The sequence below is a fragment of the Salvelinus namaycush genome, chromosome 35 (assembly GCF_016432855.1).
Source record: "Salvelinus namaycush isolate Seneca chromosome 35, SaNama_1.0, whole genome shotgun sequence".
Classification (NCBI taxonomy): Eukaryota; Metazoa; Chordata; class Actinopteri; order Salmoniformes; family Salmonidae; genus Salvelinus; species Salvelinus namaycush.
The window spans coordinates 32,464,995-32,753,352 of record NC_052341.1 but is presented as its reverse complement, the minus strand read 5'-3'; the positions used below and the strand labels follow the sequence as shown (position 1 = coordinate 32,753,352).

Genomic DNA, 288,358 nt, shown 5'->3' with positions numbered 1-288,358 from the left:
CTCCTAAAAATAGAAATCGCCTCAAGGTAGAGATTGTTGGCCTCTTTTTTATCTTTCCAACTTGCTTTTTTTGTACATTTCCAAGGGTTTGTGTGGACTTTGTGTGGACCAACCTTGTCTCTTTCATTGAAATTGCATTTGAAGATTTCTGTTACGTTCTTGCGTGCTTCATGTGTAAATAGTGGTCGGATGGCGGCTTCTGGGATCTTTTAACAGAAAATGTGAAAAACGGTGTAAGTATAAGTTGCACATTTTCTCACTTAAATAGCTAAAATTCCTCTCTCATTTCACCCATTTTCTCACTGTTCATCATTACAGGACTCCCACACGCTTTCAATTGCTTGTTCATTTTCCCGACCTGAGAGCAGTAACCTTATATTCCCCCGGCCCTGCCTATAGTAAGCTCTTCCCATAGAAAAGTTATATCATATATTCTGTACAGTATCAGTCAGTGTCCTCACTCACTATCTGCACCTTCGTCTGCACTGTTTCCTTGGTGACACTAAATGGTTTCCTGTGTCGTTGTCAGCTAGTGTATGGTGTAAACCTTAAAATTACTTCACAATGGAATGTGATTTGTGCTTTGATAACATGTTGTCATACTGGCAAAAAAAGCAGTGTGACACACCAGGCCAAACTGGCTTGTAAACTCTAACAAAGTGAGTTTATCAAGAGCAGCATCCAATATGAATTCCCAGTTCATAATAAAGGAAGGCCCCATCCAAAGAAAGCAAAACACATGACACGTTATCTACTTAAATCTACTTATTCCCAAGTTGTGCCTTTGAAATATACATGTGCTGTGTTGTCGGATTCCCTTTGCGTGTACCGCAGCTTTTGAGGAGGTGACAGTGACAGCAAGTGCAGGGGATTAGATCAATTAGCAAAGGCAACAAATCTTCTAGTAGTAGTGGAAAGATTGTGCCCATGTACTCCCCCTCCTACCTACTGACGCTCACACAAAGTGACCAGAAAGAATGCAGCAGTGCTGAATATCTCATGTGTTCCTTGGAGTACCCTATAAATAGCAGCGTTCCAGAATATAGTTACATTAAATATGAGCTTTGGAAGTCCATATGGGTCTGTGAACTGAGAACTGAGTGAACTGAGAAACCCAAGGACAGCCACAGTTCAGAGGACAGATCCCTAAAAAGTGTGTTATTGGAAAGAACTTGGAATGAGAGGGATGCTGTCAAACACAGTTTGGTGTAATATGTATCACATGCTTAATTCAGGAGAAGAGGATGGTGGTTTCCGGGGTGTGGAGGAAATAGATACAGAATGGTAGCATATTGCGAAAGTATAGTCCAAAGGGAAAGAGGCAAATGCAGTTCTATGTTTGCTATCTTTGCACTGAGCCAAGAGTCAAAGGTCAAGAGTCAAATGTCTGCTGGATTTGATCAAAACTATAATCCCTATTGCTGATACAACAAGAAAACAGATCTTCCCAAAGATCTTCTTAAAAAATGTGGGGGGCAACATCATAAAAGGCTTCTTATACTTATTTATAATCCTTATACATGTTGTCTATACTTTTGACATTGTTTTCAATTATACCCAAATGAACAAAGCCAGACATAATCGTGTCTGGTAGCCTGGTCTATCATAGCCGACTTTGCACGACTTATGTGACGCACGACTCAAAAGCACTTAGATTTGTTTCTTACATTAGACGTTGGCTAATGACACATTTAAGTCATTGATGGCTGAAGAGGTATTAGTCATTGCCAAGTATGGAAACACAAGCTACCTGATACAGTCTATAAAGATTTATCATACATAACATGAATATTTTATCTACTGTTTTACATGATTAACATCTTTGGTGCAGTTCGCCTCCACATGAAATACTTAATTGGTAATGAGATTTTAGACTATTATATGACGTTATAGCTGAACACCTGTGAAATGGTTTCGAAGAGCGCAAAGTATTTAGGAACCGAGAGAGAGAGGGAAATCATGAGAGGGGTGAGAAGTCATGAATATAACACTTATCAGCACTATAAAACGAATAGCCATCCATTCAACATGATTAAGCATCTCAGTGGTGCATTTTCAGTTAGTCGTCATACTGATGAATATCGAGCAATTCTTCCTTTGCATTAATACAGTTATCAGTGGACTCTTTCAAGGTGATGCTCCCGCAAGAGAGTAATGGTTAATGTGATTGGATGTTAATTATTTGACTAGGCTACCTGCATTTGACGTTGTGGTGTTATTTCGCTGAACACTAGATGGTTTAATTTTATTTTTGGCAGTGAAACGAGGTAACTCAGCCCCGTTGGAAAATATACTGTTTGAAAATGTGAAGAATAAATTTTTTGGACAAAAATAGTACATTATTAACCTGGAATAGTACATGATGGTCTTTCTCATGCATTTCAAAGATGACGGGACAACAACAAAAAAATCATGTTTTTATCTTTGACCAGATCTAATGTGTTATAATTTCCGACATTATTTTCACATTTCCACAAACTTCAAAGTGTTTCCTTGCAAATGGTATCAAGAATATGCATATCCTTGCTTCAGGTCCTGAGCTACAGGCAGTTAGATTTGGGTATGTCATTCTAGGCGAAAATGGGGGGAAAAAGGGTCTGATCCTTATGAGGTTATTAATTAAAAGTGATATCTTTATTGCAGTTTGTCACGTTCCTGACCTGTTTTCTGTTGTTTGGTATGTGTTTATTGGTCAGAGCGTGAGTTTTGGGTGGGCAGTCTATGTTTTCTGTTTCTATGTTGGTTTTGGGTTGCCTGGTATGGCTCTCAATTAGAGGCAGGTGTTTGACGTTTCCTCTGATTGAGAGTCATATTAAGGTAGGTTGTTCTCACTGTTTGTTTGTGGGTGATTGTTTCCTGTGTCAGTGTTTGTTGCACCATACGGGACTGTATCGTGAGTTCGTTTTGTTTGTATTCAGTACTTGTTCGTTCGTTCTTCGTTGTATATAAGTTCGTAGTCCAGGTCTGTCTACTTCGTTTGTTGTTTTGTAAAAGTATCAAGTGTTCTTCGTGTGTTTAGTTTCGTCTTGTTATTAAAGTTCATTATGTATTCACAACCCGCTGCACGTTGGTCGAATCACTACTCCTCCTCTTCGTATGAAGAGGAGGAGGAACACCGTTACACAGTTATTGATGCACAGCTCTTGCACAGTTATTGATGAGTAGATCAGGGATCCAGCTCTCCTGGACTACAAGCATTTCGCTACACCCGCAATAACATCTGCTAAATATGTGTATGCTACCAATAAAATTTGATTTGAATTCGATAATGATAATGAATGGTAATTCGTTTTGTGGTTAATAATGCATGAATGGTGTGCTTTTGACTCTGATCATAGTGCTGGATTGTTTAGTCTGATGAAGGCCTTTTTTGCCCAATGTCCTCTGAATGTTATTATATCTAACCAGTGTTGAACTGCAGTAGATGCAAATGTAATGCAAATCTTTAAATACATGTTTTTTTATCCCCCCCATGTTTCAAATGCTACCAATGACGTACACAAAGTGAGAAAGTTTCAGTTATGGACTAGCATCACAAAGCCAGATTTCATTTAGCCCTCTGTTAGTTACAAAAGTTCAATAAGTAAGGCTGGTCTTAATGGATCGTCACTTTTCATTCATCTAGTAAACTCATAATTCACATCGCTCCCTATCTCACCCATCAGCATAGCAGGGTAGTGTCATAATGCCACCTCATCAGTTTAGTGTCATGTCTCTCTTCCTCCTTTCATATTAGCAAGCGTGCAGAATGTCATTCACCTATTCCAGTGGTTTCCAAACGTTTTACAGTCCCGTACCCCTTCAAACATTCAACCTCCAGCTCTTATAGGACCAGGCACAAATAATAATACAATAATAACCAATGATTTTGCTCTTTATTTAACCATCTTACATATAAAACTTCATTTGTTCATCGAAAATGGTGAATAACTCACCACAGGTTAATGAAAAGGGTGTGCTTGAAAGGATGCACATAACTCTGCAATGTTGGGTTGTATTGGAGAGAGTCTCAGTCTTAAATCATTTCCCACACACAGTATGTGCCTGTATTTAGTTACCATGCTAGTGAGGTCCGAGAATCCACTCTCACATAGGTACGTGGTTGCAAAGGGCATCAGTGTCTTAACAGCGCAATTTGCCAAGGCAGGATACTCTGAGCGCAGCCCAATCCAGAAATCTGTCAGTGGCTTCTGATTAAATTACCTTTTTGTTGCAATTTCGATGAGGCTCTCTTGTTCAGATATTGGTAAGTGGACCAGAGTAACGAAGCCAGTTGTTTGTGTCATCCGTTTCAAGAAAGTACCTGCGTATTTGCGCACCCAACTCATTCAGGTGCTTCACTATATCACATTTGACATTGTCCGTAAGTTTGAGATCGTTTGCACACAAAAATTCATTCATAATGATGGAAAGACCTGTGTGTTGTCTTTGTTAATGCAGACAGAGAAGAGAGAGTATAATCCTATAATCCTAGATTCAGACCATTCAGGCGAGAAAAAACATCACCCAGATAGGCCAGTCGTGTGAGAAACTCATCATCATGCAAGCGGTCAGACGAGGGAAAATTATGGTCAGTAAAGAAAACTTTAAGCTTATCTCTCAATTCAAAATAACTTGTCAATACTTTGCCCCTGATAACCAGCGCACTTCTGTATGTTGTAAAGGCGTTACATGGTCGCTGCCCATATCATTGTGCAGAAAATTCAGGGTCAGGGTCCTTGCTTTAACAAAGTTAACCATTTTCACTGTAGTGTCCAAAACGCCTTTCAAGCTGTCAGACATTCCCTTGGCAACAAGAGCCTCTCGGTGGATGCTGCAGTGAACCCAAGTGGCGTAGGGAGCAACTGCTTGCACGCGCGTTACTACTCCACTACGTCTCCATGTCATGGCTTTTGTGCCATACGTACAGATACCAACATGAGCAGCAGCTACGTTTGGCTACGTACATACGGACCGTTAGTGGAATTCTCGTGAGAGAGTAACGGTTAATGTGATTGGATGTTAATTATTTGACTAGGCTACCTGTATTTGACATTGTGTTGTTATTTCGCTGAACACTATACGGTTACATTTTATTTTTGGCAGTGAAACGAGGCTACACAGGCGAGAAAAAAACTTCACACAATGTATAGCCCCGTTGAAAAATATAAATGGACTGTTTGAAAATGTGAAGATTTATTATATTTTTTTACAAAAATGTGAATCGCATTTTTATTTGGCGTACCCCCGACGGCATTGCGTGTACCCCAGTTTGGGAATACCTGACCTATTCAATTCAACCTACTGTATGAGCATGGCACACTAAAGCAATTCAACCTACTGTATGAGCATGGCACACTAAGGCAATTCAACCACGATTGCTGATGAACCTATTGGCTCACTCATGCAATAATCACTATCCTTTCTTTCAACCAATGGGCATGCTGAAACCTTCTTCCAACAACCTCCCACCTTCCCACCACCACCAGCATAATAACCTTTAGGCCCGTCGATGGAACTAATTTCCCCCGGCAGGGGAGTTTTGATGCCAGCTGTCCAGCATAGGGCAACCTGTCATCAGCATCTGGCTCTGAGGAGCATCTCTCGGAGACGAGGCCTACCCCAATCTATTCCATACAATTATTTTAGACTGTTACTCAAGTGGTATTTTACTGGGTGACTTTCACTTTTACTAGAGTCATTTTCTATTAAGGTATCGTCACTTTTACTCAAGTATAACAATTGGGTACTTTTTCCACCACTGTGGAGGAGCCGGGCTAAGTTTAATTTACAGTTGTGTGGACCGCACAGCCTGCACGTCAACAGCTATGTGACCTATCTCTGCATGCGTTCATACAGCAGACTCACCTCCTCTCCATGTGCCCTTCACGGTTCAACTCCCCCACAGCTCATTGACTTAATAATTCATCAAGGGATAGCATGTAAATGATGAGCGATATAAGTCACCCTGGATGAATCCGTGTAGTCTGAGGGATAATGTAAAGGAGCGGAGGAGCAGGATTCTCCGAGGCGCCATGCTAACTGGAACTATTCAGTGTGTTATCCCTCTGTCGGCACGGCTGATTGCCTGGCAGGTTCATGAATCATGCCACGGTCTGCTACTTCTCTCCGTCTCCCCATTACCGTGTCATGGCAATTTGTTCGAAAGTTTATAACTGCCTTGCTGGAAAATGTAACGCTGACAGTAATCTGTGAAGACGGGGGACGAGAGAGTTGTACACACTTGTGTTGCTGTTGTTCTCCTGTGGTGTTCAGCCTGACTCTGACCAGGTACTCTGTTCTCTGCTTCCCCCCCCCTCTTTACTAAGGACGGTAAGGCTACCAGAGGTATGACATTTTGCTGTGTATGATTTTGCAACTGACTATATTCCCCCAGGCCATGCTAGATCAATAGCTCCCGGAGAGTGACAGAGAGAGAATTGGAAGTATAAAGTATTGGTTGGCCCAGGCCTTCAAAAACCGTAGTATGCTATCCACTGCACCGCAGACGCCGTTCATTTAGCACTGTATTGTCTGACTCTGCAAGTGTAGTGATGATGACGTCATAATATGTTGCTGCTCTACACAAAAGGTAAAGATCCGTAGGTTACCTCTGTTATTTTTCATTAGGACACGGACGGAAGGAAAGCCACGAGCGCGCGCACACACTGTCACGCCTGCTCCAGCTCTCCCTCTCTGGCGCTCGAGGGCGCCAGGCTGCCCCTCATTACGCACACCTGTCACCATCATTACTCGCAACAGCGCAATATTGGAATCACCTGGACTCCATTACTTTGTTGATTGCCCTTCTATATCTGTCTGTTCCTCAGTTGGTTCCCTGTGTCAGCATTATTGTTGTTATGTTGTTTTGTTCCCCCTGTCCAGACGCTGTTCATGTTTTGGTTTGATGTCCGTTTTCCAGGAAATGTTCACTCCCTGTACTTGCTTCTCGTCTCCAGCGTCGATTCTTACACACACACACACACACACACACACACACACACACACACACACACACACACACACACACACACACACACACACACACACACACACACACACACACACACACCGTATATTTTCTCATGGGTCATGTACAGCTGGCTACTTCAGAATTTTCTCTAACTCATCCTAATCACCTGTTTTACTGTATTAAATCAGACATGGTAATAATGGAGTAATAAGTTAAAACATTCAGCAAACAGAGTCGAGCTGTTTAATGATGAAATATCACCGCAATATTGAAAAAGGGGTTGATAATATCTGAGCCATCAATCACATTGGTGGGCAATATTCCACCTCCCATATGAAATCCTAAAGTGAGCTAATTTCATTTTGCTTTAGACCACAGTAACTGTGCAAGATTATTAAAGACACTACATCCACATTCAATATTCAAATAAAGTCATCTATGATTAGGCTATACAGAACTGAAGCAGTGCCAGGATACAAATTCAACCCCAGAGGCAGGATTTATTAAAGGGTAAATACATTTCTTGAAAGACAGCGTCTGATTCCATCGCCATTACTTCAGCGCCTTTCGAAAGCACTCTGCTCATCCCCTATTGGCTTGGCGCTATCTCGCTGACATTGATCAGGGCGAGACATTGGTTGCCATGAGTATCAGCTCAACCGAGAGACTGCGGGACAATTAGCCGCGACAAAGAGACAAGTGGCCTGTCCATTTGCCTCGCATATATCATCAGAAAGGTCCCAGGCACAGGCTGCATTCGCAGGTCCATTAGCGGATCATCCTCAGTCATATTTCTCCAGGCCGTGGCTGGCGATCGATAGCTAAAGATGGGGCTAGATGAGGTTGTTGACAGGCCGCTGGTGCCTGGATATGGGGCCCCCGAGGGCCAGCCTCTCTCCCTGGGTGTTCTGGAAGAGCCTGCCTCGGCACTTTGCCTAAGGGGAGAGTTTGAGCCGCGTGGCCCCTCTCATGAATCATTTCCCTGGGCTGGCTAATATCGATCGATAGGCTTCTCGATGTGGTTGACAGGCATTTCATCTGCACCCTTGTTAAGTGGTCTTCTCATATGTCTGCACGGTCATTTGCATGGGTATGATGATATTTGAGGTGGGCTTGATCTGTTTGTAATGAAGGCTCTGTATACTGGTGAATCAGATGAGAGGATTCAGAAGTTGGAGAATTGGAGAGTTGTCACATGCACCGGTCCATTATTCCTGCTTTTCTAAAGCCTGTCAGTTTACTGGAGGTAACGTTTCCGACGTGATGTGGAGTGTACTACTCATTCAGGAACACAAGAGCAACAGTTAGTCCATCAAGTGTGCGTGACTGTAGCCTACAAAATAAAACCCTGGTGATGATCAGCTATGCACAACATCAAAGTTCAATTGCACATTTCCGTGCTGAAGTAGATCCTCTTCAAATGTGGAATGGACCATCCCGTTTCTTAGAAATGTCATCCTTGGAATAGCTGCGCTTTTTCCAATCCAACGCAATTCTATTCAAATGTAAAGGTTGAATGGCTTCAGCTAAAAAAATGTGTCCTTGTTATAAACCCAAGAGGAGGTAAAAGAAGAGACTGCTTGCTCAGGTTTTCTAAGGTCAGCCAGTACAACGCGGTGTATAACGAACTTGTAGCCATGTCATCGGTGACATTCAGGAACTTCGTACTGATCATATGATGGGATGCAGCACTGTCTGTGTGCTCTTTATACACCTGTGTGTATAAGATCAAGGAGGGTGAGGTCTCTCACACACACATGCACTCATGAGAGAGAGTGACAGAGAGAGAGAGAGGGAGAGAGAGAGAGAGTGACATAGAGAGAGAGAGGTAGAGAGAAAGAGTGACAGAGAGAGAGAGGGAGAGAGAGTGTGAGAGAGAGAGCTAGAGAGAGAGATAGTGACAGAGAGAGCGAGGGAGAGAGAGTGTGTGTGAGAGAGAGAGAGAGAGTGACAGAGAGAGAGAGGGAGAGAGAGAGAGAGTGACAGAGAGAGAGAGAGTGACAGGGAGAGTGAGAGAGAGTGACAGAGAGAGAGGGAGAGAGAGAGAGAGTGACGGAGAGTGACAGAGAGTGACACAGAGAGAGAGAGATTTTCTCATTTTTATTTATATTGTAAATATCCAAAATAAGCTTTGGCAATATGTACCTTGTTACGTCATGCCAATAAAGTGAATTGAATTGAATTGAGAGAGATAGTGACAGAGAGAGAGAGAGGGAGAGAGAGTACAGTGCCTGGCCCATATTACAGTGCCTGGCCCATATGTCTCCCGCTTTTTCTAGTTTTATTGCTTGCCTAGTCCTCTCAACTCTCCTGTTCAGATGGCAGACTGATGTCATCTGTGCCATGGAAAATTTTTGAAATACACTTTCATGAAATATACGTATATCTAGGCTATGTGCGTCCATGTATAGAGGTTGAGTGTATACAAATACTGTGACAGAAGGAACCATTTTTGTCATCTTTACGCTAGGTTACAACAGTACATTCTATTGTAGCCTATATGGTCTGACTTGAAAGTATATTTCTTGTGGGCTACAGTAATATGCTATTCACAGTCTGTATGTTAATGCTGACCGTAAGTCAGTCATTCTACAATTTAATACAACCTAATTCAGTTCGGATAATGAAGTCAGAAAAAACTGATGGCCACAGTCTCTCAACACATGCGTATTTAGCATTACCTTAATCATATTAGTTTCATTATCTCTTACTGGAAATGTGTTTTGCAGCTGTGATATATTGACTCTAGATGCCCAAATGAAGATATACTGTAGCAGCCACCTAGGCTATTGGTTGTTGATCAGATATTTACACATGGGAATAAAACGGAAAAACATTCAAGGGAGTTTTACAGGATGTATTATACTGGTCCAAAAGGGAGAGAGAGCAGAGCTTTTATGAATGTTTTAGGCCAGAAAAGGGCACAGCTTTAATCATCTACACCCAAGGGTGATTCAAGCAAGGCCAGAACCAAAATTCCAAGTTGATGTTTGAGGAAAAAGTTGGGTTGAGTACTCACACTGGTCTCTTCATCACGTGGATGGAGTATTTTGATGGGGTTTGCATTTTTTAACATGCCTTCAAAAGTCAGGCCTCTAAATTAATTCCGAGGTTTCAGTAAGCTACTGTATAAAATATTAGCCCCCGAAGATAGCAGCACTAGTTTCAGAGGAAATTTCCTTTCAGGCAGTTGGAGGGGAGGATGATTTATGAATTACTTAGACTGACACATGCTCGCATGCGTGCACACATGCACACTCTTCACACTCCCTCCGCAGCCAACGCACACACAGATATTCTCCTGCAGACACCGTCAAGATGATTTTATTTATCATTCCCTTTCTGCCGCTGTCCTGAGTTGTTCCTGTCTCTCTGTGGCCTTCTCCTCCAGCAGTTGCTTTGATATGAGCTTTATAGAATCTGTGTGAACGGCATATAGCTTCCCCACTAATCTAACTGCTTCTGCTAGAGCCTCCTTCATCTCTCTCTCTCTCTCTCTCTCTCTCTCCTCGTCCTCTCAGGCTTTAACCCTCCCACATGTAAATCTGTCTTCTTTCTTTCTCCTTTAGCCTCTTTTTCTTGATGCTGTTTCTTCTCTGTTCCGTTGGATGTGAGATGTGTCCCTGTGTGAGTCTGATTACATTTCCTCTGGGTGTCCTGACTGGACTGGGTTGTAAGTCCGATCGTCACCTGGCTTTACCTCAGCTAAAGTCGCTGGTGTCTTGTGTATGTATTGATTTGACTGGGAATGTCAAATCAGAGCCTTACTTTGACATAAACGCCAATGTTCGGCCCTTGGCGCACACTTCTCAGTCTCTCAGTCATACTGAATGTCTATGGAGTGTTCTCAGATCAATAGTCAATTGGCGTCACACAGAGCATCCCCACTGGACACAGCCGTCGGTTCAGCGTATAGTTTTGATTTACCTTTGGTTGAGTTGTCAACTAACGTGAATTCAACGTGAAGTCAAAACATGTCTCCCTGGCATTGAATTTTCGGGTTCAAAGTTAAGTGGGGAAAAAAACACGAAATTTCCTTAGGTTGATGACTTTTTGCAAATCCGATCAGTTTTCCACATTGATTCAACGCCATCGCATTCCACGTTTACATTATGAGGTATTGTGTGTAGGCCAGTGACACGGAATCAGAATTTAATACATTTTAAATTCACACTGCAACACAAAATGTGGGAAAAGTCGAGGGGTGTGAATACTTTCTGAAGGCAATTCCGGGGGCCAAGCACGCCATAGCCACATTTAAGCCATTTTCATCATGGGGGACAATAAAGCTGGAGTAGTGTTCTATGTGGAATTCATTTATATGGCTTTATCTCGTCTTTTGGTCCCTTGTCTATAATAAAGCCAATTTCTCATGCTGGTGCTGAGTTGGCAGGTCCTCAGTCACTTAGCCAGTCGATTACAGCTGTCAAATCACAATGAGCTATCCACTATTTTTTCTCCCCAATTTCGTGGTATCCAATTGTTAGTAGTTACTGTCTTGTCTCATCGCTACAACTCCTGTACGGGCTCGGGAGAGACGAAGGTCGAGAGCCGTGCGTCCTCCGAAACACAACCCAACCAAGCCGCACTGCTTCTTAACACAGCGCGCATCCAACCCGGATGCCAGCCGCTCCAATGCGTCGGAGGAAACAAGCGACCTGGTCTGCTCGCACTGCGCCCGGCCCGCCACAGGAGTCGCTAGTGCGCGATGAGACAAGGATATCCCTACCGGCCAAACCCTCCCTAACCCAGACGACGCTGGGCCAATTGTGCGTCGCCCCATGGACCTCCCGGTCGCGGCCGGCTGCGACAGAGCCTGGGCTCGAACCCAGAGTCAGCTAGCACTGCAATACAGCTAGCACTGCAATGCAGTGCCATAGACCACTGCGCCACCCGGGAGGCCCCTATAAAACACTTTAACACACACAAGCACGTGCACACACACGTGCGCTCACACCAGGTTGTGCATGTGTGCGCACGCACTGCATACGCAAACATACACACACACACTCGCACACGCACACTGACCTCGATATTCTGGGGCTCAGTTTCTAATACTTGCCAATAAAATCTGGGGGCTTACTTCGGAGCTGGGATCATATGAGCTATGAATTGTTCACCGTGTCTTTCCGGCTGCTTCCATGTACAATGTACACTCCTCTACACAATAATACCCCAATAAAGAGAGGTGGAAAATACCAGAGGGATTTGCAGAGTCAGGCGGATGTACTCCGAAATAAAGAACCAATATTGGAGGAGAGGAAGTTGGATTTAATGAATTGTCAAATTGCTCCTTTGTAGGGTGGACCAGAGAGGCTTGGAAGTGAAATGTCATTGAATGTTGGGTTGGGCTGGCATTTCCCACCATCCTGCATTAGTCATTACTCCTCCTTCATGGCTTTTATGTTCTCTTCCTGTAACGCTCTGCACAGTGTGTGACGCTGCCTGTTACTGATATTATGGTACGTGCACATTGCACACGGCAGTCACATACATGCAGTATACTACTGTTCCTTTATCATGAGCCTCTTTACTTTACAGTAACACACACAGAGAGACAGACAGGCAGACAGACAGACAGACAACCAGGCAGGCAGACACACCTACATACTAACGACATATTATGCTATTCTATCTGCTAAAACAAAGACACACCGCCTCCAACACACACACACAGAGAAAGAGAGAGAGAGAGACCTTTGGTTTGAGTTAGAGAGTGCAGAACAGGGCTCTCAGGCTTGGGTCAGGGAACACGCCAAGCCATGGACGCTGGGAGAATGTGCCACGCGGGGCACTCTGCAGCGGCAAGAGTCCTGCGTTTGTGCTGGGAAAGGCACAACACAGCACCGTATATATTGCACTGCTCTGGCAACAATGAGGGAGAGAGGGTGGGGGAAATAGAACGAGATTGATAGGTAAAGACACGAGTGAAGAAAATTGAGTGAGCAACTTGTGTCCAGAGGGAAGAGAAAAAAAGCAGGAGAGAAAAAGAGAGCGTGAGCGAAGAGCTGGGCCTGACAATGTAACGTGGTGCGCAGGCATGTCTATGAACTCTCGGATTTGCTATGTGATCTGGATCTCAGGTGCTCCATCGCTCAGGCTAGAATAGACGCAGGGGGAATTCATGGGAAGGATTCCATGTCTGCTGGCTCTGTGTCTTCATCTCTAGCAACAGCCTGAGTAGTATAAGTATGCTCAAGACAACTGTTAATAACTACGGAAATGTCACGCCCTGGCCTTAGTTATCTTTGTTTTCTGTATTATTTTAGTTAGGTCAGGGTGTGACATGGGGGATGTTTGTGTGTATTTGTCTCGTCTTGGGTGGTTGTATTGTATAGGGGGTTTTGTAGAGTGTATGGGGTTGTGTTCAGTGTAGGTGTTTAGGAAAGTCTATGGTTGCCTGGTTTGGTTCTCAAATAGGGGCAGCTGTTTATTGTTGTCTCTGATTGGGAGCCATATTTAAGGCAGCCATAGGCAGTAGGCTATTGTGGGTAATTGTCTATGTTGAACGTTAGTAGCTTGTGTGTGCACTTTCGTTTATAGCTTCACGGTCGTTTATAGTTTTGTAAGAGTGTTTCGTTTCGTGTTACGTCCTCGTCAAATAAAAAGGAAGATGTATTTCTCTCACGCTGCGCCTTGGTCCACTCATTCACGTAAAGACGATCGTGACAGAATTACCCACCATACCAGGACAAAGCAGCGTGTCAAGCAGCAGCAGGAGCAACATACACAGGATTCATGGACTTGGGAGGAGATACTAGATGGTAAGGGACCTTGGGCACAACCGGGAGAATATCGCCTCCCTCGTGAAGAGCTGGAGGCAGCTAAAGCCGAGAGGAGGCGATATGAGGAGGCAGCACGGAAGCAAGGCTGGAAGCCCGCGAGTCAAACCCAAACATTTCTTGCGGGGGGGCTACAACGGAGTGTGGCGAAGTCAGGTAGGAGACCTGCGCCAACTCCCTGTGCTTACCGTGGAGTGCGAGAGTACGGGCAGACACCGTGTTATGCGGTAGAGCGCACGGTGTCTCCTGTACGGGTGCATAGCCCGGTGCGGTACATACCAGCTCCTCGTATCGGCCGGGCTAGATTGAGCATTGAGCCAGGTGCCATGAGGCCGGCTCAACGCGTCTGGTCTCCAGTGCGTCTCCTCGGGCCGGCATACATGGCACCAGCCTTACGCATGGTGTCCCCGGTTCGCCAACACAGCCCAGTGCGGGTTATTCCACCTCCCCGCACTGGTCGGGCTACGGGGAGCATTCAACCAGGTAAGGTTGGGCAGGCTCAGTGCTCACGGGAGCCAGTACGCCTGCACGGTCCGGTATATCCGGCGCCACCTCCCCGCCCCAGCCCAGTACCACCAGTGCCTACACCACGCACCAGGCTTCCAGTACGTCTCCAGAGCCCTGTTCCTTCTCCACGCACTCGCCCTATGGTGCGTGTCTCCAGCCCGGTACCACCAGTTCCCGCACCAAGCCTCCTGTGCGTCTCCAGAGTCCTGTGCGTCCTGTTGCTGCTCCCTGCACTAGCCTTGAGGTGCGTGTCCTTAGCTCGGTCCCACCAGTTCCGGCACCACGCACCAGGCCTACTGTGCGCCTCAGCCGGCCAGAGTCTGCCGTCTGCCCAGTGCCGCCTGCACTGTCCGTCTGCTCAGAGCCGCCTGCGCTATCCGTCTGCTCAGAGCCGCCTGCGCTATCCGTCTGCCCAGAGCCGTCAGAGCTGCCCGTCTGTCCCGAGCCGTCAGAGCTGCCCGTCTGTCCCGAGCCGTCAGAGCTGCCCGTCTGTCCCGAGCCGTCAGAGCTGTCCGTCTGTCCCGAGCCGTCAGAGCTGCCCGTCTGTCCCGAGCCGTCAGAGCCGCCCGCCAGACAGGAGCAGCCAGAGCCGCCCGCCAGACAGGAGCAGCCAGAGCCGCCCGCCAGACAGGAGCAGCCAGAGCCGCCCGCCAGACAGGAGCAGCCAGAGCCGCCCGCCAGACAGGAGCAGCCAGAGCCGCCCGCCAGCCATGACCAGCCAGAGCCGCCCGCCAGCCATGACCAGCCAGAGCCGTCCGCCAGCCATGACCAGCCAGAGCCGCCCGCCAGCCAGGATCTGCCAGAGCCGCCCGCCAGCCAGGATCTGCCAGAGCCGCCCGCAAGCCAGGATCTGCCAGAGCCGCCAGTCAGCCAGGATCTGCCAGAGCCGCCAGTCAGCCAGGATCTGCCAGAGGCGCCACCAAAGCGGGTATTGACTATGGTGGAGTGGGGGCCACGTCCCGCACCCGAGCCGCCGCCGTAGGAAGGCCCACCCGGACCCTCCCCTTCTGTGTCAGGTTTAGCGGCCGGAGTCCGCACCTTTGGGGGGGGTACTGTCACGCCCTGGCCTTAGTTATCTTTGTTTTCTGTATTATTTTAGTTAGGTCAGGGTGTGACATGGGGGATGTTTGTGTGTATTTGTCTCGTCTTGGGTGGTTGTATTGTATAGGGGGTTTTGTAGAGTGTATGGGGTTGTGTTCAGTGTAGGTGTTTAGGAAAGTCTATGGTTGCCTGGTTTGGTTCTCAATCAGAGACAGCTGTTTATTGTTGTCTCTGATTGGGAGCCATATTTAAGGCAGCCATAGGCAGTAGGCTATTGTGGGTAATTGTCTATGTTGAACGTTAGTAGCTTGTGTGTGCACTTTCGTTTATAGCTTCACGGTCGTTTATAGTTTTGTAAGAGTGTTTCGTTTCGTGTTACGTCTTCGTCAAATAAAAAGGAAGATGTATTTCTCTCACGCTGCGCCTTGGTCCACTCATTCACGTAAAGACGATCGTGACAGGAAATAACATCCACACAGTGAATTACAGATGTCGCATCTTAATTTGATGATTAAACACACAATCCACAATCCATGCATAACAAATATACACTAACGTTCAAAAGTTTGGGGTCACTTAGAAATGTCCTTGTTTTTGAAAGAAAAGCACATTTTTTGTCCATTAAAATAACATCAAATTGATCAGAAATACAGTGCAGACATGTTGGAAATGACTATTGTAGCTGGAAACGGCAGATTTTTTAAATGGAATATCTACATAGGCGTACAGAGGCCCATAATCAGCAACCATCACTCCTGTGTTCCAATGGCACATTGTGTTAGCTAATCCAAGTTTATCATTCTACGGATAATACCTTCGACCTCATGGCTTGGTTTTTGCTCTGACATGCACTGTCAACTGTGGGACCTTATATAGACAGGTGTGTGCCTTTCCAAATCATGTACAATCAATTGAATTTACCACAGGTGGACTACAATCAAGTTGTAGAAACATCCCAAGGATAATCAATGGAAACAGGATGTACCTGAGCTCAATTTCGAGTCTCATAGCAAAGGGTCTGAATACCTATGTAAATAAGGTATTTCTGTTTTCATTTTTATAAATTTGCAACAATTTCTACAAACCTGTTTTCACTTTGTCATTATGGGGTATTGTGTGTAGATTGATGAGGGATTTTTTTTTATTTAATACATTTTAGAATATGGCTGTAACGTAACAGAATGTGGAAAAGGGAAGGGGTCTGAATGCTTTCCGAATGCACTGTACTTATTTCATTTATTTCATAAACAAAGTTATGCAACACCCAATGCCCCCATGTAAAAAAGTAATTTCCCCCTTACACTCAATAACTGCTTTTGCCAGCTGCAATGACTCCAACCAAACACCTCCTGTAGTTGATGATCAGTTTTCGCCAGGCATAATGGGATCCAGGTCTTCCAAAAAGTTATACTTTTGACTCATCCGTCCATAGAATATTATCCCAAGTGTCTTGATGATCATCCAGGTGCTTCCAGGTGCTTTTTGGCAAACTTGAGTCAATTTTTTGGACAAGATGGGTCCCAATCACAGGAGGTTGGCGGCACCTTCTTTGGGGAGGACGGGCTTGTGGTCATGGCTGGAGCGGAACTAGTGGAATGCTGTCAAATACATCAAACACATGGTTTCCGTGTGTTTGATGCCATTCCATTCATGCCGCTCCGACCATTATTATGAGCCGTCCTCCCCTCAGCAACCTCCTGTGGTCCCATTATGTCTGGCGAAAACCAAACACTGCATTCCACAGTAAGAACCTCATACCAGCGGTCAAGCATGGTGGTGGTAGTGTGATGGTTTGGGGATGCTTTGCTGCCTCAGGACCTGGATTACTTTCCTTAATAGAAGAAACTATGAATTCTGCTTTGTATCAAATAATTCTACAGGAGAATGTCAGGTCATCCGTCTGTGAGCTGAAGCTGAACTGCAGCTGGGTCATGCAGCAAGAAAATGATCCAAAACACTCAATCAAGTCTACATGAAAATGGTTGAAAAGCAACAAATTTGAAATTTTGGAATGGCCTAGTCAAAGTGCAGACCTAATCCCAATTGAGATGTTGTGGCAGGACTTGAAACTAGCAGTTCATGCTTGAAAACCACAAATGTCGCTGAGTTAAAGCAGTTCTGCATATATTAGTGGGTCAAAATTCCTCCACAGCGATGTGAGAGACTGATCAACAACTACAGGAAGTGTTTGGTTGCAGTCATTGCAGCTGAAAGTGGCACAACCAGTTATTGAGTGTGAGGAGGCAATTACTTTTTCACACAGAGGAATTGGGAGTTGCATAACTTTATTAATGAAATAAATAAAATACTGTAAGTATATACACTAACGTTTAAAAGTTTGGGGTCACTTAGAAATGTCCTTGGTTTTGAAAGAAAAGCACATTTTTTGTCCATTAAAATAACATCAAATTGATCAGAAATAAAGTGTAGACATTGTTAATGTTGTAAATGACTATTGTAGCTGGAAACGGCTGATTTTTAATGGAATAGCTACATGGGCGTACAGAGGCCCATTATCAGAAACCTTCACTCCTGTGTTCCAATGGAACGTTGTGTTAGATAATCAAAGTTTATCATTTTAAAAGGCTGTTAGCACAGCTGAAAACTGTTGTTCTGATTAAAGAAGCAATAAAACTGGCCTTCTTTAGACTAGTTGAGTATCTGAAGCATCAGCATTTGTGGGTTCGATTACAGGCTCAAAATGGCCAGAAACAAATAACTTTCTTCTGAAACTCGTCAGTCTTTTCTTGTTCTGAGAAATGAAGGCTATTCCATGCAAGAAATTGACAAGAAACTGAAGATCTCGTAGAACGCTGTGTACTACTCCCTTCACAGAACAGCCTGGTGCACAACTGAGCAAGAGGACAAGTACATTAGTGTCTAGTTTGAGAAACAGACGACTCACAATTCCTCAACTGGCAGCTTCATTAAATAGTACCCGCAAAACACCAGTCTCAACATCAACAGTGAAGAGGAGACTCCGGGATGCTGGCCTTCTAGGCAGAGTTGCAAAGAAAAAGCCATATCTCAGACTGGCCAATAAAAATAAAAGATTAAGATGGGCAAAAGAACACAGACACTGGACAGCATCCCGGAGTTGCCTCTTCACTGTTTAAGTTTTTTTGCTTCTTTAATCAGAACAACAGTTTTCAGCTGTGCTAACATAATTGCAAAAGGATTTTCTAATGATCAATAGGCCTTTTAAAATGATAAACTTGGATTAGCTAACACATCGTGCCATTGGAACACAGGAGTGATGGTTGCTGATAATGGGCCTCTGTACGCCTATGTAGATTTTCCATTAAAAATCAGCCGTTTCCAGCTACAATAGTCATTTACAAGATTAACAATGTCTACACTTTATTTCTTATCAATTTTATGTTATTTTAATGGACAATTTATTTTTTTCAAAAACAAGGTCATTTCTAAGTTATCCCAAACTTTGGAACATTAGTGTATATCTTTTTTTTATTTATCTAATATTAGGTTTTGGTTGAAGATCTGATGACATTCAGTATCAAAAATATGCAAAAATAGAGAAAATCAGAAAGCGGGCAAATACTTTCTCACTACACTGCATATATCCACCTCACTGTCAGAGAAATAAGTAGTACTGCTAGGTTTTACGCATTGAAATGTAACAAATAATTGTATATATATATATATTTTTTTTTTAACCCCTTTTCTCCCCAATTTTCGTGGTATCCAATCGCTAGTAATTACTATCTTGTCTCATCGCTACAACTCCTGTACGGGCTCGGGAGAGACGAAGGTCGAAAGCCACGCGTCCTCCGAAGCACAACCCAACCAAGCCGCACTGCTTCTTAACACAGCGCGCCTCCAACCCGGAAGCCAGCCGCACCAATGTGTCGGAGGAAACACCGTGCACCTGGCCCCCTTGGTTAGCGCGCACTGCGCCCGGCCCGCCACAGGAGTCGCTGGAGCGCGATGAGACAAGGATATCCCTACCGGCCAAACCCTCCCTAACCCGGACGATGCTAGCCCAATTGTGCGTCGCCCCACGGACCTCCCGGTCGCGGCCGGCTGCGACAGAGCCTGGGCGCGAACCCAGAGACTCTGGTGGCGCAGCTAGCACTGCGATGCAGTGCCCTAGACCACTGCGCCACCCGGGAGGCCCTTAAATAATTGTATTTTATATTAACAACTACTCAAATGATACATTTGTGATATCAATATTTATTTTTTTAATCAATACAGTAATATGAATGTTGTATATAAAACATTTACATTTGACATTTTTTTTTTTTTTTTAATTAAATTTTATCCCCTTTTCTCCCCAATTTTCGTGGTATCCAATCGCTAGTAATTACTATCTTGTCTCATCGCTACAACTCCCGTACGGGCTCGGGAGAGACGAAGGTCAAAAGCCATGCGTCCTCCGAAGCACAACCCAACCAAGCCGCACTGCTTCTTTAACACAGCGCCTCCAACCCGGAAGCCAGCCGCACCAATGTGTCGGAGGAAACACCGTGCACCTGGCCCCCTTGGTTAGCGCGCACTGCGCCCGGCCCGCCACAGGAGTCGCTGGAGCGCGATGAGACAAGGATATCCCTACCGGCCAAACCCACCCTAACCCGGACGACGCTAGCCCAATTGTGCGTCGCCCCACGGACCTCCCGGTCGGCTGTGACAGAGCCTGGGCGCGAACCCAGAGACTCTGGTGGCGCAGTTAGCACTGCGATGCAGTGCCCTAGACCACTGCGCCACCCGGGAGGCCCTTACATTTGACATTTTAGTCATTTAGCAGATGCTCTTATCCAGAGCGACATAGAGTAAATGCATACATCTTCAGATAGCTTGGTGAGACAACCACATATCACAGTCAAATATATAGGATATGAACATTCCATTCCAGCTAAACAATGTATATACAGGGTTTTGCAACAACAAAAAACATCTATGAATAAAAAATGTGAGAACAGTAATATTTTACACACACATGAAGGTACCCACAAGCAATAACTTCTGATGAAAAAACACTCATGTGAATTTCTTGGGGATATGGCGTTTTGGAAATGAACTTTTCAAATGTTAATTGTTTAATTGTTCGTTTTTTATATACAGATGTGCCTTGTTGCAACTCAGACAATAAATTCACTTAGTTCCTACTGTACATTACATTTGGGAAAAAAAATATTTAGCAGGTGTCACGCCCTGACCATAGAGAGCCATTGTTTCTCTATGGTGTAGTAGGTCAGGGCGTGACTAGGGGGTATTCTTGTTTATAATTTCTATGTTGTGTTCTAGTTTATTTTTTCTATGTTGGTGTTTTGTATGATTCCCAATTAGAGGCAGCTGGTAATCGTTGTCTCTAATTGGGGATCATATTTAAGTAGCTATTTTTCCCACCTGTGTTTGTGGGATATTATTTTGTGTTTGTACATGTGCACCATGTAGTCACGTTCTGGTGTTCGTTTATTTTATTTATTTGTTTTATTTGTTTTTTGGCGTAAGTTTTACTTTGGAATAAATATGTGGAACTCAATATCCGCTGCGCCTTGGTCCCGTTCTTACGACAACCGTGACAGCAGGGTTATGGCTAATTGATTAGGGCCCATTGACAGATTTGTTTCCTCTCTTCTTTTTTCAATTTAATGCATAGAAAAGTTCATGTGTAACAATGTTCAGGTAATCTTAGCAAAAGTAGCTTATTAAGGTCAATGTTTTTATTTTAAAAGTAACTCAATTACTTTTACACTGAGTACTTTTACAATTAGCTACTTTCTACTTTTACTTGAGTCGTTTCTTTACACCAGTAATTTAACTGGTGTCATTAAAGTAACAGTACTTCTCCTTGAGTAGGATATTTCAGTAATCTTTCCACCCCTGAACAAAAGTTAAACCTCCTGATAGAGAATTGGTAAAAACAGACATGCTATGGTTACCAAAAAAGAGAGAAGGTCATTATTTGTATTGCTTTGGGCCACAAATGTTGTCAGTGTTAAGTTTAAATTAATTGCATTTGTTGTTGCTCTATTGAAATGTATTCTGTATTAGCGGTATGTGTTGACCGCGTGTAATAATCCTAGCTGTATACAATTGGAGTCAGCAGCATTCAGACAGCAATCATACCTCAGGCATGGAGGTAGAGTGGTCGTTCCACGAAAAGAGTGCCTTTTGCGTCTCTTTAATATTTTAAGTAGAAATTGTGCACCAATGTTCAAATTTAAATGCATGTTATATTAAATGAAGTGCCCTTTAATATAGACCACATGGAGAATTCAATAAATCAGATTTTTTATATGAAAAAAGACTCGCTAAAGTGCCAAAATGTCCCTCTGTCACTTCCAGGATGATTTTAACATTTTACTGCAGTGGGCAAAATTTAGGCTCACACAGAGTGATTCTTGGTCGTCTTAAACAAATCTACTTTGAAACAAAAGTATACACCTCACACACACGGTTATGGACTTTTAAAAAAGACACCTGTTCCATGTCAGATATAGAGTTGAAATGGATAAAATGTTGAGTTTGCATCCCAATATTACACTTTATGTCAGAGAAGACTGAAATATAGCAAATCTGTTTGACATAGAAACACTGTATTTTCGTAGTAAAAAACAACATCTTTATTAATGAAAAATATTAATAACATTCCAACCACAGAGGGCACTTTTGGTACTTAACTGCAGGAAAGGGCTACCCCACTTAAACCCAACATTTCTCCAACTTTTCATCGCTGTATAGCCATAGTTCTTATTTTGTTTGACGAGGTCATTTCTGAAGAGAATTATTTATTTCATGTGATTAGTGATTAGTGAAAAACCTGTCCTTCCTTTTACCGTCAACCCTGTTACGTGAACTGAACTCTCAATTGAATATGGTGAAACTAATAAACTTTTTTTTTTCGTTAGTTATACTAAAGATATCAGTTTTTTTGCATGGGCTGCGTCTCAATCCACCAAATCCGCTTTCCGCATCTGTGGTGGTGACCAAGCTACAGTGGTGTTTGTCAGACCCTGAGACAGGGGAGACTCTCACAAACACGATGGTGTTCTCCGTTATGCTCTACGGCCCCCAAAAGTGTCACGGGACTCGTCTGGTGTTGGTAACACTGATGTGTCAACTTCTGTCTGTAGTGTCCGAATCGTTTGAGCTACAAACTAATGTCACGGGACTCCTCTGAATGTTACCCATACAAACGATTGGATCTGTGTCTAAAAATGTGTCTAAAAAAACTACAAATATTTCCTGATCTTTCTTATATCTCCTAGATATAGGACAGACACTTCAAAACCTTATTCTTTATGATAAATATTTTTACTGTCTTTTTTGCCATATATGAATATGTTATTCATTGCATTTCTATGGGCTATAGTAGTAAAGACCAAATTCAATATGTTTATATATTTTTTTATACCTAAAGGGGTCCTAAACTTCAAAATCAATTAACTAAATGATCAAGGGTATGACCATCTTAAAACAATTCCATATTTTAGCTTAGTAAACACAGTAAACACCCACAATTGTGTATTAGACATATAGTGATGATTTAAAAATATAAAATAAAATTACAAAGATTGCATTGGTTTTTAAGTAATATATAGAAGCAGTCAAAGTGATCGAAACTAAGAAACGTTGAAACAAAACTAAGAAAACTTTCTTCGTATATTCCCATTGACCTTTCACTTATTTTTTTTAATTGAGAGAAGAGCTGTGCTCATGAATATAATCATTGCTAAATGTATTATGCATTTATTGCAACTGCAATTATACAGTCGTGGCCAAAAGTTTTGAGAATGACACAAATATTAATTTTCACAAAGTCTGCTGCCTCAGTGTCTTTAGATATTATTGTCAGATGTTACTATGGAATACTGAAGTATAATTACAAGCACTTCATAAGTGTCAAAGGCTTTTATTGACAATTACATGAAGTTGATGCAGAGAGTCAATATTTGCAGTGTTGACCCTTCTTTTTCAAGACCTCTGCCATGGCATGGCATGCTGTCAATTACCTTCTGGGCTACATCCTGACTGATGGCAGCCCATTCTTGCATAATCAATGCTTGGAGTTTGTCAGAATTTGTGGGTTTTTGTTTGTCCACTCGCCTCTTGAGGATTGAACACAAGTTCTCAATGGGATTAAGGTCTGGGGAGTTTCCTGGCCATGGACCCAAAATATCAATGTTTTGTTCCCCGAGCCACTTAGTTATCACTTTTTCCTTATGGTAAGGTGCTCCATCATGCTGGAAAAGGCATTGTTCATCACCAAACTGTTCCTGGATGGTTGGGAGAAGTTGCTCTCGGAGGATGTGTTGGTACCATTCTTTATTCATGGCTGTGTTCTTAGGAAAAATAGTGAATGAGCCCACTCCCTTGGCTGAGAAGCAACCCCACACATGAATGGTCTCAGGATGCTTTACTGTTGGCATGACACAGGACTGATGGTAGCGCTCACCTTGTCTTCCCCGGACAAGCTTTTTTCCGGATTCCCCAAACAATCGGAAAGGGGATTCATCAGAGAAAATGACTTTACCTCAGTCCTCAGCAGTCCAATCCCTGATGTTTTTCCAGGAGAGAAGTGGCTTCTTTGCTGCCCTTCTTGACACCAGGCCATCCTCCAAAAGTCTTCGCCTCACTGTGCGTGCAGATGCACTCACATCTGCCTGCTGCCATTCCTGAGCAAGCTCTGTACTGGTTGTGCCCCGATCCCGCAGCTGAATCAACTTTAGGAGACGTTCCTGGCGCTTGCTGGACTTTCTTGGGAGCCCTGAAGCCTTCTTCACAACAATTGAACCGCTCTCCTTGAAGTTCTTGATGATCCGATAAATGGTTGATTTAGGTGCAATCTTACTGGCAGCAATATCCTTGCCTGTGAAGCCCTTTTTGTGCAAAGCAATGATGACAGCACACGTTTCCTTGCAGGTAACCATGGTTGACAGAGGAAGAACAATGATTCCAAGCACCACCCTCCACCACCCTCCAGTCGGTTATTTGAACTCAATCAGCATGACAGAGTGATCTCCAGCCTTGTCCTCATCAACACTCACACCTGTGTTAACGAGAGAATCACTGACATGATGTCAGCTGGTCCTTTTGTGGCAGGGCTGAAACGAAGTGGAAATGTTTTTTGTGGATTCAGTTCATCTGCATGGCAAAGAGGGACTTTGCAATTAATTGCAATTCATCTGATCACTCTTCATAAAATTCTGAAGTATATGCAAATTGCCATCATACAAACTGAGGCAGCAGACTTGGTGAAAATAAATATTTGTGTCATTCTCAAAACTTTTGGCCACGACTGTACATAAAACCCAAAGAAACCTTTTTATTTGTGATAGCTGCTGGACATTTTCATTCATTAAAGTTCGATTACTCAGCAACACAGCTCTTGCAGACACATCTATACCTTCAAATTTGGAGTTGAGCCAGTAGGTTTGTCATTTGAGCTTTGCATAGAGACATGATGGGGAGCCTTGCAACAGGAGGGCTTAAGAAATAGGGTAAGAATGAGAAGTTTCCCAGTCATTTCTTCAAAGGTAGGCAGGGAAGCAAACTTTTGGGGAAACATTTGTGTTTGTTCTTCTCGTATTACTACCTCGCCATGTTAAATCACTTGCACATGCAGCGAGTGCCTGCCGAGACACTCGCTGGGAAGACTTTGATCCTCCACACTGTCAAATCCTTGAGGCAACTATGGCAACAACCTTGTTTTGAGCAATGGATGTGGGGGGTTGTGAATGCAGTGTGTATCTTGTACACCATCATGTAAACATAGCACTTGTGTGAGCGGGCATATTTATCTCTTTGGGAAGCACATGCTTCGAATGCATTGTATAGCAGGGTCATTTGTTTAAAAATACCTTTTAGTTTGGGCCTCCCGAGTGGTGTGGTGGTCTAAGGCACTGAATCACAGTGGTAGCTGTGCCACTAGAGAACATGGTTCGAGTCCAGGCCCTGTCACAGTTGGCTGTGACTAGGAGACCCACGGGGCACACAATTGGCCCAGCGTCGGTTTGGCCGGCAGGGATGTTCCTGTCCCATTTGTGCACCAGCGACTCCTGTGGCGGGCCAGGTGCAATGCATGCTGACAGGTTCGCCTGGTGTGGCTGGCTTCTGGGTTAAGCAGACATGTACAGTGCTTCCTTTGACACATTGGTGCAGCTGGTCTTGACCTTTGCCTCTCCCGAGTCTGTACAGGAGTTGCTGTGATGGGACAGGACTGTAACTACCAATTGGACACCATGAAAAAGGGGTCAACAATTTAAATAACATTTCTTATGGATGGGAGAGGTGAAAAGTGTGTGTGTGCTTGTGCGTATTTGTGCAAGCATACGTGAGTATGTGCCAGCATAGCTACAACAATACATAAGGTGTTGTTCTTCCAGCAATCACAAACATTTTAAAAGTCTCAATGGCTCTTAATCTGAATTTGAGGCCTTTGGACAAAAATGTACGCACCTTGTGTTTGCCGTGGAATTTTGCTGAGGGATCCTGACACGTTGCAGAGGGAATGGGCTTGGATGTGATGACTGCGTGGTCACATGTGCTGCATAGTATTCTGAGTCTCTCCACACACACACACACACACACACACACACACACACACACACACACACACACACACACACACACACACACACACACACACACACACACACACACACACACACACACACACACACACACACAATTGCATGCACGCACAGACAGACACACACTCGCATGCGTGTACGGATCCGCACACACACCAACACACACAAACACACACAGACCTATGTATTTGATTGAGCTCTGCTTGGCGAAGGAAGAACTCTTGGAACAGATGGGATATGTCGGCTGGATGTTGAATCAAACAGAAGAGAAACGCGACCCCCAGATCCAGTCACTGCTGGCCTAGTGCACAATCGCATCACGTACAGTACATGTGGTTATACAGAGTTCAAAGAAATACTGGGATGCATCTGGGACGGAAACTACAGTATAGGACTGTGGAACACCCACAGACAGACAAGTTACAGTGTATTAGTTCCACAAAGGGGGTGTCAATGTGGGATCTCTTAGGAAGTGAAGATTTTCAGCCAACACAGTTGACATGGTTTATTGGATAATAAATGGAATACAAAATATCTATTTTTACATACTGTACAGACACACACAACCACACAGCCCACTTCTGCTCCCATAAAGACGAAACATACTAGTCAGTTGTACAAGCAAATATAAAGTAGAGCAAAACTGCCTACATGTTAAACCTTTGACGAAGAGCTCCCACTCAGCAATGCATTGTGCTCTTCGCAGAATTGTTGTTACCGATAATGAGAGCCGTGTGCTTTCACATGCTACCAGTGTTACTTAGCACATACTGTCGACTTTCTCTTGTATTCTCTTTCTCTCTCTCGTTCTCTCCCACACACACACCCTTATTTATTTCCTTTCACTATTAGTTCAGATAAAACTCTCTGCTGGTTTGTGCGTAGGCCCAGACTTACAATTCATATAAGTAAATCAGTCAATTTCAATCAATTCATTAGGCTCCAATGGATTTCACATGACTAGGAATACAGATATGCATCTATTGGTCACAGATGCAGTACCAGTCAAAAGTTTGGACACCTACCTTTCAAGGGTTTTTCTATATTTTTACTGTTTGCCCACAGTGTGATTTAAGGTGGGCTGCAGACTGTGGAAAGTGTTGCATGGAGAAACGTTAGTACTTTTTCGATACTAGAACATGAAAACCGGTACTAGAATTTTTGTTACTTTTGGAACTTCTATCAAATGTGTTTCATGTGTTATACTGATTGAGAGGATCAAGTCTCTATCAGCGCAGCAAATGTCCCCTTTTAGCGTGAGTGCACCGTTCATGCCTCTTCCTGCTCCACTTACTCATTGTTAAAGCGCCACTGGGATCTGGGCTGCAACAGGTTAGCTCCCCTCTTATGCTGCACAGAAGTTAACACACTTAAGTAATGCAACACGGCATGTAGAAATGTTGAAACTGTTTATTACTGTTCGCAAAACAATGTCCATACAGGCTAGAACACATTACAATGCAAGAATACACCGGTAGCTTCCAGGTTGTTAGTTTAACTTTCCTTGCTAGCTTACAGCTGAAGCTAACATCAATTCACTACCCTAGTACTTTGTTTGTGATAGTATGCAAACCATAACGCAAAATATGCTGATTTCGAAGTTGGCCACCAAAAACTTTATCAAGATACTTTCCCCCTTCTTCTGCTCTTCCTCACTGAACCCAACTGACTGTGTGGACATGTGCCTTAAATGACATCATTACTCAGTTTAAAGAGACAGCGCACAATTTTATAAAAGAAGAGATTGCTACTTCTATGCAAATGTTGTTGATCCGTACAATAAAATAAGTCCAAAATGGAAGGGAAACAGATTGTTTGTCATCTGTAACCACATAAAAACAGTGAAAACAAACTCAATAACTCAATGCATTCACACACTCCTATTGAATATGCATTCACCTGTATTGTGAATAGGCCACCATGGCCCGATGCTACACCTTGATTTACCCAGTTTATCAATGGAGATTTACCATTCAAATAAATCGGGGATGGGCAACTCCAGTCCTTGGGGGCTGGAGTGGTGTCACAAGCTGTGTTCGAATACTCATGCTAACTGCACTAACCATACTATTTGTGATGTAAATTGAGTATGTAGTATGCTTATTGGTCATAGTATGGATATAGTTAGTGTGCCAAAAGTTCACGGGATGTCGTACTAAATTCGCCAAAATACAAAGAATACAAGCAGTGGACACTATTTCCGTGCTTTTAGGGCTCATAGTGCAATTATTTCAAAAATGCTTCACAACGTTTTCAGATTTGAAGAAAATGGCGAAAATATGCAGCCAAAGTCCAACGAGAACGGATACAAATTCATTGCTTTAACTCAGTATGACAAATGTTAAGAACATGTTGAGCAATGTAATAAAGTAATGACTTTTCAAATAAGTTACGTTACATGTTATGTTGGCTGACAATTTGTTAGATACACTATCCTTACAAACTGCATTGCATACCATTACAGCAGTATGTACCAGAAGTTGCCATTTTTTTCCAAATTCCTCATTATGCAGACATAAGCACTCTTGGCACCATTGAGGTGCGATGTTTACTTTCTACACAAGTTGTTATTTTTCAGTTTCGACCAAAGAACAGGTTGTAGTGGTAAAATAAAAAGGTATACATTTTTTGGTGCCATTTAGTTAAAATTCTAAGGATCATTCCAGTCAGAAGAGGCTCAGCGAAGGTTCGTTTCAATTAATTTGCTATGACCTCCCGCTAGTGTTCCAGCTCAACCAACGTTCTTTGCCTGTTTTTCAGCCTTGGATACATTTTTACTCATTCCATTGTCCAGCCTATAGCTACCTAACGTTAGTTGGCTACTAATACATATAACTTGCCAGGCAGTATATTAACTATATGCTAACTAACTAACTACCCAACGTTTATTGACTTGATTATTCACATCATTCTTAGCTAAGTAGTATAGTCATTGTGCGTTCTCAATGGACATTGTTAATTCTGACTATCTACACCGATTTCAGAGCACTCTCGTCTGAATGTGCCAGAGCACAGTATCACTGATGCATTTATGAATGCTCAACACGTTGAATATGGCCGGTGTCAATAAATGTTGGCAAAAAAGCAGCTGGGGAAAAAAGTGTAATTAAATTGTTGCCAGCAGCACAGTTACAGTCACCAACGCTCTGCATAACATCAAATCAGCCTAACCAATCATAGCTGCAGTAGGCCTATATGCAAATAGCCATTGCCATATATGGATCTGTGCCATTCATTTAGAGCTGGACTGTGTTTAGGCTACAGTATTAGCGGTCACGAGTAGATGCGCTTGTTTTGAGATCAAAGCATTTGTTCATATTATTTGCTAGTTAGTGAGTTATTAGCTAATTTCCAGTCAACAATGGGGGAGTGGTTGCTTCCTACAGGAGCACAAAATGTGTGCATTTCTTTGTCAGGTAAAGATGTTTTTTTAATGTCTTAAAAAGGGCAGTGTTTTATCTTTTGAGACGGTCTTAAATAAGCTAAGTAGCCTTAGAGGGGAGGATAATTTGTTAAATTCTCTGTAATAATGGTATGGGAATAATAATGCATTTTATTTTGTAAAGTGGTTTCTTGCATCAAACAACACAACGTTTTCAGTTACCTCCTTGTCTGAAGGACAAGTGGACAAACAGGTTGATGTCAAGCCCTGCATGTTTTTGCAAAAGCCTCATGGAATGTCAGCCTACATTGAAGAGCACACATTGGCTGCTACTGTAGGCTTAAAGATAGAACAGCTATTTCCATGTTAAAACGGGATGCATTTTTCGCCATTGTTTTTGATAGTAGGCTACGCTGGTAGGCACACGTTATGATCAAATAGCCACAGTAGCCTACGTGGCCATTGTTAAAACTGTAACTTAAAGAGTGTACAGCCTCAGTGTTCACAGTAAACGCGCACCGGAAGTTGCACAGAATTTTCACAACCTTCAAGTTTGCGCTCAGCAGACCTTAAATATGCTCACTGCCCGAAAAAACACATTGCTTACAACCAGATGTGCTAAATCTTTGGAGAGAGAATCCGACATGAGCAGCCTGCTTTCATCAGTGTCTAAATGACTCTGCTCCACTGAAAGGTACTCTGGTGACGACATGTTGAATAAATGTTTGTTTTCTGTAAGTGTCTGAGCTAGTGGTCCATGAGCGTCTCAAGAAGCCCTGATCCTTGTGGTCCAACCGCACTAGCCATGGATGTACATATTCCATATGCTGCCCATTGGCAAACACTGACATCCACACAGCATGGAAATCTCAGCATTATTCGCTAACCTAAACAGGGCGAGATCAGCGCAGGCTTTCACAGTACAGCGCACATAAACAATCCTGACTATCACAAACACTGTAATGCAAACAGATACCCCCACTGCACAGAGCCCGCATTTGGCACATCCTCGTACATACCCCCACGTTTCATAACCGTAACACATCAGTCCCCTCTAGGCTTGGGCGTTATACCGTTTATACCGTATACCGGGGTATTTCGAAAATACCAACGGTATGATTTTCAAGCAGTTATAAGCAGTGTGTGCTACGCCAAGTTAAGTATAACTATAAGAAATCTTAGGTGTGTCAAATAAATTATATCCAGCTCAGGGCTCCAACTATGCATTTGGTTTGCTAACTTGCTAAGTGTCTAGATGTCAAGATACCTGTTGCCTAAATTGTTTTGTGCATAAAACAAAAAGTACACAGTGCCCCGTGTGTGCACATACTGTATACCCAGTTATGGCACAAAAACGGTATGAATGTATGAAAAGTTTGCCCTATATGGTTCTAGGGCACAAGGAATGATTTTATCCCATGGTTCACACTAGTGACATCACAATACGTTTGTACTTTACAGGCTCTAGAGATGTTAAAGTTATACTTATAAACAATGATAAACTGGGTGGTTCGAGCCCTGAATGCTTATTTGCTGACAGCCGTGGTATATCAGACCGTATACCACGGGTATGGCAAAACATTTATTTTTACTGCTCTAATTACGTTAGTAACCAGTTTATAATAGCAATAAGGCACCTCAGTGGTTTGTGGTATTATGGCCAATATACCACGGCTAAGGGCACGACACAATGCGTCATGCCTAAGAACAGCCCTTAGCCGTGGTATATTGGCCATATACCACACCCCTTGTGCCTTATTGCTTAAATATATAATGCATTATCACAAGTATCATTTAGAGAATATGATTTCTCAAAATGTTCTCAAGACAACAAGCATATTTCTGCAATGTGTACTTTTACAGGCAGAAGTGTACATTTACCATCTTAAAAAGTAAATAGATTGTTGACATTTTAAAATATTTACTTTGTAAACATAATGTTTAAAGGATATATTTAACATATCTTCTTTCATATTTATTAATACATTGAATCCATGATGGTTGTGGGATATGAAAATATCTAAGAGGTCACAATTGTGACCAATGGGACAACATGGTGGCTCTAATTTATTATATACATTATATTTAATCATAGCAGATTATTTATTTTTTCAGTAGATTGAAGTTGAGTTGGGCTATGGATAAACTTCATCAAGATGATCCTACAGACGATTTTATCATTAACTATTAGCATTTGCATATGCTTAAATCAGTGTTTCTGTTTCACCTGTTCTTGTGATTGTCTCCATCTCCTCCAGGTATCGCTTATTTTCCCCAGTGTATTTATCCCAGTGTTCCCTGTCTCTGTGCCAGTTCGTCTTGTATGTTTTCAAGTCAACCAGCGTGTTTTCCCGTGCTCCTGTTTCCTATTCTATTTTTCTAGTCTTCCCGGTTTTGACCCTTGCCTGTTTTTTATGGACTCTGTACCCGCCTGCCTGACCGTTCTACCTGCCCTGACATTGAGCCTGTCTGCCACTCTTTACCTCTTGGACTAAGAATCTGGTTTTAACCTTTTGCCTGTCCACGACCATTCTCTTGCCTACTCCTTTTGGATTCTAAATAAACTACAAAGACTCTAACCATCTGCCTCCTGTGTCTGCATCTGGGTCTTGCCTTGTGCTCTTATGGTACGAACTGGCCATGACAGACCCAGCAGACTTGGACAAGCTCCGCCACGTTGTCTCCCTGCAGGGAGCCACTATTGGGAGACATGAGGAGCTGTTACAGGACCTTCTGGAAGGGCTCCGTTCCTTGACGGAACGCCACAACCAAGGGTTTAAGAAGATTATGGACCAAATCAGTGAGTCAATACAGCTGCTTCTCATTGATTTTCCTCACATCCCTGTGGTTTTGGGATTTTCTTGGCTCCAGAAGCACAATCCCAATATTGAATGGACCATGGGTTCAATCCTGGGTTGGAGCCCGTTCTGTCACTCACACTGCCTAAAGGCAGTGCAGCCTTCCCCTAAACGTCTGCCTGCTGGGTTAACCTCTTTCAGCTAGGGGGCACTATTTTTATGTTTGGAAAAATAACGTTCCCAAGGTAAACAGACTATTTCTCAGGCCCAGATGCTAGAATATGCATATAATTGACAGATCAGGATAGAAAACACTCTAAAGTTTCCAAAACTGTCAAAATATTGTCTGTGAGTATAAAATAACTGATTTTGCAGGCGAAAACCTGAGGAAATCCAACACGGAAGTGCCTTTTATTTGGAAAAATCCCTGTTCCATTGCTTGCCCATCCTCCATTTAAAGGGGTACTTTGGCTTCATCAGGCTGTGACCAGGCTTCAGACATAGTTTCAAGCTTTTATTTTGAAAAATGAGCGAGATTTATCAAAACGCGTCAGGTGTCCTTTGATTAGTTAATGCGCACGAGAGTTGTAGCTCGACATTTTCTTTCTCCATAGTATTGAATAGTTTACCGTCCGATTGAAATATTATCGATTATGTATGTTAAAAACAACCTGAGGATTGATTATAAAAAACGCTTGACATGTTTCTACGAACATTACGGATACTTTTTGGAATTTTCATCTGCCCTCGTCTGCCCTTCAGGACCGGCACGAGCCTGTGGTTTTCTGAACATAACGCGCAAACCAAATGGAGGTTTTTGGTTATAAAAATAATCTTTATCGAACAAAAATAACATTTATTGTGTAACTGGGAGTCTCGTGAGTGCAAACATCCGAAGATCATCAAAGGTAAGCGATTAATTTTATTGCTTTTCTGACTTTCGTGTCCAAGCTAATTTGCGGCTAGCTGTTCTTACTGTTTTGTCTAGTGATTGATAAACTCACAAACGCTTGGATTGCTTTCGCTGTTAAGCATATTTTCAAAATCTGACACGATAGGTGGATTAACAACAAGCTAAACTGTGTTTTGGTATATTTCACTTGTGATTTCATGATTATATATATTTTTTTTTATTTGGCGCTCTGCAATTCAGCGGTTGTTCACGAAAATGATCCCGCTAAAGGGATCCGTGCGTCAAGAAGTTAAGTTCGGTCTCGGATTTCTCTGCCGTTCCCTCAGAGTATCATGACCTCTGGGAGATTTTCAGTAAGGCTCGTGCTACCTCCCTTCCTCCACATCGTCCTTACGATTGTGCGATTGACCTCTTCCCGGGCACCACACCGCCTCGAGGCCGGATGAGTACATTGATAACTCTCTGGCGGCTGGAAGCATTCGCCCTTCGGCCTCTCCTGCCGGCGCAGGGTTCTTCTTGGTGGGAAAAAAGGACAAGACCCTGCGTCCATGTATTGATTACCGGGGTCTCAATGACATCACGGTCAAGAACCGGTACCTGCTACCACTCCTCTCCTTTCGAACATCTCCATTTCACCATCTCCTACCGCCCAGTGTCCAGAAATGTGAAGCCGGACACCCTTTACCGCCTGTACACTTCCGCTGTCACACCCTCGGAATCAGAGACCATTCTCCCTGCCTCGATGTTTGGCAGCTGCGGTTGTCTGGTGTATTGAGGCTATGGTTCGCATCGAGCCTGTCTGCCACTCTTTACCTCTTGGACTAAGAATCTGGTTTTAACCTTTTGCCTGTCCACGACCATTCTCTTGCCTACTTCTTTTGGATTCTAAATAAACTATGAAGACTCTAACCATCTGCCTCCTGTGTCTGCATCTAGGTCTTGCCTTGTGCCCTTATAGATTCTAACTGTAAAACGCAGAGTTTTGTAATTTCAGGGGGAATTGGCAAAATATAAATTGGTAGAGCATGGCGCTTGCAACGTCAGGGTTCTGGGTTCAATTTTCACAGAGGACCTGTACGAACAAGGTATGAAAATGTATGCACTCACCACTAAGTCGTTCTGGATAAGAGCATCTGCTGAATGACTAAAATGTTAATGTATTAAGATAATAAATAATTAACGTAATAATTTTGTTTAGGGTAGACCTGTTTTATCAGAGTATTGGACATAGGTTTAATGGATAGCCACTTGGTTGGTATGGATATACTAGGGCTGTAGTACAGATGTAGACATGGTTTGGATGAATGTTGAGGCTTGCCCACTGCGGAAAACCTGTTTTATATGAGTATCATAAAGCTTTATGCCCATGAATTTACCTGGTTTATATGAGTAATGGGGTGTAGACGTGTAACAGGCTCATAAAGGTAATGGATCTGAATGGATGTCTATTGTCCTTTCAAATCCATTCTGGTCAGTCTGTGGTCAAAAAAGTTAATGAGGCTGGGGAAAATGTGTTATACCACTGTACTATGAGTTTATAAAATGGTTAGGGAATGCAGGTCAGAGGTCACAGGACTAAGATAGGCAAGTAAAGGCGTCCCCATACGTAGGTTCAGTTTGCTCCTAGCAGAACTCTACTCTGTCCTTGCATACTCCCTGAAGACCTTCACTTGAGCCACCGTAGCAACAACATAACCAGTAACATTTCCTCTAAATAGTCCAAATGAATCTAAGATAAATCAAGAAATCTGTAACTCATTTTGACGTTTTTGCCGAGGAGGTCTTAGTCGCACATTTTACATCTAGCTAAGATATTTGGTGGAGTACTTCTCAAGTGAAAAAAATGTGCATAAAAACTAGTAGTGCACTGCAGATAGTAGGGCCTATCTGCTGCCGCCCTCTCTCGTCACTCTCGTTGAATGACAGCAAACACTTAATTGAAGAAACCCGTCCATAGTTCCCACCCCTACTGTTGAGCAATCACCGAAGAAGGGGCATAGACTTCAGCTACTGAACTTCGATATGCCTCAAGATTTTTTGGTGTGTGTGCGAACAGCTGAAAAAAACCCTGCCAACAACAAATCCAACAAAAATGTTACAACATTTCATCATAATATATGCGCAAACTGTTTTGACTGGGAAGCATGTGATAGGCTTAACAAGGCTGAGATGTTGTGAGTCTAAGCATTAGAAATAAGGCTTATAGGGCTAGGATATGGGTTTATTGGGACTTGATTTGATCAATATTAGGGTATTTAGGGTTAGGGCATTGGGGTAACAGGGCTGGGGTGTGTAGATAATTGGGTTTAGGTGTGTGGGTAAGTGGGCTGAGTTATATAGATATTGGGGCTGGGGAATATAAGTAAATGTCTGTTCTATAGGGGAGCAATGTATGTTCCCAACGGTCACAATTATGACAGAATAAAATATAATTTCCCCCATACTTTTCAATATTATTTTTTGAAAAGCAATATGGATTACATGTGAGTTACTAACGGCACAATATTTGCATAGTGGCCTGTCTGGAAAAAAATTGAGAACAAATGGGTTAATCGGTGCAACGAGGATATTATGTCAAATCAAATCACGGGGAACAACGTCTGATCTGGCAACTCTACCAGCTTTGACCAGGATTTGAACAGCTCCCACTATGTCATTACTAAAACCATCTCCCTCCAATACTAGGAAGGACCAGACAGGAAGAGAACACATCAGCAAACATCCTCAGAAAGTCTGCCATTACCAAAGCAACATTATTTGTAATTGTGCCTGGGACTTTCTGCCTCTGTTAGAGACTGTGAGAGAGCGACTATGTTTAGGATGTCTCTGTTTATGTGTGGTGCGGTGGCCTGTAGTGGCAATGACTCGCCCCAGCACACTGGGTAATGCTAAATCACCGCTAAACAAGTTATACCTGTTCCGCGGAGCAAAGAGGTCGGCGCTGTACACCTTTCAAAGGTCCCCCCTCTCGGTGGACATGTCCGTTTTGATTCCACTCTGCAGGGATTTGTCTTCCTCATCTCGTTCTCGGGGCACTGGCAAACTGGTGGAGATTGACCTTCGTTGTTCCCCAAGCTAATGAAAGCCTCTCCTTTGAAGGGAAAAAAATATCAGAAAAATAGGTTTGAAATGCAAATCTCTCAGTGTGATGAGTTCTAGCCATCTACCTCAGGAACATTGCACAAAAGTAATAGATACGTTTAGACAGCCCAAGAAGATGGAAAATCCGTTGACTGATTTTCTTCAAAGACCTTTGAGTTTGCTTCTGGACGCAGATACGAGTCAAAATGAAACTCATTGGAGGTCATAGCTTAATGAACTGGGCGTCCCCATTCAACTCAATGAGTCCACCCTAATGGGTGGAATAGAAGTAAAAGCAGGAAGTGAACCCATCAATATGTGCAGTGATTTGTTGATTAAACTCAACTGACATTACAAAAATACATTCCATTGCATTCAAATAATGTTATATCAGTTAACATAATTTGAATTAACATTCTACATTACCATGGAAAATATTGCATCACAATACCAGGCAGCCATTGCGAGTGTACCCATGAGTTTACCAGTCAAGTTGACACACGAATGCCCGGGCCGCCCCGTCTACAGTCAGCTGTTCGTTCCACACAAACAGTTATGGTTCTTTTACTTTCATGACGGCCGAGCAGTTGCCATATCAGGCAGTGATGCAACCAGTCAGGATGCTCTCGATGGTGCAGCTGTAGAACCTTTTGAGGATCTGAGGACACATGCCAAATCTTTTCAGTCTCCTGAGGGGGAATAGGTTTTGTCGTGACCTCTTCATGACTGTCTTGGTGTGCTTGGACCATGTTAGTTTGTTGGTGATGTGGACACCAAGGAACTCGAAGCTCTCAACCTGCTCCACTGCAGCCCCGTTGATGAGAATGAGGGTATGCTTGGTCCTCTTTTTCCTGTAGTCCACAATCATCTCCTTAGTCTTGATCACGTTGAGGGAGAGGTTGTTGTCCTGGCACCACACGGCCAGGTCTCTGACCTCCTCCCTATAGTCTGTCTCGTCGTTGTCAGTGATCAGGCCTACCACTGTTGTGTCATCGGCAAATGTAATGATGGTGTCGTGCCTGGCCGTGCAGTCATGAATGAACAGGGAGTACAGGAGGAGACTGAGGACGCACCCCTGAGGGGCCCCTGTGTTGAGGATCAGCGTGGCTGATGTGTTGTTACCTACCCTTACCACCTGGGGGCGGCCCGTCAGGAAGTCCAGGATCCAGTTGTAGAGGGAGGTGTTACGTCCCGTGGTCCTGAGCTTATTGATGAGCTTTGATGGCACTATGGTGTTGAACGCTGAGCTGTAGTCAATGAATAGCATTCTCACAAATGCTCATATGATTAACCCATATGCAACCTTATTTTCAAAAGTTGCACAGTTGACCAAGTTATTTTCTCACTTTTGGGTGTGATGCATTGGTGCTCTGTCCTAGGAACAGAAGAGGTTGGTTTTCATGATGAGTCTTGACCTACCTTTGAAGCCCTGATGCCGTGCAAATTTACATCCAGGACATTATTCCAACATCATTCCTAACCTATTACTCATACCAGATTATATCAACACACCACTTCTCTGTGATAGTCCATGTATGGTGAACACTCTGGTGTGAAATGGTAACCGTACTGCCTTTGGTTGGTGAAACAGTGGAGGAGGTATTCTTTCACAACGTTGAATGTTTTGGTCTTCATTCCCACCATTCATTGACTGAACAACAAAGCGTTTAATTTTCTCTCATGCATGTAGTGGTGAGTACCCAATAATGCCTATAAGTATGTCTAAGCTCTGAGTGAACTCTCAAATATTCTATAAATGATTTATCCACATGTGTAACTGTGAAAAGTATGCCTTTTTTTAGTGACAGACCTATGAACATTCATAACGGAGTTATCAACATTTATAACTGCTAAAATACTTTATTTGAAAGTGGCAATCAACTGACCATTAACAAATTAGTTACTAACATTTATACATGCTGAAAAGACACCTTTTGTTACGTCCGTCGTTGAATGAATGAGACCAATGCGCAGCGTGGAAAGTGTTCATGATATTTAATACTGAAACACCGACAAAACAACAAAATATAAATGAAAAGTACATTTCTGCAGGGCTAGACAGCTACTGTGCAAAAACAAGATCCCACAAACTAGGGTGGAAAACAGGCTGCCTAAGTATGATTCCCAATCAGAGACAACGATAGACAGCTGCCTCTGATTGGGAACCATACCCGGCCAACAAAGAAATAGAAAACTAGAATACCCACCCAAATCACACCCTGACCTAACCAAATAGAGAAATAAAAAGGCTCTCTAAGGTCAGGGCGTGACACCTTTAAAGTAAGTGGAAACCTACTGACCATTCATTAATGAGTTAGGCCTACCAATATTTATAACAAAAAATATACCGTAAAAGTGGAAACCTTTTGGCTATTTATTAATGAGTTGCAAACATTTATAACAGCATAGGCCTACCAATATTTATAACTTCAAAAAATATACCGTAAATGAAAGTGGAAACAGATTGGCTATTTATTAATGAGCTGCAAACATTTATAACAGCATATAATCTCCTCAAACATGCAATACATACTATGAACAAAATGTAATTTAATAGAAAGATACATTGGGAAAACGAATTTAATTGCAGTGACTCAAATCTGTAGCCTATAATTGGTATAGTGAGTCGCCTCGCTAATTCAGATAAACAGGGGGTGTCTTTTTCTCCCCTTTTTAACATTGCAAGTCAGAATAGAAATTGACAACAGATGAACTATTTAAAATACAACTTGTGCCTTCATGGCCCCCTTCTGTGTCTTCATCTGTTTCTTTCTTGTTAAGCATTTTCCCTTCCTGGAGTCTGAGACCTTTTGGGAATCCAGGACTGCCAACTTTTGGAGAAAGCTTGGAGTGAGATTAGCTATGTGAATTTCATTGCCCCTTGGCACAAACCCTAGATAGGGGTCCTCCCCCAGTAAAAATGTACAGTTTTAAAGTTAATTTCCTGCAATTCTACGTATGGCTTAGGCCTATGACCAGGGTGGACAAAAAAATAAAACCACAGATCAGGTGTATTCATGGACATGAAATGAACACTCAAAATGCAACAATGTTGGTTAGACATTTTTAGGGGATGAAAATGAAAGTATGCCAATATATTTTAAAACATAACTGTCCATGAATTCTGCAAAAACACATAGCCTTATGTAATTCATTTTCACAGATAAAAGCATGCTATTCAGATTTAAAATATAATACTACAGTGGTAAAATTGAGAAGTGGAATATAAAATAAGTGTGGGGAATAAATTTGTGTTCTTGCTGACACGCACACTAATTACCCTGTATTTTTGTCCTTTGTTAAGAATTATAATTATTTTCTATTTATTGTCCCCACTCTAGAATCAAACTTACACTTTTGGGTTCACAATTATTCTCATAGTTACAAGTCAGGTCCCCCTACCAAACCTCCCTGCTAAAACATACTGTAGGTCTGTCTACTGTCTTTTTGTTGTCACAGCCTAAATGCCAATCAACAAACGAGGGGACTATGCAAGTGTGGATTAAATTGACTTTAATACATGCTGTCAAAAGGCTGAATTCTGAAATAGAGATGGGAGTAACAGCAATCAAATTTTGTTGACAACATTGAACATAAAACAGAGCTGCAGTGTTACTCTTCTGACAGTTTTAAAAACTCAGTGGAGAACGTTCTTTCTCTCAATTCAGCTCTACTCTATTCTTGAGGGGTGTTTCTTTAAAAAGTGCATCCAATCCCCTTGATACCTTACATAACTAGGCCAATTATTTGTTTCAATGTGCTAGCTAATAATAATAATAGCTAGCTAGTATTTAACATTACTTGCTAACACTAATAGCTAGCTACCAGAGATTAAAGGGTTTAGCTATTTTTTTTATTTTTTTTTGCTAATACACACTAGCTAGTTAGCTAGCTAGATAGTAAATGAGTCTTAACATTGGAACCGCTAGTGTGCTGACAAAGGATGCTAGCTAGCTAATTTACCAGCTACCTAGCTAGAGACAGTACCTGATTTCAAAGGCTAGATAACTAGCTAGCTAGCATGCTAATCCAAACAAACTAGCTCATCAAATTGCATGGAAATTCTGTCAAGCGAAAGTTAGCTGGTAGCTAACATTCCCTAGCTAGCTATCAGAAAACGTGATCTACTTAGCTAGCTAACTATATCATGCCAAAGATGATCTCATACTAAATCGTCATGCAGAATTTCTATATTCAAAAATAAGTTTGAGGTTTTACCTAATGCTAGCTAGGTAGGCCAGAGATGCTAGAAAACGTTAACAAGCTAGCTAACTACAAACTGAGCAGCATGCTAAATCCTCCAGCAGAATTTATGTATACAAAGGTGAAACAAATTTACGCACTCTCTTCTGTCAACATTTTTATCTTGTGACTGTTTATTTTGCTCAATCTTTTCTTTTTGCTCAATCTTTTCTGTCTGGCCTTTGCACACTTATCATGTGGCAATCTTCACGACGTACGGTCACACATACTGTCACATGATGTCAGTATCTACACAAAATTCTGGGCACGTTCCAGGTCGTCTTTATTTCAAGCACGTTTCACAGGTGGGCAGATCTCACAAAGGCAGGGTATTTTCTCCAAAACCAGCAAACCACACCAATAATATGGCTTGAGAGCTTCAGACGAGGCCTTCATTCATGGAATAAATAAGTCTACTAATACATCATCAGGGTTTAAAACTGTCTCATTTGTCAGCAAAATGTATGTTTACATAATTACTCCTACCCATCAAACTACTTTTTCTGGCACCTAGCATTTCAAAGCCAAGTCAGAACATTTTATCCAATAGTTTTTATTAGGAATATTTAATTGACTTCTTACACACAATGCACTATATCTGACTTTACAGCTGTTTCACTTCTGCATCTATAGTGAATGGAATCCATGTTCTAAATGTTGAATGTTTTAATGGTGGATTGGCCTTATTGATTAATCAGCTGAGGATGACTAAATGTATATCAGGTTAAGGTTTGGACGCAGGCCCAGGGAGCAGGGAAAAGAGAGGTCTTAAGGTGCTGCTCACACACACACTCTTTCTCCCACACAGGAACTGAAAGGATCTCTTCTCTATCCTATCTCTATTACAGTGCCTATAGAAAGTCTACATCCCCTTGAACTTTTGATTTTTGCAGATTTACACAACCTACTTCATATTTTCAAAGTGAAAGAAAGTTACAGACATGTTCTAATTAATAATTAATAATAATGTAAAATGAAATAGCATATCTTTCCCCTGAGTTAATACTTGGTGGAAGAACCTTTGGCAGCCATTACAGCTATGAATAATTTGGAATAAGATTCTGTCAACTTTGCATAACACTTAGGGCAACATACAGTGCATTCGGAACGTATTCAGACCCCTTGACTTTTTCCACATTTTGTTACGTTACAGCCTTATTCTAAAATTGATTAAATAGTTTTTTTTCTCTCACCAGTCTACAAACAATACCCCATAATGACAAAGAACAAACAGGTTTCTAGAAATGTTTGCAAATGTATTAAAAATACAAAACTGAAATATCACATTTACATAAGTATTCAGACCCTATTAATCAGTACTTTGTTGAAGCACCTTTGGTATTTGGTATTTTATTAGGATCCCCTTTAGCTGTTGCAAAAGCAGCAGCTACTCTTCCTGGGGTCCACACAAAACATGACATAATACAGAACATGAATAGGCAAGAACAGCTCAAGGTCAGAACTAAATTTACATTTTTTTTTTTTTTAAAGGCACACGTAGCTTACATATCACTACATACACACAAACTATCTGGGTCAAATAGGGAAGAAGCGTTGTGCCGTGAGGTGTTGCTTTATCTGTTTTTTGAAACCAGTTTTGCTATTAATTTTAGCAATATGAGATGGAACGGAGTTCCATGCAATTATGGCTCTATATAATACTGTACGCTTGAATTTGTTCTGGATTTGGGGACTGTGAAAAGACCCCTGGTGGCATGTCTGGTGGGGTAAGTGTGTGTGTCAGAGCTGTGTGTAAGTTGACTATGCAACACATTCATGTTTCTTATAAAAAGAAGAAGTGATGCAGTCAGTCTCTCCTCAACTCTTAACCAAGAGACACTGGCCTGCATAGTATTTATACCAGCCCTCTGATTACAATGAAGAGCAAGACGTGCCACTCTGTTCTGGGACAGCTGCAGCTTAACTAGGTCTTTCCTTGTTAAGCTGGAAAAGAGTAGAGGGCCGAGAGCTGCCCTGCGGTACACCATACTTTACATGTTTGACATTAGAGAAGCTTCCATTAAAGAAAACCATTTGAGTTCTATTAGATAGATAGCTCTGAATCCACGATATGGCAGAGGTTGAAAAGCCATAACACATACATTTTTTCAACAACAGGTTATGGTCAATAATATCAAAGGCTGCACTGAAATCTAACAGTACAGTCGTGGCCAAAAGTTTTGAGAACGACACAAATATTAATTTCACAAAGTCTGCTGCCTCAGTGTCTTTAGATATTTTTGTCAGATGTTACTATGGAATACTGAAGTATAATTACAAGCATTTCATAAGTGTCAAAGGCTTTTATTGACAATTACATGAAGTTGATGTAAAGTGTCAATATTTCTTTTTCAAGACCTCTACAAACAGCACTGGCATGCTGTCAATTAACTTCTGGGCCACATCCTGACTGATGGCAGCCCATTCTTGCATAATCAATGCTTGGAGTTTGTCAGAATTTGTGGGTTTTTGTTTGTCCACCCGCCTCTTGAGGATTGACCACAAGTTCTCAATGGGATTAAGGTCTGGGTAGTTTCCTGGCGACCCAAAATATCAATGTTTTGTTCCCCGAGCCACTTAGTTATCAGTTTTGCCTTATGGCAAAGTGCTCCATCATGCTGAAAAAGGCATTGTTCGTCACCAAACTGTTCCTGGATGGTTGGGAGAAGTTGCTCTTGGAGGATGTGTTGGTACCATTCTTAATTCATGGCTGTGTTCTGAGGCAAAATTGTGAGTGAGCCCACTCCCTTGGCTGAGAAGCAACCCCACACATGAATGGTCTCAGGATGCTTTACTGCTGGCATGACACAGGACTGATGGTAGCGCTCACCTTGTCTTCTCCGGACAAGCTTTTTTCCGGATGCCCCAAACAATCGGAAAGGGGATTCATCAGAGAAAATGACTTTACCCCAGTCCTCAGCAGTTCAATCCTTGTACCTTTTGCAGAATATCAGTCTGTCCCTGATGTTTTTCCTGGAGAGAAGTGGCTTCTTTGCTGCCCTTCTTGACATCAGGCCATCCTCCAAAAGATGCGCTCACACCTGCCTGCTGCCATTCCTGAGCAAGCTCTGTACTGGTGGTGCCCCGATCCCGCAGCTGAATCAACTTTAGGAGATAGTCCTGGCGCTTGCTGGACTTTCTTGGGAGCTCTGAAGCCTTCTTCACAACAATTGAACCGCTCTCCTTGAAGTTCTTGATGATCCAATAAATTGTTGATTTAGGTGCAATCTTACTGGCAGCAATATCCTTGCCTGTGAAGCCCTTTTTGAGCAAAACAATGATGACGGCATGTATTTCCTTGCAGGTAACCATGGTTGACAGAGGAAGAACAATGATTCCAAGCACCACCCTCCTTTTGAAGCTTCCACTCTGTTATTCAAACTCAATCAGAATGACAGAGTGATCTCCAGCCTTGTCCTCGTCAACACTCACACCTGTGTTAACGAGAGAATCACTGACATGATGTCAGCTGGTCCTTTTGTGGGAGGGTTGAAACGAAGTGGAAATGTTTTTGGGGGATTCAGTTCATTTGCATGGCAAAGATGGACTTTGCAATTAATTGCAATTCATCTGATCACTATTCATAACATTCTGGAGTATATGCAATTGCCATCATACAAACTGAGGCAGCAGACTTTGTGAAAATTAATATTTGTGTCATTCTCAAAACTTTTGTCAAGGACTGTACAGCTCCCACAATCTAATTATCCATTTATTTCAACCAATCATCAGTCATTTGTGTCAGAGCAGTACATGTTGAGTGCCCTTCTCTATAAGCATGATGAAAGTCTTTTGTTAATTTGTTTACAGAGAAATAGCATTGTATTTGGTCAAACAGCATTTTTTCCAACAGTTTGCTAAGAGCTGGCAGCAAGCGTATAGGTCTGCTGTTAAAACCAGTTAAGGCTGCTTTGCCACTCCTGGGTAGCGGAATTATTTCATACACGTGATTAGCAGATGTTATTGCAGGTGTAGCGAAATGCTTGTGCTTCTATTTCCGACAGTGCAATAATATCTAACAAGTAATATCTAACAAATTACACAACATACAACAAGTCAGAAGTTTACATACACCTTTGCCAAATACATTTAAAATCAGTTTTTCACAATTCTTGACATTTAATCCTAGTAAAAATTCCCAGTCTTAGGTCAGTTAGGATCACCACTTTATTTTAAGAATGTGAAATGTCAGAATAATAGTAGAGTGATTTTATTTCAGCTTTTATTTCTTTCATCACATTCCCAGTGGGTCAGAAGTTGACATACACTCAATTAGTATTTGGTAGCATTGCCTTTAAATTGTTTAACTTGGATCAAACATTTCGGGTACCCTTCCACAAGCTGCCCACAATAAGTTGGGTGAATTTTAGCCCATTCCTCCTGACAGAGCTGGTGTATCTGAGTCAGGTTTGTAGGCCTCCTTGCTCACATACACTTTTTCAGTTCTGCCCACCAATTTTCTATGGGATTGAGGTCAGGATTTTGTGATGGCCACTCCAATACCTTGACTTTGTTGTCCTTAAGCCATTTTGCCACAACTTTGGAAGTATGCTTGGGGTCATTGTCCATTTGGAAGACCCATTTGCGACCAAACTATAACTTCCTGACTGGTGTCTTGAGATGTTGCTTCAATATATCCACATACTTTTCTCCCTCATGATGCCATCTATTTTGTGAAGTGCATCAGTCCCTCCTGCAGCAAACACCCCCACAACATGATGCTGCCACCCCCGTGCTTCACGGTTGGGATGGTGTTCTTCGGCTTGCAAGCCTCCCCCCTTTTTCCCCCAAACATAATGATGGTCATTATGACAAAACAGTTATATTTTTGTTTCATCAGACCAGAGGACATTTCTCCAAAAAGTACGATCTTTGTCCCCATGTGCAGTTGCAAACCGTAGTCTGGCTTTTTATGGCGGTTTTGGAGCAGTGGCGTCTTCCTTGCTGAGCGGGCTTTCAGGTTATATCGATATAGGACTCGTTTTACTGTGGATATAGATACTTTTGTACCTGTTTCCTACAGCATCTTCACAAGGTCCTTTGCTGTTGTTCTGGGATTGATTTGCACTTTTCGCACCAAAGTTTGTTCATCTCTAGGAGACAGAACGCGTCTCCTTCCTGAGCAGTATGACGGCTGCGTGGTCCCATGGTGTTTATACCTGCGTACTATTGTTTGTACAGATGAACGTGGTACCTTCAGGCATTTGGAAATTGCTCCCAAGGATGAACCAGACTTGTGGAGGTCTACACTTTTTTCTGAGGTCTTGGCTGATTTCTTTTGATTTTCCCATGATGTCAAGCAAAGAGGCACTGAGTTTGAATGTAGGCCTTTAAATACATCCACAGGTACACCTCCAATTGACTCCCATTATGTCAATTAGCATATCAGAAGCTTCTAAAGCCATGACATCATTTTCTGGAATTTTCCAAGCTGGTAAAGGCACAGTCAACTTAGAGTATGTAGACTTCTGACCCACTGAAATTGTGATACAGTGAATTATAAGTTAAATAATCTGTCTGTAAACAAATGTTGGAAAAATGACTTGTGTCATGCACAAAGTAGATGTCCAAACTATAGTTTGTTAACAAGAAATGTGTGTAGTGGTTGAAAAATGAGTGTTAATGACTCCAGCAGAAGTGTATGTAAACTTCTGACTTCAACTGTATACCCAATACTCACAAATCTAAGTAGGAATTAATTATATACACTATAAGGGCACAAGGCGAGACCCAAATGTAGACACAGGAGGCAGATGGTTTGAGTCTTTGATATTTATTACATCCAAAATGGGTAGGAAAGAGAACGGTACTGGACTGGCAAAGGTCAAAACCAGTTCAGAGTCCAAGAGGTACAGTGTGGCAGGCAGGCTCGAGGTCAGGGCGGGCAGAATGGTCAGGCAGGTGGGTACAGAGTCCAGAAAACAGGCAAGGGTCTGAACCGGGAGGACTAAAAAAAGAGAATAGAAAAGGAAGGAGCACGGGAAAAACACGCTGGTTGACTTGGAACATACAGACGAACTGGCACAGAGAGACAGGAAACACAGGGATATATACACCAGGGATAACAAGCGACACCTGGAGGGGATGGAGACAATAACAAGGACAGGTGAAACTGATCAGGGTGTGACATACATATGGACAAGCGATGTCAGAACGGAACGGACTAAGAAGAATAGTATAGAATAGTATAGAAAAAAACTGTATATACATATGAGATGAGTAATGCAAGATATTTAAGCATTATTAAGTGAATGAGATACCGTAGAATAGTATAGAAAACAGTGTATACATATGAGATGAGTAATGCAAGATATGTAAACATTATTAAAGTGACTAGTGTTCCATTCCTTAAAGTGGCCGGGGATTCCTAGTCTATGTGTCACGCCCTGACCATAGAGAGCTGTTTATTCTCTATGGTGGTTGGGGCGTGACAATGACTAGGGTGGGTTATCTAGGTGATTTATGATCTTAGTTGGCCTGGTATGGTTCCCAATCAGAGGTAGCTGTTTATCATTGTCTCTGATTGGGGATCATATTTAGGCAGCCATTTCCCCATTTTGCTTTGTGGGATCTTGTCTAGGTATAGTTGCCTGCAAGCACTACTTTGAGCTTCACGTTTAGTTTTTTCGCTTATTGTTTTTTCCTTGAGTTTCTCTTCATAAATATAAGGATGGAAACATACCACGCTGCATCTTGGTCCACTCCTTATAATGATCGTGACAGAAGATTCCACCAACAACAGACCAAGCAGCGTGCCCAGGAGGAAAAGCCAGGAGTGGAGGACATCCTGGACGTGGGATGAGATTATGGCAGGAGACAGAAGCCTGCCACGACGGAAGCCCGAGAGGCAGCCCCCAAAACATTTTTGGGGGGGGTCACACGGGGTGGAGACGGTAACACGCAAGCCGATACAACAGAGCACAGGTACTCACAAAACCAACGGACATGGAACAATAATCAACAAGGACAATGGGGAAAAGAGGGCACATATATACACATACTAATCAGGGGGAATGGGAACCAGGTGTGCGTCATGAGACAAGACAGTCCGGGGTTGGTGATAATGATCCAGTTCAGTGACGCAGACCTCCGAAGCTGGTGAACGGAATGAGCAGCAGTACCGGGGGAATCCGTGAAATTAGGATGAAATTAACTTCAGAGAGAATATCCACTGTGATAACATTTGATGTATATGTAACATTACAACATAATTTCACCACAAAGAAGTAAAATGTTGGTTGTATATTCATAATAGCTCTCCCTTTATTAAAACATTTAATTCACTATTGTCATGACGTGGCCCTATTTGGGTACAGCGAGCACCATACCCCCCCCCCCCCCCCCCCCCTCTCTCTCTCTCTCGCTCTCTCTCACCACCTCTCTGTTCCCCCTACACCCAGGCTCTGTTATCGCATGTCATAAATTCCTAGAGGAATCTCTCTCCTCATGGCCATGCAGTATATATAGAGATAGTTTCACAGGAGAACAAAGGAACCTCTTCCACATCACAGAACTTGAGAACGGAACAATGTCCATGTTTTGGAGAATGTGTACACGGTCAGGGAAGAATCCAGCTACGACCAGTCCATTTAGTTTAATGTTTGTGAAACTCATGAGAGACAATACAGCCACATTACCATAACTCTGTTTATACAAGAGTCTCAGTTGTGAGGCTTGCATCTAATTGTTGTATAAAATGAATGAGTAAAGAAGAAACTATTTGTGAAATTATGTAATGTGATTTTAAACTGTTTAATGAAGGAAACTCCAATTTCCTTTGGAGTTTAACTAAGTCATAGGCCCGTCCCTTGAGCATAGACATTGATCTGGCTTTATAGGACAGCCCTTTCCTACTGTTCTGGATATAACCCCCACCGTGGGAATTTCCCAGTAGACCAAGCTTACCTCGATTACCGAGAGGGCTAAGGTTTGAGTAGAGACCATAAACCTGAGTATAAGCTAAGGTTGTAATGGTTGTTGAAACTCTGAGACTATCGATACCGACAGAATAAGAGCAAATCTTTGATACTAATTACTAGTCTGCAGCTAGGAATTCTGTACCATTGAACGCGAAGACAGATAACCACCGAAACATCTATTCTATAAGAACATTTCTGAATGTTACTCTGAAGTATGCATTCTAACCAAAGACTCCAGGGGCTCCAGAGGGGCGGATGAACTTCCAACAGAAAGAAGGACGATTCCAACAGAGATCACAACGACACACTGAGTGTAAATATATATATTGATTGCAATTATTCCCGAATGAGTGAGTGTTCATGTGCAAAGGATTAGCATTTCAATGGTTATAATTATCAACTTTGTAGTGTCTTTTATCTTTCACGCCCTTCTCAGTCCCTTTGTCTACCAAGCTGCGATACCGGTTTAGCCCACTAGGGCACATCCCCTATCATTTCTCTGTAACCATATCTACTTTGTTTGTTTGTTTATGCATTTCTGGGATTATTTAGTTAGTTAATAAATAAATGATTGAGACAATTGATGTATGGATGATTCATAGTGAAGACTGGGTTCGTGCAGATAACCAACAATTTACGACGTTTGGAATGAGACTAACGTGAGGCAAAGAATAGTTCATTAATTAGAAGACTAATTGATCAGATATTAAAATATCTGAAAGTTATATTAGGAAAATTATAACTTTGTAATCTGAATATTTTCCTTGGTGCCCCGACTTCCTAGTTAATTACATTTACGTGATTAGTTTAATCACGTAATAATAATTACAGAGAATTGATTTGATAAAATAACAGTCTTCAGTTTTAATGATGCCAAAGACACGACACTATCATCTGTTGTTTTACAACGTCAACAAGGGATTTCCACACCACATGCGTGTTTGTGTGAAGAGCTATTGAAATGCACAGGGTGAGAATAGGTCCCAGCCAACAACACTGCGGAACACTGCATAAATAGTCCCTCAAGGCTCAGGGTTGCATGTTGAATGTATAACAACCACATTCAGAATTGTTTACCCATTATGATACAGCCCCCATAGAATTGTCATGAGTGAGCGGCAGCCATTTTATTAGCCAAAGTAATCAATTGCTTTAGTCTTATGGTTTAACCAGAGAAAAAAAAATAGTTGTAAAAAATATGGCCCTTTTGACAAGGTCAGGTGGTCTGGCTTAAAGTAAAAAGAATACACCATTGTTGATGCTTGTGATTAGCTCTTTGTCTTGCCTGGTCTGTGAGGACTTAATTAGAATGTGCCTTCTGTGTTCCTGAATCTTGTGACGCAGCAGGCTAATGCAGAGACACTTAACTCAGCCTATAATAAGGGCTATACAATAAGCAAATTAATGTGACACTCTGCAGCTGGAATATACTAATGCCTCGTTTGAAAGAACAGATAGTTAAATGAAGTGTTTGTTTGAAAGCTTATGGCGAGTGCAAGACTGTGAACATACAGTATACACTATATATACAAAGGTATGTGGACACCACTTCAAATGAATGGATACGTCAATTTCAGCCACACTCATTGCTGACAGGTGTATAAAATCAAGCACACAGCCATGCCATCTCCATAGACAATCATTGGCAGTAGAATGGCCTTACTGAAGAGCTTAGTGACTTTCAACGTGGCACCGTCATAGGATGCCACCTTTCCAACTAGTAGTTTTATGAAATTTCGGCCCTACTAGAGCTGTCCCAGTCAACTGTAAGTGCTGTTATTGTGAAGTGGAAATGTCTAGGAGCAACAACGGCTCAGCCGTGAAGTGGTAGGCCACACAAGCTCACAGACTGGGAATGCTGAAGCGCGTAGCGTGTAAAAACCATATGTCCTCGGTTACAACACTCACTACCGAGTTCCAAACTGCCTCTGGCAGCAACGTCAGCACAATAACTGTTTGTTGGGAGCTTCACAAAATGAGTTTCATGGTTGAGCAGCCACACACTAGCCTAAGATCACCATCCACAATGCCAAGCGTCGCTGGTGCGGTGTAAAGCTCGCCGCCATTGGACTCAGTGGAAGTGGAAATGCGTTTTCTGGAGTGATGAATCACGCTTCACCATCTGACAGTCCGACGGACTAATCTGAGTTTGGCGGATGCCAGGAGAGCCCGAATGCCTAGTGCCAACTGTAAAGTTTGGTAGAGGAGGAATAATGGTCTGGGGCTGTTTTTCATCGTTTGGGCTAATCCCCTTAGTTCCAGTGAAGGAAAATCTTAACACTACAGCATACAATGACATACTAGACAATTCTGTGCTTCCAACTTTGTGGCAACAGTTTGGGGAAGGCCCAGTCTTGTTTCCCCGTGCCCAAAGCAAGGTCCATACAGAAATGGTTTGTCGAGATCAATGTGGAAGATCTTGAGTGTCCTGCACAGAGCTCTGACCTCAACCCCATCGAATACCTTTGGGATGAATTGGAACGCCGACTACGAGCCAGGCCTAATTGCCCAACATCAGTGTCCGACCACACTAATTCTCTTATGGCTGAATGGAAGCAAGTCCCCGCAGCAATGTTCCAACATCTAGTGGAAAGCCTTCCCAGTTGAGTGGAGGCTGTTATAACAGCAAAGGTGGGACCAACTCCATATGAATGCCCATGATTTTGGAATGAGATGTTCGACAGGCAGGTGTCCACATACTTTTGGAGTGTTTCTGGAGTATTATGCATTCAGAGTGTCTCGGCTTCTCATGGCCGTTCCCTTGCACTCTGTTATCTTGTGATTGACCATGATGCTTGTGTTTTCTACACATAATATACACACCAGAAATAAACAAACGTATGCACATCTTAGGTTTTGTTGAGATCTGGTGGAAATAGCAATGAAGCTTCAACAATAACCGACTATCGAATAATAACTATCGATAGCTAACATTGCGCTTGGACAGTGGAGACATCACAAATTGCAACAGTATAAACAAAACTTGATTTGTCCGTTATTGAGACAGCTAACTAATGGTAAATTAGTGAATTGTTTCACCCTACAGTTAGTTAAGAAGGTTAGCTAGCTAGCTAAGGTTGTTTAGTTAGTTTAGCAACCTCTTCTAAACTATTATTCTAGCTACCGTAGTGATGTCCTGTCGTCGTGTCAAACACCTGTCTCCAAAAACAACGTGGTGTCTCCAGCTGTGTTTACATTTAGACATGTTTGCGCACCTTCCATGCATATTCACTTTACATGCATACTTAGTTAACATTTCCATCAGTGAACAGGATAAGAATAAAACAATTATTTGAATTAATAGGAATTAAAGTGAAGTTGTCCAGACCAATCTCACGAACAGCTGAACAACAGTACCTTAAAGGATACTGATTTAGATCTCATCTGATTAAAATATTTGTCATACATTTTTTATGTCTGTTTCTCTATCACCTTGCTGTGTGGTGACAAATAAACTTTGATTTGATTTGGCCACAACTCACAGGAACCAGAATTTGAAATGTATTTAAATTAAAGGAAGTACAATTCAATGAAATTAAATGAAATTCAAATAGCTTATTTATTCTACATATCAAAATATACATTTTTATATTGACATCATGTATGGTTACCAATAAATCAAATCAAATCAACGTTTATTTGTCACGTGCGCCGAATACAACAGGTGTAGACCTTACAGTGAAATGCTTACTTACAGGCTCTAACCAACAGTGCAAAAAAGGTATTAGGTGAACAATAGGTAAGTAAGGAAATAAAAACAACAGTAAAAAGGTAGTGAAAATAGCAGTAGTGAGGCTATAACAGTAGCGAGGCTATATACAGTAGCGAGGCTATAACAGTAGCGAGGCTATATACAGTAGCGAGGCTATAACAGTAGCGAGGCTATATACAGGCACCAGTTAGTCGGGCTGATTGAGGTAGTATGTACATGTAGATATGGTTAAAGTGACTATGCATAAATGATAAACAGAGTAGCAGTAGCGTAAAAGATGGGTTGGCGGGTGGTGGGTGGCGGGACACAATGCAGATAGCCCTGTTAGCCAATGTGCGGGGACACTGGTTGGTTGGGCCAATTGAGGTAGTATGTACATGAATGTATAGATAAAGTGACTATGCATATATGATAAACAGAGAGTAGCAGCAGCGTAAAAGAGGGGTTGGGGGGGGGCACACAATGCAAATAGTCCAGGTAGCCATTTGACTACCTGTTCAGGAGTCTTATGGCTTGGGGTCAAAAATTGTTGAGAAGCCTTTTTGTCCTAGACTTGGGACTCCGGTACCGCTTGCCATGCGGTAGTAGAGAGAACAGTCTATGACTGGGGTGGCTGGGGTCTTTGACAATTTTTAGGGCCTTCCTCTGGTGTAGAGGTCCTGGATGGCAGGCAGCTTAGCCCCAGTGATGTACTGGGCCGTACTCACTACCCTCAGTAGTGCCTCGCGGTCGGAGGCCGAGCAATTGCTGTACCAGACAGTGATGCAACCAGTCAGGATGCTCTCGATGTTATTGCTGTAGAACCTTTTGAGGATCTGAGGACACATGCCAAATCTTTTTAGTTTCCTGAGGGGGAATAGGCTTTGTCGAGCCCTTTTCATGACTGTCTTGGGTGTGTTTGGACCATTCTAGTTTGTTGGTGATGTGAACACCAAGGAACTTGAAGCTCTCAACCTGCTCCACTACAGCCTGAGAATGGGGGCGTGCTCGGCCCTCCTTTTCCTGTAGTCCACAATCATCTCCTTAGTCTTGGTTACGTTGAGGGATAGGTTGTTATTCTGGCACCACCCGGCCAGGTCTCTGACCTCCTCCCTATAGGCTGTCTCGTTGTTGTCGGTGATCAGGTCTACCACTGTTGTGTCGTCTGGAAACTTAATGATGGTGTTGGAGTTGTGCCTGGCCATGCAGTCGGGGTGATCAGGGAGTACAGGAGGGGACTGAGCACGCACCCCTGGGGGGCTCCAGTGTTGAGGATCAGCGTGGCAGATGTGTTGCTACCTACCCTCACCACCTGGGGGCGGCCCGTCAAGGAGTCCAGGATCCAGTTGCAGAGGGAGGTGTTTAGTCCCAGGATCCTTAGCTTAGTGATGAGCTTTGAGGGTACTATAGTGTTGAACGCTGAGCTGTAGTCAATGAATAGCATTCTCACATAGGTGTTCCTTTTGTCCAGGTGGGAAAGGGCAGTGTGGAGTGAAATAGAGATTGCATCATCTGTAGATCTGCTCTCATGCATGCTTCAGTGTTGCTTGCCTCGAAGCGAGCATAAAAGGCATTTAGCTCGTCTGCTAGGCTCGCGTCACTGGGCAGCTCGCGTCTGGGTTTCCCTTTGAAGTCTGTAATAGTTTTCAAGCCCTGCCACAGCCGACGAGCGTCACAGCCAATGTACTAGGATTCAATATTAATCCTGTATTGACGCTTTGCTTGTTTGATGGTTCATCTGAGGGCATAGCGGGTTATCTTATAAGCGTTCGGATTTGTCTCACATTAAGCCTTTGGTGTGCCACAAGGGGACGTGGTCTCAATCATATCTGTTACTCCTTCACACGTCCACCCAAAAAGTTGCCTTCTGGACACTGGATATGCAGATTATGTAGGGCTGTCCCGAACCATACAACTAACCAGCATCCAAGAGGATACTTCCATGGGCTTGGAGGCAAAGCAGCTGGAAGAGTGGGCCACATCCAACAACATGCTCCTGAATGGGAAAAATTCTGTGGAATTTCAGATGTTTTTCAAGAGACCCTCGGAAACCTTCACCGCTCATCCTAGGTGGACAGGAAGTACCAGTGGTAACAACAACAAAGTATCTTGGTTTTCATCTCAGTGGTGACACATGTGGAGCAGTCAGTGAGGAAGGCTTCAAAACTCCTGCACATTTGGACTCTTCTAGAGAGAAATGGCCTACCCACTGAAGATTTGGTGACAGTCTATACTACAGTGGTCAGGCCTTGTCTGGAATACGGTGGAGTGCTGTTAGTTGGATGCAGCAAAAAGCAGCAGGCTCAACTGGACAGGGTGCAGAGGAGGGCCTCATCTCCAGAGGTGGAGCAGTCCATCCACAGTTCCCGTTACTGCAGAGCAGGCGAGAGCAGGCAGCAGTGCACTTGGTGAAGAACATGCACACTCTTGACCACCCACTGAATGACGTGCTCCCTCCGAAAAGAGGCAACTGCACCACCAGCCACGAACGGTCCTGTATAACTGTCAGTACAAACTGGCTGAGAAACGCCACTCTACCCACTGCTGTCAGACTGTACAATAACTCTAGCTCTTAAATGTTTTCCCCTAAAATGATCTTTTTAACAAAAATGTCCTGTATTATATTTATGCCATGTTTGATGTGTTATGTATTTTAAATGAGTGTTTTGCAATTCTTAATAATGTAAATTCTGCAATTCTTCTGTTTTATCTGTGAGCAAGAATAAATAAACTCAAACTAAGCACAGGAAATATCGTAGAGAAAAACTTGGTTGAAAAATCTGCTTTCCTAGTGATTCTAACATGTATTGAATGAGGGGATTGAATATTTATCTAATCAAGATATTTTAGTGTTTATTTTTATCTTCCACTTTGACATTACAGAATGTTTTGTGTAGATCTATGACAAAAAATGAAAAATCAATCAATTTTAAACCCACTTTGTAGCACAACAAATGTGGGAAAAGTCCAGGGGTACCATCTGAAGGCATTGTAAGTGTTTAGATATTAGGCTACATATAATTCAATAGAAGAACACAGAGAGAGAGAGAGACTGCCAGTTCCTTAATGTTTTGGCTGTCAGTCTCTCTCTCTCTTCCTCTCTCTCTCTGTTTTCATCTATTGAATTCAATATACAACAATGTCGGGACTAGTTTTGTGGATGCGGATAGATTTCTAGTGCTGTGCTTCGTTTAATAGTGCCGCACTCGTTGGCGTACCTTTCTGCCAAGAAGTGACAGGGCTTACAGCAAATGAAATAAACGGGAGATAGCCACTTTACTGAAGGCTGGAAAGTCCCGCCTATGTAACATAATCAGACACCAAAGTCACTTGTTACTATAGCTCATAAACTCACTCACTGGGCTGAAGAGACCGATTCAGAAGCGAATAAACATTGATAAAACAATTACAATACGCAGACAGTCCCCGAATTGACCTTTATTGTAATACATTATCACTTGTGTTTAGTAAAAAGCAGATGTCACAAAGTGCTTATACGGAAACCCAGCCCAAAAAAACAAAACAGCAAGCAATGCAGATGTAGAAGCACGGTACTTATATGTTATAAAAGCCAATCTAACGACTTGTTAGGCTATATTGCAAGTAGCCTAGTGACTAAATGATCCCCAAAATCCCCCTTCCTTAATGAACCTACTATAGTAGGTATACAATATACAGCCCAAATGTTAGACCTAACAGGCAGTAGTAGACCACATGATCTGTGTCAGGATGTGTGAGTGTCTTTCTCTGTTTTCTTCCTACCTCGACTGCACCACAGCAGATCATCTGCCATTTCTGATAGACACAGAACTCGGGACTTGCAGAACCAGAACCTTTAGCAAATAAATCGGTTAATTTCACACATTTAGCCGCTTCGGTCTCAAGAGCGTTTTGTTCTGCATTTTTCTGTTTTGACTGAGTGACTGACAGAGTCAGAGCGGATCGCACTCTCTTTGAAGACTTGCGTTTTACTTTGAATGTGAATTTGCGCCACCTCAGCTAAAGCCAATCAGAAAACCGGGCCCTTTCCCAATGGTCAGCCAAATGCTCAATATAGACGATCATGACAAGAGAGAAATAGCGCAAAGTAATTACAAAAAAAGTATCATGGGCCGCCAGCCGTGTCCATAATTATTTTAGATATACAGTGCATTCGTATTCTGGCCCCTCTTGACTTTTCCACATTTTGTTAGGGTACAGCCTTATTCTAAAATTGATCAAATAAAAACAATTCCTCATCAATCTACACACAATACCCCATAATGACAAAGCAAAAACAGTTTTTTAAAAATGTTTGCAAATGTATTCAAATTAAAAAACAGATACCTTATTTACATAAGTATTCAGACCCTTTGCTATGAGACATGAAATTTAGCTCAGGTGCATCCTGTTTCCATTGATCATCCTTGAGATGTTTCTACAATTTGATTGGAGTCCACCTGTGGTAAATTCAATTGATTGGACAGGATTTGGAAAGGCACACACCTGTCTATATAAGGTCCCAGAGTTGACAGTGCATGTCAGAGCAAAAGCCAAGCCATGAAGTCGAAAGGGATTGCCCAAAGAGCTCCGAGACAGGACTGTGTAGAGGCACAGATTTGGGGAAGGGTATCAAACAATGTCTGCAGCATTGAAGGTCCCCAAGAACACAGTGGCCTCCATAATTCTTAAATGGAAGTATTTTGGAACCACCAAGACTCTTTCTAGAGCTGGCAGCCCGGCCAAACAGAGCAATCGGGGGAGAAGGGCCTTGCTCACGGAGGTGACCAAGAACCTGATGGTCACTCTGATCGAGCTTCAGAGTTCCTCTTCCGACTGTCTCGCCTTGGAGCTTGCAGCCTTCCACCCGCCACCCTTCACTTCTATGGATGAAGAGCGTCTTCCACCGTTTATGTCCAGTATGAGTTTTGCACATCTACTGAGATAGAACGAGAGCTTTACGCAAGAGCTACCAACTCCCCCTGCAAGGGGAGGCCTGTGTCTCGTTAACGACTATCCTACTGGACAGTGGAGGCTATTATATTGACTTGTAATAGCAAGGGTTTGCAACCCCCAGGGGGCTTGTGAAGCTCATTTCACCAAAAGTTTGGCTACCTCTTGGGCACTGTTCAATGGCATCTATTACAAGAGATCTATTACATGAGATTTATTGACTAGATGTCACTGCACTTTTACTGGAATAGGGATAATCCCTCATCTTGGTAGCTTGATAGTGTGGGAGCCTCTGAGGGGTGATGTTGTTGAGACGACCCTGGCTTCAGAGAGCATGTCTGCGATGCGGGAGTTGGCCATATCCTCAAGAACTCAAGAACTCAAGAATACTTGCGTAACCCCGGTTCACTGACAATAGTATCTCACTCATATCTCACCGCTTATCCCTGCTCGCAAAAGAGCAAGGAGTAGAGGCATGCTCGAAAAAAGTAACCTTGAGTTATTGTACAAATGACAGGATCCACTTTGCTAAGCATGCCCTGCAAGGTACGTTTCTTCAGTTCGGGGTATTTCAGCTCGTTCAGTTCTGGGAATAGAACATAATCTGCATAGAAACAATGAAACCAGTATTTGAAACCTATTTCCAACCTATTCATGGTGAGTTATGTTGATGGAAGTCCTGAGTTGAAGTGAGTGTGGATTGACTGAGGGTAATTCTTTATTTCTATTGTTGAGACTGACTGTATGGCTTTCACCTGAGGAGGACACTCGTAATTACTAAAAAGCCTTTCTGAATGATGAATAACAATGACAGTTAAATGGCTCATATTACGCATCAACATTAAAAAAACATGCTAACCTCCCTCCTACTCCCTACGCTTGTTTAAGAGAGCTTTCCCTTGAATATTTACAAAATAAAATTTGCACAATCAGTCTAATGTAGTTGTGTTGATTTCAAATGTTTTTACTGATGTCTGTAAAGGCTCATACGAACAAAATGCCTGAAATCCACTGGCATATGTAAATCGTTGTGACTAGCCTATCGTTGATCCGAGGGACCGGTGCTCCGTGATACGATCAACACGACAGGAACCCGAGGGGTTAATTTGGTTCACCACAAATAAGCACTAACACATCTAATCAAGGTTCAGCACACGTTATCTGAAAGTGAGCGTTATTAAATGGCAGTAAAGTAACAACTAAAAGCATTGGACAATACGAGATAACCTGGAGATAACAGATGAGGAAGATAATTGTGTGAACTGAGACATCTGTTTTTTTCTGCTGCATCTAAGTCAAGGGGCTTTGTGTGTGTGCATGTGTGTGTTTGTGTGTGTTTTACGAGAAGTCCTCACAAGGATAGTAAAACAAGGACATTTCAGCCAAGTAGGGACATTTTGCCCCTAAAATCAAAAAATTGATTTTAGGCTTAGGGGTTAGGTTACAATTAGGGTTAGGGGTTAGGTTTAGGGTTTGGGGTTAAGGTTAAGGTTAGGGTTAGGTTAAGGGTTAGGGTAAGGGGTTAGGGAAAATAGGATTTTGAATGGGAATCAATTGTTTGGTCCCCACAAGGATAGTAAAACAATTATTGTGTGTGTGACATAAATACAAATAATCTAAAAGTTGACATTTGTAATTGGATTATAGGGACTTAAACTGACTGTGAGTGTATATACGCATATACGTTACTGTTCAAAAGTTTGGGATCACTTAGAAATATCCTTGTTTTTGAAATAAAAGCACATTTTCTGTCCATTAAAATAATATCAAATTGATCAGACATACAGTGTAGACATTGTTAATGTTGTAAATGACTATTGTAGCTGGAAACGGCAGATTTTTTTATGGAATATCCACAGTACAGAGGTCCATTATCAGCAACCATCACACCTGTGTTCCAATGGCATGTTGTGTTAGCTAATCCAAGTGTATCACTTTAAAAGGCTAATTGATCATTAGAAAATCCTTTTGCAATTATTCTATATTCTCAATTGGATTAGAGTTTACAAGCTCTAGCCTAGTCATTTGGTGTAAGCATTTACAGAGCACTTGTCACAGTCAACACAATGTATCATAAGACTGTGATTTGATGACGAGAAGCGGACATTACGTTCTTTACATGTCTCACATGATCCAATTATAGTCTTTACCTACTGCATGTCTCCAGGACTATAAAACCTAAACTCTCATTACAGGGCCCAGTTTTCCAGAAGCATCTTAAGGCTATTGTCACGCCCTGACCTTAGAGATCCTTTTTATGTCTCTATTTTGGTTTGGTCAGGGCGTGAGTTGGGGTGGGCATTCTATATTTTGTGTTCTATGTTTTCTATTTCTTTGTGTTTGGCCAGGTGTGGTTCTCAATCAGAGGCAGCTGTCTATCGTTGTCTCTGATTGAGAACCATACTTAGGTAGCCTTTTCCCACCTGTGTTTTGTGGGTAGTTGTTTTCTGTCTTTGTGTCTGTACCAGACAGAACTGTTTCGTGTTGTTTGATTTTCGTTTATCTCTTTGTTATTTTTGTCATAGTGTTAACTTTCCTAATAAAGGCATGAACACTTACCACGCTGCGTTTTGGTCTCCTCCCTTAGACGATCGTTACAGCTATGTTCAGCGTTAGAACAATTGATACAAACAAGCAACTTATACAAATAAATTAAAATGGAGATAACTGCATTAAAATATAAACAGTATAATAAGTCTATTTTAATCATACTGAAATACGTTTAATGTTCAATCAATTGAGTTCTATTTTGCCAGTGGTGTGAAGTATTTAAGTAAAAATACTTTAAAGTACTACTTAAGTATTTTTGGGGGGTATCTGTACTTTACTATTTATATTTTTGACAACTTTTACTTAACTTCACGACATTCCGAAAGAAAGTTATGTACTTTTTACTCCATACATGTTCCCTGACTAAAGTACTGGTTACATTTTTAATGCTTAGCAGGACAAAAACAAAATCTAATTCACGCACTTATCAAGAGAACATCCCTGGTCATCCCTACTGCCTCTGATCTGGCGGACTCACTAAACACAAATGCTTCATTTGTAAAGATATCTGAGTGTTGGAGTGTGCCCCTGGCTATCCATAACTTTAAAAAACAAGAAAATGGTGCCGTCTGGTTTGCTTAATATAAGGAATATGAAATGATTTATACTTTAACTTTTGATGCTTAAGTATATTTTAGCAATTACATTTACTTTTGATACTTAAGTATATTTAAAGCAAATACTTTTAGACTTTTACTCAAGTAGTATTTTACTGGGTGACTTTCACTTTCACTTGAGTCGTTTTCTATAAAGGTATCTTTACTTTTACTCAAGTATGACAATTAGATACTTTTTCCACCACTGTATTTTGTGATAGGCTACTGTCTGTAATTTGTCTCAATATACACATAGTGTACAAATCCTTAGGAACACCATCTAATAGATTCAGAGTGGTTGGGTTAATTGCGGAAGACACATTTCAGTTGAAGGCATTCAGCTGTACAACTGACTAGGTTTCCCCCCTTTCCCTTTTCATAATATTGAGTTTCACCCCCTTTTGCCCTCAGAACAGCTTCAATTCATTGGGGCATAGACTCTACAAGGGGACGAAAGCATTCCACAGGGATGCTGGCCCATGTTGACTCCAATGCTTCCCACAGTTGGGTCAAGTTGTCTGGATGTCCTTTCGGTGGTGGTGGACCATTCTCGATACACACGGGAAACTGTTGAGCATTAAAAAAACAGCAGCGTTGCAGTTCTGACACACTCAAACCGGTGCGCCTGGCACCTACTACCCCGTAGTACTACCCCGTAGTTTGAACGGGGTACCTACTATACCCCGTCCATACCCAGTTCAAAGGCACTTTCATCTTTTGTCTTGACAATTCTCCCTCTGAATGGCACACATACACAATCCATGTGTCAATTGTTTCAAGGCTTAAAAATGATTATTTTACCTGTCTCTCCCTCTTCATTTACAAAGATTGAAGTGGATTTAACAAGTGACATCAATAAGAGATCACAGTTTTCACCTGGATTCACCTGATTGCATAAACAGTGTTTTAATCAATTATTTGGTGACGTGAATATATTTAGTATAGTTTTATCTAAAAAGGATAACTTTTTATATGTTTCACTATTTAAAAAAAAAATGAAATTCACGAAGGAGGATATTCCTCCCCTTCCTCCTCTGAGGAGCCTACACTGGTTTGAAACAATGCCTTTTAGATAAAAAATGTAAAAGGCTCTTGAACATTTGACATCAAAGGCCCTGTATTCATGTAAAGTACGGTATCTTGCTTTGTGAATGTTTTATTCTTCTTTTATTCACCTTGCATTCCTACTATTGTAAAGGCGTCTGTGTGTAGCTGGTGAGATGAGTCAGGCGCAGGACAGCAGATATGAGTAATAGAATACTTGACTCAAAAATTAAAACGTAACACGTAATATACACGGCCACACAATACGGACCACAATACAACAAACAATCACTCACAAATACAACATGTAGAACAGGGGGTTAAATAATAAACAAGTCATTGATTAAGTGATATAAGACAAAGACAGAACAAATGGAAAATGAAAAGAGGGACCGACTTCGGCGGAAGTCGTGACAGTACCCCCCCTTGACGCGCGGCTCCAGCAGCGCGCCGACACCGACCTCGGGGACGACCCGGAATACGAGGCGCAGGGCGATCCGGATGGAGGCGGTGGAAATCCCGTAGCAACGAAGGGTCCAGGACGTCCTCCAACGGCACCCAGCATCTCTCCTCCGGACCGTACCCCTCCCAATCCACGAGGTACTGAAGGCCCATCGCCCGGCGCCTCGAGTCCAGGATGGCTCGAACAGCATATGCCGGGGCCCCCTCAATGTCCAGAGGGGGCGGATGAACCTCCCGCACCTCAGCTTCTTGGAGTGGACCAGCCACCACCGGCCTGAGGAGAGACACATGGAACAAGGGATTAATGCGATAATCTGGGGGAAGCTGTAACCTGTAGCATACCTCGTTCAGTCTCCTCAGGACTTTAAATGGCCCCACAAACCGCGGACCCAGCTTTCCGGCAGGGCAAGTGGAGGGGCAGGTTTCAGGTCGAGAGCCAGACCCGGTTCCCCTGGTGCGAACACCGGGGCCTCGCTGCGGTGGCGGTCGGCGCTCGCTTTTTGCCGCCTCACGGCCCGTTGTAGGTGCTCATGGGCGGCGTCCCAGGTCTCAGAGCGCTTGAACCATTCGTCCACCGCAGGAGCTTCGATCTGGCTCTGATGCCATGGTGCCAGAACCGGCTGATATCCCAGTACACACTGGAAAGGAGAGAGGTTAGTGGAGGAGTGGCGGAGTGAGTTTTGGGCCATCTCTGCCCAGGGGATGAATGTCGCCCACTCCCCCGACCGGTCCTGGCAATATGACCGCAGAAACCTACCCACATCCTGATTTACTCTCTCCACCTGCTCGTTACTCTCTGGGTGAAAACCTGAGGTAAGGCTGACCGAGACCCCCAGACGTTCCATGAATGCTCTCCAGACCCTGGACGTGAACTGGGGACCCCGATCAGAGACTATGTCCTCAGGCACCCCATAGTGCCAGAAGACGTGAGTGAACAGGGCCTCCGCAGTCTGTAGGGCCGTAGGGAGACCGGGCAAAGGGAGGAGATGGCTTAGAAAACCGATCCACAATGACCAGGATTGTGGTGTTGCTCTGTGAGGGAGGAAGATCCGTCAGGAAGTCCACCGACAGGTGCGACACGGTCGTTGTGGAACGGGTAGGGGTTGTAATTTCCCTCTGGGCAGTTGCCTGGGAGCCTTGCACTGGGCGCACACCGAGCAGGAGGAAACATAAACCAGTACTTCCCACTAAGGCAACGCACCGTCCGATCGAAGCCAGGATGACCAGAGGAGGGTGACGTATGGGCCCAATAGATCAAACTGTCGCGGACAGCAGACGGAACGTACAGAAGCACAGCTGGACACTGGGGCGGAGTGGGCTCTGTGCGTAACGTCCGCTCGATGTCCGCGTCCAGCTCCCACACCACCGGTGCTACCAGGCAAGAGGCCGGAAGTATGGGAGTGTGATCCATGGACCGCTCCTCTGTGTTATACATCCAGGACAGTGCGTCTGCCTTAGCGTTCTGGGAACCTGGTCTGTAGGATAGAGTGAAAACAAAACGGGTAAAGCACATAGCCCACCTTGCCTGGCGAGGGTTCAGTCTCCTCGCCGCCCGGATGTACTCCAGATTGCGGTGGTCAGTCCAGATGAGAAAAGAGTGTTTAGCCCCCTCAAGCCAATGTCTCCACGCCTTCAGAGCCTTGACAACAGCCAACAGCTCCCGGTCCCCCACATCATAGTTTCACTCCGCCGGGCTGAGCTTCTTCGAAAAGAAAGCACAGGGCCGGAGCTTCGGTGGCGTGCCCGAGTGCTGAGAGAGCACGGCTCCTATCCCAGCCTCGGACACGTCCACCTCCACTATGAATGCAAAAGAGGGATCCGGATGAGCCAGCACGGGAGCCGAGGTAAACAGAGCCTTCAGGTGACCAAAAGCCCTGTCCGCCTCAGCCGACCACTGCAGCCGCACCGGTCCCCCGTTCAGCAGTGAGGTAATGGGAGCTGCTACCTGACCAAAACCCCGGATAAACCTCCGGTAGTAGTTGGCAAACCCTAAAAACCGTTGCACTTCCTTTACCGTGGTGGGAGTCGACCAATTACGCACGGCTGAAATGCGGTCACTCTCCATCTCCACCCCTGGCGTGGAAATGCGGTACCCTAGGAAGGAGACGGACTGTTGGAAGAACAGACATTTCTCTGCCTTGACGTTCAGGTCATGCTCCAACAGTCGACAAAGCACCCTGCGCACCAGGGACACATGCTCGGCGCGTGTAGCGGAGTGTATCAGAATGTCGTCGATATACACCACGACACCCTGCAGGTCCCGGAAAATCTGGTCAACAAAGGCCTGGAAAACTGATGGAGCATTCATCAACCCGTACGGCATGACGAGGTACTCATAGTGCCCTGAGGGTGGTACTAAATGCCGTCTTCCACTCGTCTTCTTCCCGGATACGCACCAGGTTGTAAGCGCTCAGGGAGGACAGAAACCTCCCGTGGAGCAGAAGGTCTCGCTCCTGAGACCCAATTTTGTGAAGAAGCGCGCCCCGTGCATTGACTCGATCGCACTGGCGATGAGAGGCAGCGGGTAGCTGTACCTCACAGTGATCTGATTGATCCCTCGATAGTCAATACACGGGCGCAGACCCCCATCCTTCTTCTTCACAAAAAAGAAACTCGAGGAGGCAGGTAAAGTGGAGGGCCGAATGTATCCCTGCCCCAGGGATTCGGTGACATATGTTTCCATAGCCACCGTCTCTTCCTGTGACAGAGGATACACGTGACTCCTGGGAAGTGCTGCGTCTACCAGGAGATTTATCGCACAATCCCCCCCGTCGATGAGGTGGTAATTTAGTCGCCCTCTTCTTACAGAAGGCGAGAGCCAAATCGGTATATTCTGAGGGGATGCGCACGGTGGAGACCTGGTCTGAACTTTCCACCGTAGTCGCACCGATGGAAACCCCCACACAACTCCCTGAGCACTCTCATGACCACCCCTTGAGAGCCCTCTGTTGCCACGAAATAGTGGGGTCATGATGGGCCAACCAGGGTAAGCCCAGCACCACAGGAAACGCAGGAGAATCAATAAGGAAGAGACTGATTCTCTCCTTATGACCCTCCTGCGTAACCATGTTAAGTGGAGCGGTGGCCTCCCTAATCAGCCCTGACCCTAATGGTCGACTATCTAGGCCGTGCACAGGGAAAGGCATATCCACAGGAACAACTGGGATCCCTAAACTAAGAGCAAATGAACGGTCAATAAAATTCCCAGCTGCGCCTGAATCTACTAGCGCCTTATGCTGGGAATGCGGGGAAAATTCAGGAAATGAAATAAACACATACATGTGAGCAACAGGGGGCTCTGGGTGAGCCTGGTGCCGACTCACCTGGGGTGACACGATAGTGCCCTGCCTGCTGCCTTGACTCCCTGAGGAACTCCCCCAGCACCGACCAGCAGTGTGCCCTTTGCGACCACAGATGGTGCAGGGAATGGCCCCTCCTCCGGTCGTCCTAAGTGCAGCACCTCCCAGCTCCATGGGCATCGGAGCGGAGGTGCTGGGGGATGGAACTGACAGGTCCTGATCCGGACGTCCGCGGGCAGTCAGCAGGTTGTCCAGCCGGATAGACATGTCCACCAGCTGGTCCAACGTGAGGGTGGTGTCTCGGCAGGCCAACTCCCGACGGACGTCCTCGTGCAGACTGCACCTGTAGTGATCGATCAGGGCCCTGTCGTTCCATCCTGCGCTGGCGGCCAGGGTCCTGAAGTCCAAGGCAAAATCCTGTGCGCTCCTCGTCCCCTGCCTCAGATGGAACAGTCGTTCACCTGCGTAATGGTCTGCGTAATGGTCCAACGCCGCGTCTCCCTCACTCCAAACGGCGTTGGCCCACTCCAGGTCTTTGCCTGATCATACTCCCTCGGGAGCGCGAGCCGAATCCCGCTGGGACCAGGTGGAAGAGGGTGGACAGTGGGACCTGTTGTAGTGGAGCTGGTGGAGGCGCTGGATAACCTCCTCCTCTCTCCCAACGATCCATCGTTTGCCGCACGCGATCCATGGCTGTGCCCAGACGTTGCAACATGGTCGCATGCTGCTGAATGCACTCCTCCACTGCAACTGGGAGGGTGTCTGCTCCTGCTGACTCCATTCTTCCGGGTGAGTGATTCCGTAAAGGCGTCTGTGTGTAGCTGGTGAGATGAGTCAGGCGCAGGACAGCAGATATGAGTAATAAAATACTTGACTCAAAAATTCAAACATACCACGTAATATACACGGCCACACAATACAGACCACAACACAACAAACAATCACTCACAAATACATGTAGAACAGGGGGTTAAATAATAAACAAGTCATTGATTAAGTGAAGCCAGGTGTGGTAAGACAAAGACAGAACAAATGGAAAATGAAAAGTGGATCGGCGGTGGCTAAAAAGCCGGCGACGTCGACCGCCGAACGCCGCCCGAACAAGGAGAGGGACCGACTTCGGCGGAAGTCGTGACAACTATTGCAGTCATCACATCAAACATTTCTCATAACACGATCTTCCCAGCCAAATGTATCACTGTTTTTTCAAGAGGCATTTTGTTTTCTGGAGCCCTTTTCAATTTTACTCGTGGCTTTAATTCGGAAAACCTCTCGGGGCCCCTAGGTTGACTTTTACTGCACTATGGTTTTTAATGTCCTACTGGCGTAGGAATACAGCTTTTGGAGATGCTGCAGTTCCAATAATCTATGTTGAATTCATTTAATAATTTTTTATTTAACCTTTAATTAACCAGGAAGTCCCATTGAGGTCAGAAGACCTCTTTCCCAAGGAAGACCTGGTCAAGGAGGGCAGCTCAGTAATCTGCGAAAAACACAGACATACCATTCAATGTTAAGCTGAATAAAATAACACGTAAAGGTTGAACACACACTATATATACAAAAGTATGTGAACACCCCTTCAAATTAGTGGATTCAGCTATTTCAGCCACACCCGATGCTGAAAGGTGTATGAAATCAAACACACAGCCATGCAATCTCCATAGACAAACATTGGCAGTAGAACGGCCTTACTGAACAGCTCAGTGACTTTCAACGTGGTACTGTCATTGGATGCCATCTTTCCAACAAGTCAGTTCGTCAAACTTCTGCCCTGCTAGAGCTGCCCCGGTCAACTGTACGTGCTGTCATTGTGAAGTGGAAACGTCTAGGAGCAACAACGGCTCAGCCGCGAAGTAGTATGTCACACAAGTTCACAGAACAAGACAGCCGAGTGCTAAAGCGCGTAGCGCGTGAAAAATTGTGTGTCCTCATTTGTAACACTCACTACCGAGTTCCAAACTGCCTCTGGAAGCAACGTCAGCACAATAACTATTTGTCGGGAGCTTCATTAAATAGTTTTCCAGCAGCCGCACAAAAGCCTCAGATCACCTTGCACAATGCCAAGTGTCGGCTGGAGTGGTGTAAAGGTCGCTGCTATTGCACTCTGGAGCTGTGGAAACGCGTTCTCTGGAGTGATGAATCACGCTTCACCATCTGGTAGTCCGACGGACAAATCTGGGTTTGGCGGATGTCAGAGAGAACGCTATCTGCCCCAATGCATAGTGCCAACTGTAAAGTTTTGTGGAAGAGGAATAATGGTCTGGGGCTGTTTTTCATGGTTTGGGCTAGGCCTCCAGTGAAGGGAAACCTTAACCCTACAGCATACAATGACATTCTATACTATTCCGTGCTTCCAACTTTGTGGCAACAGTTTGGGGAAGGCCCATTCCTGTTTCAGTATGACAATGCCCCCGTGCCCAAAGTGAGGTCCATACAGAAATGGTTTGTTGAGATCGGTGTGGAAGAACTTGACTGTCCTGCACAGAGACCTCAACCCCATCGAACACCTTTTGGATGAATTGGAACTCTGACTGCGAGCCAGGCCTAATCGCCCAACCTCAGTGCCCAACCTCAGTAATGCTCTTGTGGCTGGATGAAAGTAAGTCCCCACAGAAATGTTCCAACATCTAGTGGAAAGCCTTCCCAGAAGAGTGGAGGCTTTTATAACAGCAAAGGAGGGACCAACTCCATATTAATGCCCATGATTTTGGAATGCGATGATCAGACGAGCACTTTTGGTAATGTAGTGTATATGCATGACATTGTGCAGTGGCTGGGTTCAAATGATACTTAATAACTTGAAATGAAAGGATTCCCATTTAGAAGGGGGATTGAACAACAGTTTGCTGCTCCAGGACCACTGATTAGACTGACTGACTTTTTCCAAAGCGAATGACTAATCAGCTCTTTCAGCACTCTAGTCCTCCACTCTGATGAAAAGACAGAGGAAGAAACAGAAAATACTTCAAGGCCAGTGCGGCCCATTCAATCACCTACACACACACATGCCGCCCACACACAGACACACAAAGGGGAGCAGGTCACATTGTGTCACATGTAGCTCCCGGGTGGCGCAGTGGTCTAGGGCACTGCATCGCAGTGCTAGCTGCGCCACCAGAGTCTCTGGGTTCGCGCCCAGGCTCTGTCGCAGCCGGCCGCGACCGGGAGGTCCGTGGGGCGACGCACAATTGGCATAGCGTCATCCGGGTTAGGGAGGGTTTGGCCGGTAGGGATATCCTTGTCTCAGTATGTAAATGTAATAAAATGTATGCACTCTACTGTAAGTCGCTCTGGATAAGAGCGTCTGCTAAATGACTAAAATGTTAAAAAAAAAAAAAATGTAAAAAATGTGTTACAGAATGACTGCTCTACCGGCCAATACCGCTCTCTTTCTCTATTATTCATCCCATATGCTTACTGATATTCCCCCATGCCAAACATGAACAGTATGCACTAATACACATGTAATAGACCATCTACTGGTGACATGAGACATTCATTTCTTTGTGATGGAACTCAAAATGTAGGAGGCTGAGTTACTGTACACAAGTGCTAAAATGTGATTACAGAAGCTTTCCGAAGCCCACATTTGTATTTTTATTTTTATTTTTAAGAATTGTGGGTAGATCAACTTTCATTTTGCAGATAGATTGTAGCTTCCATCAATGTAATTATCTGAATAATTTCCAATCCCCCATATATGTTTTGCAAATATATACAGTACCAGTCAAAAGTTTGGACACACCTACTCATTCAAGGGTTTTTCTTTATTTTTACTCATTTCTACATTGTAGAATAATAGTGAAGACATCAAATCTGTGACATAATACATATGGAATCATGTAGTAACCAAAAAAGTGTTAAACAAATCAAAATAAATTGTATATTTGAGATTCTTCAAAGTAGCCACCCTTTGCCTTGATGACAGCTTTGCACACTCTTGGCATCCCCTCAACCAGCTTCACCTGGAATGCTTTTCCACCAGTCATTGTCCTGTTGATAAAACAATTGCTAGTCCCACTAAGCACAAACCAGATGGGATGGCATATCACTGCAGAATGCTGTGGTTAAGTGTGCCTTGAATTCAAAATAAATCAATGGCAGTGTCACCAGCAAAGCACCCCCACACCATCACACCTCCTCCATGAACCACAAATCGGAGATCATCCTTTCACCTACTCTGAGTCTCACAAAGACATGGCCGTTGGAACCAGAAGTCTCAAATTTGGACTCATCAGACCAAGAACAGGTTTCCACTGGTCTTATGTCCATTGCTCGTGTTTCTTGGCCCAAGCAAGTCTCTTCTTATTATTGGTGTCCTTTAGTAGTGGTTTCTTCGCAGCAATTCAACCATGAAGGCCTGATTCCCACAGTCTCCTCTGAACAGTTGACGTTAAGATGCGTCTGTTACTTGAACTCTGTGAAGCATTTATTTGGGCTGCAATTTCTGAGGCTGATGAATCTCTAATGAAGTTATCCTCTGCAGCAGAGGTAACTCTGGGTCTTCCTTTCCTGTGGCGGTCCTCATGAGAGCCAGTTTCCTCATAGCACTTAATGGTTTTTGCGACTGCACTTGAAGAAACGTTCAAAGTTCTTGACATTTTTGGAACTGACTGACCTTCATGGTTTAAAGTAATGATGGACTGTCATTTCTCTTTGCTTATTTGAGCTGTTCTTGTCATAATATGGACTTGGTCTTTTACCAAAAAGGGCTATCTTCTGTATACCTCCCCTACCTTGTCACAACACAACTGATTGGCTCAAACGCATTAAGAAGGAAAGAAATTCCACAAATTAACGTTTAATAAGGCACACGTGTTAATTGAAATGCATTCGAGATGACTACCAACCCCCCATCTATCTCTGAAGACCATCCAATTTGATTTATATTTTCCATATATTTTGAACTGTTTGACTGTTTCCCAAAAGTTCTGAACCTATATACATTTTACAGACACATTATATTTTACATTATATTGGTTGCAAGAATTTTGTATAATAATTTTAACTAAAAATGTTGAATCCTGTGTTGTTTTAGGTATCAGTTCATTAACCATGTGACATGGAATTAGTACATGGAAACTATTTTACAATCTATAAGGCTGTCACGCCCTGACCATAGAGAGACTTTTTATTCTCTATTTTGGTTAGGTCGGGGTGTGACTAAGGTGGGTAATCTAGGTTGTTTTATTTCTATGTTGGCCTGGTATGTTTCCCAATCAGAGGCAGCTGTTTAGCGTTGTCTCTGATTGGGGATCATATTTAGGCAGCCATTTCCCCACTGGTTTTTGTGGGATCTTGTTTATGTGTAGTTGCCTGTGAGCACTCATTTATTCTTTATTGTTTTGTTGTGCAGTTCACTTATAATAAAACATTTCGAACCGATTTCACGCTGCGCTTTGGTCCGAATGTTCTTACGACGATAGTGACAGAAGTTCCCACCACACCAGGACCAAGCAGCGTGCCCAGGAGGAGAAGGTATCCTGGACTTGGGAAGAGATCTTGGATGGGAAGGGATCCTGGACATGGGAGGAAATCCTGGCAGGACAGGATCGCCTTCCTTGGTGGCAGACGCAAGGAGAGAAGGGAGGACAGCGACGACGCCGGGGTTCGCGGCCACAACGGAAGCCCAAAGGACAGCCCCAAAAAAGTTTGGGGGTGGTCGGCGGAGCCAAGGAGGGAACCAGAGCCCACTGGGAGTAGATGGAGAAATTGGAGGAGAGTGAACGGAGAGAGTCAGAGACCGTCAGTGAGTTGATGGAGAAATTGGAGAAGAGAGAAATGAGAGAGTTGTTGTGTTGGTGTATGATGCACGACATTCGCCCTAAGGAGCGTGTCATCAGTTTGCTGCCACCTGAGTCAGCTCTCCGTACTCGTACTGAGGAGCGTGCTAGCAGTCTGGTAAAAACTGTGCCGGCTCCACGCACCAGGTCTCCAGTACGCCTCCACTGCCCAGTACGTCCTGTGCCAGCTCTCTGCACTCGCCTTGAGGAGCGTGTCATCTGTCCGGTACCATGTGCGCCGGCTCTACGCACCAAGTCTCCAGTACGCCTTCACAGCCCAGTATGTCCTGTGTCAGCTCCCCGCACTCGCCGTGCGAAGTGTGTTATCATTCCGGTACAATTTGTGCCGGCTCTACGCACTAGGTCTCCAATGCGCCTCCACAGCCCAGTACGTCCTGTGTCTCCTCCTCGCACTTGCCCTGAAGTGTGTGTCACCAATCCGGTGCCACCTGTACCGGCTCCACGCACGAGGCCTCCAGTCCGCCTTCCCAGTCCGGTACGTCCTGTGCCTGCTCCTCACACTTGCCCTGAAGTGTGTGTCACCAGTCCGGTACCACCTGTGCCGGCTCCACGCACTAGGCCTCCAGTGCGGCTCCCCAGTCCGGTACGTCCTGTGCCTGCTCCTCGCACTTGCCCTGAAGTGCGTGTCACCACCTGTGTCGGCTCCACGCACTAGGCCTCCAGTGCGCCTCCCCAGTCCGGTACGTCCTCTGCCTGCTCCTTGCACTTGCCCTGAAGTGTGTGTCACCAGTCCGGTACCACCTATGCTGGATCCACGCACTAGGCCTCCAGTGCGCCTCCCCAGTCCGGTACGTCCTGTGCCTGCTCCTTGCATGTGCCCTGAAGTGCGTGTCACCAGTTCAGAGCTTCCGGCGACGGTCCCCAGTTCAGAGCTTCCGGCGACGGTCCCCAGTCCAGAGCTTCCGGCGACGGTCCCCAGTCCAGAGCTTCCGGCGACGGTCCTCAGTCCAGAGCTTCCGGCGACGGTCCTCAGTCCAGAGCTTCCGGTGACGGTCCCCAGTTCAGAGCTTCCGGCGACGGTCCGCATTCCAAAACTTCCGGCGACGGTCCCCAGTCCAGAGCTTCTGGCGACGTTCCTCAGTCCAGAGCTTCCGGCGACGGTCCCCAGTCCAGAGCTTCCGGCGACGGTCCGCAGTCCAGAGCTTCCGGCGACGGTCCCCAGTCCAGAGCTTCCGGCGACGGTCCCCAGTCCAGAGCTTCCGGCGACGGTCCCCAGTCCAGAGCTTCCGGCGACGGTTCACAGTCCAGAGCTTCCGGCGACGGTTCACAGTCCGGAACCTCCTGCGACGGTCCACAGTCCGGAACCTCCTGCGACGGTCCGTTGACTGCGACGGTCAACGTTCCGGAGCTTCCAGGCAAGGCGTCCAGTCCCGCTCCATGGCAGGAGCCTTCCTCTGTGCCGGTGCCCAGTCCAGGCACGGCGTCCAGTCCAGCTCCAAGGCCGGAGCCTTCCTCTGCGTCGGGGCCCAGTCCGGGCACTGCGTCCAGTCCAGCTCCAAGGCCGGAGCCTTCCTCTGCGCCGATGCCCAGTCCAGGCACGGTGTCAAGTTCCACTCCAGGGCAGGAGCCTCCCTCTGCGCCGGTGCCCAGTCCAGGCACGGTGTCCAGTCCAGCTCCAAGGCCGGAGCCTTCCTCTGCACTGGTGCCCAGTCCAGGCACGGCGTCCAGTCCCGCTCCAAAGCCGGAGCCTCCCTCTGCGCCGGTGCCCAGTCCAGGCACGGCATCCAGTCCCGCTCCATGGCCGGAGCCTTCTTCTGTGACGGTGCACGGTCCAGGCACGGCGTCCAGTCCAGCTCCAAGGCCAGAGCCTTCCTCTGCGCCGGGGCCCAGTCCAGGCACGGCGTCCAGTCCCGCTCCATGGCAGGAGCTTCCCTCTGCGCCGGTGCCCAGTCCAGGCACGGCGTCCAGTCCAGCTCCAAGGCCGGAGCCTTCCTCTGCACCGGTGCCCAGTCCAGGCACGGCGTCCAGTCCCACTCCAAGGCCGGAGCCTTCCTCTGTGCTGGTGCCCGCTCCAGGCACGGCGTCCAGTCCCGCTCCAAGGCCGGAGCCTTCCTCTGCGCCGGTGCCCAATCCAGGCACGGCGGCCAACTCAGCTCCAGGGCCGGAGCCTTCCTCGGCGCCGGTGCCCAGTCCGGGTGCAGAGTTCAACCCAGCTCCATGGCCGGGGCCCTCCAGTGCGCCGAGGCCCAGTCCGGGCACAGCGTTCTACCCGGCTCCATGGCCGGACCCGTGGTCTGGGCGGGGGCAAAGTCCCGCAGCAGATCCGCCACCGATGCTGGATCCGCGGGATGAGCGGGTTCTTCGCCCCGCCCCGGAGCCGCCACCGACGCTAGATGCCCACACGGACCCTCCCCTGTAGAGTCAGGTTTTGCGGCCGGGGTCCGCACCTTTGGGGTTGGGGGGGGTACTGTCACGCCCTGACCATAGAGAGCCTTTTTATTCTCTATTTTGGTTAGGTCGGGGTGTGACTAGGGTGGGTAATCTAGGTTGTTTTATTTCTATGTTGGCCTGGTATGGATCCCAATCAGAGGCAGCTGTTTAGCGTTGTCTCTGATTGGGGATCATATTTAGGCAGCCATTTCCCCACTGGTTTTTGTGGGATCTTGTTTATGTGTAGTTGCCTGTGAGCACTCCAGAACGTCACATTTCGTTGATTCTTTATTGTGCTGTTCATTTATAATAAAAAATGTCGAACCGATTTCACGCGGGCTTTGGTCCGAATGTTCTTACGACGATCGTGACAAAGGCACAGCTGTCAATTTTTTGGTCCTTAAATGAAACTGGTATACTTTTTTATTTATCACAATAATCACCAATTTATCTGAAGCCCACAATTGGTATATTTTTAAGAGTATGCTTTCAGAAAATATTTTGTGGCATAATTTCTGATTTGGCCAAGGCGCGCGCGCGCACACACACACACACACACACACACACACACACACACACACACACACACACACACACACACACACACACACACACACACAGTCTCCACCACCTGCTGCAGGGTTCATTTCTGTCTCCTGGTGTGTGTGTTTCGATCAGGCTGTCGGTAGGTGAGCCGTTGGTGGAGTAGCTGCTTTGTTCCGGGAAAAAGTACTGTTGCTCAGTGTGATCAAATGGAGGATGCTGCCATCTAATAGAGCCACCGCCAAATCAAATGGTAGCAACTACCCACTGGGCACACACTGGTTTCAATGAAATTACGTTCAAGCAATGTGGAATAGACGTTGAATTGACGTCTGTGCCCAGTGGGTACCCATATCAATCCTCACAGATCCTATCTTTTGTACATCAGTCAGGCACACACTATGTTGACGGGGGTTTAGTAAAGAAGGGAAAAATCTTTAATCTGACTGGCACAGTAGTACATGTATTTGCACAAAAGCAACAACCTTCATTCCCTTCCACAGTTGATTTGAATCGGTAGTTGACTCCGACCAATGTAGAGTTCACATGTTCTTGCATTAAATGTTTCGAAAACATATCTCAAGACACTTTACACTGTGCTTTTCTCTGTACATATTTGTACGGAAGATTAGATGGATGTGTCTGATGTTGGGCTAGTAAGCATACATTTGCTCAGCCAAGTCCATGCAGCGGTTAGATGTGATGGAAATGGATGAAATGGCCGGAATCATCGTTAATGCCTTGGCAGCATACAGCTTATCATCATGCATCATGAGTTCTCAAACCCAGCGTCATTTAATGGGTGAGTTATCTCTAATAGCAGAAATATCATAGTGTTTACTGTATATGAGTTCTTAACACCTTGGAAAGGGTCCATAGGTGAGTAGGCTACTGATGGAAATATCTGCAATCACCCATGATTGGAATGTTAGGGAGATTATTCAGACCAAATGGAAGCGAGAGTTATGTTTTACCACGTCACCTTGAATGAAGCAAGGGACAGTTGGAGTTTTCCTCATTGGGGTCATGGTAAAATACACGTCTGAGGTTATTAAATAAAATCCTTATTTAAGATAGCTAGTTTGTAACATGTGGACTTCTTCTTACTGATACCATACGACAGAAAATGAAATCCACTCCCATATTGCTCTTGGATATGAACCAAATGCTTCACATTATTAATTTGAAAAATAAACTCGCTATCTGCAGAGTATTAACATTGACTAATTGTTGAGCCCTGTATCCAAGTCCTCCTTCAGTTTTCAGTCCAAAATATTTTCAGTCTATAGGCAGGCATAATACAGTAGGTAGGCCTTAAAGTAAAAGTATAAATCATATCAAAAATCTTATATTAAGCAAACCAGACAGCACCATTTTCTTGTAAAAAAAAAAAGAAGTATAGTCAGGGGCACACTCCAACACTCAGACATCTTTACAAACAAAGCATGTGTGTTTAGTGAGTCCGCCAGATCAGAGGCAGTAGGGATGACCAGGGATGTTCTCTTGATAAGTGCGTGAATTTGACAATTTTTCTGTCCTGCTAAGCATTCAACATGTAACAGTACTTTAGGGTGTCAGGGAAAATGTATGGAGTAAAAAGTACATTATTGTCTTTAGAAATGTAGTAAAGTAAAAGTTGACAAAAATATAAATAGTAAAGTAAAGTACAGATACCTCAAAAAACACAAGTAGCACTTTAAAGTATTTTTCCTAAGTACTTTACACCACTGTTGAAGGTCTAACATAATTCTCATAAGCATAGCCTATAGTAATAATTGTTGTATTCAAGTTTTCCTCTCGTATGCTTAATGTATTATAGTGTATTTAATTGTATGTTTGGAAATTGTTATGTTGTATTATAGAGAAAAAGCTCCTGATCCTCAACTCACCTCATCGTCAGGTAACACAAGGTAGAGGTATTTCTCATTCTGAAGGGAGGAGGTGGAGCGCATCTTCAGCAGACCTTTATAAGGACGAGGATAACGCGCCGCGCCAGACACGTGTGGATGCCAAGAGATTGCCAACATCTCAGAAACTGTATTAATTTCTATTCAGTCTGATGGCCTCATATTCAAAACAAGTATTGCTATTTTTTATTGTCGTTTTTATCAAAGAAGGCAGATGTGTTTGTAATTTACAGTGCTATTCCTGTAGAGAGCGGTAGATAGTTTTCTAAAAATGGTTTTATGCGCACCCATACTGTATACATAAGCGGAGGGAAGAGAAATCCTAGCAGTTCTCTTGATTCCATTTCACTGTCGAAACGATACTGGAGCACTTTTTTTGCACACTCCTAAAGGAAAATCCCAAATAACGAGCACCTAGCGACTTTGTTTAAGTGCAATAGAGGAACTGTACGAGACAGTTTGCCCGTACGCGGTGCGTTGCGGAGGGATTTAGATAGAAAACCCCAGTGTTGTGCAGTTGCATTCCCTACCACTTCACTTGCGCTGGATACGGGGAGGCTTTTACTTTTTTCATCCAGGTTTCTGTCTCAAAACAACCGTATTCTCGTCTAAATCAGCTGAAGAACCTGACGGGTGAGTCTCATTGGCACATACTTGCTTCCAAACGTGTACTACCCACCTTGCATGTTGCATTTGTGCGTATTCATCTGTCCAAGCTAGCCACTGTAGCTGCACGGTTTGACAGATCAGCAGCACCATGTAGGCTACAGTATAGCTTCAGTTTGGCCTCCTAAAGTTTGGTTGCTAAAATATAATCCGCCGCAATTAGGCTTCTGTTGTTGTTAGTGTTTTCATTGTGGATGCAGTTGTGTAAAATGCAGATAGTCAGTGTGCAATGTGTTCACATAGTCCATTGAAGGGCCTAATTTAGATTTATGATACTGCACAAAAGCACGCACACACACACACACACACACACACGCGCGCGCGTATGTGCGTCTTTGTCTATTAGTGTGTAAGCTATGCGGTGTGTCTTTTTTTATAAAAAATATAAAAAATATTATTTTGGCATAAAATTAGACAGTAAATGTCATATTGTTCAAAGCTGTTGTGGGTATGTTTGTAACACATTTGCAGAAAATACTTTCGATAACTTATATTGACTCTGACAACTTCCAAGGGTTACAGTACAAATTACACATCCCATTTGCTATGATACTGCAGAATGAACGTGATAATTATAGGACTATAAACTACATTAATATTGATAGGATAATACAATTTTCGGTCTGACTCTCATAGTGCGTAATAATAGAATATTGGCCTGAAGAATATAATGGAACACATGGCAGTTATGCACTGCCAGATCATTTAGCCTTGTTTAGGAAATTCACGAGTTACTGTGGAATGTTAATAGCTTGGTACGATGTTACTTACTATTCTATTGTAACAAATGTGTTGTACGTCTGTTTTTCTTAGCGCTGTCAAACAGTAATGACCCTTAAATGTTCTTTAAAGGAATTTCTCCTCTTTCTTTCCTTAGCACGTTTACATCTGTCATACTATGGACCCATATTTCAATTCTGACAGCTATATTACAATGGCTCAGGTTTTTATATCCAATGCACATTCAGCGCACGTCCTCTCTCTGCATAGAATGTTGAAGTTCTTGATCTTCAAAGACTTCAATGACCAATGGAAGGCTTTTGTTTTGTGCTGATTCAAATTGACAACTCGAAGATAGAATGCCTTTTCTTTTGACATTGTCAGTATGCAAGCAAGACGACCTCCCAAGTCGTTTTCTCGGGGATAGCCTGATAGCTGTTTTCATTCGTGAGGAAGATATTTTTCCCTAGCTTCATGATAAAACCTAAATACAGCGAGCCCTTGGCTTTCATCCAGATTTCCACCTATACAGTACATGAATCATTACCTACTTGTTTAAAACCCCGTGTTCTTTGCCTCTGTTGATTATTAGCCTTGGTCAAATCAGACATTACACCATAAAAAAAGTTCTGAAAGCATACTCTTACAAATAAACCCAATTGTGAGCTTTGGAAAGCATCTGTAATCACATTTTAGCACTTGTGTACAGTAACTCAGCCTCCTACATTTTGAGTTCCATCACAAAGAAATGAATGTCTCATGTCTTCAGTACATGGTCTATTACATGTGTATTAGTGCATACTGTTTATGTTTGGCATGGGGGAATATCAGTAAGCATAAGGGATGAATAAGAGAGAAAGAGAGCGGTATTGGCCGGTGGAGCAGTCATTCTGTAGCCCAATGTGACCTGCTCCCCTCTGTGTGTGTGTGTCTGTACAGTGTGTGTGTGTGTATTTGAGATGGCTGGCAGGCTGGCCCTCTTCAGGGGTGCTGAGGTGACCTTCTTCAGCCTCTCTCAGCTTATTTTTGTCTACAGTACTGTATATGTCTCGGTCTCTCTCTCTCTTTTGGTTCCTCTCTCTCTCTCTGTTTCTCTGTCTCTCTGTCTCGCTCTCTCTGGCTCTCTCTCTCTGTATGGGGCAGTGGTGCTGAAAGCTTAGAAAAAGTTCAGTTATATAAGCAGGCTATGCAGTGCAGCCGATGTCCTGATCTGAATCCACTGTATTATGATGTAAGAGAGAGCAGAAAAGAGCATAGCAGAGGAGCCTAGAGAGAGACAGGGGCATGCTGGGTAGTCAAACATGTCGAACCCTTTCCTGAACACTCTAGGGCTTGGCTGAGAGTGGGCAGTGGGGCCAGACTGGAATTCGACCAGATTTCATTAGTGTCTTACTTATATAATATTGACTGAGACTGGACAATGTACTGTCTATGAGAATGATGTATTTGGTTCCAATGTTCTTAGCATTGACAGTGAATGTTTTTAATGTTGCCTGACTTGACTTGAATACAGTGCAGCAGAGTTAGTCATACAACACATGCCCCCGAAGCACTCTTGCACGATTGTCTCTGCTCATGTCTATGATTAATTAGATTATATCACCCCATGTGCCATGCGTTCACAGGTTGCTCTCACAGTCTCCGTTCAGAAAAGCGCAGGCAGTAAAGCACACAATGGCATCAGCTGATCTGCATGTTCTTGCTCTGCTGGGAACATTGACAGTATTTGGGGCACGTTGTCTTTTTTAACGTCAGACAACATTCTAAGCTGGATAAACCTATATCAAAGTCCATTTGATTGATAGCTTCGGATGAAGGGAGAAATGGTCCCATAGATGTGAGCGGATAACATTTTTGATTGTTTGACTGGTTATTGGTTAATTTTTTGAATTGAACTAGGCAAGTCAGTTAAGAATAACAAATTCTTATTTACAATGAAGGCCTACCCCAGCCAAACCCTAATACGGACGACGCTGGTGCCCTAGAGGACTCCCAATCATGGCCGGTTGTGATACAGCCTGGAATCAAACTTTATTGGTTTATTCGGTTCCCCAATAGCTTTTCTTCCTGGGGTCCACAAAAAAACGCAAAACGTGACAGGTAACAAAACACGGATACACTGATAGACAAGAAGAGTTTCACAAACTTAAAATACAACAATATACAAACAATAGTTAGCATTGTCTGTCCTGACAATCAGTGCCTTCAGAAAGTATTCATACCCCTTGACTTATTCCACATTTTGTTGTGCTACAGCTAGGGCTAGGCGGTATACTGTATTTGACTATATACCGGTATTGATGCACAGATTGGTTTGGGTTTTGACTTTACATTCTATAATGGTATTTGAATGTTTGGTTTGTTAAATGTGATATGCCGCGTGTAACGTCGATTTTTAGAGTTTACACCGCTACTTGAGTAAACCCTTTTCACTTTCTCTCTCTCTCTCTCCATGCCACTTTCCACACAGACCCAGCCCATGTGTTGCTGCTTGACCACAAGGCACTTGCGTTCAGTCTGCATGGTCAATGCACCACATGCAACATGTTGTTTCCACTTTGCTTCTTAATATAAATCCACAAGCACTCTATAATTACTCTATTACATCTGCAAACAGCTAGTTTGTCTTTTCTTAGCAAGTTTTAGCTAAATTGTTTTAGCCGCTAATGCTAATCGCTAGTAAGCTGACTAGCTAGCCTGATACCAATGTCGGTGTAGGCCTAAATCACCACTTGTTTGTGCAACAATATCTTTTAAGTCAAAGAGGAATAGGTGAAGCATTGGCTACATGAAGAAACATTTCATGTAGCCAAAGATTACAGGGTCCAGGGCTGTCCCCGACTAAAAAAAATAATGGTCGACCGAGAGTCGTCTGTTCTTTCGACCAATCGATTTATCTTTTTTTGTTGTTGCCATATATAGACACATCCTATGTGTTTTAATCAAATCAACTATATGCACTGAGATTGTCTAATGCTTTAAGGGCACTGTTTGATTAAATAATTAAGACACACAAATGACTAGAGGTAGTCTGACCGCAATTGATTTGACTGTGAAGGGCTGGGCTCAGACTTGCTGTGCTGTGTTAAAGAAATGACAGCGAGTGACTGTGACTAGCACCCATTGTCTCTCTCTCCTCCCTGCTGCAGCGATCATCACAGAACATCAAAAGTGTTTATCATGCTGTCCGTGTTGCTGAAGATGCAACATAATTGCAGCCAATTCTGACTGAAAAGTTCTGTTATCGAAATCCCTCATTTTGTTTAGGAAAAACATTCCCTATTCCCTCAATCCTTGCTCTCTTTACGTGACAGATTGTTTGAAATGAGTTGGACCGCAGAGTGAAGGAAAAGCAGCCAACAAGTGCTCAGCATATGTGGGAACTCCTTCCAGACTGTTGGAAAAGCATTCCTCATGAAGCTGGTTTAGAGAATGCCAAGAGTTTTCAAAGCTGTCATCAAGGCAAAGGGTGGCTACTGTGAATATAAAATATATTTTGTTTAACAAGTTTGGTTACTACGTGTTATTTCATAGTTTTGATGTCTTCACCATTATTCTACAATGTAGTAAAAATAAAGAAAAACCCTTGAATGTGTTTGTCCAAGTTTGAGCTGGTACTGTATGTAATGGTGAATTGATAGACACTAACAATCAAAAGGAAAACAATTCACACAATGAAGTTCTTTTTATTTTATTTTATTTTATTTTAATTGATCCTTTACTTAACTAGGCATGGCAGTTAAGAACAAATTCTTACTTACCCCGGCCAAACCCTAACCCGGACGACACTGGGCCAATTGTGCGCCGCCCTATGGGACTCCCAATCACAGACGGTTGCGATACAGCCTGGAATCAAACCAGGGTCTGTAGTGACTCCTCTAGCACTGAGATGCAGTGCCATTAGACCGCTGCGCCACTCGGGAGCCCAAAATGAAACATTGAATGTGCACTAATTGGCGGGAGAGAGCACATTCCGGCGCGAGACGCTCCTAAGCGTCTAAGCCAGACTCCCCTACTAAACTCAAGATTTTAAATTATACCCAAGACACATGATCTTCACACATACTGTAAGGAATAATCACAAATGGTTTCAGGTTCCAAGCAGTAGCAATTTATGGGAAACCAATGCAATTTCGAAATGAAGGCAATTACACTTATTTCAAAATGTTCTCAAATTGCTTGGCGTGCCAAGCCGTGCTTCTACACCCGCATTGCTTGCTGTTTGGGGTTTTAGGCTGGGTTCCTGTACAGCACTTTGAGATATCAGCTGATGTAAGAAGACCTTTATAAATACATTTGATTTGAAGGCAAATACCCTCGCGGAATGTGTGCCTTACTTTGGAGATGCCTGTCTTATAATGATGGACTGTACCATCCCAGAACAGCTTGACAAAAACAGTCTCAGTCGACCAACAGCCTATCGACCAAACAATCAACCAGACGACTAAATGGGTTCAATGAAAAAGCTAGTTAGCTACCACATGTTCTTGTCAAGCCGTCAACAGAGTAGCTAGCAAGCAACAAGATATGACAAATAACAGTCTAAAAACCACTTGAGGACAAATAAATCAGATTTGACCGTTCAGACACAAGTCGCATTGGAAGGAATCAGATTTGTATTTGACTTCAAATAATCTACGAAGGTGGTTTGAAATGTGGCTTGTAGTATCCAATTCCATGTGCTTTTTGGCTGTTAAGACTGCAGGAAAAATAGCAGATTCGAATCGGATATGCATTATTTATGTGAAGAAGGCTTAAGATGCTCTGACATTCCTCCCCTCTGTCGCCATGTCAACATCTTCACAATGAAATGACCCTGAGGAAGGTGGAAATGTGTTGGTCAGATGGCTTTTGTCTTGTACAACATAATAATGGATTTTAAAGGGTTAACCAGGAGTGCTATGTTAAAGTATTTATTAATTACCAAGAAGAGGACTTGCATCCAAATAGCACCCCTTCTACCTCACAATAAGCATAATTGGCATTTTCTCCAACTAGCAACTAGCCTTGCTCCTTGGATGCAGTGATTGATACAGGGCCCCAAACATTTTCATCCCACATACAATGAACCTCATGAACAGTGTAGGTACCTGTTAACATCTCAGTGTGAACGTGAGTGAACTGGCGGTTGAATACCTTATGGTGACGTCCATACAGTACAAACAAAGCTTTGACAGGCCTCTCTCAGCTTGTGCAGAGTGCAACGCAGCCCCAAACTATAGATGAGCATACCTTCGTCGAACATTACAGAACTGATCAGTGCTTGCTGCGATGGCGGTCGCGTGTCTTGCTGTCTTTGAGATAACACACTACCACAGACAACCACAACCACACTCACACATAAACACACCACCACCAGCAACCCGTCTGCGTTTTGCTTTCAAAGCCAAATGTGGCTTTCCAAAGATCACTCAACGCCTCGCTCCAGCCAAGCCGAGCTAAGCCTCCTCTCTTCATTTCCTAGCAGGCAGGGGCCCCTATAGCTCTTCTGTTTCTGCTCCTTTTTATTTGCTTGTTTCTCCTCGGCCGGAGTTTCCATGCAGACGGCTGCCAGAGAGCGCCCTCCTCCTCCCCTCTTCTTTCTTCTTCCCTCTCCCAGTACAATCATGACTGCGAGACTCTCATGAGCCCTCTCTCTCTCTCTTGCTCTCTCTCTTTCTCTGTGTGTCTTTTTCTGCAGCCAACCTCAGCTCACAGGGGAAAATAATTAGATATAAAACATCCTTTTATTGGACGGGGAGAGTTGAGAGGCTGTTTTACACAGCTACACCTCTCTATTACTAACAGCAGTCATGCAGCCCTGGCCCTGGCTATGACTGCTTGCTCCCTCCAGCTCCACAACCCCTTTCATGAGCAGGAAGACTTGGGTGCTTTATTTTTTGCCAGGGCGATGGCTTTACGAGTGGGAGTCCAACTGACACTGGCTGGCACGAGCCTAGTAGCCACTCTGTTTATGTTCACGCACTGGGAGAGAAATGAAGTCGTGACAGATTTGCGGAGATGTCACAGGCAAGAGTGGGGAAGGCCATGAAGTCGGTTGGTTGACTGACTGGTGTAGTATAACGCAGTATAAAGATTTTCTCCTGACTACAACTAGTTTAGTCTACCCAGAATATCAATATCATCATTAAAGACACCGGTAGTAGTGTAATCTTTACTATCTTTTCAAGGAATGTCTTCCTTGTCGTATCCAAATGTATTAAGTGTATTTTCATAATTGAATGATGATATTATTATGGGGTTTCTCACTAATCAGCAAATACTGAAGCAAAAGCGCAAAGATCAATGCCGACTCTAGTAACTCTAGGTGCTTATAAAATGGGATGATTAGAATGTTGTCAGTGGACCAAGTTCTTGCCATGGCTAATCAGCTATTGCAGTTCCCTGCTCCTGGGGACCCAAATGGCTGTACATTTTTGTTTTGCCCTAGTACTACACCCGATTCCAATAATCAACTCATCATCAAACCATTGATTAGTGGAATGAGGTGTGCAGTGCTAGAGTAAAAACAACCTGGGGACAACCTGGGGACCTGGACCTTTGGGTCCCCAGGACCATGAATAGGGATCACCGAGCTATTGTATCTTGCAGTTTGTAAATAGGTCATCGTTGTATTGCTGTATAAAAGGTGCTTGAGTGAATAGTGAACTGCATTTTTTTTTTATTAACATCCAACAGCTTTGTATTGTACCTCCTAAATTGTACTGTACATGTTCATCTTTTTTTTTCTTCTCACCCATTATTTGAACTTTGTCAACAAACACTTACTCAATTAGCATTCTTAGTCTGCATTTTGCCTTGTAAGATTAATCAAACTGCAGTCAACCGGGTAGGAATCGACGAAGTAGCACAGCAGTTTACATAAGATGACCACGATCTTAGCTCTCCATTACTTAAAGAACTCCCAATCAGGGTGGGAGAAAAAAATGGGTGGCTACGGCGAAGAAACATTAGCTTTTTATTGCCCAGTTTTTTTCTATTCTTTCATGCTTCAGGAAATTCGCATGGACTTATTCCAGGGGCACTCCCTCCACCTCTTGATCATTTTCCTTTTATTGCGACTTTTGATTTTAAGGCCGCTTCTTACACTGGGGTCCTATTTTCTACGCTAAATGGCTGCATAGACAAGGCCAAATAAGAACTCTTTGTTGCAGAGTCGGCCCTTAAAACTGAAACATGCAGCTTTTCATTAAAGCCAATTACAAACATGGAGTGAATGGACCTAGGGATAATGTGTGTGTGTATGTATGTGTGTGTGTGTGCATACAAAAGGTAGTTACACCCCCCTCCACCAATCCCATCCCACCCGAAGACCTAAAGGATCAAACTGAATAAACATACATGGGAAAAAAAGAAGGAAAGAAAAATAAAAACCCATGAGCAATATATCACAACGTGAACACCTTTCTAATATTGAGTTGCACCCCCTTTTCCCCTCAGGACAGCCTCAATTTGTCGGGGCCTGCACTCTACAAGGTGTCGAAAGCGTTCCACAGGGAATGCTGGCCCATGTTGACTCCAACGCTTCCCACGGTTGTGTCAAGTTGGACCATTTTTGACACACGCAGGAAACTGTTGCGTGAAAAACCCAGCAGCATTACAGTTCTTGACACACTCAAACCAGTGAGCCTGGCACCTACTACCATACCCCATTCAAAGGCACCTAAATGTTTAGTCTTTAACCTGTCTCTTCCCCTTCATCTACACTGATTGAAGTGGAACCCACAAACACCAGGGTTGTGGGTTTGATTCCCACGAGGGACCAGTACAACAACATGCACTCACTACTGAAAGTCGCTCTGGATAAGAGCATCTGCTAAAATGTGTAATGTCATAGAAAGAGCAGGTGTTCCTAATGTTTTTGTATGTCAGGTGAGGGATGATAAACCTTTTTAACAAAAGTGAGACAATAGGGCTTGAAATGACTGCAATATTTCTAAATATAGTAACAATCAAATTATAAACGACTTACTATAAGATGTCACCTTTCTTATAACTGTCAAATAAATATGATCATACTTAGCGATAGTACAATATTGGCACCATTTCATATAACTAAGGACAGACTTCTCTGCCAAACGTCCACTGAGCGACGCAGACGCCATTCAAATATGTGCAGACTCGTTAAAACGTCGGCTTTAAGTACAAAGTCATATCTGTGACCAAGAGACAGTGGTCTGGTTTAAATGCTGAGAGATTTCTTTTGTATTTTTTCCCTGTTGATCCATATGAGAACATCACAGGGAGATGAAACTGCTATTGTGGCATCCGCTAGTGTCACGTTCCTGACCTGTTTTCTGTTAGTTTTTGTATGTGTTAGTTGGTCAGGACGTGAGTTTGGGTGGGCAGTCTATGTTTTCTGTTTCTATGTTGGTTAATGGGTACCTAATATGGTTCTCAATTAGAGGCAGGTGGTTTTCATCTCCTCTGATTGAGAATCATATTAAGGTAGGTGGTGTCATATTGTTTGTTTGTGGGTGGTTGTCTTCCGTGTCTGTGTTTGTTTGCACCATACGGGACTGTTTCGTTCGTTCATCGTTTTATGTAGTCATTTTTCCTGTTCGTGCGTTCTTCGTGTTATATGTAAGTTCGTATGTTCAGGTTTGTCTACATTCGTTTTGTTATTTTGTAAGTATTCAAGTGAAGTTCGTGTTTTTCGTCTACACTTAAATAAATTCATTATGTCTAAATACAACGCTGCAGTTTGGTTCAATCCCTGCTCCTCCTCTTCGGATGAAGAGGAGGAGGAACGCCGTTACAGCTAGACTCTCCCGTTTCATATGCAAGCACAGCCACGAGGTTCACAGGCACAGGAAATCGTTCCTTTGTCTGGATAGGTCAGAAAATGTGACGTGTTGCTCCCTATTCAAATAGACGATTTCCTGTGTCTGTGAACCTCACAGCAGGGTTCAATACTGCGACCAAAACAGTCGCATTTGCCAACGTTTGACTTGGCAGTGTGACACACATTTTGTATTGGTTGCAAGGGTGCCTGTGCCCAAAAAATTTAACTGGTCATGTTCGTTTTTGGTTCACAATTTGCTTATTTTTTTATGATCATGATTTATTTAAATAGGCTGTCTGTGTGTGTCAGAGCTCGACATACACTACATAGCCAAAAGTATGTGGACACCTTCTCGTCGAACATCTCATTCCAAAATCACAGGCATTAATATGGAGTTGGTACCCCCTTTGCTGCTGTAACATACTCCACTCTTCTGGGAAGGCTTTCCACTACATGTTGGAACATTGCTAAGGGGGCCTGCTTCCATTCAGCCACAAGCATATTAGTGAGGTTGGACACTGATGTTGGGTAATTAGGCCCGGCTCTTAGTTGGCGTTCCAATTCATCCCAAAGGTGTTCGATAGGGTTGAGGTCAGGGCTTTGTGCAGGCCATTCAAGTTCTTCCACACCGATCTCAACAAACCATTTCTGTATGGACCTCGCTTTGTACACGGGGACATGCTGAAACAGGAAAGGGCCTTCCCCAAACTGTTGGAAGCACAGAATTGTCTAGAATGTCATTGTATCCTGTAGCATTAAGATTTCCCTTCACTGGAACTAAGGGGCCTAGCCCCAACCATGAAAAACAGCCACAGACCATTATTCCTCCGCCACCAAACTTTACAGTTGGCACTATGCATTGGGGCAGGTACCGTTCTCTCTGGCATCCGCCAAACCCAGATTCATCCATTGGAGTGCCAGATTGTGAAGCGTGATTCATCACTCCAGAGAACGCGTTTCCACTGCCATTGTTGCTCCGGGACGTTTCCACTTCACAATAAAAGCACTTACAGTTGACCGGGGCAGCTGTAGCAGGGCAGAAATTTGATGAACTGACTTGTTAGGAAAGGTGGCATCCAATGACGGTGCCAAGTTGAAAGTCACTGAGCTCTTCAGTACGGCCATTCTACTGCCAATGTTTGTCTGTAGAGATTGCATGGCTTTGTGCTTGATTTTATACACTGTCAGCAGCGGGTGTAGCTGGAATAGCCGAATCCACTAAATTAGAAGGGGTGTCCGGGCAGAGAGTGTGCAGCTCTCAAACAGCTGGTTGTTGCGTGGAGCGAAGACTGACAGCGGTAGAAGCATGAAAGTGTAGGAAAGGTGTTCCAAGTTATGATATCGACCAGTAGGCCTAAATGCTAAAACAAGAATGGATAAATCTTGGTTCAATATTTGCGATGCGCAGTTCAGTCATCGTGGAATTAGCCTACCTTGAAAATCAGACATTTCCTCTAGGCTCTTTGGTCCTTGAAAAGTCATTGACGTTATGGTAGCCAATTTAGAAGTTATACTTCTCCCCCAAAAATGATTCTGTGATTTAATTTCTGATCAGCTTTTCTGGGAGTTGTAGGCTTCCATACAAAGCGTTCCATTACAAAGGGAACCCGGATTTTGGTCACTTTCTCATTTTAAAACATGATACAGTAACCCCTCAATAACTTTTCAACATCTAAAATGGCGAGACTGACTGGCTACCACATCGACAGATATCTTAAAGTGGTAATGCATACTTTTTTCATACATTTACATATGAAATGTAGGTTCTTGAACATTACAATTAAGTGCTTGAAAGTCCTTGAATTTAATTTGCCAATGTCTGTATGAACCTTGTATAGGCTGCTTGCACAGCCTTCAAATGAAAGACTTGTGTTGCCGTTAGCAATGTTAATGATAGCCTAACCGGCTTCCAGTAGATGGAAAGACAATTAAAAGGTAACTACAAAGTAGCCTATGCCACCTAGCAGAATCATGATTATTTGCATCAATCTCGAGGCCATTTGTTTTGAAAACTCCATCACAAGTGCACTACAGAAACACCACTAGCTAAACACAACTGTCTGGCTGGTGAGCACCATAATTAAAGGTTAACTACACAAAAAATAAATTTCTCAGATTTTTCCAAGTCCTCATCAATTGACCCCTGATGTGGTTTAACCTCTACTTAAACGCTGACTAGCATAGCCTAGCCTAGCGCCACAGGGAATATCATACAATATAATTTCATGAAATCACAAGTCCAATACAGCAAATGAAAGATAAACATCTTGTGAATCCAGCCAACATTTCCGATTTTTTAAATGTTTTACATCGAAAACACAATATATATTTATGTTAGCTCACCACAATAGCCAAACACACAACGCCATTTTTTCACCGCAAAGATAGCTTTCACAAAACCCACAAATAGAGATAAAATTAATCACTAACCTTTGAACAACTTCATCAGATGACAGTCTTATGACATCATGTTATACAATACATTTATGTTTTGTTCGAAAATGTGCATATTTATAGCTACAAATCTGGGTTTTACAACGCAGCCATCGTCACAAATAGCACCAAAATTTCCAGAGAAATTTTGGAGAGTCACGTAATCTAACAGAAAAACTCATCATAAACTTTGCTGAAAAATACATGTTGGACAAATAATTAAAGATACACTGGTTCTTAATGCAACCGCTGTGTTAGATTTAAAAAAAATAACTTTAGTAAAAAGCACAGCATACAATAATCTGAGACAGCGCTCAGCCATTCTCCGCCATGTTGGAGTCCACATATTCAACAAAAATACGAAATAACATCATAAATATTCTCTTACCTTTGATGAACTTTCATCAGAATCCAGTGCCAGGAGTCCTAGTTCCACAATAAATCGTTGTTTTGTTTTAGAATGTCCATTTCTTCTGTCGAATTAGCAACTTTGGCTAGCATAATGGTGCTCACGTGTCCATGAACGTTTGGCGCATGGAACGAAAAATTCCAAAAGTCATAATAAAAGTCGAATAAACACACTCAGTTGAAAATCCATCTTTATGATGTTTTTCTCATATGTATCCAATAACGTCCCAAACGGAGCATTTCTTCGTGTCTACCTAACGCATTGCAGAAAAAGATATGGTTCTCCCAGGTGCGCAGCAAAATACTGCCAATATGGCTGACCTGTCACTCCAAAAGCTCTCATTCGGTCCCACATCAGGCTAGACACCTCATTCAACGTTCTACTGCCTGTTGACATCTAGTGGAAGGCGTATGAAGTGCATACATATCCATAAATAAAAGGCAATTGAATAGGAGCAGCCCTTCACAGAGACCCATTTCAGAATTTTCACTTCCTGTTTGGAAATTTGAATATACATATCATATGATCTAGAACAGAGTACGAGGCCGTTTTAATTTGGGCACTATTTTTTCCCAAAGTGGAAATGGCGCCCCCTATTAAGAAGAAGTTGTTGTGGACTTAGACAATCCAGTCTTGTTGTTTTTCTATAAGAAAAAGTGTGATTTTGAGAGTGCAAACATGAAAAAACTTCTCCCCGTTTTTATTTTTTGGGGCGTGGTATCGGTTTTGTATCAAGTATTATTATTTTTTTAATTGCCCTCTACAGGATTTTGCACTTAATTTGAACATTCTCTTTTCTTTGCTGTTACAGTAAATCTATCAAAATCAATGTAAGAACACAAGGGAATGCACATTTATTAGCCTAGTTCTGTATGGAATGCAGGCACATTATGGGACACAAACCAGGTCATTATCAATTATTTAAGAATATATATATAAAAAAATTGGTATGGCCAAATCATGTGCTAACTGAAAAAGTTTGTAGCACCAGTGCCACCAGTGGAAAAAGTTAGTGTTGAACCCTGCCTCATAGCTGCGCTTGCTATAGTGCATATGAATCAAGACAACCAGCGCTTTAGGGAGTATAAAACAATTGATGTTGAGCCATTCACACTGTGCGCTGTGCACAGAACCGGTCCAGAACCACTCAAAGTCCCCTATATAGGGGACTTAACATCTATGAGGATCTTGAAATGAACAAAGACTATCATCCCCGTAGATATCACCTAGTACATGAATTCCCCTATCCTTCATTGAGGAAAACGTATTGGTCGACGACAAAGTAAAAGATCTGAGTTGTTAAAAATAGGGGACCCCCGCATGCCATTTACATGAGATATTAAAGGATTTTTCTGCAGTGCGCCAGGTAGTAAGTAACCAGCTGTGGAACCAAAACGTAGCTTCAATTGTTTGATACAAATATTCGAAAATAGGAGATCTTGGAATCTCCAAGGGTGCACCAAACCTTCCTCCAAAGCACGCCATGACACGGTAGAAGAAGAATCAAACCAAGTGACTAGAGGGCATAAGCTAAAAGACCAGTAATATAATACAACATTTGGAAGAGGTAAACCTCCATCTTTGTATTGTTGAGAATTTTATACGCAGGTGTTTGCCCTTCCAAATGAACTTGGAGATAACTGAATGCCGTTTACTCCAGTATCCCACAGGGGGATCTAGCGGCAACATTGAGCTGACAAAATGAACACGGGGAAGCACATTCATTTTAATAACAGCAATGCAAGCTCGAAGGGAATTTGGCAAGCTAGACCATATGTCTAGATCACAAGTAACCTTATTGATTGTGTCTGTGTGGTTTCTCTTAGCAATAACATTTCAGGTGGGAAGAATCTCAACACCAAGATATTTGAAATTCTGAACTAGTGAGATAAAGAGATAAAAGCAGGGAGACTGGTAGACTTGCAGCCTCATTGAGTGACAATAGAGCGGATTTCAGCCAATTGATCTTAAAATCTGGTAAAAAGTTTCAATGCCTTATTAAGCTTTTACTTTACTGTGTTATGACAGCCTGACTCCTTTTGACTGCCACTACACCGCTTACTGCAAGCTGCTTCAGTTGGAGAGCGCCACAGTTTTTGGTCACATTTCTGGCTCTCTCCCTCAGTCCCACGTCGGTTTCCCTGGGGGCGATGAACAGAGAGATGTGTATAAGATATTCATTTGGCTACAGAGAGAGAGTAACTGAAAGTGCTGATGTTGTCCCTCCATCACTTTTTTTTTTACAGGACATGACCCTTTGCCCAGTGGGCCTCGATCCCATTCCCAAACTTTCCTGCATCATCGTATTGTTCAGCTGCACATGATTACACTCCAACTGAGTTACATGCGACAGTTATCCATGCCTGTGAAACCGATTTTGTTTTGATTCCCCCCCCCCCCAAGATTCTGAGATCTGATAGGTCGTCTGAATATATTGATCATTTTGACCAAGACGTGCACCGACAGCAAGACTCATTCATCTCACCGGAGAAAGCATCCGAGCAAGCGATACAGCGCTCCTCTGTCTTAGTATTTGTAGCCCATGTATCTGATGCTGTTTGGCCAAAATGAATATGACATGTCATACTCTTTTTGGCCAGACAGAATCAGACACATGGGCTACAGATACTAAGACAGAGGGGCGCTGTTTGCCTCGCTTGGATGATTTCTCTGGTGAAATAGATTTAGTCTCTTGCGAATTGAAGGAACATTTATTTTTTTATTGTAAACATCTGTGGGGAAGCCTGGCTTCCCTTGGCATTCATGAATACAAACAAGCCAAGCGCGTTTTACACACAGAAGGTCCTGTTAAAAAAAATAGAGACCCCTGAATGTCACTGTATAATTCACACTCTGGATGGCCTTTTCAAGTGAATTTACTGCTGTATGCTAATATCCTTATATAAAATCCTGACCTTGAATGAAAACACTGTAACACGACTTTTGAAATTGATTTGTGATATATTTGAACAGGGAAGCCAAACCTAAAAGTTGACGCATTTACCGCATTGAATCATTATAATTATATCTATTGAAAAAATCCACCTTGCATCGATTTAGGTTCAAAATGTTATGGTGCCGCTAAACTGGGTCTGTGCCCCACTTTGGCCACCCTATTCAAAATGTTCTGGACACGCCACTGCCTTTGGTGAAATGACCTTGTAAACCACAGTAATTAGTTGAACACCTACAGTAATCGATCACTACCACTGATATTATTATCATATGAGTTTTGATACTAATTAATGCAACACATGAACAGAACATGATACAGTGTGCACTGTACAGTATGCAGATCATTTACAGTGATCTATTGTAGTAGATTTTCTGTTGTGGGACTGTGTGTGTGTGTGTGTGTGCGTGTGCGTGTGCGTGTGCGTGCGCACATGCGTGTGTGTGTGTGTGGGGAGAGAGTGGTAGTTTAAGGTGACTTGATGAAGGTAACATTGCAATTTATTTTGTGGTTGTGGTTGTGGTGTGTGTGTGTGTGTGTGTGTGTGTGTGTGTGTGTGTGTGTGTGTGTGTGTGTGTGTGTGTGTGTGTGTGTGTGTGTGTGTGTGTGTGTGTGTGTGTGTGTGTGTGTGTGTGTGTGTGTGTGGACGTGGACGTGGACGTGTTTAACTATTCTTGTGGGGACCAGAAGTCCCTACAAGAATAGTAAACGAACAAAAAGCTGGGGACATTTTGTTAGTCCCCACAAGGTCAAATGCTATTTCTAGGGGGTTTAGGGTTAAGGTTAGAATTAGTGTTAAGGTTAGAATTAAGTTAAATATTAAGGTTAGGAGCTAGGGTTAGGGTTAGGAGCTAGGGTTAGGTTTAGGTTTAGGGTTAGGATAAAGTTTAGGTTTTTGGGTTAGGGTTAGGGTTAGGGTTAAGGTTAAGGTTAGGGTTAGGGTTAGGGTAAGAGTACGGGTTAGGATTAGGGTTAGGTTTAGGGTTAGGGGTTAGGGAAAATAGGATTTTGAATGGGACTGAATTGTATGTCCCCACAAGGTTAGCTGTACAAGACTGTGTGTGTGTGTGTGTGTGTGTGTGTGTGTGTGTGTGTGTGTGTGTGTGTGTGTGTGTGTGTGTGTGTGTGTGTGTGTGTGTGTGTGTGTGTGTCTGTCGGTTTGAATTCTCATTGTATCCTCATGGGTGAGTGGATGCATTAAAACAATTAACAAAGGGAGTCACACTATTTTATCAGGTGATTAATACACATTTACATTTCCTGTGCAGATATAGAGCACATGTCATTTGCATACCATTAGTGGTGATTGTTGTTAGCTATTATACCATTACCAACAAGTAAAAAAAGGCCATGTCTTTGACTGTGACACACCATAACTGTTGACACATCTTTTATATATTTAAATAGTGCTGTGCCTAAAATGTACTTTTTTTAATAATTTTTTTTGCCACTCAGATTTTTTACCAGACAAAATATTTTTTTATGCTAAAATTAAGAAGTAATGTGATATATTGTTTGATTTTATTTCATTTTTTGTGTCCTGAGGCTTGTAACCAAAATATCACAGATGAGACAAAATGTTTCACTTGCCCCTTTAAGGGCGGCAGGTTGCTGTGGTAACGCGACTCCAGTCACGTTTGTGCCTATAGATAGTCTGACTAGTATCTGCCTTGTTTCTCTTCCGTTGCAGTTGAAACTAAAACATTGAAGAACAACCTAGCTTGTGAAAAAATACAAGTACAGAAAGAAGAAATACAACTACAAAGTCTCACTTCAGTAGACTTTAGTTTCAAGTAAATTAGATCAACTTTTATGCCTGTGCGCAGCGCATCGAAAAATGAATCGGCCACTCATGTCTTCAAGCGCTCACAGCCCCCAGCCATGTAGTGCTGCAGCGCGAGGCAGAAATACCTCGAAACACCTACTGCAGCATTTATTTTGCTATAAATGTGATCATCTTGACTTTTTATTCACAAATGCGACTGAAATGCTTGCACTGTGGAGCAGTGACCACCCGCCCGCATTTGGCGGGTGTTAATTTTAGGCCCTGGTGCTGTGTCATTGCATGAAAAAGACCTCTCTACAACACCAATAAGCTATTTACAACCCAATAAAGGCACAAAAACTTGCGCTACAATGTAGGGCATGCGTGCACTGAATCATCGTTGCTGAGTTTTCATAATCTTCCCGAATGCAGGCTTCGGTGTCAGATTGACAGGAATGCTGTTTAATTAACCAAGGCTATTTAATTATCAAAGGCTTTAGAAAGGCGTCTCACCTGAGGCTAGGAGTAACTTGGGAATGCTCCATGGACAATAAGTACAGTAGAGTAGGCTGGGCAAGAAACCAATATGTTTTGTGCGTGTGTTTGTTTGTTTGTGTGTGTGTGTGTTTGGGGTGTTTTCAATCCCTACCTGTTTGTATCGTTTGCCAAGTGGTCTGGACTAAAGAAAAAGGAATAATGCCAAATGCTCTGGAGTGTCCCTCCATGTTGCTTGCTTGGATGTGTGAGTATACTTACTGTACATGACCAAAGGGTTGTGTGTGTGTGTGTGTCTGCCTAGCGACAGCGACATACTGTTCCATTCAATTGACTGTATGGGCCTGTATGAGCATATACGTGTGCATATGGATTTAAGATTTTGATAGAAGTTTAGGTGCTGTGTAGGTGTTTATGTTTTCATATGAAAGGGCAGATAATATGCATCTCTCACTATAGTTGCCCTTGATGTGAGGAAACGTCCGATTACTGCACTGTGGTTACTGCACTATGGTTACTGCACTGTGATTACTGCGGTTTTCAGTATTTCCCCTAGGATTGTTTTTATCGTGGGGCAGAGTGAAATGTTTTAGTTTTAAAAACAAGTTTCCAGCAATTCTACACATTTTGTCATGGGCCATTGACCAAAAATCTACTGGCACTAACATAATTTCTACTGGGTTGGACATGTGTAGTTTTTAAATGCATTGGGGTCATGCAGGTTGGCATGCTTTCTCTCTGTATTCAGCTAATAATAGGCTATATTTGGTTATATATTAAAAAGCTGTGTAATATAATTTAGCAATGTAAGTCATTACTCTCATCTTTAGAATTGCATTGTATTAATTGCATTCCTTTTTGTTTCTAAAGTATGGAATTTTGAGAGAGAAAATGTGTACATCTCGAAATAGGCGCTGCTATTTTAAAGCTGCAATAAGTAACTTTTTGGGTGACCCGACCACATTCATATATAAATGTTAGTTATAGATCTGTCATTCTCATTGAAAGCAAGTCTAAGAAGCTGTTCTGCTCTATGTGTGCTATTTCTATGCTTACAATATTTTTGGGGTTATGGAAAATATATTTCACAGCGGTATAGATGGTACAATGATTCTCTACACCAGTGGTTCCCAAACTTTTTATAGTCCCGTACCCCTTCAAACATTCAACCACCAGCTGCGTACCCCCTCTAGCACCAGGGTCAGCGCACTCTCAAATGTTGTTTTTTTGCCATCATTGTAAGCCATCATCATTGCCAGTTGAGAACAAGTTCTCATTTACAACTGCGACCGTCCGTGGCCAAGATAAAGCAAAGCAGTGCGACAAAAACAACAACACACATAAACAAACGTACAGTCAATAACACAATAGGAAAATCTATGTACAGTGTGTGCAAATGTAGAAGAATAGGGAGGTAAGGCAATGAATAGGCCATAGAGGCGAAATAATTACAATTTAGCATTAACACTGGAGCGATAGATGTGCAGATGATGATGTGCAAGTAGAGATACTGGGGTGCAAGAGGATAAGTAACAATATGGAGATGAGGTAGTTTGGTGTGCTATTTACAGATTGTCTTTGTATAGGTACAGTGATCGATAAGCTGCTCTGACAGCTGATGCTTAATGTTAGCGAGGAGACTCCAGCTTCAGTGATTTTTGCAATTCGTTCCAGTGATTGGCAGCAGAGAACTGGAAGGAAAGCCGGCCAAAGGAAGTTTTGGCTTTGGGGATGACCAGAGAAATATACCTGCTGGAGCGCGTGCTATGGGTGGGTGTTGCTATGGTGACCAGTGAGCTGAGATAAGGTGGGGCTTTACCTAGCAAATGCTTATAGATGACCTGGAGCCAGTGGGTTTGGTGACGAATATGTAGTGAGGGCCAGCTAACGAGAGCATACAGGTCGCAGTGGTGGGTAGTATATGGGGCTTTGGTGACAAAACGGATGGCACTGTGATAGACTACATCCAGTTTGCTGAGTAGAGTGTTGGAGGCTATTTTGTAAATGACATCGCTGAAGTCAAGGATCGGTAGAATAGTCAGTTTTACGAGGGTATGTTTGGCAGCATGAGTGAAGGAGGCTTTGCTGCGAAATAGGAAACCGATTCTAGATTTAATTTTGGATTGGAGATGCTTAATGTGAGTCTGGAAGGAGAGTTTACAGTCTAACCAGACACCTAGGTATTTATAGTTGTCCACATATTCTAAGTCAGAACCGTCCAGAGTAGTAATGCTAGTCGGGCGGGCGGGTGTGGGCAGCGATCGGTTGAAGAGCATGCGCTTAGTTGTACTAGCGTTTAAAAGCAGTTGGAGGCAACAGAAGGAGTGTTGTATGGCATTGAAGCTCGTTTGGAGGTTTGTTAGCACAGTGTCCCAAGAAGGGCCAGATGTATACAGATGTAAGCTTGCGTCGTCGACAGGTACAGATATAGTGCTGCTGGTAGAAGCAGTACTACCAGTAGAGCTGGCATGTGTCTCTATAGCCTTACTAAATGGACTGTTTAAAAATATCATTATTAGAATTATATTTAAAAAAATGTGAGTCACATTTTCAAACGCTAATGTGTCTTTTTGTACTGTAGCTTTCTTTTTGCAGCCTTTCAACAGTAGCCAGCATATTGCTAGTATGTTCACTATTGAAGGTTTACTTTTGTAAATAACTTTCCCTACAATAAATAAGCTCAGCAAGTAGTTCGACTGCAGCTTATTTTTGCTCAGGACAGCTCGTGTGTGCTGGGTGAACGTGTTAACTTCCGCTCGAGAAGTTGTCACTTGCGGGAGCGCGGTGTAGGGTGTCCAATCAAATCAAATAACATTTGATTGGTCGCGTACACTTATTTTGCACATGTTATCACAGGTGCAGCGAAAGGCTTATGATGTTTCTAGCTCCAACAGTGCAGTAATACCTAACAATACAAAGCAATACACACAAATCCCCAACATAAAAATAAAGGAATGTAGAAATATCATAACGAGCAATGTCAGAGTCTAGAATATAAATATACACTGAGTGTACAAAACATTAGGAACACCCCCATTTCCCCTCAGAACAAACTAAGTTGGTCAGGGCGTGGACTGCCATGTTGACTCCAACCCTGATGTTTCACCTGTCTTTGTGCTTGTCTCCACCCTCCTCCAGGTGTCGCCCATCTTCCCCATTATCCCCAGTGCATTTATGCCTGTGTTCTTTGTTTGTCTGTTGCCAGTTCGTCTTGTCTAGTCAAGCCTATCAGCGGGTTTTTCTGTGCTCCTGTTTTCCAAGTCTCTGTTTTCTAGCCCTCCCGGTTCCAACCTTTTCTTCCTTCCCTGACCTCGAGCCTGCCTGCCTGCTGCCCTGTACCTTTCGGACTCTGACCTGGTTAATGAACTTCTGCCAGTCCTCGACCTGCCTATTGCCTGCCCCTTGCATTTTAATAAATATCAGAGACTCAAACCATCTGTCTCCTGTGTCTGCATCTGGGTCTCGCCCTGTGTCGTTATACTAAGTTTACACTGAATTGGAGTGGCAGCGCGATTAAGCAGCGGCAGTGATTTAGCAGTGGCAGTCCGCCGCTGCTTAACGAATATAGGGAAAACACAGAATTTTAGAGCAATAGACTCACTGGCTGGGATGGAGTACATACACCCAAATGCATGCACACACACATACATGCATGCATACATACATACCTACATGCATACACAAGAGCATACCCAGTGCACACAGACAGGCACACATCATTTGACACACAGTCCTAAGTGCATTTGCAAGCAGCTCTCTTACATCCTCACACACACATGACCTTTCGGACAGCAAGTGTTATTCTGTACAGCTCTTATCACCCTAAGCGCCTGTAGACTGAGTTGAACTCAGGCACACAAGAAACGCACATAGCACGAGGCTTTTGATGTTTGAACTCGAGACCCCCCCGGACTATACATCCAGCATACACAAAAGCACTTTCACTTCATTTTTCATGAGGCCATGCATTTGTGTTTGTACAACTACGTCTAAACTCTCGTCTGCGAGCATTAGACCCAGCGCCGTGCGAGTAATGGGCTCTTGACGTGTGTGTGTGTGTGTGTGTGTGTGTGTGTGTGTGTGTGTGTGTGTGTGTGTGTGTGTGTGTGTGTGTGTGTGTGTGTGTGTGTGTGTGTGTGTGTGTGTGTGTGTGTGTGTGTGTGTGTGTGTGTGTGTGTGAATGTTCCAAGGAAATAATTAATTATTGAACCGGCTTTGAAAATGTACAGACGCGTGTTAGTGTTTTTATATTTTCCTGGTATTTTACAAACGTTACATCCTGAAAATAAGCAACTTTTCTTCTTGGGTAACTGTATTTAACATTCAGCAAACAAGAGAAAGATTGCATGCCACTTCAAAAAGTCTATTAGGAAAACAAATGCACAAAAAAAATTCCAACAAGCTATTCTAGTCAAGCTGTTCCCAGGACTCCACAAGAGCTGATAAGGAGAGGCCAGCGAAGAGCAGGTGGGTATTGCACAAGAGAACATAGTGAAGACAAGAGGCTATAAGTTAGAAGCTTATGTACTGTATATTAACCCATCATTAATGAGCTAAATGCAAGGCTAATACTGCATTGAATGTATTACCTAAAAGAGGTAGGCTAGGACATCTATATATAAATCAATCTTGAAAAGGATGATCTATTTTGGATGCAATTGGGAACGGAATTGATGGAGAGAGAAAGACAGAGTGCTCACCTGGGCACTGATTTAAAACAACCCTGTTCGAGTGATAGGCTGTTTTAAAACTCAGCAGCTGCAGGTAATGAAATGAAATCGTAATCGTCACAATAAAAAATGAAGGTGAACCCTGAAAGCCAGATGGAGATGTGTAAATTAGACGCACATTCAGATATATTAGTCCTAATATTCCTGTAGCATAGGCTATGCTGCAGGAAATGTACCTAAAAAGCTATCAGCATTGATACATGTATTGTGAATTGCGCTTATTACGGAGATGCACTGTCCGTCCCCACCCTGAGCGTCGATGATTGATCATGCACATAGCAGAGCAGAGAAGGTCGTGGAGTTGCATATAATTTAACCATTTCACGTCATTGTGGTCATAGAAATAATGTATTATAATTTACCAGTTTCTCGCAGTTATTTATCCTGGGAAACGGAAGTGGGTTTGGGTGGGAAATGTCTGTAAATCTTGGTAACCCAGAACCTGCTGTTAAACCCTAAACACGCATGTACACAATTCAGGCATTTGCAATTCTGGAGATTTCACCACAACAGACTTGTGTCATCAGCTGTTTGTATTTCCTGTAAGGGACACAATAAACACATAAGTATGTGTTGTGTGGTTCTTATACACCAGTAATCATCAACTAGATTCAGCCGTGGGACGATTATTTTCTTGAGCTGATGGTCGGGGCCTGAACATAATTACAAATTATTTGTAGACTGCAAACTGACCGCAAGAAGCACAAACAGATATAGTATTTGATTGAAACATAATCATTTCAAGCCTTGCTTACATTTGTATACGATCACATATACAGTATCTCTCTATTACATGTGGGATTACTTTGGAGTGTATTTTCTGGTGTTTTACAGTATTTTATGTCAAAGAAAATATTTTTGTTTTTGTTTTTGCTCAGAAAACTTGGGTCCCAAATAAAATCACCCACAGGCCAAATTCGTCCCGTGTGGAGTTTGGTCATATATGCGAAAACCCTTTTGAATTTTGTATGACGTCAGTAGCCTAGTCAAGGATGCATCATGCAAAAATATATTGGCACACTCCAAGTAGACCATGAGTAACAAGTTAAACCACGCAATTGGATGATTTAACAATCTGCCTCTGGTGGCGAAATTGACCTGTTGAACAAATGCGATTGGATGGTGGTTCTACCGTTGAAGGTCTCTGATTGGTTGATTAGTTATTTTGTTACCGGACATAATTATCTGCTCAGCTGGCCATCCTCAGCAGCGTGGCTAATTAGCCAGGTTTCCCTATGAGAAAAGCTAGCGGCTAGCCATTTTAGACCAATGGTTTTTAAACCATTTTTAAACCATGGGTTTAAAATGAGGCCCTGAAAATCCTCCAAATGTACACTCACTTACTGAACGTTTCAAATCCATGAAAAGCTTAAAGAGCTTTTGCGGTCTCTAAAGATGGGACTTGGCATCTGATGTGCAAACCCAAAAGGTACACACTGTGCCAATGACACAAAGGGGGTATTGACAAATTAAGGAGAAGATAGATGCCTGCACGAAGGGTAACACATTTGTTTAAAGGGTGTGTATACTGTACTCTACTGTCCTGGGTAAATTGCATTATGTTGAGAGAATGCCAAGAGTGTGCATGATTTGGGGAAACCAGTTCTACACCATTAAAGCAATCACAAGATCTACTCGTCAATATCTTCAATGCCCGCCTATCACAGCCAGAAACTCTCTCCTCTGTAGAACAGAACTGAGAGGGAATGGGAAAAGGCAGAGGAATAGGTCAGGCATTCCTTTTTCTGAAAAGGGTGTCAAAACGCTATCTTACCAGGCTGGCTTTGTCTTTCTCTCTCTTTTTTCCTTTCTTTCTTTCTTTCTCTCATTTGCTCTCTCTATATATATATATTTTTTTAAATCACCCTGTCTCTTTGTATTTCTCTCTTTCTAACCCCCTCTCTCTCTCTTTCCCTCGTGCTCCCCCTCTCTCTGGGCATTGAAGTGCAGAGGGGAGTGCAGGGAGAGGAGAGTTATTTGGCTTGGCCTGCCTGCGAAAGATGGGCCTCATTTTGGAGGGGCCCAGCTAATCAATCTCCCACATTGGCTCGGCTAATGTGTGTGTGTTCGCTACAGCTTAGCTCTATAAACTGTATGCCGCTCTATAAGCTACGTACACCAACAGACCACTCTTAGATTAAAGTTAGTTTGAAACACAAAGATATTGGTTTTAGTTCAAGTACTCTGTACTCTGTGCCAAATAATTGATGTATTATTATTAGAAAACAAATGGACTAGAACCGAATGGAATAGATCAGACAATTTAAAGTCAAATTCATAGCCTGTACACACCTACTGCTCTGGCATCAACTCTTCGAAAAAAGGGTTCCAAAGGGTTCTCCTATGGGGACAGCCGAATAACCAATTTAGGTTCTTAGCACCTTTTTTCTAAGAGTGTACTGTGGTATATACAGTATTTTATGCTCCAAGCCAGCAATTTACAGTGCCTTCAGAAAGTATTCAGACCCCTTGACTTTTTCCACATTTTGTTACGTTACAGCCTTACTCTAAAATTTATAAAATTGTTTTCTTTCCTCATCAATCGACACACAAATACGTTTTTTTGAAAGTTTAGCAAATTTATAAAAAAATACAAAACTGAATATCACATTTACATAAGTATTCAGACTCTTTACTCAGTACTTTGTTGAAGCACCTTTGGCAACAATTATAGCTTCGAGTCTTCTTGGGTATGAGGCTACAAGCTTGGCACACCTGTATTTGGGGAGTTTCTCCCATTCTTCTCTGCAGATCCTCTCAAGCGCTGTCAGGTTGGATGGGGAGCGTCGCTGCACAGTTTTTTCAGGTTTCTCCAGAGATGTTCAATCGGGTTCAAGTCCGGGCTCTGGCTGGCCCACTCAAAGACATTCAGAGACTTGTCCCGAAGCCACTAATGCATTGTCTTGGCTGTTTGCTTAGTGTCGTTGTCCTGTTGGAAGGTGAACCTTCACCCCAGTCTGAGGTCCTGCACTCTGGAGCAGGTTTTCATCAAGGTTCCCTCTGTACTTTGCCCGTTCATCTTTTCCTCAATCCTGACTAGTCTTCCTGACTAGTCTCCCAGTCCCTGCCGCTGAAAAACATCCCCACAGCATGATGCTGCCACCACCATGCTTCAGCGTAGGGATGGTGCCAGGTTTCCTACAGACGTGACGCTTGGCATTCAGGCCAAAGAGTTCAATCTTGGTTTCATAAGACCAGAGAAACTTGTTGAACAGCCTCAATTGATTGGGGCATGGACTCTACAAGATGTCAAATGCATTCTACAGGGATGCTGGCCCATGTTGACTCCAATGCTTCCCACAGTTGTGTCAAGTAGATTGGATGTGGTGGACTATTTTTGATACACATGGGAAACTGTTGAGCATGAAAAACCCAGCAGCGTTGCAGTTCTTGACATACTCAAACTGGTGCGCCGGGCACCTACTACCATACCCTGTTCAAAGGCACTTAAAACTTTTTTGTCTTGCCCATTCACTCTCTGAATGGCAAGACAAAATATTTAAGTGACTTTGAACAGGGTATGGTAGTAGGTGCCAAGTGCACCGGTTTGAGCTAATTATGCATGATGAATAAGCTAAATCATGCAAAAATAACTTGTCTGTATATAAGAGAACTAACGGGACTGTCCCGGGTGGAGCTCCTGATCGACATGTGTACTTGGTGTATTGAGTTGTTTGGAACCGCTCCAGCGCGCTGATAATAAACGATGATTAATTTAAGATTGACTTCGGGTGTCCCAGTGTAGAATTTCCACAACACCTGCCTCAATTGTCTCAAGGCTTAAAAATTATTCTTTAACCTGTCTTCTCCCCTTCATCTAGGGGCTCCCGAGTGGCGCAGTGGTCTAAAGCACTGCATCTCAGTGCTAGTGGCATCACAACAGACCTTGATTCGATTCCAGGCTGTATCACAACCGGCCGTTGTGGGAGTCCCATTTTGGGAGTCCCATAGGGCGGTGCACAATTGACCCAGCGTCGTACAGGTTTGGCTGGGGTAGGCCGTCATTGTAAATAAGAGTTTGTTCTTAACTGACTTGCCTAGTTAAATAAAGGTTAAATAAATAAAAAATCTACACTGATTAAACAAGTGACATCAATGAGGGATCATAGCTTTTACCTGGATTCACCTGATCAGTCTGTCATTGAAGGAGCTTTGTTTTGCATACTCATTGTATATTTATCTTATTTCTCTCCCTCCATTTGTCCTGTCATGGGCCACATGTTCTGAACTATGTAGTCCCCACCAGCATACAGGAGCAGGAATTTTAATGATGAGGGGTCAGATTGAGTCCTCCCTCTCCCAGTCCCCCATCGTGTGCCAGAAACATACCCTGATAGAGGCTTCAGCTCTCTCTTTTTGTCCCTCAACCCTCTTGGTTCACACAAAGCCCCCAAATTCTGCTAACTGCTCTTTGCTCACTGTTTTTCTTTTCCTAAACAAATTAGGGATACAATGATGTTGTCTTGGCTTCTGAGACGCGCTGTCCTGCACCTTCACTGCCCTGCTAACTCACACATACTGTACACACAGGCACACGGCGAGCCACAGGAAGCGCCAGGGAGAGCTGGCTTGCTAAAGGCGTGACAGGCGACCAGGGGTCTTATATATCGCTGCTAGTTGACCTCCCCTACGCACGCTGATGAGAGGCCTGGATGCCACTGAATGTGGGGTTGGAACATTATTAGCCCGTAAACTTTTAGCTACTTCCTGCTGTCCTCCTGTTTGTGTAAAATGAAGGACACGGGAGGCCCGGGCCGCTGACGGTTTTAACCCTGCCTGCCCGCAGCTGGCCTTCTTATCTGGCCAGCCTGTGCCGGTGCATTTTTATCCGTCTCTGAGAGGCAATGCCACCATACTGCGCTGGTTTAGCATAGGGATTAGCATAAGAATCAAATTCAAGGCCACACCAAACAGCCATAGCCGCTGCGCACTCCTTTAAAAGGGTCTGAACACAACATTTGATTTCGGCGATGGGTCTAGATGACAGCAATAGCAGTTGGTGGAATTAGGAGTGCTGTCACAACCTACTGCTGACCCCTGACCCTGAGCTGTGGTTAGAGGTTTGTGGTTAAGTTGTTGTCTTAATCTCAAGCTGCTGCTGCTGAAATTATGTTTGTGCTTTTTAGGGATTTCCCTACGGGGAAATACTTGTGAACTTTTTCCTGGATATAATTATCTGCTCAGCTGGCCATCCTCAGCATCATGGCTAATTAGCCAGGTTTCCCTATGAGAAAAGCTAGCAGCTAGCCATTTTAGACCAATGGTTTTTAAACCATGGTCTAAGCAAAAGTTTACAAGTATGGGCCCTACGGATTTAAAATGAGTCCCTGAAAATCCTCCAAATGTACACTTACTTACTGAAAGTTTCAAATCAAAAACACTTTTAAAATCCCCTTTGTCCCTCGTCATCACGTCCAAAATCCATGAAAAGCTTAAAGAGCTTTCGTAGTCTTTAAAGATGGGACTTAGCATCTGATGTGCAAACCCAAAAGGTACATACTGTGCCAATGACACAAAGGGGGTTTTGACAAATTAAGAAGACAGATGCCTGCACGAAGGGTAACACGTTTGTTTAAGGGGCGTATATGCTGTACTCTACTGTCCTGGGTAAATTGCATTATATTGAGAGAATGCCAAGAGTGTGCAAAGCTGTCATCAAGGCAAAGGGTGGCTACTTTGAATAATCTCAAATATAAAATATATTTTGATTTGTTTAACACTTTTTTGGTTACTACATGATTCCATATGTTTTATTTCATCGTTTTGATGTCTTCACTATTATTATACAATGTAGAAAATAGTAAAAATAAAGAAAAACCCTTGAATGAGTAGGTGTGTCCAAACTTTTGACTGGTACTGTATATGTTTGCATCTCTCAATGATCGAGTAGTTGCAGGGAGATATAAAGTTATATTAGCAGTGAGCGGTGGACTGAGAGACGATTGGAGAATATCATTTAGAACGTAAATCCTGTATAAATCCTTTGCACACTGCACCAGCCGCCCACATTCCTGAACAAATGTTCCTAAGACGACCCATGTAAAGAGCTATAGGCAAGGTATACTGTACATCATACAGTGCATTCGGAAAATATTCAGACAGCTTCCCTTTTTCCACATTGTGTTACATTACAGCCATATTCTAAAATGGATTCAATCGTTTTTTCCCCCTCATCAATCTACACAACACAATACCCCATAATGACAAAGCAAAAACTGTTTTTTAGACATTTTTGCAAATGTATTGAAAATAAAAAACAGAAATACCTTATTTACGTAAGTATTCAGACACTTTGCTATGAGACTCAAAATTGAGCTCAGGTGCATCCTGTTTCCATTGATCATCCTTGAGATGTTTCTACAACTTGATTGGAGTCCAGCTGTGGTAAGTTCAATTGATTGGACCTAATTTGGAAAGGCAAACACCTGTCTATATAAGGTAACACAGTTGACACTGCATATCAGAGCAAAAACCAAGCCATGAAGTCTAAGGAATTGTGTTGAGGCACAGATCTGGGGAAGGGTACCAAAATATTTCTATAGCTTTGAAGGTCCCCAAGAACACAGTGGCCTCCATCATTCTTAAATAAAAGAAGTTTGGAACCACCAAGACTTTTCCTAGAGCTGGCTGGCCGGCTAAACTGAGCAATCGGGGGAGAAGGGCCTTGGTCAAGGAGGTGACCAAGAACCCGATGGTCACTCTGACAAAGCTCCAGTTCCTCTGTGGGGATGGGAGAACGTTCCATAAACACACAACCAATCAGGCCTTTAAGGTAGAGTTGCCAGATGGAAGCCACTCCTCAGTAAAAGACAGCCAACTTGGAGTTTGCCAAAAGGCACCTAAAGACTCTCAGACCATGAGAAACAAGATCCTCTGGTCTGATGACACCAAAATTGAACTCTTTGGCCTGAATGCCAAGCATCACGTCTGGAGGAAACCAGGCACCATCCCTGTGGTGAAGCATGTTGGTGGCAGCATCATGCTGTGGGGATGTTTTTCAGCGGCAGGGCCTGGGAGACTAGTCAGGATCGATGGAAAGATGAACGGAGAAGAATACAGAGAGATCCTTGATGAAAACCTGCTCCGGAGCGCTCAGGACCTCAGAATAGGGTGAAGGTTTACCTTCCAACAGGACAACAACCCTAAGCACACAGCCAAGACAATGCAGGAGTGGCTTCTCAAGTCTCTGAATGTCCTTGAGTGGCCCAGCCAGAGCCCGGACCTGAACCTGATCGAACGCCTCTGGAGAGAACTGAAATTAGCTGTGCAGCGACGCTCCCCATCCAACCTGACAGAGCTTGAGAGGAATGGGAGAAACTCCCTAAATACAGGTGTGCCAAGGTTGTAGCGTCATACCCGAGAAGACTCAAAGCTGTAATCGCTGCCAAAGGTGCTTTAACAAAGTACTGAGTCTGAATAGTCATGTAAATGTGATATTCCCGTTTTTGCTTTGTCATTTTCCATTTATTTATTTTTTATTTAACCTTTATTTAACTAGGCAAGTCAGTTAAGATCAAATTCTTATTCATAATGACGGCCTACCCTGGACGACCGACGGTGGGCCAATTGTGGCCGCCCTATGGAACTCCCAATCATGGCCGGTTGTGATACAGCCCAGGATCGAACCAGGGTCTGTAGTGACGCCTCTAGCACTGAGATGCAGTGCCATAGACTGCTGCGCCACTCAGGAGCATTATGGGGTATTGTGTGTAGATTGATAAGGGAATAAAACAATTGAATCCATTTTAGAATAAGGCTGTAACGTAACAAAATGTGGAAAAAGTCAAAGGGTCTGAATAATTTCCAAATGCACTGTATATTGCCTTTGATTCCCCTGACAAGCGTAAGCCTTAGGTAAGACACCTCATTTGGCTGGAGGATTACAATGGTAAACCTTTTAGAGGTAAGCTGGTCACATGAAATATACTGTAGAGTTTTGCCTTGATCATTAGGTTCTCCCCTTCAAACCCTTTGCAGCCCCCTCTGGTTCCCACCCCTCCTGAACATTTAACTACTTGTTGCCTGTTCCTGGCTAGCCAGAACACACACGGATCACCAATCCAAAAGATTAGGGGTTTTGAAAATCATGTCTTTTTTAGTTAACATTTGTCTTTTTCTAAAGTACCGTGTTATAAGGACACTTTACTTTTCGGACCGTCCCTCAGCCGTATTGAGTTGTTTAATGGTGTGGATTCATCGAAAGTTGTTGTTCAATGGGTTTCTGGAGGTCATTAATACTTTTGCTGAAGAGAACTACTTGAAATATCTGTGAGATATGTTAGTACAGTAGACACTTAACGGTACCCAAGAATAAAAGGCAGAATAGGAGGGAGGGGAGGATTTTATTTCCCCCCTGTTCTAGTGCATTGTTTATGACCACAAGTGCAAATATCAGGTTCTGGTGGTTGGGAATGGGGAGGAGCGGGGTGGAGTAGGTTTATGGGGAGCTTTGCTCCTTGTATGAGCTCATTGACATGTCTGCCTCGCACACAGATGTACATACAGTACAAGGAGCTATCTTTGGCCATGGGTCACCTTGTCTGCTCTTGCTCCCCCACCTCCCTCTTCTCCCTCTTTTTACTTTCAGCTAATGTCCAGTCAGCCTTCACGTGAATCACGTACCTCTTGTTCATGCGGGTTACTGTTGAATTAGATCACTCATGCTGACGGGCCGGGTGGGGCAGTAAAAGGACACACTGGAATTACCGTGATGCAGTAATAGGTGAAGGGCCTTTCTTCTTTTTTTTTTTTTTTTTTTTTTTTACAGCTGGCTGACTGGCATGGGTCCAGCTGCATTTCACTGTCCTCACGTTTTGTGCAGTCAGCACTTCAGGAGAATGAATATGTCTTGCACAATGCGAACTGGCACTTTTTCCCACTCGGTCAACACTGCCTCCTGTCGATATGCATTGTTGGATCACGTGAGGGAGCCTGTCGTTTTATGTGCACTGTGATTAGTTAGCGAAAAAGCGGACCACTTTGCACTAGGAAGCGTGCTCTTTTTTTTGTGTGATCAAAATGGTCATTGTTGTTGGTAAGACAGGTACACATGGACAAAGAAACACGTGACAAGACCGAACAAACACTCCCCCTCCCACCCCCATCTCCAGCAGGACTTCCCCAATCCAGAGTTAGTTTAGTGGTTCACAACAACAGTCTTACAGAGTCATAAGCTGATGATGGAGCAATTATTTTTCTTTCACGGGCACTATGCGTGCTACAGATATTTCATGTCCATGAATGACAGCAGCCACTGCTGTCCTGTTTAAGGAATTAGGAGCCTGTCAACGTGAGGCTGTCATCAATTTGGGGATTGTCCAGCATTCACGTTGAATAGTTTGTGCAGTAAGTTCCGTGGGCAAAATTGTGACGTATCATTTGATGAAAAGAGAGCATTCTTTACATGTTGAACATAGTGCGATAGTATGAAAGCCATCGGGCGATACGTAACAGTTAGCGTGTTGTATGTGCAGTGTATGCAGGGACGTGTTAGCGAACAGCTCGCGGTTATAGTGTGTAAGAAACAGCTTGATGTGGTGTTTTCAGAAGTAGAAGAGTGTGAGTTAGGAAGCAGTTCAAAGTGAATGTGTTTGACAGTGCTGGATTTGCCAGAGAATCTGCCAGGAAAAGTGGTGACACGGATCCCTCACTCGTGCCTCTCAGGTGGAAGAGTGAGAGTGTTTCGCCCCTCTCTGCCCATCTGTCACTGTTGGAGCAGTTAGGTTAGCATCACTCATTCTCTTTTTACACGCACCTATTCCCACAGTAGGGACAAGGGAGAAAGCAAGCTATGTTTTCAGTCCTTCCTCTTTTCTGTAGAGCTGCGTTGGGATGCATTTAGCATACAGTGTGGGATTTAGGCCAGTCTTTTAATTGCCTGCATCTCCCGACAGTATGATTCACAACCTGGCTCAGTGTAATCCCAGTCCACATGTTTGGACCGGATGTGTTCTGAACCTTGACTCTACATTTGAGAGAAATTAATTGTTCAGGTCGGCATTTACGCCTATACTTTACTGGAAACACGCTCATTGTTCCCTGCTGCATTACAATGCTTAGAGGCTGTGACATTTAAATCAAAGCCATTATATCCACAGAAAGCCATTATATCCACACAGTACCAGTCAAAACTTTGGACACACCTACTCATTCAAGGGTTTTTGTTTATTTTTACAATTCTTTACATTGTAGATTAATAGTGAAGACATCAACACTATGAAATAACACATTCAATCACGAGGTAACCAAAAAAGTGCTAAACAAATCAAAATATATTTTCTATTTGAGATTATTCAAAGTAGCCACCCTTTGCCTTGATGACAGCTTTGCACACTCTTGGCATTTTCTCCAACAGCTTCACCTGGAATGTTTTTCCAACAGTCTTGAAGGAGTTTCCACAGGACTAGTTGCTGCTTTTCCTTCATTCTGTGGTCCAACTCATCCCAAACCATCTCAATGGGGTTGAGGTCAGGTGATTGTGGAGGCCAGGTCATCTGATGCAGCACTCCATCACTCTCTTTCTTGGTCAAATAACCATTAGACAGCCTGGAGGTGTGGACAGAGCAGGAAAGCTAGTTGTTTACATGTGTGAAGGACAGACAGGTGTAGCCTATGGCGCAAGATGCGACTGAAATTTTGCAGGTGGGAAGAGAGCGAGAGAGGGTTGAGGAGGAGGCTTGAAGTGCTGGGCATCTTGTTATGACATGCATTACCTGAATTAGGCGCACAGAGTTATACCTAGGAGGAGTGGCTTCTATGTAGAAATTGAATTTCCTTTGAGCTAGCTAGCTAACAAGCTTGAGTGTGTAGAGCAGCACCAGAATTAAAAACACGTCTTACCTTTTTGTAGTTAATAAATCCAAAGTGAAATGTGATAACTAGGCCTATAGTATCCTTAACTAGCATTAAAAAAGTGAATCCCTTCTTCTCTGACTAATAAAACATCTCTGCCTTTCTTCTGAATCAAGCTTGTAACATCAGTACAGTAGCTTAATTTGAGCCGGATCCGGCACCTCTCCGTTTTGGACTGTTTTGTTTCCGGAACTTATTTGGCCGGATCAGGTAACTCTCGTGGCATGAAAAATATGTTTAACTTTTTTCAATGTCCAAATTTGAATAAAAGCGACCAAAAAAAACGTAATGTGAGAAAGGAGATTTTCACCCCGAGCCTGATATTCTAAGAGTTGATTGGGGTTGGGACGGCCCCGGTTTATGGTTTGCTCAACATTGTAACCCAATGTATGTGTGAGACCAACGGGTGGCCGTGGCTGTGTGTGAAGCGTGCCTGTATCTCTCACAAGATTCACTTTCTATGATCTCTCTCCCTCTCTGCTCTGGTAGACATGAGCCTGCAATTCTCATCTCTCCAGCGTTGCAATTCATCATTTATTTCGTTCTAGAATCATAGCTGCGCGAAGGCATCTGAAGAAACTACAAATACAATCGAGGGAAAACACCGATTGGAAAGCAAATGGCTCCTGACGAAAAGAGAACACTGTAGGCTACCAAAATATTTGATCACCTTCCAAATATTGTTTTACAAGGTAAAACAAGACAGAGAGAGGCTTTTGGCACGAGCGCACCGGCCGTCACCAGCAAGTGAGCTGGGCATCATTGGGTGAGTCAGTGAAACTGGAAAGCATTTGTAGGACTATAATTTCCTCCTCATATTGTAGCCTACAATATGTCTCCACACACCTAGGCCTAGGCTATTGATGGATTCAAGACAAGGTCGTTTTTATTGATCTCAGATTCTCCGTTTGTCAGCGTCAAAGTAGCCTGCCATTTCGATCATTTCTGCGGTATTAAAAAAGATTCTGCGAAAGTCTCCAATCATGTAAAATTACGTAAAATTGCAAGAAATGCGACTATAAAAGGCCACATTTTTCCCGGAACCTAAGGCTACTGAAAATGTTCCCCCATGTGTGCAACTTCTGTATGTGCCTCAACTCTACTGCTCTGTGCCACTACGCAAACGCGATGATATGCATGCAATGCTTTATTTCATCATGTTTATTTTTTTTTGTCTCATATGTTCCGGTACCTCAGAACTCCCCCACCCTCCTCTTGTACTCACTTTTTGGTTCCGACACCTCCCGATTTACAGATTAAGCACTGGTAGAGGGGCAGGTAGCCTAAACACACACACGCACAGGCAAATATTTTCAGCTTGCAGGTCGACACTGTAATATGTTTCTGAGTGACAGAGGGAGGACTTTGCATAGGCCCTTTGTTGCGTTTTGTTGTGGTACTAGAAAAAAATGGCAGGACCGTCAAAATAACTTTATTAACTGGTTCCCATCCTTTTAAAATAACGGTTCTGTTCCGAAACAGTATGGATCACTTACATTCCCGGTTTCGTTTCTGTTCCTTGGAAAATGTAATTATTTTGCGGTTTTCTGTTCTGTTCCCGGAACCGGTTCTGTGCAGGCAGAGCAAGTGGTTACAATGCTGCAGGTTCTGATAGCAGTGCCGGATCAACAGTGCGATGCTATAATGTTAGGTTGCAGTGTAGGGTCAACAGTGCCATGCTGTAATGCAGTGGAGGCTGGTTGGAGGAGCAATAGGAGGACGGGCTCATTGTAATGGATGGAATGGTATAGATGGAACGAAGTCAAACAGCGCCTGTCCTCCTATGGCTCCTCCCACCAGCATCCTCTTCTGTAATGTTAGGATGCAGTGAGGCGAAGCAGTGTGTGCTGGTGATCTGTGTTGTGGCTTCTTTGACGGCTCCGTCATTGAGTGGAGAGAAGTGGCTCGTCGGCCTCTCCTCACAGTCGGCAGTCCAGAGAACACAATGTCCTCGAACTGCTTCCTCTTCAGTGATACGATTTGTTGTATTTTATTGACCCTCCGCTTTATATCAACACAAGTGTTCGAGCAGTTATTGTTTTTGGGTCAACCAGAGAGCACGAAGAGTAAACCGTTGGTTTGTAGAGGGACTGTTTACAATGTATTTTAGAGTCATAAAAAATGGGGTTATGATAACTTTACTTTCATGGCTCTATTTGTATTGTAACCTGAGCTGACCGGCTGGGATGGTCAGAGTTAGTTCAAGATCATTTTGTTTTGGGTTACGTCTGGGGATGGGGGAGGGTCTATTAGGCCACAGACGGGTGATGGAGGGATAACAACTGCTTTGTTTAGTCTACAAACTTAATGGAGGTATTGTATCATGTCAATTGAACCTAATCTGTTATTTCATGTTGACACAGTACATAGGCTACAGCGCTTTAACATAATGACAGATGACACTTGCCATCTTCACTGCTTACATCCAGGTTACATGTTTCCACTTCCTGTGGTTGCAGAGTAGGCCATGTGACATGGGTCGTACAGGGGTTGGTTGATTCGGTGAACCAACAGTTTGCTCAGACACTGCGCAGTTGTTGAGCTCAAACGGACCCTACGTTACCGCCACAACTTACTGTTTTGACTAGACTAGCCCAGAAAAAGACAAACGACAGCAGCCTTCCAAGTGAAATAAAAGCTTGGGTCTGCTATGGGAAATATCAGAACGCCATTTTTTTCACTGGGAAGCAGCGGCGTGTATTCATGAATACCAAGGGAAGCCAGGCTTCTCCCCCAAAAAATGGACCAATGAACAAATTTAATAACATATAATAATTAATATTTTGTCTCTCTCTGTGTTTCATCATTTTCCTTCAATTCGTAAGAGCCTGAATGTATCTCACAGGAGAAAGCCACCTGGCGAGTGAAACAGCCCCCCTCTGTTTCTCTTACGTGTAGACCGTCTATCTGATGCTGTCTGGTCCAAACCAAGTATGACAGTGTTTGCCGCGGCTAGCATTGACAGCAAGAGAAGGTAGCGAGCGTCTGGGCTCCGTCGAGCTCAACTGTGAATGGTCCTGCCCCATCAAAAAACAAAAGTGCTTCCCCAGTGATTTTACCCATGCACAGCTACTAGTGGGCGGCCCTCCTATACCCAGGTGACAGACTACGGGTTCAGGTCAGTGCAATTCACAAACAGGTTGGAGTTGTCCACCAGTGGCATGTCATTTTGCATTGTTGGATTGACCCCTGCTGACCCTCACGCAGGCTGGCGTATGGTGGGTAGGCTGTGGGGGGTTTGGAGTCTGTAGCCTCCAAGCCAAGTTCATGTACTAATTACACTCATTGACAGTCTTCTGCTGTCAATTTCCAACTGCATTATATCCTGACTGCTTTCAGATAGGCTGTAGCCCTACAAATAATTGGCATTAAATATATATTTAAAATAGGCATATAGGCATGTACTGTATGTTTTTTTGCGGAACTGGTGTCATTAAATGGCTTATGAAAATGTATAAATGATCCTTTTAATTGACAAATTAGGCATTAGTGTTTTATTTTTTATTGTAAATCTTTTCCAAACCAGTGAGAATCTCCACACACTCGACACTTACCTATTTTGGAGGGGTGTGAACATTCAAACAATATGCCAGCTGTCCAAACAACGTTCTTTCGGCAGAGCTTGTAACATCATTAAACCATGCCGTTTGGTCGTTTATCACCCATCGCTAATTCTCGTCGAACATTTCCAAAAGAGCATTATTAATATCTCTTTCAAAGACGAATAGTTCCAGCCATATAACATGAACAATAGTGCTGTTTAAGTTTGGCTTTGTCTGTGCCTTGTTCAGACAAAGTAAGAAGAATATGAAAAAACACAACCTTGAAATTTGCCTTCTGGCACTGTACAAAAGGAAGTAGTGTACCTGAAAGATATGCTGGAGGAACCTATAGAATAGTTTGTGATGCTAATCAAGACCACGGTCTCATCTCGTGGTTGTTGATCAGGGCACGGGAATTTGTTTGGGAAACGGACTAATTCGAATGATCTCGTTACTAATGATAACCATAAATCCGTCTTTGTTTCATAATTGTATACATTGAATTTGTCATATTTTTCACATTCCAGCCATTCTGCCAAATGTTCTCCTTTTGATTCAATAAGAACTGACGGCAAAAAGCTGCTCTGCGTGAATGTATGGGAATGTTTTCTCTTACTCTCTCTGTCTTTCTCTGTCTCTCTGTCTCTGACTTTCTTTGTCTCTTACTCTCTCTGTCTCTGTCTCTGTCTCTGTCTCTATCCTCTCTCTCTCTCTCTGTATTCTCTTGCTCGCTCTCAATTTCCCTCTCGTTCCCTCCGGCGGTGTCAGATGAAGTATAAATCTGGTGCAGCCGGGAGGGAGTGATATGAATTTGAGACCCTGCTCAAACATTTGGGCGACCACGCTATACAATCAGTCTAGACCTGAATCTTGCCTTTTGAACAGAATAAGAGGAACTGTTTGGAGAGCGGGACCAGGTTGGACCACTCTGATCTCAGTGTCCTGACCCCCTATAGTGATGTGTGTTTTCTTTTAACTTTGTGTGTGCTCAGCGATAAGGATATCATAGCCTATATGATTTGCATGGATAAGTACTTATGGTGTGTAGCTGAGGACAAAAAACAGGGTTGTTGCTGCTTCACAGCAAAGCTTTATAAGTAACACTCTCTGTAGATAAGTTGTACACTATGTCTGTAAATAATGGGCCATTTTACCCTGAGAAAGTACCTGTAAGAACATGCTGGCTCACTGTGTATGTGTGTACTGTGTATGTGTGTACTGTGTATGTGTGTACTGTGTATGTGTATGTGTATGTGTATGTGTATGTGTGTGTGTGTGTGTGTGTGTGTGTGTGTGTGTGTGTGTGTGTGTGTGTGTGTGTGTGTGTGTGTGTGTGTGTTGTGTGTGTGTGGGTAAGGGGTTGAGGGCTTGGTGAAAAACTTTGTTCTTTGCTTGAGCGATAATGAAAGGTGCAGTGATGGTGCAAAGAGCTGGTGTTGGTTTCAAAGCTTGAAAGTACCAATAAAATACACATTGTGGTCCGGGGCACTTTGGGCTATTCGGAACAGCTAGGATGCCCATAATGACTGTGTTCATTGCATCCAAACTGAAATAAACAGAGTCACAAAGCTTTAGATACAGTATGTAATCAAGACCAGACCAGTAATCCAAGTCGAGAGAAAGTGGGAACAAAGCACGAAAATCGAATCAAAGTATATTGGTCACGTATACAGATTTGCAGGTGTTACCGCAGGTGCAGAGAAATGCTTATGATACTAGCTCCAACAGTGCAGTATAATGTCACGTAAATACAATACAAATAATCCAAACAAAAAATCAACAAATGACAGAATAAGTCCAATTAACAATCCAAAGTAGATATATTATAGTAAGATTCCAGAATACAGTATATCCAGAATATAAGTACGTGGTGTGTGTGTATAGACAGTATATCATTTGGAAAGAAAATGGTATGTACCAGTAGTAGGTATATTAGGGTGAGCTATGTCAAGAATACAGTATATACATACACACTCTCTGAGACTGAGAGACTGAGGAGACTGAGGAAGAGACTGAGGAAACAGCTTCTATCACCAGGCCATCTGTTGAACAGCCGTAACTAGCTGATGCACCTGTACCGTCTCTGTCTGCTAGATGGTAGCAGAGTGAACAGACCGTGGATCGGCTGAGGTCCTTGATGATCTTCTTGGCCTTCCTTTGACACAGAGTGCTGTAAATGCCCCGGAGGGCAGGCAGCGTGTCCCCGGTGATACTTTGGGCTGACCGCACCACCATCTGGAGAGCCATGCGGTTGAGGGCGGTGTAGTTGCCGTACCAGGCGGTGATGCAGCCCGACAGAATGCTCTCATGGGTACATCTGTAGAAGTGGGTGAGGGGGAAAAAGAGGGAGTGGGAGGAGAGAGACGAGAGGGGACGAATGTGGCAACAGGATGGTAGCGGTGGGCAGTGTTAGCTAGCATTCCGTGTCTTTGTTTGTTGCCACCCAAAAGTATTCTGCTTTACTTAGCCTCTCTGCTACATGCTCACCACACAAATGAGCTGCACTGTGGAAGATTAATGAACGGGTTTGCTTTAGGTCAAAGCGCCACAAGGAGAAGAGAGGGTAGCACATTTATTCACAGACAGAGGGTGGAACGAGAGAGGGGCGTCACTAACACACAGGGTCACTCATATCCAGTAACCTGTATTGTACGCACACAGAGCTCCAACTCAGGCAATTAAAAGTTTCTGTTTGGAGGTTTTTTCGAGCATGTGGGATAGAGTTTCTGTCCCTTTATACACCCTATCAAAGGGAGGGAAAAGCAAGGAAACCAGTTATTTGGCACAGTGGATTAATTAAGCCACATGCACAACAGATGCAGATGTAGGATCTTCATTTGAGGCAGTTTGCTACAGCAGGAAAATAATCCTGCAACAACAGGAAATGTGAATTATTATGTGGATTAGAATGAATATACATTTTTGTAGGGGTTGGTACAGTTTTCATGAGGGAAATTCTGACATTTCAAAGTGGAAATTACAAGGGGGAGAGGAATGCCTAACATAACTTTGGTATTTGGAAGAGTTCCAGATCAGTGAGCTACAGGTAATTGCCAAAATAATGGAAACAAAGGGATACAAAGTATATTGAAAGCAGGTGCTTCCACACAGGTGTGGTTTCTGAGTTAATTAAGCAATTGACATCCCATCATGCTTAGGGTCAGGTATAAAAATGCTGGGCAGGCCATTCTTTTGGATAGCATGGCTATGCCCCCATAGGATGACAAGGCACCCATACACAGGGCACGAGTGGTCACTGAATGGTGTGATGAGAATGAAAACTATGTAAACCATATGCCATGGCCGTCTCAGTCACCAGATCTCAGCCCAATTGAACACTTCTGGGAGATTCTGGAGTGGCGCCCGAGACGGCGTTTTCCACCACCATCAGCAAAACACCAAATGATGGAATTTCTCATGGAAGAATGGTGTCGCATCCCTCCAGTAGAATTCCAGACACTTGTAAAATCTATTGTCTCGTGGTGCCCCAAAGCCCTATTAAGACACTTTATATTGCCATTTCCTTTATTTTGGCAGTTGCCTGTATGTTCTACACCTTTTCAATAAAAGTGGTCAATGTCACTGCGGGCCTAGTTCCCACTGGTATAATATCCTTCATCCATGGACCTTTATACTGTACAGTGTATCTTCCTACCAGAGCCTACTATAAAGGAGGACCATGGATAATGGTGTTAAATCATGAACCCCCTGCTGATTGCCAAGCCTCTCTCTCCCTTGCCCTTCTTCCCTCGTTTTCTACCCATGCATGCCTCTGCCTGCCACCTCTGGAGTGATCGTCATTACATAAGCCCGCAGTCCAATAAAGTGGCCCACGTGCCTTTTGGCAAAGCACCTCGTTGAACCTCTGCCAAGGCTGCTAAGGTTAGCCAGGCGCAAAGTGTGCCACGGCCGGTGCCACACCCCTGAATGTCTGTGTGCACGCGTGTGTGTGTAGTCGTTTGTGTGTTTGTTAGAGAGCATACCAGCAGGGCTTGCTGCTGTCCCGTGCTGCTTGATTGAGGATGTGTGTTTTCTTTATTAAGTATTTTTTATTTTGACAGGGAAGTCATTCTGAGACTAGGGTCTCTTTTACAGATGAGCTTTGCATAAATACATCAAACATACACTACCGTTCAAACGTTTGGGGTCACTAACCCTAACCCTGTTTTTGAAAGGAAATGTTTAAAATTGACCATTAACATAACATCAAATTGATCAGAAATACACAGTGTAGACATTTTTAATGTTGTAAATGACTATTGTAGCTGGAAACGGGAGATAATGGAATATCTACATAGGCGTACAGTGGCCCATTATCAGCAACCGTCACTCCTGTGTTCCATTGGCACGTTGTGTTAGCTAATCCAAGTTTATCATTTTAAAAGGCTGATTACAACATTAACAATGTCTACACTGTATTTCTGATCAATTTGATGTTATTTTATTTTATTTTTCAAAATCAAGGACATTTCTAAGTGACCCCAAACTTTTGAACCGTAGTGTACTTCACTGACACTCTTACACACACACACACACACACACACACACACACACACACACACACACACACACACACACACACACACACACACACACACACACACACACACACACACACACACACACACACACACACACACATTCCTTCTCACTCTTCACATATGCTGCTGCTACTCTGTTTATTATGTATGTATATATTATGTATGTCACTTTACCCCTACCTACATGCACGTATTACCTCAATTACCTTGACTAACCCGTACTCGGTACCGGTACCCCTTGTATATAGCCTCGTTATTATGTTACTATTTTTCCTTTTATTTAGCACATTTGTCTTACTTACTTTAAAAAAAGCGCTGCTTTGTTGGTTAAGGGCTTGTAAGTAAACATTTCACGGTAAGGTCTACACCTGTTGTATTCAGCGCATGTGACAAATAAAATGTAATTTGATTTGAACTGGGTGGAATTGGTTCTCATCCCTCTGTATCTGATCTTATCCACCCTTCGGTTTTGAGTCTCATCTTCCTTTTCAGTGGGCCTGTGGGCCTCGTAACTCCTTGATTTCCCAGTCCAGTTTGAGTAGCTCTTTCCACCCCTGCACATTTGCTGCTGGGAAGGGCCAGACCCTTGGCTGACATCCAGCCTCCTTTAACTGCACTATAGTATCATTTTATGATCTTGCTTTCTTCTTTTTCTCTCTCTCTCTCTCCCCTCACTCACTCTCTTTCCCTTTCACTCACTTTTCCTTCCTTCCCTGCTCGCTCGCTCGCTCACTTTTTCTCTTTTCCTCTCCTTCTCTCTCTCTGGCTCTCTTTTGCCTTGAGATATTGTGTTGGCCTTTCCATTTGGCTTATTCAATGTATTGTACTCCCAATGCGCCAGAGTGGAATTCTCTCCTTCCCAGACTCTGTCGTTACTCCACATTCAATCCACCCCTTTCACACAAACAGTCACGTCATGTACTGTGCTCTCCATGGTAGACATTACACACACACTCAAACACACTCATACAAAGACATACACTATGCATACGGGTAGAGACTTGCAGAAGTACATACACACACACACACACACACTTTTGTTTTACTATCCTTGTGAGGACCAACCAATTGATTTCCATTTCAAATCCAATTTTCCCTATAACCAACCCCCTAAACCTAATTGGAACCCTAAATCTAACATCTACACACAATACCCCATAATGACAAAGCAAAAACAGGTTTTTAGAAATGTTTGCAAGTATTAAAAATATGAAACTGAAATACCTTATTTACATAAGTATTCAGATCTTTTGGTATGAGACTCGAAATTGAGCTCAGGTGCATCCTATTTCCATTGATCAACCTTTGAGATGTTTTTCGACAACGTGATTGGAGTCCACCTGTAACGGTTTTCCTCCTCCTCTTCATCCAAAGAGGAGGAGTAGTGATCAGACCAAAATGCAGCGGGTTTTGAAAACATAATGAATTTATTAACTTCCGAAAACGAACACGAAAACAAACACTTGGAATGACTACAAAATAACAAAACGAACGTAGACTGACCTAAAACATGAGAACTTACATATAACACGAAGAACGCAGGAACAGGTACAGACTATAACAAACGAACGAACAAACGCTACAGTCCCGTGTGGTACGAACGAACATACAGACACAGAAGACAACCACCCACAAACAAACAGTGTGAACAGCCTACCTATATATGATTCTCAATCAGAGGAAACGTCAAACACCTGTCTCTGATTGAGAACCATATAAGGCTAATTTCCAATGATCTAAACATAGAAACACAAAACATAGAATGCCCACCCCAACTCACGCCCTGACCAACTACACACATACAAAAACAACAGAAAACAGGTCAGGAACGTGACACCACCTGTGGTAAATTCAATTGATTGGTCATGATTTGGAAAGGCACCACCTGTCTATATAAGCTCCCACAGTTGACAGTGCATGTCAGAGCAAAAACCAAGCCGTGAGGTCGAAGGAATTGTCTGTAGAGCTCCGAGACAGGATTGTGTCGAGGCACAGATCTGGGGAAGGGTACCAAAAGAAATCTGCTGTCCCCAAGAACATAGTGGCCTCCATCATTCTTAAATGGAAGATGTTTGGAACCACCAAGACTCTTCCTAAAGCTGGCCGCCCAGCTAAACTGAGCAATCGGGGGTGAAGTGCCTTGGTCCGGGAGGTGACCAAGAACACGATGGTCACTCTGACAGAGCTTCAGAGTGACCTTCCAGAAGGACAACCATCTCTGAAGAACTCCACCAATTAGGCCTTTATGGTAGAGTGACCAGACGGAAGCCACTCCTCAGTAAAAGGCACATGACAGCCCGCTTGGTGTTTGCCAAAAGGCACCTAAAGGACTCACACTATAAGAAACAAGATTCTCTGGTCTGATGAAACCAAGATTGAACTCTTTGGCCTGAATGCCAAGTGTCACATCTGTAGGAAACCTGGCACCATCTCTACGGTAAAGCATGGTGGTGGAAGCATCATGCTGTGGGTATGTTTTTCAGCGGCAGGGACTGGGAGACTAGTCAGGATTGAGGGCAGGATGGACGGGGCAAAGTACAGAGAGACAATTGATAAAAACCTGCTACAGAGTGCTTAGGACCTCAGACTGGGGTGAATGTTCACCTTCCAACAGAACAACGACCCTAAGCACACAGCCAAGACAATGCAGGAGTGGCTTCAGGACAAGTCTCCGAAAGTCCTTGAGTGGCCCAGCCAGAGCCCGGACTATAACCCGAACGAAATTCTCTGGAAAGACCTGAAAATAGCTGTGCAGCGACACTCCCCATCCAACCTTGAGAGGATCTGCAGAGAAGAATGGGAGAAACTCCCCAAATACAGATGTGCCAAGCTTGTAGCGTCATATCCAAGAACACTCAAGGCTGTAATCACTGCCAAAAGTGATTGAACAAAGTACTGAGTAAAGAGTCTGAATACTATTTCAGTTTTTTTATTTTTAATACATTTTCAAACATTTCTAAAAACCTATTTTTACTTTGTCATTATGGGGTATTGTGTGTAGATAATTTTTTTATTTTTTATTTGACTTTTATTTAACTAGGCAAGTCAGTTAAGAACAAATTCTTATTTACATTGACGGCTTCCCCAGGCCAAACCCGGACGACGCTGCGCCAATTGTGCGCCGCCCTATGCGACTCCCAATCACAGCCGGATGTGATGCAGCCTGCATGGCTAATTTTTGATACAAACTAAAAAGCAAATGTTAGCGTATCTTAGCATGTTCCTTGAGACAGACCCCCTGCTCTTGCCAAAGACACTGATGTCCAAGTACTGTATGTGACCACTGTTGACACTGAATAACCACATCCCCATTCTAAGCACCATTGTAAATAGTCCCAATAACAACAGATCTCTGTGGGGAATGAGTCACCATCTCTCTTCGGTGTTTCAGCCGGGGACGAGGAAAAAGTCAAGGGGTCTGAATACTTTTCCGAATGCACCGCACACGTTATTCAATGATTTCATCCAAACTGCTCACGAGCGATCTTCTACAAAGATCCAGCTAAAAAAAAAAGGACCATATGCATTTCAGGTAAAATAACAACCCAATGTTTATTTTCCAGGACGGATTAGCTGGCAATGATAAGCTAGCTAAATGTCCATGAATGTTTCATGTGAGTTTCGACCTGTCCCCAAATTAATATAGTTGGTTCACGGTTGATTTTGCTATTTCAACCTGCGTGTCATGAACGCGTCTGGTGGGGACAGACAAAATCAACACGCATACAATGGCGCGGAGCCGGTTTGGTCAGCACGTATCTCCTAAGCTCAAAATAGCCCTTTTCCTTGTGGGGACCGGTGAACTTGTCGTTGTTTTACACGCGCACACACACACTATATCATACATGCAAGCCACTGCTTTCCACTCCACATTATTTTCGAGCTTTTTGGTTCGCTGTCCTGCTCACTGTGCTCCCCTCGGTGATCTTAAATCAACTGGAGCCTGCAGAGCACCCTGGGCCCCTCTGCTCTGCGGCTGTCACCCCACATGCCAACCTGCATGGGGAAGAGTGTGTTTCTGTGCGTGTTTTGTGAGAACGATTGTTTGTGTAAGTGTGCGTGTATGAGTATGCAGATACTTGTGTTTCTGTGCGTGTGCACGTTCAGATGCCGGTCTGTCCGGGGTGGGCTGACCAAGACAACCTGTCCTGAGGCTTCGGCACAACCTTTCCCCACTTCATTGCATGTCAATCTAGATACCTTCTGGCAAAGCTTCTTTGACACACTTTTTTTTACCTCCTTCCCACTGCTTTTCTCTCTCTGTGACCCCACTCTGTGTTTATCGCTCTCTGTCTTTCGTACCCCCATCGATTTCCTAGTGACCACTTTGGATCTGTCCCCCTCCCTTAACCCCCACCTCCCTATGAGTCATCCTATACTATACTATTCTTTCTAGTGGTGTACTGGTGAGCTCATCCGTGTCCGATGTCCTGTGTGTGTGTGTCTTTTCTGCGGAAGGGTTTACATTTATGGGGTGGGCTGGGGAATGTTGGTATGTGCGTCTGCGTGTGTGTGTGATTTGGAGGCTTCCTCTGGTACAGTAACCCTCTCTTCTTCACTCCCCTCTCTAACTGCCCTGCCTCTGGTCTTGTCCCTGCATCCTGCTCTGTCTTCCACTGGAGACGAGAGAGAGGAAGAAAAACGACAGAGTGGAAAAATGTGTTATACAGATGTTGTCTGTGGATCAATGGTTTTGTTGAACAGAGGATCACACTCCTCCTCCTCCTCCTCCTCTTCCCCCTGGCCTGTCTGCTTCTATTTTTATCCTCTACCTCCACATGACCCTTCCGTCTGATTTCCTCTCTCTCTCTCTTTCTCTCTCTCCCCCTCTCTCTATATCTCTCTCTCTCTCCCCCTCTCTCTATATCTCTCTCTCCCCTCTCTCTATCGCTCTCTCTCTCTCGCTGTTTCTCTCTCTGTGTCTGCTACCACTAATTTGTTCTTTTGAATTAAAGAGACCTTGCTGAGTGGCACTTATCACTTTTAAGAGGGAAGGACCAGCAGACCTTGCTTATCCCTTAACATCAGCTGTCGTTATACTGTACATGTCAATTAACAAAGCCCTAATTGATTCATTATTATCTGTTTACACAGTGGTTATATATACTAGAGGTCCCAATGAGGAGGTTTGCATGCATTTTGAGTGCTTTTTTGTCTGTCTGTCTGTCTGTCTGTCTGTCTGTCTGTCTGTCTGTCTGTCTGTCTGTCTGTCTGTCTGTCTGTCTGTGTGCGCTAGGGCTGACCCCGTTTAGTCAACTGGTTGATTGTTTGGTCGATAGGCTGTCGGTCGACCAAGATTTTATTTTGTCGAGCAGTGGCAAATAATATGTCTACAAAGAAAATAGGGCACACGAAGACACCTGTCTGATTCACGCCTGTCTGAGTGGACTAATCCATTGCGGAGGCTGCAGGGGGGCACACCACTATCACATTTACCGTTAATTCCCATCATTTCTAATCTACAATGTTTGTTTGGTTATGGTCATGTCTGTTAATGCATTCAATATATTATTATTCCAGTCTTACAGTTGTCATTGTAGGAGTGAACACGTTGTTTGCAGAGCGCACAACCTAAGCTACACTTGTGAGAAAAAAGTTTGGGTTTATTTCATTCCATTTCCAAGTTTAAAAAACAAACAATTTATTAATTGTGTTTTGTTTGGAGCGCTCCTGTAAATCTCAAGGACACACACCTGGTTACGCATATAGAAATAGGATTAGTCTACCTGGCCTGCCTATAACTCTTTCCCTCTGGGGATCTGATACTATTTCTGATTGTCTGAAGTCAAAATCACTGTGGAGCTTCTCAAAGTCATTTCTTTCTTTGCCTCAAACAGCAAGTAAACAAAGTCTGTTTTTTACACCCATTGAGAATGACAATAGTTCCTCGATGGTAAAAACTTTCCAGCTCTCTCCCTTTCGCTTATCAGTCATCATGAAAAGGGGGGAAAAATGTCATGCTCTGATCTGGTAGAAACGTCATAAAATAGGCCTACCTGTTTACTTCTTATCCCTTGCGCAAAATAGCCTACAGCTGTGTCTGTTTTTATTTGTTGGCTTGATGTAGGCTAATTTTACATATTGGCAATGGCAATATAAGTTACTTTTAGATTTTGTATCATTCATCATTTAGAATTTTGATTAACCACGACATTGATTTTGAGATACGGAGACTTAATTAGAAACTAAATGAAACTGTTCCATAAAAATGTGCATATGAAAATCATAACTGGCACACAGATCAGTAGAAGTGGTAGGATAACTTGGCACTCCAAATGGAAAAGGTTGCCGACCGCTGGTGTAGCCTATTACCAACTTCAGGAGCATAATGGCAGCAGCGAAGGCCACTCCTCTAACCCCCACCTCCCTATGAGTCATCCTCTACTATTCTTTCTATTGGTGCACTATTCTTTCTATTGGTGCACTCCAGAGCGTCTCCTCGGGCCGGCATACATGGCACCAGCCTTACGCATGGTGTCCCCGGTTCGCCTACACAGCCCAGTGCGGGTTATTCCACCTCCCCGCACTGTTCGGGCTACGGGGAGCATACAACCAGGTAAGGTTGGGCAGGCTCAGTGCTCAAGGGAGCCAGTACGCCTGCACGGTCCGGGTATTTCCGGCGCCACCTCCCCGTCCCAGTCCAGTACCACCAGTGCCTACACCACGCACCAGGCTTCCTGTGCGTCTCCAGAGCCCTGTTTCTCCTCCACGCACTAGCCCTGTGGTGCGTGTCTCCAGCCTATTACCACCAGTGCCTACACCACGCACCAAGCCTCCTGTGCGTCTCCAGAGTCCTGTGCATCCTGTTGCTGCTCCCCGCACTAGCCCTGAGATGCGTGTCCCCAGCCCTGTACCACCAGTTCCGGCACCACGCACTAGGCCTAATGTGCGTCTCCAGGGTCCAGTATGCCCTGTTCCTTCTCCCCGCACTAGCCCTGAGAGGCGTGTCCCCAGCCCGGTACCACCAGTTCCGGCACCACGCACTAGGCCTAATGTGCGTCTCCAGGGTCCAGTATGCCCTGTTCCTTCTCCCCGCACTAGCCTTCAGGTGCGTGTCCCCAGCCCGGTACCTCCAGTTCCGGTACCACGCACCAAGCCTCCTGTGCGTCTCCGGAGCCCTGTACGCACTGTTCCTTCTCCCCGCACTCACCCTGATGTGCGTGCCCTCAGCCCGGTACCACCAGTTCCGGTACCACGCACCAGGCCTATAGTGCGCCTCGTGAATTCAGTGTGCCCTGTTCCTGCTCCCCGCACTAGCTTTGAGGTGCGTGTCTCCAGTCCGGTACCACCAGTTCCGGCACCACGCACCAGGCCTACTGTGCGCCTCAGCAGGTCAGAGTCGGCCGTCTGCCCAACGCCGCCTGCACTGCTCGTCTGCCCAACGCCGCCTGAGCCGCCCAGCGCCGCCCGTCTGCCCAGCGCCGTCTGAGCCGCCCGTCTGCCCAGCGCCGTCTGAGCCGCCCGTCTGCCCAGCGCCGTCTGAGCCGCCCGTCTGCCCAGCGCCGTCTGAGCCGCCCGTCTGCCCAGCGCCGTCTGAGCCGCCCGTCTGCCCAGCGCCGTCTGAGCCGTCCGTCTGCCCAGCGCCGTCTGAGCCGTCCGTCTGCCCAGCGCCGTCTGAGCCGTCCGTCTGCCCCGAGCCGCCAGAGCCGCCAGCCAGCCATGGACAGCCAGAGCCGCCAGCCAGCCATGGGCAGCCAGAGCGGGTATTAACTATGGTGGAGTGGGGGCCACGTCCCGCACCCGAGCCGCCGCCGTAGGAAGGCCCACCCGGACCCTCCCCTTCTGTGTCAGGTTTTGCGGCCGGAGTCCGCACCTTTTGGGGGGGGTACTGTCACGCCCTGGCCTTAGTTATCTTTATTTTCTGTAATATTTTGGTTAGGTCAGGGTGTGACAGGGGGGATGTTTGTGTTTTTGTCTTGTCTTGGGTGGTTGTAGTGTCTAGGGGGTTTTGTTAGAGTGTATGGGTTAGTGTTGAGTGTAGGTTTCTAGGTATGTCTATGGTTGCCTGAATGGTTCTCAATCAGAGACAGCTGTCATTCATTTGTCTCTGATTGGGAGCCATATTTAAGGCAGCCATAGGCATTGGGCTGTTGTGGGTAATTGTCTATGTCATTGTGTAGTGTTTAGTGTCAGCACGATTTGTTTAAATAGCTTCACGATCGTCAGTTTGTTGTTTTTGTTTCGTCGTTATAATTAAAAAGAATGTATTTTTCACACGCTGCGTTTTGGTCCTCTCTTCCACGTCAAGACGATCGTGACACACACACATGAATATTGACGTCTCACACACACACATTCCTTCTCACTCTTCACATATGCTGCTGCTACTCTGTTTATTATGTATGTATATATTATGTATGTCACTTTACCCCTACCTACATGCACGTATTACCTCAATTACCTTGACTAACCCGTACTCGGTACCGGTACCCCTTGTATATAGCCTCGTTATTATGTTACTATTTTTCCTTTTATTTAGCACATTTGTCTTACTTACTTTAAAAAAAAGCGCTGCTTTGTTGGTTAAGGGCTTGTAAGTAAACATTTCACGGTAAGGTCTACACCTGTTGTATTCAGCGCATGTGACAAATAAAATGTAATTTGATTTGAACTGGGTGGAATTGGTTCTCATCCCTCTGTATCTGATCTTATCCACCCTTCGGTTTTGAGTCTCATCTTCCTTTTCAGTGGGCCTGTGGGCCTCGTAACTCCTTGATTTCCCAGTCCAGTTTGAGTAGCTCTTTCCACCCCTGCACGTTTGCTGCTGGGAAGGGCCAGACCCTTGGCTGACATCCAGCCTCCTTTAACTGCACTGTAGTATCATTTTATGATCTTGCTTTCTTCTTTTTCTCTCTCTCTCTCTCCCCTCACTCACTCTCTTTCCCTTTCACTCACTTTTCCTTCCTTCCCTGCTCGCTCGCTCACTTTTTCTCTTTTCCTCTCCTTCTCTCTCTCTGGCTCTCTTTTGCCTTGAGATATTGTGTTGGCCTTTCCATTTGGCTTATTCAATGTATTGTACTCCCAATGCGCCAGAGTGGAATTCTCTCCTTCCCAGACTCTGTCGTTACTCCACATTCAATCCACCCCTTTCACACACACAGTCACGTCATGTACTGTGCTCTCCATGGTAGACATTACACACACACTCAAACACACTCATACAAAGACATACACTATGCATACGGGTAGAGACTTGCAGAAGTACATACACACACACACACACACACACACACTTTTGTTTTACTATCCTTGTGAGGACCAACCAATTGATTTCCATTTCAAATCCAATTTTCCCTATAACCAACCCCCTAAACCTAATTGGAACCCTAAATCTAACATCTACACACAATACCCCATAATGACAAGGCAAAAACAGGTTTTTAGAAATGTTTGCAAATGTATTAAAAATATGAAACTGAAATACCTTATTTACATAAGTATTCAGATCCTTTGGTATGAGACTCGAAATTGAGCTCAGGTGCATCCTATTTCCATTGATCAACCTTTGAGATGTTTTTCGACAACGTGATTGGAGTCCACCTGTGGTAAATTCAATTGATTGGTCATGATTTGGAAAGGCACCACCTGTCTATATAAGCTCCCACAGTTGACAGTGCATGTCAGAGTAAAAACCAAGCCGTGAGGTCGAAGGAATTGTCTGTAGAGCTCCGAGACAGGATTGTGTCCATGCACAGATCTGGGGAAGGGTACCAAAAGAAATCTGCTGTCCCCAAGAACATAGTGGCCTCCATCATTCTTAAATGGAAGATGTTTGGAACCACCAAGACTCTTCCTAAAGCTGGCCGCCCAGCTAAACTGAGCAATCGGGGGTGAAGGGCCTTGGTCCGGGAGGTGACCAAGAACACGATGGTCACTCTGACAGAGCTTCAGAGTGACCTTCCAGAAGGACAACCATCTCTGAAGAACTCCACCAATTAGGCCTTTATGGTAGAGTGACCAGACGGAAGCCACTCCTCAGTAAAAGGCACATGACAGCCCGCTTGGTGTTTGCCAAAAGGCACCTAAAGGACTCACACTATAAGAAACAAGATTCTCTGGTCTGATGAAACCAAGATTGAACTCTTTGGCCTGAATGCCAAGTGTCACATCTGTAGGAAACCTGGCACCATCTCTACGGTAAAGCATGGTGGTGGAAGCATCATGCTGTGGGTATGTTTTTCAGCGGCAGGGACTGGGAGACTAGTCAGGATTGAGGGAAAGATGGACGGAGCAAAGTACAGAGAGACAATTGATAAAAACCTGCTACAGAGCGCTTAGGACCTCAGACTGGGGTGAATGTTCACCTTCCAACAGAACAACGACCCTAAGCACACAGCCAAGACAACGCAGGAGTGGCTTCAGGACAAGTCTCCGAATGTCCTTGAGTGGCCCAGCCAGAGCCCGGACTTTAACCCGAACGAAATTCTCTGGAAAGACCTGGAAATAGCTGTGTAGCGACGCTCCCCGTCCAACCTTGAGAGGATCTGCAGAGAAGAATGGGAGAAACTCCCCAAATACAGATGTGCCAAGCTTGTAGCGTCATATCCAAGAACACTCAAGGCTGTAATCGCTGCCAAAAGTGATTGAACAAAGTACTGAGTAAAGAGTCTGAATACTATTTCTTTTTTTTTCTTTTTTCAAACATTTCTAAAAACCTATTTTTACTTTGTCATTATGGGGTATTGTGTGTAGATAAATTTTTTATTTTTTATTTGACTTTTATTTAACTAGGCAAGTCAGTTAAGAACAAATTCTTATTTACATTGACGGCTTCCCCACGCCAAACCCGGACGACGCTGCGCCAATTGTGCGCCGCCCTATGGGACTCCCAATCACAGCCGGATGTGATGCAGCCTGCATGGCTAATTTTTGATAGAAACTAAAAAGCAAATGTTAGCGTATCTTAGCATGTTCCTTGAGACAGACCCCCTGCTCTTGCCAAAGACACTGATTAAATCAACTGGAGCCTGCAGAGCACCCTGGGCCCCTCTGCTCTGCGGCTGTCACCCCACATGCCAACCTGCATGGGGAAGAGTGTGTTTCTGTGCGTGTTTTGTGAGAACGATTGTTTGTGTAAGTGTGCGTGTATGAGTATGCAGATACTTGTGTTTCTGTGCGTGTGCACGTTCAGATGTCGGTCTGTCCGGGGTGGGCTGACCAAGACAACCTGTCCTGAGGCTTCGGCACAACCTTTCCCCACTTTATTGCATGTCAATCTAGATACCTTCTGGCAAAGCTTCTTTGACACACTTTTTTTTTACCTCTTTCCCACTGCTTTTCTCTCTCTGTGACCCCACTCTGTGTTTATCGCTCTCTGTCTTTCGTACCCCCATCGATTTCCTAGTGACCACTTTGGATCTGTCCCCCTCCCTTAACCCCCACCTCTCTATGAGTCATCCTATACTATACTATTCTTTCTAGTGGTGTACTGGTGAGCTCATCCGTGTCCGATGTCCTGTGTGTGTGTGTGTGTCTTTTCTGCGGAAGGGTTTACATTTATGGGGTGGGCTGGGGAATGTTGGTATGTGCGTCTGCGTGTGTGTGTGATTTGGAGGCTTCCTCTGGTACAGTAACCCTCTCTTCTCCACTCCCCTCTCTAACTGCCCTGCCTCTGGTCTTGTCCCTGCATCCTGCTCTGTCTTCCACTGGAGACGAGAGAGAGGAAGAAAAACGACAGAGTGGAAAAATGTGTTATACAGATGTTGTCTGTGGATCAATGCTTTTGTTGAACAGAGGATCACACTCCTCCTCCTCCTCCTCCCCCTGGCCTGTCTGCTTCTATTTTTATCCTCTACCTCCACATGACCCTTCCGTCTGATTTCCTCTCTCTCTCTCTTTCTCTCTCTCCCCCTCTCTCTATATCTCTCTCTCTCCCCCCTCTCTCTATATCTCTCTCTCCCCTCTCTCTATCGCTCTCTCTCTCTCTCTGTTTCTCTCTCTGTGTCTGCTACCACTAATTTGTTCTTTTGAATTAAAGAGACCTTGCTGAGTGGCACTTATCACTTTTAAGAGGGAAGCACCAGCAGACCTTGCTTATCCCTTAACATCAGCTGTCGTTATACTGTACATGTCAATTAACAAAGCCCTAATTGATTCATTATTATCTGTTTACATAGTGGTTATATATACTAGAGGTCCCAATGAGGAGGTGTGCATGCATTTTGAGTGCTTTTGTGTATCTGTCTGTCTGTCTGTCTGTCTGTCTGTCTGTCTGTCTGTCTGTCTGTCTGTCTGTCTGTCTGTCTGTCTGTCTGTCTGTCTGTCTGTCTGTCTGTCTGTCTGTCTGTCTGTCTGTCTGTCTGTCTGTCTGTCTGTCTGTCTGTCTGTCTGTCTGTCTGTCTGTCTGTCTGTCTGTCTGTCTGTCTGTCTGTCTGTCTGTCTGTGTGTGTGTGTGTGTGTGTGTGTGTGTGTGTGTGTGTGTGTGTGTGTGTGTGTGTGTGTGTGTGTGTGTGTGTGTGTGCTAGGGCTGACCCCGTTTAGTCAACTGGTTGATTGTTTGGTCGATAGGCTGTCGGTCGACCAAGATTTTATTTTGTCGAGCAGTGGCAAATAATATGTCTACAAAGAAAATAGGGCACACGAAGACACCTGTCTGATTCACGCCTGTCTGAGTGGACTAATCCATTGCGGAGGCTGCAGGGGGGCACACCACTATCACATTTACCGTTAATTCCCATCATTTCTAATCTACAATGTTTGTTTGGTTATGGTCATGTCTGTTAATGCATTCAATGTATTATTATTCCAGTCTTACAGTTGTCATTGTAGGAGTGAACACGTTGTTTGCAGAGCACACAACCTAAGCTACACTTGTGAGAAAAAAGTTTGGGTTTATTTCATTCCATTTCCAAGTTTAAAAAACAAACAATTTATTAATTGTGTTTTGTTTGGAGCGCTCCTGTAAATCTCAAGGACACACACCTGGTTACGCATATAGAAATAGGATTAGTCTACCTGGCCTGCCTATAACTCTTTCCCTCTGGGGATCTGATACTATTTCTGATTGTCTGAAGTCAAAATCACTGTGGAGCTTCTCAAAGTCATTTTTTTCTTTGCCTCAAACAGCAAGTAAACAAAGTCTGTTTTTTACACCCATTGAGAATGACAATAGTTCCTCGATGGTAAAAACTTTCCAGCTCTCTCCCTTTCGCTTATCAGTCATCATGAAAAGGGGGGAAAAATGTCATGCTCTGATCTGGTAGAAACGTCATAAACGTCATAAAATAGGCCTACCTGTTTACTTCTTATCCCTTGCGCAAAATAGCCTACAGCTGTGTCTGTTTTTATTTGTTGGCTTGATGTAGGCTAATTTTACATATTGGCAAAGGCAATATAAGTTACTTTTAGATTTTGTATCATTCATCATTTAGAATTTTGATTAACCACGACATTGATTTTGAGATACGAAGACTTAATTAGAAACGAAATGAAACTGTTCCATAAAAATGTACATATGAAAATCATAACTGGCACACAGATCAGTAGAAGTGGTAGGATAACTTGGCAATCCAAATGGAAAAGGTTGCCGACCGCTGGTGTAGCCTATTACCAACTTCAGGAGCATAATGGCAGCAGCGAAGGCTGTCTTTCTTACCCTCCATCGATATCCAAGTGGCCACTTTTGATCTGCCTTCCCCCTCCCCTAACCCCCACCTCCCTATGAGTCATCCTCTACTATTCTTTCTATTGGTGCACTGGTGAGCTCACCCGTGTCCGGTGTCCTGTGTGTGTGTGTGAGTGTGTGTGTGTGTGTATCTTTTCTGCGGAAGGGTTGACATTCATGGGGTGGGCTGGGGATTGTTGGTGTGTGCGCATCTGTTTGTGTGGAGGCTTCCTGTAGTACAGTACCCCTCTCTGTTCCACTCCCCTCTCTAGCTGCCCTGCCTCTGGTCTTGTCTCTGCTTCCTGCTCTCTCTTGCACTGGAGATGAGAGAGAGAGGGAGAAAAAAGACAAATCAGAATGGAAAAATGTGTTTTACAGACGTTGTCTGTGGAGCAATGCTTTTGTTGAACAGAGAATCACACTCCTCCTCTTCCCCATGGCCTGTCTGCTTCTATTTGTATCCTCTACCTCCGCATGACCCTTCCATCCGACCCTTTCCCCTCTCTCTCACTCTATCTATCTCTCTTTCTGTTTCTGCTACCACTAATTTGTTCTTTTGAATTAGTTTTTACAGTTTACTTTAGTATAAATACTGTAGTAAAAGAAAAAGAGTAGTCATTACTGTAGTGTTTTTGCAGACTGTAGTGTATTGTAGTATTTACTACAGTTTTTGTTTTATTACCTTTGACATAGAAGGGGGACGGGGGGTGGGGGGGGTCTCCTTGAGGAAACCTACTGGAGAAATACTAAAAGAGTACATTTTCCATAACCCGTAGGTAGGTAGGAAGGTAGGACTGGATTAGGACTGGATTCTGAACCCTTTTGGGTTCCAGGTAAAACCCTTTCCACAGAGGGCCCAAAATGGTTATGCCTGGAACCAAAAAGAGTTGTGCCTAGAAACAAAAATGGTTCTCTTATGGGGACAGCTGAAGAACCCTTTTGGAATCCTTTTTCCTAAGAGTGTATGTAAGTGTTGTTCATTGACTACAGTTCAGCATTCAACACTATTGTTCCCTCCAAGCTCGTCATCAAGGTCAGAGCCCTAGTTCTGGACACTACCCTCTGCCACTTGATCCTGGACTTTCTGACAGGCAGACCACAGGCTGGGAGGGATTGTCAACAACCCCCCCTCCACACTGACTCTTAACACAGGTGCCCTCCAGAGGTGTGTTCTGTTCACCCACGACTGCATGGCTTGGGTGAACCATTTTGGGCTCCATGCATGACACCAACTCCATCATCAAGTTTGCTGATGACAGCATGGTTGTAGGCCTGATAACCAACAATGACGAGTCAGCCTATAGGGAGGAGGTAAGTGAACTGTCATTGTGGTGCCAGGACAACAACCTCTCCCGAAACGTCAGCAAAACAAAGGAGCTGATTGCTGACTTCAGGAAGCAGAGGAGGCAACATGTTCCGATCCACAGGACTGCAGTAGAGAGAGTCAGCCGTTTTAAGTCCCTCTGCGTCCACATCACCTATTACTTGACATGGACCAACAAGACCACCACTCTTGTCAAGAAGGGCGCCACAGCACCACTACTTCCTAAGGTGGCGGAGGAAATTCGGCATGCCAGACCGGGTCCTTTCCAAATACTACCGCTGATCAATCGAGAGCAAGGCCCTCCAGATGGCCCAGTACATCACTGGGGCCGTGTTCCCACCCATCCAGGACATCTACTTGAATTGGTTCCTGAGGAAGTCTCGCAGCATCAACAAGGACTCCACACACCCCAGCCACGAGCTGTCCGCTCCCTTACCGTTGGGAAGATGGTATTGGAGCATGAAAGTGATCTAAGGCACTGGCATCGCAGTGCTATCTGTGCCACTAGAGATTCTGGGTTCGAGTCCAGGCTCTGTCACAGCCGTGCGCAACCGGGAAACCCATGGCCCTGCGTCGTCCGGGTTAGTGGAGGGTTTGGCCGGCAGGGATGTCCTTGTCCCATCGCGCACTAGTGACTCCTGTGGCTGGCCGGGCGCAGTGCACGCTGACACGGTCGCCAGGTGTACGGTGTTTCCGCCGACACGTTGGTGCGGCTGGCTTCCGGGTTAAGTGGGCATTTTGTTAAGAAGCAGTGCGGCTTGGTTGGGTTGGGTTGTGTTTTGGAGGACGCATGGCTCTCGACCTTCGCCTCTCCCGAGTGCGTACGGGAGTTGCAGCGATGAGACAAGACTGTAACAATTGGATACCACGAAATTGGGTATAAAGGTATTGGAGCATGAGGTCTCCCACATGAAAAAATGATATGGTGTGTACTATGGTAGGAATACTATAGTATTCACTGTAGAATACTGTAGTATTTACAGTTTACTTTAGTATAAATACTGTAGTAAAAGAAAAAGAGTAGTATATACTATAGTCATTACTGTAGTATTTACTAAAGTGTTTTTGTTTTATTATCTTTGACATGGAAGGGTGGGCAGGGGGGTCTCCTTGAGTAAACCGAAATATTAAAAGAGCACATTTTCCATAACCTGTAGGTAGGTAGGACTGGAATCTGAACAGACAGTTTGGACAGACAGTTCTGCTCTTTTATATAACCTGGAGCAAACACAATATATGGTCTATACTTGGCATGTTGGTTTCTCAGTTACGGGTGCCACAAATTGGGATATGGAGGAGGGGAATGGGCAGGATAAATGCTAATTAAATACTGTAGTATTTACTATAGTTTAAAAAATACAGTGTTTTTGCAGACATTTCGGTAGTATTTACTACAGTGTTTTTTGCTGGGAAATACTGTAGTATTTACTATAGTATTCTACAGTATACTAACAATATATATACTAAGTACAACACATGATCGAAGGACACTACAGTGTGTAGTATAGAATTCTGCAGTATACAACAGAAGTAAGTAAGTACTGTAGTATTCTATAGTAAACTGAAGTATTTTTTGTATGTGATACCAACAGGCTCAGAGACAGTTTCAATCTACAAGACATTAGACTGCTGAACACTTGAACTGGACAGACCACCTGCACTGACTCTCCGCAGCTTAGCACACACGCACTCACCTACACATCCACACAGACACACACATACACACACACACATACACAACTGCTGCTACCAGACTCTCATTTACTATTGCTAATACTGCGCAATTTAGACACTTGCCTCCCCAATCCCCCCTTCCCTGATACATGTGTAAATATTGTACTGTAAATTGTGTCTTCTCGTATTATACTAAAATGTTCATTCTAATCTACTGAGCCATTTCCTTTATGTTCGTATTCTTATCTTTTATTATTTCTTATTGTTGTTGCATTGTCAAGAAGGAACCTGCAAGTAAGCATTTTGTTGAGTCATTTAGCAGATGCTCTTATCCAGAGCAATTTAGTGAGTGCATTCATCTTAAGATAGCTAGGTGGGACAACCACATATCTCAGTCATAGTTCCAATCAGCAAACTCAGTGCTAGTGGGTGGGTGGGGGACGGGGGGGTAAAGTGCGAGTGTTAGTAGTGAGGAGGGGGTGCAGGGGAGGGGGGTTGCTATTATTTTAGATACTCTTTGAAGAGGTAGGGTTTCAGATGTTTTTAGAAGATGGGCAGGGACTCTGCTGTCCTAGCGTCAGGGGCAAGCTGGTTCCACCATTGGGATGCCAGGACAGAGAAGAGATTTGACTGGGTTGAGCTACCCTCCTGTAGGGGTGGAATGGCCAAGAGACCAGAGGTGGCAGAACGGAGTACTCGGGTTGGTGTGTAGGGTTTGAGCATAACCTGAATGTAGGGAGGGGTGGTTCCTCTTGCTGCTCCTTAGGCAAGTACAGTCGTGGCCAAAAGTTTTGAGGATGACACAAATATTAATTTTCACAAAGTCTGCTGCCTCAGTGTCTTTAGATATTTTTGTCAGATGTTACTTTGGAATACTGAAGTATAATTACAAGCATTTCATAAGTGTCAAAGGCTTTTATTGACAATTACATGAAGTTGATGCAAAGAGTCAATATTTTGCAGTGTTGACCCTTCTTTTTCAAGACCTCTGCAATCCGCCCTGGCGCCAATTAACTTCTGGGCCACATCCTGACTGATGGCAGCACATTCTTGCATAATCAATGCTTGGAGTTTGTCAGAATTTGTGGGTTTTTGTTTGTCCACTCGCCTCTTGAGGATTGACCACAAGTTCTCAATGGGATTAAGGTCTGGGGAGTTTCCTGGCCATGGACCCAAAATATCGATGTTATGTTCCCCGAGCCACGTAGTTATCACTTTTGCCTCCTGGCAAAGTGCTCCACAATGCCGGAAAAGGCATTGTTCGTCACCAAACTGTTCCTGGATGGTTGGGAGAAGTTGCTCTCGTAGGATGTGTTGGTACCATACTTTATCCATGGCTGTGTTCTTAGGCAAAATTGTGAGTGAGTGTCACGACTTCGACCGAGGCAGGCTCTCCTTCCCGTTCGGGTGGCGTTCGGCGGTCGTCGTCACCGGCCTATTAGCTGCCACTGATCCTTTTCTCCCCCTCCCTATGTGTTTATTGGGTTCACCTGTTTTGTATTAGGGTTAATTAGTTGGGCTTATTAGTCAGCCGGCCCACACGTTTCTTTGTGCGGGATTGTTTGTTTGTAAGTAGTGGTGTTGGTTTTGTGCTACGTGTTTACTGGACTGTGTTCGTTTCCCCCGTGTCTGGGGTTGGTTAAGAAGTACACCCAGTGTGTTAGTAGGGTGGCCTAGTTTGTCCGTGTTCATTAAAGAACATTTGTATTTGCACCTGCTGTTTCCTGCGCTTTGACTTCACACTCCGACACCCAGGCCTTACAGTGAGCCCACTCCCTTGGCTGAGAAGCAACCCCACACATGAATGGTCTCAGGATGCTTTACTGTTGGCATGACACAGGACTGATGGTAGCGCTCACCTTGTCTTCTCTGAACAAGCTTTTTTCCAGATGCACCAAACAATTGGAAAGGGGATTCATCAGAGAAAATGACTTTACCCCAGTCCTCAGCAGTCCAATCCCTGTACCCTTTGCAGAATATCAGTCTGTCCCTGATGTTTTTCCTGGAGGGAAGTGGCTTCTTTGCTGCCCTTCTTGACACCAGGCCATCCTCCAAAAGTCTTCGCCTCACTGTGCGTGCAGATGCACTCACACCTGCCTGCTGCCATTCCTGAGCAAACTCTGTACTGGTGGTGCCCCGATCCCGCAGATGAATCAACTTTAGGAGACGGTCCTGGCACTTGCTGGACTTTCTTGGGCGCCCTGAAGCCCACTTCACAGCAACCGCTCTCCTTGAAGTTCTTGATGATCCGATAAATGGTTGATTTAGGTGCAATCTTACTGGCAGCAATATCCTTGCATGTGAAGCCCTTTTTGAGCAAAGCAATGATGACGGCATGTATTTCCTTGCAGGTAACCATGGTTGACAGAGGAAGAACAATGATTCCAAGCACCACCCTCCTTTTGAAGCTTCCAGTCTGTTATTCGAACTCAATCAGCATGACAGAGTGATCTCCATCCTTGTCCTCGTCAACACTCACACCTGTGTTAATGAGAGAATCACTGACATGATGTCAGCTGGTCCTTTTGTGGCAGGGCTGAAATGCAGTGGAAATTATTTTGGGGGGGATTCAGTTCATTTGCATAGCAAATAGGGACTTTGCAATTAATTGCAATTCATCTGATCACTCTTCATAACATTCTGGAGTATATGCAAATTGCCATCATACATACTGAGGTAGCAGACTTTGTGAAAATGTATATTTGTGTCATTCTCAAAACTTTTGGCCACGACTGTACTATGGTCTTGTAGTAGATGCGAGCTTCGACTGGAAGCCAGTGGAGGGTGCTGTGGAGTGTGCTGACATCCAAGCTGAGATATCTGCCAGGTACTCAGAGATGCGTGTCAACACCTGGGTGTCAGAAGGGGGGATGGAGAAAAGTAGTTGAGTGTCATCTGCATAGCAATGATAGGAGAGACCATTTGAGGATATGATAGAGCCGAGTGACTTGGCGTATAGAGAGAAGAGGAGAGGGCCTAGGACCGAGCCCTGGGGGACACCAGTAGTGACGGCATCTAGTGCAGACACAGATCCTCTCCACGCCATCTGGAAGGAGCGGTCTGCCAGGTAGGATGCAATCCAAGAGTGTGCAGAGCCTGAGACGCCCAGCCCTGAGAGGGTGGAGAGGAGGATCTGATGATTCACGGTGTCAAAGGCAGCGGATAGATCTAGGAGGAGGAGAACAGAGGAGAGAGTCAGCTTTGCCAGAGCACAGAGCCTCCGAGACACAGAGGAGAGTGGTCTCGGTTAAGTGACCCATCTGGTTTGGGTCAAGAAGATCATTCTGAGAGAGATAATGAGAGAGTTGGTCAGAGACAACATGCTCAAGTGTTTAAAAAAAAAAAAGGAAAAAAAGAAGCGATACCGGTCTGTAGTTTTGGACATCAGAGGGGTCGAGTGTTGGTTCCTTGAGGAGGGGAGCAACTCTGGCTGTTTTGAAGTCAGAGGGGACGCAGCCAGTGATCAGGGATGAGTTGATGAGGGAAGTGAGGAATGAGAGAAGGTCTCCAGAGATTTCCTGGAGAAGGGAGGAGGGATGGGGTAGAGGGGGCAGGTTGTTGGGTGGCCAGACACCACTAGTCACAGGATTTCTTCTGGAGGGAGAGGGGAGAAAGAGGTCAAGGCGTAGGGTAGTTCTGTGTGAGTGGGACCAGTGGACTCAATAGGCTGAGGGAACGAGGAGCGGCTGTCGACCTTATTTTCAAAGTGGTTGACAAAGTCGTCAGCAGAGAGGGAGGAGGGAGAGAAAGGAAATTAAGGATTAAAGAGGGAGGAGAAGGTGGTTGTCACGGATCCCCACGGTACTGTTGCTCATTCCGTTCACTATCTCCGGAGGTCTACCTCACCGGCCTTTTAGGCGTCACTGAACTGGATCATTACCACCAACCCCGGACTGTCTTGTCTCATTACGCACACCTGGTTCCTATTCCCCCTGATTAGTATGTGTATAATTGTGCCCTCTGTTCCCATTGTCCTTATCGATTATTGTTCCATGTCCGAGGTCGACCGATTATGATTTTTCAACGCCAATACCGATACCGATTATTGGAGGACCAAAAAAAACGATACCGATTAATCGGCCGATTTTTATTTATTTATTTGTAATAATGACAATTACAACAATACTGAATGAACACTTATTTTAACTTAATATAATACATCAATAAAATCAATTTAGCCTCAAGTAAATAATGAAACATGTTCAATTTGGTTTAAAAAATGCAAAACAAAGTGTTGGAGAAGAAAGTAAAAGTGCAATATGTGCTATGTAAGAAAGCTAACGTTTCAGTTCCTTGCTCAGAACATGAGAACATATGAAAGCTGGTTCCTTTTAACATGAGTCTTCAATATTCCCAGGTAAGAAGTTTTAGGTTGTAGTTATTATAGGAATTATAGGACTATTTCCCTCTATACCATTTGTATTTCATTAACCTTTGACTATTGGATGTTCTTATAGGCACTTTAGTATTGCAAGTGTAACAGTATAGCTTCCGTCCCTCTCCTCGCTCCTCCCTGGGCTCGAACCAGCAACACAACGACAACAGCCACCATCGAAGCAGCGTTACCCATGCAGAGCAAGGGGAACAACTACTAGAAGGCTCAGAGCGAGTGATGTTTGAAACGCTATTAGCGCGCGCTAACTAGCTAGCCATTTCACTTCGGTTACACCAGCCTCATCTCGGGAGTTGATAGGCTTGAAGTCATAAACAGCGCAATGCGTGACGCACAACGAAGAGCTGCTGGCAAAACGCACGAAAGTGCTGTTTGAATTAATGTTTACGCGCCTGCTTCTGCCTACCACCGCTCAGTCAGATACTTAGATACTTGTATGCTTGTATGCTCAGTCAGATTATATGCAACGCAGGACACGCTAGATAATATCTAGTAATATCATCAACCATGTGTATAATGATTGATTGTTTTTTATAAGATAAGTTTAATACTAGCTAGCAACTTACCTTGGCTTACTGCATTCACGTAACAGGCAGTCTCCTTGTGGAGTGCAATGAGAGAGAGGCAGGTCTTTATTGCGTTGAACTAGTTAACTGTAAGGTTGCAAGATTGGGTCCCCCGAGCTGACAAGGTGAAAATCTGTCGTTCTGCCCCTGAACAAGGCAGTTAACCCACCGTTCCTAGGCCGTCATTGAAAATAAGAATGTGTTCTTAACTGACTTGCCTAGTTAAATAAAGGTATAAAAAAACATATTTTAAAAAAATAGCCAAATCGGCGCCCAAAAATACCGATTTCCGATTGTTATGAAAACTTGAAATCGGCCCTAATTAATCGGCCATTCCGATTAATCGGTTGACCTCTACTTGTGAGTACCTGTGCTCTGTTGTATCGGCTTTCGTGCTACGTTTACTGTACATGTCACGTTCTGACCTTTATTTCCTTTGTTTTGTCTTTATTTAGTATGGTCAGGGCGTGAGTTGGGGTGGGCAGTCTATGTGTGTTTTTCTATGTTGGGGTTTTGAGTTCGGCCTGGTATGGTTCTCAATCAGAGGCAGCTGTCAATCGTTGTCGTTGAGAATCATACTTAGGTAGCCTGGGTTTCACTTTTGGTTTGTGGGTGTTTGTTTCCGTGTGAGTGTTTGTTGCCACACGGTACTGTTTTCGGTTTCGTTCATGTTCACATTTATTGTTTTGTATTTCATAGTGTTCAGTTTATGTTTTAAAATAAACGTTATGGACACTTACCATGCTGCACCTTGGTCCTCACCTTCTTCCACCGAAGACAGCCGTTACAGAAACACCCACCAAAACTGGACCAAGCAGCGTGGTAACAGGCAGCAGCAACAGGAGCGGCAGCGATATCTGGAGAAATGGACTTGGGAGGAAATATTAGACGGCAAGGGACCATGGGAACAGCCGGGTGAATATCGTCGCCCCAAGGCAGAGCTGGAGGCAGCGAAAGCCAAGAGGCGGCATTATGAGGAGCTAGCTCGGCAGCGCGGCTGGAAGCCCGAGAGGCAGCCCCAAAAATGTATTGGGGGGAGGGCACACGGGGAGTGTGGCGAGTTCAGGTAGGAGACCTGCGCCAACTTCCCGTGCTTACCGTGGAGAGAGAGGGCGTCGTACCGGGCAGGCGCCGTGTTATGCTGTGGAGCGCACGGTGTCCCCAGTGCGTGTGCATAGCCCGGTGCGGTACATTCCAGCTCCTTGTATCGGCCGGGCTAGAGTGAGCATTGAGCCAAATGCCATGAAGCCGGCTCTACGCATCTCGTCTCCAGTGCGTCTCCTCGGGCCGGTGTGCATGGCACCAGCCTTGGGCTATTCCACCTCGCCGCACTGGCCTGGCTACGGGGAGCATTCAACCAGGTAAGGTTGGGCAGGCTCGGTGCTCGAGACCTCCTTTGCGCCTTCACGGTCCGGTCTATCCGGTGCCACCTCCTCGCACCAGCCCTCTGGTGCCGGCACCACGTGCCAGGGCTCCAGTTCCAGCACCCCGCACTCGCCCTGAGTTGCGTGTCCCCAGCCCAGTACCACCGGTGCCAACACCACGCACCAGGCTTCCTGTGCGTCTCCAGAGCCCTGTACGCCCTGTTCCTGCTCCCCGCACTCGCCCTGAGGTGCGTGTTCCCTGCCCGGTACCACCTGTTCTGGCACCACGCACTAGGCGTACAGTGCGCCTCGGCAGGCCTGAGCCGCCCGTCTTTCCAGCGCCGCCTGAGCCGCCCGTCTGTCCAGCGCCGCCTGAGCCGCCCGTCTGTCCAGCGCCGCCTGAGATGCCCGTCTGTCCAGCGCCGCCTGAGCTGCCCGTCTGTCCAGCGCCGCCTGAGCTGCCCGTCTGTCCAGCGCCGCCTGAGCTGCCCGTCTGTCCAGCGCCGCCTGAGCTGCCCGTCTGTCCAGCGCCGCCTGAGCTGCCCGTCTGTCCTGAGCCATCAGAGCCGCCCATCTGTCCTGAGCCGCTAGAGCCGTCCGTCAGTCAGGAGCCGCTAGAGCCGCCCGCCAGTCAGGAGCCGCTAGAGCCGCCCGCCAGTCAGGAGCCGCCAGAGCCGCCCGCCAGTCAGGAGCCGCCAGAGCCGCCCGCCAGTCAGGAGCCGCCAGAGCCGCCCGCCAGTCAGGAGCTGCCAGAGCCGCCCGCCAGTCAGGAGCTGCCAGAGCCGCCCGCCAGTCAGGAGCCGCCCTTCAGTCCGGAGCTGCCTGTCAGTCCGGAGCTGTCCTTCAGTCCTGAGCTACCCCTCAGTCCTGAGATACCCCTCAGTCCTGAGCTGCCTCTCAGTCCGGAGCTGCCTCTCAGTCCGGAGCTGCCTCTCAGTCCGGAGCTGCCTCTCAGTCCGGAGCTGCCTCTCAGTCCGGAGCTGCCCTTCAGTCCGGAGCTGCCCCTCAGTCCTGAGCTGCCCCTCAGTCCGGAGCTGCCCCTCAGTCCTGAGTTGCCCCTCAGTCCTGAGTTGCCCCTCAGTCCGGAGCTGCCCCTCAGTCCGGAGCTGCCCCTCAGTCCAGAGGCGCCCCTCAGTCTAGTGGGGCTCTTTATTGGGGTTCCCAGTCCGGGATCTGCGGCGAGGGTCGCTGCTCTGAAGACGTTACTGAAGTGGGTAATGACTATGGTGGAGTGGGGTCCACGTCCCGCGCCAGAGCCGCCACCGCGGACAGATGCCCACCCAGACCCTCCCCTAAAGGTTCAGGTTTTGCGGCCGGAGTCCGCACCTTGGGGGGGGGAGGGGGGGGGGGGGTACTGTCACGTTCTGACCTTAATTTCCTTTGTTTTGTCTTTATTTAGTATGGTCAGGGCGTGAGTTGGGGTGGGCAGTCTATGTGTGTTTTTCTATGTTGGGGTTTTGAGTTCGGCCTGGTATGGTTCTCAATCAGAGGCAGCTGTCAATCGTTGTCCCTGATTGAGAATCATACTTAGGTAGCCTGGGTTTCACTTTTGGTTTGTGGGTGTTTGTTTCCGTGTGAGTGTTTGTTGCCACACGGTACTGTTTTCGGTTTCGTTCAAGTTCACATTTATTGTTTTGTATTTCATAGTGTTCAGTTTATGTTTTAAAATAAACGTTATGGACACTTACCACGCTGCACCTTGGTCCTCACCTTCTTCCACCGAAGACAGCCGTTACAGTACATTGTATTACGGTTTACGTACCGTGTTAGTGTGCACTTGTTATTACGGGTTTCGTCCCCTGTATTGTCTCGTCCTGTGTATTTATTAAAGGTTTACACCTCGCTCTTTTTTCTGGGTTACATCCCTCCCTGTTTTATTTATATATATATATATATATATATATATATATATATATATATACGTATATACACGTGTTTGTTTTGGGCTTCGTCCCTGTCATTTTCATGACGTATTCTATTTTGGTTAGGTGGGGGGGAATGATTTTCGTATTCCTGCTCCTGTCTCCTATCATTATACAACGTGACAGTGGCAAAGAGTTTTCTAGGGTTAGAGGCAGAAACGTTCAATTTAGAGTGATAGAAAGTGGCTTTAGCAGCAGATACAGAGGAATAGAAAGGTAAAGAGGAGGGATTGAAAGGTGATTATTATTATTTGACCATGCTGGTCATTTATGAACATTTGAACATCTTGGCCATGTTCTGTTATAATCTCCAACCGGCACAGCCAGAAAAGGACTGGCCATCCCTCATAGCCTGGTTCCTCTCTAGGTTTCTTCCTAGGTTTTGGCCTTTCTAGGGAGTTTTTCCTAGCCACCGTGCTTCTGCATTGCTTGCTGTTTGGGGTTTTAGGCTGAGTTTCTGTACAGCACTTTGAGATATCAGCTGATGTAAGAAGGGCTATATAAATACATTTAATTTCATTGATTTGATGATAGGTCCGGATGTTTAGTGTTCTTCCATTTTTGCTCAGCTGCCCACAGGCCCCCGTTCAGGGAGCTCTCAGTGAGTCACTCAGTCACTGAGCAGTGGGGAAGGGCCGAGTGATCCGGAAGAAAAGGGGACAGCGAGAGTCATAGGATGCAGAAAGTGTGGAGAGTAGGGTCGAAGAGGCAAAAAAAAAAGGAGACAGCTTGGTAGAATGATTTTCCAGAAGGGAGAGATGATAGGACAGAAGAAGATGGAGGAGTGGGCGAGAGAGAGCGAAGACTGCTACGGCGCCTAACCATCTGGGTAGAGGCTGAATGGGTAGGGTTGGAGGAGTGGGAGAGAGAAAATGAAACAAAGCAGTGATCAGGGACCTGGAGGGGCGGTTTGCGCTGAGATTAGTTTGGCCGAACACCATCTAGTAAAGATGAGGTCAAGTGCATTGCCTGCCTTGTGAGTGGGAGGGGACGGGAAAGGGTGAGGTCAAAAGAGGACCTGGCATCGGAATGTAAATGATATCATTATATTACACTGCGTTGGATGGTATTGCATCAGACGGTCATACCGCGTGGGTCTTTCTATGTCTCACAGCTACTATTTATTGTGTGTCCTTTTGGACCTGCTTTTTGGGACAACATATGTCTTCGGGATGTCCATCTTGCCATCTCTACCTAATGCTCTGGGTCATAAAGTCTTGTTGTGTAAGCTGAAAGCAACACATATCTCAACACACGTTACCGCGTCTGTTGACAAATGGATGATGATGAAATGTCTTCCGGCCAAGAAACTAGGCCTGTTTTTAAACTGCTAGTGTCTCATGTCAGGTTGGCCTGAGCTTATCACTGTTTCGTTTTCACAGTAGGCCATTCTTGTTAGGCTATAACTTGACACGACTCGTCAGGCCATGCGTTACACCGGGACAAAGCAGGCATCATCGAGAAGGCATCACCGAGAGGTCACGGAAAGTGTAGCCACTTTATCACTGATTTCATCGCCGCTCTCGTATACCTGCCACCTCTCCGATTCAAAGTGGCACAAAAGGCGGCATACAATTACTCCCCAAGGAGTGCCTCCTAAATACCCGACTCACAGATTGTTCTGTTGTTGGAGACACCTGATCTCCTGCTACACTGTAGCTCATGTGCTTCACCATCAATAATGTACAGTCTATGGCTGCAGGCCTGAGTGTCAGGCACCATCTTGGCTCTTGCGGCTCTGCGTTCGCATGGAGGTGACTGTAAAGAGACACTCTGCCTGTGCGGAGTGGCTCCCTCCTTGGGCGTGTTTGGTCTGTGCGATCGGCTACATTGGCGGACTGCCAGCGGCGGGAGTTTAACAGAACCTGTCACAGGATCCATTACCGCACACAGCACAGCTATATAACGCTGTGAGGGACTCGCTCCCTGCCCCCCACTCCCACCTCCCTCCCCTAACCCACTCCATGCCTTGTTTTGGGACAGTTACTAAGGGAACCATGGTTTGGGGAGACTGCCAATGTGAACGCTGTGCCGTCATCCGCGTGCTTGTTCCCCTGCCAGCACGACTTGATTGTTGTTGTGGTTATCCGGTGTGGAGGGAAAGAGGAAGGGAGGGAAGAGAAATGAGCTTGACTTAATGATGAACTTAGGCGAGATCAGCTGGGGAATTTTGGCTACCGTGCCTTCGCCAGGACTGACCAGTACAGATAGTGTAGAAATGATTCACTCAGCCGCTGCTTCTCCAGTTGAATATCTATCTCAATCAATATCCATGCTAGGGTACCTGCATGTCTACATAATTGTTATCTCTAGTAAATGTTTTCTTTTTGTTCTGCTTGCATTAGACCAAGACGGCTCATTTGAAGTGCATTGGTAGTAAAACCTATCTTTTAACAACGCACACCTGGCCATTGCCAAGAAGGCAGTTTGTATATATTTACCAATTCCCAAAACAACACCTGACTCAGTCAAAACCCCATTCATTTATTAACATCTCTCTTAGATGATTAGGCTCCAGCTCTCACCGTGCTATAGTTTATTACCGGGCTTTTACACGTTTGGAACAGCATTGCCTTCCCAGTCAGTCACTGCGGGCAGTACAGCCTATTTTTAGAACCAATGGCTGCTCAGTGGCAGGTTCACGTGAGGACAGGCCAGGTGCAGTATTGCACTGTACTCTAGCTCTATCCCGCTATCATTTATTAGCTGCTGCCTGGTGAGCAGAAAGGTATAAGTAATCAGGTCTTGTGAAGGCAGTGTAAGCCTGTATACTCTTGTTTTTATAGGTCTGACTCCGTTCAGCCGAGCCTTCCGGCTAAATATTCATTAAAACATGGAGAAGGACAGGGGGCTAGGCTAGGTTAAACTATGCTAGGCCTAGCTCTGTACTGTAGCTTTAGCCATCTTAGCAAAGATTTATTGTAATTGTAGCGAGCAGTTTTGTGGCTTCTAGGAATACCTAGATGACCTTTACCTTTTAGGGATCACCAGTGACCCTTTAGCCACCTCAACTTTTCTTTATGATGTACCCTATTTGTCGAGAGCGGTCATTAACCTAGTATGTTTTTTAGCCCTCAAGCTGGATTAGCCTTGAACTCCTCATACACGAGGAGATGTTATTGGCTCTGGGGGGGTCTGTAAACAGACAATGTTTCAGTCTCATGGCCCTGCCTGCTACCAACGCTCCGAATGTTGGCTCTCTTTCAACGCCCCCTACTCCCTCAACTCCTTTTCCCGATCACACATGCTAAAGGCTAAAGGAGGCCATAACCCCACCAACGAGCTGAAAGACAAAGGCAGGCTTGTGACTTTAACCGATAAAGCCCCCTCTGTTCATGGTAGAGATCCATTGGTGTCGCCTCTCCACAAGGACAATGTGTTTAAACATGAGAGCACATAGGCAGCGGCCGTTCTCCCCTTCTAGTGGCCTGGGTCTGGGCCAGAGAAACAAAACCGCCTGGCAGGCAAACAGGCCTGCCAAAGAGAGACGCATTACCCCAGGGCCTGGCAATGTACTGCAGTACCATGTCATGGTAAGTAAATCGTGTACATTACACACAAACACACACACGTCCGCTCAGGTTAGCAGAAAAACATACACACGCGCTCACAGATGCTCTTACACAGCGCGCACACACACACACACACACACACACACACACACACACACACACAGAGGGTGGCTAGCAGCGGGATTGGAGCTGAGCTAAGACAAATAAGGGTGGGTCCATGTCTTTACTCCCGTGGTTCTGGAAGGAAAGTATTACTACTATTACATGTCATCATAATGGGAGCATTAATCATCAAGCATGTCAGCTCATTTTGCCATGCGGCCTTAATATAACGAATACAGAGAATATATCTCAGCAGCAGCGACAGGCCCTCACCCTAACTATGAAGAACAGAACGTCTGTGTCTATGGGGCAGGGTTTCCGTTAATGTGGCGCCTGTCACTTGACCGGCAGCATTTTAATTTATGCAGTGGTTGTGTAACCTGATTAGGGTTACACAACGGTTCCACCCACGGTTCTCAGAAGGACAGGAATGACAGAAATCACATTTAGTTTACGGTAATTCATCTTAACAGAACATGCAACTCAGAACGCAGTGGCGTGCGTCATTCTTACCGAATTCCGATGAGCAATTTGAAGATGTCCATAAGGCTAGGGGAAGCTAAGCTTTCCCTAAAGTAAATTGAATTAAGTTGCCAAAATGATATAGCCTAATTAGTTTACTCCGGTCTATACAGAAATAAATCCTTCAAAATAGGCTACTAAACCAGAAAGCGTGATTCGGACACTGATGATCATTAGCTTAACCTGCTGTCGGAAGAGCTCGCAATTTGGGCAGAGCGCGTTGAGTTGCGACTGTCAGTGAAAAGCAGCCAGACATATCGCAATATTTAAAAATACAATCGCTGGAAAAACAATTTCGAAAACAAATGGTTATTGCTGTAAAGAAAAGACAATGAAGAGACTCCAAACTGTCTTTTTTGTTATAAAAATCCCCTACTTAATTGAGCGATCTTATTGGCACCAGCGGAGAACATCGGGCCCTATGAAATCATTTATCATTCACTGTCTTTATCATTGGGTCAGTGCCACTTTTGTTTGTTTTTGGACAGTAATTTCCTCCTCCAGGTCAGATGGACGTCATATTGTATTTGTGTCTCCCCTTTTCGTAATATATGGATCAGGCGACGTTGTTTGTATTGATCTGTTTGGCAGTGTCAGCAGAGTAGGCTACGCTGTAATTGTTGTCGTATTAAAAATGACTCTGCTAATATCTCCATTCATAGAAAGTGTAGTATGTCAATCTACAATCGCCCATAGTAGAAAAGTGTACCTATTCTATTGGTCAGCTTGTAGGTCTGTGCGAGAAAGAAATATCCTATTCCAAACAGACTCTGGGACAGTTGTGGGACGATAGATCCCAAATTCTTAAAACCCGTAGGCCTAGGCTACATCCCCAAAAAACGTTTAAAAGCAATGAGGCTCATGCAACAGATCAGAACGTTTAGCATAAAATGTTGATCAACTATTATTTCCTCACTTTACACGTGCAGCAATGTGCACAATGCTGTAGGCTACTTGCAAATGTTCATTCCATAATGCAATTAGCGGGAAAACACCATTGTGAGAGATGAAAATATCAGTTAGAAAGAGGGGAGATCTAAAGATGCAACAACTAGCATGGGTTGCTAATATGACAAGGATTGTGCCTTTGGCTACTGGACAATGAATGAAAGTTGATTTGAAAACCAATAGAACATGAGAGAAAAGGGCTACTGTTTCAATGGCATATGGAAGTCTTTATAAAATAATTGCCTGCACGTTTGGTTGGATTCTGCCTAGGCTACTTTGAAGCAAGGTCAGACATGCCTCATAATATGTAGTAAAACGTTCTGGTTTCAAACAATTAAGTAAATGGTTTCAAAACGCATACTGCCTCCAGCTCATTTGCAAAGTGGTGTGTCTTGCTCAAGCCTGCCTAGTTGCCTATGCACTTGAATGGCGAATGGAAAGCGTGCTTCAATTACCAGCTGAGAAATAAAAATAGAAGCTCTTTTTAATTGTGGCCATTGTTTTGTTTTGTTTTACACACGATTTCCTTTATAATTGTTGTGCAATGATTGGGCTTATTAAAGCATGTTTCACTCCAGCAGCAACAAACAGCTGTTTGAGCTGTATCGGCAGCTCTCACGCTACATCGACTGGTATTTGAATCAATGAATAGGCTAAAATCCATTATTTTGCTATGGGAATGTTTTTTCCCCCTGTATAATTGGCCAGCGCCAATTTTATTTAACAGCTTTGAAATTATTATTTTTGCCAAAAAACGTCTATTACCGGCTAATGGAAACCCTGCTATAGGGTATGGACTCCCCACCCTCCAAAACTGAGCTATACCTTATTTTCCTATTTCTTTCCCCTAGTTTTCTTCCTTTCTTTCTCCATCGATTTCTCCCTCTTTCTCTCTCTCTCTCCCACTTCATCTCTCTCTGTCTCTCTCTTTGTTCTGATTTCTTCAGGCTGGGTCATAGGGTACTGATAGCGCTCACTCTCTTCCTCTTTCTCTCTCCCCATCTCACCCTTTCCCCTTCTCTCCCTCTCAGAGTGTCTGCAGAGGGCATGCGACATCACATGGAGGGGCCAGAAAGGGAGAGAGACAGCACACATACCTACAGCACTGCTGCTCACTCAGTACTAAAACGTACACCCTTGCACATACAGAAAGACACACACTGACAAATCCACGGAGAGGAGCACATTGAGCTATGCCCAAGCAGACACAGTCTCTTTTTTATTACATCTCCCACCCACAAACAGTGTGTGTGTGTGTGTGTGTGTGTGTGTGTGTATGTGTGTGTGTTTGAGCCCATCTGCCTGGGCCTGTCAGTGGGAATCAGATGTGATTGTGTGAGGAGGGTATGCTGGGCATTTGGATGTGCTCTCTCTCTCTCTCTCTCTCTCTCTCTCTCTCTCTCTCTCTCTCTCTCTCTCTCTCTCTCTCTCTCTCTCTCTCTCTCTCTCTCTCTCTCTCTCTCTCTCTCTCTCTCTCTCTCTCTCTCTCTCTCTCTCTCTCTCTCTCTCTCTCTCTCTCTCTCTCTCTCTCTCTCTCTCTCTCTCTCTCTCCTCTCTAGGGGTGTGCTATAAATCACTGTTGTTGTTTTCTCTTATGTCACTGTTGTTTTAATGGGGCCAATCAATATCTCTGAACGGGACATCAGTGGAACCAGACGGTCTTGACGAGCGCTAGCTCTCTAGGGAGACAATGGCTGTCTGTGTGTTGTGTGTGTGTGTGCTCGTATAATTAGACCAACAAAAATATATATATATTCCAACAAAGCTGTTGTGCTATTTCCGATGCTAACTCTATTAATAGAACTTTGGTCGTGTTATCACCTCTTTTAGCTGTTGACAGATGCCACGACATGTCTGTCTATCAATATGACCTCACGCGGAAAATGTGCGCCAGAACGTTGATGTATTATCTGGTGTTTATCTCGTTTCAAACCAAGCTCGCCAATGGAATGGATGGACGTTCGAGTCTTGAACTATTCATGCGGTGGAATCAAAGATCAAAGTTGTGGTATTCCGACTTGTCTTCCAGCTTTTGTGCTGTGACTGTGAACTCGGAGGGCCCATGTTTTAATGACATGGCAGCACATAGCAGCTGTCGTCTTTAATTATGGAAGAGTGATAGCTTGGCCTCACGGCTCGTTCCCCATCCTTTCCCTTCTTTTCACATTTTGATACTCCTCCTCTCCTCTCTTCTTTTCAACACCGACTTCATACAGCCCCTTGATTTCCTCCCCTGTCCTGCACGGAGTAATCCCCTGAATTGCATGTGTTACGTCCGCTAAGCAGCGCTGAATGGGCCAGGATGGGCGCCAGGCACTAATCGCGTTCAGCCCCCCGATGCTAGCTCTTTGCCCCTGGTCTCTGGTGTTACAATGTGAATGGATGCTGTTCGGCCTGTATCACACCTCAGCTGTTGCCAGGCACCTGTTGCCCCCCCCCCCCCCCCCCCCCCATGTTGAAACCATATTGAAACCATGTTGAATGAGACACACCATGTTGAATGAGACGTACCATGTTGAAAGAGGCACGCGAGATAGACAGCGACATAGGCATTCACTAATGCACCGTGTTGAAAGAGACACGCGAGATGGACATGGGACTGGGAAGTGACTGAGTCTTGATATGTGTGTTCTACTGTAACTATAACGGCGTGGGTACAGTAAGCCTTGCAGGGTGCTTACTGTATGCCTCACACCCAGCGAGCTGTGATTGGGCTTGACGTGGGGGGCACAGTGGTGAATATTGGGAAGGGCACAGAGATGGCTGTCTTGAGGGTGGGCTGCCCATCCCAATAAAAGGTTCCTAACATGGCAGGACAGGGTTAATAGGGCTTAAAGCATTTTCACATTCATAGGACCTGACCTAACTGGTAAGAGAGGCTTAGACGGGACACGGTGTTCCTAGAAACCAATGTGGGTCCTTTGACATGTGTATCACCAGGCCTAGCCGATGCTTTCCAGTACAGATTGTTTAATTTGTTTAACTATCCATCACTAAGGGCTCTATTTTAATTAACAAACCTTACACAATGGTCAATCTAAGTGCAGGCGGTAGCGCTATAGGTTCAGGGGTGTGTCAGAAATATTTTACGATTATTGGCGCACTTGCTAGCGTTGGCTGGGATTTGATGAATAAACTACTTGTGGGTGTGTCGAGGCTTGGCCCCTCACTGGCCAATCAGAATGTGCTCCATTGCGAAATATGTGGTTGCTTCAAGTTGTGTATTTCTGGCCTTTTATGTATTGCCTTGGAATCAACTCCAATTTCAATGGTAGTCCGTTATAGTTTGTTAAATGGCTTACAGAAACAAAATAAAAAAATGTAGACCTATCTTTTCTAAATATTTTACGTTGAACCCATTTGCAGTCCACATTGTTCTAAGTAATTGCTTGGCTTCAATAGCATTCACATTGATATAGGGGCTAGGCCTACTGTAAATTGCATTATGGTTGAGTATGGACATGCCAAACATTGTCAATGAGCCAGATTAAATTCATTATTGATAATGCCTAAAAAGAGAACGAATAATCTGAATGAAATTCTAAACTAAACTACAACTTGTTTTAAATAGGCTATGTCACACTTGCAGGACGCATAATTTATCCCGTAGCCATATAATATTAAAACAACGCAGACTATGGAGGGTTTTACGACATGTCCAAACTTTTCACAGTAGCGGGACAAAGATCCAAGATAAAGTGAAAATGTCCACTCACCCTTTCTGCTCCCATAAACCTATGTTTTATGGACATAATCAGAACCATTTTACAGATCAGATCGCATTCACACATCTCCAGAAGTTGCATTGCGTGAGTGCCACAGACATTGTAACCATAAAACCAGGAAAGGTGAATCATTCCAATAAGATTTGTTGTGATAAAATGTCATTAAAAACAAAAAATCTGCTCTTCTTTTTTTTACTACAACAACAACAATAAATACATGTAAAATGTAATGATATCATAAAATCGGCAGGATAAAAAAGACACGCGTCGCTGTTAATCCAGCCTTCGTTATAGTATGCCTAAGGGAGGACTTGGGTTTTGAATATATGAAATGGAAAACAAGCAATTGTTACAGGTTATAGATAACTTCTAAATATGTGGTTCACCAATATTCACCGAGGTTCTCATCTCTCATAGGGCTGGAAAATGCCAGTGCGCCAGTTTTTAGATGACGAAATTGCAGTCTAACGTGTTTGACACTAGCGCCGCTTTAACGCCAGACGAAAATAGAGCCTTAAGTGTGCACCGTACTTAAACAGTTTGCACTTATCCAATCATGAGAGTAATCTGAATTAGACATAGGCCTAACCCAATTCCATAGCATTTTCCTTCAAGGGATATGTATTTCCCCTCAGAGAGCCGCAAATAGGATATGTATTTCTGTGTATTCGTTCTTTCATGAGGTTAAGCACAATGCATTTACACACAACGGCCCAATAGCAGCTCCCTCGTGCTTTCCGTCCTTCCCCACATCCTTCCTGACCCATCCTTCCTGACCCATCCATGCAAATTAACTGGGGCAAACTTCTGTTCACTGCTTGACCCGCAATGCATTTGAGTTTTGACAAACCCATCTGCATTGTCTTCCCCCTCCCTCTCACCCCTTTTCTGGGAGCTGCCCAGCCATGAAGCTTCTTGTCAACGTGGCCTTGTTTTTCTCTACCACTCTTTCCCTCCTGCTCTCTCGATCTCTTCTCTCCCTCTCCTCTTTGAGTGCTGTGCATTATACGGCTGCCCCACAATGTGAACGTATTATTTTAGTGGCTCTAAACAGCCGCCCTTGGAATGACACTATGAACACGTTGTGTTTTTAAAATTATTTGGCTAGTTTGGACACACAGATGGACTGCAGGTCATTTAGTGTAATGTCCGTGTGTGTGGTCAGGGAGTGGCAGGTAGCCTAGCGGTTAAGCTTAAGCGCGCTGGCCCAGTAACCGAAAGGTCGTTGGTTTGAACCCCCAAGCCAACTAGGTAATAAATCTGTCAATGTACCCTTGAGCAAGACGCTTAATCCTAGTTGCTCCTGTAAATCACTCTGGATAAGAGCGTCTGCTAAAGTGTACGTGTTCTCTTGAGAAGTGCATGGAATTGGACCATTTTGTTGTGGCTCAGTTGGTAGAGCATTGCGCTTGCAACGCCAAGGTTGTGAGTTCGATTCCCACGGGGACCAGTACGAAAAGAAATTGAAGTATGAAAATCTATGCACTCGCTACTGTAAGTCGCTCTGGATAAGAGCATCTGATAAACGACTGAAATGTAAACGTCTTGTCCTAGGTAAAGAACACGGGATATAAATCATTGAAAGGGCTGGACAATGGTGGAGACATGCAAGAGTGATCATCTGATATTGTGGGCATGGTTATCGTGTTATTTTTGAAACAATGCCATTTAAGACATGTATAAGATCAGACAACTGCTAGAATTGGTTATAAAAAAGTACTTCAGAAAGTACTTCAGAAAGTACTTATATCCCTTGACTTATTCCACACTTTGTTGTGTTACAGCCTAAGTACAAAATTGAATAAATAGAGTTTTTCTCTCACTCATCTACACACACACACACAATATCCCATAATGACAAAGTCAAAACGTGTTTTTCGATTTTCTTTGCACATTTATTGAAAATGAAATACAGAAATATCTCATTTACATAAGTTTTCACACCCCTGAGTCAATACTTTGTAGGAGCACCTTTGGTGGCGATTACAGCTTTGAGTCGTCTTGGGAAGGTCTGTATCAGCTTTGCTTCCTTGCAGATTTTCTCAAGTTCTGTTAAGTTAGATGGGGAGCGGAGTTGAACAGCAGTCTTCCAGTCTTTCCACAGATTTTGAATGGGATTCAAGTCTTGGCTTTGGCTGGGCATCTCAAGTACTTTCACATTATTTTTCTGAAGCCATTCCAGCTTTGCTTTGGCTGTATGCTTGGGGTTATTGTCCTACTGGAACGTAAATCTTCGCCCCAGTCTAAGGTTGTTTGCGCTGTGAAGCAAGTTCTCATCAAGGATTTGCCTGTATTTGGTTCCATTCATTGTTCCCTCTATCTTTACCAGTCTACCAGTCCCTGCTTCTGAAAAGCATCCCCATAGCATGATGCTGCCACCCGCATGCTTCACCATAGAGATGGTGTTAGACGGGTGATGAGCTGTGCCTGGTTTTCTCCAGACATAGGTCTTTGCATTCAGACCAAGTGTTACATTTTTGCGTCATCAGACCACAGAATCTTTTGCCTTATGCTCTCAGAATCTTTCATATGCTTTTTTGCAAACTCCAGACGTGCTATCATTTGGCCTTTTTCTCAGGAGGTGCTTCCGTCTGGCCACTCTACCATAAAGCCCAGATTGGTGAAGTGCTAGAGAGACTGCGATCCTTCTGGCAGGTTCTACCATATCAGTCAAGGAACTCTGTAGTTCTGTCAGAGTGGTCATTGGATTCTTGGTCACCTCCGTGACCAAGGTAATCTTTTCCGGTTGCTTAGTTTGGTTGGACGGCCAGCTCTAGGCAGAGTCTGGGTAGTTCCACTGTGCTCTTGGAAACTTTCAACACTAGAAATTGTTTTATACCCTTCCCCAGATATATGCCTCCTCACAATTCTATCTCGGAGATCTACGGACAGTTCCATGGACTTCATGGTATAGTTGCTGCTCTGACATGCACTGTCAACTATGGGACCTTATATAGACAGGTGTGTTTCTTTCTAAGTCATTTCACAATTTAATTGGCCTCAGGTGAACTCCAATCAAGTTGTAGTGACATCTCAAAGATAATTTGGAGTGTCATAGCAAAGGAGTGTGAATACTTATGTAAAGGAATACTTAATGAAGGCACTGTATGTACAATAATAACCTGAATCTTTGTCGAAGCCAGATGTACAAATGCCACAATAGGTGCTTGCATGTGTGCGTGCCTGTCTCTCACACCATCATGCATGAGCAACTCTGCTGTGGTGCCAGGATGTGCGATACCAGTGGCACAGTGTAGAACAAGCACTGAACATGTAGGCGATTGGCACTGCCCTGCCCTACGGACTCAACCCGGGTGTCCATTCCATGCCCTGGCATGGGTCCCCTTTCAACCCCCTGATTTTGCACACACAAACACAAAAACAGAGACCATGTGTGGGAAGGGCAGTGACTAGAGTTTCATCAATGTACAGAACCCCTCTGTGTCTTTTATTGACAATGGATGCTTTCCCGCCATCGCTCCCCTGCCTACTCTTGAAAAGCCATTCGACCCTCAGGCTGCTGGTATGAAAATTGAGCATTGCCATTGTTTCCTGATAAAATTTCCCATTCATAACCTAACCTACTCTCTGCCTGACTGGGATTTTTTCAGCAGTTTTGTCTTCTTCATTGTCTCACGTGATATTCAAAGGTTAGTGTGTTTGTTTTTAGGTGGTTATGGAGGTCAGAGTTCAACGTCATGGGAACAGGGGGGGGCGCCACATAATCAGTCCAGTAACCATGGCAACACTCCAAAGCCAACGGCACAGGCTCTATCAGGGATGCGCACGCCATCCATCGGTGCTCCCTAGCTGAGTCTGATCCCAGAGAGTAGCCGCCAATTGCCAAAGCTCCCATGATGCAACAGACCCTCTGGTTTCATATGGAAGACGAAGGATGCTTGAGATTCAAAGTGCATATCTAATGAAACAATACAAGCTCCCCGGACCCATGTGCTGGCTAGTCAAGAAAGAAATGCAGCTTATTACATTTTTCATCTCTGCTGGTTTACTTCACCTATGAAATCAGGAAAAAGGTAGCCACTTGAAAGTAAAATGATTGAAATTTCTCCGCGACCCTTGATGTCTGATTACCGCACTTGCAAAAGTACTCAATAGCCGTAACTGGGTCATCGCTGCATAGGCGACTTACAGTAACCCCACTGCTGGATATCTTAATATGTCTTGCCATGTTTCAGTCACTGAACCTGTGACATGGCAGTGAATTAGCCCTACAACATCAAAGCCCTTCCCTGGCCACTAGAGAAGGGGCCCTTTCAGGTGGGGAAAACTTGGGGCCCACTGAATCTAGCCCCCAAGATGTTTTCAGTTGAAACAGACACACTTTATACCTTATCCTCATGTGATCTGCCTTGAATCACTGTAGAAGAGTTTCTCTGGTGTGCTTATCTTGGCTGGGGTGTGATTTCTCACACAACCCAACACCTTCCTTGGTCAGTAGCGAGGGGAAAACGCATCCCCACAAAAAGTATAGTCGCCTTCTAACCAGGAATCTCGTAACCTACACCCTGGAGCCATGCACATGTTCAAATGCAGCTTGACTTGCACTTGGGATTGATTGTTGTGCGTGCCAAGCGAGCTGCTCGGAAAGGTTGCGGAGCAACTGTTGCTATCTCATTCACACTAGCAGGGAGGGGCCCTTTTTATTTTGATTTGATTAAAAGGTTCTCAGATTCAAGATGAAGTTGCGGACGGACTATCTATCAGGGCTTACTTTTTTTGAAGGTCTGCTTTGTGTTAGATCGTGTCATGACCAATGAAATTGATTGAGAGGACCAGTCACAGATCACTTTGAAAGGAGTAGACTGTTTTTATATGGAGCGTTTAACAGCTTCCCATAGTAAATGTGGAGTATGACGATTATGAAGGGCTGTTGGTAGGCAGGGCTTGACCTCGATCCCCTAGGCTTGTCTTAAGTCAGATAGATTTAGGGCTGCCCTCAACAACAACAAAAATACTGGTCGACCGAGAGTCATCTGTTCTTTCGACCAATCAATTGGTCAAAATGTTAAAACGTGTATTTTTCCCTATATAGGCATTCCCTACGTGTTTTAATAAAGCTACTGAGCTTGTCTGACGCTTTAAGCACAATGTAATCAAATAATTAAGACACACAAATTACTCAAGAGGGAACCAGAGAAAGCCTAACCAGAAGAAGAAAAAAAAACTGTTCCCGACCCACTTCTTCCCGCTGCTGTTGGCCTTTGCAGATTTTTGCTGTTACCCTCCTGAAGTTGCTGTTAGGTAATAGGTTACACCAAGGTTCGGCAACCTTTTCCATTTGGGGTGCCAATTTATCTTTCCATTTCTATCGATCTGTATGGCAGTTATGATTTTCATATGTACTTTTTTCGTGGAACAGTTTCCTTTCATTTATAACAAAGTCTTCGTATCTCCAAATCATTATCATATGGTTAATCAAAATTCTAAAAGTAACCTCTGTTCCCATTGCCAACTATGTAAAAATAGCCTACATAAAGCCAACAAATAAAAACATTTCAGCCTGCAGGTAGAAAAAAATCCTGATAAAAATAAATATCCTATAAATCACATTGTCTACACATGGCCTGTCTTCAAGGAACTTGAAACATTGTATGGGTCAGGCCTGAAAGCTCTCTCTAGCAAACACGCAACATTGTATAAAATATTCTGGGCCCTCAGAGTTTCCTGCACAAGTGAGCTCCGGGCAGACATAGCTGTAGGCTATTCGCGCAAGGGATAAGAAGTAATCAGGTAGGCCTATTTTATGACAATTCCACTGGATCAGAACATGACATTTTTTCCCCCTTTCAGGCTGAGTGGTGGTTATCGAAAGAGAGCTGGAGAGATTTTTTTTAAATAGGCTATGTTGAGGAACTATTGTCATTCTCAATGGATGAAAAAACAGACTTAATTTACTTGCTGTTTGAGGTGAAGAGAAAATTGCTTTGAGAAGCCCCACAGTGGTAGTGAGTTAAGACAATCAGAAATACTATCAGATTCCCAAATGGCACATTTATAGGCCTACATTTGCGCACAGGCCAGGTAGCCTAGGCCTACTTCTATGTACAGTGCATTTGGAAAGTATTCAGACCCCTTGACTTTTTCCACGTTGTCACGTTACAGCCTTATTCTTAAATGGATCTAATCGTTTTTTCCCCTTATCAAGCTACACACAATACTCCATAATGACATAAGTATTCAGACCCTTTACTCAGCACTTTGTTGAAGCACCTTTAGCAGCAAATACAGCCTCGGGAATACTTGGGTATGACGCTACGAGCTTGGCACAACTGTATTTGTGGAGTTTCTCACATTCTTATCTGCATATCCTCTCAAGCTCTGTCAGGTTGGATGGGGACTGTCGCTGCACAGCTATTTTCATCTCCAGAGATGTTTGTTCGTGTTCAAATCCGGGCTCTTGCTGGGCCACTCAAGGACATTCAGAGACGTGTCCCAAAGCCACTCCTGCGTTGTCTTGGCTATGTGCTTAGGGTCGTTGTCCTGTTGGAAGGTGAACCTTCGCCCCAGTCTGAGGTCCTGAGCACTCTGGAGCAGGTTTTCATCAAGGATCTCCCTGCACTTTGCTCCGTTCATCTTTGCCTCGATCCTGGCTAGTCTCCCAGTCCCTGCCGCTGATAAACATCCCCACAGCTTGATGCTGCCACCACCATCCTTCACCGTAGGGATGGTGCTTATTTTCCTCCAGACGTGACGCTTGGCATTCAGGCCAAAGAGTTCAATCTTGGTTTCATCAGACCAGATAATCTTGTTTATCATGGTCTGAGAGTCCTTTAGGTGCCTTTTGGCAGACTCCAAGTGGGCTGTCATATGCCTTTTACTGAGGAGTGGTTTCCATCTGGTCACTCTACCATAGAGGCCTGATTGGTGGAGTGCTGCAGAGATGGTTGTCCTTCTGGAAGGTTCTCCCATCTCCACAGAGGAACTCTGGAGCTCTGTCAGAGTGACCATCGAGTTCTTGGTCAACTCCCTGACCAAGGCCCTTCTCCGATTGCTCAGTTTGGCCGGGTGGAAAAGGAAAATGTCTTCCATTTAAAAATGATGGAGGCCACTGTGTTCTTGGGGACCTTCAATGCTGCAGAAATGTTTTGGTATGCTTCCCCATACCTTTTCCTCGACACAATCCTGTCTCGGAGCTCTACGGACAATTCCTTTGACCTCATGGCTTGGTTTTTGCTCTGACATGCACTGTCAACTGTGGGACCTTACATAGACAGGTGTGCGCCTTTCCAAATCATGTCCAATCAATTTAATTTACCACAGGTGGATTCCAATCAAGTTGTAGAAACCTCTCAAGAATGATCAATGGAAACAGAATGCAGCTGTGATCAATTCGAGTCTCATAGTAAGGGTCTGAATACTTATGTAAATGTATTTTTTTAATTTTGAATACATTTGCAAACATTTTTAAAAACATGTTTGCACTTTCATTGTGGGGTATGGTGTGTTGATTGCAGAGGATTTTTGAAATGTATTTAATCCATTTTAGAGTTAGGCTGTAACGTAGCAAAATATGGAAAAAGTCAAGGGGTCTGAATACTTTCCGAATGCACGGTATATTTCTGCCGAGATGCGCTTTTAAATGGATTATTAATGATTAGTGGAATTTCATTCTGACAAAGACAACCTTTCATAGGGCTGAGGCGAGAATAGTGGAGTTGGCACCGGCCGTCTCACTCTGAAGGTAAAGCACCCGAGACTTGACTTTGAAACCTGTTTTTTCTTTTACCAGAATAGAAGCACTCCTCGACCTTGAGTCTGCTCTCCAGCTTTTCCTCTTTTTCGTCCTGCTTTGCTTTTCCCCCCCTGTGTTTCCTCCCTGGCCTACTCCATCCATCAATTGTTGTAACACGACTGCTGGGATGGATACCCTGATAGTTTTTGTCACATACTGTCTGTGACAAGAGGGGTAGAAGTATTTGACCCAGCCTTCTCTCACACCCTGTTCCCATATACTGCTTGCTCACTCGCCTCATCATGAGCACATATTGGAGTTATTCTCAGCGAGTCTCTCTTCACGGAACGTCTGATACCTATTCCTTAACTACACCCCCACCACCACCAACCACACCCACACACACAGATACACAAACCACCCTACACCCCAAAAGCCCCCTCCCCCCGCCCCCCGCCCCTGAGTCTCTGTCTACAAGCCCATGAGGTCCTCTGAGCAAACATAGCTCCCGACCCCGACCCTCTCTAATCAGGCACAAATTAGGCATGTCGAGAAGAGACCCCCCCCCTACCACTAACATCCCACCCCCTCCGTCACATCTCCACATGGCCAGCTTTCTGGGAGCTGTATCTACTCTTGCTGTGAGGGAGGGATCCCCCCCAATTTTATGGGCTTGTAGCGGCATCTTGACCCTTTTCTCCACACACACACACACACACACACACACACACACACACACACACACACACACACACACACACACACACACACACACACACACACACATACACACATACATAGGCACACACACCCTCCTCCGGCGCTTCTCTTCCGATGGGACTGTAATGACATTAACAGCTTCTTCCTCCCGGTGAACCTTGGAACAGTTTCCACTTTGTACCCATTTCTTCTTCTCCGCTCTTTTTTTCTCTCCTTCCTCCTCTCCGAGACCCGTGTAGCCCAATTAAGAGTAAAGCAAAGGACGCCGTGAAAGCCAGGGGTCTACAATAACAGAAGCCAGGGGTCTACAAGAGCTGATTTACGTATTCAGATTCAGCCCCAGACATGTAAAGAATCCAGATCTGAGTTCCCAGGCCCCCGGCTAGCTAGCTCACTAGCAAGGCTTGTCCAGCCCCAACACCACCTAAAGAGAGGGAGGGTAGCGTTGGTGGGTGGTGCTGTTGCTGATGGTCTTTGTACTGCCTTGCACTGTTTGTTACCCATATGCTTCTATTTCCCCCTTCCAACTTTACTGTACCTCCTCGCCCCACCTCTGAACAATCTCCTGTTTATTTCTCACAGGGCGGAAGCCATCGTCCCACAGAACATACTAAAGGCCTGGGGAAGTCATTAACCACCACACACTACAGGACACTGGTAGGTTCTGCTGCCTGCTTCTCTCTCCTTATAGCTATATGTAGTATGTCTGTGGACTGTATGCACATACACACACACATATATATATATTTATATGCACACACATTCTCTCTCTCCTTTCTCAATCTCACTCACTCAGGCAGGGTAACTTATAGCCCCGTCTGCAGGGTGATGTATCGACTCCCACTGATCGGATGCCAAGAATTCCCAAAATAGTTTTTATGCTGCCTTCGTCCTACTGTGGAAATATGTCCGCGCTCCTTGTCAGATTTCTTTCCTCCATCCATCTCTCTCTTCTCTCTCTCTCCCTCTCTCTTTCCAAAATGATGTGCGTTTGCAGTGTGGCGTTAAAGTCGGGGTCCTGATATTTACGGTAACATTTCCTGCCTCCCGCCAGTCCAATGCAGGAAATCCAAGAGGCACATTCCATGGTGTTTCCCTAAGCCGGGGGCCTTGTGTGTCTGCTCGGCTCAGACCCCCTACTCCCACTCACTGGAATATGGGACGTTTTGTGGAATAATATGATAATGTGGTGTGCACGGATACCTAAGTCTAAATGTCCTGTCTAGGAGGTTAGCCAATAGTGCCAATAAAAAGTCTACACCCCCTTTAACTTTTTTCACATTGTGTCAGTACCTTAGAGTTTAATGTGTTTATATAAGGATTTCCCCCCACTTATCTACACACCATGCTCCACAGTTTTAAGGGGACTTTTTTTTTATTGAAAAAATACACTGAACAATGTGTTCGCAGTAATAGCTACTGTAAATTGGACAGTGCAGTTATATTAACAAGAGTTTAAGCTTTCATCCAATATAAGACACTTATATATACCGACATTTGTTGTTTCTCTAAAATCTGCGATCTTGACATAACGCGCTGCATGATTTACAACTGTCCTGTTGACGGGACGCCTATCCCTAATAACAAAAGCGGATTCGCGAAAAAAAGCACAATCGTTGGACAAATGTACCTAACCATAAACATCAATGCCTTTCTTAAAATCAATACACAAGTATATTTTTTTTAACCTGCATATGTAGTTAAAATAAATTAATGTTAGCAGGCAATATTAACTAGGGAAATTGTGTCACTTCTCTTGCCTTCAGTGCAAGCAGAGTCAGGGTATATGCAGCAGTTTGGGCTCATTGCAAACACCATTTCTTCCTAACAAGACCGTAATTCATTTGACAGAATTTGACATAATTATGGCATAACATTGAAGGTTGTGCAATGTAACAGCAATATTTAGACTTAGTGTTGCCACCCGTTTGATAAAATATGGAACGGTTCCGTATTTCACTGAAAGAATAAACGTTTTCGAAATGATAGTTTCCGGATTTGACCATATTAATGAACAAAGGCTCGTATTTCTGTGTGTTAATTATATTATAATTAAGTCTATGATTTGATATTTGATAGAGCAGTCTGACTGAGCGGTGGTAGGCAGCAGCAGGCTCGTAAGCATTCATTCAAACAGCACTTTACTGCGTTTGCTAGCAGCTCTTAGAAATGCTTGAAGCACAGCGCTGTTTATGACTTCAAGCCTATCAACTCCCGAGATTAGGCTGGCAATACTAACGTGCCTATAAGAACATCCAATAGTCAAAGGTATATATGAAAAGGTATATGAAATACAAATGGTATAGAGAGAAATAGTCCTATAATTCCTGTAATAAGTTTTTGCATTATTTAAACCAAATTTAAGTGGTTTCATTATTTATTTGAGACTAAAAAATGATTTTATTGCTGAGGAGTATTTCTATCTGTAATAAAGCCCTTTTACGGGGAAAAACTCATTCTGATAGGCGGGACCTGGCTCCCAAGTGGCTAGGCCTATGCCCTCCCAGGCCCACCCATGGCTGCACCTCTGCCTATTCATGTGAAATCCATAGATTAGGGTCTAATTCGTTCATTTCAATTGACTGATTTCCTGATGTGAACTGTAACAATATTTGAAATTGTTGCATGTTGCGTTTTATATTTTTGTTCAGGACGTGTCTTTTTATTCCTTAGCCATTTCAATGTAGCTTTGGCTGTGTGCTTCGGGTCGTTGTCATGCTGAAATGTGATCATCCGTTTTAGTTTCAGCTTTCTTGCAGAGGGCAACAGGTTTTCCTCAAGGACCTTTCTGTACATTTCTCAATTCATATTCCTTTCTATCCCGATTGGTGAAATATAACTGAAACATCCCCATAACATGATGCTGCCACCACCATGCTTCACCGTAGGGATGGTGTGGTGTGTTGGGTTTGCACCAAACATAACACTTTGCATTTAGGCCAAAATGTTCCACAACACTATTGGCCACATGGCTACAGAATCTCCCAAGTGTTTTTTTTGCAAACTTCAAACAGGATTCAAGGTGGGCTTTCTTGAGTAACGGCTTCCTTCTTGCCACCCTACAATACATGCCAGATTTGTGGAGTGCTTGGGATATTGTTATCACATGCACAATTTGACCAGTCTTGGCCATAAAAGCCTGTAGCTCTTTCAAGGTTGCCATTTGACTCTTGGTAGCCTCTCTGATTCGTCTCCTACTTGCTCAGTCATCCAGTCTGGAGGGACGGCCTGATCTAGGCAGGTTCTTGTTGGTGCCATACACCTTCCACTTGTTAATAATCGTCTTGACCGTGCTCCAAGGGATATTCAAGGCCTTTGAAATATTTGTATACCCACCCCCTGATCTGTGCCTTTCCACAACTTTGTCCCGGAGTTCTTTTGAAATCTCTTCGGTGCTCATGGTTGAGTGTTTGCTTTGCAACTGCTGAATGTATCTTGAAATCATGTGAATCACTACGATTTAACACAGGTGGAGGCCAATTAACTTGGTGTGTGATTTTGAAGGTGATTGGTTGCACCTGAGCTAATATAGGATTACTATTACAAGGGCGGTGGACACTTATCTAACCAAGCTATTTAATTAGAATATTTTTATAGATAAATAAAAAATAAAAAACATTTTTACTTCAAAGTTGTGGGGTAGGATGTGTAAATCAATGGGTAAAAATAACAATTTTAATGCATTTTATATCCAGGCTATAAGGCAACAAAAGGTGAACATTTTGAAAGGGTGTTTAGACTTTCTATAGGCACTGTATGCATGTTTGTTTTAGCTCTCATTGCAATTTAAGTCTTTCAGTGTGTGTCCCAATACTGTAGGTGGTGGCATCGTGGCAAAACATTTCATGCAGTACAGTTTAGGAGTATAATGCATGTTGGGGTTCAATTCATAAATAGACGTTCGACATTCCTGTTATACAGTGGGGCAAAAAAGTATTTAGTCAGCCACCAATTGTGCAAGTTCTCCCACTTAAAAAGATGAGAGAGGCCTGTAATTTTCATCATAGGTACACTTCAACTATGACATACAAAATTAGAAAAAGAAATCTAGAAAATCACATTGTAGGATTTTTAATGAATTTATTTGCAAATTATGGTGGAAAATAAGTATTTGGTCAATAACAAAAGTTTATCTCAATACTTTGTTATATACCCTTTGTTGGCAATGACAGAGGTCAAACGTTTTCTGTAAGTCTTCACAAGGTTTTCACACACTGTTGCTGGTATTTTGGCCCATTCCTCCATGCACATCTCCTCTAGAGCAGTGATGTTTTGGGGCTGTTGTTGGGCAACACAGACTTTCAACTCCCTCCAAAGATTTTCTATGGGGTTGAGATCTGGAGACTGGCTAGGCCACTCCAGGACCTTGAAATGCTTCTTACGAAGCCACTCCTTCGTTGCCCGGGCGGTGTGTTTGGGATCATTGTCATGCTGAAAGACCCAGCCACGTTTCATCTTCAATGCCCTTGCTGATGGAAGGAGGTTTTCACTCAAAATACATGGCCCCATTCATTCTTTCCTTTACACGGATCAGTCGTCCTGGTCCCTTTGCAGAAAAACAGCCCCAAAGCATGATGTTTCCACCCCCATGCTTCACAGTAGGTATGGTGTTCTTTGGATGCAACTCAGCATTCTTTGTCCTCCAAACACGACGAGTTGAGTTTTTACCAAAAAGTTATATTTTGGTTTCATCTGACCATATGACATTCTCCCAATCTTCTTCTGGATCATCCAAATGCTCTCTAGCAAACTTCAGACGGGCCTGGACATGTACTGGCTTAAGCAGGGAGACACGTCTTGCACTGCAGGATTTGAGTCCCTGGCGGCGTAGTGTGTTACTGATGGTAGGCTTTGTTACGTTGGTCCCAGCTCTCTGCAGGTCATTCACTAGGTCCCCCCATGTGGTTCTGGGATTTTTGCTCACCGTTCTTGTGATCATTTTGACCCCACGGGGTGAGATCTTGCGTGGAGCCCCAGATCGAGGGAGATTATCAGTGGTCTTGTATGTCTTCCATTTCCTAATAATTGCTCCCACAGTTGATTTCTTCAAACCAAGCTGCTTACCTATTGCAGATTCAGTCTTCCCAGCCTGGTGCAGGTCTACAATTTTGTTTCTGGTGTCCTTTGACAGCTCTTTGGTCTTGGCCATAGTGGAGTTTGGAGTGTGACTGTTTGAGGTTGTGGACAGGTGTCTTTTATACTGATAACAAGTTCAAACAGGTGCCATTAATACAGGTAACGAGTGGAGGACAGAGGAGCCTCTTAAAGAAGAAGTTACAGGTCTGTGAGAGCCAGAAATCTTGCTTGTTTGTAGGTGACCAAATACTTATTTTCCACCATAATTTGCAAATAAATTCATAAAAAATCCTACAATGTGATTTTCTGTATTTTTTTCTCTCATTTTGTCTGTCATAGTTGAAGTGTACATATGATGAAAATTACAGGCCTCTCTCATCTTTTTAAGTGGGAGAACTTGCACAATTGGTGGCTGACTAAATACTTTTTTGCCCCACTGTATGTGTACTTTTCTCTCCGTGATTTGAATTTTTATTTGCTCTCCTTTTTAATTTCCTGTCCTCTCCAGCTGGGTGAATGGGAGAGAGAGGGAGAAATGGATGGAAGTTCTTAATCCCAGTGTAATCCTTGCCTAAATCTGAACGCATTAGGAAACAGTAGAAAAAGAGAATGCCGCCCAAGCGGAACACTGAGCTGAGGGTTGTTGGACAGATGTTGGGAGGGAAATACCTCACAATGACTGTAACGGCGTAGTACAGAAAAGCTTTCAGCAAACTCTGTTTGTCCACATCTAGGAGGGGTGGTGAAGTCAGTGGGGAGGGGAGGAGGCAGCTGTGGTTGAGACATTGAGTCAGTTTTGACATGGAAAGCATTAGAATGGCCATTTTGGCCAGAGATGGCTGTGGGACTAAAGGTGAATGGTTTGCTTTTTAGCCTGCTTTAAACTGGTGCCTCGTGTTTACCTCTGCACTTACAGTAATGCTGTACCTACAGATGGGTTTGGCCATTTGAAGTAAGGTCATAAAATATATATATATGTTTTATAGCCTTTTGTGAACTAACACTCCCACTTTACTTTTTTCTCCCCTACTAGCACTGACTGCTAATAGCTACTTTATTAGGTAAAAATCGAATTACTATGACTGAGATATGTGGTTGTCCCACCTAGCTATCTTAAGATGAATGCACTAACTGTAAATCGCTCTGGATAAGAGCGTCTGCTAAGTGACTACAATGTACGTGTAAATGTAATCTGCCTGTTTGATGGATGTGGCACTAAAATAACTCTTGTATATCTTGAACTGTTTTCTACAATTTCGGGTGACTCCGCTACATTAGACTTAGGGGTGACTATCGGCCTCTTCGAAAAGCTACTTGGTCATTCGAGAGAGAACAGCTGGAGGATATTTTAGAAGGTGTGTTTTGCCTGAAGGATGAGGATAGGAGGACGGGGGGGGGGGGGGGGGGGGGGCTATATTGGTGTTACAGACATCGTGTGTTTGGGGTTGGAGAGGGGGTGTTAGGTTGAGGCGCAGGCTTCAGCCCCCAGAGTCCCATTGCTGGGTTACAGGCTAACACCTCGTGAATCTCGCCTGGTCCAGCAAGGCTTCTGCCGACACAGTCTGCAGTGTTTGCACACACACGCACACTTACATTCATTCACATGCATCGCACGCACGTGTCGTACACACCCGCTTAGGCCTACACGCGTACACACGCATCGCACACCATCGCGTCGTACAGACACGCACACTCTCCTTGAGTGCTGACGGGATGTGAACTCTGTCAGCAGCAGGATTGGTGCAAAATTTAAACGATTGAGATCATTCTTTGATAGATCATCTGTTAGGATTTATTATTCAAACAAAGTCAATCCCAAAATGTATACAGGTGCTGGGCGAATAATACATCCACAAAATAAGGAATCCTTTTATAGACAGACAGACAGACAGACAGACAGACAGACAGACAGACAGACAGACAGACAGACAGACAGACAGACAGACAGACAGACAGACAGACAGACAGACAGACAGACAGACAGACATACAGACATACAGGCAGGCAGACCGGATGTGTCATTTAATCTACATGATGAACTATAGCCTATACTTTATATGACTTAGAAATGTCTATGTGTACAGTATTTGGGCGAAGGGAAATACTCCTACTGATTTATGCGTCAGGCCTGGTATTAAGGCAAGCAGCTGACTTTTTCCGTAAAGACATTGGAGAGCATTCCAACCGGGGAAGACGAAACACCGCAAAGGCCTGGTGTTGAACAAGTGGCATTTTACTGTTGACTTGGCAGCGACAGCCCCGCGTCATTACTTTAGAGTCACCCGTTGGACTGTATGTGTGAACGTGCAGACCTATACAGGGCCCATGGCAGCTGGCACTGAGGCACTGTAGATCAAGCCCGTTAGCTGATAGATACCCTACCGTCTTGTCGTTCTGCACTGCTCCACAGTGACCCCATGTTATAAAAAGTGTTCCCGCGTTATAAACCGTGTTAAAACAGCAAGTGGTCGTGAACAAGGCTTTAATATGCCTGAAATATCGCATGGTAGGTCATAGTTGCACTGTGAAACGCTGCTTCGAGCTTCTGCTCCTAACCAGCAAATATCACCATGGCAATGTGGTGTGTAAAGTAATTGAATGACTCGTGTTGTAGGTAGGCTACAGCCATTTCTTCTTCTGCCTCGTAGGTTACCGTGTATTGGTGCTGGAGTATAAAACATATGACCTCAGTGTAACTGCTGTATAGCCGGGGATGTTTGTCTACAAACATTTATCTGTCCGCCTAGTTCCCCTGCATGTTTGGTTTTGGGTTCCTCTGTGGTTTACTGTGTGTACACTGGCCTTCCCCTTATGTGCGGATCAGAGGAGGCTGGTGGGAGGAGCTACAGGAGTGCTGCCCGTTCCAGCCATTACAATGTGCCCGTCCTCCTATAGGTCACCCCACCAGCCTCCTCTGGTGTGTGTGTGTGTGCTTGTGTCTGTGTCTGTGCAGGCTTTTGTTTCAACCCTGCTCGAACACTCCGGCTTTTACTAATCAGCTACTCATCAAGGCCTTGATTAGCTGAACCAGGTGTGTTAGAACAGAGCAGGATCTCCAGCCTGCCTACAGTAGCTCTTCAGGAAGAGGGCTGGTCACCCCTGTCATAGACGGGTTAGCTGACAACGTCATGAAGACAATGCGGGCGCTTCAATGGGACAGAAGGCAGTTGTGTTGTTGTGATTCTGGATGGCCAGATATCTAGCAACAATGACAAGATGCTGACATGTGGTGAATCGTAGCTGGCTCGTTTCAGCTAGGTTTTTTTTATCTTGTTCTTGATACCGTGTCTTGTTTTGAGGTGTTTTGACTGATGTCACGTCTATGCTAATATGGATAAAATTAGCTAGTTAGCTAACCAAGAACTGTAACAACGTATTTGAGTGACAAGTGCTCATTGTGCAAATGTATTTATGTTTTCAATGAACATTTATTTATTTTTCCCAAAATTAATAAAGAAAAAATAAACATTGGAGGCGAAATATTGCTTACATATCAACAATCTAAGCCGGCCCGTCTGTTTTGTCCCATAGTTACGCACTCGTCGGTTTTGTTGCTAAACAACCAACCCGTCTGTAGATCTAGGTTATAGATAGGGTGTTGGGCATCGCTGCAACAAGTTCTCATAGTTTCCCTTCAGAATTCGACGTATTATGGATAAACGTCTTTTTTCACACATTAATTCAGCGTGGTTACATGATTAACTTTGCATGGTTACAGGGTTAAAACAGAAACAACTCAAAAGTTCAAGGCATTCATTCCAAGTGGTTAAGGTTAGGGCTATGCTTTGGGGAAGGCTTAAAAGAGAATAATAAAAAATTATGCGCTATGGTCTGAGCGCGCTTTGCCTCCGAGCATCATGACTTTGCGGCCAGTGCTGGGCAATCGTTGAAAACATTTTTTGTGAGCGCCGATTTATGGCATCTAAAAACGTTCTCAGGATTTTTTCAAATGTCCAAAATCCATTTCTAGTGATCAGGCTGATCTGTCTATGCCCCTGGACCTAACTGATAAATGGGAACAACAGCAATAGAACTGTCACCTGCATGTTGACACAGGCCTCATGCCCTTATCATTGACAGATGCCAAGATGTAGGCACTGGCCAATGCTCGCCTCACCCCTCTGTTCCACAGCTGGCTACTGGAGATCCTCAATGCTCGGCTCCTTCTCTAGGCCTTGTTCTCACCAGCCACCAGCCAGCTTGCCCCCTTCACACACACACACACACACACACACACACACACACACACACACACACACACACACACACACACACACACACACACACACACACACACACACACACACACACACACATACAAATGAACATAGACATACACACAGACATAAAAACAGAAACGCACCGACACACTCCGTGGCAAAGGCTCTTAGTGAGCTATTTAGTAAGAACTATTTCACTTCACCTTAACTGACTTGCCTAGTTAAGTAAAGGTTAAGAAAATAGATCACAGTTCGACTCCTGGGGCCAGAAGGACTATAGTATGTGTAGCACTTTCCTCCCCAGTGGACTCTGTCTGCCACTTTTACAATTATTTTTTGTTATTGTAAGGAACATTAGCCATGATCGATTTGCCCAGTCAGCACACCCATGCGCACACAGACAGGTTAAAACAGAAACAACTCAAAAGTTCAAGGCATTCATTCCAAGTGGTTAAGGTTAGGGCTATGCTTTGGGGAAGGCTTAAAAGAGAATAATAAAAAATTATGCGCTATGGTCTGAGCGCGCTTTGCCTCCGAGCATCATGACTTTGCGGCCAGTGCTGGGCAATCGTTGAAAACATTTTTTGTGAGCGCCGATTTATGGCATCTAAAAACGTTCTCAGGATTTTTTCAAATGTCCAAAATCCATTTCTAGTGATCAGGCTGATCTGTCTATGCCCCTGGACCTAACTGATAAATGGGAACAACAGCAATAGAACTGTCACCTGCATGTTGACACAGGCCTCATGCCCTTATCATTGACAGATGCCAAGATGTAGGCACTGGCCAATGCTCGCCTCACCCCTCTGTTCCACAGCTGGCTACTGGAGATCCTCAATGCTCGGCTCCTTCTCTAGGCCTTGTTCTCACCAGCCACCAGCCAGCTTGCCCCCTTCACACACACACACACACACACACACACACACACACACACACACACACACACACACACACACACACACACACACACACACACACACACACACACACACACACACATACAAATGAACATAGACATACACACAGACATAAAAACAGAAACGCACCGACACACTCCGTGGCAAAGGCTCTTAGTGAGCTATTTAGTAAGAACTATTTCACTTCACCTTAACTGACTTGCCTAGTTAAGTAAAGGTTAAGAAAATAGATCACAGTTCGACTCCTGGGGCCAGAAGGACTATAGTATGTGTAGCACTTTCCTCCCCAGTGGACTCTGTCTGCCACTTTTACAATTATTTTTTGTTATTGTAAGGAACATTAGCCATGATCGATTTGCCCAGTCAGCACACCCATGCGCACACAGACAGACAGACAGACAGACAGACAGACAGACAGACAGACAGACAGACAGACAGACAGACAGACAGACAGACAGACAGACAGACAGACAGACAGACAGACAGACAGACAGACAGACAGACAGACCATTTCACCAATATATCAGTTCACCAATTTTAGCTCAGACAGACCCCAGTGATTTGTGAGATTGTAAAATCAGCTCTGCTAGATGTGTTTGGCAGGTCCCTGTTCAGTGGCTGACGGAGATTGTCCGTGTGCTCCCTCCTCCCTTAAATCACTTCAATGTTTTTGATCACCTGCTTTTGGATCTGAGAGAAACTCTGTTGTCTATGGCAACTTATATACACACAAAGACACACAGACACACACTGTGCACCCAGGCCCCCTGCCACGTTCTTCTCCTTCCCCCGGGTTTCAGAGTACATTGTGTCAGAGTTGTCCCAGCCATACCCCTCTCTTCTCCACCTTTCACATGCCCACGCAGAACACACACTTGCCTGTGAAGACTTGCACAGTAACGGCAGGCCAAAGCCACCAAACCCATCCCGGGCGAACACTCTTACAGACTCCCACGCACACGCACACGTGTGTGTTTGTTCAAGTGTGTATATACAGGGGCTGTGGCTGCCTGACTAATGCCCCCTATACATCACTGAGTCTAACCTCCAGTAAGGAGTGTATAGCATTAGTGCCTAGCGGGCTAGCGGTTAGCGTCTACCTTTCACAGCTCACTGATTGTGCCCTCCTTGTGCGATATGCCACTCTGCACTAAGAAATGGTTTCCTGGTAAACGGACTAAAACTGGCAGTATAGATTGTGGACTGTAAAGACGTGTCCTAGCTAAGAGAATTTAGTCCACACCTTAAGTCAAGTAAGCAAGCTTTTTACCCTTGCACCGCTAGGAGATTGAATACATTAGGGGGGAAAATACAAACTGTTGACGACCCGCCACCACACTATTGCTACTGTATTTGTGTGTGTGTGTTTGTGTGCGTGCGTGCTTATGTGCTTAAATTGTATGTGTGTGCGATGGCGTGGGCGTTTGGGTTTTACTAGCTGCCCAGTTTTCCTACTGTCTTTGGTTCAACCCAAACCCAGTCATTTCCCCTCAGGATTTGACCTCTAGTTTGCTCACGACACAACAGTGGTAGGCCTAATTACCAGCAACGACGAGGAAGGAGGTGAGCGCCTTGGCGGAGTGGTGCCAGGAAAATAACTCCTCCCTCAACATCAACAAAACTAAGGAGCTGTTCGTAGACTTCAGGAGACAGCAGAGAGAGCACGCCCCCATCCACATCGACGGGGCCGCAGTGGATAGGGTCAAAAGCTTCAAGTTTCTTTGCGTGCACATAACTGAGGACCTGAAAGGGTTCCATCGCACTGACAGTGTGGTGAAGAAGGCGCAACAGAAATTCACCTTGGCACCTAACATGCTGACCATACCGCTCGTGTCGTGTGCGCGAGCGTTGCAAAATAAATTTACACATACTGTTGAGTCATTAAAACTCGTTTTTCAACCACTCCACAAATGTCTTGTTAACAAACTATAGGTTTGGCAAGTCGGTTAGGACATCTACTTTGTGCATGACACAAGAATTTTTCCAACAATTGTTTACAGACAGATTATTTCACTTATAATTCACTGTATTACAATTCCAGTGGGTCAGAAGTTTACATACACTAAGTTGACTGCGCCTTTAAACAACTTGGAAAATTCCATAAAATGATGTCATGGCTTTAGAAGCTTCTGATAGGCTAATTGACATCATTTGAGTCAATTGGAGGTGTACCTGTGGATGTATTTCAAGGCCTACCTTCAAAGTCAGTGCCTCTTTGCTTGACATCATGGGAAAATCAAAAGAAATCAGCCAAGACCCCAGAGAAAAGACTTGTAGACCTCTACAAGTCTGGTTCATTATTGGGAGCAATTTCCAAACAGCTGAAGGTACCACGTTCATCTGTACAAACAATAGTACGCAAGTATAAACACCATGGGACCACGCAGCCATCATACCGCTCAGGAAGGAGACGTGTTCTGTCTCCTAGAGATGAACGTACTTTGGTGCGAAAAGTGAACATCAATCCCAGAACAACAGCAAAGGAACTTGTGAAGATGCTGGAGGAAACAGGTACAAAAGTATCTATATCCACAGTACAACGAGTCCTATATCGACATAACCTGAAAGGCCACCCAGCAAGGAAGATGCCACTGCTCCAAAACCGCCATAAAAAAGCCAGACTACAGTTTGGAACTGCACATGGGGACAAAGATCGTACATGTTGCAAAAATACAACTGTTTGGCCTAATGACCATCGTTATGTTAGGAGGAAAAAGGGGGAGGCTTGCAAACCAAAGAACAGCATCCCAACCGTGAAACATGAGAGTGGCAGCATCATATTGTGGGGGTGCTTTGCTGCAGGAGGGCCTGGTGCACTTCACAAAATAGATGGCATCATGAGGGTGGAAAATTATGTGGATATATTGAAGGAACATCTCAAGACATCAGTCAGGAAGTTCAAGCTTGGTCGCAAATGGGTCTTCCAAATGGATAATGACCCCAAGCAGACTTCCAAAGTTGTGGCAAAATGGCTTAAGGACAACAAAGTCAAGGTATTGGAGTGGCCATCATAAAGCCCTGACCTCAGTCCTGTAGAAATTTGTGGGCAGAACTGAAAAAGCGTGTGCGAGCAAGGAGGCCTACAAACCTGACTCAGTTACAACAGCTTTGTCAGGAGGAATGGGCCAAAATTCACCCAACTTATTGTGAGAAGCTTGTGGAAGGCTACCTGAAACGCTTGACCAAAGTTAAACAATTTAAAGGCAATGCTACCAAATACTAATTGAGTGTATGTAAACTTCTGACCCACTGAGAATGTGATGAAAGAAATAAAAGCTGAAATAAATCATTCTCTCTACTATTATTCTGACATTTCACATTCTTAAAATAAAGTGGTGATCCTAACTGACGTAAGACAGGGAATTTTTACTGAAATTAAATGTCAGGAATTGTGAAAAACTGAGTTGAAATGTATTTGGCTAAGGTGTATGTAAACGTCCGACTTCAACTGTACAAGTTATTCAATCATTGCACCCACACTGCTTGAGAAAATCAACGAGCATCTGCGTAGATTGAAAGATGAACTGAGGTTCACACTCCAGTCCAGTTGTTGGTGGTAATGCACCCCTGTTATGGCTGCAAGGGGCAGTATTGAGTAGCCAGTTAAATAGTGCCCATTTCAAACGGCCTCGTACTCAATTCTTGCTCGTACAATATGCATATTATTATTACTATTGGATGGAAAACACTCTCTAGTTTCTAAAACCGTTTGAATTATTTCTCTGAGTGAAACAGAACTCATTCTGCAGCACTTTTCCTGACCAGGAAGTGGAATGTCAGAAATATATGCTCTGTTCAACTTCCTGCCTATACATGGTCATGATACGTAAGAGTCTACGTACACTTCATACGCCTTCCTCTGGGTGTCAAGAGGCTGTGAGAGAAGAAATGTTGTGTTTATCTTCATCTGAATTGGAATACAAGCTCTTTGTATGACGTGACCGTCATTTCCGGTACTCTGAAGCGCGCGACTTGGACAGTTGGATTGCCTTCTGTTTTGCTGCCGTTATGGACGACAACTATGTCCGGCTCGGATTTTATTTGATACATGTGACCATATCATCGTAACGTTTTTCAATATAGTTTAATCAGATTATTGAAATTTTTTCGGGAGTTTTGCCGTGTTCCGTTCTCTGACTTTGTTGACGTTGGAGTGATCCGTGCCACTTGGCAAGTGCCCATGCTAAATGAAGAGGGATATTTGCCGTTCCAGATCAAAACAACGACTGTTCTGGACAAAGGACACCTTGTCCAACATTCTGACGGAAGATCACCAAAAGTAAGAAACATTTTATGATGCTATTTCTAATATCTGTCGTGCATGTGAACTGGTCGTGGGCGCCCAAGTGTTTCTGGCTATTGTGGCTACGCTAATATAGCGCTACATTTTGTTTTCGCTGTAAAACATTTAATAAATCGGAAATATTGTCTGGAATCACAAGATGCCTGTCTTTCAATTGCTGTACACTATGTATTTTTCAGAAATGTTTTATGATGAGTAATTAGGTATTTGACGTTGGTGTCTGTAAATATTATGGCTGCTTTCGGTGCAATTTCTGATTGTAGCTGAAATGTAAACTATGATTTATACCTGAAATATGCAAATTTTTCGAACAAAACATATGCTATACAATAAATATGTTATCAGACTGTCATCTGATGAAGTTGTTTCTTGGTTAGTGGCTGTTTATATCTTTATTTGGTCGAATTTGTGATAGCTACTGATGGAGTAAAAACTGATGGAGTAAGAATAGTGGTGTCTTTTGCTAACGTGGTTAGCTAATAGATTTACATATTGTGTCTTCCCTGTAAAACATTTTAAAAATCGGACATGTTGGCTTGATTCACAAGATGTGTACCTTTCATCTGGTGTCTTGGACTTGTTAATGTGTGAAAGTTAAATATTTAAAAAAATATATCTTTTGAATTTCGCGCCCTGCACTTGAGCTGGATGTTGTCATAAGTGTACCGGTGTCGGGCTGCAGCCATAAGAAGTTAAAGTTGGTTGCAAACCGCCATATGAAGTCCAAAGAACGAGAAGAAGCCTGAAGGAGGAGAGATTACTAGAAAACAAACTTTTACCCTTTTATCTGTGGATTAATTGTCGGAGTAGAGGATCTTGTGCATTTCAGCTAAAATAACAACCCAATGTTTATATCCCAGGACAAATTAGCTAGCAACAGAGACAGAGCTACATGGAGAGAGGCACATTTCTTCTCCTCCTTCCCTCTTTCCCCTTTTCTGCTTTCCCTTACTCTCTCTGACTCTTTAGCCATCTATCTTTAACTACCTCAGCCCCCCCTTATTTTTTCTCTTCCCCTCACATTTTGTCCTATCAATTCAATTTCAATTTAAGGGGTTTTATTGGCATGGGGGAAAAAATGTACATTGCCAAAGCAAGTGAAATAAATAATTAACAAAAGTTTACTATTACTGTTCATTCCTAAAAAAAAATACAGTAAACATTACACTCACAAAAGTGTGTAGTCGTAGCGACAAAGGCGGTAGGTAATCAATCCTCTCGATAACGGTGTATGTCAACAAGGTGGTTGTTGGGTGGTAAAGTCCAACCTATAGACTAACCTATAGCATCCACATGAACAGTATAAACATTCTACAGTACTGTACTGTACCTATTTTTATATGATGTTTTCATTGACATGGTTCTGCGCTATAACATGTCATATAGCCATAACACTAGAACCGCCATAGCCCCACGGCCACTGACGTTTGATTTAGTAAATTAGTCAAATCATCCCCCCATAAAAGCTATGTCCTGCTCCTTCCTTGACTTTTCCTAAATGTTTGTATTTTATTTTGCTCATTTGTCAGAATTTTTGAAGTCACAAACAGAAAAGTATTTACAGCTTTTTTCCTGTTTTTATTTCACACCTATTCCCAATTTAACCCGCCAAGACAATGTGCTGTAGGACTTTGGTACCCAGCCAGACACTAATGCGTCGCACTCTCCTCACTGAATGAATTGCAAATGGATGAATGGGCGAAAATTGTGTAAAGGCATGTGTAAAGACATGCGTATAAGGGCACAATAGAGTCTCCGATACAATCAACAAATGACTGTTTTCCATATCTTGTCATGAATATATTTCCAAAAATATTTAGTTATACAATTCATCCTTGACAATTGTTCATGCACTTGTGGCCGGTTATATTATTATTATCTTTTTCGTTTCTACTTTGTCAAAAGAAGCTGTAAATGGACTTTATTAATTAATATTACTCTATTACTTATCGAATCTACAAATAAAGTTGATAGAAGGGAATACACTGTAATGTTTTTATTGTAAGGGAAATAAAAATAGGCAATAGGCCTACCTTTTTTTCCCTAGGACTTTGTAGAAATATACAAAACATATCCTTGATTCGACACAAATAAGTATTTATTGATTTTCTATTGGTTTATTTCCACAAATATTTCTTCATGCAATGAATCCTTTACAATGGTTTACGTACTATTTATCAAGCGTTGGTGCTTATGTTTGCCCACCTTGCGGGTTGATATGCATCTGATACATATACCAACGTTCTCTAGCGGATACTTATTGGCTGAAAGGCCAGGCAGTCCTAGTGTCAAAGGGGCAATCAGCAGTTGCTACACCCGTTTTTTGACTTATAAATTAATGATATGTTCCCGTTGATTCTTGAAGAATATCACTTAGAAATGCCTCAGGAGCTTAGTTCAACTGTCGTACCCCATCAGAACCCCCAAATATAAGCTTGTTTTACTCCGACGTTGGTGAACAAAGAACATGTAAACAAACACTATAGAGCTATAGGTTAAAACTATCATTTTGATATGATGGGTGGTCAGTCCTTGCAACCATAGCAGTGTCTAATGAATTTGAGAGTGGTTACATTTCTCCAGCCCCATCCCTCAGCTTTTTACCGAACCAGGGGCGGGGAGGCCGCTTTGCTATTGTTTCTGCTGCCGATTGCCACTTGAATGTTTTTGAAACGACCAAAATAGAGACAGTCCCAGGTATTAAACTGTACATGTCGCAAAAAAAAGTACTACATTGCATGGTAGCCCAGAGATATAGAGAGGCCTGAGTTTTGCATTTCCAAAGACAAATAGATCATTCAATCTGAGATAATTGTCTTCTAAACTCCCCCCTCTCCTTCTCTGATAGCAGGAAGGTTAATGCCTTCACATCTCTCCTACTTCTGCTCCTTCCCTCCATCCCTCCATCCTTCACACATGGCCACCGTCATCTCACTTCATTAACATAACACTGCTTTCCTGCTGTAAAATTCATGTTTATTGAGAAAGCTGGTTCTGGAATCGGACCAAAAACACCTATTGTGTGTGTGTGTGTGTGTGTGTGTGTGTGTGTGTGTGTGTGTGTGTGTGTGTGTGTGTGTGTGTGTGTGTGTGTGTGCGTGCGTTTGAGGGAGCGTCCATTCACACACACGTGTGTTTTTTTTCCTCAACTATTTACAGCCTGTTACAACATTAAATATGAAAGACTGTCAATATTCCGACGTTGCTTGTTAATACCAACATTTTGAAGAAACTTACCTTTAAGGGAAATAATGAAATCTTTGTTACACAGCCAAAACATGTCTCCATCCATACGAAGAAGGAACCCGGATTTTTTTGTTGTTGTTGCAGGGTCTGCGTTTTCCAACCAGATGGCCCAGCTGCGTGACAGTATTCACCTGGGTGACTGGCAAGTGTTGATGAAATCACTCTCACACATGCTGAGGGGTTATAAAAATGCATGGATTTTCTATCAAACAGTTCTTGAATGGGACTAGTCTGGCCATTGTCATATCGTCGAGGTTGGAAAGGTCCGAGGTGGGATGTGGAATAGTGTAGAACTAACTTAAGGCGTATGTGGAGTTTCTCTAATATTGTCGAGTCAGATCTCTCTTCTCTGTGTTTTCCGATAGCCCGACACATAGGACAGATTGGTACACCAATACATTGTCTTTGCTAGGCTCTGAGATCTACTAGTTGAAATTCATATATTAATCAAGTGAATGGACTGCTTGGTTAGTCACTTCATACCGCAATGGTTCATTCAGAGAAAACAACAGAGACAAATAAATCATGTTTAGCCAAAGATGTCGAATGGGACTTGGTTAGTATGTTGTTTTGTGTTGTGTAGATGCTGTTTTCACCGTGCCCTCAAAGGCACATTCATCATAAGACATTTTTACACTGTAATGAGACGTGGTCTACGATCAGCTCTCAGCAGGCACAACCCAAAGCATCCAAAGTGACTACAGGAAACTGACCCAGGGTCTGTGCTTAGCTGAGCCTCCCATGGTGATGAGGAGTAGTGCTGGGTGACTGTATCAGGGCCGTTGCTATCTATCTGTTTGATGGGCTAATTACCCTGATTCTAAACTGTGCCCCAGAGACAGAGCTACATGGAAAGAGGCACATTTCTTCTCCTCCCCCCTCCCCCTTTCCCCTTTTCTGCTTGCCCTTACTCTCTCTGATTCTTTAGCCATCTATCTTTCACTATCTCAGCCCCCCCCCTCCCCTTATTTTTTCTCCTCCCCTCACATTTTGTCCTATCAATTCAATTTCAATTTAAGGGGTTTTATTGGCATGGGGGGAAAAAATGTACATTGCCAAAGCAAGTGAAATAAATAATTAACAAAAGTTTACTGTTACTGTTCATTCCTAAAAAAAATGTACAGTAAACATTACATAAAGTTCCAAAAGAATAAAGACATTTCACACGTCATATGTGATATGTCACATGTGCAAATAGTTAAAGTGCAAAAGAGAAAATGAATAAACATCTATGTGTATTTACAATGGTGTTTGTTCTTCACTGGTTGCTTTTTTCTTGTGGCAACAGGTCACATCTTGCTGCTGTGATTGCAAGCTGTGGTATTTCACCCAATAGATATGGGAATTTATCAAAATTGGATTTGTTTTCTAAGTCAGTTCAGTTCAGTTTCCACCTCATTTTGTGGGCAGTGTCTTCTCTTGAGAGCCAGGTTTGCCTACGGCGGCCTTTCTCAATAGCAAGGCTATGCTCACTGAGTACATAGTCAAAGCTTTCCTTACTTTTGAGTCAGTCACAGTGGTTAGGTATTCTGTCACTGTGTACTCTCTGTTTAGGGCCAAATAGCATTCTAGTTTGCTCAATCTTCTGGTAAATTATTTCCAAAGTGTCAAGCAATTATATTTTTGTTTTCTCATGATTTGGTTTGGTCTAGTTGTGTTGCTGTCCTTGGGCTCTGTGGGGTCTGTTTGTGTTTGTGAGCAGAGCCCCAGGACCAGCTTGCTTAGAGGACTCTTTTCCAGGTTCATCTCTCTGTAGGTGATGGCTTTGTTATGGAAGCTCTTTTCTGGATTTTGATCATTAGCAGGTATTGGCCTATTTCTGCTTTGCATGCATTATTTGGTGTTTTACTCTGTACAAGGAGGATATTTGTACAAGCAGAATTCTGCATGCAGAGTCTCAATTTGGTGTTTGTCCCATTTTGTGAATTCTTGGTTGGTGAGCGGACCACAGACCTCACAACCATAAAGGGCAATGGTTTCTATAACTGATTCAAGTATTTTTTTAGCCAGATCCTAATGTGTATGTCGAATTCTATGTTCCTTTTGATGGCATAGAAGGCCCTTCTTGCCTTGTCTCTCAGATCGTTCACAGCTTTCTCTTTCTCCTTCGCTGCTCTTCCCGACGCTCTTCGAAATGAGAAACACATCCCCCCCCCTTTTAGCATAATCGATGGCTGCCGTGGCACTGTTTTCCTATGCTTCTGGCTAGTGTGTGTTAAGCCCCCCTGACCCTGAGGAAACACATTACCATTCTTTGCATAGGAGCAGTTCCTGCTCGGAAGGATTAAGGTCATTGCATGGCAAGTGGAGCTGACATTCCAACCCAATGCATTATAGCCTTAAACTTGAACCTACAGCTAATACCCAAAGAGCAGGAAAAGAAACAACGGTGTCATTAATGGGTTTCCCGCATGTTGTTTCCTCAAAAGGGGCAATCTGAATGCAGAGGCAGGCGGTTGCCGAGCCAAAGCATACATCACATGCATTTCAGGATCCAGCCACCCCGTTTTGTCTAGACTTATTATTATTTTTTTTTAAGTAACATTCCAGAACTTTGAGAGAACATGCTCACGACTTAACCTCGATTCAGTTTGCTGAAGTTGCTGAGTTGCGAATTTCCACGATGTGCTAATGCACAAGTTCTTAGATGTTTGCACACGGTGACAAAAAAAAAAACGAGAAAAAAAAGGAGCTTCACATTTCCGCACGATCGTTTCTGCGTATGTAAACGACAGCCAAGCGCCGGCCACAGACAAAAAACCACATACTCTGGACCTATGGACGGCTTCTAAGCTCGTTACAGAGGCGAGGTGTGGTGTAAAGATGGGTAACTCTTAAAGATGGTTCCACCGTTACATCCCCTCTATAGGGATAACACAGTGGGTACAGCGTGGACTCGTAGAAGATGCCACAAAATATGGACATGGGGATATACATAAAAGGAACCTTTTTTGTTCATTAAAACAGGTCATTCATTTTCTCCCTGTGCATCTGCCGAACTATTTGGTCGCATCCTTCCTTTGACAATCTGCTTGTCATCGACACTATGACCCAATTTCAGATCTTTCAGTCTGCCAATAAACACCAGTCTTCAGTAGAGAGCTTTTATCGCCCCCCCCCCAGGTGGAAATCAGTTTTGCTTAACAACAGACATTTCAACAAATACGTTGGACACAAGATACACAGTATGAGAATAATCCATACGTCAGACATTGCACATGGTTGCTGGGAAGGGTTCCCTTGAACAGAAGTACAGGAGGTCAGGAGAAGCAGAGCATGTGATGATGTTTTGACTTGGATGACCACTCTTGGCAGATATCCTCTTTTGACACGTCCTCGATCTGATGATCAGACAGTCGGCCTAATACACCATGGCTGTTACTATAGCGCCAAGGCTGTGTGCAGCAGATGCGAACCATGCAAACCTGAACTGTAATTGCCATGCCGATAAAACTAGGGGACTGATGCCAGAAGCCACAACAAACAGTGAAATGTGGGCATGTCGGGGGTAAGTACCCTTCTTGACCAATCAAGATGTGTTCTTGAACAGGAAGTTGTCTTGTGGCGCACGTGTTTCAGCAACAAAGAAATCAAGTCAAGAGCAGCAGCTGGTCGGCAGAACATACAGTAAGGCTATTCTGTGCCAGGTCCTGCATCTGCACTATTTTATACCATTCAGTTCATTTCAGTTCCACTTGAATGGTGCCGCAACAATTGCATTGTCAAAGAGTTACATACTGTGGCACACAGTCGAAATCATGTAATAGAATATAATAGGCCTATTGTGTGTGAAGGGTCCTGCTACATTTAAATAGACAGACACACACACACACAAACACGTTTGTTTACTATCCTCGTGGGGACCAAACAATTGATTCCCATTAAAAATCCTATTTTCCCAAACCCTAACTATAACCCTTGACCCTTAACCCTGACCCCTAATCCTACTCCTAAACCTAAACCCTAATCTTAACCCTAACTTTGATTCTAAAATAGCCCTTTTCCTTATGGGGGACCACCACACAGCATGCGTTCTATTATCCATTCATGGACAACCAGAGAATATTATCTTTGTAGTCATTATTTCCCCGAGACAGTCATACAAAGACACAACGACATCATAGCGCATAGCAACAGAGGACGATGTAATGACAGGTACATACAACCCTGTGCTTGTCATTTGCCTGTAATGTACATGCGTCGCTCTAGCATGAGACACATCAGCAGAGAATAATGAAAGAAAAGCCCACACGTGGTAAACCGTGGGCTCCTCAGGGCTTCATTCAATAATCTGTATTCGATAAACAATGTTTTTTTTGCCTGATAGCCTCCATCAGGTGCACAGCCTTATAGTAAGCAGCCCTTCATGTGGAGGTGGGCGTGTGGTTGGGCATATCACCTGCACATGGCATCCGTTATTGGTTTGGCCTGGGCATTTGCCTGGCATGGCACAGCGTGGACAGCTGGTGGTCGGCCTGTGCCGCGCTGACGGGTGTGTGTGTTTGACTCTGTGAGTGTGTTGACGAGTGGCGCGTGGGAAGAGGAGAGAAGGCCTGGCTTGCTTGTTAGCGGCAGCCACACTCACCCAACAGAGCAGGGCACTTGGCTAATCAGATCTTCCTCAGCTTGTGCTTTGCATAGAGGCACAATGGCTCCTTTTCTCCGGGGCCCTGCGCCGAGCATGGCATTTCCTGCTCGGGGCCGGCTTTTCCCAGACTAGAGGAAATTGATTTAATGGGTTTGATTTAGTGGCTCAAAAGGCGACATCCGTACGGAGGGACTCTCTCTCCATCTCCATTTCTCTTTCCTCTATTTCTCTCTCGCTATATATATATATCTCTCTCTCTGTCTTTGTGCTGCAGATATCAGGGAGAGAGACCGGAGGGTCTCAGATCTCTGGTAATAGGGAGCCACAGCCGATCAATAGAAAAGTGAGCGTACACCCAGAGCCAAGGCCTTACTGTTCAACTCCATTAAGACGCGCATATCAGTTCTGTTAAAGCTTTTTAAAATGAAGGGTGTTGCCCTTTCAAGCAACAACCTAAATGTACAGTATGTAACTAATTGGACATTGCGTCATGACACTGTACTGGCCAGCAATTCCATTGATTCATGGTTTGAATTGACGGTATAGCACGTTTTTCGCACACTCAAAGACCTTTTATGAGTCATTTTCTCCACCTACAATGTTGGAGTACCTATCCACATGTCATGTTTGCCCTCATTGGTGGAGTTTACAGTCAGTGTGTTTGGGCAGTGGTCCTTGCTAAAGAAGGGTACAGAGCGACCAGTGGGCTGCTTGGTCTGTTACGTGCACGGATGTTATTGTTCCCGTGTTGGCCTGGGCAGCAGACCAGGGGTTCCTCCATACTGGAAATCAGTCCTCCTGTCAGATATGTAGGTGGTGCTGTTTGTATGTGTTGGTGTATGTGTTGGTGTTGAGGGTGTATCTGTGTACGGTCTATGCACCCTGCACTACCATGCTTGAACTGCACATCCTCATTAGGTACCTGACTCTTTTCATTTGTATATTTCCTCCTGTCACTTGTTTTAATACATAATTTCGAATGAAGTTCAGTGGTTATAGTGTAGCCTGTAGTTCTTAGCTAACAGTGTACATTCTGCATGTGGATTTGTGTCAATTCTGCGTGTAAATACATGCTGTACCTGTATATTTTGTTTATTGTGGCAGCACCATTTCACCGAGTCAAATTCTTGTTTGCAAATGTGTTTGGCGAATAAAGGTGATTCTGATACAGATGAACGTAATGTAGGCCTATTTGTGGATTTGTAGACTCGCTCATGTCTTCAGATCCATATAGAGATGCTGGACTCAGCCCCACACACCAAACCCACATACACATTACACTCTACTGGCTGTTTACAGTGCCTCTGTTTGGTATCTAAAGCTTCTCTTTAACCCGAAACACACAGCGGACACGAGGTGACCGTGTGCTGCACCCAGATAGCTCTTAATGGCTCATTAGCATATCCGTTTGTACCTGACAAAACCTGCCGGGTGGTTACAGTAGCTCGCCTCTGGTCGCACAAACAACCTCGAATGTACTACATTGTCGAAGATGCAGAGGCACGATCGCAGACTGACACGGCTAACAGTTACTAATAGAACCATTGGAGTCATATTAATTAGCCATAGAGGTGTGGTGCCTGGTGTAGCAAACAGTTATGCACTCGAGTTAATAGGGATAATCGCTGGGCTTTAGCTTAATGAGCTACATAATTACATATACCAGTACAATGTGATTAGCTTTAGCATGCAGACACTAGGGTCAGAGAAAGGCCAGCTAGCGCGCCGCGGCAGTGCTAATGGACCTTTAGCGATGAAAGCCAGGAAGGCTCAAATGTTTCTATGAGCGAGTTGTTCCCCAAGGTACCGCACCGCTGATGCTAATCCATCCATCCACAATGCATGTCTGGACTCATTAGCATAACATCCAACAAGCCCTCATGTGACCTCGCATGCTCTCTCTTTCTCTCGTCTCTATGTCTCTGGAAGTGTACACAGGGCAGACGAGGTGGAGGTATGTCTTTAGTCTGTACAGGGAGAAGCTATGCCGGGTGGGTGAGTCATCAGAGAGACACAGAGTTCGGATGGGAGCGAACCAGTGGAGGCTGGTGGGTGGAGAAATCAGAGGAGGGGCTCTTTAAAGTGATACCAGCCTCTACTGGAGTTAACAGCCCTCCGTCTCTGCTCCTTTTAGGTACTGACCTAGTCTTAGAACAACCCACTCAAATAGAGAGGGGTTATTAGTGTATACAACATGGCAACTTGATAATGTACTTCAATGTTTTTCTAAGAATTAGCCAGACGTATAATAGGCTAAGTAAGGACGCGAGGAGGTAACTCTCACAATGACCAGCGTTCACTGTGACAGGATTAGTGATTTAGTGTACACAACATGGCAACGTCAAGCTTCATAGTTAGATGTTTTTCCAAGAATTAAAGCTGAAGTGACCCACTCTTACACCGACCAGTATTCATTGTGAGAGGATTGGACAGTGAAAAAACCATGGCAACCACAGGTATCAAACATTCGTATGCTGTACATCAGGTGCGTCAATCAAATTTTGCCCTGCATTCAGACTTCAACAAGGTATTTCCTTGCCATCAAAATAAGGAAAAAATAGTCGTCTATCTAGTCCTCTTTTGGGAGTTTACGATGCTCCCTGACTGTTTAACATTCATTTTGGTGATGCTTAGCGAGCTGGACACAGTCAAGATACTGTATGAATGTAGGTACATAATCATGTCTACACAGTTTCCATTTGGTTTTAGTCATTTTAAAGTATATTGAGTTTGTTACCCACTCCCACACATCCACTTTTTATATATATATATATATAGACCTGTGTAATATACAGTATATATATATATATATATATATATATATATATATATATGTATTATTATTGTTTTAGTTATTTTTGACTAAAAACCACCCGCGGGCCGGATTGGACCACTTCGCGGGCTGAAGTACTGTATTGCGGTTGTTTGAGGTTCTAGATTGAAAACGAAAAAATGGAAGTGAAGGTAATGATGGCTGCTTCTGTGTATGATCCAAGGCTGAAACTGAGTAGCAGTTACTGGAAGAGAACGATGGTTGTTCAAAGCCCACCAAATAACTAAAATAACCCATAGGAGTATGTTCAAAAGATCAAGTTCATAAGAACAAAGAGCCAATGGAAAAACAAAGGTTCAAAGTACTCTATATCCACTCGTATCCCATAGAGAAGAGGTAAGACCTCCACAGACCAAATCACATGTGTGTGGTGAGCAGCATGACGTTGTTATCAATGCTATGTGTTGACTTATTAAATGCTTCCGATCGCTCTCCGTAGGGCTCCTCTGCTTGTTTTTGTGGACAAGAGAACAAGCTACAGTACAAAGGGCCTTTTGTCTGTTTAGGTGTACGATTGAACGTACGGGTAAGATAAAGTCAAAAAAAATGTATACTCCCTCAGATGCGTTAATAATTCGGATGTTTTACACATTTCTGTTATCGTGTATTGACTCGGTATACAATGTGTTTCCATGTGAGAAATCTGCAGTTGATAACATGAAGAATGCAAACTGTACAAATAAAACACTGTACGGTAGGCTATAGGGCATAAAGACAAATAACAAAGTACAGTTAGATAACATATCACCCTACATGCCATCTCCTCTCAAAAGAGTCATTTGTATACTATAGGTCTTTTTTAAATATTTATTTAGGTCGAGGTGGAGTCGGGACACAGTAGGCACGTCGTCAACTCCCCACTCGAGAGGGGCCCCTTGAGAATGCTGTCAGAGTGTGAATTACAAGTGGCACAGAAGATACAGGGGCGGCACGCTGCACTCAAGTGTTAAGGAAGCACTTAAGGGCACTAATTAACGTGCTGGTTGATGTTTATGATGTTGCCCTTGACCAAAGTAACGTATGATGGATAAGCCATTTTAGCGGTCACACCAGTCAGCATTATAGATGGAGAGTATTATACAGCACAGTATGAAGTCATAGGCAAGAGAAGGCACCAAGGGACACATCATCCCAATATATTTTAGATGTATCATACAGTACAGTACCCATCCCATTTCATATGTCCAGACAATAAACCTATATGATACACACTCTTAGAAAAAAAAGAGTTCCAAAAGGGTTCTTCAAAGGGTTCTCCTATGGGGACAGCCGGGAAACCCTTAAAAGGTTCTAGATAGCACCGTTTTTTCTAAGAGTGCTATAGATGTCCTACTCACATTGCATTTCAAAGCGTTCCCTTACTCTTGTGTGAAATAAACCTATTGCCCGAACCTAACCATCCCTAACTTCCTAAGATGACGTACACTGAGGGTACAAAACATTAAGAACACTTTCCTAACATTGAGTTTCACCCCCCCCTTTGCCCTCAGAACAGCCTAATTTATTCGGGGCATGGACCAATGTTCCCTCACATTTTTTGTGGCACTGAGCAATTTTTGGGGAATTTTGTGCAACTTCTGGCGTGTGTTTACAGTGAACACTGAGGCTGTATATACCCTTACAGTTTTAGGCAGTAGCCAATAGGCCATTGTGGCTATTTGACCGTAATGTAGGCCTGCCAGAGAGGCCTACCAACAAATCCAATGGAGCAAAATGGAATTATGAAGGGCTTGACATTAATTCATGATTTTTTACTTGGTCTGTAACACCATGGGCCAAGTAGGTGACTGTAAATTGCATTGTGTTGTTTTGAATAATGCCACAAACCACTTTACAAAATAAAACGCATTATTATTACCATACAGAGACTTAGACAATGTAGGCTACCCCTCTGCCTATTGGCATATTTGCATATTCAAGCCTGTCTCAAAATACAACACTGCACCTTTAACACACAAGCTTTTTACCTGACTGGCTTTTCAAAAACAGCTTGAAATGTAACCTACAAGTTTTGTGCTCTTAAAGGAAGCAGAAACTCCCCATTGCTGACCTATACTTACCTATAACTGGGCTAATAACTCGCCAACTAGCTAAGAATATCAACAAATATCAACAAATGTGCGACTCTGATCTGAAAAGTGCATTTACTCATGGGTGATTGAAAGACCACTCGTGGGCTACCCCAGCCAATAGAATTCTACTCCGTTGCACTCTGGCTCTGCCTACAACAAAATCACAGACTTAATCTTGCAAAGTTAGATTTGTTTTGGTTTGTTGCATTGAAAGGGGACTGAGATAATGTTGATTAGATCACAGAAAAAAACATTGATCTATATAGTGCGAACCATTGGGCCGAACTCAGTGAAGTTAAATCTCTTGCGTCACTGCGCGGCCTGGCATTTCTTCTGCGTGGCAGTCCTGGAGGAGGTGTGTGGCCGCACGCATGCAGGTCAGAGGCTAACATTGCTATGGACTCTACAAGGTGTCGAAAGCGTTCCACAGGGACGCTGGCCCATGTCGACTCCAATGCTTCCCACAGTTGTGTCAAGTTGGCTGGACGGCCTTTGGGTGGTGGACCATTCTTGATACACATGGGAAACTGTTGAGTGTGAAAAACCCAGCAGCGTTGCAGTTCTTGACACAAACCGGTGTTCTGTACACTCCGTGTGTGTTTCGCCATGTAGATAGCGTATGGGTGTGAGCACTGTCCTACCTAGGCTTTCTCACCCTGTCAGAGTGGCGCTTATCTCTCTGAGGCAGTGACATGAAAAGGCAAGAGGAAGATCACCTGCGTGTGTGACAGAGATGCACACACAAACACGCCCCCCCCCCCCAACACACACACCTACTGTAGCTAACATCCCCAACCTGGCTGTCTCACTGTTCTCCTATGGTGTTTTATTCAACGTACACCAGCCAGTTTATAATCATTTTATGAGTAACTTTCTCTGGCTTAGAGGTACCACAGGGAAATATGCTGTTGCTTAGGAAACATAGAACCCACCTGCTGAGCACCTGGCCTACAGGAGAATCTCCTCTCATCTCTGCACATGTCTTCTTTCCCTATAGTAGGAGCGTTCGCTTTAGAGAGAGAGAGAGAGTACAGTCAAAAGCCAGAAAGCACAATTCTTTTTCTTATGGGACAGGACACATTGAAGATGTATGGGAGTTGTAGGGAGTTCTATTTACTTTGCGGTTCTGTTATGGCTGCATGTCGTGCTTGTTAAACTGAGCAGCGTCCCTTTGCCAGACTTGTCTTGATATGTCTTTATTTGGATTTGGACGTGGGATTGCTAATGTTGATCGTCTACAGTAGAGACGAGAGAGAAACCTTTGACACTTTAAGTTACTTTAACTAACCGTGACACTATCCAGATGCCTACCTCTCAGTGTCTCTTCTCTTCCTTCCAGGGGGATAAAGAGATTGTGGGGTTATGGCTGTGGTGAGTCCTCTGCCTTTTAGGGCAAGCTCTCCTAGCGCTGCCTATAGCTCAATGGCAAAGAGGATTTTCACTTTCCTTTGAGGTTTTTTCAACCTCTTAAAATGTAACTAAATGTAATTGAAAATGTTATCTACGTAATCACCAAAAGTAATTATTTATCATGAGAGGGCCATAAACAATAACTAGTAATGCTACATACTCCAAGAAAGGTTCAAATCTTACCTTTCTGGTAAAAATAATTATAAATTGCTGAGGTGTAGTCACTTTTGAGGACACAAGCTCAGGTACACAGTACAAATATGATCAAAAATATTTTATGATGTATTTCCTGTTCAACAAAACTGTATGAATGAAAATGTGCATATTTTCTAAAGGTTTCTCTTGATCAAAACGTCTCCCAGAGCTCCTGAACTCGTGAGGAACTTGCGTTTCATCTCATATTAATATTGCTAATCTATGACAAACAGAAAGCGTTTTTTGTTTTAAAATCTATTCATTATTTTAGATTACTGGCTATTAAATCGATCTCTGAATGTGCTATAGCGACGAAACCACTCTCTCCTGCTGCGTTACGATGTAAGGATTCCAGGCATATGCGTTTTTAGTGGCTGTGACATAATGGAGGGTTTAGCCAGGAGTTGATGGACAGTCGGAAGAGCGAATGACATGTGAGGAGGGACTTCCCAGCTTCAAATGGCGGCAGATTTCACATCCTGCTTCACACAGGCAGAAGAGACATACTCCTTTGTCCGTGATAATCAGGGCTACCACTCAATGCAAGCCATTTCGATCTACGGCGTCCACATATCGATTTATAAGCAAAAATGTAGGTCGGAAACAGTACTAGAACCAGAACCATGTAGGTACCCAAAACAAAGATTAAACTACGGCGTGCAACATGGTTCAATGCGCAAATAAATCAGCATAATATGCGTTTTCAGTTTTATACTTTTTCAGGGCCACCATTTTTAGGAACTTCCGCTATTGGACAAGGTGCATAATACTGTACAGTATTGCGGCATTGTGCATTCACATCAAGGCAAGAAAACAAGGTACAGAGAGAGTGAGAGAATGAGATAGAGAGAGAGAGGGAGTCGTACAGGATGAGAGATGGACGATGTTTACAGATGCCTGGCTAGCTATGTGATCCAGAATGGCTCGCTCCCCAGGTCTGTCCAGAGGCTGCTTCCTGGCGGTGTGTGTGTAACACGTGTGCAGGCGTTGGGAAACTGGGCAAGAGTATAGAGAGATTTCCCCCCGCCATCTCTCTCTCGCTCTCTCTCGCTCTCTATTTTGATGCTGAGGCAACTCTTCTTTCTACTGCAGAGAGCAGCAGCAATTTAGCACAGAAATAGATGGGATCAGGCATTGATGGAGTATTGAATGTGAGATTGAATGGGGATATGATTTATACTGCTTGGGAAAGCAGCTGGCAGGAGACAGAGAGAGAAAGAGAGAGAGGGAGCCCACTGGGCACACACTGGCTGAATCAACATTGTTTCCACGTCATTTCAATGACATTACGTTGAACCAACGTATTATAGACGTTGAATTGATATCTGTGTCCAGTGGGAGGGAGGAGGGCTTTGAGAGTGAATCCTCACCACTGTTAACACAAGGGCTGGGAATTGCCAGGAACCTCACGATACGATATTATTATGATACTTAGGTGCTGATACGATATGTATAGCATCAGTGTCTCTGTGCGATCTCTTATGTTTTGTGTGTGTGTTTGTGTGTGCGCGCAATGTTTATGTGTCTTGTGAGGATCTCCGCGCTCCCGCCCACACTCCCATTCCACCCCTGTGTGTGTCTGTTTCTTTATGTGCGTGTGCTCGTGATCGTGTGTGTGAATCTCATGCGATGTCAACTTGCGATTGCGACAGTATTCTCCCCACCACTTCTCCCTGCTCGATATCACACATGCATGCTGCTCTTCTGCCCCCAGCAAGCTAACCAAACCTCCTCCACCTTCTCTCTCCATCCCTCCCTACTTCCCTCCCTCCATCCCCATCTCCTCCCACATGGATAAGCTGTATGACAAAGATTATTGAAGACAAATCTCCCTCTAATAACGAGCTTGGGCTGTGTACGATCTCTGTGCTGGCTCGGGAAGAAGATAGATCCCAAGTACTGTATAATGATCCAAAAACCTACGACTACATAATATCATCTTACTTCATATATTTGAATAAGCAGGGCTTAGGTCTGAGCCTAATCTAGGCTAGATTCACCGAAAGAGGTATACTAGGGACACATAATGCAGAGAAGTGAGATATACTTATTGAATAGATGCTATAGAGTATCTACTTTCGTCACTCTGTCTAGCCACTTATTTTACTGCGTTCCATATCGACCCCTAGCCCCTACAGCCTAGTCATCCTATAGATATGAGAGGATTGGGTAGGTAGTATGTCCTCAGGCTACTGCCCAGGGCTGCAACAGGTAAATCAATATTACAGTGGTGGAGAAAGGGTACGGTCGCCCCTCCTCTTGCCTCACATTCCCCCCTATAGGTCAGGTTAGGGTACTACACTGTGGTGCCCCAGCTCTGCTATTTAAAAAATATATATATATATATTTAACCTTTATTTATCTAGGCAAGTCCGTTAAGAACAAATTCTTATTTACAATGACGGCCTACACCGGCCAAACCCGGACGACACTGGGCCAATTGTGCGCCGCCCTATGGGACTCCCAATCACGACCGGTTGTGATACAGTCTGGATTCAAACCAGGGTCTGTAGTGACGCCTCTAGCACTGAGATGCAGAGCCTTAGACCGCTGCACCACTCGGGAGCCCGAGTGCATTCACACAACCCACTTAAAATGAATCGCTCTTTTGGGGAATTGTGTTCGTACCTGTTCCAAAACCTTGTTAAATTAAAAAAGCAATTTACATAGAAAGTCGCACTGCTCTATATTGATACATGAGGTTCAGTGAGTTTGTTCAATTGATCAAGTACGATCAAATAAGTATAGGCGAGTTCATGGCCTAGCTGTCTATAGGAAGTGCCCTTATTTAGTCTCCACAGCATGGAATGGAATGGAGGAATCTGTTATATCAATGCTTCACACAGCCATGGCTTTCAAGGGCATAGCTGTATTTGCATTTGGGGGTAATGTGAATGGCTAAGGGTGTTTGTCAAAGTGTGTGTGTGTCTGTGCGTGTGTGCGTGCTGCGCATGTGTACGGTCATGTTTTAGGCACTGCTGCATCTCTCCCCCCCAACCTCTCTTTTTCTTTCTCCTCTGTTCCAAACATGGGTCCAGATACTATTTAGGGTATTTCAATAACTTTCAAAGTCATTTGGAAGTAAGTATTTTGATCATTTTGGGGGGAAAACACATGTAGTTGAATATTGGAATGTATTTTCAAATACACTTGGAAAGTATTGGCATGTATTTGAAAATACTCAAATACACAATGTATTTTCAAATACAAATAAATACTCCAGTGCATTGAACCCAGATCTATTTGTCTTTTTAAATAATGGAGTTGGAAATAAGTATTTGAAAATATTTTCAAATAGTGGGCTTTTTATATGAAATAATTTGAAAATACTTTTGCACGCACACCAGTGGCGGTCAGTGCCGTTTAAGATTAGGGAGGACGCAAATTTTTGTTATGAGCATGGGCTTATTCGTTTACAGCATATTGGATGACTGTCATTCATATTCCATTCACCCAGCTCAAGGTAACATTGATAGGTTTAGGCTATTACATGATACTCAAATTTTCCCTATACCCATCATGACGTTGCTACAACCTAGCCAACGAATGAAAGTTTACAACATAGGCGCACAGGTCGAGAGAAAAATTAGAGTAATCAAGGTGACAGATAGTGACCCATTCAATACCGCCTTGTACACTCTTGCCTGAATTTAGCAGTTTTAGGGTGTAATCATTTGTCCAAACAGTTGCAAACAAGAGTTTCTATTGGACAAATTCAGGTATGTTTATCCCCATTTCGTTCCGTTTGATTCCGTTTAAGAAACGTTTTCAACAGAATCGGCGGAAGGAATACACCTCTGATCACCCGCACACACAGTTCACTTTCATAGCAGCCACAAACAGCACGATCACTTTGCTCATTGTATAATTCCTTCTCGCATCTACACACTCTCCTCCTTTCACTTTTTCCCTTCGCTTGTGGACTTCAGTGGCAATACATTTATAAAACCAAAAGCTTACCTTGACTTGGAAGAGTTCCAGTGCTGGATAGCCTTAGCCAGCTAGCTAACATAGCATCCTTCTCTGTTTGAGCCGGGTGTTTGACTAGGCTAAACTAGCTAGCTGCATTTGCTAGCTAAGTAAGTGAAAGTGAAAAAAATACAACACACTATAGCTAGCTCTCTATCTCTTTCTTTCTCTCCCTCTCTCCTGCTTCTCCTTCATTTTTGAAGAAATGTATTTGTTCAACGCTGTTCAATTATTGTCATTTTCTCTCTTTGAATCAACTACTCACCACATTTTATGCACTGCAGTGCTAGCTAGCTTATGTTTTCAGTACTAGATTCATTCACTGATCCTCTGATTGGGTGGACAACATGTCAGTTCATGCTGCAAGAGTTCTGATAGGTTGGAGAATATCCTCCGGAGGTTGTCATAATGTGTAAGTCTATGGAAGGGGGTGAGAACCATGAGCTTCCTAGGTTTCGTATAGAAGTCAATGTACCCAGAGAGTGCTGTTGAGGCTACTGTAGACCTTCAATGCAAAACAATTTATTTTAATCAGTTATTTGGTGACGTATATTTAGTATAGTTTTATCTAAAAAGGATAGCTTTTTTAAAGTTTCACTATTTACATTTTTATGAAATTCACTCAGGAGGATTGTCCTCCCCTTCCTCTGCTAAGGAGCCTCCACTGACGTACGCACATTTACACACTCACACACATACACCGAGAGTTACTGGCTGTAAAGCGTGTGCTGTCTGTCTCACCGCAAGTCTTCAGGGAATCCACTCCTATCCCTTCCCCTCCCATCCATATGCTTTCAATCAGAATCCACTGATGTCATAACAATGGCTCCTCCTGTCATTAGCGAGCGCTCGTTAGACAACCACCGGGACCACACCTTCTGTCAAGCTGTGTTGGTGCGCTGGGAAAGGAAACTGTAACCCAAACACACTCTGAGGTATAGCAGCAGTTCAACATCAATGCAGTTCAATAGCCATAAGGAGAGAGAGAAAGAGAGGGAGAAAGAGAGAAAATTAAAGAGACGTGTTTACATATCAATAAATAGACCCATACTCCCCACACAGAGTTGTACATGCCCTGACACACAACCCTAAACATCCACATTAATTAGACCTGGACATAGTATAAATAGCCCACCGCGCTCGCTGCATATCGCCCCAGGGCTTTCTAAGCAAATAGCCATGCACAAACAAACAAGAAGGCAACCATTAAACACACACCATCATCATCGTCATCATCATCGTCATAGACAGGAAAAACACGCACTAATACTGCTACACAGGAGAACACGGGCAGAGAAAATAACAGACAGTATACATGTGTCGACTCAGAAACACGTATGGACACAGAACCACACACACGTGCTGGCACCTACACACAAAAACTGACTTTCATCCGTTAGATCCCTCTAGCCTTAATTCGATACAGTCTCTCTCTCTGTGTGTGTGTGTGTGTGTGTGTGTGTGTGTGTGTGTGTGCGTGTGTGTGTGTGTGTGTGCGTGCGTGCGTGCGTGCGTGCGTGCGTGCGTGCGTGCGTGAAAGAATACGATTAAGTAACTGTTTCATTTTATACTCCAGGGCAATTTGCCATAAAAACTCGCTCTTCAATCCAACCTCCCTGGCCCTTCTGCTTCCTCTCCTTTTTGTCTCTGTTATCTGTTTTCTTTTCGCCGCTATGTCTTATCTGTCTGTCTGGCTGGCTGGCTGAGCTTGACTGTATGTGAACAGGGGATTTGTCTGAGTGAGTTTGTGTGGGAGTGGATGTTTATCGGTGTGTGCGTGTCTACTTTTGTGTTTCTGAGTGTGTGTATCGTTGTGTGTTTGAGAGCAGATTTGTATATGCAGTGTGTGTATCAAAGTGTATGTGTACGTGAGTGTGCGTATATCTATATATATCTGTGTGTACGCGCGCGTGTGTGTGTGTGTGTGTGTGTGTGTGTGTGTGTGTGTGTGTGTGTGTGTGTGTGTGTGTGTGTGTGTGTGTGTGTGTGTGTGTGTGTGTGTGTGTGTGTGTGTGTGTGCGTCTATGTGTGTGTGTGTTTGAGTGGGCCGGGGCGGGGCGCTAATCTGATCCAGGACCACACAGGCGCCTGAGAGAGCGGTCTGCCCCGGGCCTGGTCCACAAGTCTTGCCAAGAAAATCACCTTCCAACCACCGGCGCCTGCCAAGCCCACCACCTTCTCCTGTCACCAGGATCCGCTTCAGAGGGGAAGGGGCCGAGGCAGACACCCACATAAACACACACACACCAACCTCGGTCCCCTTTAGGCCCCTAAAGACCGCGTCGGGACCGGCCCTGGGGCGGGGGGCTTACAGCTGTGTATGTGTGTGTGTGCGTGTCTGGATTTTTCCCTCCCACGAGCACTATTACTATAGCTTTTGTTATTGCTCATTATAGAGGTGGCTGAGATGGGGGGGATTCATTGAAGGGCCTCTTTTTATATTGAAAGGTGACAGGAGCTGTGGTGAGTATGTGTGTGTGTGAGTGGGTGGGGTACAAGGCTGTTATTCATTTTTTTTGTGGCTGGGTGAGTAGGTGGTTGCATGTCTGCATATATGTGAAATTGTATGTCTATGAGAGTGTGTGTACATGAACAGTGCATTCGGAAAGTATTCAGACCCCTAGACTTTTTCCACATTTTGTTACGTTACAGCCTTATTCTAAAATATATATTTTTTAAATGTCCCTCATCAATCTACACACAATACCCCATAATGACAAAGCAAAAACAGGTTTCTAGAAATAAAAAACTGATATACCTTATTTACATAAGTATTCAGAACCTTTGCTATGAGACTCGAATTGAGCTCAGGTGCATCCTGTTTCCATTGATCATCCTTGAGATGTTTCTACAACTGGATTGGAGTCCACCGGTGGTAAATTCAATTGATTGGACATGATTTGGAAAGACACACACCTCTCTATATAAGGTCCCACAGTTGACAGTGCATGTCAGAGCAAAAACCAAGCCATGAGATCAGAGGAATTGTCTGTGAGTTCTTAGACAGGATTGTGTCCAGGCACAGATCTGGGAAAGGGTACCAAAAAATGTCTGCAGTATTGAAGGTCCCCAAGAACACAGTGGTCTCCATCATTCTTAAATGGAAGAAGTTTGGAACCACCAAGACTCTTCCTAGAGCTCACCGCCCAGACAAACTGAGTAATCGGTGGAGAAGGGAGGTGACCAAGAACACGATGGTCACTCTGATAGAGCTACAGAGTTCCTCTGTGGAGATGGGAGAACCTTCCAGAAGGACAACCATCTCTGCAGCACTCTACCAATCAGCCCTTTATGGTAGAGTGGCCAGACGGAAGCCACTCCTCAGTAAAAGGCACATGACATGCTGCTTGGAGTTTGCCAAAAGGCAACTAAAGACTCTCAGACCATGAGAAACAAGATTCTCTGGTCTGATGAAACCAAGATGAAACTCTTTGGCCTGAATGCCAAGAGTCACATCTGGAGGAAACCTGGTACCATCCCTACGGTGAAGCATGGTGGTGGCAGCATCATGCTGTGGGGATGTTTTTCAGTGGCAGGGACTGGGAGACTAGTCAGGATCGAGGCAAAGACGAACGGAGCAGAGTACAGAGAGAGCTCGGGACCTTATACTGGAGCGAAGGTACACCTTCCAACAGGAAAACGACCCTAAGCACACAGCCAAGACAACGTAGCAATGGCTTCCGGACAAGTCTCTGAATGTCCTTGAGTGGGCCAGCCAGAGCCCAGACTTGAACCCGATCAAACATCTTTGGAGAGACCTGAAATTATCTGTGCAGCAACCCTCCCCATGCAACCTGACAGAGCTTGAGAGAATCTCAAAAAGAAACTCCCCAAATACAGGTGTGCCAAGCTTGTAGCGTCATACCCAAGAAGACTCGATGCTGTCATCGCTGCCAAAGGTGCTTTAACAAAGTACAAATACTTATATAAATGTTTTTTTTTATATATATATATATACACTGCTCAAAAAAATAAAGGGAACACTTAAACAACACAATGTAACTCCAAGTCAATCACACTTCTGTGAAATCAAACTGTCCACTTAGGAAGCAACACTGATTGACAATAAATTTCACATGCTGTTGTGCAAATGGAATAGACAAAAGGTGGAAATTATAGGCAATTAGCAAGACACCCCCAATAAAGGAGTGATTCTGCAGGTGGTGACCACAGACCACTTCTCAGTTCCTATGCTTCCTGGCTGATGTTTTGGTCACTTTTGAATGCTGGCGGTGCTCTCACTCTAGTGGTAGCACGAGATGGAGTCTACAACCCACACAAGTGGCTCAGGTAGTGCAGCTCATCCAGGATGGCACATCAATGCGAGCTGTGGCAAGAAGGTCTGCTGTGTCTGTCAGCGTAGTGTCCAGAGCATGGAGGCGCTACCAGGAGACAGGCCAGTACATCAGGAGACGTGGAGGAGGCCGTAGGAGGGCAACAACCCAGCAGCAGGACCGCTACCTCCGCCTTTGAGCAGGAGGAGCACTGCCAGAGCCCTGCAAAATGACCTCCAGCAGGTCACAAATGTGCATTGTGTGTACGCGTGCTTAGCCCAGTGCGGGCTATTCCACCTCGCCGCACTGGTAGGGCTAGGTTGGGCATCGAGCCGGGTGTCATGAAGCCGGCCCAACGCATCTGGCCTCCAGTGCGTCTCCTCGGGCCTGCGTACATGGCACCAGCCTTACAAATGGTGTCCTCGGTTCGCCAGCATAGCCCAGTGCGGGCTATTCCACCTCGCCGCACTGGCAGGGCTACGGGGACCATTCAACCTGGTAAGGTTGGGCAGGCTCGGTGCTCAAGAGCGCGTGTCCTCCTTCACGGTCCGGTATATCCGGTGCCACCTCCACGTACCAGTCCTCCGGTGGCAGCCCCCCGCACCAGGCTGTCTCTCCGTCTCCTCCCTACAGGTGTACCTGCCTGCCCAGCGCTGTCTGAGCTGCCTGCCTGCCCAGCGCTGCCTGAGCTGCCTGCCTGCCCAGCGCTGTCTGAACTGCCTGCCTGCCCAGCGCTGTCTGAGCGGCCTGCCTGCCCAGCGCTGTCTGAGCTGCCTGCCTGCCCAGTGTCATCTGAGCCGCCCGTCTGTCCCGAGCCGTCAGAGCTGCCCGTCTGTCCCGAGCCGTCAGAGCTGTCCGTCTGTCCCGAGCCGCTAGAGCCGTCCGCCAGACAGGAGCAGCCAGAGCCGTCCGCCAGACAGGATCAGCCAGAGCCGTCCGCCAGACAGGAGCAGCCAGAGCCGTCCGCCAGACAGGAGCAGCCAGAGCCGTCCGCCAGACAGGAGCAGCCAGAGCCGTCCGCCAGACAGGAGCAGCCAGAGCCGCCGCCAGACAGGAGCAGCCAGAGCCAGCCAGCCAGGAGCTGCCAGAGGAGCCAGCCAGCCAGGAGCTACCAGAGGAGCCAGCCAGCCAGGAGCTGCCAGAGGAGCCAGCCAGCCAGGAGCTGCCAGAGGAGCCAGCCAGCCAGGAGCTGCCAGAGGAGCCAGCCAGCCAGGAGCTGCCAGAGGAGCCAGCCAGCCAGGAGCTGCCAGAGGAGCCAGCCAGCCAGGAGCTGCCAGAGGAGCCAGCCAGCCAGGAGCTGCCAGAGGAGCCAGCCAGCCAGGAGCTGCCAGAGAAGCCAGCCAGCCAGGAGCTGCCAGAGGAGCCAGCCAGCCAGGAGCTGCCAGAGGAGCCAGCCAGCCAGGAGCTGCCAGAGGAGCCAGCCAGCCAGGAGCTGCCAGAGGAGCCAGCCAGCCAGGAGCTGCCAGAGCCGCCAGCCAGCCAGGAGCTGCCAGAGCCGCCAGCCAGCCAGGAGCTGCCAGAGCCGCCAGCCAGCCAGGAGCTGCCAGAGCCAGCTAGCCAGGAGCTGCCAGAGCCAGCCAGCCAGGAGCTGCCAGAGCCAGCCAGCCAGGAGCTGCCAGAGCCAGCCAGCCAGGAGCTGCCAGAGCCAGCCAGCCAGGAGCTGCCAGAGCCAGCCAGCCAGGAGCTGCCAGAGCCAGTCAGCCAGGATCTGCCAGAACCGCCCGCCAGCCAGGATCTGCCCCTCAGTCCGGTGCTACCCCTTGGTTCAGTGGGGGTGATATGGAGGGTGGTTGTGGTTAGGAGGCCACGGGGGCGATTAAGGAGGCGGGAAAAAACATTGGTTAAGTGGGGTCCACGTCCCGCGCCAGAGCCGCCACCGCGGACAGACGCCCACCCAGACCCTCCCCTAGAGTTTTAGGTGGTGCGCCCGGAGTTCGCACCTTAAGGGGGGGGGTTCTGTCACGTTCCTGACCTGTTTTCCCTTGTTTTTGTATTGATTTAGTATGGTCAGGGCGTGAGTTGGGTGGGTTGTCGATGTGTGATATTTTGTTGGGGTTTTTGTGTGTTCGGCCTGGTATTATTCTCAATCAGAGGCAGCTGTCAGCTGTCAATCGTTGTCCCTGATTGAGAATCATACTTAGGCAGCCGGGGTTTCACGTGTGTTTTGTGGGTGTTTGTCTTTCGTGTTAGTATTCGTGCCACACGGGACTGTTTTTCGGTTGGATTTTATTTGTTAATTTGTTTCATTGTAGTGTTCAGTTAATTTTATAATAAATTATGGACACTTTCCACTCTGCGTCTTGGTCCGATCCCTACACCTCCTCTTCAGACGAAGAGGAGGAAATCTGCCGTTACACTTGGTTATGTTCTCTGACTTCCTCCCTATAGGCTGTCTCGTCGTTGTCGGTGATCAGGCCTAGCACTGTTGTGTCGTCTGCAAACTTAATGATGATGTTGGAGTCGTGCCTGGCAATGCAGTCGTGGGTAAACAGGGAGTACAGGAGGGGACTGAGCACGCACCCCTGAGGGACTCCAGTTTTGAGGATCAGCGTGGCAGATGTGTTGCTACGGGTCTGTAGTCATTTAGGCAGGTTGCCTTCGTGTTCTTCGGCACAGGGACTATGGTGGTCTGCTTGAAACATGTTGGTATTACAGACTCAATCAGGGACAATGTTGAACATGTCAGTGAAGACACCTGCCAGTTGGTCAGCACATGCCCGGAGCACAAATCCTGGTAATCCATCTGGCACCGCAGCCTTGTGAATGTTGACCTGTTTAAAGGTCTTACTCACGTCGGCTACAGAGAGCGTGTTCACACAGTCATCCAGAACAGCTGATGCTCTCATGCATGCCTCAGTGTTGCTTGCCTCGAAGTGAGCATAGAAGTGATTTAGCTCGTCTGGTAGGCTCGTGTCACTGGGCAGCTCACGGCTGTGCTTCCCTTTGTAGTCTTTAATAGTTTGCAAGCCCTGCCACAAAAGACGAGCATCGGAGCCGGGGTGTGGTATGATTCAATCTTAGCCCTGTATTGACGCTTTGATGGTTCGTCGCAGGGCATAGCAGGATTTCTTATAAGCTTCCGGGTTAGAGTCCCACACCTTGAAAGCGGCAGCTCTACCCTTTAGCTCAGTGCGAATGTTGCCTGTAATCCATGGCTTCTGGTTGGGGTATGTACGTACAGTCACTGTGGGGATGACGTCCTCGATGCACTTATTGATAAAGCCAGTGACTGATGTGGTGTACTCCTCAATGCCATCGGAAGAACATGTTCCAGTGTGTGATAGCAAAACAGTCCTGTAGTTTAGCTCCTGCTTCATCTGACCATCTGACCACCATCACAAATGGTGGCTTTGATCACAGTTTTGAGGTTTAGATGGCTTGATGTTCATAGCTAGCTAGTGGCATAAGCATTGTTGTGCAAATCTCTATTTACCCACCATCAACACCAACAATCTCTACAGTCTTCCTCCATGTCACTGACCTTATGAATTTGTATCTGTATTCTAGCAAAGCAAAATCATATAGAATTGGAAAACCAGACACGGCGAAGATTTGCTTTCCTCAATTTTGTTGTTGTTGTGCTTGCCCAGAACTAATGACAGGCGAAACGATGTTTCATGAACACAAGATTTTGAAGCAAACATCTGCCCCCCACCTGATCGGTTGACAGCAGCGGTGTCCATGTGCAATTTGCTTAAATGAGAGCAGAGCTGAACGTTTTCTATCGCGCCGCTCACGATCCCATAATCCTCTGCGTCTTGTTCCGCGTGCTCCCGTTGAAAATGAAATGGGGGGGGGGCGGAACTTCGTCTAGCGAACTGGGGAAGTGGTGGAAACCCTACTTGAGTGTCAGAGGGCGTTTGTGAACATGTTTTTACGTGCACACTTCACACTCTAATTCATTTGTTTCCTCTTCGCACACATGCTTAGTATATCAGAGGACTTTCCCTAGATCCTAGAACACAGCCAGGGCTATATTGAGTCACCGCCTTGGGCTGTCCACATGGCACCCTTACCTCCAATTGGCTATCACTTTTGAAGGAGGCGGGAGGGAGGGAGAGAGACTGCCCGGATCGCTGGCACAGTTAGAAGAGGTAACTCACCGTCTCGTGTCTGTTTATGAGTGTGCCACTGGTTTGGCTTTCTGCCTAGATAGTACCGCTCCCAGCCCCTGGAACTCATATTCCCAACCTGGCTAATGTCACACACACCAACCCAGGGCTGCCCTGGCTAATGATATCACGAAAACACATACACACTGGCGGCGGGAATTCCCTTTGTGGCGTGGCTGCCCCATTCATAAAAGTGTACCTGCTGATCTGAGTGTCTGCCAATGCTCACCTAGCCTCCACTTTGTGACCATGAAATGAACACAGACACACAGATGGCAAACGCACACAGCACAGCATATGTTCACATGTGCTTACCTCCCACAGACTTCCAGTTGTTCCATCTTTTCCCATCTATAAGGATATGGGATATAGTGTGTGTGTGTGTGTTTTGGTGAATACGTGTATGTAGGTATCTGAATAGTTATGTAAATAAGGTATTTCTGTATTTTTTTATTTTTAATACATTTATTTAATCCATTTCAGAATAGGCTGTAACGTAACAAAATGTGGAAAAAGTCAAGGGGTCTGAATACTTGCCTTCAGAAAGTATTCATACCCCATGACTATTTCCAAATTTTGCCTTATTCTAAAATGGATTACATTTGAAACATTCCTCAGCAATCTACACACGGTACTCCATAATGACAAAGCGAAAACAGGTTATGAGAAATTTTTGCAAATATTTAAAAAATAAAAATAAGTATTACATAAGTATTCAGACCCTTTTGCTATGAGACTCGAAATTGAGTTCAGGTACATCCTGTTTCCATCGATCATCCTTGAGATGTTTCTACAACTTGATTGGAGTCCACCTGTGCTAAATTCAATTAATTGTACATGATTTGTAAAGTTACACACCTGTCTATATAAGGTCCCACAGTTGACAGTGCATGTCAGAGCAAAAACCAAGCCATGAGGTCGAAGGAATTGTCCGTAAAGCTCTGAGAGAGGACTTTATATACCTGTTAGCAATGGGTGTGGCTGAAATAGCCGAATCCACTAATTTGAAGGTGTGTCCACATACTTTTGTATATATAGACTGAGTGCACAAAACATTAAGAACACCTTCCTAATAATGAGTTGCACCTCCCCTTTTGCCCTCAGAACAGCCTCATTTCGTCAGGGCATGTACTCCATAAGGTGTCGAAAGATTTCCACAGTGATGTTGACTCCAATGCTTCACACAATCGTGTCAAGTTGACTGGATGTCCTTTGAGTGGTGGACCATTATTGATACACACGGAAAACTGTTGAGTGTGAAAAACCCAGCAGCGTTGCTGTTCTTGACACAAACCAGTGTGCCTGGCATCTCTCGCCATACTCTGTTCAAAGGCACTTAAATCTTTTGTCTTGCCCGTTCACCCTCTGAATGGCACACATACACAATCCATGTCTCAATTGTCTCAACGCTTAAAAATCCTTCTCTAACCTGCCTCCCCTTCATCAACACTGATAGAAATTGATTCAATAAGTTCACCTGGTCAGTCTATGTCATGGAAAGAGCAGCTGTCCTTGAACTTACCGTTCAAAAGTTTCAGGTCAGTTAGAAATGTCCTTGTTTTTGAAAGAAAAGCACATTTTTTGTCCATTAAAATAACATCAAATTGATCAGAAATACAGTGTAGACATTGTTAATGTTGTAAATTACTTTGGTAGCTGGAAATGGACGATTTTTAAAATGGAATATCTACTTAGGCGTAAGGAGGCCCATTATCAGGCAGCAGTACAAGTATGTAGTCATTCCCCGAGTGTAGTTCGCTACAATTAGACATTTCCAGTTGCCATTCGGAAATGAAGAATTAGAGAGGTGGGAAGTTGCCATATGTATATATAAAAAAAAAACCAGAGCATTAACAAACTCAGAACAGAAAGTGTGTTTTCACACAGTGTGTTTCCGTTAAGGTGGGCTGGGGGAACATTAACTTTATGTCAAGGGGTTGGTTGGGTTGGGGATGAAAAATATGTTGTGCTCAATCAAGTCAGCGACCTGAAAGAGGGATGCGGACCTGTATTATTCCAAATCCCTTTTATTTCCCTCTTGGAAGTACCCAGGCTTGCGAGTGTTGATAGATCTACCTTAAAAATAAAAAATAAACAGGAAGGGAAGGGGGGAAAAAAACGGTGGAATTTGTTTTCTAACCACTAGTCACATTCTTGGCAGGGTCTTAATTTGTCTAAGCCAAAAACAGGCTGAAATGGGGAGGGAGGAGTGGGGAAAGGGAGGAGAGAGAGAGAGAAGGCGGGGATAGAATGGGGGATATAGGGCAGGCCTATAATCTTGTTTACATCTGTGCATTTACACTATTTTCCCCTCCCATCTACCCTGTATATTGACCCCATTTAGCCCTATGCATTTACCTCAACTACCCTGACTACCATTGTCTACGTAAACCCCTTTGTTTATAATCCTCCCATACTGCCCCTACACTCCTGTGTGTTGAATCCTACAACTCGTCTATCCGTCACCCACTCCTGCCTGCCATCTGAAGCCCTCCACTTGCACACACACACACACACACACACACACACACACAACAAGCCCCACAACTGCCAGTCTCAGTATTTCATATCAGTCCCAGTGCCCCTCTCTGTATCTCCCTGAGACAGCTGCCCCTGTCTGTCTTTCAAGTAAGAGAAAGTTGGTCCTAGATACTGATCTAATGTCAGTTTTAACCTCCCCCCTTCTCCCTTAAACTAACTGTCCAATGAAATCTCACTTTTAAAAGTTAATTTTCTGTTAATTCATTCCAAAATAATATTGTTGACTCATCCTATGCTCAAATTTTTGGCCAAAGCATAAATTGGAGAAAAAAATCCCACCTCCTTAGCGCACACATGCGCAGACACACACACACCCATGCGCAGACACACACACACACACACACACACACACACACACACACACACACACACACACACACACACACACACACACACACACACACACACACACACACACACACACACACACACACACACACACACAGTACCAGGAGTGTGCAAAGCTGTCATCAAGACAAAGGTTGGCTACTTTGAAGAATCTCAAATATAAAACCTATTTTGATTTGTTTAACACTTTTTTGGTTACTACATGATTCCATTTTTTATTTCATAGTTTTGATGTCTTCACTAATATTCTACAATGTAGAAAATAGTCAAAATAAAGAAAAACCCTGGAATGAGTAGGTGTGTCCAAACTTGTGACTGGTACTGTACATTCACGCTACACACACATCACAACTACTAGACTCTTATTATAATTCCTAAATACTGCACAATTTAAACACTCCCCCCTTCCCCAAAATATTAGACTATAAATTGTGCCTTCCTGAATTATACTTATGCTAAAATGTTTATTCTATTCTACTGAGCCCTTTACTTTATGTTCGTATTCTTATCTTTTCTTATTTCTTATTGTTGTGGCATTGTCGAGAAATACCCTGAAAGTAAGCATACCATGTGTACATACGACTAATAAAACTTGGAACTTGAAACTCTAAATTGTATCTCCAACAGAACATTTAAAAAATGCTTGGTATTTCCTCCTAAAGGATGATGTCATCCTCTTGAGCAAGATGAGCTGACCAATCATGGACTACTTGCATTCATATTTTTAATGACCGGTACGCGGCCATGCCAGAGGTGGCACCACAGATCCCGGAGTGGGGGGGGGATTTTTTGCTCTGGGGCCAAGAGTTTTTCCTGATCTAGTAACCTGATAGGGTATGACAGAGATTAATCAGTTGTAAAAGGTTTTATATGGGCTGTGATGGGACCGTAGTTTTTCTAATCAGGTCACTTGGTTTTAGAAAACTCCTGGAAAAACTCCTGCCTTTTATTTCTTCTCATTTCTGCAGACAGATTAGTCTTCTCTTTTTAAGCAGTAGGTATTTGCTTTCCAAACGACGTTTTTCCTGTGATTGCATTTCAACATTTTGCGAAAGACCGACACAACCATGGACGTAGAATCCATACAATGGGCGTGCCCATTCAAGTCTTGGACTGCCAGCCATTGCAAGTGTACCCACGAGTTTACCAGTCAAACTGACACGGTTACAGGTGGCAAGATTATTTTTTATTTAAATATAAAAAGTTGTTACATGGGGACATAAAACTAAAGCTGGGGGGGGGCACAAGTTTCAATTGAGCGGGCAATGTCCCTCTCCTACGAAGGATGAAAACATTGTCAAACTGCAGCAACCCTGTACTTGTTCACATGAATTATCTTTTAAACTAGACTATCAGGGGGGGTTTCCTTTACGCAGATACAGAGACACCAACATAGAACCCACAGGGCTGAGCACTATTTATGCGGGTTTGCATCGTGTAGGCCTGCGCAACTGTAATTAAAAAGTTACCCACACAGTCTGTCTAGTTATGTCATCCCTGTTGTGATTCATTCCAGTTCATCATTTTGGATTGAAAACGTCTAGGTAGCCTAGCATGCCCGAGTTTCGTTAAACTTTGATCACATCCCTTGTCTCATCGCGCACCAGCGACTCCTGTGGCGGGCCGGGCGCAGTGCACGCTAACCAAGGTCGCCAGGTGCACGGTGTTTCCTCCGACACATTGGTGCGGCTGGCTTCCGGGTTGGATGCGCGCTGTGTTAAGAAGCAGTGCGGCTTGGTTGGGTTGTGTTTCGGAGGACGCATGGCTTTCGACCTTCGTCTCTCCCGAGCCCGTACGGGAGTTGTAGCGATGAGACAAGATAGTAACTACTAACAATTGGATACCACGAAATTGGGGAGAAAAAGGGGGTAAAAATTAAAATAAAATAAAAATAAAAAATAACTTTGATCACATCCTCATTCTTCTCCTAACACAAATAAATGGGCTATAAATATGTAACGTTACCACTTTGTTTACCCTGGCCAGAGGGGTACAAGGCGCATAAGCTATATGCAGCTGCGGTTATCAGTAGCCTGCCCAACAGTTGATCAGAGTGAAAAATCTTCTCTTGTTCATCCCATACAACAAGTCAGATCGCTCATGTTTAAGAATAGGCTGCTGCAACATTTCTGTATGGAGTTTTGACGTGTGTCATGTTTGCTAAATAAATACCAGAGGAAAGTGGAGAGCGCACTTTGCTAGAGTGCGCGACCTGTGATTTCTGTGAATCTGATCCAAATAAATCTGGTCAAAACACACACAGAACTGGGCCTCCCGAGTGGCGCAGCGGTCTAACGCCCCACGTCGCAGTGTTGCGGCGTCACTACAGCCTGGGGTTCGATCATGTTTCGGGACGACGCATGACTCAACCTTTTGCCTCTTCCGAACCCGTTGGGGAGTTGCAACGATGAGACGTAATTGGATCGCAATTGAATCTCACAAAATTGGGGAGAAAATGATTATTATAATTGTTTTGTTAATCAATAGAAAAAACACTCAGAACTTTCAGAAGGAAATCTGGAAACAATGGACAGTTACTTTAATGTTGAAGGTTAGAATTCAGGGACGTGTAAGCTGATCCTGGATCTGTACACAAAAGTTAGTTTTAACTGGATCAAATTCTCTATCTACCCTTAGAATACCCTCACGTCCTCTCTCTAACCCCCACAAGCCCCTCTGTTGTTAGGGATAAAAGGTCCCTTATTACTCTATGGGATTTGGGGCTCCGTTATGCCTCGGGGGCTTTGCTGCAATGTTGTTTCAAAATGTGAAACATTTCGCCTAGTATTACGGAGTGGTGAAAGAGACAGGTCTCGGAGAAGTTTGAGCTTCCTAAGGGTTTCGTTTATTTGTCTATTCATCATCGTTTTTCAAAAGGATCAAATAAAAGAGGAAAACAGATCAGCGAGAGAACAGAGAAGAGGAGAGGAGAGGGGAGGGGGAGAGGGAGCGATAGAGGGAGACTGATTGATTACAGAAAATATGAAATATGAGATAGATATGTCTGAACAAAGACCGAGAGAGAGAGCGATTGAACATGGTTCCAAGAGGCCCCTACCCTGCCCTGCATACTGTACCTAGGGCAGAGCTTCTGCAGCACATCCCATATGCCCTCACAATACACACTTTTTAACAACTGGTCCTAGGTCAACTATATTAATTACTAATAATTGTTAGGGTCCCCAGTGGGAGTATGGAAATCTGACACACACAAACACAAAGAGGTTTTCTCTCTCTGCCTTAAGGTGGTGATAACACTGAGACGCGTGCATTATTACACACTAATATCAGTATGGGCTATACCGCCTTTAGCAATGGTGGCTCAATGCATTGATGAACACTAGCTTCACCAACTGTAACAAGGCCACGCGAATTAGGATGAATCAGATATACACTTGGAAAGGAGGAGTCTTAGGAGACTTCCACTGATCGCACTGCAGCAGACCGAGCAACAGCAGTCCCCCCCTCCCCAATAAAGAACAGAGAGACATCAATCATATTGGTGGGAACTAAAAGAAAAAAAAGGGATGTTTCATTGATATAGAGGCAGCTCCACACGCCAACATCATACCGTTCACTAGTTATCATTTTTTTTAAATGCGTTTTAAAGTTGCCATTTTATAGTGTGCCAATTAAAGGAGTGCAGCTCTGGGACCGAGGCTAGATTCTCAAGCCCCAATTAAAAGTTGGAGGGTTGATTTCAGTGGAGAGAGAAACAAGGTGCACAAGATCAGAGCATGTGAGAGAGTGACTGGAGAAATCGCTTGGCTCACATTGCTGAGATGCAGATGTTGGATCTTAATATGACCCATTTCGTCGCAGGAGGAAAATAATCCTGCATCAGGAGGATTTAAATGAACATTGAATATTTAGAATCGCCTCCAGGGGGCAGCTGGAAGTGGTGTTTGTAGGCTATACAATACAGTACCGTTCCTAGGAGGATATGGTTTGGGGAAGGCTCTGCAAATCGACCTCAAAAAGAGAACACTCACTTGAATTCCCCCCCCCCCCTTACTAGCTCTGACCTTTCTGATAGCTACTTTATGAGGGAAAAATGTACTTACTATGACTGTGATGTGGTTGTCCCACCTAGCTACACTATATATACAAAAGTACAGTATGTGGACACCTCTTCAAATAGTGGATTGGGCTATTTCAGCCACACCCGGTGCTGACAGGTGTATAAAATGGAGCACACCGCCATGCAATCTCCATAGACAAACATTGGCAGTAGTATGGCCTTACTGAAGAACTCAATGACTTTCAACGTGGCACCGTCATAGGATGCCACCTTTCCGCCGAGTGCTGAAGCATGTAGGGCGTAAAAATTGTCTGTCCTCGGTTGCAACGCTCACTACCAAGTTCCAAACTGCCTCTGAAAGCAACAACAGCACAATAACTGTTTGTCGGGAGCTTCATAAAATGGGTTTCCATGGCCAAGCAGCCACACACAAGCCTAAGACATACAAACTATTATGACACTCACAAGCAACTTGGGACGGGTCTGAAGCCGGTACAGCCAATCTGCCAACATCTGTCTGTAGCGTCCGAACCGTTTGGGCTACACACTAATATGACCCCTCTGTGGAAAGGTGAGACTCTAACGAACATGTTGGTTGTTTTGCTCTAGGATGCACCACAGGACCAGTTAAAACAAATTATGGATGTATATATGGAGACTGTTTAGTGCCAAAAAGGGGTTAAAAAAAATATCTGGATATGTCTTATCTCTCATATTTAGGACAGACACTTCTGAACAAACTTTCTTTCGATTTTTTGGGGAGGACTATCTGTTTTTGGTACCCTTCCCCAGATCTGTGCATCGACACAATCCTGTCTTGGGGCTCTACAAACAATTTCTTCGACCTCATGGCTTGGTTTTTTCTCTGACATGCACCGTCGACTGTGGGACCTTACATAGACAGGTGTGTGCCTTTCCAATTCATGTCCAATAAATTTAATTTACCACAGATGGACTCCAAACAAGTTGTAGAAACATTGGAAGGATGATCAGTGGAACAGGATTCACCTGAGCTCAATTTCGAGTCTCATAGCGAAGGGTCTGAATACCTATGTAAATAAGGTATTTCTGTTTCTTATTTTTAATAATATGCAAAAATGTCTAAAAACCTATTTCTGCTTTGTCATTATGGGGTATTGTGTGTAGATCGATGATGGAAAAAAACAATTGAATCAATTTTAGAATAAGGCTGTAACGTAACAAATTGTGAAAGAAGTGAAGGGGTATGAATACTTTCCGAATGCACTATATAGCTAATTGATATACTAGTCTTGCTTGCCAGATTCATGACGCTTGGAGATACAGTGGCTGTGGGAAGAGCCTACAGTGCCTTCAGAAAGTATTCACACCCCTTGACTTATTCCAGATTTTGTTGTGTTACATACAGCCTGACTTCAAAATGGATTTGAAAGAAAAATGTCTCACCCAACTACCCTATAATGACATAGTGAATACATGTTTTTGGAATTTTTCTAAATGTATTGACACTGTGAGATTAATTCACACAAGGCCAAATCTACACTGGAGTTGCTTACCAAGAAGACAGTGAATGTTCCTGAGGGGCCAAGTTAAGCAGATTCAAGTCAAAACTGTTAAAGAACTATGGCAAGACCTGAAAATGGTTGTCTAGCAATGATACACAACCAATTTGACAGAGCTTGGAGAATTTTGAAAATAATAATGGGCAAATGTTGCACAATCCAGGTGTGGAAAGCTGTTAGAGACTTACCCAGAAAGACTCACAGCTGTAATCGCTGCCAAAGGTGATTCTAGCATGTATTGAGGGGTTGAATACTTATCTAATCAAGATATATCAGCGTTTTTTTATATTTATTTTTTATTTTTTTTACAAATGTTAAAAATGTTCTTCCACTTTGACATTACAGAGTATTTTGTGTAGATCGTTGACAACAAAATACAATTAAATCCCTTTTAATCACACTTTGTAACATAACAACATTTAGAAAAAGTCACGGGGTGTGTGCAATAGCCACCTGAAACCCTTAAATCTGTTATTCAGCATTTTCACTCCCTTTTCCTGTTATTGGTCTGTAAGCCCTGATAACTAAGTTCATTTTCTCTCCTCACGTCAACCAACAGTAACCTAATTCAAGCTCCCTCCTCACCTCTCATCAACTCTATCTTCCTCTCTTTTTCTTGCTCCCCTTCTCCTTGTCTCCCCCTTCTCTCTCTTTTACTGTACTTTCCGAGGAAAGTGTAGAATTACTGTATGCTGTACTCTCTCTCTCTTTCTCTCTCCCCAACCCCTTATCGCTCTCTTTCTTTCTCTCTCGTTCGCTCTCTCTCTCTCTTCTCCCCCAACCCCTCATCTCTCTCTTTCTTTCTTTCTCTCTCGCTCGCTCTCTCTCTCTCTCTTCTCCCCCTTCCTTCCTCCCTTCTCTCCCTCCCATCCTTTCTCTCTCGCTCTCTCTTTCTCTCTGTAGAACAGATATTAAAACGAGCTTCAGTGGGGCTGAGCTGTTTGATAGCCTGTTGCTTTATGGGGTTGACCTTGGCTATAGGGAGAACTCTGCATACGCACGGGTGCTTGGAGAGGGTGCGGGCAAGGTTACAGCACTGATGAAACTAGAGATGAGCTAGTGATAGAAAACAAATTGACACCCTGCATAGAGGGAAAATGGCACCTCATAAATAGACAAAATACCATTTCTATAGCCAAACGTATCTGTTGGAACGTGTTTGGAGATTTAACTGATTTCAACATTCGTACACTTCAAAACCTGGCTGCATTATTTGTCTCCCTTTGACTGTAACACAATGAGTCCCTTTATCCTCTTCTCTGTTTTGTCGCCGAGGACAAATTGTTCCAACAGCCACAGGCAGCAGCAGCACGAGAGATAGCTCTGTCAATGGATCGGATGAGAGAGAGAGGGAGGTTTGTTTATGTGTGGCTGAAGGCCACTCTATTCGTTTTCATGTGATAGGCCTTCTGGTGATTCTGTGTCATTACTGTCCAAGTTTTTTATTTTTATTTTTATTTTTATTTTTTTTACACCACAGTTTGTCCTCACATTTGTGGTGTAGTGTCGCGGAAGGCTCTATGACAACGCAGCTCTTATGTGCTGTGCTGGATTCTGTGTGTGTGTGTGTGTCTCGTGTTACCAGTTCCGAACAAAGACATGCTATGTGAGGTGAGGTTATAGGCCAGCTGAGCATGTGTTAATACAAAATATACCAGTTCACCATAATATTACCCCACCACTGCACAAGATTATGGTATACTGTAGTGCCTTGAAACACCCTTGAACTCCCTGTAGAATATAAAATATCCAACATGAGGTCATTGTGCCATTATGTCCACGGGGGCATATGGTTAAGCTACTAGCATTATCTATCAGGGTCATGGCACCACTGTAGGAGACCACCTTGTTTTCTCACATGATGCCGTAGTTAAACGCTTGTGTTCATAGTAAATAGCAGAGGTGGGACCAAGTCATTGTTTTACAAGTCACAAGTAAGTCTCAAGTCTTAGCACTCAAGTCCCAAGTCAAGTCCCAAGTCAAGACAGGCAAGTCCGAGTCAAGTCTCAAGTCAAGACCGTCAAGTATCAAGTCAAGTCTCAAGTCCTAAACTTTGAGTTTCGAGTCCTAAACAAGTCATAATGTGCTCTTCACCAAATGTAATACCATTTCATATTTTTAACAAGAGTAGTAATTAGTATATTACATTTACTCAAATCATGAATGCTTTAAAAAATGTCGATATATTTATTACTTTCCAAATAAACTTTATATTTCTATGGAAATACATGGGTAGCCATGAGAAAGACCCTCCCCAATAGTGATCGACTATCGAGGATCGCTATGGGGCGCAATCGGGCTGTCACGGACGTGTGGAGAGACGGACCAAGTGCTCTGAGTTCCACATATTTTATTAAGTGAAACTTTTAATAAAACAAATAAAGAAACAACGAAACGTAACATAAGTGGTGCAACTAGCACACACACAAACAATATCCCACAAAACACAGGTCGGAAAAAGGCTACCTAAACATGATCCCCAATTAGAGGCAACGATTACCAGCTGCCTCTAATTGGGAACCAAACCAAGCACACCAATATAGAAATATGAAAACTAGAACACCCCCCTAGTCACGTTCTGACCTCAACACCATAGAGAACCAAGGGCTCTCTATGGTCAGGGCGTGACACGGGCGATGTAGGCTTGTACACAATCGCACAACCTTAACACACACACACACACTCTCTGTGTAGTTACAGTAGGCTAACGTATGTCAATGGTTTTAGGAACAGCAATAACATCAGGCAGGATTTAGGCTACCAACTGCCTAGCCAGTTGTAGCTCAATCTTGGGTGCAATGATCACGTTCCCGCATTGACTGACTGTGTGGAGGCTCCTTAATTTAATGTTACGTTAGCCTACATGCTACACTAGCAAAGTTATAAAAAATATAGCTGTCGGCTATATTACCCCCGACTTACCGTTCTTTGTGCAGATTCAAATGTCGAACAAAGTTGGAATTGTTGCGCCACCGTCTGTAGTTTTCTTCCCGCATGTTTTGCAAATTGCAATCCGTTTTTTGTTGATACAGCGTCATCTTTATATCATCTTTCCAAGGGCTCCATCTGAATTCACTTGCCGACGTTCCTCTGCACTGCCATGCACAACTTTTTCTCAGCTGGCACAATTTGATTGGCTGCTGTCCGATTCAAAATGTAATCCGTTAAATGAAGAGTTGATGCGCTGCAGACTTTTTTTAATAGCATCATTTTAAATATTTGGGCTTGGGGAGGGTATCAAGTCAGGTCGAGTCAAAAGGCCAAGTCAAGTCATGAGTCATTGGTGTTAAAGTCAAAGTCGAATTGCAAGTCATCATATTTGTGACTCGAGTCTGACTCGAGTCCAAGTCATGTGACTCGAGTCCACACCTCTGGTAAAAACATGACTGTAAAATAAATGTAATGATTTTTGTGTACATTTACAGTAAGAGAATATCCATACACCAACTAATTAATTTTCAAGTTAAATATTTTTTTAAATAAATATATGAAAAATATTCAGCCACTCTTGGAGGAAAACAGAATACAGTGAAGACATAGTAGGTTTCTTTTTCTTAAAAAAAACAACACTTTCCAGCTTTAAAATCAATCAATGTGCTATGAAATAGAACACAGCAAGCTTGGAGATTTTCATGAAGCAATGTAGTAAATTGTATTCCTGTGGTCCATTAAAAGCACAGCTTTTCAACTCACACTATTATGTGGAAATTACGTGTTACCACTATTATACCACAGATTTACTAACAACAATCTGATGCTCGCAATCCCTCTGTTTGGGATTAGAAAGGCATTGAACTAGTGATTGGGGGAGGAAGAATAGAACCGAGGGAGGAGAGGTCAGAATGGTTGAATAAGGGAGGAACCCACCAAGTCTCCACATCGGTCAACTGTGCCTAACTAAATGTATCCTATCCTCTCATTGACAGATCTTGTCCGGTCCAGTCCATTCGTCAGTCCCAGGGCCAGCACAGGGGGGTCGCTCCGGAGGCCAGAGCCCATCCGGACCGGGACCCTGTGATGTCGCACTGACTGACCCCCCCTATCTGCGAATGACCAGCAAGCATCTGAGGGTGGGGCCCGCCTCAGTCTCGCATGATTGGCTGCTGGATGGAATTAAGGTGAATGGAACACATGCCCAAGGAGCAGGACCCTAACCTATCAGAGGGAGAAGAGAAACTGTGAGTCCCGCCCCCTACTTCCTAGTCTCAACCCGACAGGCTATGACCCTGCCGCTAACATCACGCGTGAATAGGTATCACATGGTCTTATCATTTTGGAGCTCGTCTGAGGAAAGTGTAGAATTACTGTGTGTTTTACCTTTTTGTTTTGACAGTTTGCTCTCCGGTTTCTCTCTCTCGCTGTGCTTCTCGACTATGCTAGTATTATTTTCTCTCATCCATCTCTTCCCTCTCTCCCGGCTCCCTCTATTTCTTCTCTCCGTTTCCATCTCTCTCTGCCTTTCCACTTTCTTTACTGTCTGCAAGTTGAAACAGCTCCAAAAAGTGATCTTGTTTTCTAAGAAACCTGTAAATGAGGCCTCCAGGCTTCCCAACCCTGAACACTTGTGAGTGTGTAACTGCAACTTACAAACTGTAAGTTACACGAACATAGGCTGTTTCCCCATTCATCATTAATTAAAACACAACATCAGTGAAATGGAAGCTCCTCTGTCTCAACCAGTCAGGCTGTGGCAGAGTGGAATGGGGATTTTTATCAAAGAGAAACCTGCTCTTGCTCAAAGGGCACAACTATCAGTCAATCTGATATGCCTCGGAGCGATTGGAGGCACATCTCCACCTGGCTAGGTTAGAATGATATCACATTCTGGTAGCGTAGCCTATAGTTTCATATTGTTGATAGTGATGATGTTTGTGTTCTGTTACTTTTGTGTTTATGTACACACAATACCCTATAATGACAAAGCAAAAACACGTATTTGCAAATATTTGCAATTTTTACAAATAAAAAACGGAATATTACATTTACATAACTATTCAGATCCTTTACTCAGTACTTTGTTGAATCACCTTTGGCAGCGATAACAGCCTCAAGTCTTCTTGGGTATGACGCTACAAGCTTGCCATACCTGTATTTGTGGAGTTTCTCCCATTCTTCTCTGCAGATCCTCTCAAGCTCTGTCAGGTTGGATGGGGTGTGTCGCTGCACAGATATTTTCAGGTCTCTCCATAGATGTTCGATCAGGTTCAAGTCCAGGCTCTGGCTAGGCCACTCAAAGACATTCAGAGACTTGTCCCAAAGCCACCTCTGCATTGTCTTGGCTGTGTGCTTAGGGTCGTTGTCCTGTTGGAAGGTGAACCTTGGCCCCAGTCTGAGGTACTGAGCACTCCCTTTAAGAATGATGGAGGCCACTGTGTTTTTGGGGACCTGCAATGCTGTACCCTTCCCCAGCTATGTGCCTTGACACAATCCTGTCTCTGAGCTCTACAGACAATTCCTTCGACCTCGTGGCTTGGTTTTTGCTCTGACATGCACTGTCAACTATGGGACCTTAGATAGACAGGTGTGTGCCTTTCTAAATCATGTTCAATCAATTGAATTTACCACAGGTGGACTACAATCAAGTTGTAGAAACTACTCAAGTATGATCAATAGAAACAGGATGTGCCCGAACTCAATTTTGAGTCTCATAGTAAAGGGTCTGAATACTAATGTAAATAAGGTATTTCTGTTTTTTATTTTTATAACTTTGCGAATGTTTCTAAAAACCTGTTTTTGTTTTGTCATTATGGGGTATTGTGTGTAGATTGATGAGGGGGAAAAGTATTTAATTTCTTTGAAAATAAGGCTGTAACGTAACAAAATGTGGAGAAAGTCAAGGGGTCTGAATACTTTCAGAATGCACTGTACTCTGCCAATTCCACTCCCCCATATCCCAATTTGTGCCACCCATAAGTGAGTAATCTACATGCCAAATATAGACCATATATTGTGTTCATTACAGGTCATAGAAAAGATTCGAAGCTCTGAACTATCCGTTCAGACCCCAGTCCTGCCTGCCTGCAGGTTATGGAATAACTTTTAGTATTTTTCCAGTAGGTTTCCTCAAGGAGAATGCCTCTACTTCTAGCATGTTGATGTTTATTGTCATGAGTCTTGACCTGGAGGCAGAACTGAGCAATTTCCCCTTATATAGTCCAGCTGCAAAGTCAAAATTGGCTATATTGTAAAAATTCATGACAACAAAAATGTGGTCTTTGGTCTTAATTTAAGGTTAGGGTTAGGCATTAAGGTTAAGGTTAGCTTTAACATGTGCTAGTGATGGCCAGCTAGTGACCATTCTGCAGAGCTGCCTCCAGAATAATTAACACAGCGACAGATTGGCGTTTTTCAACGCTAATCTGCCCACTTCTCTGTCAAAGATAATAAAACAAAACCACTATAATAAATACCACAGTAATGTCCGCAGAAAGACTACAGTAAATGCTACAGTATACTACAGTCCTCAAAAACACTACAGTAAATACTACAGTATACTACAATCAGCAAAAACACTACATTAATTACTATAGTATATGCACTACAGTTTTCTTTTACCACAGTATTTATACTAGAACTTTAAATACTACAGCATACTATAGTAAATACTACAGTATTCACTGTAGTGTTTTTGCAGACTTTAGTCAGTGACTAGTACAGTAAAGTCAGCAAAAACACTACAGTGAATACCATAGTATTTATATGCTATAATATAAATATATGCTATAATATTTTTTTATGTGGATGTGCTTGCACGTGTACCTGGGTGTGTGTGCATGTATGTGTGTGTATGTTGTTCCTTTGTGCTTGTGTGTGGTGTGTGTCATGGTTGTGACACATGGCCTCTGGCTCCCTGGAATGCTGTGTCAAATTCCCCGGTGCTGATCCCTGTGGCAAATTACCAGGGCGCAAATGAAAGGAAAGCCAGACTAGATTACTCAACCGCGATGGACACCTGTCAGTAGATTAGCAACTGGGCTGGTGTGTGTGTGTGTGTGTGTGTATGTGTATGTGTGTGTGTGTGCACATGTGTTTGGGCGTCTGTGGGTTTGTGTGTGTCTGTGTGTATAGTGGACGTTCAGGGCTAAATTAAGCCTGCTGTCGCTATGTAAATTAAAGAAGAGGAGGAATTAAAGCGCTTGCTAATCACATTGAAGTTGATTGAACGGTGTGCTACTGTAGTGGATTTCATTAAAGCTCTCCTTCACTGTGTTGTCCTTCCATACCTTTGAAGTGATATTGGGGTTAAAGGGATAGTTCAATAAAATGACAGATTTAGACATTTGTTTTCCCAGTCAAGTGTGATCAAACGCACGCAAACACACAAAAACACCCTTTAGTGGGGTGCAGGGACTTAAAAAGTTGGTATAAAAGAAATAGAGCCCGCACACTCAAACAACGTGTAAAATAGTAAATAACGGCTACTTCTCAGAGAGTTTTGAATTGTCAAGAGGCGTTAAACAAGGGTGTCCACTGTCACCATATCTATTTGTTATGGCCATCTAAATGCTAGCTATTAAAATCAGATCCAATAACAACATTAGAGGATTAGAAATCCAAGGCTTAAAAACAAAGGTGTCCATGTATGCCGATGACTCAAGTTTTATATTAAGTCCGCAAGCTAGATCCCTGCAATGTCTCATTGAAGATCTAGATAACTTTTCTGTACTTTCTGGACTAAAACCTAATTATGATAAGTGTACAATATTACATATTGGATCTTTAAAAAATACAACTTTTACATTACCCTGCAGTTTACCTATAACATGGGCTGATGGTGAAGTAGACATACTTGGTATTCAAGTATGTCTTGAAAATATACAAAATATATAAATAAGCTCTCCACAATGAATTTCAATAGAAAACTTGTGAAATAGACAAGATCATGCAACCATGGAAAGGTCTACCTGTCTATTTATGGAAAAATTGCCCTGATTAAGTCCTTAGTCATATCTCAGTTTACCCACTTGCTTATGGCGCTGCCTACTCCTGATGATTTGTTTTTCAAATCATATGAGCAAAAAATATATATCTTTATCTGGGACGTTAAACCAGACAAAACAAAACGTGCCTATCTATATAATGAATATCAATTGGGTGGGTTGAGATTATTAAATATAAAAGCATTAAACCTCTCTCTGAAAGCTTCACTTATTCAAAAGTTTTACTTCAACCCTAAATGGTTCTCAAGTAGATAACTAAGAAAAGCTCATCCATTGTTTAAAAATGGCCTTTTTTGCCTTTGTACAGATTACCATGTCTCATTTTCGATTAATTGAGTATCTCTCTTTTTCAAACAAGCATTGCAGTGCTGGCTACAATTTCAATTTCATCCCCCTGAAAAGATAGAACAAATATTACAACAAATATTATGGCTGAACTCAAATGTGCTGGTTGATAAAATACTCAAAGTCAGGGGGCGTGGTTAACAGTGTGCACCTCATCTCTCCTCTCACATCCAACCTGGATCGATATTTGGTTTCAATGCAGACGAGAGCACTGCTGAATCATGCTTCACACAGAAATGAGCTGGCGAAGGGTACCATGAGTGTTAATGCTCTGAGGGAGAAGGCAGGGTATTCTCTTTTAATCAGAAAGCAAAACTCCTCCTAGTGACCCGTGAATGCATTGTCTGCAGCATTCGGTCACATGACAGCTCGAAAAGCCTCACTTGACTGTTGCACTAGAATCATTCCAATTCAAGCGCAATGGCCTTTTCCCACCAAGGGCACTCTCTGGTTGAATTTCATCTTTTAGATTTCAATCATTTTCATTTAGATTTTTAAGGTTAACCACATTTCAATGATTTTTAGATACAAAGACAATATATATATATATATATATACAGTTGAAGTTTACATACACCTTAGCCAAATACAGTTTTTCACAATTCCTGACATTTAATCCTCGTAAAAATTCCCTGTCCTAGGTCAGTTAGGATCACCACTTTATTTAAGAATGTGAAATGTCAGAATAATAGTAGAGAGAAGGATTTATTTCAGCTTTTATTTCTTTCATCACATTCCCAGTGGGTCAGAAATTTACATACACTCAATTAGTATTTGGGAGCATTGCCTTTAAATTGTTTAACTTGGGTCAAACGTTTCAGGTAGCCTTCCACAAGCTTCCCACAATAAGTTGGGTGAATTTTGGCCCATTCCTCCTGACAGAGCTGGTGTAACTGAGTCAGGTTTCTAGGCCTCCTTGCTCGCACACGCTTTTTCAGTTCTGCCCACAACAATTTCTATAGGATTGAGGTCAGGGCTTTGTGATGGCCACTCCAATACCTTGACTTTGTTATCCTTAAGCCATTTTGCCACAACTTTGGAAGTATGCTTGGGGTCATTATTCATTTGGAAGACCCATTTGCGACCAAGCTTTAACTTCCTGACTGATGTCTTGAGATGTTGCTTCAATATATCCACATAATTTTCCACCCTCATGATGCCATCTATTTTGTGAAGTGCACCAGTCCCCCCTGCAGCAAAGCACCCCCACAAATATGATGCTGCCACCCCCGTGTTTCACGGTTGGAATGGTGTTATTCGGTTTGCAAGCATCCCCCTTTTTCCTCCAAACATAACGATGGTCATTATGGCCAAACAGTTCTATTTTTGTTTCATCAGACCAGAGGACATTTCTCCAAAATGTACGATCTTTGTCCCCATGTGCAGTTGCAAACCGTAGTTTGGCTTTTTTATGGCGGTTTTGTAGCAGTGGCTTCTTCCTTGTTGAGCGGCCTTTCAGGTTATGCCGATATAGGACTCGTTTTACTGTGGATATAGATACTTTTGTACCTGTTTCCTCCAGCATCTTCACAAGGTCCTTTGCTGTTGTTCTGGGATTGATTTGCACTTTTCTCACCAAAGTACGTTCATCTCTAGGAGACAGAACACGTCTCCTTCCTGAGCGGTATGACGGTTGAGTGGTCCCAAGGTGTTTATACTTGCGTACTATTGTTTGTACAGATGAACATGGTACCTTCAGGCGTTTGGAAATTGCTCCCAAGGATGAACCAGACTTGTGGAGGTCTCCAATTATTTTCTGAGGTCTTGGCTGATTTCTTTAGATTTTCCCATGATGTCAAGCAAAGAGGCACTGAGTTTGGTCTTGAAATACATCCACAGGTACACCTCCAATTGACTCAAATGATGTCAATTAGCCTATCAGAAGCTTCTAAATTCATGACATCATTTTCTGGAATTTTCCAAGCTGTTTAAAGGCACAGTCAATTTAGTGTATGTAAACTTTTGACCCACTGGAATTGTGATGCAGTGAATTATAAGTGAAATAATCTGTAAACAATGTTTGGAAAGATTACTTGTGTCATGCACAAAGTAGATGTCCTAACCGACTTGCCAAAACTGTAGTTTTATAACAAGAAATGTGTGGAGTGGTTGAAAAATGAGTCTCCAACCTAAGTGTATGTAAACTTCCGACTGTATTTATGGGAAAGATGTTTGAAAAGGGTATTTTGGTCTTAAATTATATTGTAAATTGGAATGGTAGAGTTATGTCTTTCATGAAGTTATCAGAATTGTCACGAATCCCGCTTCCTGAGTCTGGGTTTGCCTGTGTGTCTGTCCTGGAGTGTGTTTCAGGTGTCCTGGAACGCATCCTGTCTGGTTGCCGGGCGAATTAGCTCATTGGGAGATTGATTTCACCCGCACCTGTTTCCCGTCAGTAATCTGCACACCTGTCCTGATCATCATCTCTACCCTTCAAAAGCTCTGACCTGACTTCCATTCCCTGCCGGATCGTTAGCCATGAACATTACTCACCTGGATCATTCACTCCATTCCCGCCTGGTTGACAGAGGATTCTGCTACTACATTGGATTCACCTATTTCCTCTCATCTACTCACCACCGCTGCCCGCTACGCCATCTGGATATATCTACCTTTTCACATTTCACTGTAAATAAATACTCACCTTCTTCCTACGCTCCTTGTCCTGGTCTGCTTCTGGGTTCGATCTTGAAAGATCGTGACAGAACGATCCGGCCAGTAATGAACCCAGCGGACCTGGACTCCGTTTGCCATGCCATTACCCTGCAGGAGAAGAAATTGGGACAACACAATACGGCGCTACAGGAGATAGCGAGTTCGATCCAGAATTTATCTGCTAGCTTGACACAAGTCCAGGATCAGCTCAGTTTGCAGGTGATTCATTCACCACCGGTTTCACCCATCTCACCTGCCGTGTCTGAAGCGGTTCCATTTCGTGAACCCAAGGTACCGACGCCTGATAAATATGAAGGGGATTTGGGAAAATGCCGTTCGTTTCTTATGCAGTGTGGGTTAGTGTTTGATCTACAGCCCCATTCTTACGCCACTGACAAGGCTAGGATAGCCTTGGTTATTGAACTGTTGCGTGGAAGAGCTCTGGAATGGGCTTCAGCCGTTTGGGAACGACAGGGAACCTGCACGGCTTCATATCAGGAGTTCACGGGAGAGATGAGGAAGCTTTTTGATCATCCAGTCCGAGGTAAGGACGCAGCTAAACGTTTGTTCTCTCTTCGCCAAGGAGATCGCAGTGTGGCAGATTTTATGATTGAGTTCAGGACATTGGCTGTGGAGAGTGGTTGGAATGAGGAGTCACTACAAGCGGTTTTTTACAAGGGGTTGTCAGATGAACTTAAGGATGAGCTGATTTCTTATCCAGAGCCTAGTGACTTAGACAGCTTGGTCGCTTTATCTATTCGGGTTGATAATAGAGTCCGAGAGAGAAGGAGGGAGAAGCAGTGGGGTCTATCCAATCAATCTGTAACTCGGTTACCATTCGGTTCAGGAGGTGAACCAGGACGTATTGATCGTTATTCTCCACACGGGATTAGTGGAGGAGTCTTGCCACCAGATTCTGAACCAATGCAAGTGGGGCGACACGGGCTAACAAAGGAGGAGCGCCAACGTAGACGTGAGACCAATAGCTCTTTCTACTGTGGTAGATCGGGACATTACAACTCCGCTTGTCCACAGCGCCCGTTAAACTGCCCGGCTCGCTAAATTTGGGAGGAATTTTAGCGAGCCAGTTTCAATCTCTCAAGGATCTTGTCAGACCCCGTTTTCCTGCGACCCTTATGAATAAGGATCAGAGTTTTGACCTGAACGCTTTTATCGATTCAGGTGCCGATGGCAACTTTATGGATGCCGACTTGGTGGAACAGCTGGGGCTTTCCAAGGAGCAATTGCCGGAAGCCATTGAAGCAACCACTCTGAACGGCAGTAGTCTGGCACGGATCACTATGAGGACTGAACCGGTTAAGATGTTGGTGTCGGGAAATCATTCAGAGTTTATCTCTTTCTTCATTTTGTCCTCGCCCCATGTTCCTCTGGTTCTTGGTTACCCCTGGCTGAAGGAACACAATCCCTCGTTTGATTGGGTGACAGGGAAGGTAACTAGTTGGAACATTGAGTGTCATGCTAACTGCCTTAGGACTGCCTGTTCTCCTGCTGTTTCCAGTCAGGTCAGTGACTCTGCTCCTCCTGATTTGTCCCTGGTTCCAGAAACATATCACGAGTTGGGTGAGGTATTCAGTAAACAGAAGGCTCTGTCTCTTCCTCCCCACCGACCTTATGATTGTGCGATTAATCTGTTTCCTGGATCTGCCTTTCCCAAGGGACGGTTATACAGTATCTCTCGACCGGAACGTGAGGCCTTGGAGACCTACATCAAGGAGTCTCTAGCTACAGGTCTCATTCGGCCATCGTCATCACCTTTGGGAGCAGGATTTTTTTTTGTGAGCAAGAAGGATGGTTCTCTTCGACCGTGTATTGATTATCGGGGTTTGAATGAGATTACGGTTAAGAACAAGTATCCCCTGCCCTTGATGAGCTCGGCTTTCGATTCCTTACAGGGTGCTACGGTTTTTACGAAGCTTGATTTACGTAATGCTTATCATTTGGTTCGGATCAAGGAGGGGGACGAGTGGTTGACTGGGTTCAATACTCCGATGGGACATTTTGAGTACCAGGTGATGCCGTTTGGACTGACCAACGCTCCGGCGATGTTCCAAAGTATGGTGAATGACGTTTTGAGAGATATGATTGGTATTTTTGTGTTCGTTTACCTGGATGATATCCTCATCTTCTCAAAGGAGCTTTCTAGCCACGTTCTGCATGTCAAGCAGGTCCTGCAGCGGTTATTGGAGAACCGTCTGTTCGTGAAGGCGGAGAAGTGTGATTTTCACGCCCATACAACGTCCTTCCTCGGGTACATCATATCCAGGGGAGAGATCAAGATGGACCAAGAGAAGGTTCGGGCGGTTCGGGATTGGGTCCAGCCCGGTACAAGATTGCAGCTCCAGAGATTCCTGGGGTTTGCGAATTTTTATCGGAGGTTTATCCGTGACTACAGCCGGGTGGCTGCACCTTTAACTGCCCTGACGTCTTGCACCAGAAAGTTCTGTTGGACTCCTGAGGCAGACCGAGCATTTCTGGACTTGAAGAGCCGATTCACCAACGCCCCGATTCTCTCTCAACCTGACACTTCCCGTCAGTTCGTTGTGGAAGTGGATGCTTCTGATGTGGGTGTGGGCGCCATCCTGTCCCAGCGTAGCTCCACTGACGGTAAACTCCATCCCTGCGCTTTCTACTCTGGTCGTCTTTCTCCAGCTGAAAGAAACTACGATGTGGGTAACCGGGAGCTTCTCGCTGTGAAGCTTGCCTTGGAGGAGTGGCGGCACTGGTTGGAGGGAGCGGAGCAACCGTTTGTGGTCTGGACTGACCACAAGAATCTGGCTTACGTACAATCGGCTAAACGTCTCAACGCCCGTCAGGCTAGGTGGGCCTTGTTTTTTGGACGTTTCAATTTTTCCCTGACGTTCCGACCTGGGTCTAAGAACGGGAAGGCGGACGCCCTGTCCCGGATGTTCTCTAAGACGGAGGAGAGTGGGGTCAAGACTGAGACGATTCTTCCCCAGAATGTTGTCGTGGGAGCCGTTACATGGAGGATAGAGGAGGATGTGATGGCGGCCCTTCGGACGCAGCCCGGCCCCGGTAACGGTCCACCCGGTCGGTTGTTCGTACCCGAGTCGGTCCGTTCTGCTGTCCTTCAGTGGTCCCACGCCAGCAAGATAGCTTGTCACCCTGGCGTTGCTCGGACTATGGCACTACTGCGCAGACGTTTTTGGTGGCCTGCCATGGGAGAAGATACCCGGAGGTTTGTTGCCGCATGTCCTGTTTGTGCCCAGAACAAGAGTACCAATCGGCCCAGCTCTGGGCTTCTTCACCCCCTACCTATTCCTCGGCGACCTTGGTCGCATCTGGCCCTGGATTTTGTCACGGGATTGCCCCCTTCTGTTGGGAACACGGTCATTCTGACCATTGTGGACAGATTCAGCAAGTTTGCTCATTTTGTTCCTCTCTCCAAGCTTCCATCGGCTACGGAGACGTCCGAGATCCTGGTCAGGGAGGTTTTCAGGGTTCACGGATTGCCCAGTGACATTGTGTCTGACCGTGGTCCTCAGTTTACCTCTGCTGTCTGGAAATCCTTCTGTTTGGCCATTGGAGCTACAGTCAGTCTCACTTCTGGATTTCACCCACAATCTAATGGTCAAGCGGAGAGAGCCAACCAGAAGATGGAGTCCACGCTGCGTTGTCTTGTCTCCTCTGATCCCACCTCTTGGTCATCTCAATTACCCTGGGTTGAGTATGCCCATAATACCCTTCCTTCATCTGCCACTGGGATGTCCCCCTTCCAATGCCTTTACGGATACCAACCTCCTTTGTTTCCTTCTCAGGAGAGGGATCTCTCGGTTCCCTCTGTCCAGACCCATATTCGTCGTTGCCACCGGACCTGGCATCGGGCCAGGAAGGCTCTCCTTAGAGTTTCTGACCGGTATCAGATACAGGCGAACCGTCGCCGTATTCCTGCCCCAGCTTATACGGTTGGAGATAAGGTTTGGTTGGCTACACGGGATCTTCCTCTACGGACGGAGTCAAGGAAGTTGTCACCTAAGTTCATTGGTCCGTTTGTAGTGGAGAGAATCATAAATCCTGTGGTGGTTCGACTCAAGTTGCCTGCAACACTTAGAGTGCATCCCACTTTTCATGTCTCCTGTCTCAAGCCGGTTCACCTCAGTCCTCTGTTGCCTCCTCCTCCTCGTCCTCCTCCTCCTCGGATGATCGGAGGTGGTCCTGTCTACACGGTGCGCCGCATCATGGACTCCAGACGGCGGGGTCGAGGGTACCAGTTTCTAGTGGACTGGGAAGGATATGGTCCAGAGGAGAGGAGTTGGATTCCTCGGCGACAGATTCTGGATGACGACCTGATTCGTGACTTCTACCGCCTCCATCCTGGCGCTCCAGGTAGTCCGCCCGGTGGCGTTCGTCGGAGGGGGGGTACTGTCACGAATCCCGCTTCCTGAGTCTGGGTTTGCCTGTGTGTCTGTCCTGGAGTGTGTTTCAGGTGTCCTGGAACGCATCCTGTCTGGTTGCCGGGCGAATTAGCTCATTGGGAGATTGATTTCACCCGCACCTGTTTCCCGTCAGTAATCTGCACACCTGTCCTGATCATCATCTCTACCCTTCAAAAGCTCTGACCTGACTTCCATTCCCTGCCGGATCGTTAGCCATGAACATTACTCACCTGGATCATTCACTCCATTCCCGCCTGGTTGACAGAGGATTCTGCTACTACATTGGATTCACCTATTTCCTCTCATCTACTCACCACCGCTGCCCGCTACGCCATCTGGATATATCTACCTTTTCACATTTCACTGTAAATAAATACTCACCTTCTTCCTACGCTCCTTGTCCTGGTCTGCTTCTGGGTTCGATCTTGAAAGATCGTGACAAGAATTGTACAGGAAGGTCTGCTCAATCCAAGAGTACAACCAATTGATTACAGCATTACCCCAAAAATGGAGGAGGCATGGTACTGGTCTGTCTGCCCAATATAAAGGATCAAATCTGCCTGAGGAATAAAAATCGCATAAATAGTTTCATTTGAAGACCAGGTTGTTGACAACTGTGCCATACAGATTGCAAAATAGTTGGGAAGAGATTTTGATGTACCAATTTCATGGTACGGGGTATATGAGATATATGAGATATATAAAATAACACAAGATTCAAGACTTCGTGCTTTTCAGCTAAAATTATTATATAGAATTCTTGCCACCAACAAAATGTTGAATATTTGGGGCATAAAATCATCTAAGCTCTGCAGATTTTGTTGTGAGGATACAGAATCAATAGACCATTTATTTTGGTATTGCCCTCCGGTAGCCTGTTTCTGGTCTCAGGTACAGGAATGGCTGAAAATGCATAGCATTGATCTAAAATTGACCCTAGAAATAGTACTGTTAGGAGATCTGGAGAAACCAGGTCAGTCAATTACTAATATACTAATACTCTTAGTGAAAGTATTTATCTTCAACTTGCAATCTGTGGATTCTATTCGATAGATTGAAATTGTACGTTAAACATCACAGCATAGTTGAAAGATATATGTTGCGTAGAATTTCCGAAGAGGTTGGCCAGCAGAGATAGGTGGGATGGGCTGAGGGAAGCTGAGGGTTGGGATGTGGAATTGGAGACAAGTGGGAGTGGAGTTGCTGGGCGGGAGATGGAATGATGGTCTAAGATAAAAGTCAAAAGTAAAGTCAAAATAAAACATAATACAAATTAAGTTTGAATGACACTGAGGGGCAGTGTTTTTACAGCTAATGCCGGTTTGGCTGAGTCTGATGCCGTGCAGGTGTTTGTACACATGCATATGCACACACTCTCATTCAAATACACGCATACACACACATATGTAATAGTGCCAGACATGCACTCAAACATATACAGTTGGCATTGCTGTTATGATTTTAGTTGTCCTTGATGTCATTGTTTTTTTTCTTCTTGCATTTATGTTTGCTGTTTTCTTTTGTCTTTTTCATTTTTCTCTTTAGTTCATTTTCTTGGTTGTTGGTGCATTGGGGGGTTCTTGGGGGTGGGGAATGGAATTAATTGTATATTTTATTTTATTTTTTTCTTCTTGGGGGGTTACTGTGGGAGGGATCTCGGAAGTATGAGGGACAGCTATTAGGGAACTGTCGGAGGATCTTGGAGGGTTTGGGTCCCCGTTTTTTTGGCCTGGTGGGAGATCTGCCGACGTGCCCTTGAGCAGGGCGTTGACCCTGGATGCTTCTGTGTGTCGCTCTGAATGGGAGTCTGTTGGATGACTGGTGTGGTGTAGTTGTTGAGCGGCTTCACTGCAAGTATATTGTATGTTTTGGATATTCAATCAAATATTTTTACAAAATTACAATTTTATTTTTATTTTTTTTAACTATGTTTGGATCCTGCAAGTATCTTTGTCAGGTCAGGATCTAAATTACTGTTTGTTTATTAATAAAAGGTACCTGGTAGAGCTTATGAGTGGGCAACATTTGTTTCCTTACCTTGAAAGCAGTCTATGAACAAGGAGTGACTGCAATCTACACTTTGTTTTTTGTTAAACTAACCACTGTGGATTGCAGTCACTCCTGCTTTTCAAGTTAGGCGACACAAATGTAAATATAGCATTTTGCTGATCTATCCCTTTAACTGCACTGCTAAGGGGAGAGTAGCTCTTGTACTATTGCACTTAATAATAACAATGGCACACGGTGATATTAGGTCTTGTGGTTTTGTGGGTGTTGATGGTAGCAAATGGCTTAGCATTAGCTTTTTTGTTTCCTTATTGGTTTTGGTTTTCAACCTTGCCAAAAAAGGCACTGTCCTATCTAATGTTATGCAATTATAAGCTCCTTCACGCTGTTGTCAATGATGTTGCAATGAAGTCAATGTACTGTTTTAGTTGCTGATAAGATGGCGGAAATTGAAGAGGTGTAGAGAGCACATTGACATACGGAGAGGGGCTGGGTTATCATTCTACAGCTGGAATCAAACGCGCACACGCACGCACACGCGCACGCGCTCATCCACTCCATTCAGATAAGACACCAACATTTGTATTGACACGTTTGCCGTGTGAAAAACGACCGACTTCAAATGAGAGATCCATTCAAACAAGCCTTTTTATAAACAGATCGCAGCCGTCTAGCACATTGCATTTGACCTTCTTGAACTTCTCCAGCCTCTGTGGCTCTGTTTAATTCAATTGCCATACCAAACAATGCAATTTATGTCGTGCAATTGAAGTCGCCGGAGACATAAACAAGATTTTGGCCCAATTGGCTTTTTCCTTGCCCTGCTGACGTCAGGATTTCCCACCGTGGCTTCGCTATACGAGCTTTGTCCTCTCAATATTGCTTTTTTGACTTCCTTGTGTCATATGGAAATGAATAGCAGTAGATGTGATGCTCAGGTTGATAATGAACAATATGAAAAGCAACGATGCCTGTAGTACCCTATTGTTATCTTGTTACACATTCATTGGACATGTGAGACAAACAATGTTATGCTTTCCTTTTGGCATGGACCGCAATCATAACCAGAATCATAATTGCTTGCTGTTTCCCTCTCTCTTTGTTTCTTTTTCTCTCTCTCAAGTCAGGAATGACAAGCATTAACCTCTTCATACCAATCCACACACATCACCACAAGAGGCCAGTCCTAGACGGACGGACGGACGGACGGACGGACGGACGGACGGACGGACGGACAGACAGACAGACAGACGTGTATGGCCTTCTCTGGAACTTTTGGAAAGCCCTGGTGTTCTGACCAGGGGTCAGTCATACATGTTAGGTCCACGTGTGTTTGTCATGTCACAGCTTCATGGTTTGCCAATACATATTTAGTGTCCAACTAAAATTAGACAAATCCAAATAAAAACACCAGCGCAGTGGTGAATCCTGGGTAAAATGGCCTATAAAAAGATACTCTTGTTCTATCTCTAAATTGACTACCATTATTTGTAAATAACCTCTCAAGCACTTTTCGTGCCTGAAATCATATGGTTTGCAAATAATATATATATATCTTTTAAGTTATATGATCTGGCTGCCATTGGCATTGATTAATTGCTACAATATCGCTACACCCAAATTAAAGCATACTATAGCCGTTATGTTTACGACTTAGAGGTTGTCATTTATTCACCAGCAAGCAGTGTTATTTCAATATAGAGCTTTACATTACCGAGATATGAAGAAATCTCTCGCCAAACAGAGTCAACACAAAGCCTGTGTTTGTTTCGAGGTTTGGAAGTTCATCTTTAGTGATCTGGTGTTCCGCTGTGTTTCGATAGAGGGAGTTGGCTAGCTCTAGTACAGTGCCATGCTCCATTCCACCATACCCTGTCATTTAGACGATTGTGGGATGGCTAAGGTACAAAGTAACCATTAGAATGTGAATGTATGGGAGGGGACACCTCAGTTGGATAGTATGCACGTTGCGCTGGGAACAATAGGCTGCTGTGTAGTACTGGCCCTGTATAGGCTGGTTAGTATACATATATTAAAGTCAGCCTTCTGGGAAAGTTCCACAACTTGTTTCCTTTAGTATTAGTATTTCAGTGCCCGAAGACTTGAGTCACACGAAATCACACCTGTGCCAGTTTAAAGGCGTCAGTCAATCTACTTGTAAGTTTGATTTTATTTTCGCCGTTGTTTCTTCACTCGAGTATTGCCAATCTCTGTTTTTGCCTCGTAATTGTTTTGAAGCGCAAAACTGGGTTGTTGGCAATTAGCTACGTTTCGAAATAGCCCTCGTTTCAAGCTATTGAGCTTTTGGCTCCGTCGCTGAGGTACAAGAATAGACCCATCGAGCCTGCCTTGAGGTCAGAGCTGACAGCTACCTGTTAGTTGCCATATCAACCCACCTTCAATCATCCCCAAACCTGCTGTCAACCCCTCAGGTGGAGAGGCTGGCCCACAGCCAATCATGAGCATGGGTGGGTCTAACAGGAGAGTGAGAGCCACAGACACGAGAGAGAGTGAGAGAAATACAGTGAAAAGCACAGAGTTGAGATTGTAGGAGGGATTCAGAGAAACAGATCAGCCAGAGAGAGAGAGAGAGAGTCTGCAGGGATTCATACAGAGAGAGAGACTGAGAGAGTGAAAAAGAGAGGCAGAGTGGGTGTGTGTGCTAACGAGCCAAGGTCTTTTCAGAGCTAAACATAGCGAGGTTGGCAGCAGTGTCAGTGTACAGTAGATGTGACTCGTATTTGCCAGCGCTGTTTGAGGCCAGCAACTCTTCTCGCTATGCATATTCTACACTCGCACTGCGTCATAAGGTCAGAAATTGTCTTCTTTTTTGGACTGTCAACTTTTGTTTAGCAGATGTGTTGGTGTTGTTGGGGGTCTGCTGTGTCGTTGTAGTTTTGGGCACAGGAATGATGGTACATAGTTTATAGGTCATGTTGCTTGCTTTACTTCTTGAGTAAAGAAAGCAAGACTTGAAGGGTTCTTTAAAGGTTCCTACAAGGCACTTGGCCCCCTAATGGTAAAAATGTGTAGCCTCACCATTTAAATGTGAAATCATTTGTTTGTTTTGTAAAAGATCCGTGCACAGTATTTTTCTCCTTCTTTTTCACTCTCTCTCGCCTCAGCAGAAGACTTGAGCTGTGAAGCTCTGAAGGGCATTTTTTTGTGATATAACACAACAGAAAGCGTTAAGAGGGGACTGGACGCTAGGCTTCGGCTAGTTACTTCTGTGGGGTCCGCTAAAGTGATAAGCTCCTCAGTCTCTGTCTGCTTGACTGTGATGATGGAGGTTGTGTATTTCTGATTTGATTACCTGAGGTGTGATGTTGTTAATGGAGGCTTGGAAGGCGGCAGTGGAATCCCTAGAGTAAGTCCATTGACTTTTTTTAACCTTTATTTCACTAGGCAAGTCAGTTAAGAACAAATTCTTATTTTTAATGACGGCCTAGGAACAGTGGGTTAACTGCCTTGTTCAGGGGCAGGACAACAGTTTTTACCTTGTCAGCTCAGGGATTCGATCTTGCAACCTTTCGGTTACTAGTCCAACGCTCTAACCACTAGGCTACCTGCCGCCCCGTTAGGTTAGCCCTAACGGGGCGGTCCCCTTCCCTAGGGAGTGGGATGAGTTTTATTTGGGGGGTTGGTGGGCGATGGGGGTCGTGAGTAGGTGCGTGTGTGCGTAGCAGATGTGATGACCCTGGTTGGGAAAACAGGGACGGAACTCTTTCTGTCTCTATGTGTGTGTATGTATCAGGATACTAAGTGGTGTTGTTCCCTATGTGTGTGTGTGTGTGTGTGTGTGTGTGTGTGTGTGTGTGTGTGTGTGTGTGTGTGTGTGTGTGTGTGTGTGTGTGTGTGTGTGTGTGTGTGTGTGTGTGTGTGTGTGTGTGTGTGTGTGTGCGTGCTGTGCATGCTTGTGTATTCGTGCGACACAGGCAGCATCAGAAGGCCACAGGGTGGGAGGCTGTACTGTCATTGGGTTGACAAATTGATGGCTATCACCCCGGGCAACGGTACATCTGATGGCTTTTGATGAGGAAGCCAGAGTTGGTAGTGACATTTACCGTTGGCTATCACCCAATGACAACGCTATACTTGCTGCATTGTTGTTACAGCTGAACATGTTCTATCGGTTCCTCCCATAGTGGCACTCGATGAGGATAAGGGAGTGGGTTTATACCCATGATTGATATATACATACTAGATGACTGATAGGGGGCGCCTTGTTGAAGCCACCATGCCACCATCTTGGTACTCCCCCACCATTGTAAAAAGTATTTTGTAAGCTATAGAAATGCCTTTATTAATGTCTACATACGTTTCTGACAGGTTTATTCTATTACAGACACGTTCATGCATACTTTGAAATTGTATTATGTCAGCTAAACATACGAATAAAAACAATGCATAGTTTTTTTTTAAAGTAAGACGAATTTGCTAAATAAACTAAAGGAAAAATAGTAACACAATAAAACAACAATAACGAGGCTATATACAAGGGGTCAATGTGCAGGGGTACAGGTTACATGTAGGTAGGGATAAAGAGACTGTGCATAGATAATAAACAGAGAGTAGCAGCAGCGCATGTGAAGAGTGTGAAGGAATGTCAATATGCATGTGTGTGTGTGTTGGAGTGTCAGTGTAGTATGTGTGAGTGTGGGGTTGGAGTCCAGTGAGTGTACATCGAGACTGTGCAAGAGAGTCAGTGCAAAACATTTGAATAGATAAGAATAAAATAAGGGGGGTCGGGTGGGTCAATGTAAATAGTCCGGGTAGCCATTTGATTAACAGTTAAGCAGTTTAATGGCTTGGGGGTAGAAGCTGTTAAGGAGCCTTTTGGTCCCAGACTTGGCGCTCCGGTACCACTTGCCGTGTGGTAGCAGAAAGAACAGTCTATGACTTGGGTGGATGGGAGTCTGACAATTTTTAGGGCGTTTCTCTGACAACGCCTGGTATCGAGGTCCTGGATGGCAGGAAGCTCGGCCCCAGTGATGCACTGGGCTGTACCCACTACCCTCTGTAGCGTCTTGTGGTTGGATGCCGAGCAGTTGCCATACCAAGCCGTGAGGCAACCGGACAGGATGTTCTCGATGGTACAGCTGTATAACTTTTTGAGGATCTGAGGTCCCATGCCAAATCTTTTCAGCCTCCTGAGCGGGAATAGTCATTGTCGAGCCCTCTTCACGACTGTCTTGGTGTGTTTGGACCATGATAGTTCGTTGGTGATGTGGACTCCAAGGAACTTGAAGCTCTCGACCTGCTCCACTACAGCCCTGATGATGTGAATGGTTGCGTACTCGACCCTCCTTTTCCTGTAGTCCACGATCAGCTCCTTTGTCTTAATCATGTTGAGGGAGAGGTTGTTGTCCTGGCACCACACTGCCAGTTCTCTGACTTCCTCCCTATAGGCGGTCTCATCGTTGTCGGTGATCAGGCCTACCACCATTGTGCGTGGCTACGCAGTCGTGGGTGAACGGGGAGTACAGGAGGGGACTAAGTATGCACCCGTCAGGGGCCCCCGTGTTGAGGGTCAGCGTGGCGGATGTGTTGTTGCCTACCCTCACCAGCTGGGGCGGCCCGTCAGGAAGTCCAGGTTTCAGTTGCACAGGTAGGTGTTCATTCCCAAGGTCTTTAGCTTAGTGATGAACTTGGAGGGCACTATGGTGTTGAATACTGAGCTGTAGTCAATGAACAAATCAAATCAAAGTTTATTTGTCGCGTGCGCCGAATACAACAGGGGTAGACCTTACAGTGAAATGCTTACTTACAGGCTCTAACCAATAGTGCAAAAACGGTATTAGGTGAACAATAGGTAAGTAAAGAAATAAAACAACAGTAAAAAGACAGGCTATATACAGTAGCGAGGCTAGAAAAGTAGCGAGGCTACATACAGACGCCGGTTAGTCAGGCTGATTGAGGTAGTATGTACATGTAGATATGGTTAAAGTGACGATGCATACATGATGAACAGAGAGTAGCAGTAGCGTAAAAGAGGGGTTGGCTGGTGGTGGGTGGCGGCATTCTCACGAAGGTGTTCCTTTTGTCCAGGTGGGAAAGGGCAGTGTGGAGTGTAACAGAGATTGTGTCATCTGTGGATCTGTTAGAGTGGATTGTGAATTGGAGTGGGTCTAGGGTTTCTGGGAAGATGGTGTTGATGTGAGCCATGACCGGATCACTAATGATACTGTCCCCACTACAACAACAAAGTAGTTAAATACATGTAATTTTATCCTTGAAACATTTTATTGAAATACGGTAGAATTCCGTTATGTCCTATGGAGGACTGCTCCTACTGGGGAGTGCCAATGTGGCCGACCTGTAGCTTCAAAGCCTTTCAATGGCCAGTACATAGCACCAGCAATCCAGGGTTTACAGTGCATTTGGAAAGTATTCAGTCCCCTTGACTTTTTCCACGTTTTGTTACTTCACAACCTTATTCTAAAATGGATTCATTTTTTCCCACTCATCAATCTAGAAACAATACCCTATAATGACAGAGTAAAAACAGGTTTTTAGACATTTTAGCAAATGTATTAAAAATAAATAACTGAAATATTACATTTACATAAGTATTCAGACCCTTTACTCAGTACTTTGTTGAAACATATTTGGCAGTGATTACAGCCTTAAGTCTTCTTGGGTATGACACTACAAACTTGGCATACCTGTATTTGGGGAGTTTCTCACATTCTTCTCTGTAGATCCTCTCAAGCTCTGTCAAGTTGGATGGGGAGCGTCGCTGCATAGCTATTTTCAGGTCTCTCCAGAGATGTTTGATCGGGTTCAAGTCCAGCCTCTGGCTGGGCCACTCAAGTACATTCAGAGACTTGTCCCGAAGCCACTGCCGCGTTGTCTTGGCTGTGTGCTTAGGGTGGTTGTCCTGTTGGAAGGTGAACCTTTGCCCAAGTGTGAGGTCCTGAGCACTCTGGAGCAGGTTTTCATCAAGGATCTCTCTGTACTTTGCTCTGTTCATCTTTCCTTTGATCCTGACTAGTCTCCCAGTCCCTACCGCTGAAAAACATCCCCACAGCATGATACTCCCACCACCATGCATGACTGTAGGGATGGTATTGGCCAGGTGATGAGCGGTGCCTGGTTTCCTCCAGACTGAACTATTTGGCCTGAATGCCAAGCGTCACATCATGGTTTCATCAGACCAGATAATCTTGTTTCTCATGGTCTGAGAGACCTTTAGGTGCCTTTGTCAAACCAAGCGGGCTGTCATGTGCCTTTTACTGAGGAGTGGCTTCCGTCTGGCTACTCTACAATAAAAAACACCTGATTGGTGGAGTGCTGCAGAGATGGTTGTCCTTCTAGAAGGTTCTCCCATTTCAACAGAGGAACTCTGGAGCTTTGTCAGAGTGACCATCGGGTTCTTAGTCACCTCCCTGACCAAGGCCCTTCTCCCCCGACTGCTCAGTTTGGCCGGGCGGCCAGCTCTAGGAAGAGTCTTGGTGGTTCTTCCATTTAAGAATGATGGAGGCCACCGTTTTCTTGGGACATTCCAATGCTGCAGAAATGTTTTGGTACCCTTCCCCAGATCTGTGCCACGACACATATCCTGTCTCTGAGTTCTACGGACAATTCCTTCAACCTCATGGCTTGGTTTTTGCTCTGACACTGTCAACTGTGGGACCTTATATAGAGAGGTGTGTGTCTTTCCAAATCATGTCCAATTAATTGAAGTTACCACAGGTGGACTCCAATCAAGTTATAGAAACATCTCAAGGATGATCAATGGAAACAGGATGCACCTGAGCTCAATTTTGAGTCTCATCACACCTATTTAAATAAGTTATTTCTGTCTTGTTTTTTTTTATACATATTTGTTTATACATATTCAAAAAAGCTGTTTTTTCTTTGTCATTATGGGGTATTGTGTGTAGATTGTTGAGAAAAAAAAAGCATATTTAATTAATTTTACAACGAGGCTGCAATGTAACAAAATGTTGAAAAAGTGAAGGGGTCTGAAAAATGTTCACCGGTCTCTCATCCTGTCATATATAGCATGAAAGCAGTCATACATGTATATTACAGCCCTATAAACGTGGATACTTGTTATTGTGGCCCTTTTTGGTTGAGTGTCAAATGCCCTCGCGCTGTAGTAAAATAAGTCACTTTATTCCTGTTTGGGTTTGCAGAGTCGCAAATCACATGCGCTTCATTACAAGTACTGTTTTAAATATTTTTTAAATAGATTGCCCCAATTAGCCATTTCTCTATTAAACATTTAAGGGTGTTTTGACATTTCGTCCTCTTTAAAAGAACCATATCAGTCCTCTTTAACACTAGATCCGCCAAGACGGTCAATCTGACCGTTTTCAATTTCGGAATTTCAATAACTTCATTTCAATAAAAACCTTGAACCCATCAGTCCCTGACTTCTCCTAAATATGTGTATTTTACACTCCTAAATATGTGTATTTTACACTCCTAAATATGTGTATTTTACACTCTAGCAGTACTTTCGGACAAATTTCATAAAATACCAAAACGTTCTGAGCATGCCATCCTCAAAGCGCCATGACTGCATATTTAGTAGAATAGCCGGGCCTCGAAGAGTACCAATAGCCACCAGTCTAATGAATCCATTCAACTAGAAAAGCCTGGCCCAATTGGACCCCCCTTCGTGCCAATGTCATTTGGTTGTGTTTATGAAGGCGTTACGTAACACTAGAATACAAAATGTAAAAACTTGAAAGAACATAACATGTTCATTAGTTTATGTTACTGTAGGCTATACAGTATGACTCATGATGAAGTCTCTCCTGCTCATGGGTGTTGTTCATCCGCTGCTTGAGCAACACGTGTGCGTTGATAGCAGCCAAATCAAGCATGTTGTAAAAACACAGCAACAGGCCAGCGGCGCGTTTCTCCTTCCTCCTGTCACCTCATACAGCCGGGCCATCTGATCTGAAACATTATCCGACTCTCGCTCACCTGCTGCCCGATACGGATCCTTTCCCAGATATGGAAAGCCGTTCAGCATTAATCAGGATAATAATCAGAGATCTCATGATTCATTTCTTCCCCGCCATCCGAGTCGTTTTTATTCAGATCTTGTAGCAACGCTTAACGCAGCACGTGCGGCCTTTTCGTTTTTGGGCTTGCCATTGTAAGTTATGCACGCTCTCACTGTGTAGCCTACTCCAAGTAGGTCTAGAGTAGGCTCATAAAACTGCTTGGATTCAGTGGACTGATGTTGGATACACTGTTTTGAGATTTAGGAATAATTAGAATATATGATAGAATGGCCCGAATGGCCTGTGCTTCATTCACAATTGGTGGTTACATAATTATGATTCGTTCGCTCCCCCTCTCACTCATCAACTCACCCATTCTCTCCCATCATAATATACTTCATTTATTTAAACTTGTTGTTATATGTGTGAAAATGTGTTTCGGTATAGTTTTCAACTATCGGAGAAGGAGCGGAACAGGCCGGGGAAACCATTCAAATGATATATACACTTATTTAGGTCAAGTCTAGGACGAGGGGGACATTACTTTAAAAATGGCAGAGTAATTAAACATTTAAATTTGTTTTCAGTCATTGTGATGCGTTCTGCCTTTCTAGTATTAATATACACAATCACAAATAAATCCGTTAATATTTAATTTAGGAAGGTCATAAATAAACATGATACAAAAGCTATTTATTTCAAAAGAACAGAGTAGCATGTTTTGAGTTGTATTTATCTGTGCTTAGTTGTCAAGGCTATATCTGCACCATGCCAATCTATGGCTGCGCCATGCCAATGAAATAAAGTGTTCGTTTAGCAGACATCACAGGCCCTGCCCTACCACAGTCAACACACATATTTTACAGTAAGAATATAATGGAATATCCCAAATGGCTATTGCTGATTGTCACCAGTAGCCTACTCACACGAGGAATGCATGAAAACATGGTTATTCTAGAAAAAAGTTATATTTTAAAACGGTGACCATCCGCGCAATTGTACAGAGTTTTGGCAAAAATAGGTTAATTAGAAACCTTGGAATCTGCACTTTCAGATATGGTATAGCAATCAAAATGTCTGGCCTGCATGGACCTCTGTATGATGATATGGAAGAAGTGCTATTTGGTAAGCGCCTTGTTTCTTTGTCAATGCACGCTGTCAATGCACGCTGCTCAGGACATCAAGTCTCTTCGTTTTCTATTCGACAATTGATAATATTGTCACCCATCATTGACTATTGTAAATGTAATCTTGTCTTTAGGCCACATCTATTACTATTATTCGTATTCTTATTATTATGTGTGTGAAATTAGTTTCGATATAGTTAAGGTGTAGTCTGAACGGGCCAGCTGGGCGGGAGACTTGTCTAACAGTCGAAAATACACTATCATCTTATTTTTGTATTTACAGTCTATGCGCTTCTGGATGAATCAAGTCATTTCGTGAACCTGAGGTTCCTTATGAACTAGTTTAACATAATAAATGCATTCGTTTATCAATTTATTATTTATTATGGAATATTTATACAATTGAAATATCAAAAATGGTCAGAATAACCGTCATGGCCATTCTAGTAGTTATTAAATGAAGGCGCTCTCAGTTTTAAAGTGAACTTTGTCTTTAAAAAAGGTAAATAACTGAGCTCTCTTTGTATTCACACTGCCCTTGCCTTTTAATGAGGACTCGAACTATTTTGCCAGTTCACTTCACCCATTTTGTGGCACGAGTCCTCTTTGCATTCATATTGCTATGTTTAGAAAGGAACCAAGATCTCTTTCCAACATTCACTCAATACACTCTGTTTTTTTTTACAAAGTGCAGGACAAGCCATTTAATCAGAACGTGTTATCGGACACCTAGATATACCTACTTACATTTTGGAAGCTAATAGATTGCATTTCGTTAAAAGATGAGATGATAATTGTAATCGAATGATACCAATAATATCTACATGTTAATAGTAACAAAATAAACAACAGCAGAATAACTGCCAATTAAATAGCGCTGTAATTGAAAATTGTACACCCAATGTAGGCTACTGCCCCTTTAAGAGCTAGAATTTATTTTGTACCCAATGTTGTGATTCTCACCAAATATGTTTGTCTTCTCACACTATTCAAACCCCTCTATCGAATAAACAGTTTATGAAGCTCTCGTATAATATCACATATTACAAACAAATAACCTGACTAAAAACTCCACACACATTTTGCCATTTCTGTGCATCCTCACATTGGCAACGGTGTAAAGTGCGTAAAACTTTAAAGTACCTAAAGTTTTCAAAAATAGATATGCTAAAGTACAGATACCCAAAGCAACTACTTGCTTTGGGTATCTGTACTTTAGCATATCTATTTTTGAAAACTTTAGGTTTTATTCCACTACATTCCTAAAGAAAATTCTGTAATTTTTTTACTACATTTTCCCTGACACCCAAAAGTACTCGTTACACTTTGATTACTTAGCAAGACAGGGAAATGGTCACAATTTCATTTTAATGATGGCAATTTGAATGCAGAGATACAGAGGTCCTGATGGCCATTGTCGTGCCATTCACCCGCTGCAATCAACTCACGTTTCAACATGATAATGCACGGCCCGATGTCGCAAAGATCTGTACATAATTCTGGAAGCTGAAAATGCCCCAGTTCTTCCATGGCCTGCATACTCACCAGACATGTCACCCATTGAGCATGTTTTGGATGCTCTGGTCGACGTGTACGACAGTGTTCCAGTTCCCGCCAATATCCAGCAACTTCGCAAAGGCCATTGAAGAGGAGTGGGACAACATTCCATAGGCCACAATCAACAGCCTGATCAACTCTATGTGAAGGAGATGTGTCGCCCTGCATGAGTCAAATGCCCCTCCCCCCCTTGATACCGACTTGCCCCCCTTGATACTGACTTGTTTTCTAATCTATCCCCGTACTTTTTGTTCTTACGGTATCTGTGACCAACATATGCATATCCTTATTCCAAGTCATGTGATATCCATAGATTATGGCCTAATGAATTTATTTCACTTGACTGATTTCCTTGTATGAATTGTAACTCAGTTAAATCGTAGAAATTGTTGCATGTTGCATTTATATTTTTGTTTAGTGTATATTTTAAACCAAATACTTTTAGACTTTTACTCAAGTAGTATTTTACGGGGTGACTTTTACTTGAGTCATTTTCCAACGTATCTTTACTTTTACTCAAGTATGACAATTTAGTACTTTTTTCCCCACCACTGTCCATTGGTGCCTAAAAGAGAGAAGGTGTAGATGTGCAGATTCACCCATAAAGAAACGTGTGCTGTTTTGGATATTGATCAAGTATGCACAGAAATTCCCAAATTTGTGTGATTTTTAGTCAGGTTATTTGTTTGCAATATGTGATATATACGAGAGCTTCATGAACTGTTTATTCGATAGAGGGGTTTGAATAGTGTGAGAAGACAAACATATTTGGTGAGAATCACAACATAAGGTACAAAATAAATTCTAGCTCTTAAAGGGGCAGTAGCCTATATTGGGTGTACATTTTCCAATTACAGCATTATTTAATCTGCATTTACTATTCTGTTATTTATTTTGTTACCAATAATATATACATGTTAATAGTATATTTTGATTACAATTATCATCTCATCTTTTAACCACAAAATGGGTGAAGTGAACTGGCAAAAGTGTTGAGTCCTCATTCAAAGGCAAAGGCAGTGTAATACAAAGACAATGGAGTTATTTTGCAAAAAAAAATTTAACCACAGAGTTCACTTTAAAGAGGACTGAGATCGCTTTTTTTAAAGAGGACTATATGTGAAAACACACTAAGACTCGATTAGGTTCACTGTGGCACCGGCATTACTGTAATTGAAAACAACTCAGTCGGTAATGCAACAAGAAGGCATACACACAGGGTCAGACGCAGTTGGCATTTCAGCCCAATTAGGGAGTCAATGAAACAGCCACTTAAGTCCTTAGGATTTCCCTGGCAACGATGGATCGCTATTTACTGAGAACAGAGAGGGGGGGTTAGTCCAGACAAACTAGTGTCCAAATTCACTTTAGTAAACTATATTATGTTTTATTAAAACATTTTTTAAAGGAGCGGCAGGTAGCCTAGTGGTTAGAGCGTTGGGCCAGTATACTGAAAGGTTGGTAGATCGAATCCTCGAGCTGACAAGGTACAAATCTGTCCTTCTGCCCCTGAACAAGGCAGTTAACCCACTGTTCCTAGGCCATTATTGTAAAAAAGAATACTTTCCTATTTAAATAAAGGATCAATAAAATATGGTGAGATATGCTGAAGTGCTCAGGAGAGTCTGGATGGTTGCAGAGGTGGGACCCTTGGAAGTCTATTAGTGTTGACATCTGATAGATCCTACATCATGACTTGTTAGTGCACTCTCTTCCAGGCTGTGTGTTTACAGAGCTCCCTAAGGAACACAGTGTGCTCGATTCTCCTGTTACAGAGCTATGTTCAGATGTGTGTGTGTGTGTGTGTGTGTGTGTGTGCGCATAGGTGTGTTTTTGTATGCATATGAGTGTTGCCAACTGTGTACGTGTGTGTGTGTTGTTGTTGTTGTTGTTGTTCTTGCCTTCCCCTCTAATGTAAATCGAAGTGGCAGGCCAGCCATTTTCCCGACCACAGACACTTAGCTAGAGCACTGCTTACAGTCCTGCAAGACTCCTGTAGGAGAACTGTCAGGAGAAAACATGTCCTTCACGCCGCCTGTGTTTTTTGAATTCCTGTGTGTCCTCCTGTACATATACACTAATGTCTCTCTCCTCTCTCTCTCTCTCTGTCTCTATCTATCTTTTACTCTCTCCTTCTACAGGTGGATCGATGGCCCGAAAAGGAAAAGAAAGAACAGTTCATGCTCGGTGAAGAGCATGTCTGGTAGGTACAGTTACGGTACATTTACAGCCGTTTGCACGCAAGAACACTATGCACACAATGTGGGTTTGATTGAATTCCAGCCTTAGAATCTTCAACTCTGAGAAAAAAAAACTCAAACCTGAATTGTGTTCCCAGCCTGTCACCTGGGTTGTACGGTGTGTGCTTGTGCGGAAGACCCAGAAGCCTCGGCTCATAAATCACTGCCACCTTCTTTACATTTAAGTCTGTGTTTATCACCAAAGAGAAGGGAAAAGAAAGGGATCTCTTTCAACGGGAGGCTGTCACTCTGCTCTCGTTCTTCATGCGGCAGAATGCACTGACTGACAGCTTGGAAGTTGAGGGGCGGAGGGTGAAGAGAAAGAAAAACAGCTTTGAGGAATTTGCAGGACGCTACACGTCGCCTCTGCCGAGATGCCATAAAACCTCTGTGTTTGTCATCTCCTGAACATGCCCGGGCAGACAGACCAATGAGGAAGCCTGTAGGCCCCCAAAACCTAGCATGCTCTCTGGCAGCTAGACCTGAATCATGTGACCCACCACGGTCCATCTCAGCTGGGAAACGATGACAATATGTCTGAGCCGGGCTTTGAGGGGTGGTGGGGCATAGTGCAGGTCCTTATTACCTAAGTGTTATAGGTTATGTCATTGGCACATGGCATGGCACGGAAGGAAGGTAATGGGTTTCTTAAAAATATTATTTTGGGGGGAGAGGTTGTTTGTTACCGAAACTGAGTAGAGGTTTAACTCTTGCCTACAATAAACAATGTGTCATTTTGCCTGAAATTGATTTTCTATCTAGATTAAGTGTAGTATGTTTCTATGAAGAAAGCATTGCCCCTTCCATTTTGTATTCGGTGAAAATAGATTTAAATGTGACTTTTCTTTTCTAAACAGAAATGAATGGATACGGACAGACTGGGTCAGAGAGTACAGGTCAGTTACATACATCCTTTTGGGTCGGAGCATATCGAATTGGAATTTGAATAGATGGGACAGTACTTCAATTGAGATATTGGAGTAGGGGCAACTATGGCAGTGGGCGTGGGCTGCAGCGGCACTATTGAGTTTGGGCTCGAGTTCCTAACAAAACCCACACAGACTTGGGATCAGCCTGAGACTGAGACTGGGCGTCCCTACCCTGCCTTTCCCTGCCTTCTCCCTGTCTTGTGTCCATTCCTTTGCCTCTGTTTTTCTGCCATAAGGGGAGGGCCAGACTGACACTAGTAAGACTGTACTCAGTGTGGGCCAGACATAAACACACACGCCAAAACACCCACACGTTTACTCCCTTTTTACTCTCTCTCTCTAGGGATAGTACACACACACGTGTGCGTACAGTGGTACACCCTCACATTCGTGCACGCACACACACACACACACACACACACACACACACACACACACACACACACACACACACACACACACACACACACACACACACACACACACACACACACACACACACACACACACACACACACACACACACACACACACACACAGCAATGCAGAGAGAGGAGCCTACACAGACATTACTTCTTGGCTCCCGAAGCTGCGTCCAAGGATCTGCTATTGGCTGTGTTTGTGTAACACGCAGCGTACCATTTCCTCTCTCCTCCCCTCGTATCACAGGTATATATTTTATTAAATGGCGGGCTGTAGGCTGTTTCCTGTTTCTACGCATTCCCCCACTAAATCCCAAATGTTCTGTATGGAAAAAGTACAGATTTACCTTTTTCCTGAGGTGGCTTGGGAAGGGGAAGACTAGAAGAGGACTGGCCTGAAGGAGGGAGGAGAAAGAGAGAAAGGGAGGAGGTAGAGAGAGAGGCTGTCTGGTGGGTGTTTTTGTCTTCTACCCAAGGGCGAGGCAGACTTGATTGCTTTAGAGTGTCTCTCACACTGAAGGGTGCTTGTTGGAGTCTCTCTCTGCCAATGTACCATTTCTCAAGTGAGGAGATTTATTTAAGGACTTACTCCTTCATTACATGCCAGGAAAAGAAACCGACAGTACCGAATAGGTTAACCTCCTCACTCTCAGGCGAACACAAACAGAGACACACACATACATGCGCGAGTGCACACAAACACACATTGTCACACTGTCGTCTCCTCTAGTGGTTTGTATCCTGACTCTCATGTGATGGGGTCCTCAGGCCAAGATCTTAGGATAAGATCATGAGTTTTTTGTTTGACTGTGTTCTATTGTATGTCTGCTTATAGCAGGGTTGGGGTCAATTCCATTTCAATGCCGATCAATTCAGAAAGTAAACCCAATTCCAATTCCCAATTTTCCTCCGTGAAAATAATTGAAGATAATTGGAATTGTAATTTCCTGAATTGTCTGAAATTGAAATGGAATTGACCCCAACCCTGTTTCATACTTCATATATATCTGGAGATACAGGTAACTGCCAAAATAAAATAAATACCAACATAGTGTTACTCAACCCTCTGTTTACTCAATCCACAAGCAAGCATACAAGGCCTTCCCTCGTCCCCCCTTTGGCAAATCAGATCACGACTCTATACTCCTGCTTCCTCTTTACAGACAGAAGCTCAAACAGGAAGTACCCATGATGCGCTCCGTCGAAAAATGGTCAGACGAAGCAGAGGCTGTGCTGCAGGAATGCTTTGCTAGCGCTGACTGGAATATGTTCCCGGACTATTAGCGTCGACAAGCTCACCACCTCTGTCACCGGCTTCATCGGGAAATGCATCGCAGACATCGTGCCCACAGAGAAGGTTCGCTGCTTCCTCAATCAAAAGCCCTGGATTAACTCTGAGGTGCGCAGTAAGCTAAAGGACAGAGCTACCGCTCACAGAGCAACCGCATCCAACCCCAGGGCTATGGCTGAGGACACGAACATGTACAAGAAGTCCCACTACGACCTCCGCAGAGCCGTCAAACAGGAAAAAATACAATATTGGAACAAGGTGGAAACCTATTATACCGGCGCCTATGCTTGGCGCATGTGGCAGGGGCTACAGTACATTACAGACTACAAAGGAAGCCTGATCTGCCCAACGATGCCTCTCTACCATATGAACTCAATGCCTTGTATGCGTGCATTGACGAAAAACAACACAGAGCCCTGCATGAGGGCCCCGGCTAATCCGGAGGGCCGAGTGATCTCTCTCTCTCCGAGGCTGACGTACGTTTTTTTAATAGGTAAAGACTCGTAAGGCTGATGGGCTAGACACAATTCCAGGGAGTGTCCTCAGAGTATGCCAGACCAACTGGCAGGCATCTTCACAGACATTTTTAACCTCTCCTTCGCCCAGTCTGTAATCCCCACGTTTCAAGCTGACTACCATCATTCCTGTTCCCAAAAACTCTTAAGTCATCCTGCCACAATGACCATCGCTCTGTAGCACACATCTGTGATAATGAAGTGCTTTGAAAGGCTGGTTATGGCACACATCAACTCCATCATCCCGGACACCCTGAACCCACTCCAATTTACATACCGCCCCAACAGATCTCAATTGCACTCCACGCTCCCACCTAGAAAAGAGGAATACCTATGTGAGGATGCTGTTGATTGACTACAGCTCAGCATTCAACACCAAAGTGCCCTCCAAGCTCGGGACCCTGGGACTGAACACTCCCCTCTGCGACTGGATCCTGGACTTCCTGATGGGCCGACTCCAGGTGGTAAAAGTAGGCAACAACAGCTCCGCCACGTTAACCCTCAATACATGGGCCCCCCAGGGGTGTGTGCTTAGCCCCCTCCTGTACTCCCTGTTTGACACATGGCATCCTCAAAAAAAATTGTCTGAATAACCCATGAAGGAAATGGGTTTCTTAAAAACAATTATGCGAGAAGTGGTTCGTTACCAAAACTGAGTCGAGGTTTAGCTGATGCCTAAAATAAACAGCATGTCATTTTGCCTTAAATTTATTTTGAAATACTTTATTTCATCTAAATGTATCTAGATTAAGTGTATTATTTTTCTATGAAGAACGAATTGCCCCTTCCATTTTGTATTCGGTGAAAATAGATTTAAATGTGACTTTTCTTTTCTAAACAGAAATGAATGGATACGGACAGACTGGGTCAGAGAGTACAGGTCAGTTACATACATCCTTTTGGGTCGGAGCATATTGAATTCGAATTTGAATAGATGGGATAGTACTTCAATTGAGATATTGGAGTAGGGGCAACTATGGCAGTGGGCGTGGGCTGCAGCGGCACTATTGAGTTTGGGCTCAGGTTCCTAACAAAACCCACACAGACTGGCTTGGGATCAGCCTGAGACTGAGACTGGGCATCCCTACCCTGCCTTACCCTGTCTTGCCCTGCCTTCTCCCTGTCCAGTGCATTTCAGTGTGCTTCCTGAAGTGTCTGGAATTGAAATGGAATTGACCTCAACCCTGGTTTGCACTTTATATACACACACACACACATATATATTTATATATATATATATATATACACACACCCACACATATATATATATATGTATATATATATATATATATCACACACACACACACACACACACACACACACACACACACACACACACACACACACACACACACACACACACACACACACACACACACACACACAGTGGGGAGAAGAAGTATTTGATACACTGCCGATTTTGCAGGTTTTCCTACTTACAAAGCATGTAGAGGTCTGTAATTTCTATCATGGGTACACTTCAACTGTGAGAGACGGAATCCAGAAAATCACATTGTATGATTTGTAAGTAATTAATTTGCATTTTATTGCTTGACATAAGTATTTGACCACCTACCAACCAGTAAGAATTCCGTCTCTCAGAGTTTTTCTTTAAGAAGCCCTCCTGTTCTCCACTCATTACCTGTATTAACTGCACCTGTTTGAACTCGTTACCTGTATAAAAGACACCTGTCCACACACTCAATCAAACAGACTCCAACCTCTCCACAATGGCCAAGACCAGAGAGCTGTGTAAGGACATCAGGGATAAAATTGTAGACCTGCACAAGGCTGGGATGGGCTACAGGACAATAGGCAAGCAGCTTGGTGAGAAGGCAACAACTGTTGGCGCAATTATTAGAAAATGGAAGAAGTTCAAGATGACGGTCCAAACTCAGCTCCCTGCCATCCAAGACCTCTACCAGGCAGTGTCAGAGGAAGGCCCAACAATATTTCAAAGACTCCAGCCACCCAAGCCACAGACTGTTCTCTCTGATACCGCACAGCAATTATGGAACCAACAGAACAGCTTCTACCGCCAAACCATAAGACTTCTAAACAAGACTGCTAAATTAGATAATCAAATGGCTACCCGGACTACCTTCATTTATCCTTTTTTGCACAAACTCTGTTGCACTGACGCTATGCACACACACTGAACTCTACTCACAAATACAGTTGAAGTCGGAAATTTACACACACCTTAGCCAAATACATTTAAACTTAGTTTTTCACAATTCCTGACATTTAATCCTAGTAAAAATTCTGTCTTGGGTCAGTTAGGATCACCACTTAATTTTAAGAATGTGAAATGTCAGAATAATAGTAGAGAGTGATTTATTTCAGATTTTATTTCTTTCATCACATTCCCAGTGGGTCAGAAGTTTACATACTCAATTAGTATTTGGCAGCGTTGCCTTTAAATTGTTTAACTTGGGTCAAACGTTTCAGGTAGCCTTCCACAAGCTTCCCACAATAAGTTGGGTGAATTTTGGCCCATTCCTCCTGACAGAGCTGGTGTAACTGAGTCAGCTTTGTAGGCCTCCTTGCTCGCACACGCTTTTTCAGTTCTGCCCACAAAGAACAGCTTCAATGGCTGTCTCTTCACAGTCCCCTTTGTGCAGTAAGGTTTTATCTGTCTTTTTATCTGTTTTTTTTGCTAGCTTGAGTTACCTGCGGTGGCACAGAGTTCCATGTAGCCATGGCTCTATCTAATACTGTGCGTTTCCCAGCCTCTGTTCTGGAACTGGGGACTGTGAAGAGACCTCTGGTTGCATGTCTTGTACTGATGAGTGTCCCAACTGTGTGCCAACTGCTTGGACAGACAGTTTGGTACCTGCAAGAGATCAATACTTCGCACAAAGGCCAATAGTGATGCAGTTAATCTCTCCTCAACTTTGATGTCGGTGGAAAACGCGGTGTTCAATTGGGTTGAGATCAAATCAAATCAAGTTTATTTTATATAGCCCTTCGTACATCAGCTAATATCTCGAAGTGCTGTACAGAAACCCAGCCTAAAACCCCAAACAGCAAGCAATGCAGGTGTAGAAGCACGGTGGCTAGGAAAAACTCCCTAGAAAGGCCAAAACCTAGGAAGAAACCTAGAGAGGAACCAGGCTATGAGGGGTGGCCAGTCCTCTTCTGGCTGTGCCGGGTGGAGATTATAACAGAACTATGCCAAGATGTTCAAAATGTTCATAAGTGACAAGCATGGTCAAATAATAATCAGGAATAATTTTCAGTTGGCTTTTCATAGCCGATCATTAAGAGTTGAAAACAGCAGGTCTGGGACAGGTGGCGGTTCCATAACCGCAGGCAGAACAGTTGAAACTGGAATAGCAGCAAGGCCAGGTGGACTGGGGACAGCAAGGAGTCATCATGCCCGGTAGTCCTGACGTATGGTCCTAGGGCTCAGGTCCTCCGAGAGAGAGAAAGAAAGAGAGAAGGAGAGAATTAGAGAGAGCCAAGATTTTCAAAATGTTCATAAATGACAAGCATGGTCAAATAATAATCAGGAATAAATGTCAGTTGGCTTTTCATAGCCGATCATTAAGAGTTGAAAACAGCAGGTCTGGGACAGGTAGGGGTTCCGTAACCGCAGGCAGAACAGTTGAAACTGGAATAGCAGCAAGGCCAGGCGGACTGGGGACAGCAAGGAGTCATCATGCCCGGTAGTCCTGGCGTATGGTCCTAGGGCTCAGGTCCTCCGAGAGACAGAAAGAAAGAGAGAAGGAGAGAATTAGAGAGAGCCAAGATTTTCAAAATGTTCATAAATGACAAGCATGGTCAAATAATAATCAGGAATAAAAGTCAGTTGGCTTTTCATAGCCGATCATTAAGAGTTGAAAGCAGCAGGTCTGGGGCAGGTAGGGGTTCCATAACCGCAGGCAGAGCAGTTGAAACTGGAACAGCAGCAAGGCCAGGTGGACTGGGGACAGCAAGGAGTCATCATGCCCGGTTTGCCGTGACGTATGGTCCTAGGGCTCAGGTTCTCAGAGAGAGAGAAAGAAAGAGAGAACGAGAGAATTAGAGAGAGCATACTTAAATTCACACAGGACACTGGATAAGACAGGATAAGTACTCCAGGTATAACCAACTGACCCTAGCCCCCCGACACATAAACTACTGCAGCATAAATACTGGAGGCTGAGACAGGAGGGGTCAGGAGACACTGTGGCCCCATCCGATGATACCCCCGGACAGGGCCAAACAGGAAGGATATAACCCCACCCACTTTGCCAAAGCACAGCCCCCGCACCACTAGAGGGATATCTTCAACCACCAACTTACAATCCTGAGAAAAGGCCGAGTATAGCCCACAAAGATCTCCACCACAGCACAAACCAAGGGGGGGCGCCAACCCAGACAGGAAGATCACGTCAGTAACTCAACCCACTCAAGTGACGCACCCCTCCTAGGGACGGCATGAAAGAGCACCAGTAAGCCAGTGACTCAGCCCCTGTAATAGGGTTAGAGGCAGAGAATCCCAGTGGAGAGAGGGGAACCGGCCAGGCAGAGACAGCAAGGGCGGTTCGTTGCTCCAGAGCCTTTCCGTTCACCTTCACACTCCTGGGCCAGACTACACTCAATCATATGACCTACTGATGAGATAAGTCTTCAGTAAAGACTTAAAGGTTGAGACCGAGTCTGCGTCTCTCACATGGGTAGGCAGACCGTTCCATAAAAATGGAGATCTATAGGAGAAAGCCCTGCCTCCCTCTGTTTGCTTAGAAATTTTAGGGACAATTAGGAGGCCTGCGTCTTGTGACCGTAGCGTACGTATAGGTATGTACGGCAGGACCAACTCGGAAAGATAGGTAGGAGCAAGCCCATGTAACGCTTTATAGGTTAACAGTAAAACCTTGAAATCAGCCCTTGCCTTAACAGGAAGCCAGTGTAGGGAAGCTAGCACTGGAGTAATATGATCAAATTTCTTGGTTCTAGTCAGGATTCTAGCAGCCGTATTTAGCACTAACTGAAGTTTATTTAGTGCTTTATCCGGGTAGCCGGAAAGTAGAGCATTGCAGTAGTCTAACCTAGAAGTAACAAATGCATGGATTAATTTTTCTGCATCATTTTTGGACAGAACATTTCTGATTTTTGCAATGTTACGTAGATGGAAAAAAGCTGTCCTTGAAACAGTCTTGATATGTTCGTCAAAAGAGAGATCAGGGTCAAGAGTAACGCCGAGGTCCTTCACAGTTTTATTTGAGACGACTTTACAACCATCAAGATTAATTGTCAGATTTAACAGAAGATCTCTTTGTTTCTTGGGACCTAGAACAAGCATCTCTGTTTTGTCCGAGTTTAAAAGTAGAAAGTTTTCAGCCATCCACTTCCTTATGTCTGAAACACAGGCTTCTAGCGAGGGCAATTTTGGGGCTTCACCATGTTTCATTGAAATGTACAGCTGTGTGTCATCCGCATAGCAGTGAAAGTTAACATTATGTTTTCGAATAACATCCCCAAGAGGTAAAATATATAGTGAAAACAATAGTGGTCCTAAAACGGAACCTTGAGGAACACCGAAATGTACAGTTGATTTGTCAGAGGACAAACCATTCACAGAGACAAACTGATATCTTTCCGACAGGTAAGATCTAAACCAGGCCAGAACTTGTCCGTGTAGACCAATTTGGGTTTCCAGTCTCTCCAAAAGAATGTGGTGATCGATGGTGTCAAAGGCAGCACTAAGGTCTAGTAGCACGAGGACAGATGCAGAGCCTCGGTCTGACACCATTAAAAGGTAATTTACCACCTTCACAAGTGCAGTCTCAGTGCTATGATGGGGTCTAAAACCAGACTGAAGCATTTCGTATACATTGTTTGTCTTCAGGAAGGCAGTGAGTTGCTGCGCAACAGCTTTTTCTAAAATTTTTGAGAGGAATGGAAGATTCGATATAGGCCGATAGTTTTTTATATTTTCCGGGTCAAGGTTTGGCTTTTTCAAGAGAGGCTTTATTACTGCCACTTTTAGTGAGTTTGGTACACATCCGGTGGATAGAGAGCTGTTTATTATGTTCAACATAGGAGGGCCAAGCACAGGAAGCAGCTCTTTCAGTAGTTTAGTAGGAATAGGATCCAGTATGCAGCTTGAAGGTTTAGAGGCCATGATTATTTTCATCATTGTGTCAAGAGATATAGTACTAAAACACTTAAGTGTCTCTCCCGATCCCAGGCCCTGGCAGAGCTGTGCAGATCCAGGACAGCTAAGCCCTGGAGGAATACACAGATTCAAAGATGAGTCCGTAATTTGCTTTCTAATGGTCATGATCTTTTCCTCAAAGAAGTTCATGAATTTATTACTGCTGAAGTGAAAGCCATCCTCTCTTGGGGAATGCTGCTTTTTAGTTAGCTTTGCAACAGTATCAAAAAGAAATGTTGGATTGTTCTTATTTTCCTCAATTAAGTTGGAAAAGTAGGATGATCGAGCAGCAGTGAGGGCTCTTCGGTACTGCACAGTACTGTCTTTCCAAGCTAGTCGGAAGACTTCCAGTTTGGTGTGGCGCCATTTCCGTTCCAATTTTCTGGAAGCTTGCTTCAAAGCTCGGGTATTTTCTGTATACCAGGGAGCTAGTTTCTTATGACAAATGTTTTTCGTTTTTAGGGGTGCAACTGCATCTAGGGTATTGCGCAAGGTTAAATTGAGTTCCTCAGTTAGGTGGTTAACTGATTTTTGTCCTCTGACGTCCTTGGGTAGGCAGAAGGAGTCTGGAAGGGCATCAAGGAATTTTTGTGTTGTCTGAGAATTTATAGCACGACTTTTGATGCTCCTTGGTTGGGGTCTGAGCAGATTATTTGTTGCGATTGCAAACGTAAGAAAATGGTGGTCCGATAGTCCAGGATTATGTGGAAAAACATTAAGATCTACAACATTTATTCCATGGGACAAAACTAGGTCCAGAGTATGACTGTGGCAGTGAGTAGGTCCAGAGACATGTTGGACAAAACCCACTGAGTCGATGATGGCTCCGAAAGACTTTTGGAGTGGGTCTGTGGACTTCTCCATATGAATATTAAAATCACCAAAAATTAGAATACGATCTGCTATGACTACAAGGTCTGATAGGAACTCAGAGAGGAATGCTGTATATGGCCCAGGAGCCCTGTAAACAGTAGCTATAAAAAATGATTGAGTAGGCTGCATAGATTTCATGACTAGAAGCTCAAAAGACGAAAACGTAATTTATTTTTTTTGTAAATTGAAATTTGCTATCGTAAATGTTAGCAACACCTCCGCCTTTGCGGGATGCACGGGGGATATGGTCACTAGTGTAACCAGGAGGTGAGGCCTCATTTAACACAGTAAATTCATCAGGCTTAAGCCATGTTTCAGTCAGGCCAATCACATCAAGATTATGATCAGTGATTAGTTCATTGACTATGACTGTCTTTGAAGTGAGGGATCTAACATTAAGTAACCCTATTTTGAGATGTGAGGTATCACGATCTCTTTCAATAATGGCAGGAATGGAGGAGGTCTTTATCCTAATGAGATTGCTAAGGCGAACACCGCCATGTTTAGTTTTGCCCAACCTAGGTCGAGGCACAGACACAGTCTCAATGGGGATGGCTGAGCTGACTACACTGACTGTGCTATTGGCAGACTCCACTAAGCTGGCAGGTTGGCTAACAGCCTGCTGCCTGGCCTGCACCCTATTTCATTGCGGAGCTAGAGGAGTTAGAGCCCTATCTATGTTAGTAGATAAGATGAGAGCACCCCTCCAGCTAGGATGGAGTCCGTCACTCCTCAGCAGGTCAGGCTTGGTCCTGTTTGTGGGTGAGTCCCAGAAAGAGGGCCAATTATCTACAAATTCTATCTTTTGGGAGGGGCAGAAAACAGTTTTCAACCAGCGATTGAGTTGTGAGACTCTGCTGTAGAGCTCATCACTCCCCCTAACTGGGAGGGGGCCAGAGACAATTACTCGATGCCGACACATCTTTCTAGCTGATTTACACGCTGAAGCTATGTTGCGCTTGGTGACCTCCGACTGTTTCATCCTAACATCGTTGGTGCCGACGTGGATAACAATATCTCTATACTCTCTACACTCGCCAGATTTAGCTTTAGCCAGCACCATCTTCAGATTAGCCTTAACGTCGGTAGCCCTGCCCCCTGGTAAACAGTGTATGATCACTGGGTGATTCGTTTTAAGTCTAATACTGCGGGTAATGGAGTCGCCAATGACTAGGGTTTTCAATTTGTCAGAGCTAATGGTTGGAGCCTTCGGCATCTCAGACCCCGTAACGGGAGGAGTAGAGACAAGAGAAGACTCAGCCTCAGACTCCGACTCGCTACTTAATGGGGAAAACCGGTTGAAAGTTTCTGTCGGCTGAATGAGCGACACCAGTTGAGCATTCCAACAGCATTTCCCTCCAGAAGCCATGAGAAAGTTGTCCGGCTGCGGGGACTGTGCGGGGGGATTTATACTAACGTTACTATCTGTACTTACTGGTGGCACAGACGCTGTTTCATCCTTTCCTACACTGAAATAACCCTTGCCTAACGATTGCGTCTGAAGCTGGGCTTGCAGCACAGCTATCCTCGCCATAAGGCGATCGTTCTCCTGTATATTATGAGTACAGCGACTGCAATTAGAAGACATCATATTAATGTTACTACTTAGCTTCGGCTGTTGAAGGTGCTGACGAACCATGTCCAGATAAAGCGTCCGGAGTGAAAAAGTTGAATGAGGGAAAAAAGTTGCGATGGAAAAACTAAAAATATAAACGGTAATTAAAAAGAAAAAAAAAAAAAACGTAAAGTTGTCAGCTAGCAAAGTAAGGTTGGCAACAAAACGCACAGCAACAAAACGCACAGCAACACGTCTGCCACGACAACACGTCTGCCTGGACAAGGCCAGGCCAGATCTGGTGACTGACACACGCGCACACGCACACACACACACACACACACACACACACACACACACACACACACACACACACACACACACACACACACACACACACACACCCTTTAACCCCCCTATGCCCTTTTAAGACCCTTCTTTCAAAGTCACTGAGATCTCTTCTTCTAGCCATGGTAGCCAAAATAATGGGCAACTGGGCTTTTTTTTATACATGACCTTAAACATGATGGGTTGTTGATTGCTTAATTAACTCAGGAACCACACCTGTGTGGAAGCACTTTGTAGCTGTCATTTACTCAAGTGTTTCCATTATTTTGGCAGTTACCTGTATCTATTACGCCTATCTTCAAACCTCTGAGGTCCGAATACTGACTATCTTTAAAGCATCAGTACTGCGTGGCAATAGTGTGAACGTCAGGTCTTGTCCTCATACTCACTCCTTCTCATCCCACTCTCCTTCTCCACCTCTCTCTGTGTGCTGCAGGGTACATCCCCAGCTACCTGGAGAAGGATGAACCGTGTGTGGTGTGTGGAGACAAGGCCACTGGCTACCACTACCGCTGCATCACCTGTGAGGGCTGCAAGGTGAGACACACAGGGCCATATGCACTCCCTACAGAGCACAACTTTTGAATGGAGCCTGCACTGTTTCTTTTCACTTTAAGCACTGGATCAGTGAAGAACAAGGTCAGGACAAGGCCAGGAAATACAAAGATCAGATGGGGGAAGGGTTGATCTCAACATCAACCATAAATAAATAAGGATATTCACATGCATTCAATTCGGGGCAGGTTTTTTGCCTGAATTTAATAGACAGACAGACAGACAGACAGACAGACAGACAGACAGACAGACAGACAGACAGACAGACAGACAGACAGACAGACAGACAGACAGACAGACAGACAGACAGACAGACAGACAGACAGACAGACAGACAGACAGACAGACAGACAGCTTCCTCAATATTTACAGTATGTCATATCTATGTCAGTTCTGTCATCCTCACTCTAGTCCAAGTGACTCTCTCTCGGTCTCTCTCCTCCCCCCCTTCAACTCTGCACCATGGTCTGTCTGCCACCCGTGTGAAATCCTCACACACGCATGTACACACACACACATGTACACACACACACCCACACACACACACACGCACACACACACACACACACACACACACACACACACACACACACACACACACACACACACACACACACACACACACACACACACACACACACACACCCCCTCTGGCTCCCTCTTTCTTCCTACTTCCCTTTTTCAATTGTTTTTCTTCCCCCTCTCCCTCCCCTCTTTCTCTCTTCACCCTCTCCCTCCCCTCTTTCTCTCTTCACCCTCTCCCTCCCCTCTTTCTCTCTTCACCCTCTCCCTCCCCTCTTTCTCTCTTCACCCTCTCCCTCCCCTCTTTCTCTCTTCACCCTCTCCCTCCCCTCTTTCTCTCTTCACCCTCTCCCTCCCCTCTTTCTCTCTTCACCCTCTCCCTCCCCTCTTTCTCTCTTCCCCCTCTCCCTCCCCTCTTTCTCTCTTCCCCCTCTCCCTCCCCTCTTTCTCTCTTCCCCCTCTCCCTCCCCTCTTTCTCTCTTCCCCCTCTCCCTCCCCTCTTTCTCTCTTCCCCCTCTCCCTCCCCTCTTTCTCTCTTCCCCCTCTCCCAATCCCCTCTTTCTCTCTTCCCCCTCTCCCTCCCCTCTTTCTCTCTTCACCCTCTCCCTCCCCTCTTTCTCTCTTCCCCCTCTCCCTCCCCTCTTTCTCTCTTCACCCTCTCCCTCCCCTCTTTCTCTCTTCCCCCTCTCCCTCCCCTCTTTCTCTCTTCACCCTCTCCCTCCCCTCTTTCTCTCTTCACCCTCTCCCTCCCCTCTTTCTCTCTTCACCCTCTCCCTCCCCTCTTTCTCTCTTCACCCTCTCCCTCCCCTCTTTCTCTCTTCCCCCTCTCCCTCCCCTCTTTCTCTCTTCCCCCTCTCCCTCCCCTCTTTCTCTCTTCACCCTCTCCCTCCCCTCTTTCTCTCTTCACCCTCTCCCTCCCCTCTTTCTCTCTTCCCCCTCTCCCTCCCCTCTTTCTCTCTTCCCCCTCTCCCTCCCCTCTTTCTCTCTTCACCCTCTCCCTCCCCTCTTTCTCTCTTCACCCTCTCCCTCCCCTCTTTCTCTCTTCACCCTCTCTCGCTCTCTCGCCCGCTCTTCCAGGGTTTCTTTCGGCGGACAATTCAGAAGAACCTCCACCCCGCCTACTCCTGTAAGTACGATGGCTGCTGCATCATCGACAAGATCACCCGCAACCAGTGCCAGCTGTGCCGCTTCAAGAAGTGCATCGCAGTGGGCATGGCCATGGACCGTGAGTGTCTCTCACACACACACACAAACTCTCACACTCGTACGCACACACACAGTGTCGTGCACAATATCATACATATTACACATTTACAAACATTTTACAAGTCATACGGATGCCTTCAGTCGTGACTCCTTGATGTAACTGAAATACATTTTCTTTCTCCTTTTTTGTTCCTCCTTTCTCTCTCTCTCAGTCGTCCTGGACGACTCTAAGCGGGTGGCCAAGCGGCGTCTGATCGAGGAGAACCGGGAGAAGAGGAAGAAGGAGGAGATGGTGAAGACTCTGCAGAACCGGCCGGAGCCCACCGGCTCAGAGTGGGAGCTGATCCGCATGCTGACCGAGGCCCACCGTCACACCAACGCACAGGGCTCCCACTGGAAACAGAAACGCAAGTTCCTGGTAAGAGGATGAAGGACAGGATGGCTGCCAGACTGAGATGTTTTAATGACAAAGACAAGCAGAGACGTAACAGGCGTTGAAGCAAGCAGACATGACAGGCCCCGCCGGGACAAAACTCTAGTACATATCTAAAGTACATTTTCTCAAAGCCTTACTTCCTTGTTCATCTCTGTTAATACCTGGTTTTGCATCAAAATGTGCCTTGCTGATTGGTTACAGTAATCAAAGTCAACATGTCACAACAGCTTGATGGTAGAGTTTCAATAAACCGGTAAACCAGATTTGGCTAAGCTGCCAGGTGACAAACGTAACCATTACAACGGTGTTGTTGACACGAGACCACAGCTACAAGTAGCTTGTTAGCGTCTGGCGTGGACAACAGGGCCTTCTCTCTCGACCTTGGGAGGAAACTCCTCCATGACTTAGACTCAATGGATTTTTACAAAAGATTGAATACGTTTCCCCAGATGACCCCATATTCTATGATAAGTATTTTGTTTTTCAAAGGCCCGTTGGACATCACTGCTCATTGTCCATTTGAGCTTACAAACGAAACACACAGAGAAATATTTGTAGCCTGTATGTTGACAATGCCAAATCATTGTGGTCCTCCCGGGTGGCGCAGTGGTCTAGGGCACTGCATCGCAGTGCTAGCTGCGCCACCAGAGTCTCTGGGTTCACGCCCAGGCTCTGTCGCAGCCGGCCGCAACCGGGAGGTCCGTGGGGCGACGCACAATTGGCATAGCGTCGTCCGGGTTAGGGAGGGTTTGGCCGGTAGGGATATCCTTGTCTCAGTATGTAAAATGTAATAAAATGTATGCACTCTACTGTAAGTCGCTCTGGATAAGAGCGTCTGCTAAATGACTAAAATGTAAAATGTCTATTGCTACGGTGCCTTCCGAAAGTATTCATACCTCTTATTCCACATTTAGTTGTGTTACAGCTCGAATTCAAAATGGATTAAATATAACTTTTTTTCCCCCTCACCCATCTACACACAATACCCCATAATGACAAAAGGGAAAACATTTAGAAATGTTTACTAAATCATTGAACATAACATTTTGAAATATCTCATTTACATAAGTATTCACACCCCTGAGTCAATACTTTGTAGAAGCACCTTTGGTAGCGATTACAGTTGTGAGTCTTTCGGGGCGGCAGGTAGCCTAGTGGTTAAGAGTGTTGGGCCAGTAACCGAAACGGATTTGAATCCCCGAGACGATGTGCCCTTGAGCAAGGCACTTAACCCTAATTGCTCTGGATAAGAGCGTATACTAAATTGTAAGTCTCTAAGAGCTTTCCACACCTGGATTGTGCAACATTAGCCCATTATTCTTTTCAAAATATTTCAAGCTCTGTCAAATTGGTTGTTGATCATTGCTTGACAACCATTTTCAGGTTTTGCCATAGATTTAAGTCAAAACTCTAACTCGGCCCCGAGGAACATTCATTGTCTTCTTGGTAAGCAACTCTAGTGTAGATTTGGTCTGTGTTTAAGGTTATTCTTCTGCTGAAAGGTGAATTAATCTTCAAGTGTCTGGTGAAAAGCAGACTGAACCTGGTTTTCCTCTAGGATTTTGCCTGCGCTTAGCTCCATTCCATTAATTTTTTTATCCTGAAAAACTCCCCAGTCCTTAACGATTACACGCATATCCATTAACATGATGCAGCCACCACTATGCTTGAAAATATGGAGAGTGGTACTCAGTAATGTGCTGTATTGGATTTGCCCCAAACATAACACTTTGCATTCAGGACAAAAAGTGAATTGCTTTGCCATATTTTTTTGCAGTATTACTTTAGTGCCTTGTTGCAAACAGGATGCATGTTTGGAAATATTTTTATTCTGTACAGGTGTCCTTTTCACTCTGTCAATTAGGTTAGTATTGTGGATTAACTTGAACGTTCTTCATTCATCCTCAGTTTTCTCCTGTTTTAAAGTAACCATTGGCCTCATGGTGAAATCCCTGAGCAATTTCGTTCCTCACCGGCAACTGAGTTAAGAAGGACGCCTTTATATTTGTAGTGACTGGGTGTATTGATACATCATTCAAAGTGTAATTAATAATGTCACCATGCTCAAAGGGATATTCAATGTGACTTGTTAAACAAAGTTTACTCCTGAACTTATTTAGACTTGCCATAATAAAAGGGCTTGAAAACGTATTTTCATTTTTTATTAAATAGTAAAAAATTCTAAAACATAATTCCACTTTGACATTATGGGGTATTGTGTGAAGGCCAGTGAAAAAAAATCTAAATGTTATCAATTTTCAATTCAGGCTGTAACACAACAAAATGTGGAAAAAGTCAAGGGGTATGAACACTTTCTGAATGGTTTAAATGTGTCTATTGCAAATCACTATGACCTCGCCTCTATGTATAAGCCTTTATTACATTCAGCGGGAGCACCAAACTCTGACCTATGACTTTTCCAGACCCTTCAAGGACGACCACCGTTCGCCTCGCCCCCACTAGGGCTGATAATGTTGGCAGCTTCTGATTGACTGGCTGGCTGGTTCCCTAAGTGTTTGTTTGGTTCTCAGTTTTGCTGGCTGGCTGTCAACTTTAGGCTAATTTGTGATAAATTGGGCTTCTGCACTTAATAATTACACTAAATAGTGCCATTAGCATTTACGCTGAGTGCCGTCCGTCATCTCGACTGGCAGTCAGCATTTAGTTGCAACTCTCCACAGTAAAACCATTGCTACAGCCCCTGTCACACACACACACGAGTACAAGCCTAAACTGTCTATAAGGTCTCTAGTCTAGGCTACACACTAAGGTTTATATGGGTTCTATATGTTTTAAAGGTTACATGTGTTAAGGTATTTATAGAAGTTTGAAAAGGAACTCATGGGTTTCTTCTGGCACCACAGTTGAAAGGTGTTCTTTTCTATATTGGCTGGTATAAGTTGCAGCTTTCTCAAATCCAAAGTTTGATTTTGAGTTGTCAGTACTTTCACACACCTCGCAATGGTTAGGGCAAATTGAATGTGGCTTTGCGGGTGAACATTCTGTGGTATGGATGATTCTCTCTATTTAGAGCCGTTATGGGGGGATTGGGGCCTTACACTGGTGTGTGTGTGTGTGTGTGTGTGTGTGTGTGTGTGTGTGTGTGTGTGTGTGTGTGTGTGTGTGTGTGTGTGTGTGTGTGTGTGTGTGTGTGTGTGTGTGTGTGTGTGTGTGTGTGTGCATATGTGGGTATATGAGAGCGGTATTGTATCGTGTGTGTGTGAGTGAGTGTGAGAATTGTAATTTTATTAGGATCCCCATTAGCTAACGCCGTAACATTAGCTAATCTTCCTGGGGTCCAACACCAATTAACAAGACATTACAAATAGGTAACGTTCGTCGTTAAGGGTAGACCAAGGCGCAGCGTGATTTGGGTTCATCATACTTTATTTAAATGTGAACCAGCGGGAAAAAACAATAAACAACACAACGAACTAAAAGCTTCGTCGTGCAAAATACATGCAACCAAACAAAGACAAGATCCCACAACAGAAGGTGGGAAAAAGGCTGCCTAAGTATGATCCCCAATCAGAGACAACGATAGACAGCTGCCTCTGATTGGGAACCATACTAGGCCAACAAAGAAAAAGAAAACATAGATATACAAAAACTAGAGTACCCACCCTAGTCACACCCCAACCTACCCAAAATATAGAGAATAAACAGGGATCTCTAAGGTCAGGGCGTGACAAAACAACCACGAATCAAGACTTCAAACATTCAACAAGTAGACAATACAGACAATTAAAATACCTGACAGAAACACAGAAAGTGTGAGAAAATATGGAAGTGTGTGTGTATGTTTTTGTGTGTTCAAACCACACGTCCCATTTCCTCCTCCTTATACCCCGCCACTTCTTGAACAAAGTTGCCTTGCAATTCTTACCACACCTGCCATTCACAGTGAGCCTCGGGAACACCCACCAGGATCACCCCCTTTTCCTCTCATCTTCCTCCCAGGTAGATCACCCGTTCATGGGGCAGGTTGTTAATAAAGCCCCCTGCTTATTGCCAAGGCTTAGTGTCAGCCATGCTGTGAGTGAGTGAAGTGCCCAGCTGATAGCTCAGCACCTGCTAGGCCTAATCCCTAGCTACAACCTCCTGCCGCTGTGTGCCCAGAGCCACCTGGCCCATGAATAGCACGTCAGATCAATAGGCCTACCAGTACTACCACAGGGTATCCTGACAGGGCTACCCCGGGCAACATGGGGCGGCAGGTAGCCTAGTGGTTAGAAGGTTGGACTAGTAACCGAAAGGTTGCAAGATCGAATCCCCGAGCTGACAAGGTAAATATCTGCCGTTCTGCCCCTGAACAAGGCAGTTAACCCACTGTTCCTAGGCCGTCATTGAAAATAAGAGTTTGTTCTTAACTGACTTGCCAAGTTAAATAAAGGTTAAAAAAAATGGAAACTAGGGATATAGGGCTGTGGCGGTCATGACATTTTTTCAGCCGGGGATTGTCAAGCAAATAACTGCTGGTCTCACGGTAATTGACCCTTAATTAACATCAACACATTTAGCATCTCCAGGCTTCCACACACAGCCTACAAGCCACTAATGCAGACCCTTGGAACATCTACATTTTAAAAAGTCAAATAAATCCATGTAACACCCATTATTTATTTTAGACAGGTCTAAAGAAACATGATATGAAGAAAATGTAGTCTATTTCAGAAGAACAGAATAGCATACTCTGAGTTGTCCTTAGTTGGGCCCTGATCTGGCTATGTCATATGGCTGTGGGCTACACTAGTTCATTTAGCAGACAAGATTTGCTTAGAATTCCGTGGCATTATTTTATATTATGACAAATACATCTGAACACAGCTGAATAAAATAGCTCAGGCTGCACACATTTCTCTCATTCACAATTTGACAAGCACTTGATAATGCCTCGAATTTCCCGGCTGCATCCCCTTTGTGTGGCCGTAATGCCCCCTAAAAAAATCCATGCCTTTTGCGGCCAGTGGCCATTGTGCCCTTGGGCTGAGTATAATAATTATAATTCCCTTCTCCCGGCTGCGTGCTCCGAAGCACCTCTCACTCACATGGCTCTCTCAGATAGCTCAATTCTTATTAGCCAATGCCTGGCACATGATCGGGTCTTTCTCACAGGCTACAAGTGAAGATAGACACATCGGGGACACAACTGCTCACGTCCTTATCCAATTCCAAGGTGCACATTGAAGATATTGGAAGAACTGTCCACATTTACTTTTCGTCAGCCAACAAGATAAGTATGCCTAATGAACAGCAAAAGCACTAGCCTATGTCACTCTATAGTCCATACTATAAAAGTTGATCTATTCTATTCTGTGCAAGAAATACATATTCCAAACATAGTTTAATAATACAACCACTAGCATAAAAAAAACTGTTTTAAGCAACGAGGCTGACACAACAGACCAGAACGTAGTGCAGCAATGCGCACACTGCAGTAGGCTCTCAGCGCGAATGTTCCAAAATGCAATCAATTAGCGGGAAAACACAATTTTCAAAAGTGACCGCAAATGCGATTATGCATGTAATGCTTTTATTATAAAAGGTGCATTTTTATGGTAAAAATTATCTTCCCCAAACTTGAAACTCACGAGCTGTGTATGTATGTATGCCAGTTAGGCTTTACATCCGTGGTAAAGCGCATTAATGTGCTTCATTTTAAGACGTTATTTGGCCACTTTAATTGCAATACAGACCTTATCAAAACATATAGGCCTGTGGGCTAGGCTACATGAGGTGTGCGACTATGATTTGAAAAACACGCAACAAAAAGGCATATGCTGTTTCTTGCCTTACTGCACACAAGCTGGGCATCATAATATACTATATCATACAAAGTGATAGGCTAATATTGTCACCCAATCAGACTGTTCTTGATTTAATATTGTCTTTACATCTACTAAATGATATGTGTGACATTTGTTTTGATTTAGAATGGACCATTATCATGCACCCGTCAAAACAGGGGCAGGGGAAAAAATACATGTCATCGATGCACTTAAATAGCGAATGGAGGACGCTTTTCCCATGGTTCATTTTCATGCCAGCCAGGTAGGCTATACTACTGTTGTTTTTTTAATAGAATCGATCACTCTGTTTTCTCCTGCAATTCTATAGCCTATAGAAATGTTGAACAACATGGGCTCTCATGAAGTGTTTGATTAGATTTGTCGATCACATTTGCATTGATGTCAGATTGATTAGAGGGACAATTGATTGTTGAGCGCCAGGCAGTTAGCAAGTTTGGTAGGCTACTAATGACCATCAGCAGCATCAGACCTTGGAGAAGCCTAATTACCGTGACTAGACTGTCACGTCGGATCTGTAAGTTTGCTTTTGCGTGAGCAGGGAACAGCAGCCAGTTCTGACAGCTGGGAGTGCAGTGTGTGTGTGTGTGTAATTTACATCAGAATGCTCAAAGCCCAGAGAAAGTGACAGGACACAGCGACAATGACACCACGCCGTAACATAAATGTCCTATCAACTTCTACACGGAGTATACAAAACATTAAGAACACCTGCTCTTAAAGAAGGATTTTTAAACCTTGAGAAAATTGAGACATGGATTGTGTACGTGTGCCATTCAGAGGATGAATGGGCAAAACAAAAAATGTAAGTGCCTTTGAACGGGGTATGGGTAGTAGGTACCAGGCGCACTGGTTTGTGTCAAGAACTGCAACGCTGCTGGGTTTCTCACACGCAATAGTTTCTTGTGTGTGTCAAGAACGGTCCACCGCCCATAGGACATCGAGCCAACCTGACACAACTGCGGAAAGCATTGGAGTCCACATGGGCCAGCATCCCTGTGCAACGCTTTCGACACCTTGTAGAGTCCATGCCCCGACGAACTGAGGCTGTTCTGAGGGCAAACTCCGTATTAGGAAGGTTTTTCCTAATGTTGGTGTACTCAGCGGTATACAAGAACATCCCACAAATAGCCTACACGACACAGTCTATCAGAAATGCTCAGCGATACGACACATCTGTGGCTCTATACACACGGCAGCGAGGATTTAAATGGGACTCAAATACCAGGCATTGGAAGAATGCCGAGAGCATCAACTGCCAAAATAACACATCTAGCCTGAAGTCACATGACTAACCCAACGGATGACTGCCCTACGTCCATTCGAACACTTCTAACGTTATTAGCCAGTAACTACCTCCCTACTTACTACGTAAAATCCATCTTCAGTATGTAATGCCTGAGGATATATCGAGCACTTAATATCCATTTTATACTGTATGAAATGCATTTTGTTTACACTTGCGGTAAGTCGCTCTGGGCAAGAATGAATGCATTTACATTTAAACGTTTTTACATTTTTTATTTAACCTTTATTTAACTAGGCAAGTCAGTTAAGAACAAATTCTTAATTACAAGCTGTAGACTGCCTCCATCCACTTGGAATCAAAGTCATCCGACCAAATCAGTGAAGCTCCAGTCCACTGCATCTCCCTCCCCCAGCCCCTGTGTCCTAGAGAGGACCCATACATTTAGTCTAACCTATTTGATTGAAGGTGAGTATGGAAAGAGCCCCTCTGTAAAACGCCGAATTGAATTGCTCTGCATGAGTGATAATGAAGTTGTTTCATTGGTTGCAATGGATTTCGGACTATTACTTGTCCTTTGTGTGCCAGTGGCCCCCTGGAATACCACTGTAGTCAACCAACCTAGTTTCAAACCCAGTTTGCTGCTAGGGGTTTAACAGATTTTTACATTTGAGTTATTTAGCAGACGCTCCTATCCAGAGCGACTCACAGTTAGTACATTCATCTTAAGACAGCTAGGTGAGACAACCACACATCACAGTTGTAGTACGTGCAAGTTTGTTTCGTTTTTTTTGTTTGATCTTTGACCGATTTTTAACAAGCGACATAGACAGGGTGTAGCATACTTATGTTTACCATCTTTAGGCCCCGAATGACTTTGTAAAACCTTCGAACCCTAGACGGGTTCGTTTTGCAGTTCGTTTTTTTGTTCCGTCGCGAGAGACCTATTTCTTAACTCTGAAACATAAACACGGCTGACCCCGAAAAATGGCAACTCAGACTTATTTAGGATGAGACAAATGTGTGTACTGTTATCAAAGCCATTGTTGTATTATTCCAGGTAATTGCGAGACTCTCGGATGCATACTCCACATGGCTTCAAGTCTGAATCAGTCACGCCCATCAGCTCTGTATAGATTGTGTCATTAATTGTTTAAAAGGATTTTTATTTATTTTTTAATAAAAAAACAAACATACAATCTACCTGCAGTGAAGCCGCTCAATATTTACATTACATTCAGTCATCTAGCAGACACTCCCATCCAGAGAGACCCACAGGAGCAACCAGGGTCATGCGTCAATTCGGGGAACCGAACCAGCTACCAATCGGCCACCGACCCAAGCTCCCAAACGCCAGGCCACCAACCATCCAAACCCCCCCCCCCCCCCCCCCCAATTCCCAGAGAGCTGTACCTCAACCATCCGAGACCCTTCCCCCACAGTCCCCCCCGAAAAACCTCCCCCTCCACATTTCCACAGCCCCCCCCCAAGTCGCTGTCCCCCTCCAACCCAACCAAAACAACCACCCACCCAATGTGCCAACACCCAACAAAATGAACAAAAGAGAGAAAAAGGGAAACAACAATGCAAAAACAAAAGGCATCCAGGACAGCAAAAATCTAAACAGCAAGGCCAACTACATGCATTTTAGTGCATGTGTGACACTATTGACATGTGTGTATGTGTGTGTGTGCACGTGTGCGTTTTAAAGCGAGTGTGTGTGTGTGTATGCAGGTATACACCCGTGCAAGCACCTGCGCAACATCAGCCTCAGGCAAACAGGCATTGGATGTAACTGCGTTCCCCCTCAGTGTCATTCAAACGTACTTTCTTAAAAACTTTTATCTTTGACTGTCATTCTACCCCCCCCCACCAGGCAACTCCACTCCCACTTGTCTCCAGTTCCACATCCCAACCCTCAGTTTCCCTCAGCCCATCCCACCTATAATGCCTTGTGTTATGTTACATTTCAGCCCTTTCTCAACATTTCTCAGCCCTTTCCCAACATTAAGAGTTTGAGTCTGATGTGCCTTTTATTTATTTAACTAGGCAAGTCAGTTAAGAACAAATTCTTATTTACAATGACGGCCTACACCGGCCAAACCCGGACAACGCTGGGCCAATGGGACTCCCAATCACCGCCGCTTGTGATACAGCCTGGATTCGAACCAGAGTGTCTGTAGTGCTGCCTCAAGCACTGAGATGTAGTGCCTTAGACCGCTGCGCCACTCGGGAGCCCGAGTCCATAGGTCCATAGAATCCCATCTGCTAGTCGTGCATGTAAATCAACCGCTGATACCGAATTTGACCATGTGCTATGCATCTCTATGTGTATTCTCTTCTTGCACACTGAGGAGTTGTTTACTACACATGATCTGATCTTCCTCAATGATGTCAACCCTTACTTAAAATTTAAAAAACGATTCAGTCATTGTAATGTGTCTACTATGTCTAATTCCATACTTTTGTCGGATGTGCTTAAATGTGTCATCTTACCAGCAAACAAATGAATTAACTCTCATGGAATAACAAAGGACTTAACTCAAGTCTCTTGACTCGTGTTCCTAACCGCAGCTGCTGGCTATCTGTTGACATGTGTTGTGTCCATGTGTCCCCTGTCCTGTCCCCTAGCCGGAGGACATAGGTCAGTCTCCCGTGGCCCCCACGTCGGACGGAGACAAGGTGGACCTGGAGGCCTTCAGTGAGTTCACCAAGATTATCACCCCCGCCATCACCCGCGTCGTCGACTTTGCCAAAAAACTTCCCATGTTCTCGGGGGTAAGGCCCTAAGTGTGTGTGTGTGTGTGTGTGTGTGTGTCGGGATGTGTCGGTCTTCCTTATATCAGTCCTAAAGACTGCCTTGTATCTTTGTTTGTGTGTTTGAATTGAAGCCTGTTGACCTGAGTCTCTCCTCAATAATGAGCCTGCATTGTGTTTGGTGTTGACTTAATTAGGTATAGATTCTGTCGTTGCTGCGGTGTTGTTGCTACTAATGACAGTAGGATTACTATGGTCATTAGCAGGATCAGCAGCCAACAAGTGCTCAGCGAAGTGGAGATGTTGTTTCCTACCTTCACCACCTGGGGGGGCGGCCCGTCAGGAAGTCCAGGACCCAATTGCACAGGGCGGGGTTGAGACCCAGGGCCTCAAGCCTAGGATAGATAATAAGCAGTAGCAGAAGCGTATGTGATGAGTCAAAAGAGTTAGTGCAAACGAGGTCAATGCAGATAGTCCGGGGAGCTATTTGGTTAACTATTTAGCAGTCTTTTGGCTTGGGGGTAGAAGCTGTTCAGGGTCCTGTTGGTTCCAGACTTATCGGTATCACTTGCCGTGCGGTAGCAGAGAGAACGGTTTATGACTTGGATAGCTGGAGTATTTGACACTTGTGCATATGGCGGAGAATCGCGTAAATAGAGGGCCGAGGGGAAGGGGGGGGGGGGGGGGGGGGTTGGGGATTCAGTCATAGAGTGCAGCTGATATAACAGAATGATATATACAGACTTGGAACTCTACACACAAAGCCTACACCACTACAGTTGGGAAGTATGTAAGCTTACGTAACTATACTTTGAAATTCCAATCGAAGGATGGAAGAGTGCCTTTAAAGTTCACTTTGTTTACATTCGGTAACAGTCTCTCTCGCCCTCCCAAACTGATCAATGCACACACACCACATAGCCCAGTGGCTTTTGAGAAGTCTACCAAAGAACTCAAAATTAGAACTGTCGTTTTTAAACCTGCCACTCCGAATATTGGTCGTTGTAGAATTATTGTATTGTATTTTTCATATAGGATTGTATTAGAATGATGGTGTTTTTTCAGGATCTTACTATTTGATAAAAGTCAAATGATGATTGTAAATTGGTCTAAATTCAGTCTATGACGGCGAGCAACCAATAAACTCTACTATTACTCTCCTCCTTTTCCCTCCTCCATCTAGCTGCCTTGTGAGGACCAGATCATCCTATTAAAAGGCTGCTGTATGGAGATCATGTCGCTACGCGCCGCCGTGCGTTACGACGCAGAGAGCGAGACGCTGACCCTGAGCGGCGAGATGGCGGTCAAGCGGGAGCAGCTGAAGAACGGCGGCTTGGGCGTGGTGTCGGACGCCATCTTCGACCTGGGCAAGAGCCTGGCGCAGTTCAATCTGGACGACACGGAGGTGGCGCTGCTGCAGGCTGTGCTGCTCATGAGCTCAGGTGAGGACCGGGTCAAGGGTCAATGGACAGAGGTCATTCAGGTCAGAGAGGATTCAGGACGAGTTCCAAATCCATCCCCTACCACCTAGGCACTTTGTGTGGATCTGAACGAACTATAAGTAAGAATAAGTCAAAGTTGCTGTACTATTAGATGAAGGTAACTAGGCTAATTGTGATAAGTGTACCGTATTACATATTGGATCGTTAAAAAATAAAAATTTTACATTATCTTGTAGTTTACCAATAAAATGGTCTGATGGTGACGTAGACATAATTGGTATTCATATCCCTAAAGATAGAAATTAACTTACCACAACCAATTTCAATAGAAAGTTAGCAAAAATAGGCAAGATTCTGCAACCATGGATAGATAAATACCTGTCTATTTATGGAAAACTCACATTGATTAACTCTTTAGTCCTATCACAGTTGACTTACTTACTTAGGGCTCTGCCTACTCCAGACAACTAGTTTTTTTTAATTATATGAGGGAGAAAAAAAAAGACACTTTATTTGGAACGCTAAGCCAGACAAAATTAAACATGCTTATTTAAATAATGAATATGACTTTGGGGGGCTGAAATTATTACATATTAAAGCCTCTCACTAAAAGCTTCACTCATATATAAGATATGCTTAAACCCGAACTGGTTCCCCAGTAGATTACTAAAAAAGATGAATCCTTTGTTCAAAAATGTAGATTACAAAAATACAGATTACAACTTCTCATTTTTGATTATATGAAAATGAAACTTTGTTCAAAGTATCGCCCTTTCGTAAACAAGCCGTACAAAGCTGGTTACAATTTCTATTTTGTCCTCCAGAAAAGACAGAACAAATATTACAACAAATATTATGGTTAAACTCAAATATACCGTTTTTTTTAATGGTATTATATTTATTAATGATATTATGAATAGGATTGGTGGAGTTGTCACACATGCAGCTATTGAAAATATATGGGAACGTTTGCTCAATCCAAAATCACAACCAACCGATTGCAGCATTACTGCAAAAATGGAGGAGGCAAGTGGAAGAGAAATTAAGGCTATTCCATGCGAGACAAGGCACGTCTGCCCAGTGTGTGTGTGTGTGTGTGTCACAGGAACCGGCCTAATGACAGAACTGAAGGTAGAAACTGAAGATCTCGTACAACGATGTGTACTACTCCCTTCATAGAACAGCGCAAACTGGCTCTAACCTGAATAGAAAGAGGAGTGATAGGCCCCGGTGCACCACTTGAGCAAGAGGACAAGTACATTAGAGTGTCTAGTTTGAGAAACAGACGCCTCACAAGTCCTCAACTGGCAGCTTCTTTAAATAGTACCCGCAAAACACCAGTCTCAATTTGCCATTTGAGGACTTGTGAGGCGTCTATTTCTCAAACTAGACACTCTAATGCACTTGTCCTCTTGCCAGGTGGCGCACCGGGACAGGTTTTCATCAAGGATCTCTCTGTACTTTGCTCTGTTCATCTTTCCCTCGATCCTGACTAGTCTCCCAGTCCATGCCGCTGAAATACATCCCCCAGCATGGTGCTGCCATCACAGGGATGTTGTCAGGTTTCCTCCAGATGTGATGCTTGGCATTTAGGTCATTGAGTTCAATCTTGGTTTCATCAGACCAGAGAATCTTGTTTCTCATGGTCTGAGAGTCCTTAGGTGCCTTTTGGCAAACTCCAAGCAGTGCCTTTTACTGAGGAGTTTCTTCCGTCTGGCACTCTACCATAAAGGCCTGATTGGTGGAGTGCTGCAGAGACGGTTGTCTTTCTGGAATGTTCTCCCATCCCACAGAGGAACTCTGGAGCTCTGCCAGAGTGACCATCGGGTTCTTGGTCACCTGCCTGACCAAGGCCCTTCTCCTCCGATTGCTCAGTTTGGCCGAGCGGCCAGCTCTAGGAAGAGTCTTGGTGGTTCCAAACTTCTTCCATTTAAGAATAACGGAGGCCACTGTGTTCTTGGGAACCTTCCATGCTGCAGAAATGCCTTGGTACCCTTCCCCAGATCTGTGTCTGAGAAGTATTTGTCTGTAAAAGTCCTTTTGTAGGGGAAAAACTCATTCCGAATGGCTGTGCCACTGCCAAGTCATGTGAAATCCATAGATTAGTGCCGAATGAATTTATTTAAAATTTACTGATTTCCTTATATGAACTGTAACTCAGTAAAATATTTTTAATTGTTGCATTTATATTTTTGTTCAGTATATTCATCTAGCCGCCCATCTATCCATTGATATACACTACGTGGCCAAAAGTATGTGGATACCTACTCGTCGAAAATCTCATTTTAAAATCATGGACATTAATATGGAGTTGGTCCCCGCTTTGCTGCTATAATAGCCTCCACTCTTCTGGATTTCCCCTAGACGTTGGAACATTGCTGCGGGGACTTGCTTCCATTCAGCCACAAGAGCATTAGTGAGGTCGGGCACTGATGTTGGGCTATTAGGCCTGGCTTGTAGTTGGCGTTCCAATTCATTGCAAAGGTATTCGATGGGGTTGAGGTCAGGGCTCTGTGCAAGCCAGTCAAATTCTTCCACACCGATCATGACCAACCATTTCTACGGAGGCATTGTCATGCTGAATCAGGAAATGGCCTTCAACAAACTGTTGCCACAAAATTGGAAGCACTGAATCGTCTAGAATGCCATTGTATGCTGTAGCGTTAAGATTTCCCTTCACTGGAACTAAGGGGCATAGTCCAAACCATGAAAAACAGCCCCAGATCATTATTCCTCCACCAAACTTTACAGTTAGCACTATTCATTCGGGTTCTTCTGGCATCCGCCAAACCTAGATTCTTCCGTCGGACTGCCAGATAGTGAAGCGTGATTCATCACTCCAGAGAACGCATTTCCACTGCTCGAGTCCAATGGCAGCAAGCTTTACACCACTCCAGCCGACGCTTGGCATTGCGCATCTTAGGCTTGTGTGCGGCTGCAATGGAAACCCATTTCAATAAGCTCCTGACTAACAGTTATTGTGCTGCCGTTGCTTCCAAAGGCAATTTGAAACTCGGTAGTGAGTGTTGCAACCGAGGACAGACAATTTTTATGCTCTACGTGCTTCAGCACTCGGTGGTCCTGTTCTGTGAGCTTGTGTGGATTACCACTTTGCGGCTGAGCCGTTGTTGCTCCTAGACATTTCCACTTCACAATAAAAGCACTTACAGTTGACCGGGGCAGCTCTAGCAGGGCAGAAATTTGACAAACTGACTTGTTGGAAAGGTGGCATTTATGGTCTAAGGCACTGCATCTCAGTGCAAGAGATGTCACTACAGTCCCTGGTTCGAATCCAGGCTGTATCACATCCGGCCGTGATTGGGAGTCCAATCATGTTGTATATAAAAGTACAATGAAGGTAGTATGTAAAATGTATGTATGTAACAAAAAAATATGTTTTCTTTTTGTCCTCCTTTCCCCATGATAGGCTAGGTGAAATTTGACCCTCTCTGTTTACTGACACACACCTTTTTCTCCCTCCCTCCCTCCCTCTCTCCCTCCCACCCTCTTCCTCCCCTTGCCTTTGGTCACAGACCGCTCGGGCCTCACGAGCAGTGACAAGATCGAGAAGTGCCAGGAGACCTACCTGCTGGCGTTTGAACACTACATCAACTACCGCAAACACAACATTCCCCACTTCTGGCCCAAGCTGCTGATGAAGGTGACGGACCTGCGTATGATCGGGGCGTGCCACGCCAGCCGCTTCCTCCACATGAAGGTGGAGTGCCCAACTGAACTTTTCCCCCCGCTCTTCCTGGAGGTCTTCGAGGACCAGGAAGTGTGAGTGGCGCCCCCCCTGCTGCCGAATAGTAGTGGGGCGACTTGGGAAAGGAATGGCAGTTTTTCTGGAGCGGGGAAGGGTTTTGGCAGGACTTGTGTTTCTCCGACATTTACGTGGTAAACAACAAACAACAGGCAACAACCACACACCAGCAGCAGGAGTCAAACAAACAATGATTTTTGCTTTTAACCAACCACCTCTTCATACCCGTTTTGGGGAATCAGTTTGGCGGCCCTCCCTGTCTGAGCAGTCTTATCCAGTGGGAGTTGCATCCCTTTGCCAAGGAACGCGCACACACACACACACTCTGGGTCCCTTCCCAGATCCCTATTGGAGGCACCTCATTTGTCACTCGCCACTAGATGGTGGTCCTCACAGCTTTGCACCTGTTTGACATGATAGCAACCATGTTTTAAACTGGTCCGCTAATTTCAGTCTCAGAATTAGTGTAAAACAATAATTCAGGAGACGCTGTCACACACAAACAGAGGTCCTGAGCGTGTGCCGTATAGCGTCTACCGTAGAGCAAAGCGACCAGTACCTACTATCACCTCCCAATGCAACTGAGCCATGAACGTGATCATGTTTGAAACAAGTCAGGTGCTATATTTATAAGTCTCCTTTATTTGTCTGAAATGTGTAAAACTACAGACCATGGCTCCGTATCTACCTTCAGTTCTGTCATTAGGCCGGTTCCTGTGACACACACACACACACACACACACACACACACTGGGCAGACGTGCCTTGTCATTGCCTGTGCTGCTGGTGCCCTCTTATGAATGACAATTGAGCCCTTCTCTCTCCAAGGAAAGTCATCGCAGTGAAGGAAAGAGGGGAAGATGGAAGGGGGCCCACTGACAGGAGAGTTCTCAGAGGAGTAAGAGTGAAAGAGAAGAGGGGAGGAATAGGATGAGAGAGAGAGAGTTAAATCGCTGGCAAGTAGATTCAGTGGCTGGAGACTGAACAGTATCCATATAGACCCCTGTCTGAATAGCAGTGAACAAGGCAGGCAACTCATGTCTCTCACACACACACACACACACACACACACATCCTCACCTCAGAAACTCAAATGCCATGTTTACTGTGCACATTGCAGTGATGTAGCCCTGACCTGCAGGGTAAATTAGTCCAAGTCTGCGCCTGTGTGACTCAGCTCAGTATGGCCCCTCCAAGCTTCCATACTCAGTTGTTAGTGTAGCGGTCACTGAGAAAGGGCAAGGTCAATGACGTCTGCCATTTACCTCAAAGTGGGCACACCTTCAAGGCTGGGGCGCCGCCATTGCTCCTGTGCCAACAGGCTCTACCTCACCTCTGGACACAGGGCAGCAGTCTCCAGCCTCCTCACCCACCCATCTACCCACACACACACACACACACACACACACACACACACACACACACACTCATAAGGATACTCAACAAACACACATAGGTGCATGTGCCTGGGTGGAAACTCATAGGCACACATACATTAAGACGAATCCGTCAAACACACAATCTCAGTACTACCACTCAGTTGAAATGAAATACCACTGAAGACAGGAGGGCCTGCCCTTCCCTATGGGGATCTCATTGGTTTCACTGATTTCGCTCCTCTTTTTCGGGGAACGGTAACCATTACGTTCGGCTTTTCTCTTTTTTTTTGTTATGCGGGACCAAGTGTCACTATTCGAATTTGGAGTCCCTTATTTTTTTCCTTCAGTTGAAACAGAAGCCAATCAATCAGACGACGGAGGAAATTGCATGTACAGTCCGGCCGTCGCTCTGGAAGAGGATTGGCCGGAGGAGCGATACACCGCGAGCGAGCGGAGAACCACGAGGTGACCAGGCCGTAGACGGGGCGGGTTTAGCACTGTTGAGGGGGGAAAAAAGTTCAAAGAGACAACCGATTTTGATTGAACGCTAAGCAGTAGCTTGTGAACGACTGAACGAGGTGGCGGGAGGGATGAACGGATGGATGCGTTTCAGCATTCCCGGGAGCATGTGGAGGAATGCGTGAGGACATGGAGCCGAGCGGTGAGTGGGATCAGGATGGCGGGTACTCATAGCAGAAGGCCAAGCCTAACTGCAGCAACCTCAACCGCCGTAGTTGGAATCAACCCGAAATCGACTGTTACCGGACTTCAGAGCACTCTAGTGGAGCAGCCAGAGCCCCCTCACACTACTGCAGTAGTCCCAACCCCTCTCTCCACCCTCATCAGCAACTATACAACCCCTACTCCTCAAACCTAGCCCCAAGTCATTTGTCAGGCATGCCCCCTCCTCTGAAAGTCCTGGCCTACTCTGTATAACATAGGCCACTGGGACAGGGCTCCCAACCAACCGTGTCACATTTTCAGTATTAAACCAACAGCCCTCCTCCCCAACCCTCATCCACTCTGGGCTGGAGACGTCCCTGGGTGAGGGAGGGATGGTCCGGGGTCTGTTTGTCACTCATACACTCTCCTCTCAGCATTGGTCTCCAAGTCTACCCAGATCCAGCCCCAGTACATACTCCTTCCCCTGCCCAACCACCCATTCACCCAACTCAATGTTAGAAGGCCAACGGTAGGTCTGAAAAATGTACACCCAAACTGAATCCATGCCTCTCCCTTGTGAGACAAGGCTGGCCATAACCGCTCACTTAGAGCGGCGTTACCGAATGAATGTGAACGCAAAGCAGCAGTGGGAGCGAGTGAACGAGAGAGTGTAAGGGAGTGGGACAGAAAGAAGGTGGGGGCATCAGCCCTTCCTTCCGTCCTTCGTATGGCGTGGGTTCGAGGGGGATCGTCGCCCGTTGTCAAAGCACCGTTATGAACTCAGAGGACGGGGAGATGATCAGGTGGTCTCCCCCTTAACGCCCTCATTGAGACATGAGTCCCCACCTTCGGCTCTCCGTAAAGGAGAGACACCAACTTTCACATGGAGACGATCGGCAACAGAAACAGAACCACCATTCAATGGATGCGGGTATGAAACTCCAAGCTTCGTTGACAAAGAACCAGTGTAAATGACAGAAAAAAAGGTCCTTAGTTCTTGTGAGCCTATTGGGTGTGTGTGTGAAATGGTTGGTTGAAATGCTGCTTTTACCTTCGGAGTTGAATTTCTATTGAGAAAGAAATATATGATGATAATGATTATGAACCCAGAAAAGTGAAATGAGACAAATGTGACTTTAAAAAGACTCCTGAACAAAAGTTAAACGCTTGGAGATCTTTTTCCCGTCATTTTATCTCAATTTTTTTTTTTTGATGATGTTTATGTATTTTTTTTGTTACGCTTAAACTGCTTTGCGTAAAAGAAAAAAAAAGAACAGCCGTGGTCACTTTTGACCATGCGTGCAGCGTAACGTAGACATTTCACATCACCTATAGTTTGTGTTGATAAGCCAACTGTTCTGTTGTCTGTGCATCTGTCTGATTGTCCGTCCCTTTTTTCAGGAGGAATTTTCAACAAACAAAAAACAGGAATATTCTTTATATATATATATATATATATATATGTTGTTTCCTTTTTTTATGAAAGAAGACTTTGAAAAAAAAAATCACAAACAGGAAAAAATAATGCAACCGAAATTGAAACACAATCTTCTCATACCTCGCATAACACAAAACTCAAAACGGAACTTGGGAGGAGTGATGATTCACAGGCACATGTGGAAGTGCGTAAATGCATTAAAAAGAGAACATTGAGGTATATATGTGCTTGTGGCGTGTACGCATCTGTAGCGATTACAAAAAGACTCAACCACAAGCCTTGGCGCTCGCTACCTATTCAATTGGTTCTAGGAAGATTGTGGACACGACATAAGTAAAGTCTCGCACCATCAACAGGTGCTGAAATGGATTGCTGGCAGTTGGCCCCTCCCAGGTGTATCCACCACCATAGATAGTGAAGTCAAATGTGAATGGCCTAGAGCTTGGGGGGGGGGGGGGGGGGGGTGTCTTTTGTAATGGCTGAGTGCTCTATGGTATTGAATGTAGCTGATAGGACGGGGCTGAATCTGAGCCCGGTACCCACAACCTCACTTCCGCTCACCAGCAGAATGGACAGTGGTGTCACATAGACGTTACATGCAAACAAACGGAGAATATTGCCCATCTGCAAGGTGCAATATATACAGTATGTTTTTTTGTAAATACTTTTATTTTTGTTTTTTATTCTTTTTTGTTTTATTTTGGCCACAACCAAGGATGTAAATATAAAAAAATGAAATATGAAAAACCAGTATATGTAAAAACATATGCAACACTCACAAACTGGATGTTGAGGCTTGAGCACCTCAAGGGGGGATGCGATGTATATTAACGCTTTATACTGTACTTGTGTGCTTGTGTGTGCGCACTCACACGCGCATGTCGATCCGTATTCAGAAGTGGCCCCGTGACATTAAGCATCCCTGTGCCTCCTATTCTTTGCAAAGAGATAGCTAGCCATCCCTACATTATGTCAGGGCCACAACTCTAAGCGCTATACAGTCAAGGCTATACAGTGTGTCCACCAACAGACTGGTCTCTCCAGGCTAACGACGGGAATGGGTAGCAGCCACAGTAGACAGAGGATGTGAAGGTGTAGTGGATATTGCCCGTTTAGAAGAGGGGGGATGGGGGGGGGGATGGCAAGACTTCGCTAAAAGAAAAATCAGTCAAAATTCCCAATATGAAAGCTACGCCTAAACCACAGCTTGCCTGGCTACTGCCCGCTACATCTTAATTTGGGATAGCCCATTTAATGGAATCCCCCAACAACCCTGTCCTTTCATCAGCAGTCACAGCATGGTTCAGTCCAACAGGCTGAAACATGGTGAGAGGGGGGAGATTGTCTGTGATGTTTAGTTTTTTTTTTTGGGGGGGGGGGGGGGGGGGGGGGGCTGTGTTTGCTCCACATATGTCAAATGTAGAGTTTTGTGAAAACACAAAAAGAAACGCAAGTAGCAAGATGTCTATGCAAATCCCTTACAACCCCTCCAAAAGCGTGCTCCCGTTACTGGCGAGGCAGACTGTCAGTCATGTTTAAATTAAAGCAGTTTCAACCTTGTCCGGATTCCCCTGACCCAACTCAACTGCATGAATCCCACTGGTCCTTATTTGATCTGGGTACAAAGGCCCTTGCTACTCTGTGCGGGCTGAGGGTCAGGGCTGTCAAATGAGTTGTGCCCAGGGTTGACGGGATACTCGAAGGCTCTGTCTCCAACCATGACCCAGCTCACCGGCTGGTCCCTGGGGTCCAGCAAGTCTACTTGTTGAAATGACAAAAGGCCAAGTGTTGGAAGGGCACTGTCATAGAAAAGTTGTGCTGTTGTAAACTGCTCCAGAATCAGTGTGTGTGTGTGTGTGTGTGTGTGTGATATGTGTATATCTGTGTTACAGTATTTGTCTACATGATACAACGCTCTCATGGTTCAGCGGATCGATTCGGTGCTACCTAACAAGGCCCACGTAGCCTCAGACGAGCCCCTACATTTTTGTAGCGTTCTTTTAGAAAGATGAGTGGATAAAAAAAGAAAAAAAACGCTGGCAGAGATGAGCTTTAAATTATTTCATCTAGCGGCCAAAGGAATGTCATTCAAGACGTCATGGCGCTCAGTGGGTGTCGGACGACGTACGTTGGCGAGATGCGAGCAACTTGTGCAACGGCCGGATGATCTCTCACCTCTCCTCACGGAGGTCAAAGGCCAGACCACTCAGAGACACGAGCGAATGCACCGCGGCACAATCATTGAACACACCAAGTCGCCACGCATCAACAGGACAGCTTTAACCCGCTGTACACTGACATAGCAGCATGTACGTAGTTGAGATGCACTTTCAGTAGCCTCGATTCTAAAGTCTTTCCGGAGAATATAATAATATAAAAACAGTTAACGATTGTGTCAGCATAAAGAGTTTAAATATACTGATTGCACCCGATAATGACCAAATAGCGCTTGCAACATGTTAACTATTAGAATTAGTTGAACCGTTATATTAGTGTCGCTGTAGCCTCAAAGCCATAGCAGTTGACTTTTTTTTATAATTTTTTTTACAAATGTTTTGAATGAAGTGCGTTATGTGAGCGAGTGGTGCTGTAGTTTAACTAGTCTTGTCAGTATTTACTGTGAGACAATATGAATTTGCATGGCTGGTTTTAACATGCATGACCCATGAGAGTGTTGGCGTGAACACCTACTCTGAACATGCACACTCACAGACATGCACCTTGTTTCTCCGGACTGGGTAAGAAAGCTATTGAAGGATTCTCTCAGGTAAAAAAAAAAAAAATGCATTTTCTAAATAAATGATGATAGACCTTAGACGAACCACAATTGTCAGCTCATATTTGTTGCCCTATGGATGGAGAAAGTTATGCTACGTACTGTTTGCACTGTGCTCCCGCTCGTTGGTTTTCCTAGTTTTTTCCCCCTTTACCCTTCCTCATACAAAGAAACTGCACCGTATCCTCATAGCTTTGTTCAAACGAGAGGGTACTTCTGCCCGCGTGTGTTGGTTTGTGCGAATATCTGTCTTTCTGTCTCTGTTTGCCTGTATTTATAATGTCTGTCTGCTTCGGTGCGTGTGTTTGGTGATAAACACTCTGACTCACGCAGGACTTTTCTGTATTTGGGCCAGTTCCTTGCCCGCAGACAAAAATAATTATACCCTACGGTCCAGAAGGAATCACGTCTCACCTTTGCTTACTACATACAGACACGCATACAGTGTGCAAAACAGATTGGAACAATCACAGACAGTGGATTCCTGTTTAATATTCCAGTCGATGCGCTGTCCCCTTTACAGCTACAGTGCAGGCAGCAATACTCAGCTCCCCCACACAGTTAGCGTACGGTCCACTTGCATGGCTTCCATCCAATATGGCAGCAATTCACCATCCGAGGAAAAACTTTGCACCTCTGTCCACAGACGTGTTCTATTTAGGTGTGCTTAATGCCAATACTTAGTGATGCATTGGAAGCTTGGTATGGCTCAAATTTGTCCGTGGTGTATGTGTGTGTGTCCGACCTCGTCGGTTTGTATGTGTGTGTTGTGGTGTGTTGAACATGCACCGACCTGCTTTGTTCTCCCCAACTCCCTAAGCATCTTTTGAGGCCGCCAGTACGAGACAGATTTCTATAAAACAGCCTTGTCATAGGCTCACATTTTTATTTCCCTTGACGAACGTAGCCAATAACGTGTTCAAGAGGTCAAATAAGGGGTGCTTACATTTGTCCTGTTTCGCTCCATGTACAAGTGGGTAACCTGGACGAGTGTGGGAATGTTTTTTTTTTTTGCATTTCCCAACTCCCCCTGAGGCGCCCTCGAAGAGTGGGGTCACAGCCAGGGATCAGCGACTATTGACGGTGACCCTGGAGCAATTAGGGTTAAGTGCCTTCCTCAAGGGCAGATCGACAGATTTTTCACCTTTTTCGGCTCAGGGATTCTGAACTAGCAACCTTTCGGTTACTGTTCCAACACCCTGACCGCTAGGCTACCTGCTGCCCAATAGGCTTGGGAACAGTTCGGGGCTGGGTGAGGGGGGGTTGTAACTCACAAGTGCAGAATGTGAGCTGGTAGGAATGCTTTAAAAAGGGGCTCAGCTGGAATGACTTTTATGCTTGCAAATGGAAACCAGACTGTTGATAGTGTTACCTCTGTCCTGGGTTCTCTTGTTTTTGGCATTGCAGGTTTTGAAACGGCTGCCTTGTTGATTGTGTTTTGTATTGCTCCCATGTGAAACTGTACTGCAGTATTTTATGTAGAGATCGATGATTTGCGTGGACTTTCATTGGTTTTCTTAGAAAAAATGCAGACAATGGAGTTGGGCTGTTGGGGGAAAGATAGGCCTATATGTATGTTTGCTTGGTTTTTCCAGCTTCGGTTTCCTAAGAATAACATTATGAGGATATCGTCACAGAGAAGTAGAAATGACGAGAGCAAACACCCCCATGAAGGCAATTCTGATGCAACAGAGGCAACAGAAAAACTATTTTTCGAGTTCAGAGATCGGAGGGATCTAATGAAATCCCCAGATTGCCATGATAATCCTGCCAACAATAACAGGAAAAAGGGAGTTAGTGTGTGTGTGTGTGCGCCTGCGTCCATGCGCGTGTGTATGCATGATATAGAGAAAGAGGTAGGTCACGCAGCTCTGTGCGACTACATTTTGTGTTGTGAAGTGCTTAGACTGTTCAAAGTCGTGACTGTTAGGTGTCGGTAAGTCATCCTCTAGATGTGCTTGTGTACAGTAAGTAAGTTGAGTAAGAGCGAGCACATGACTGTAGTCATTAAAAAGCACTATGACCCTTCTATGGCACATTGACCTGCACTGTGGCCTGCTCACTGTCGCAGGCATGGACAGCTGGGCATGTTAGAACGTGTGACGATCTTTGAACGGGAGTGAAGCAATTGCTCTGGCGATTCGTCTGATTGTGATGTATTGAGTCTGATTACTTACTAGGCCAAATTTTTCTAATATTTTTCATATTAGTTATTAGCACTATTAGGTAGTGCCTTCAGAAGCTTTTGAAGGCAGGTGATTATAGTTGGTTGGTCGGCTATATGCTGCTTGGACATCCTATGTGTCTATTGAAATTTGTAAATCGTGGAGATATTTTTGATATTTTTGACAGCAAGGAATGTACACTATTAATGAAAAAATGGATTTCGAGAATTTGCATGCCATATGTATGAATGCATATGCAAAGATTGTCAGGTTGAAAACGGGTTTGATCGGTTGGGACTGCTCAGGATTGAATGTGAGGCCTCAAAGGGTGCTTTCCTTAACCCCTCCTCTCCCCCATGCTGTCCATCAAATGTGTCTCCTGTCTTTTTCACGGCACTGCTCTGACATGTACCCTCCTAGCACAGATCAAACTTCAATCCCATTGACCAATACTCAACTATAGCCTTTTATTGTATGGACAGCCAGAGATATACTCTGTTAAGATAGTTAAGAAATCCAGCAAAGGGATCAAACGTTCTCACAGAGAAGTTCCACACAGAAACAGACGGGTCTAATTGAGTCCATAGTTCACAAATACCCACTACTCAATCCAGTCTACAGTAGCTGGTCTTCACAGAAGGGTCCATGTTAAACTGCCTCTCTTACTGTCTCCACTGTTCTCCAGTCCTGGAATAGGGACTACACTCTGGGCGATGTTTTGTTGTACAGGTGTGTGTGATCTTTTTGTGTCGATGTCTATCACCTGAACTTTCGCAATCCACTGTTCTATCCAGAGAATGGATGTGCCAATTTTATTTGAAAAGGTCTTGACGGTGCACTTCAATATGATAACTGATTCAAAGCTATGGGTTTTATCTTACCAAATTTGACCAATGGAAAGACGCAGAGGCGAGCCTCAATATGGCTGGGTTGGATTTTATTTTGTCTGGTTCGAGTCATTTTTGTGTCACTTGATGTTGTTTTAATGGATATTTTTGTCCTTTTTCAAATTGTTTTTTTCTTCAAAAAAGTTTTTTAACCAGTCCGTTAGCTAACTTCACTTATATTTGTGGTATTTGTTACATAAAACAGAATTCAAAATCTTCAGCCAGCAGTACATGTAAATCTATCAAGGCTGTAGTCTTAATCTTAGACTGCTGTAACTGGTGTCGGCCAGAGAGCACACAGTAGTACCCTGCTGAAAAAAACTGCATAGGCTGGTGACTAGCCTTCTCTGTGTTGTTGCTGGTGACCAGCCTTATCGGTGTTTTGGAACTGGTCACCAGCGTACCAGCGTATGCTGGTCACCCACAAAACCTGCGTAAAATCACATTATGCTGGCCTGCAAGGTGACGTCAAATTCCTATTATAAACTAGGTGGGTCGAGGCCTGAATGCTGATTGGCTGACAGCAGTGGTATATCAGACTGTATACCACGGGTATGACAAAACATTTATTTTTACTGTCCTATTAGGTTGGTAACCAGTTTATTATAATAATAATAATAACAATAAGGCACCTTGGGTGTTTGTGGTATATGGCCAATATACAAAGGCTAAGTGTCCAGGCACTCCATGATGCGTCATGCGTATATAAGAACAGCCCTTAGCTGTGGTATACTGGCCATATACCACACCCCCCCGTGCCTTATTGCTTAACTGGAATCCCGTCTGAGTGGGGATAGCCAACAATTCGCTATCTTATTCACCCACAATCTGCATTCAGATTGACTGCCTGGGTTAAAAAAGACAAATAAATGAGACTATGTAAACCATCTAAACTGGAACAACCATTTCAATAACGGGTGCAATAAATCCAACTAACAGATTGGATTAGTTTAGAAAAAGTTATTTATCTTTGTGTAATTAATTGATTAATAAATCAATGTACATGCAAAAACACAGATATTGAAACAAATAATTATAAAAAATAAAACTGCAACAGAGCATGCTGGGAAATAGGATTATTATGGGCGTGGTTTAGCAGACAAGCTTGGCCAGCTAGACAATGCTGGACCAAAGCATACAGGCATATCAGGAAGGGTTCTTTACTGCTGTGATGGTTGTGAAGAACCATCCTGTTCTTTCCCTCTCCACCATGTTTTCCTTTCATGCAATGAAAATGTGCTACACTGTTAAAAAGTTCCTGTAATTTTACAGTACACTACAGGCTACTTGTTTCAATGAAAGTATGCTAAACGACAACAAGTTACAGATGTTTTACAGTTGAATTAAGGCGTTATTGCTGTAAAAGGACAGTACGCTGCTGAATGCTGGTTACCTGAGACTATAACTCACCATCTCTTGGTTGCTAATGACCTGAATTTCCTGCTACACCGCCAGGTCTGTGGGCATGACAGAGATTGGCCATAGATTTAATGGCAAGAATACATTTCTGCACTTTGCTAAAAGTTATCCCAGAATCAGGTCAATAATTGTCAGACAATCTGACAACACAAACTTAAAAATAGCAGTGCTCAGGGACACTTGATGTAAAGTGTGCATAATTGCTTTGGGGATTTGAACTTGTAAGCTTTTGGGTTGAAGTGCATTAATGTTTCAGCAGTGCCACCAGGTACACCTTTATTACCAAGAACATACAGAGCCTTAGGAAAGTATTCAGACCCCTTCACTATTTCCACATTTTGTTAGGTTACAGCCTTATTCTAAAATGTATTAAATAATTTCCCCCCCTTATCAATCTACACACGATACCCCATTATTTCAAAGCAAAAACAGGTTAAACATTTTTGCTAATTTATTCAAAATAAAAAAAACTGAAATATTGCATTTACATAAATACTCAGACCCTTTACTTAATACTTTGTTGAAGCACCTTTGGCAGCGATTACAGCCTCAAGTCTAATTTGGTATGACGCTACAAACTTGGCACACCTGTATTTGGGGAGTTTCTCCCATTCTTCTCTGCAGATCCTCTCAAGCTCTGTTAGGTTAGATGGGGAGCGTTGCTGCACAGCTATTTTCAGGTCTCTCCAGAGATGTTCGATCGGGTTCAAGTCCGGGCTCTGGCTGGGCCACTCAAAGACCTTTCAGAGACTTGTCCCAAAGCTACTCCTGTATTGTCTTGGCTGTGTGCTTAGGGTTATTGTCCTGCCCCAGTCTGAGGTCCTAAGTGCTCTGGAGCAGGTTTTCATCAAGGATCTCTCTATAATTTGCTCCGTTCGTCTTTGCCTCAATCCTGACTAGTCTTTCAGTCCCTGCCGATAAAAAACAGCCCCACAGCATGATGCTGCCACCACCATGCTTCAGTGTAGGGATGGTACCAGGTTTCCTCCAGACGTGACACTTGGCATTCAGGCCAAAGTGCTCAATCTTGGTTTCATCAGACCAGAGATTCTTGTTTCTCATGGTCTGAGAGTCTTTAGGTGCCTTTTGGCAAACTCCAAGCGGGCTGTCATGTGCCTTTTTACTGAGGAGTGGCTTCCGTCTGGCCACTCTACCATAAAGGCCTAATTGGTGGAGTGCTGCAGAGATGGTTGTCCTTTTGGAAGGTTATCCCATCTCCACAGAGGAACTCTAGAGCTCTGTCAGAGTGACCATCGGGTTCTTGGTCACCTTCCTGACCAAGGCCCTTCTCCCCCAACTGCTTAGTTTGGCCGGGCGGCCAGCTCTAGGAAGAGTCTTGGTGGTTCCAAACTACTTCCATTTAAGAATGATGGAGGCCACTCTGTTCTTGGGCCCCTTCAATGCTGCAGACATTTTTTGGTACCCTTCCCCAGATCTGTGCCTCGACACAACGACACTACGGACAATTCCTTCGACCTAACGGCTTGGTTTTTGCTCTGACATGCATTGTCAACTGTGGGACCTTATATAGACAGGTGTGTGCCTTTCCAAATCATTTCCAATCAAATGAATTTACCACAGGTGGACTCCAATCAAGTTGTAGAAACATCTCAAGGATGATCAATGGAAACAGGATGCACCTGAGATCAATTTGAGTCTAATAGCAAAGGGTCTGAATACTTATGTAAATAAGGTATCTGTTTTTCGTTTTTAATACATTTGCAATAATTGCTAAAAACCTGTTTTCGCTTTGTCATAATGAGGTATAGATTGCTGAGTTTTTTTTTATTTTATTCCATCCATTTTAGAATAAGGTTGTAAAGTAACAAAATGTGGAAAAGGTCAATAGGTCTCAATACTTTCTGAAGGCACTGTATAACCACAAACTCTCAAAATTAGGATACGGTTAGGCTACAGTGTTGTTCCCTGGGGTACAAAAAGGTCATACTCACATGGTACTTGTCATTTCCTTTTTAGGGTACATGTGCAGATTATCTAGTATAATGTCACATTTTTCTACCCAATATTTTGAATATAAGGTACAATCATCGCTGCACTTCGAAATCCAGGTGGTGGCAATATACTGGTGGGGCTCATTAGCATATTTGTGTGTGTGTGTGATCTAAAATACATGTATTTGTGCCAACCGTCAGTTTAATTGGATGATGGTTATGTTGTCAAAGGTTGAGCACCTCTTTTAACACTGTCAGTTCTGGAATCTTTGTAAAGAGCATGTGACATTAAAGAGCTGCACTGTTAAGAGGTTACTGTGCATTTCACAGTAACTTAATGGAAGTTAGCTGCCTGGAAGTTGCTGTGAATTTTGTATTACCTAATTGGTAACCAGCAGTCAGAAAGTTGTCAAATTCACATTAACTAAATAGCCAGTAACTGTTAGAAACTAACTGCCAGTAACCTACTGGCAGCCTTAACTGCCAGTAAGATGTTATTGTAAAAAGCACAGTAACTTACTAGCTGCCAGAAGCTCACAGTACCTTCACTGATTACAAGAAAGCTTATAACATTAGCTGACAACTAATACGCAGTCTTTGAGACCCAGCCTAAACTTGCCTCAACCTCTTGGTTGTGTCAGAGATCAGTTACTGTGAATTTTACAATAACTCCTTGCCACAAGCTGACAGTATGTTATTGAACATGAACTTCCCAGTAGCCAACTGCCATTATGTTATTGGAACATGCACAGTCACCTCTTAACAATGTAGCTCTTTAATGTCACAAGCTCTTACAAACACTACAGAACTGGGAGTGGACAAATGAGGCGCTCAACCTTCATCAACATAATGATAAAACCACTTAAACTGGTACAACACTTCCACTAATGGTTGGGACAAATACAACATATTTTAGACCATGCCCACAAATATGCTAATGTGCCCTCACCTGCACATTGCCCCCACCTACATTTCAAAGTACTGTGAAAGTAATGTTGCATTTGTAACCAAGTGGGAAGTGAACATTTTCCAGTTGTGAAGTTGTAAATACCAGTTAGATGCATTCACGTCTTTGAAACACGATGAGAAATGCCTATTGGCTAATGGATAAAAAGCTGCGAAAACCATAAACTAAAAGTACACTGTAAAAAACGGCAAGTTGTTTTTATGGTAACTTACTTGCAGCCAGTTACCTGTACATTACTGTGCAAAAATTTACAGTATGTTACTGTAAATTCCAAAGAAACTTGGTTTAACAGTACATTCGTTCTTTTTACAGTAATGTACTGTTAAACCAGGTAACTGGCTGCCAGTAAGTTACTGTAGAAACAAGTTATGGTTTTTACAGTGTGGTCAACAGTAAAAACACAACAAAGGCTGATCACCAGCGAAAACACAATGAAGGCAGGTCACAAGCGAAACCACAATGAAGACTGGTCACCAGCATAAAAACAAAAAAATGCTGATCATCAGCAAAAACACAACGAAGGCTTGTCTGCCAGCTTAACCATGCTGGTCTGCCAGCATAACCAATGACCAGGAGTAGGCAACCCTGGTCCTGGGGTGTCGCAGGCACTTCCAGGCCCTCCCCCCACCCCCACATTTTGCCATGGCATGCTAATATAATATCTGAGATTTGCTACCAAAATCAAATGGGGGGCCCCCTAGAGGTCAGGGCCCCTGGGCAAGTGATTACAACAAGTTTAGATAGTCTAGCCAGCTAACTCCCCTAATTTACCAATCTAAATCTTGTTTACTGACATGGGCTAATTGATTGATTGACTGACAGTGAGTTACATATAACAAGAGGAAACTGCTAATGCACAACAAAGTTTTGAATTCGTACTATTCTAATTCATCAGTAAGTTGAGACCCCGACTGAGTTCCACATTTTTAAAAAATTAAATAAAATACACCTCGGTGTCCTCATATGTAGCTACGGCAGGGTTTCTCAAACTCGGTCCTCACCCCCTTCCTCCTGAACCTGTACCCTCGTCCATTCCCCTTTCTCGCCCTAGCATCCCCCCCTCCAAAAATCCAGTGGGTGGTGTGATGTCAGGTTTTTGTGGTGGGCTGCTTATGACAGGTCCAGACAATCAGCGTGTTTGTAAACGTCAGTATGTGATTTTTTTTCAAACCTTTGTTTATGGTCAGGATTTTAAAGGAAGATATTTTTATGGTAATTGTCGCTGGTCTATTTTACTATATATTTATGTAATAAATATGTGACTAAATTTACATTCCCACGCTCCCTGGTCTGTTATTGCCTCCTCCTCCATCCCTTTGTTAACAGTTGGTTACCTGAGACTGCCAATATCATTGGGTAAGCAGATATATCTGAAGAAAAAAAGCTTTGTATCAGCTTAGCGAGCTATTTCCGTGCCCGTGCATTGCAGAGTGGGTATTATATAATAGTAGCTGGCAGGTAATAAATAGGGGGGAGAGAGAAACTGCTGATTGTAATTTTAATTCATGATAGGGGTTTAATTGTGATAGTTGGGTAGATGTGAAGCTCACATTGGAAATGTAATTTCAGATCCAGTGTTTCCTATTGCAGCACGGCTAGACATACAGTATTACTGAGTGTAGCCAGGCCTATTGTGATACATCTGTGGATAGCGGACCACTATAAAAGACTGCTTGGGTAGGGAAGGTGGGAGGGTGGTTGCGTCTGGACTTCACCCATGTTTACCTGACATTACGCCTGCTACGTTAGGTTAAAAGAAATGCCTGAGCGGTGCTTCTTTCTTTCTGGTCCGGATGAGAATTTTTTTTTTTTTACTGTTGGGCGAGGTTCTCTTCTGCACTATTGTACCAATCCAGTCAAATGTGGAGGAGGAGTTATGTTGTCACCTTGTTAACGTCCAAAAGCTGAATTTGCGTCACAGGCTCTCTTTCCATTTCCCCTGAAAACCGGATGCATACGGTTGTCGCCGACCCCGGAGAGGGTGACCTGACATAGACACATCGAAACAGTCTTCATTTCCCCATTCAGTCAGTGACCCCATCACCCTCCTGAGGAAAAGACATCGCCATGGGAACGTAAACAGGGGAATTCTAGAGCAAACTGATTGTTTGTCTAATACACAAAGAAAGGCCTGGCAACTAAAGCAAATAGTGCTTGCCAGTGTCCCCCCACCAGAACCTCTAACCCTTCTCTCCATCCCTTCCAGACACTGCTTTACTGAAACACGTACAGTGGCAAGAAAAAGTATGTGAACCTTTGGAATTACCTGGATTTCTGCATAAATTTGTCATCAAATTTGATCTGATCTTCATCTAAGTCACAACAATAGACAATCATAGTGTGCTTAAACTAATAACACACAAATGATTGCATTTTTCTTGTCTATATTCAATACATAATTTACACATTCACAGTGTAGGTTGGAAAAAGTATGTGAACCCCTAGGCTAATGACTTCTCCAAAAGCTAATTAGAGTCAGGAGTCAGCTAACCTGGAGTCCAATCAATGAGACGAGATTGGAGATGTTGGTTAGAGCTGCCTTGCCCTATAAAAAAAAAACACTCACAAAATGAGTTTGCTATTCACAAGAAGCATTGCCTGATGTGAACCATGCCTCGAACAAAAGAGATCTCAGAAGACCTAAGATGAAGAATTGTTGACTTGCATAAAGCTGTAAAGTGTTACAAAAGCATCTCTAAAAGCCTTGATGTTCATCAGGTAAGACAAATTGTCTATAAATGGAGAAAGTTCAGCACTGTTGCTACTCTCCCTAGGAGTGGCCATCCTGCAAAGATGACTGCAAGAGCACAGCGCAGAATGCTCAATGAGGTTAAAAATAATCCTAGTGTCAACTAAAGACTTACAGAAATCTCTGGAACATGCTAACATCTCTGTTGATGAGTCTACGATATCTAAAACACTAAGCAAGAATGGTGTTCATGGGCGGACACCACGGAAGAAGCCCACTGCTGTCCAAAAAAACATTGCTGTCAGTTTGAAGTTTGCAAAAGTGCACCTGGATGTTCCACAGGGTTACTGGCAACATATTCTGTGGACAGATGAAACTACAGTTGAGTTGTACACACAACACTATTTGTGAAGAAAAAAATGGCACAGCACACCAACATCAAAACCTCATCCCAACTGTAAAGTATGGTGGAGGGAGCATCATGGTTTGGGGCTGTTTTGCTGCCTCACGGCCTGGACAGCTTGCTATCGTCGACGGAAAAATGAATTCCCAAGTTTATCAAGACATTTTGCAGGAGAATGTTAAGCTATCTGTCTGCCAATTGAAGCTCAACAGAAGTTGGGTGATGCAACAGGACAACGACCCAAAACACAGAAGTAAATCAACAACAGAATGGCTTCAACAGAAGAAAATGTGCCTTCTGGAGTGGCCCAGTCAGACTCCTGACCTCAACTCGATTTAAAATTCTGTGGCATGACCTCAAAGAATGGTCCAAAATTCCTCCTGACCGTTGTGCAGGTCTGATCCGTAACTACAGAAAACATTTAGTTGAGGTTATTGCTGCCAAAGCAGCGTCAACCAGTTATTAAATCCAAGGTTTCACATACTTTTCCCACCCTGCACTGTGAATGTTTACACGGTGTGTTGAATAAAGACACGAAAACATAATTGTCTGTGTTATTCATTTTAGCAGTCTGTGGTTGTCTATTGTTGTGACCTGGATGAAGATCAGATCAAATTTTATGACCAATTTATGTAGAAATCCAGGTATTTCCAAAGGGTTCACATACTTTTTCTTGCCACTGTATATAAACCCAAGACATTGGCTCCCTGAGTGAGCAGTTTTATCGACGGCGACATCTTTTGGATGTCTTTTTATACTGCTAATCATTTGGTCCTGTTCGGACTGGCCATGATTTCAACGTCCAAGGACGTAGATTTTTGGTTTGAACTGGACCAAATCTGAATCAATTACAGAGGTCTATGTTTGGTTCAGAAGAACATTGAAAGTTTCAAGTGCAGTCGCAAAAACCATCAAGCGCTATGATGAAACTGGCTCTCATGAGGACCGCCACAGGAAAAGAAGACCCAGGGTTACCTCTGCTGCAGAGGATAAGTTCATTCGAGTTACCAGCCTCAGGAATTGCAGCCCAACTAAATGCTTTACAAAGTTCAAGTAACAGACACAACGTCAACTGTTCAGAGGAGACTGCGTGAATCAGGCTTTCATGGTCGAATTGCTGCAAAGAAACACTACTTAAGGACACCAATAAGAAGAAGAGACTTGCTTGGGCCAAGAAACACGAGCATTGGATATTAGAGAGGTGGAAATCTGTCCTTTGGTCTGATGAGTCCAAATTTGAGATTTTTGGTTCCGACCGCCGTGTCTTTGTGAGGCGCAGAGTAGGTGAACGGATGATCTCCGCATGGGTGGTTCCCATCGTAAAGCATGAAGGAGGTGTGATGGTGTCGGGGTGCTTTGCTGGTGACACTGTCAGTGATTTATTTAGAATTCAAGGCACACTTAACTAGCATGGCTACCACAGCATTCTGCAGCGATACACCATCCCATCTGGTTTTCGCTTAGTGGGACTATCATTTGTTTTTCAACAGGATAATAACCCAACACACCTCCAGGCTGTGTAAGGGCTATTTGATCAAGGAGAGTGATGGAGTGCTGC

At 44.1% G+C, this 288,358-nt stretch overlaps 1 protein-coding gene and 1 pseudogene across 1 annotated transcript; one reads left to right on the top strand and one right to left on the bottom strand.

Moving 5' to 3' along the window:
• The first annotated feature begins 75,716 nt into the window (after positions 1 to 75,716).
• Positions 75,717 to 273,978, top strand: LOC120029886 (thyroid hormone receptor alpha-like). Its single transcript, XM_038975194.1, has 11 exons — positions 75,717 to 76,010; positions 159,918 to 159,992; positions 212,928 to 213,179; positions 240,152 to 240,213; positions 241,108 to 241,146; positions 252,765 to 252,865; positions 254,483 to 254,630; positions 254,824 to 255,029; positions 264,732 to 264,878; positions 266,041 to 266,299; positions 269,833 to 273,978. Exons 3-11 carry the CDS (start codon positions 213,124 to 213,126, stop codon positions 270,081 to 270,083), a joined length of 1,269 nt encoding a protein of 422 aa, XP_038831122.1. The 5' UTR covers positions 75,717 to 76,010; positions 159,918 to 159,992; positions 212,928 to 213,123; the 3' UTR covers positions 270,084 to 273,978.
• LOC120030109 lies at positions 131,583 to 131,632 on the bottom strand (annotated as a pseudogene).
• Positions 273,979 to 288,358: the final 14,380 nt, after the last annotated feature.

Excerpts from the sequence above, each read along its gene's own strand:
- LOC120029886 (XM_038975194.1), top strand. The coding sequence starts at position 213,124 with ATGGAACACATGCCCAAGGAGCAGGACCCTAACCTATCAGAGGGAGAA. Across the intron at positions 240,214-241,107 it reads CTCGGTGAAGAGCATGTCTG|AAATGAATGGATACGGACAG; the intron begins GTAGGTACAGTT and ends TTTTCTAAACAG. Across the intron at positions 241,147-252,764 it reads GACTGGGTCAGAGAGTACAG|GGTACATCCCCAGCTACCTG; the intron begins GTCAGTTACATA and ends TGTGTGCTGCAG.